Source organism: Parasteatoda tepidariorum, chromosome 3 (genome assembly GCF_982258835.1).
Source record: "Parasteatoda tepidariorum strain Cologne lab strain chromosome 3, Ptep-v5.0, whole genome shotgun sequence".
Taxonomy (NCBI): Eukaryota; Metazoa; Arthropoda; class Arachnida; order Araneae; family Theridiidae; genus Parasteatoda; species Parasteatoda tepidariorum.
This window is the reverse complement of record NC_141757.1, coordinates 27754861-28021218: the sequence shown is the minus strand read 5'-3', so window position 1 is coordinate 28021218 and position 266358 is coordinate 27754861. Positions and strand designations below refer to the sequence as shown.

General features: G+C 29.2%; 5 protein-coding genes and 1 long non-coding RNA gene across 8 annotated transcripts; 2 read left to right on the top strand and 4 right to left on the bottom strand.

Moving 5' to 3' along the window:
- Positions 1-12210: 12210 nt before the first annotated feature.
- On the bottom strand, positions 12211-21355 carry EMC7 (ER membrane protein complex subunit 7). Its single transcript, XM_016047912.4, has 4 exons — positions 20928-21355; positions 16196-16454; positions 14022-14102; positions 12211-12459 (listed from the first exon to the last, which is right to left on the bottom strand). Exons 1-4 carry the CDS (start codon positions 21113-21115, stop codon positions 12337-12339), a joined length of 651 nt encoding a protein of 216 aa, XP_015903398.1. The 5' UTR covers positions 21116-21355; the 3' UTR covers positions 12211-12336.
- Positions 21356-27535: 6180 nt separating this feature from the next.
- On the bottom strand, positions 27536-32996 carry LOC107436270 (uncharacterized). The gene has a single exon (XM_016047911.4). It carries the CDS (start codon positions 31682-31684, stop codon positions 29894-29896), a length of 1791 nt encoding a protein of 596 aa, XP_015903397.2. The 5' UTR covers positions 31685-32996; the 3' UTR covers positions 27536-29893.
- A 32-nt stretch (positions 32997-33028) lies between these two features.
- LOC107436269 (gamma-tubulin complex component 5) lies at positions 33029-78288 on the top strand. 2 transcript variants are annotated; one of them, XM_043053703.3, is made up of 22 exons: positions 33029-33439; positions 36804-36910; positions 37888-37993; positions 42395-42485; positions 43698-43786; positions 48248-48552; positions 49735-49818; positions 51567-51660; positions 52974-53169; positions 55389-55588; positions 57130-57242; positions 59988-60181; positions 61085-61349; positions 62909-63071; positions 64507-64569; positions 65083-65171; positions 69770-69854; positions 70543-70663; positions 73285-73433; positions 73770-73984; positions 76463-76563; positions 77701-78288. In XM_043053703.3, exons 1-22 carry the CDS (start codon positions 33362-33364, stop codon positions 77772-77774), a joined length of 2982 nt encoding a protein of 993 aa, XP_042909637.2. In that variant the 5' UTR covers positions 33029-33361; the 3' UTR covers positions 77775-78288. The 2 variants fall into 2 exon arrangements, with proteins under 2 accessions (XP_042909637.2, XP_071033650.2); XM_071177549.2 differs by lacking the exon at positions 33029-33439 and adding an exon at positions 33669-33805.
- Positions 78289-82335: 4047 nt separating this feature from the next.
- Positions 82336-167681, bottom strand: LOC107445807 (junctophilin-1). The gene is made up of 7 exons (XM_071177552.2): positions 167179-167681; positions 117377-117627; positions 111710-111973; positions 110013-110188; positions 106222-106340; positions 87109-88001; positions 82336-83313 (listed from the first exon to the last, which is right to left on the bottom strand). The coding sequence occupies exons 1-7, from the start codon at positions 167600-167602 to the stop codon at positions 83227-83229; spliced, it is 2214 nt and encodes a 737-aa protein (XP_071033653.2). The 5' UTR covers positions 167603-167681; the 3' UTR covers positions 82336-83226.
- Positions 167682-175552: 7871 nt separating this feature from the next.
- Positions 175553-179964, top strand: LOC147813485 (uncharacterized). The gene is made up of 2 exons (XR_015432266.1): positions 175553-175650; positions 179638-179964. It is a non-coding gene; the product is annotated as an uncharacterized LOC147813485 (long non-coding RNA).
- Positions 179965-190476: 10512 nt separating this feature from the next.
- CAH1 (carbonic anhydrase 1) lies at positions 190477-256537 on the bottom strand. Of its 2 annotated transcripts, none has more exons than XM_016060300.5 (7): positions 255805-256537; positions 207370-207558; positions 204186-204304; positions 202927-203022; positions 199783-199897; positions 195732-195838; positions 190477-192574 (listed from the first exon to the last, which is right to left on the bottom strand). In XM_016060300.5, exons 1-7 carry the CDS (start codon positions 256028-256030, stop codon positions 192443-192445), a joined length of 984 nt encoding a protein of 327 aa, XP_015915786.3. In that variant the 5' UTR covers positions 256031-256537; the 3' UTR covers positions 190477-192442. The 2 variants fall into 2 exon arrangements, with proteins under 2 accessions (XP_015915786.3, XP_015915787.3); XM_016060301.4 differs by lacking the exon at positions 255805-256537 and adding an exon at positions 228593-228895.
- Positions 256538-266358: the final 9821 nt, after the last annotated feature.

The following is a 266358-nucleotide window of genomic DNA, read 5'->3' as shown; positions in this document are numbered from 1 at the left end:
ATAAACTGTTTATTATACTGGACAATTAAAATTAAATTAATTTTAAGAGGCTACAAATATTAAAAAGTAACTAAAAAATATTTAACTAATCCAGTATAAAAGGTCATACATCCAAACTATTCCGTCCAGTAGCTTTAGGAATAGTTTTTCATAGTTAGTTCCTACCTTGAAAAAATCAGAGCTTATATATATATTATATAAGCTCTGCATATATATATCTTAGCAGATACACATATATATATATATATATATATATTTTCATTCTTGCATTTCCTCTTTTTTACTTTCTGACTACTCTCATCCCTGTTTATAGCGTGGTAGGTAATTAAAAACAAAAGTTTTCAACATTTTAAAAGCCTCAGAACGAGAGAGCTGGATCCAATTGGCGTTTCAAAGGAGCTTCTGCATCATTTAAATGTAGTAATGTGGAAAATATAGTTATAGCTCAAACTTACAAAACAGCGAGTAGTACATAAAAACATAAATTTACCTACCACTGGAAGAAATTTTCCCAAAAAGCGTAGAATGTTGGCACCTCTGTTTACAGGATTGCCACCTACGCTTCTGGAAAAATTTATTCTTGTGGCAGCTATGTTTAGGTTTTAATGTATGATTTTTTATTCATTTAAGCTTATTATTTCCACACCACTACATATGAGTGATTTGAAAGTTCACATGCAACGCCACTTGGTTCCAGCTCTAATGGAAGTGGGCCTCAGGTGCCCACTTCCACTACAACGAATGAACGAATCCAGCTCTAACGAGATAAGGCTCTTAAATTGTTGTCAGAATTACTTTGGTTTTTAAATGTCTATCATTCTACAAAATATTTTGCAAAAAGCACAGTAGTTAGCAGGCCTCTATATATGATTGTTTTTTAAAGCGAGAAAAAGAAGGATTGAAAAGTGAGGTTGAAAGAATGAGGATTGGAAAAAGTAAATGCATACCAACCAAATCTTCCGCATTTTGCGGAAGAATTTATTTTAATATTTAATGTTGTAAGAAAATTTCTGCATTCATAGTTGATTCTAATTTCAAAAAATTTAATTTAAATTCATTTTAACTGCCATTACATTTAAATAGTTTAAACATACTTATAGAATGCCTGCAAATTACCTAAAATCGCTAAATATGAGGCCGGGATAGCCTAGTTGGCAAGGCGCTGGAATCACGTTTGTGAGTACGAGAGTTCGAATCCCGCCAGCCGAAGACTCCCCGTGTAGTAAATCGTAACTGGCGCACGTTGAATCTGGCGGGTCACAAAGTCCTCCCTGTCCCCATAGCAAATCAATACCTCCGGGGGTACTGAATTGGAGATTGATCGTACTCTGGTTCAGGTCAAAATTACGATCTGTGGATGAATGAATGGATGTATGATAAGATCCGCTCTATAAACGGGTGTGGCCGAAGTCGAATTTTTGGTCATAGATGGCGCCACTGGAAGACAGAAACAATCCCACCCCCTCTGCCTTAATGGCCGACAACAACAACAGCTAAATGTGAACTGTAAGTCTGTTTACAATGTCACTTCTAAATTGGCATTTTATTACCACTAGAAAAACACTTCTTTGAAACGAGTAGAAGTTGGCAAGTATGAAATACTGAGAAATTACTTTTATTAAGAACAACTGAGCTTATTTTACTTCTCCCGAAAACCAGTTATAATTGAAATGGCTTTACTACAAATTGTTTCTCTTTTTCGTCTCACTTATAGGCCTGATTCTGAAAGGATAAACTTGTTCGCAACTATTTCATTTAATTAATCAGGATTATTTTTCAGAGATTAGTTCTTTGCCTTTTTAGCGAAGAAAATATTACAAAAACGAATGGGGATTCTTAATGCAGGTTAATTTATTTCAAAACTCGCATTAACTATAAAAAAGATTGTAACTTATATCACAAAAACGATTATAAAACGTTATCTGTGATGAAGAGATAAGTTTTCCTATAGTTAAACAGGTTAAAAAAAAAATTCTAGCCTGTAAAATTTATATTTGGTCTTGAATGAATTATTTAAGAAAATAGATTAAAATCGAATATATATAAGAATATTTTTAGATAATATTTGTTGATTATTCACGGCATAGTTCGAACTCCTTTAATTTCATTTTTCAGATAGTATCTTGAAAAACGTTCTTCCATCGCAACGCTAGGGTGGAGTACCTCCTGCCTGGCACATCATATACCTCTGAGATTGGCGCAGCGATGATTTCTACTTCTCTTAATAATTATTTTTTGTTTTTCCTTGAAAATTTGACGCAGAATTGTTATTAAATATATTTTTCATACTTTTTCCCTTATTTTGTATTTATTTAGGTCAAAATAAATGAAAAATATTATATTTATCATAGCATTTTAATAATTTATGGTTATGAAATTCAGCATGAAACACACTCTTTTTCAGCGTTAGAGGTAAAGCCTTGTAAACACTGAAACAAAACATTTTCATTTTCAAACAATAATTTTTCAAATTTGCAGTTATTTAGATATAAAAGAAATAGTTGTTCATCATTGAAATTGCTTTAGTTTACAAAATAAATTATTGATAAATTTTCGAATAATGTAAGCTGTCAGCTTTTTTAAATGAAATTCAAAAAGAAAAAAATTGATTCAACAATATAAACAAAAGTGATTATAAAAAATCCTAATCCAAAAGTCCTAAGTGATTACCTCTCCTGAAGTCACCTTTGCAAGAGTATATTTAAATGACCCCAAAATGTTTTGTTCAAGACCCCGCAAAGTCTTGTGAAATCAAAGAGCTCCCAATGGCTAAAAACTATAATGATTCACTAAACAAATTTCATTTTAAGAGCAGTAACAAAATAAGTAATAAATATTCACATTCAGCAATAAGCAGTTAAACGGAAAATTAATAGATTTTTAATACCTTTAAATTAAAAAAAAAAATCATCTAGCATTAAATCAAAGTTTGACAACTGAAAGACATATTTAGCCATTACGCCTGGCTCTAAAAGTCAACGTATGAAAAACTTCTGTATGAAAAAAAGTAGTAATAAGTATTAGTTAATACTAAGATATTTCTTCCTGTTATCTACAAACGTAACAATAAAAAAATAAATAATAGTAAATAAATAAATAAATAAAAAAAAATTGCTAACTCGAATGAAGAACTTTCTCTGCACCTGAGGTCGCCAACGGTCTTGCAAAAATGGTAAAAGGCAAAAAGGAATCATATGGATGATTTTTTTTCAATACCAATGCAAATAAAAACAAATAAAAACTCAAATGTATATGGGTCATTCTCACAAAAACAGTCATTTTCATGTCCCCAGTATATTTTATGTTTGTTTTACAGCTTACGAAGAAAAGAAATTCAGGGAAAGTGTACTTCAGAATGCAAGCTAACAAAAGAATACAAATAAAATTATCAATTTTTATTTTTTATTTATTTTAGGTAATTAAAATATACCAATATGTCATTCCCTCACTTGTCCCCACTGCTGATTTAAAAAAAGAAAAAAGTTGTTTCTGAAATAAAAATTTTTTTTTTACAAATTCGTGTTTTTTATTTCAGAATACTGAAATATGGATTTCAGAAAATTAATTTTAAATTTAATTTCTGATAAAAATATTAACACAGCACTATTTTAAACTTTGTCCCCAGTGTTTCGCGTCATTCCCTCACAACAATGTTCTTATCACCTGCAATCTTCTTTAAAAATATTTTAATATAAAAACTTCAGAAGTTAACAACTGGCATCATAGAACAAAATTGCAGTATGTTTCCATCTTCAACTTAAAGAAGCTTTGCTGTGGAATAAATTTGAATGAATCAAACCAGGTAAAAATTTTTACATTCGTCATTCCCTCATGTCATTTTTTAGAGTAAAATAAAATACAACTTCTTTGAGAAAGTGGATAATTATATGTTGCTTTCTTGTATGAATATAATTGTATGCGACTGACTTCAGAAATTAATTAGGCCTAACTGTTATTTTTAAATTTTATTGAATTCGTCATTCCCTCACTAGTGAGGGAATGACGCTGAAGTGAGGGAATGATTCAAGATGAGTATATTATCAAATTTTTTTTTGTTCAATCGTGCCAGTCAATTTTATTTCCCAAACCTGTAAAAACTATTAAATATATAAGCCTAAATTATAATAAATATTAGATATACTTAGTATGTTATAATTTTCAAACTTTAGGTAGATGTAACTTAGATAAAAACATGTATTAAAATAAAATATCATTCCCTCACTATTAGTGCCATTCCCTCACTTTTTAAATAGTGAAAATAATTAAATTACTTATTAATTTATTTGAAAAATAAATTTAAAAATTAATAAATTAATTTATTAAATTAATTAATTTATTTATTAAATTAATTAATTATTAATTATTATAAATTAATTAATTATAAATTAATAATTAAAAAAATTAATTAATTTAAATATTAAGTATAATTTATAGGATATATACTTTCTTTATAATGCCATTACATATTTCTATTAATATAAAATGTTTCAGAGCTTTTTATTCACTTTACTTTTTTGGGATTTTATGAACTGAAAAATGACAGTTTTCGTGAGAATGACCCATATAAAAGCTCGAGCTCCTTATCTTCATGTCTTCCGCTTAAACAGTTCACTACTGCTTACTACAGTTTATTGTACAAGGCGATATTTTCAAACAGATAATTTTGTTTTCAATAAAAGAAATAAATAATATCATTTCTGAGCTCAAATCTGTTGCAAAAGATATGAATGATGTTAAGTTATTCGGGTGAATTTGAAGTGAAATTTTTTTATTTTTTATTTACAAATATATTGTTAAAAAAGGCGACATGATTGCTAAAATGAATTTGGATTTTTTACTTTTTTATTACTCTTTTTTTTTAAACCGTGTATACGTTAGTGTTTAATTAGAGCAGTATTTTTCAAATTATCAATCAGATTTAAATTTCGAAGCTAGTATATTGTCGACACTGTAGTTAGTGTTTTAAATATATTTTTATTCTAACATTAATTTTAGGTTCTTATTTTATTATCTTTTCGCCATTTATGATTCCAACTACATGTACTGGCTTCACTATTTATTATCCTTTAATTATTTACTGAGATTAATGTTGACAGACGATTGAGGCAAATGGTCTCAAAATACGCCTCCTATAACAGAGTCTCCACGCGATTTCGTATAGGTAGTCCGATCTGACCACTATGAAATTAAACCAGTTTTTGAAAGAGTCATTTAGTAAAATGTCTAGTAAAAATAAAAAGTGGTAGCAAATATATATCTAAAAATTTGTTTAATTTATGAATATGATTGGTTTGTCTTATTTACTTGTCAACCACTACAGACTGAATTCTCAAATATATATGATAAATTTCTCTGAATTACATTTAAAATAGAATTTGTGTTTATGCGCACAACAGGTTTACTTTTTAAATAGTCTGCGCAGACTACTTATAAAATACCGTGTGGAGGCTTTCTGATGTAGGAGGTGATAGCACCACTCCTAGTGCAGAAAACACCATTCATACTTGAACGCAATTTTAAAATTTGAACGTTGAGTTAAGACTATGCAATTTTGTAAAAAGTAAGAATAAAATCATAAGGTAACAAATAATATAAAATTAAAATTCTTCTTTAATAAAAAAATTCAACTTGAATGACTTTGCATGATAATATTAGCATGTAACTGATGTTTAGAGTATGATGCGTCGCTGCTGAAGAATGCCGTTATTCTCCTTATTTTTCTACTTCTATCTTCCATCAAATTTTCGAAGGGAAAGATTTCATTAACATATAAATCCATAACAATTATTACAATTTTATGGTTTTTAACACAGTCAAAAACGAGTGGGACAGTTTTTATCCAGCCTCTCTTAAAAGGGTAATAGTTTCTTGAATCTAAATGTAATGAATAAAAATATTGTATTTTAAAATTAGACTTTATGCAACATCACTCAATTTCTTGAAAAACTTCAAATTCTTGATTTGAACTACTGAAGGTATGGTTAAAAAAAAATAAACAAAAATAAAGTATTCCATGCTCTAAATTCGGTTATTTTATGATTATATCTCAGATACTAATATTCATTTTTAATTAGTTTGAAAACGATTTTATTCACAATTCGTCGGGACTGAAAAAAGAACGCTATCAAAATTGAAACCCTCTCTTTTAAAAACAAATCTCGACAATAGGAAGAAATTGAGAAACATGTATAAAGTAGGTCACATAAAAAAAAAAAAAAACTCTTATTTTCTGTAATAAATTATGGTTTTTCCAATTTGACGGCTAAGAACACGAGACACACCAGTGGTCGTCGAAAATTACCCCTCCACCCACTCCAAGAACAAGATCTCATCAATTTGAATGAACACTTTCACTTTTTTTAGTCTGTTTTCTTCTCTCTTCCACAATAAACAAGGATGTAGGAAATTTCCTCCGAATTATCAATCTAATCACGTTCTGCAAAGGTGACCCGTATTAAGATGCTTCAGGGTGTAACTATTTATCACCGGTGACTAATATCTGAGTTAATAGGAATTGGATTGTCCTGACTGGACGATGGGCAGTAAATTAACCGATTATGGACATTGACGATAATAGGTTTTAAAGTGGATTACGAAATGATTGGAGTATTTTAAGATATCGTGTTTACGTAAGGAACACTAATTATATAAAAAAGGAATGTTTAACGATTTTTGGCAGCTTAAGGCCTGACTTGCGGCACTCGATTGTGTGTGGCTTTGAATTATTTCACTTGTTTACTTTTGTTTTCATTATAGAAATACTAAACATGTATGTATAATTAGCTTTTATTCTATGAGCAAATTAAAAATATCAGAATAAACGATATGCTTGACTATAGGAACATTCTTTGCTAAATGTTTTGGAAATTAACTTTCCAATTGGTTTACAATAGAAAACAAGAAATAAGACGAGCAAATACGCAAATAATACTAAACGATATACTAGGCGAGCGGTTCTCATTTTTTTCCATACTAACCAATAAAATAATACTTTATTTTATTTTATAACCGTTATTAAACAGACGACTCAATTTTGGGTTTACGACTACTAATGTTCAACTCCGTAGCCTTGTAATTTTGAACCAAATCCAGAAGACAAGGGAACTCCTGGGTCAAGTATTGGGAGAAATTTGCCTCGTGGAGGACTTTTTGAAGGAATTAACCAGCATTTTCGTTACATGGAGAGGAAAACCACGAAAACTTCCTACAGTTGGCTTAACGGCAAAAGGACTCTGATCCACTGCCTACCACTGAAGATATTTTACGCCAACAGTGTGGTCGGTGCGGAATTCGTATCGACTAGCCATTACTGAGGTTCGAACCCGGTTCACCTTATTGGAAGGCGAACGCTCTGTTCCCTGAACCCCCACGGCTCAAACTACTTTATTTAAAAAAAATATAATATTCCGAGTTGAATTCAAAATTACAAGGCTATGAAATTGAACATTGTTTGTCGTAAACTCAGCATTGGGTCTGCTGTTCAACGACGGTTATAAAATAAAATAAGAGGAATGGGGCCGCGGTGGCTCAGGGAATACAGCATTTGCCTCTCAATTAGGTCTAAATCCTAGGTCTGAATTCCAGTGGTAGCAGTATGATATTAATTCTGCTCCCAGCTCGCACCGACCATTTCAAATATTCTTCGTGGTAGACGGATCATGGATTAGAATCCCTTTACCGTCTAACTCACTGCGGGAGGTATTCGTGGTATCCCTTCCATTGTAATGCAAATGCGGGTTAGTTAAATAAAACGTTCTTTACAAAGGCTAGTCTGTCCCACTGCTTGATCCAGGAGTCCCCTTGTCTTCTGAGTTGGATTTAAATTACAAACCTACAGAGTTGAGCATAGATAGTCGTAAACTCATAATTGGTTGGGCTGTTTACCGCCGTTTATAAAATATAATTAGAGGGATAAGCGAGTCGCTGATGTTCAACTGCGGGAATAAATAAAATATAAAACAAGAGGAAGGAAATTTTTTCATCCATTTTTTTTTAAAATTAATAATCTAACCGAAATTAATAATCTGTCGAAATGTTCCAATAACTTTGAAGCAACCATTGATGTTTTAAGGAATAAATCCTCCACAGTAATGTTGAGATAGTCCAGAATGTTTTGATGATGACCTGAATATTTACTTTGACCATTTTAATTTGATTATTTCATGAAGATAACAGAAATATTAAAAAATTAATTTGATCTAAATATTAATACAGGTTTTAAACATCATTACTGTGATATAAAAAAAAGTCTAACTCTCGGGACCCCTTTTACCCTTCCACGGAAACCGTGGGTATGATTTTGCGGAACACCCAACGATCTTTGCTAAATGCTTTAGAAATTAACTTTCCGATTTATTTACTACAGACGCCAGAGGAAAAATACAAATAAAAGTAAAGGATAAGTTAGACCGGTTTGCGACTTCTTAATCCAGTGGCTTTTAACGACCCCGATCTTCTGTTTGGCATTTTCTTAAATAAATAAATGAAAGAAAACTGATGTTTACCTTCTTTTTTTTAATTTAGGTAACAAATTTTAAAAGAAATGATTGCGTTATAATTGTGACCAACCCTTTTCCGTTGTACGGATATAACGCGTATGCAATATATATATATATGCAATGTTATGCCTTTAAACGCTAGATAATTGCAGGGCTAAAGAGAATAAAAGCGCTGGTTCACTCCTTCTTTTGAAGTATCTCTCGCCGCGCCGATCCTCCGACGTCACTCTAGTGACGTCACTTTGGCGCAAAGCTCGCACTTTTACTTCAAGAACGGAGCGTTTGGCCTTACTAGCTCTAACTAATATTGGATCATTTCTTTTTGCGAGATATTCTAAGACATTTGTTATTTTCTATAATGACTTTCCTCAGTTTTTGCAGTGAATTTACAAGAATTTAAAACTATTATCGAAGCGCCAGTTGGCGCGATTGCAACTTGCAAAAATTCTGATACAAAAACAAAAGAAAAAAGTATAATTCTTCGCGTGTTCCCTAAAGTAAATGAACAACTATGTAAAGAATGGATTCCGAAATGACACAGTTAATATAAAACAGCAATACGTTTATTCTGTCGTAAAGAACTTTTATAAAAATTCATTATCTAAATAGAAACCGCTTCGTTACTTCATAAAGAAAGGCAGGTGAAAAGAATTAAAAAATGGATAAAGTCAAAGAAAATTAAAATGTAAATAAAAAGTATAAATAAAATATATAGTATATAGTTGAAATTCTCCTAATTTCATAACATATTTTTTAATGTAGTTATTCTAAACATTTATGATTTTTAAAAAAAATTATATTCTCTTCAATTTAAATATCTATAAATTATATCATCGTAAATTTAAATGTCTATAAACAATTGTAAAATTTCTAATGTCATTATGAACCTAAATTATTATTTTGTTTCAGTAATTAGCGTTTAAGGTCGATGTTTCTTAATGATTAAGTATGCACAAATTGCTTTTAACGGCATATTTAAAAAATAGGGATTCTAAATTTAACTTATCGTTATGAAAGAATATGTAGATAAAAAAAGTGTCGATATATGCCATCATTTTTCTTAATAGTTAAAGTTAAAACTGAACTTCTTAAAATAAAGTATTTATCGTGTCATTTTCACCAACTAGCTAAACATTTTTATAAGTTTAAAATGGTATTTTTTTTAATATAATAACCAAGAAAGTTTTTTTTATAACTATGTCTATGAACGGAAATAATGTGTTAATTACGTAAAGTTTGAAGGCTAATAACCAGAAAAAGTCTAACTTATTTTTACAAAGAGAAAGATGCAAAGTTATCATATATTTGCTTGCGATCTCCGAGATCTGTGGACACAGTGACGTCATGACAAGGGAAATCGTAGCTTCAGCTCTAAGAACGGAGTGAACTAGCCCTTCTATTCTCTTTAGCCCTGAGATAATTGAAGCTTTTAAAGTGAGGTTCTGAAAGGGAGTGATTGCAAGGATCTTCTTATCTTCCTGAAACGTCATTCAATTGATAAAATTTAGAGATTTTGATTCGCTAAAAGGATAGCGCCACTCTGACGGTGGGAAAATTTTGGGACTACCTTAATGCCTCTTTATCTACGAATTATTGTCCATTAACTTTAGAAAATAATCTTTTATCTGGCCTTATCTGATTCATCTTGACTTTTTATGGCTCCTTGGGAGAGACCGACTTCTACATCTTAAACTTGATAGGAAACATATGTTTTAAGCTTATCAGTTAATACAGAAAGACTCGCATGAGAAATTCTATATTACATACATATATATATATATATATATATATACCAACCCCGTTAACGTGAATTCGAAAGGTGACAGAAAATTTGTTTATGTTTATCAGCTCAGAATTTTTTTTGATGAAAGTCGTACAATACACAGACATTTTCTATTATCTATGTTACATGCAAATTAATTAGTTCTATAAATCTCATTATGAATTAAGTTATAAAGGAAGAAAAAAATATTATTGTCCAGACGAAATGCAAAAAGTGTACTTACGGCGTGTTTTTTTCCTTTTCTTTTTTTTTAAAGTCAGCAGAAGCAAAAAGAAAAGAAAAAAAAATAACTAACAGGAGTACTTATTTATTGTAAAAAATTAATGAAAAAAAGAACGGACAGTTTTAATTGCTACTTAAGCATCCATTAGAGGAAAGTAAACCTAAGTATTAGATTTAAGAAAAATTTTAGCTCCCTGCGTGTCTACCTATAAAAATGCAATTCAGGAATATTAATTTCTTAGAACAACCTATAAGGGTGTGGGAGAAATGACTACCTATATTGAAAAAAGGATCATCATGGGCGGTTAAGTCATTTCTTGGGAAAACAGGCTTCTTTACAGTCACACCCATAAGACAAAAGAAAACTCTATTCATATCACAGGACTTGTTTCCTGTAATGCCTCCTTCAACAAATTTGATTCATACAACTCTTGCATTTGACTACTGTGTCGCAATTATCATTAATATATCAAAGCATTGAAAAACTACTTTAATTTATAGAACTGTGAATGATCAGTTTTCTTACCTGTTAAAGAAATAAATTTTTCGCTCGCATTAAAAGTAAAATTTTTTCAAGGTAATGAAGTTAGAGTTAACCTTAAAAAATATTTAATGTCAAAAGTACCTTAAAGTATAAAATTTTTTGAATCAAAAATTAGTTCACATTAAGGGTCATGAATGTCAATTATATGGGTGGGTATAGAAAAAAGAAAATTCGGGCGTAGAAAAAACTACCTGTGAAAGAACATATTTTTTGATTAGCAGCTAGCCAAATTTAATTTAGAGATATCGCATTGGATGGCAGTATGCACTAAAAACAGCTTTTATTTTTTTTAAAAATTTGATACAAATGTTAAAATTTATATTTGGAAACAACTAATCTTTCTCTTATTTTATGAATTTTTTGCTACTTCTGACATTAAATAAAGCACAGCTAATAAAATGAAAATCATGTGAGAGAAAATTTTCTATAACAATGGAAAAATAGTTATTATTATTATAAGGGAAAAAAACATTTAAAATTGCAATAACTTTTACATCAAACTCCTAGTACGTATTTCTACACATCTTTGTAATTTCAAGTTTCTAAGTCCTATAGATTTTGAGCAGCAAAAGAAAATTCAAGATAAAAAAAATAGCAAAAAGGTTTTTAAAATTCTAATAACTTTTGAAACAGTTAGAATTTTGAAATAAAATCTGCGCTAAGCTTGTAAACAAATATAGTTCTTTCAGCATACTGAATTTCAACTCTGTAGTTGCAGAGTGGCCCATATGGAATTTTTACTATAAATTTAATAGTTAATAATTCTCAAACTAATTATGGAATGTTAATTATTTTTCTATAAAATTTTTACTCCTGTATACTTTTCAATACACTTTAGCAATTTTAAGTTTAGTCTTATAGTTTTGCACAAAAAAACAAATTGTAGTGTTAAGTTGAACCCCTAAACCCTTTACAATTTTTAATAAAGAGAGAAAAGTACACAGAAAATCATTATTATTATGCTCTCAAATGTCAATTAAACACACAGTTAATGTTTAAAAACAAAATCTGATCTGCAACTTGTTATAGAATTGCAAGTATCTGTTTATGTAATATAGTGACAGGAATGTGACAAGTGTGACACTTTGTGACAAGGAAAAATAAGCGTGACATTATTTATGGACCGTTTCATGCTACGCAATAATGATTTATCAAACAAAAACTAGGCAATAAATATATTTATTTGTGTTTTCTACAACTGAAAAAAAAGCAAGACGTTGGACTAAAGAGTTATGTGTCAGTTATAAACAAGAATAAATATTATACAAATTTACAAACACCCCAAAAAATTACTGCCTTTTTTTCACAACTTTGTTACGGGCAGGAGGTCGCTTTCCACCTGTAAATAAGGATGTCATCATCTCAGATAATTCTGGAACATCATATTTTGGCATTTGCATCTGTTGCATTTCCTGAAAAGAAAAACAATTTCAGTAAATGTTTAATATATGCATAGATTTTTTAAATCATTAACCTAATGTGTATATGAGGTAACTCATCAGTATTTGATTTTAAGCACTAACTTTAATGTGAATTCATTAATACACTCATTTTAACAGTTTTCTCTAGTATCTTAATTACAATCTGGGACAGTAATATATTCATTTGACTTCTCTAAATAGAAAAATTTCAAAAACAAAAATATAAACTATGGAAAATCCCCAATCCAATTTATTTCTATAACAAATTAGTGTTTTTTTTAAGATGCTTTACACTATTCTAGGGAATTTTCTTGGTGTGAAATAACAATTATAGTTGGAAATATATAGATATTTTATATTGTCTAAACTTAAACACATCATTATAAGAGCTGCAAAAGTCAGCAATTGTAATAAATCTCCTGCAGAACATTACATATATGTAAATTAAGGGAGCCCATGCTTTTTGAATGAAGATCCATTTGTACTTTAGGTAGACCAATGAAAGGTCACATGCCCAAGTATTTACGCAGGTTGTTAATGACAATTACGATACTTTTTATCAATTTCCTAGGAACTAAAATCCTTGAATCAGACATCTTAGTAATATATAAATATTTAAAAATATCATAAGTAATTCACAACTGAGAAAAGTAAAACAATATTCCTTTTATAAAAAATTGAATTTAACATTCATAAATATACATTGAAAAAAGTAATGGTATCTCATCACATCTCAAAACACAAAATTTTCTTTTGAAATAAATTCCAACAATAAAAAATTAATGTTCATTGAATAAAGAAAAGAAACTATTTTATCAAGCAATATACAAGCAAATTTAATACTTTTATAAGAAACTTTATAGGATAATCAATGATTCAAAATAAAATAATAACCCTTTTAACACAAAATCAGATTCAACTTTTAGTTAGGAACACACTTCAACTATAGGACACTTATATATTTAGTGAGTTATAAGACGCTTCAAAAAAGTTAGATATCAAGCAATTTTAATATTTTTTTTTCTTAAAAAAGTAAATTTTTAAGCTACAAAAAATTATAAACAAGATCTTAAACAGAAAACAGTTAAATATACACATGTTCCTTTGCATTTCAAATTTGCCCTGTGATAAAATCTAGTTTCATTAAAATAGCTATTGAAATATCAGAATTTCAAATATCACGAGAAGTGTAAGAAAATATCACAGATAAAACTTGACAGAAAAGATTAGTATTTAAATGCATGATTTGCAAGAGTGTTATAATGAATGGTATCACAAGAAAAGTTTTTTTTTTTTAAACTGTGTGAAAATCATTTAGTGAAGTCTGCCAAAAAAGCCACATAGTTTTATGATGACATCTGAACAACTTGTGTCAAAAAGTGATAATTCAAAAATTTGTTTTCCTCCATACAGTAATAATTTTTGTTTTGGTTTTTGCATTATGTTCAAATGATGCCAGCAGACACACATTGGCAGAGGGAGGGTAGTTCACCCCTACGATAAATATTTATATTTCTTGAAGCATGAAACAAATAAATCTAATTGAAACTTACTCTTTGCGTTTCAGGATCAGCAGCATTCATCATTTTGGGTAAAATCATAATGAGGATTAATGGGAGAACCATCATCAACACCTAAAATTTAAAGTAAATAAACTTCTCAATCCACAAGATGAAATACATTTAAGAAATCTTCATTTCTTGACTTAAGGCTCAAAAGTTTTCAAAACTGTGACATAAAACGGCATTTAGAACAAATGTTAGCAATTGCCCTTAATCACTCTGAAGAATTGCTTTCCATAGCAATAACAGGGAACTATTAAATCAAGAGTTAATCGAGATTTTTTTAAATAAAATTTCAAAACATTTATTGAAACTTATAATTTTAAGAAATTAGTGTCCTGTTTTGACAATTTCATGAAAAATCACACACAAAAAAAAATCACCTGTTCAGTCTTTGTGATATAGGTACTGCTTTATAGAAGAAAATATTTTAAAATTGACACAGAATAATAAGTTTTTGTAACCAGAGTCATTTTCGTGAAAAATGAAATAAAAACTAGACACTCAAAGGGTTTAGAAAAACAAAATCACGTTATTGTTTCTTTTTTTATAAATATATACATACAGTATACTCGTGATATCTCAAACTACTGTGTCTTGAAAACCTTGTTATGTGAAAAAAATAAATATATATTTTCTCTTGGATTTATCTATACACCAAATGTTAATTTGAATTCCTATGTCAGAGAGTTTCTTCTCAAAACCTTGTTGTATCGAATATTTTTCGAAATAGGAAATTAACTATTTTCTGAGTTTTGTCTTACTTTTGAAAATGAAATTATTAAATTTCAATATAAAAATCTCTGTAAGTAGTATAAAAACCATTAAAATAAAATTAAATGATTCAAATAAGTTATCTTCTATTGTAATCCACTTTTTCTAAATGATTACAATCACAACAGTAAAAAAAAATTTTGGCAAAAAATAAAAGATTTAAAAAAAAAAAGATCAGTTTTATTTTAAATGAAACATATTTTTTTAAAAGATAGTCGGAATCTAAAATAACCTCAAATGTTCCTTTCGGTTTATCTTTATACTACTGCTCTAGCTTAAGTTACCGACGCCCGGTGGAACAGTGGTAGCCCTCCCATGCCACAGGTTCTGGGTTTGAACCTCGGGCCGGGCAAGGTTGGCCCATCCTTTCATCCCTTCAGTGGGTCGATAAATGAGTACCAAGCATGCTTGTAAACACTGGGGGTTCCGCGTTCAGCTGACCACCTAACCGGAACATCTGCTCCTGCACCTCAGAGCCAAAGGTCAAGAAAACTGAGATTGGCTCAGTAGGTCTTGGCCGTCTATGGGCTGTCGCGCCACTTAGTTTAGTTTAGCTTAAGTTACCAAAAATTAATCTAAACCTATTCTTGCATCTTTTCATCCAAGATAATAAAACATCTATAATTTTCTTTCTCTCTCCCACTTGCTCATTTACTCCTCCTCAACTAAAAAATGACTCTTAATTTGAATTCGCATTTTAGAAAATAGTTCCAATTTATAGTAAATTTGCATTTCGACTTGAAATCTTCTACTGAAAAAAAAAAAAAAAAATCACAAAAATTTGCTAAGATTTGCATTTGGTCTAGACTTTTAAAATTTGGCTAATAATTTAAAGTCCTTAGCAAAGGCATTGTATATATAATTTAAAATTAATGATATCAGCATTTTTGTTTTCCAGATGAAGTATTTTGTGAAAGGTTCAATTTCAAAACGAAAAATATTTCATGAAGGGTCCATTAAGTTAAAATAATCAGTGAAAGGTCTCAATTTCATGTTAAAAGAATAATCTCGATAAATAATTAATATGAAAAGTATAAAAGGTCTATTTTCACAATTTTAAATTCTCTGCTTATAGATCATAATTTTCCTAAATAGATCCCTGAAAATGTATGATATATGATTGAGCAAGTGAATAAAGTTTTCAGAATGCTTTTTTAAGTAATTTCATAGAGGAAAATAGAAAAATCCTAGATCGAAAGCAGATAAAGCTAACTTGCATTTTTCTTTCAACATAATCTAGGATTTCTCAGCATGATCTTGGTGCTTTGAAATTTTGGGAAAATTATTTTTGTCAAAAGTTGAAACTAAATCCTAATACTTATAAAATACATATTTTTGCGAGAAAAAAGAAACATTTAAATGCTAAAAAACAAAATATATAATAATCTCACCATAGGGTTCATTAAGAAATCCGTTATTCTCCAAGCTTCTCTGACTTGAAAATATTTATAAGGAGCTTTAACCTTGAATTTTAATGGGTAAGAAACTTGTTGCACCAAATTAGTTTGCACATAGTTGAGCCTCCTAGCACGAAACTTTCCTTTTGAATTGATGTCTACTCTCACTGGATCATAAATATGATTTGGATTAATTACTTCAACTACATATGAGCCTGGTTCCATGTTACTAATATGAAAACTACCATCATTTCTAAAAAGGAAGAAAAAAATTAAACATTTTAAATTAAACATTAATAAAAAATTGAAAAGATGAATCAATCAATATTTTATTGAGAGTGTGTAGCAAAGTTTTTCTTCCAAAAAATAAACAATTTAATAAATAAATCATAATTAGGATCTGCAGACTGATAAACATTTTTTCTTCCTAGTTTTGAAAGCTCTTATACATATATAAAATGAACAAAATGCAAAAACATTTTCCAAAACTTTTTAGAATCATGATAAAATCACTAGTTTCCATCAAAGAACTCTTTTCTCTTGATTTCATCCCCCAACATAGAAATAATTTATGTACATGTACACATTTAAATGTATTCAGTACAGAGTCGCTCATTCTATTTTTTTAAAATTAATAATTATTTAATATAATTATGTAAAATTAATAATTTTAATTCAAAATTACAACTATTTGATTACTTTAATTTAAGAAAAGTTATTGGGAGCATATTTTAGGTTTAGCAAATAAAAAAATATTTATAAATGTAAATTCAACAAACAATATTTATAAAATTAGTTTCATTGATCATACTGAGATGTTAAAGATGTTAGCAAAATAAAGAAAACCTTGATGTTATATTACAAAATAGATAAATGGCAGCCCATTAAATTTTTATTAACATTTGTTATTTCAAATGATTAACAGATCATAAAATGTTTAAAAAATGTTTTAATTTTGAAAAAAAGAAAAAAAAAAGAATACAATGAGTATCAAAACTGCATTTTTGTCAAAAATAAAATGAAAAATAAATTTTTCTTTTTATGGTCCCTATATTATATTTAACAGCTGCGTTCCATCATATTTAACTGAGATAATTAAACTTTTAGTCAAATGAAAAAGCTATAAATTATATTATTTTGAAATGGTAAATCTGAATCTCATAAGACTTTAACTGCATTCATACTTTTTTAAATTCTTGCCTTTAAAAGTTATTGAGAATTTTTATAAAATAACTAAAGAGTGCAGAAAATTTTAATAACAGATCTAACTAAATGATATTACAATAAAAAGCCTAAATATTTCATATATTTATTGAGGACACACAGGAACATTATTCTTAATCAAATGACAGAGACGAAAATTTAAAATTGCTGAAGTTCTGTCATTGTTGACTGCTATGGACTCACATAAAAATACTCTATTGGTGAATGATCTCAATTTAAGTTCAAGGATCGTGGTACATACTAATATATAAATAGAACAGTGCAAGAACATCATCATATCTGTTATGAACTGCATACCTGCCAACATTGAAGAAATAAAACAACAGAGATTTTAGTAGCGACATTTTTAAGGCTACCAGTAAAGTTTTGATACATCAGGCATCCCTGTGGCAGAATTTTTTTTGACTTTCTGCGACAAACCTAACTAGAACCAATATCTTTCTGCAAGATATTTTTATCGTTATAAATGCATGTGTAATGAATTTATAATAATAGATGAAATTCGTGTTTATAAAATAAGTCTACATGCATAGAATAAAACTGTGTAGATTTTTTTTCTTAATTTCATAATATAAGTTTTCATTTCTTAATAAGTTTAAATTGTTTAAGTATAAATTTGCATAATCTTCGATAATAACGAAAAGTTATAAATGTATAGATCTGCAGACAAAAATGCTTACTAGAGCATAAATAAAGATTACCCAAAACCTGTAATAAGATAGAACTTATAGAAATAGCTAAAAATGAACAAAAAGATTAAATTTATAAAACAAGATAACTGAATTTGAAGTATCAGTTTAAAACAGTATCAAAATTAAATTATTAAAGCAGTTTAAAACAGTATGATTTAATGTTTCATTATAGTAGTTATATCAGGTACAGAAACAAATCAGGTGAAAAAATTAATATTGAAGTTGAGTAATCAAAATAATAAAATAGAATTGACTATAACCGAATTCTAAAAGCAAAAAAATTAAAGAAATGTTTGTTTCAATTTTTTCTACATCTAATTAATTTTATCTAATTAATTATAGATTAATTAGATTCGATTAATATTGTACTGACTTATTGAAAGATTTTTTTTTTAAAAAAGGAGGTAAATAAAACTTTTTTCGTGATCAGATTAAGTTCAGAACGAAAAAAAAATACACAGCGCTTGTGATTTCGCACTGTTTTGTGTAAATATATAGCATTGATTCCACATGAAGTATGCAGAAGCGGTTTCCGACTCAATATGCTGAAGTCTACTCAACATCTCGAAACGAAATAGTCTTTATCAGTACTGAAACATCGGTATTAGAGCCATACTCATTGGATGCGATTTTTTTCGCATGCGTATGGAAACCTGGTTGAAAGTGTTTCACCAGTAAATATTTTCCACCAATCTGGTTTTCATTCGCATGCCAAAAAATCGTAGATAGTGAGATATCTTTCTCCTTCCGCGGTACGCTAGAAAAAAAAAATATTTAAAACAATTCTGTAAGAAAATTTTTTTGCAGAACCATTATTGCTTCTGCAGAAATTTTTTGTTTCTGTAAAAAATGTTTTTTTTTTTGTTTTTTTTTTTTTTTTTTTGGTAAAACAGCTTCTGTTTCTGCAGAATTTTTTTGAGAACTTTTGTTTGCGGCAAACCAAAAATTTTTATTTCCCAAATAAAAAAAATCTTTCTGCAAGAACTCAGTTGCTTTCTGCGACAATGTCGCCGTGTTTCTGCCACGGGGTCAGGCATAATCATGTAAGTCAAAAAGAGAAAATCAAAATTGGAAATAATATAAGCACTTACATTTAGCGAAGTAAAAAATATTTATGGAAATCTTAATCTAAAGAAGATTTTTTGTAAACCATTATTTATAATTTACTTAAACTATAAACTCTCATCATACTGCACTACTGGCAATAACACCATGTTGAGGAATAAGAGAAGTATTTTTGCCATCCACTGATTTTTTATTTATTTCTTTAACAAATACAGAAGAATTAGAGAATATACAGGTAAACAGGAGGTAGTGGTAAAATACAGGGGTCTTCGTTAAAAAAAAAAACAGGAGTGTTGGCAGGTATGGAAGTGTTACCAGTGAAGAAATTAACAAGAAAGAAAAAGAAAGTTTTCTCTTGCTATTGGGAAAAAGATCAGTAAAATTTTAAGAAATATTCTTCGATTTCAAAGATTGGGAGCATGTACAATGATTGGTGACTTTCTTACAAAAGGAATGATGATAAACAAAAATGGATTGTTCAAACTATGTTTTTGCATAATTCATGACAATTGGATATGGTAAAAAAAAATCTTATTTTGAAAAAAGCGAAAATTAAGCATGTTCTGTAAATATCCATTAAAAAAAGCATCCTTAAGGGATTTTAAAAAACAAATATATCAAAATTAAGCACTTAATTTATTTGATCACAATACCAATTTCATATGAACTAGAGTTGAGGATGTTATGTAAATTAAACTAGCTTAAATAATCTAGTAATAATAAAAAAGCTGAAAAGATTTTTGTATTAGTATTTACACTGATTGTTGCCATGTTATAATAACAACCTGGTTGTATACAGAACCAACTTTAAAAAGAAAAACTCAAAGAATGAAGCAAACTTAAAGGCAAATAACTCTAAGCAAATACATAGTTTGGTAATAGTTTCGTAACACAACTTTTTATAATAACTACTTTTGTCTTTTGTTAATGCACCAAATGGTTTATTAACTTACAAAATTGAAAAAAAAAAAAAAATGTTTAATGGTTTGCAGAGGAGTGCCCATATATCTTCTTTGAGTTAATCTTCTTTTGTGATGTTCAGTTAATGTCTCATGCAATCAAAATTCAATGACATTTTTGGTACAGGTACCATTGCACAGATACAGAATTCTTTCCCAAAATTTTTAACTTTATTTCCAGTCAAAAAACTAGGCAGAAAGAGCACTGGACAATTTTAGGAGCAAAAAACAAGTATTGTCATAGAAATACTCTGGAAAGCACAATATCTGCAGTATTTCACATTATTTCATTCATTTTTAAATTGAAGAAATTTATCTGTACTAACATAAAGAGGTGGTTAAGTAAAAAGCAGCAGGGCTAACACTCAAAATTTTAAATAAATTGATCTAGTGCACTCATTATTTTTTTAGTAATATTTCCATTCCTGTTTGCACCATCTAAAATAGCCAAGACGTCAAACGGATAGCAAACTTGTAAAAATTAAAAAAAAAAAAATAGGAAAAGGCTTATTTGTTATATTTATAAGAGTTATATTTCTCCTCTGTGATGTTTTTCTTTCTTTAGTTTTTTGCCGGCCACTTGCCGTGAGTAGCTAAAACTTCGCGATTATTAGGTACAGGTACAGAAAGAAAAAATGTAGCGAAATTTTAAGTAACTTAAGAACTGCTCCAAACAAAATTAAATTGCTCTAAACCATGTATCATCACTTTTCAGTAGAGTTATCCAGAATAAATAAATTATCTCCATAATTATTTTAGAATAATAATAAATTTAAAAAAATTCACCTTAAGAAACCAAGCCTTTCTCCACCGTTGACTAACACTTTAGTTGATAATAGCCATTCAGGGGAAATAACATCAGGCGCAATAACACTTCCATCTATTACATATTTATCAAAGGAATCTGCTTCAGATTTCATAATTAATACTACATATATAACAAAGCAAAAGATTAAATTTTTGGAATGAGACATAATTAAGGTGTGAAAATAAATGAATACAGGAAAACTTTAGTTCAATGCAGAATTCAGGAAAAATCAGATATGTACTTTAACTCCTTTTTCTACTAATTAGACATGTAATCTACATGACATAAATTTTATTTCTAAATTTTTCTATATAAATAGGAATTTAATGGCGTATGTATATTATTTGCAAGTTGTAATCAATTTTTAGCGTTTCTGGCTGCTCACCTTTGTTACTGTCACATTTTAATTTCGCTTTTCTCAATTTCTTTTTTTCAGTAAAAACTTTTAAAGTTTGCTTATAGCTTTTACAGATTATTTTAAAAATTGTTGATCATTTACGTCGCACTAGAGCTGCACAATGGGCGACGGTCTGGGAAACATCCCTGAGGATGATCCGAAGACATGCCATCATAATTTTGATCCTCTGCAGAGGGGACGACCTGCACGCGGCACTTTACGGTAGAACAGTTTAACGAGGACCCATACCGCACACCCTCGGTCCCTACGCAGACTGTCCCGCAGTGGACTGATCGTTAAGACACGGTTCCCAGCAGATCACCGAAGTCAAGCATCACTGGCTGCGGTCAGTGTGCGGGTGGGTGACCACTTGGAATAGTCTGCGTAGGGACCAAGGGTGTGCGGTATTGGTCCTCGTTAAACTGCGTTATCGTAAAGTGTTCACCTTCACGTGCAGGTCGTCGGGCTACCGAAGCGGGGGTGCCATTCCCTCTGCTGAGGATCAAAATTCTGATGGCATGTCTTCGGATCATCCTCAGGGATATTTCCCAGACCGTCGCCAATAGCCCATTGTGCAGCTCTAGTGCGACGTAAATGAGCAACAACAACAACCTACGCAGACTGATCCAAGTGGTCACCCACCCACACACTGACCGTAGCCAGTGATGCTTGACTTCGGTGATCTGCTGGGAACCGTGTCTTAACGATCAGTCCACTGCGGGACATTTTAAAAATTGATATTTAGTAATCGTATCCTTGGTGCTTATGAGATGTTTATCTATGTATCATAACTACGGCAAGACCAAGTGTTGCCAATCTCTTGGCGACCTATCTAAGAAGATCGCCAAGGGGTTGAAGAAAAAAGGGAAACCCGATCATGACATCAGGACCGAGAGAGGTAGTAGTAGTTAATTTACGTTGCATTAGAGTTGCACAATGGGCTATTGGCGCCGGTCTGGGAAACATCCCTGAGGATGATCCGAAGACAAGCCATCACAATTTTGATCCTCTGCAGAGGGGATGGCACCCCTGCTTCGGTAGCCCAACGACCTGCACGCGAAGTCGAGCACTTTACGGCAGAACAGTTTATCGAGGACCAATACCGTACACCCTCGGGCCCTACGCAGACTGACCCAAGTGGTCACCCACCCGCAGCCAGTGATGCTTGACTTCGGTGATCAGCTGGGAACCGTGTCTTAACGATCAGTCCACTGCGGGACACGACGGGGAGAGGAAGGATGGGGAAAAGAAAAGGCGAGGAGGGGACCAAAAAAAAAAAAAAAACGGTGTTACCGGGAACGGGGAGAAAATTTAAGTAACAGGTACAGAAGATAGGGGAAAAAATCGCATGCAAAATGTAATCATAGTACAAGAGTGAAAAATCAGGGTTTTAAAGAAACAAAAATGGCGAAATAGAAAATCAAAGCACTTACATAAATAGACTCTTACTTACGGAAACCCTATTCAAGTATGATAATCCATTTTAAAAATTTTAAGTTTCAACTGTTAATTCGAAATGGAAAGTTTGGCAAACTTAATAATTCTATATTTACTTACTTACTTATCCTCTACGTGCCTTTGGGCACTTAAGGCCTCTAGCATATCCCTCCAACTACTCCTTTCTCTAGCCATATATCTTGCTTCCTCCCAGCCAGATATTCTACATTCTTTTAATTCGCCCAAAAACATGCGCTTGACGGTAAGTCTGGGTCTTTCACTTGTTCTTTTACCATCAGGGGCCCATGTAAGCGCAACAGATGTAATTTTATCCTTGAGCATTCTACGGATATGTCCGAGCCAGGTCTATCTTCGTTTTTTAATTTCATCTTCTATTGTTTTTATTTTAGCTTTCTTTAATAGATTTTGATTGATACTTTGTAAGGCCAGAAAATTTTAAAAATAAATCTTAAACATTTGTTTTGAAAGGTTTCTAATTTTTACATTTCGATCTTAGTCTGTTTCCAGGTTTCTGCGCCATATAATAGTACTGCTCTAACAATAGCTTTGTAATTCTATATTTACAGCATATTATATGTTATAAGGCAACACTCTTAATATATAAAACTATTTTAAATTAATAATTGAATTAAACTAGTTAAACTTCAATTTATGCATATGGATTTCAAAAAAAAAAATAATAATAATAATTATTATTAAAACTAAATACATAATGCTTTTTCTTCCAATATTTAAACATTATAATACTCTATACAATTTTGATCTCATTTAAACAAATTAATAGCAAAGTAAATGGTGTTTTTTTTAACGTAAATTTCAAGCAAAATCATGCTAATTTTAGATTTTAATTTACTTGTTTTAAAGAAACAATAATTCGTAAAAGTAAAGATACATTACGTCTAAATTATAAGCAATAAAAATTTTAAAATATCGGGTAAGGAACTTACTTCATTTACGAAACATTGAGTCGAAAGAGAAGGGAAAAAATCAGTAATTATTTAATTGCAAATCTTAAATTAACAAAAAATGAGGTTGAAATTAAAGAAAAAGATAATTATATTTATTACGAAATAAACATATTTAATAAATTATTTATTCAAATAAAAACTCTTTTAAAAAAAACATTTGCGCGCCTTTCAATCGAACCAATCATTGGCTAAAGCATCAAGTGATCTTTTTCTTAAAAATTCATGATCAGAGGAAAACTGGCTCCCTCCGCCAAAAACGTTATCTCCCTTCCTCGGCGAGTAAATGGAACTTGTCGCCAACTTGCCGTAGCTATTTTTTAAGAAATGAACCAACTCTAGTCATCACTCATTTTACTCTAGCCATTTGTAATTTCCCATTAATCATACATTATTCATATTCTGATATTACATAATAAAAACTACATTGTATAATTATAAAATTATATTTACTATTGAATGGAAATTTTAACTTAAAAAAAAAACTTTTTTTCTCCTTAAAACTCTATAACAAAATTGTTGAATTTTTATATTGTCATTTTTTGAAATAATTAACACAATGTAGAACATAACTTAAAAATATTCAAATTACTTACTTCAACAAACATTTTCTCCCAGTTCTTTTTTCACTGAAATTAAATGGAAAAATATCTACCCTACGAAACTTTATTTCTTTAATATCTGAAATTTTATTTAACAAAACACCTGCAATAAAACCCAAACGCAACTTTGAAATTTTTCCAGGGAGTAAAACCAGGAAAGCATCTAAAATTATGAAAATTGTCAATAGTTTTTTAAATAGAAAATTTATTTTCTATCATGACATTAGAAATTTTCAACAATTCGATAATTATTTAAAGGTGTTATGTTCTAAACCAACTATTTTAGCCAAAAAATTATTTAACATTTTAATTTCAATGCCAAAAAAATTAGTAAATATTATGTTTTATCTGAATTAAATTTGCACAAACATATAATTGCCTACGAGAATCAGATGAAAAAATATGAAATTTTTTACATTATCTTTTAAAAGCTGCCTTTATTATGAATGAACAAAATTTGACTACAATCAACTACTCTTTTGAGAACATTGTTATAACAAATAGATTTTTGTTTAAAACAATTCCATTGCTTGTATTTCGCTGATTATAGATTATAATGACATAAAGAGGTTTAAAAAAAAATATGCTCTGTTTAAAATGTTACATGCAAACATTTTAAACAGAGCTTTTAAAGTAAAGAAAATTTAAAAAATTAAGCAGAGGCTGGAGACAAGTTTCTGGTATTAATGTATTAGCTATATAAAAATACTAAATTATTCATTTAAAAAACCTGTTTTCACAAAGAATATACAGGATCTTACAGATGAAAATTTAAACAAGATTCTTCTCTACATTGATTCAAAATTTTTGTTTTTATAATAATGTAAATGTTCTTCCGCTAAATTTTAAATATTAAAAAACAAAGAAATTTGTACTATTATCATTATTTTACAATTAGATTATTTTAAACATGATAAAAATATATATACTTCTTACAAATTACAACCGAATAATTTAAAATTTAAGTTATAAATATAATACTAGTAGTATAACTCATAAGGTACAGTTAATGCATCACAATGTTAAAATAAAATTGCTTCCAATATCTTGAAAATTTAAAAGTAACAAAATTATAAATACATCTAACTGTTTTCATAACGCGTAAATATGTATTACTATAAAATTTTTTTTCCAACATTATATATTATTAAGTTTTATTTATGAGCATATTATGTCTGCCAAACCCCCATTTTCTAAAATTCTGAAGATTTATTATGAAGTTGCAGAATAAATTACCCATCGCAGTAGTTAAGAATCCCCCCTCCCCCCCAAAAAAGACAATCATACAACTTCAATATTTTATTTTAATACAAAACACAATATAAAAATAAACTTCACTTAATTATAAAAGTAATATATTCTTACCGTCGTTACTTAATATAAACATACCGATAAGCTTTTGGCAAAATACAAGTTAAGAACGCATATTTGTCATTAAATACAATAACTTTTATTTTTATTCCAAAAAGCAACAGTTGGACTATGTGCTATAATTTTATTTAATCATTTATCTTTCTTGCCATCAACGTGTCAAAATACACAAATGACGCTTTACTCAAAAAGGTTGAGCACACATTACCAACTAGGTACTCACAAAAATGAAAATAAGATCATAGCTGGAACAACAGCAAAGTTTTTCTAACCTAAAATTAACGCATAGTAATGTTATTTATTTTTCACTCTCTGAAAAATTAAGTTACTACAATCAATCATCAATCACTTTGATAATATTATACATAAAATCAAATAGCTAAAAACATTATAATTAGGGAAATTAATAAAATATAATTTATTTTTCATATCTGAAGAATCAAGTTAGTATAATCAAGTAATTAACAAATATGTTGATAGAATATGGGAAACAAACTTTTGAACTTTAATGTTACGGTTAATGTGCAGATTTCATAGGTAAAGAAAGACTAGATTTTGCCCTTTAACAGATTATTTTACTTAAACTGAAGGTTAGCTATGTAATTTGCATATTAATATGTCAATATACAAAATGATTTATTTTAAGCTTTAAAGGTAATGTAAATATTGAGCCAGAAATATCACGAATTACCGATTAAGAACTTCCTCAAATTTTAATGTAAATGTCCGAGATGCATGATGATGGGAATAAGCAATGCAAAAGCTGGAAAGAGAGAGAGAGAAAAAATCGATCATATATTTGATTTACCATAGATAACTAATTTTAACTACATAAATAAGAATTTATAAAAGCTTTTCATTGTTATCCCAGTCGTTGTGCATAAAAAATTAACAGTGGTGAACAGAATTAAAATCCAACAACAGCAATGTAACTTTTTTAAATGTAACAAGCAACAACTCATTGTGAATAAACTTTCATGAAGTAGTTTCCGAAACTAAATACATATATCAGCTGCAATCAAACGTTGATCGTTGAGCATGCACTTTCCTATTATGCTCAATACTTCTGATCATTGCGTAAAAATATTTGAGCACAATAAATGTTCTCCCAATATACGTATGCCTAGCTTCTGATAATAACACCTCTTTCCGTTTAATAACAATGCCTTGAATTTATTTCATCAAATCTTACTAATACTTAAAACACATCTTCATAATATTCTGCATCTTAGTGTCGATTCCTTTTGGGCTGATAATAAAAAATTATTTCACTTATTTATTTTTTAATCTTAAAGAGAATCATATTTTTGTATTTATATACCATAGTTCTGTTCTCAGATTTAAGAAGCACGGGGTTTTATTTTTTGATCAAATTGTTTGAAAAATAATTACTCAGCAAATGAAAAATCAGAAGAATGTTTCCTTGCCCATGCCGGGTAGACCTATAAAATTCGGTAACATATCAAAGAAAAACTATTATAACATATATTGAAATTAAACATCCAAACTGATTTAAAGTACAACATTTACTCAGCTACGATAGTTAAAATACTCAACCTTATATATTAAACTTTTCATAATGATGAGTAATTTTATGTGGCATAAAGTACAATACTAAATCATGCCATAATGCGAACTACCAGGATACTATACTGAGAAAATGATTAATAATACACGCAACAAAACTGAGATCAATCAGCCTGATGAATGGAAGCTGATCATATTTCATCATGATTTCATAATGCTGCATAATCAGCATGTGACATAAAATACAATATTAAATCACACATTAATGAACATACAACAAGAGTGCTATTTATTTCGTTAAAATATTTTATTACACAACAAAAATTAGGATTTCAGCATTAGGAACATGATTGCTAAAAATGTTAAACATCTTTATTTTTTCATAAAATACAAAAATAATTCTCTCCACATGAACATGATTGCAAAGAAAAATTTAAAGAATGGCTTAAGCAAATTTTTTGACAAATTTTCTAAAATTAATTTTTTTAACCATTATGCTATAATGCAAAGAAGGAGGATTTATTTAATATTGCTATAATGCAATTTTAAATAAATTGCATTTTCTTTTAACCATATACAAAAACGTACAATATTTTGTATGTTCATACAATATTTTGTAACTTATACATACATAAACAACTCAAAATGAGAAAAATATTTCATGAATATCCATGAACTAAAAACGATACATGAAAATTATTTGCATATTTCATTATTTAACATAATAAATTAGTAAAATATAGTTTTTAGAAAAAAACCTTAATAATAGTTTACTAATTTTGATATTTTAATAGTTTGAGTCATCTTTTGCGGTCTTTTTCAAATGTTTGATAAATTACGCAATCCAAGACATTCAAATGTGATTAACAAAATTTATAACAAGTAATTATTTAAAAAATTGCCATAATATACCTTACAGTAATATTTTGGTAACATAAATATAAGATTTATAAAATGCTGAAAGCTTAGAAAAAGTTTAGATTTAAATACAAGAAATTGATTTTATGAAGCAATTCATACTACCTTATCTGCTTCACACTTTCAATTCAACCAAATTTACTTCAAAATTAAGAAAACTTACTTTTCTCTAATTATAACATAAATATTTTGTAATTAAAAGAAATGAAAATATTTGTACAGCATGTGCCAAAAAAAAAATCATTAAATAAAAGATGTTACATGCAATTTTAGTTAAAAGCTGCAACTGAAGTTTCTTTTTAATTAAAAAATATTACCTACACTTCAGGATTCTAATGCTGAGAGAATCGAAAACAATTTATATTTTGTTTAAGCATAACTGGTTGTAAATAAAGTAATGTTATCCAGTAACCAAGGTTACAACTTCTACTAAAATGTGTTTATAAGAATGTATTTTAATCCACAACTTTTCAATAGTAGAGCTTATTTTACAGGCATTAGATATGCATAAAAACAGAAAAATAAATTGAAAACTGTATTCTAAGATATTTTGAAAGAAAAAAACTTTCCAGCTTCATTAAATTGTGTTTAGTCTAATGACACTTCTGTGAAATTTTTTACCCATAATGGAAGCAAGAAGAAAGTTTATCCTCAGAGGGTACTGGTCTGTGTTTAGTCAGTCTATTTTTACATATACTGCAAAAATAAATGCAGAATGCGATTAGAAAAATTCTTTTGACCTGTGTAACAAGAATTAGGTTTCTTAGCATGGTCTACAAAACTATGATTAGCTCTTGTTCAGAGACACTTATTACAGATGCTAAAAGAATATAGTTTCTCAAACAGTATGAACATGAGTGTAAATATTTAGATCATTTATAATAAAAAAAAAAATAAATACATCACATACTTCAAAGATATACTGTGTAACTAGTAGAGCAACACTGCATTTGGTTAACTGACAAAAACTCTTATTACATTAAGGCACAATAAAAAAGTTTCTCACCAGTGGAAACACAAACATCAAAATCAATTTTTTGATGAAAAAAACCTCTTACACATATATTATAAGAATGAGGTTTTTAACTAGCATGAATAAAACTATGAAAAGTTGGATGAAACCTGACCTAATTGGAATTTTTTTTTTTTATGTACACAAGAAAATGTGAAGATAAACAATGTGAAGAGTTAGATAATCCTTTCTTGAAAAAGTCTTTTTACATGAAAAAGATTTCTCTCCAGTATGAACACAAATGTGCTTATTTAGAAGAACTATTAGGGAAGAACTTTTATAACATATACTGCAAGAATAAAGTTTATTACCCAGTATGAACATGACTGTGTCTAGTCAGTTGACGTCTCCGTGAAAAACTCTTATTACATATACTACAAGAATAAGTCCTCTCACCACTGTGCTCAATAAGTTGACCTCTTTGTGTAAAACTCTTGTTACATACACTACAAGAATAAGGTTTCTCACCAGTAAATTGCCTGTGTTGAGTCAGTGTAATTCCATGTGAGAAGCTCTTTTTACATATAACACAAGAATAAGTTTCTCACCAGTACGAATATGACTATGTAGGGTCAAATTTCTCCTCATTAAAAATCTCTTATTACATATGATACAAAAATAAGGCTTCTCACCAGTATAAACTCGACTGTGCTCAGTCAGTTTACTTTTTTGTGAAAAACTGTTATTACATACACTACAAGAACAAGGTTTTTTTACCAGTATGAACACGACTATGTTTAGTCAAATTAGATCTAGTTGAAAATCTCTTATGACACATATTACAAGAATAAGGCTTCTCACCTGTATGAACACGACTATGTACAGTCAAACTAGAACTTTGTGAAAAACTCTTATTACATACACTACAAGAAAAAGGCTTTTCACCTGTATGACCATGATTGTGTATAGTCAGTAGACCAAGGTATGAAAAACTCTTATTACATATACTACAAGAATAAGGTTTCTCACCGGTATGAACACGACTATGTTCAGTCAAACGAGCTCTTTCTGAAAAACTCTTATTACATATACTACAAGAATAAGGTTTCTCACCAGTATGAACTCGAATGTGCTTATATAGAGTAGCGTTTTGAGAAAAACTCTTATTACAAGTGCTACAAGAATAAGGTTTCTCGTCAGTATGAACACGAATATGTGCTCTCAGTGTATTTTTTTGTGAGAAACTCTTATCACAAAAACTACAAGAAAAAGGCTTCTCACCTGTATGAACACGATTGTGTTTAGTCAGTTCATCTCTTCGTAAAAATCTCTTATTACATGTACTACAAGAATAAGGCTTCTCACGCGCATGAACACAACTATGTTCAGTCAGACTACGTTTCTGTGAGAAACTCTTATTACATGTACTACAAGAATAAGGCTTCTCACCTGTATGAACACGACCATGTCCAGTCAGTGCACCTTTTTGTGAGAAACACTTACCACAAGAACTACAAGAAAAAGGCTTCTCACCTGTATGAACACGATGGTGTAAAGTCAGTATACCTCTTCGTGAGAAACTCTTATTACAAATACCACAAGAATAAAGTTTCTCACCTGTATGAACACGATAGTGTAAAGTCAATACACCTCTTCGTGAAAAACTCTTATTACAAATACTACAAGAATAAAGTTTCTCGCCAGTTTGAACACAAATGTGTGCAGTCAGTGCACTTTTGTGTATGAAACTCTTATTACAAGAACTACAAGAATAAGGCTTCTCACCAGTATGAACACGACTATGGTAAGTCAAACTAGACCTACTTGAATATCTCTTATTACATATACTACAAGAATAAGGTTTCTTGCCAGTATGAACACGAATGTGTTCAGTCAGTGCTTTTTTTACTGAGAAACTCGTATTACATGTACTACAAGAATAAGGCTTCTCACCTGTATGAAGACGACTATGTTCAGTCAGATTACGTTTCTGTGTGAAACTCTTATTACATGTACTACAAGAATAAGGCTTCTCACCTGTATGAACACGAATATGTTGAGTCAGTGCACTTTTTTGAGAGAAACTCTTATCACAAGAACTACAAGAATAAGGTTTCTCACCGGTATGAACACGGCTATGTTGATTCAAATTACCTCTAGTTGCAAATCTCTTATTGCATATACTACAAGAATAAGGTTTCTCACCGGTATGAACACGACTATGTTTAGTCAAACTACCTCTACTTGAATATTTCTTATTGCATGTGCTACAAGAATAAGGTTCCTCTTCAGTATGAACACGAATGTGCTCAGTCAGTTTACTTTTTTGTGAGAATCTCTCATTACATGTACTACAGGAATAAGGCTTTTCACCTGTATGAACACGATTGTGTTCAGTCAGTAGACTTCTTCGTGAAAAACTCTTATTACATACACTACAAGAATAAGGCTTTTCACCAGTATGAACACTGCTATGTTTAGTCAAATTAGATTTACCTGAAAATATCCTATTACATATACTACAAGAATAAGGCATCTCACCCATTTGAACGAGATTGTTTTTATTTACTCAGAAGATCTCTTATTACATATACTACAAGAAAAGGATTTCACACCATTATGAATTTCGCAGTGTTTAGTCAGACTTCTTTTTGAAAAAAATCTAGTTACATATATCATAAGAATAAGGTTATTTTACAGGATGAAAAACACTTTTGCAGTATATGTTTACTTTTCTGAGAAAAACTTTACTTGCTCAGACTGCACAAATAAGATTTAACAATGTAATTAATTTGAAGAAAAATTCTAACTACATGAAATGCAAGAAATAAGATATATGCTTATATGACCCGTATTAACTGTGGATCTTTCCTTGATGACTTCAAAAATTAAATCACTACACGACCCGAATACTATGCAAAATCTTGTTGTAAAGCACTTTTGCATGGGTTACTAGAGCAAGAATCATAAGGGTAGTTGAGTTAGATCTCTAGAATAACAATCATAAATATGCAGCAAGAAATGAAGACATAAATCCACTTTGCATTGGTATTAAAACAGAAATGCATAAATAGAAGAAAAATTATAGATTTTCTATTCAAACTCAAAATTTTTCTTTTTTTATTTGACACAAATAGCTATAATTAGATAATGGATAAATAATTATTTACTAACTAAAATGAAGGCAATATTTCAAAATAATTTTCACTACTAAAGTTAATAATTTAATAGCACAAAGGTGCCTTCAATAGCACTTATTACAAAAATTATTTCTATATTATGAGCACAAAACATTTGAATGAAATTACATCTCATTGCAATCTTCTTATTTAGAACAATTAGTAACTACACTTGGAAACTTTTATTCAAAGTGCAAACATTAAATTTCTATCAAAATATTTTTCTCTTAGAACATCATTGTAACTATGTGTCACACTTTGCCCAGATACCTTTAACCATTGTCACAACAAAGAAAGTTATTGCCAAAACAGAAAGATATTGCCTTCAATAATAATATCTCCTTCTGCATGAATAGATTATTTATTACATGAATCGAACAGAAAACACAATTTTTTTTTAAATATTTGGGCAGCTTGAATTTTATTTACTGTCAGCACGAAGAAAATGTTATTTTATCATTCCTGCACGGAAATAACCCTTTTAAAGCACTTTTTATAGATTTCCCATTACTATGAATGCAATTCACTCTATATTAATGAGAGTTTTGGATACGCAGTCTTATAAATTTGAGAATAAGACTTTTATTAGATCTCATCCCCTAGTACGAATATACTTCTAATTCAACATATAGCACATTAGCACATTAAGTGAAGTACAACAGCGAATATCAGATAAAATTTGTCAACGTTTCCGGTTGCCTATTTTTCCTACCTGTAGTGATGCACGAGGCGTTTTTTTTCTCGTTTAAGTTCGTCTTTTGAATAAAATAATTTCTAAGCTTGCTTATAGCTTTTATAGAATATTTTTAAAATTAATATTTAGTAACCGTAATTGCAGTTGTCCCTTGGCGCTTATTTTTGTTTGGATCGATATATTGTTTGTAAACAGAAAAAATTATGAAACTGTATAGCTCATCTTTTAATCTAAATTTACCGCAAAAAACCTCTTTGGCATTTCATAAAATATGTAATAAGTTCATGTGATAAAGTTTTTTCGTGATTTTCGAAACTTAACAGTTTTGGTAAAGCTAATTTTTTCCTCAATGGCTTATAAACGATCAGAAGCTTCTAAGTATTCAGAAAACTGCAAACTTTTAGTGAAAGCTGTCACGAAATTTGATGTACGTTGTTATCTGTTATCTAATTTTCTTTTATTCTGGAAAGGTTTTTCTTTGACTTAAGAGAAAAATATTTCACAGCGATATTTTTTTAGGCTGTGGTATAATTTATCAAAAATCATATTTTGCTGTAATGGTGCGGAATTGGACACCCAATGTTCAATTTCAATACATCAATAATATTGTCATACTTCAGTTCCTTACAATTCGTATCAACGAATCGAACTGTAAGAAGAAAGGACCATCAAGGATTTCTAATTTTAATTACCAATGCATGCTTTCTTCTTCGTGAAAATTTACAATCAAGTGTCCAATCTATTTTGGCTATTTTTTATATTCTTTATAGAAAACAGAGAAGAAAACTTAAAAGTGAGATTTTCTTTTAATATAAGAAATCGATATAAACGAAAAATTGATGTTTTTAAACAAGTAAAATCACACTCAATGTAATCACAAAATCACACTCAATCACAGTACAGCACTCAATTTTTTTTTATAACTGTCATTGGAAAAGCCGATGCAATTTTGGGTTTACGGCTACTAATGTTTATCTCCGTAGCCTTGTAATTTTGAACCAATTCAGAAGACAAGGAAACTCTTGGATTGGTACGATTTGTTATGGGAACATGGAGGACTTTTGTGACTCAACAAATTTAGCGTGCATCAGTCACTTTACTGTATGCGAGGATCGAACCCACAACCTCTTGGACAAGGGCCCACTGCTCTACCAACCAGGCTATCCCGGCCCATCACTCAGTTTAAGAAGAATCCTATTCTGTATTCTAGCCAAATCCTTTTTTGAAAGAATATATTTCTGTATCGTGGTCTGTCGCTCCAACTACAATCACCAAAGTGCCAAATAGATTTTAAACTTGCAATTAAAAGAGAAAAAAATCACGTAGATGTTTGCCCTAGGGTGGCTACGAATTATAGCTTTCGAGTTGGTTCATTTCTGGAATGTTTTTTCTTTTTCTTAAGTTTCTGACGGGCTGCTGCCAAGACTTTGCGATTATTCTGCTCAGATCAAGATACAGAAATCTCCCCTTTTATTACATCATAAATGTTTTTACTGCTTACGACTTCTTAGCGACTTTCTCTGTGGTTTGGCGTAGATGTGGTTCATAATGTGGTGGTTTGACAGTTAACGTTTTTATCTAGAATAATGACTTAGTGTTAAAGGGTAGATTAAAGACTTTAAATCAAGGTTTTTAATCTTAGAAAGCAATGTACGTTGTGTGGTAAATATTTAGATTAAAAAAGTTTTAGTATCAGCCTTGATCTTTTATTTATAATGCAAATTATTAAGAAAGTTTTGCATATCTTGGTATGTTTTATTTTTCTAATAGTTGAATAACCATTTTTCACAGGGCTCGAAAAAACTCAGAAATTTTACCCGTCCCCGAGGACGGCTTGTCCAACAATGTACCCGTCCTCCTTTGAAACTAACCCGTCGCTTCTAAATAAATAAAAATATAATTTTCTCTTATTCATTACAAACATTTATATAAATTGCACAATGAATTAGTAGTTACTAGGATTACATTATACAGTAATACGCATTACATTAGTATATACTAGGTTACTAATAGCAACCTAGTATTTCTTTTATAAAATAATTTATTTCTTTTATGAAATAATATAAATGACAAAGGTCAAGTTATCTGGAATGTCAATTTATCCGAGGGTACTGCGTTTATTAAAAGAAGCAAATATGACGTTTGCCAGTTCCACAATCAAGCCAATGATTTACTGAGGTTTCTTCACAGAAATCTGAAAGAGGTTTTCCATTTAGGTAGATGTTCATAATTGCGTTTATAACGCTACTTGTTTAACCCACTGGCGGATAAGCAAATGGGTAAATTTGGGAGAATGTTTCTCCCCTATACACTATTCAACTATCTATTAACATGGAAAAACCGGTTTTGCTATGCAGAGAAGACTGCAGGTTAAAATGCGACTTTTTACGTGCAGAACCGTCAGTGGGTTAAGGTACGTAATGTGTTTTTATGTAAGTTCATTGCTGAAAAACCCCTTTCAACCACTGCAGTACTCCCAGACAGAGAAAACAGCAATTCTTCCATACGCAGTATGTTGCTGTATATCTAGATTAGAGGGTCATTTTAGAAGTGAGGAGCTAGACTTTTGTAGGATAACAAAAATTGAGAATGTATCACGAACGTTAGCGGGAAAATGGCCGTCCGCGCGGACGTCGGATTCGAGAAATTCGTTGTCCGCGGGGAATTTTTGACCGCCGAGGACGGGCGGTTTTTCGAGCCCTGATTTTTCATATGGGTTATAAAGAGAGGGCTAACTTCCAACTAGAGAACAAGAACATTGCCGAAGGAAGTATTTTTCCATTCATCGAGCATTAGCAATAGAAAAAAGATTTCTGTATAAGTATATGTGCTAAAATAATGGTGACTTATAGGCAGTGGCCCACCAGAAATTAAAAAATGCATCACAGAAGTGGACTTACTTGAAATTTATAATTCATTGTTACCTTTTGACTAACCACAAAAAAATATTTTTATATTTTAGCAACTTAAAACGCTTTTTGGTGTTTTGTAGAAGGTAGTAGGCCCAAGCCGATACTGATACAGAAATATCCCTGCAATAGATTGCTAGATATCAATAAACTGGACATAGAAAACATTTAAATACTCATTGTAACAATTACAAATAAATTATCTAAGAATTACACTTTTAAAGAAACACAAGAAAATAGCAAATGGAATAAATTAGTTTTTAAGTCGTTTTTAATTCTTCTTTCTGTTTATATCTGTTCATTCATCCTTTCCATCCGTTCTTATTCTGTTTATATCTGTTCATTTAAACAGTAAAATGAACAGAAAAAATTAAAGAGACTAACTTTTGAAAAAAGTAACTCTCATTGTTTGCATCTGATTTACTTTAAATTTTTGCTAAATTGAACTGCAGATCATTTCAGTTGAAGGTTTTGAGAGAAAGAAAGAGGGAAGCAAAACTTAAATGGATAATGAGTGGGATTTTCAATGCATTTCTATTTTTAAACGAAGGTAAACTAAGATTGATGGTTTGTTCAGATGAGAAGTTGAAAGTTTCCCACAAATACACTGTGTCTTATTCTTCTTATTTTTATGTGTTTTGAATTATGTGTAAATTTTCAATGAAAAAGTGCACTTCGTGTATTTCCAAAGATAAGCTCATCTATGTATAAGATACATGCATTCTCTATAGATCTCATACTAAGATGGGCATATGTTTGGAAATATGCTGTATATAATGTCCAATTTGTTTCCTTATAATCCTTAATTGGAAATATGTTTTATAATATTTTTATAGTTCATTTTAGAACATTTGTTTTCATTTGATTGTCTCTTTTTTATAGAAGACTGATGAGAATTTTACCACCTGCTATGATCATCTTTTGTCTACCCTGTTGTATCATACTTATAAGGAAGCAAACAGTCATGAAGCTATGCATATCATATCAAAGTAACATGCAATTTTAGTCTTAAATATCTGTGTAGATATTAAATAAGCATACTAAATCTTATTTTTTATAAAATTTTATTTTATAATTATTATTATTTTTTTATGGTTGTGGACCTAACAGCTCAAGGGTATGTGTGAGTACATGTATATATACAGTGCATATAGTCTTGTTTTTTTAATACAACCTCACATTCTTGCATCCTTTCTTTTAGAACACGGTATTAGATGCAAAAGAAAATTTGTCATTGGTCTGCAAGACAAGTAACTAAAAAAATATAACTAACCTATACAAATTTTTCATCAGTCGATTTACAATTATAAAGAAATCAGACATGTATCTATTAGACTTCTTTTAAAAGAAGCACATTTATGAAAAAATTGCAATAGATTGCATAATTGAAGAATGTGAATTGTTCTCAATCATGATGAAATATGCTGTTTTGTGATCATAACACATTGCATAATTGAAGAATGTGAATTGTTCTCAATCATGATGAAATATGCTGTTTTGTGATCATAACACATACCTAGACAAGACACCAAAGCATCGTTTGCTAATTCATTTTTCTATTCACATTGAATCAATGGATGACAAAATTCTCAAGAAAATAATTTTAACTTCAATTTCTTGATGTTACTGCTCAATAAATTGGTGAGGTGTATTTTAAAAGTAACTAAGTAAAAAAAAAAAAAATATTAACTGAATTTACTTTTGCCGGTAAAATGAAAAAGTATCAAAGAGTCTTAAAACCACTTTAGATAACCACTTGAGCCCTGATAAATAATTTTTTAATTTCCCTAGGCTGCAGTGCAATCCATTTTAAATATTTGCTATTAAAATGTAATACCTTCCATTTTGCATTAAATGTCCATATTGCCCTTATTTCTTATGCATTTTTTAATTCTTTTTTATTGGTCTAATGATTTTTTTTTTATTAAAGAAATTTTTCAACAATAAATTTTTTTTCTTTCACTAGGTTCCATGAAAAATTTCTCATTCAGTCAGAACTTGAAAAGGCAAATAGATTTAAAAAAGTTTCAGATAACTTAATCAATTTCTTCAATAATGAGGGCAAATATCAGGTATAAATTGCAACTTTTGAATATTCATAATTTACTTTAGATTGTATTGTGATATTTAAGCACATGAAATTATACACAAAATATTTAAACACAATCTTACCAAATTGTATGTTTTTCTTTTTTTCTGTATTATTTTATGTGTGTCCTAGAGTTGTAACAATTCTAAATTTCTTGTTCTCAAGACCAGATTTTAGGATCCTTCATCTTTAAAAATTTCAGTTTTTTTATACATATAACAAACATTTAAACTATTTTCTTAGAAAAAAAGATTATGTTTTACTAAAATATTGGGCACCCACTGTTATATTTTTGGCATTATGACAACGAGACATGCAGGATTTCCCTATGTATGTTATAAATTTTACATTTGAAAGAAAGTTAATTTGTATTATTATTAGATGAGGTGTAATATACTTAAAATGTATAGTTATTAATGCGCTCCCAACGTTTTAAACTTTGGTCCAAAATGTAAAAATAAGTAACTATTTCTTTAGTTTTCTTTTGAAAAAAAAAGATTTTTTTATTGGCTTGCAAGCAAATTAGACTAAGTCAATAGTTGTAGTTCTGAGGTATTTGCAGATTTTTTTTTTTATTGTTATGGAAAGAAAAACAAATTTTTTTTTTTGAAAAAAAAAAGATTTTTTTATTGGCTTGCAAGCAAATTAGACTAAGTCAATAGTTGTAGTTCTGAGGTATTTGCAGATTTTTTTTTTTATTGTTATGGAAAGAAAAACAAATTTTTTTTTTTTTTAAGTGCAGATTTCTATGACATTATGAATTTTTTGAAATTTACCTTTTGTTTTAAATTTTTGCTTTGAAATTCTATGAAGGAGAAAGTGTTTGTTTAAATAATTTCACTAGTAAGCCTACGATTTTACTTTTTTATTTATTAATAAATCATTAATAATTAAAATGTTAAATGAAAACATGAGTTATAAACTACAAAGCTTCACATTTAGGTTTATTATTATTATTATTTTTTAACAATTAAAGGCTAAAATGCTAATGAAATTTTTTTACTTTTACTACCTATATTTTAAGAAAAGTTTACCTCACAATTTCATCCATACACTTTTATGTACAACATAACTCTCCTAATCTGAATGTTCCAGATTATCTGAATCCATTATTTATTTATTTAGAATTTTTTTTAGAACTCGGATGAAAAAAAGCGAAATATATTTCATAAGGTAACTATAATAAATAACTAACAATAAATAAATAAAAAATTCCTTAAATCCATGATTTGATCATAATTTAAATGTGTTTAATTGCTTTGAGAGTAACAAATATTAGTTGTGAAAATATTCAAAAGTATTGGTTAATAACTCATGGTAGTTAGCTATTTTTGTTAAATGTCATAAATTTGAACTAAAATATGATCTATGAATTATAAAATTAATTATGTTGAGAAGTGGGATTCATAAATTTTATGAATTTTAATTTTATGAATATGATATCTTAGTCTGATGTTTGTCTAGAAATTAATTTCATGCTAATAAGACTTATAATATAGTTGTTAGTATTTTCATTTTTATAAAAACAAAAATTGTAATAGTGTTCTGCATTTCATATTTCCTACTTCCTTTGTCTGCCTATTTTACACTTCCTTCCTTTCAATCTTCTTCCACAATGTGTCACTGATTGTATAGCAATGATTTCTAAAGGAAGTTTTAAATAAACACATTTAAATTACGTATCAAGTTCAATCTATATAATTTCTTTTCAATTCTTTGTATTGAAATTAAAGGATATTATTTCATCACCTCTTTCATCTGCAGGTTTTATCAATATGTATTTTTTTCTTTGTTATTAGTTACACCTATCTTATTTTGTTTTGCTGCAACTCTAAATTGAGAGCTAATATTAAATAAAAATAAAATAATTATAAAAATAAACAAATAATGAAATAAACAAATTAAGCTGTGTCAGTTTTAACTCAATAAATATGATTTATAATAAATTAATCTATAGTTTCAGAATTCCCATGTTTCAATTTTTAATTTTTGAAACAAATAAAGAAAATGTAAAAAAGTATTTAAGTAAAGTACACATGTATTTTAACAAGTAGATTAGAAGAAAGTTAATTTTCAATTATTCCTTCCAAAAACTGAAAAAGGTTTCCTTATGTTTTTAGTCTCATTCATTTAATTTCAGATTTAAATTTTAGATATTGGATTAATACCACCAAAAATATATTTTGAATGCACTTAAGATCTTTTGTTAGTAGGAACGACATTTCCCTTCGATTTATTGGTCAGTAGGAAAAAACAGAAATAGAAAATGCAGTTACATCTGCAGTGTGAACAACAAAAGGCGAGAATCTAATTTTGCGTTTAAAATCTGCAATGTGTATTAAAACTGAATTAAACAACTAGGATATTTTGGAATTAATCCCAAATTGTATATTTATTTATAATGCTTGCAAAATCTCCGAGATTGCAGATAAAATTAAATTAAACTATTATTTGTTTAATCTTTAAATATAACCAGGAAATAAACTTATATAGCTTTTCAGCTGGATATCTTAACTTGTTATTATTTTTTTTTTTTTATAATCGTGAAGTACAACCTGTAACTAAGCTCAACAATCCTTTCAAGTAACTAGCAGAGCTACTATTGTTATTGTTTGGCAAAGAAAATCTTCATCCTATATTCTCTTTACTTGTGATGTACAGGCATTGCTATGACAGTGAATCTGAATACAACTTTTCCTTATTTAATAACCATAGTTCTCTCTAGGAATAAAAAGGAGCAGGGTGCTTTCTCACAGAAAAGGAAACTTTGAGTTTTAAAAAAGCACTCTTTTAACACTAAAAATATCAAACTGTGTAATATCTGAATCTAATCCTCAACAATTTTTTAAGTTACTATCTTATACTATTTTATGTGTACATCGAAAAGTAATTTGACTCATTATCTAAATAAGAGAAAAAATTGTAATTTATTAATAATTAAGGGCATGCTAAGAGATAATCTCTGTGCATAATTTTTTTTAAAAAATAAGTTAACTAAAAAAATTATTTTTTGATGAACAGCTTTAAAGTATGTATATATATATATATATATATATATATATATATATTTATAATTTATGCTAAAAATTATTAGAAAATAAACATTTAGCGGTGTATTTTTTTTAAAGTTATATATTTAAAAAATAATATTAAATTTTAAAATCACTTAAAAATTTAACAGTTAAGAATAATCCTAACAAAGTAAATATTCATAATAGTAATCAGAATAAACCTATCAGAATAAAACCTTAAATACAAAAATTATCTGTGCTCAGATAATTTATGTGTGCTATTATTATTTTAACGGTTAATTAATTTTTCTTAAAAATGGAACATGAATAAAGAGGCAGTGTTTTTAAGATATGACAGCTTATTTTTACAAAAAAGACAAAGAGGGCAGTTTTATAAAACACTTAGGGAGAACACTGAATGATTATAACTTCTCAAACACATGGAAATACATAACTGCAAAATGCTAAAAGTTATAGTTTGAACCTTTAAAAAAAGTTATTCCACTCAGTCAAGATTGAATTCATAACCCCAAGTTTTTCCCCCGTGGTGTTCACTATGTCCTAACCGACTGAACCACCAAATAACAGTGTTTTTCACATTATAACAAGAGACATTACAAAAATATCAGTGAAACATTGAAGCAGGATCAAGAGATACTTTACCACATTGTACATGAAGTGCCATCTGTGTGTTATTAGGAAAATTAGTTATAAATACTGGGGTTAGAGTTCATAATTTAGAGATATTTAAATTTCCTTTTAAAAAAAATTATTCTCTAACTTTATTTCTTCTGGTGACCAGTGAACTTTCTAACTTTCCCAGTTTTGTCCTGATCTTCTTTCCATTACTAAGAGAAAATTGTTTTTATTTTAAATATTGAATTGCAAATATGGTTAGTTGTCAATTTCAAAGCTGGTAGAATTACAATATTATTTTTTACTGAAATATTTTATTCATTCAGATTTCAAATTTTTATTGCAAAAAAAAAAAATAATAATAATAATAACTTTTATTGCAAATAATAAATAATACTATTTGAATAATATCATTTTTATTCTATCTTTTTAAATAGTTCAGTGTTAATTTGAATTGCTGTGTATTTTGATCAAATGCAACAAAATAGAAAAAAAAAGTCTTTGTTACAATACTGAAACAGTTGTGTTTTTTCCATATTTTTTTAACCATTTTCTTTGTATTTTATATCTTAATTTCTATTTTATTATTTGTGCAAATGTTTTCAATTTCTTTGAAGGTTTTTCTATTTACATATTTTATGTGTCCCCAATAAATTTTATAAAATGCATTTTGATGTTTTTAATTGAAATATTAAGGGATTATTTCTCTGAAAAACTATTTTTATTTTTATTTCTAGAGAGAAAAAGGTTTCAGAATTTTGTCTCTATTACTACATTTATCCCAGTCAAAAATTACAGATACTATTTTATTGGAAAAAGACTCTACTTGTAAGTTATAGATACCTTAGTTGTAGTTCGTATTGCATTTATTCTGTTTAACTATGAAAAAACAGCCAAAATTTTGTTTTTAAATGTTCTTGACCCCTCTATTTTTACTTATGAAGTTTATTTTTGTTATCTTTTGATTTCTTTGAATTCATATTTAATTTTTCCTGTTAAATTTATATTTTAATTGCTTTTGAAGCTTAAGTGTATAAAATTCATAGGAAACATACTTGATATATTTAAATTTATTTTTTAGTGTAAAATCTGAATTAGTAAAAAAAAAAAAACTTTTTTTTAAAACTTTTTAATGCATTTCAATATTTATTTTTAAATTTTAATATAGCATGTCCTAAAATAAATTAAATTTGTTTTCTTCTTGTGCTTGAGATAGTTTCTATTGCTACAATTATTTTTTCTTGATTGATTTTATTGCATTTGTGATTGAGGGATCATTACTGAAAAAATCAGTTTTTCTTGTACGAGATTTTTTAAAAAAAATTTTAAAATCATATTCAATATTTTTTTTCTGTGTGCTTCGTAGTCAACAAAAATGTTTTATTTCTGCTGAAAGTTTAATTTTGTTTGATAAATATGGACTCCATAACCTCTGAGAGGCTCTTTTTATTACTATGTTTGGTTTCCACTTTTTTTTTCTTATTTATTTTTGTGGCATACTTAGTTTACTACACCATTTGACATCTTCTAATGCATCACATTGTGGAGGAATTAATTTAATTTTGGTAATGCCATAATTCTTTCTTATCTTGACTCATCGTTTCATCCTGATGTTTTTTAGTATTGTGTCATTCATAAGAATGCATATTCCTTAGTAAATGACCAATTGATTGCCACAACATTTTACTCAGAAATGTATTCGTCTGTGATATGCCGTTGTTAGATTCTGCGATTTTCTTATAAGTTCATTTCGTTCGTATTTTATTATTTTTTTTTACTACTGTTTTTCTAATATTTCAAACGTCTTCTGTTTTCATTATTCATATATGTTGTAATGTTTGTAACATTTTGTTCTTTTCCACTTTAGTTGTGAAGCTTTTATTGGCAACCATATGATTTAGTTACATTAGTATGTAATGTTTTAGTTTGTCGGCATCCATATTATATTTTAAATGGGACACAATTTAGAAGGAAATGAATTTTATTTTAATTTTAAAAAAATGCTGTTATGATATATATATATTTTTATCTCATTTAAAGGTAGTGAAGAAACTTGGAAATTTGACTGGGCATCATACCTAAGAGAAGATGATATTAACTGTAATTTTCCTGTAGAAAGCGATTCTGAGGTATAATTTTTATATTCTCTTACTTTTAATATTTTAGTTAACATATTTGACAAAAAAAAAGTAAAAACATTACCAACATTGAAAAAGCCACAACCCTTTAAAAAATATGGATTTAACAAAGAAAAAATTGTTAATCAAAATTAAAAAAAATTATTATTGACATAATTTGCCATACTTTTTAAAGGGATTTTGAATAAAAATATCAAAATTTATCTTCTGAAGTTATAAAACAATAAAATGTAACCTTATTAACCAGGTTATAAATAATATAACATTTATAAGATATGGTATTTTCATACATATTGAATGTCTTTTCTACATCTTGCATTTTTTCTATCTATGCTGCCAGAATACATTTATACAACAAAATGTTTTTTTTTTAAATTTAATAAAATGGTTATTTACCAAATAAAATAAAATGGTTTATACTTACCCACTCCACCTAAAATCTATTTTATCTCCAGCTGTCAATTCTTTCTTTTTCCGAGTATGCCTCATCTTGGAGTTTTACTTTAACTGTCAACTCTCAACTTAGTTCGGGGTACATCCAGTTTACTTTCCTGTAGGAAAAACTATTTTTCTTACTTGTTACTTTATGGTAATAAGATAATGTACTTGGCTGTATGGGCTAAAATTAATATAAAAAATGTAACTAAATATAACATGTCATTTAAAAATTTGTATGAAAGAAAATTTAAAAATCTGTATGAATCTGTATTTGTTGATCTTCTTCTTCTTCTTGGCCACTACAGCCTATGACAGGCCAAGGTCATCCCAATAGGTTTTTGACATCTTGATCTATTCTGTGCCATGGCCTTCCAGTTAGTTATTCCTATTGTCTTTAGGTCCCTCTCAACTGTGTCCAGTCACCTACCCGGTAGACGACCCCTTTTTCTTGTACCTTCTGGTTTAAAAAAAGTTATTTTTTTTTGCGGGTTTTTGGTCTTTAGACCTATAAAGGTGTCGCCATCAAATGTGATTGACCTTAATGACATGAACTATATCTGGTTGTTTATACTTTTTATATAACTCATGATTGTAAAGGGTGCACTCTTTTGTTATTCTCATAGACTGTACCAAAAATTCTTCTAAGTATCCCTCTTTAAAAAATCAGCAATTTGTTCTCCTCTTTTTTATTAAGAGTCCAGCACTCACTACCACATAGGATCACAGGCCGTAGGAATGTTTTGTATATATTAATTTTTGTCTTTTGTTTAAGAAATTTACTTTTTAGTTGTTGCTATCGATTTCAGTATTTATGTCATTTTTGCAGGTTACAGTAGTCCCAAGATATTTAAATTCATCAATAGCTTCAAATTCATAATCATAATTCACATGCAAGGGCATTGTCTTAGCGAGCCCTCTGTTTATCTCCATACATTTAGTTTTGTCAGCATAAATGGTTAGTCCCATTTCGCTAGCTGCTACTTCAAGAGCTTTGAAGTTCCTCCACTACTGATTGTCTAGATCTTCCTATAATATCAAGATCATCTGCATAAGCAAGAATTTGTGTAGATTTTCGAAAAATAGTGCCTCTTACATTGATTCTAGATGCTCTGATTACTTTTTCAAGTGCGATATTAAATAGAAGACAGGCGAGTGCATCTACCTGCCTCTATCAGTGTAGAAGGACTCGGAGAGTTCATTTTGCAACTTAATTCTGCACTTGGTTCTTCTGAGTGATGCCTTTGTCAAGTTAATAAGCTTCAGGGGAACATCAAATTCCTCCATTGCTTCATACAGCTTATTTCTCTTGATACTGTCAAATGCTGCCCTAAAGGCAATAAAAAAATGGAAAGTCTCAATAAATTCTTTTGTCTTCTCAATAATTTGGCTTAAAACTTGTATTTGATCAATAGTAGATTTTCCTCTTTGAGAACCACACTGGTAACTTCGAATCACCTTCTCCACGTCTGGTAAAAGCCTTTTATATAGTACATTAGAGAAAATATTGTATGCTTTATTCAATGTATTTGTTGATATGACATTTAAAAATTTGACTGCCACCTTTTTGTCAAAATACATCTCATGTAAATTTTATTATTATATTTTTTAATTAAGAATTATTATGGATATTTTATCAGGGTGGCCACCCACCTGGAAAACCTTGAAAACCTGGAATTATCAGGGAATTTTTTTTATACTGGAAAAAACCTGGAAATATCAGGGAAATTTGGATAAAAACCTGGAAAAATCAGGGAATTTTAACGAAAAGCTGGAAATATTTTCTTTGATAATTTTTTTAATTTCACTAATTTAAATTATTTACTAATTTTCTTAATTTAAATTATTTCATCCATTATACCCACTTTCTTAAACGGAAATATATCGCCAAACAGTTGAAATATCATCAACTTTGTGATACTTTAGCTTTCATCAAAATTTGCTTCATTACAGCTCTGTTAAACTAGAATGTCACATAAAATTCTCCCACGGTTGCTAAACAAATGTAGAAACCTTTGACCGCTATGGGACTGTGCAATTTAGGAAAGATTCTGGTGGAGGTGGAAAAAGGGATTAGACAGGGGTCACCAACCCTATGCCCGCGGGCACCATGGCGCCCGTCGATCGGTCTAGGTGCGCCCACTGCTTGTGCCCTACCATAAAATATTTCATTTCTCCTTTTTCCCATAAAATGCTATGCAAATTTTATGCTATGCATATACATAAGTACACTAGCTCAGTAAAGGCAAAGTATTTGATAGATTTTTACATTTAATTGAAGAGATAAAAAATTATCTTGCAGCCAAAAATCTATTATTTTTAGAACCAAGAGATACTAATACTAATTATATTCCTGTGTTAAATTATTTTTTAAAATTAAGTTTTTGTGCATTATGAGTAGTGTGCATTATTACCTACGTCTATCAACTATAAATTTATCTTGAAAAAATTTATGTGCGCCCGCCATTCGACCGATATTCTGGTATTTGCTCTTAAATATAAAAAGGTTGGGGATTTCTATTAGCTTCTGTTTTTAAATTCTGTCCGTGGGCTGAATCCATTTATGGCTCAAGTTTGTTCAATGTTTTGGTGGTATTCTATTTTGACAAAATGTTTTTGTATTTTTAACTTTATAAAATTCTCCAAAAATTAGTTGGTTATAATTTAATAATAATAGATTTTATATCGCACTCTTTTTCTGAAAGCTTTTCTACTCCCATTCAAACCAACTAATCACACATTTTTTTACAATCGCTAACAGCAATATTTGTCGACAAATCGTTACAATTGTTGCATTAATGCTAATTTTTTCTATTTCATTTTAACCTTTTATAATATATTTTAATTTAAAAAAAAGTTTTTTTTTAAGAACTTACTATATATTAATATTTAATTTTACTCTTTTGTTGATCAATATATGATTTTCGATTCAAAATTTTGTACCAAAACATTAAAAAATAAATAAAAAAATCTTGCCAAACTGTCAAAATAAATTATTTTTTTCAAGATGATATGTTAAAATAATAACATTTTGGATAAATTATTTTATAGTATAAGCACTTTTCTTGTACACATCCTATACTTTATAAGAAAAAAGAAACAAAAACCTGGAAATTTTAAGATTTTTATCTGGAAAACCTGGAAAAATCAGGGAAATTTGAAATCTGATTTGAGTGGCCACCCTGTTTATGATATTCTGAAAAGTTTTTTATTTAACATTTATTTTTAAAATTTTTATTTTATTTTAAAATGCACCTGACCTTATAGAGTTAAACCATATTTCAAGAACGGCTTCAAAAGAAATCTTACCCTATTAATATCAATAGTTTTTTTAATCACTTTAAATTTTCCATTTTTGAAAAATTGGCCACATGTTTGAAAAAGTGGCCTTTGTTCAAAATGCTACAGCTAGCTTTTGGCTTGTAGTAAAATTTCCAGATTTTGCTGTAAACTTGGCTAGAAAATCTTTGTACAAATTTTTTTAATTAGTAAATCTGCTAAAATTTTAATAATAAATTTAAATGGTAAAAAATACAATAATTTTTTTTCAATTTAATAAAATATGTTTTGTGCAAGTATGAGAAAATGTTTTTTCTTTCCATGAAAATTTCACTTCCTACTAAAGGGTTTGTAAATACCCCTTTTCAGTTTGTTAAAAAATTGTATATTATATATTACTTATATTATATATTACTTATATTATATGTTACTTACATATTATATAATATATTAGTTATACTCACATGTATTTTGCTATTTCTTCTTAGCATATTCATGCAATTAAATTTTTGACTTTCTTTTTTATAAATTTATAAAAAATTTTATCTTCAATAAACATAAATTTGGATGCTAACTTTTGCACTAAAAGATCATTTATTTTTAACTTAAGAATAGTTAGCTTGCTCATTGCGAACACTCTCAAATCAAGTGACATGCTATTCCGCTAACCAGAATTTTGCTGTGTATGTATTACTTAAATATCAAATCAAATTGTAATCAATTACTACTCTCCTTTAGTTTTTCTCATCGGATGAATCAGCAAGTGAATCTGCTTCATCAGATGATGATTCAGTGGAGGATTTACCTGATCCTGTTTTGAGGGCTCCTCCTAGAGATGATTCAGGACTAGGAATCAGTCCTGACAGCTGCTCGGGTACATCACAGTTGTTTCATGCTACATCTGTTGTTCCCGAAAATATATCTCATGCTAACAAGCAAGAGAGGAATCAAAACACATGTTATCCTTACTGGCTAAGCCAGTATCAGAAGATGTATGGTGTGAGTCCTTATCAACTGAAATCTATAAACTTTACAAAAATTTGGTGAGGATTATTTTGAATATGTTATTTAAAAAATTCTTTAGGTATATTTGGTATGTGCTATTAAAAAACTCTAAAATTTATTATGTTATATTTGTAATATTTATAATATATATTGAATTTTATTTTAAGATTCAATACCAATCCCATTCACCAGAATGTTCTGAAATTATTACTCTTAGTGTGTTATTTTAGAATTTTTGTCAAAATTGAACTAAATTGCAGCGGTGCAGATTTGTCTGATTGTGCAAACAAAGTTGCACAATTCAATTGTGAGGAAATTCTGGCAGCTTCTGGACTGATTCTGGAAAATTTTGGTCTGATTAAAAAAAAATAATTCTGGAAAGTTTTGATCTGATTAAAAAAAAATTTTTTTTTTTTTGTTAACTTCTTAATTGTAAAAAAATATGTGTTACTTTATACAATTTTTCAATATAACAGTATTCAACTCAAACTTAAGTACTCTTATACTACAGATAAGAAAGAACTTTAAGACTCATGTGACCTACCAAAAGCAAATGAAAAGAATTAAAAATAAAAATTAGGCATTCATGATAATGTTAAAAATGTTGAGAATGTTACCAAAAACTAATCTCACAAAACGTATTTCAAAATAGATGCAAAATTCGTTGTTCCAAATAGGAACCACATCATAGGCAAAATTCAATCATCAAAATCAATGTTTTGCTGTGTGAAATAGGAAAATATTTTCTGTTGAGAAGTTGTTCTTTTATTTTATTGATTAAGTTATCTTTTTATTTTTCATTACCTTGCAGCTGTGTTTCTTATTTTAGAAAAATTTACTTATTTTATACCTATGGATTAAAAATATAACCTTTTTTTATCGTTTATTTATTTATTCATCTATCTATTTATTTATTTATCTATTTATTTTTGCTTCCTGTTGATAAAAATCATTATTTTTTAGTTATTTATTCTATTTAATTTAATTTAATAGCTGATTTAATTAAAAGCAGCTGTTCAATATAAAATAATTTTCATTCGATAAGATATTTTGTTAAATTATTTAAGAATTCTCAGTCTATTTTTTCTTAATTTTTGCATTAAATCTAATATATTATGAACTTAACTTTGTTTTAATGAGGACTCCATATTTCATTAGAAGTTTCATTTCTCATATTCTCTTTTGTAGTAATATATTTTACAAAAATGTTTTCTTTTTAGGGATGATTATTTAGCCAGTCAAAGTCTTACTATTGAAAAAAATGTTATTGTACATGAAAGAAATGTTGTTAAAGAGATTTTATGGTGAGTATTTTTGGTGCAAAAGAAATCCATGCTGCAATATCAGTAGTATCTATTACCATAATTAATTAAGTATTACTGGCTTCAGTAACAGCTGAGCAATTTTTTACTCATCGCAAACTTATGAAAACCAGATGTTTTAATATTATAACTTCTGATAATTCATAATTTTTCTACAATTATTAAACAGTAAATAAGTTATATTTACTTTATTATAATAAAAAATGTTTTATATGGCATAGAATCTATATATGCCATGTATCAATTCAATATATCATATATAGGTAATCTATATAGATTACAGATTTAATTAGTGAGTTATAAATTAGTAGAAAGCCTTGTTTCACCACAATATAAAAATTTTTGTGAGGTGACAGTTAAAGTAAATTTAGTTTTCTTAATTTTACCTGCACTTAAAACTTTCACTGTATGATTATCATGTTTTATATATTTACTTAAATATTTTATGTATAGGTTTTTTAATCAAAGTAAAATTTTAAACCTTAAAATTTGCTATGACTTTAAATATTTATGAAAAATTTCCTGCAAAAAAAATCTGTTGTAATTAGTATGTAACAGTGTTATAGTAAGGAGGATTAAAAAAAAAGAATCCCCCTGAATAACTTCGAATCTAATGATGAGATTTTCACATACTAGGATCCAATCTTAATGGATCAAGGGGGTGACCTAAAATTTACTAATTAATTAGTGCAAATGATATTTTAAGTTATGAAATCAGACGCAAAAATATATTTTCTCCGAGTAGATACCTTTTATTTGAAACATTTTGATTTCTAGCTCTCAAAATAAAGAGGGAGTCACAATCTAGAAAAATATGGTTCCAATAGTTTGGTCAGGAGAATGGTCCAAAATTTAGAAATTTTATTGTTAATTTTATTTTTTGCAAATTTGGAAATATTTCAAGAATTTTTTAAGCAAATTACAAAATTTTTGAACACTCATAATAATATAAAATTTGCTTATCCACAGATAATTCCATGCAAAATATAATTTTTGGTAATTATTTATTATTTTTCGTAATTTAATTTAATAATAGTCAAAAAAAGTTTAAAGGTAACTTATAAAAATTTTTTCCATTCTTTTAAATAACGTAATTTTATAACTCAGAATATAAAATTTGAGCAAATAGTTCCAGTGAAATCAAATTTTAAAGATGTTGTGTATTTAAAATTCAATTTCTCAGGAGCTGTTTGACATATTTTGTTCAAATCTTGTATTTTGCTTTATTAAATTGCATTCTTCAGAATGATGTAAAATTGTGTATACCTTACTCTTCAAAATTTTCTAACTATTATTAAATAGTTAAAAAAATAATAAATAATTGTAAGAAATTATTTTTTGCACGAAATTATGTTTGAATAAACAATTTTTATAATTTTGAGGAAAATTTTTTTTGTTTAAAAATATTTCTGAGCTATGAAGAAATAAACACAAAGTTAAATTAAAGGGTCTAAACATTGGACCACTCTTTTGACAAAACTATCAGAACCATATTTCACAGATTGCGTCTTCCCCCAATATTTTAATTGTCTTAAATTAGATAAATGATTTATGCAAAAGAAGAAAAAAGTTCTGCTGTTTACTAATAATCTTACAAAATGAAAAATTATGACTAGAATGAGTAAATCTGTACAGTTTTGCTCACAGAAGTGTAAACGTTACTGTGTGATTTACTTTGTTTCAGTTTCAAAGATCAAAATTTTGACTTTGCATTTTTGTTTTTGTTACAGGATGTTTTGTGGTGTACAAAATTTATTTATTGCACAATCTAAAGGCAAGGAATACATACCTAACTGTAAAGTTCACCTTTGTAACTTAACATCAGTAAGTTATTTGATTTTTGGTTTATTTTTATCGTTTTAGCATAGATTTGATTTGATGGATTCTGTGCATTTTTTAGTTATAATTATTTAGAAATAAATGTAAGTAAAAGTAAATTTAACTTCCAATATTCATAACTCAATTTATATTTTCTATATCATCACTTTGTATGCATTAAAAATCAAAATTCAAATTTTTTAAAATCCAAAAGAATATTATTATTGTCATTGAAATTTTTTAAAAATATCTTTTGAAACTTTAGTTAATTTGTTTTTATTAATATTTTATTTATAACTAAATGCAAGCCAAAGTAAACTTCACTTTGTAATTTCATCAATAAGGCTATACCACCAATTTGTATATTTTAAAAATGAAAATCATAAAAATTCTTAAAAATCAAAATTCATATTCAAATTTCATTGATATTAAAAAGTATCTTACACTTATTATCATTAACATAATTTTTAAATCTTTTTTCGTCAGAACTTTAGTTGAATTGCTTTTCTTAATATTATTTAGAAATGTAAGTAAAAGTAAATTTGGCTTCTTGATGACATCAGTCATTCAATTTGTACCTCATCATCAATTTATAATTTTTATAAACTTTTCTTTTCCTTTTTGTTAAAAACTAGAACGATATTGCACATATTACCGTTAACATAATTTTTCAATTCATTGTAATGATTTTTGCAATTTGAATCAACAATTTCTGTAAATTGTTAAAGGTTTTCGTTTTTTCAATTTAATCCCAAACTGCTTGACTGTCTTAAGCAATAGATTTCGCTGTAAAGGAATATTGTAGTGGGAATATTGTATTTTATGTATTATATAAGTAACATACAAATATCTGTTTACAATATTTGTTCATTTTTTTAAAATCTAATTATATTGAATTTAAAATTCTATTTTTAGGTTTTATATCTTTTTATATAATATAAAACTTCAATAAGAATATTTATTTAAAAAATTCAAAGTCATATTTTTAGCATACATTTTAATTTTTGCAAGGGCTTATAGCTTTTAAATTAAAATTAATCTAGTATTTATCTCTAGTGTTCTGTCAGATATATAGAAATCATAGAACCTAAATTAGTGTGATAAAAACTATCAATAGCAACAAAAATTATTGATATTTTTTCCATTGCATTTTTATTCAACATATATTTGTTATAATTTTTAAAATTTAGATTTTTATATTGTTGATCTAATAAAGTATATTAAATCTCTGTATGAAAATCTGATTCCTTTCATCATAATGCAGTTAATAAATGATGAATTAATGCTTTTTTTTTAATAATTATAAATTTTTATTTCAGTTAGGCTTAGGAGCAGTACTTAGTGAGTTCTGTACCTATGCACGTAAGAGATCCACTCTTCATGACACAGCAAAAACCATCATTAAAGAACCTCACAATTGCCTTACTTACCAAGCCTATGGGGAATCTCTGAGAAAGCAATTGCAAATAATTGAAAGATCGATATGTGATATGGACAAAATCTTAAGAAAAGGAAGCAAGTATTTTTTCCATTCTATATTTTATTTTATCATTGAAATTAAACTTATTTCAACTTGAATTATGTATGTATTTATTTCTGTATTTGTATAAAATCCCATCGACCATTTTCACTAAAACCAAATAATGGTACCAATCAACCGGTTTTTTCTACAACAAGGGAAAACGATTAACCAAATACATGATTGTTACTTTGACAAACTAACATCATTTTGTTGCTAAAATGTAATGAATTTTATTTTTGAAAAAGCATTTTTTGAATTTTATTAAAATTTAATGAAAGTACTTTAATGTTTAGTTATTTTTACAAATGAACTGTACCATAATTTTTTTTTAATTGTATGTCCTAAACCATTAATTTCAACATTTGCTTTTATAAAAAAAAAAAATTATTGTTTGAGTTCCCATCAAATATGCTCTGGTTGTCAATTTGGTAAAATTTGCACTACCTTTCTTGGTCAATGAGAATTTACAGAACCTTTGTTGTACATTTGTTTATTATTCTAATTAGTGATGCAACAGATATCTGGCCAACATATTGGACTGAACACTTCCAGCTAATATAACAAATAATCAGCAGTTGCTAGATAATGCAATTATTCGGCTGAAGATCTGGCGTGAAATTGTTTATGAAAAATAGAATTTTTTTCTCCAATGCTCACTACTTTTGGCAACATAATTAACTTGTGGTAATTAACATTGATTAATTATTGTTGATTTTATGTGTGTGCATCATGTGAGCCTGATAACCTAAAACCCCAACAACATAAATGTCGAGAGAGAGAAATTATATCCCTGTCTAAATCTGGGACCTTCCTAGTACCAGACCAACTCTTTGACCACCATAGAATCAGTTGCAATAAAAAATATTAAAAATAGAACGAAAATTGCAATATTAAGCAATCAACTATAAATATTTGGTTTATTTGTAATATTTTCAGAAATATTATTACCAAATAAAGAAAATTGAAATACTTTAGAACATTGAAATGATGAAAATAATGTTATAAATATTGAAAATAATGATATAAATACATAAGTCAATAGTCACATTGTGATGTAAAGTGTTTTTATGAGCTTTAAAGTGTTCTCAAATGTATAACAAAAATATCTTATAAAATTGGATTCAATTCAACTAAAAAATCAATTTATAAAACCCTGATTGGGCCACTAATTTTGTATGGTTGTCGCATGCTAAAGCAGTGAACAATAATCAGTATTCTGAGGCTACAATTTTAAGAAAAATTTATGTGGCTATGAACAATCACAAATCTGGTGAATACTTTACAACCATAAATTCTACAAAAATTTCAAGAGCCCAAAATCGTTCAAATTTTTAATGTTTATCGAAAATGACTTGGACACTTATAGAGATTTAAAGGTCCGAAACCAGTTAAAGATCTGACTTTCAACCAGTCATTGGTTGTCAGTGAAAGAAAAGCTGCCACCCTCTAGAGGACTTGACAATGCTGAAAAAGTCGTCAGCATACTGGGTGTTAGAAACTGGAAATCTGTGACGCTGGATAGGTAGTAATGGTGGCAGCTGACTGGGATGCCTTGGTCTGCCCTCGAAAGTAGTACTAAAGAAGAAGTATATTAGTGCTGGTTGGTAAGAAAATTATTTAAATAATTTGGATCTCGTAAGAAAGTAAAATAAAAATTCATGCAAAGAGGGTAAAGGCAAGTGAACAAGCTATTTTAATTTTACTAGAATGTTAACTGATATAAAATTTCTGATATTTTTATGGAAATGTTTTTAAAAATTATAAAGAAATTTAATTTCTCTTTTTATCAATATTTTTGAATTTGTGAACAATAACTCCTTATTTTAATAACTTATTTGTAATTTTAAAATTAACTTATGTAATTAACTTCTTTGTGAATTAACCCTTATTTTTTCATTCAAGCAAATTTAATTATTCACTTGTAAGTTTGATGCTATCTTTCATCATTGGCTAAAAGGAACATTTTTTATTAGAATTCAAACTCATAGCTTCAAATGGCATTTTGTCAAAATTCATAAAATATTCACTATAAAAAGTCTGTCTTAAGTAAATCATATGTTTTTGGCTCTCATTTATGACATTAAACAATGAATTTGATTGTATTGTTTATTGTTTTTCTTTTTTAACCTTTTTAGATTGCATTTCACCTATTTTTAGAATCTTAAAATATTTTTACTTTTCTTATATAAATCTTTTTCCTGATTTTTCGCAGATGAAACTTTCACTTTAATGATTTTACAGAATAAAATGAAACCTTTGTTTCATCACATTGACCTATTATATAAAATTTATGCTGAAGTTGATTCTGAATTATCAAGTGTTGATGAGCCTCATGTTCGAGCATGCCTTTTGTTGAATTGTCTTTGGAATCTGCTTCTCAATCAAAGTATTCAAGACCAGTCATCCAATTCTGTAAGATTTTCTAGTTATTTTTCATTTGTGCACACTACGGTATTTTGTAGAAAATTATATATTTTTTTTAAATATTGAGTCAATAAAAAGAAAAAAGTACCTCTGTGGTTATATATTTGCCGGAAATTTTTTTAGTTTAGTTGAAAAATATTGATGTTTCTTTAAAGGATCCTAAAGTTTAAATTTCTTAGGTCCAGAATATTAATGATATAAACATTATCAAACAAATTTTAGGTTTTAAGTAAAAAATATATAGTTCTGAATGTATAGTAATAGTAAAAAAATTAAAATGATATGTAAAATTTAGGTGTTCCTAGAATAATTTTCATTTACAAATATGCAGATTTTCAATTTAAACTTGACATATTTTGTAGGGAAATCTGAAATAAATAATAACAAATATGCAGATTTTCCAATTTTCCACCCAATCTATAAGTATAGATTCTAGTTTTTTTTTCCTCTCTACAGTTTAAATTTTACATATTTGGTATGGAAATCTAAAATTTGAGTTATATTTTTGCTTTCAAAAAAATTCTAATCTACATTTTTGAATTAAAAAAAAAGAAAAAAGGAAGGCCTTTTTCTAGAAACATAAATCATAAATATTTTTTTAATTTGTCGAAAAAATTTTCTGGAAAATATGGGACAGGAGCAGGACCTCTTTTAATCAACTTGTTTTAAATTTTGAAAAAAAAGTTTTTTTTTCTACACTCTAGTGCAGGCATTAAATTATAACTTAGCGATCTTCATTAATTTACCCAGATTAATAAGGATTTCCTTTTCAGATATTGCAAATTAATTTTATTATTTTTTAAATTATATATTTTTTATTTTATATATTTTTTATTTTATATATTTTTTATTTTATATTATTTTTTTTATTTTATATTCTTTTTTTCTTCTATGATGCATGTTCTATATCATGTAATCATTATTAACTTCTGTTTTATAGCATATATGTTTTCAAATATTGAGTTACTGTGTGGTTGTGCATGCCGAACATGGCTTTTACACTAAAGGGTTTTGAGAAAAGTATCGGTATCTCGAACATCAAATTTTTAACAAGGACGGTTGCAATAGTTCAAAAAAGTACAATAGTACTCAGTTACAATAGTTCAAAAAATTTCACTTAAAAAAAATACATTTGAAACAATATCTTCCATCAGCTAAATACCTTCAAAATGACTAGTTTTTTTTAATTATTTAGCTTGTTTTATACTTAGGTAAATTTAAATCAGTGATGATTTGTGAACTTTATTTTTATTTGTTTGAAATATTAGAAAACTCTTTCCAATCTTAAGGGGGGGGGGGCATAAACTCTTCACCCCTGCTTCATTAACTTGCATGAAGGAAATCATGAAAAATATTTTTCTCTCTCTTAAAATTGATTTATAAAGAATAGGTGTATTGTGTTATTTATGTATGTTTAATTTATTTTGTTTTTGGTGGTAAGGAAAAACTTTTTTTTCTTGTCGAAAGTTTTAATTTTGTTGTGAATTCTTTGTCTTTGCTAATACTTAAACCAATATTTTAATTTCTAGTTGAATATTCTGCTTAGAATGTTCTTGGAAACATGCAAACCATACATTTCATTTTTGGAAGATTTAATAATTTTGGGATCATTTAATGGATCAAATAAGGAATTTTTTATCTGGTAAATATAACGAAAAATTTCATCATATAGAATCATTACTTTATTTTTACATTATAATGTAACAAAGATATTTGATTTTGTTTATTTTGATTAGTATTGTATACTATAATTTTTGTAGATAGTAGCCAACATTTTCATGTTATTTTTAAATGAAGAAAAAAATATTTTGCCTTAAAAAATTATCTGCTGGTGTTTATTTTCCTTAGTACTGTAGATTATAATGTATATGTAAATTATAAACAATTTGATTTTATTTGATTTTATTGAAAAATAAAAACATTTTGTCAAAAAAAAACTACATTTTCTTAGCTAAACTTTTGATTTTTATGAAAAAATTAAGTGAAGGTTGTTAACATTCAATTTAATTTATGAACATTTATTAAATTTTTTAACTGACTCACAAGCAATTAAATTAAGTAAAAAGCTATTCTAACCTGTTATTATTACCCAAATCATAATTTTTCTGCAATGTTTTATATATTATTGTTGTAAATTCAGCAAAAAATTACACAAACGAAAATTACTGACTTTACTTCGCTTTACTTAATTACTTTTTTAAATTTATTGAAAGAGCTAAAAAAGATTAAAAAATCTGTTTTTTTTTTTTTTTTTTTTTTTGCAAAAAGGATGAAAGAATTAAGACAATATAGACACTAAAATATTCAACACTCTTTATACAACAAATTTGCTTGATTGACAACATTCTGACGAAACAAATCTATGGCTTCATTAAAATATTCTAAAAAGAAATGTTTTATTATTTTGTTATGTATTCATATAAGTAAATTATCTACTCAAAAAAAATGTATTATATTTTGAATATATAGTCCACAACTTGTGCATTGCTAGGCATCTTTAATCTTAGTAGTAAGATCTTATAATCTCAACTTGGAATTTCTTGTTAATTTGAAGCTTTTTGGTTTATCTATTGATATGGTTCCAGATTACATTATAACAATTTCAAGTTTCTATGCAGCTTACTAAATTGAATGATTTTATCAAGTCATTAATTTTATTTATTTGACTTGCTTGCAAGTTAATTACTTGTAATCAAATTATTAATTACATATTTATTTTATTCTTACTCAACATCTAATGTAACATTCATGTTACTAACTTCTTTTTATTCCTAGAAAATTTTTACTTTTTTCAAGTGCATTGAAACTGACATGTTAACATATTATTGCAAAAATCTCCAACTCTAAATGTTTTAACTGTCACTCTTGGCATAAAAATAAGTTATTTATTTTAGTACCTAATTTTAACATCGTCTTGATTTTTCGGCTTTATTTTGTATTTTTGCTTTATGATGAATGCTATTTATGTTTAGTAATTTTATTTACAATTTCATGTTTGCATACTTCTTAAACATGTGTAAATTAACTGTGATTTGTTAGTCCAAGACAGCTAAAATTTAACTTTGAGCACTATAAAATAATTATCATTGACCCCTGGACCAGTAATCAATGATAAGGAGTGGTTTTCTGTTTTGGTTTTTTGATTATCATTTTCAAATTTAGTCTAACAAAATAGCATATTTCATCATAGTTAAGAAGATTGCACATTCTTTGTGTTATAATTTTTAATTCAAATTCACTTTATTAATTTTTTTCAATAAATATTTTAATCAAGACATGTAAACAAGCAAATGTGTAGGGACCAGTAATATCTTTTAGTCATTGGTTCACGTATCAGTGATTAAATTTTCTTAATTTCTACTCCTGATATTTGTAATTGTATAGTTTCTGTGTTTAATTATAATAATTTATTGCATCATACAATTTAAAGGAGTTTTTAGCAATAAGAGTTTGAAATTCAATAAATTTTGACACTGAATATTTCAGGGTGGTCACCCACCTGGTAAACCTTGAAAATCTGGAATTATCAGGGGATTTTTTTTATACTGAAAAAAAACCTGGAAAAATCAGGGATTTTTCTTTGATTTTTTTCTTAATTTTGCTAATTTAAATTATTTATTAATTTTCTTAATTAAAATTATTTTACCATCTGTTATACCCATTTTTAGATGAAAATTTATTGCTGAACATTTGAAATATTATCAACTTAGCAATACTTCGCTTGCATCAAAATTAAGTCCATTATAACCCTGCTAAACTAAAATGCCACTGCAAGGTGGCCATCCACCTGGAAAACCTGGAATTATCAGGGGAATTTTTTATACTGAAAAAAAAAAAAACCTGGAAAAATCAGGAATTTTTTTATTTGATTTTTCTTAATTTTACTAATTTAAATTATTTACTAATTTTCTTAATTAAAATTATCTTATCATCTGTTATACCCATTTTTAGACGAAAATTTATTGCCAAACAGTTGAAATGTTATCAACTTAGCAATACTTTGCTTGCATCAAAATTAAGTCTATTATAACCCTGTTAAGCTAAAATGCCACTGGAAATTCCCATGGTTTCTTAAAGAATAGAGAACCTTTCCAGGTCACCTCATCCCCATGACTTGACCTGGCTAGCGCTCTATCCCCTGAGTCAAAGATGATAAAATAACATTTTTAATAAAATACTGTATAATATTGACACTTTTCTTGTACCCATTCTACACTTTATGTGAAAAAAAAGCACTTTGACCTGGAAATTTTAGGATTTTTACCTGGAAAAATCAAGGAAATTTAAAACCTGATTTTATTTCTGTATTTTATTTCTAACCCTGTATTTTATTTCTGACATATTTTTTTTATATTTATTTTTTTATTTTACAAATTGCATCTGATAGGAAGAAGGATGTGTCAGGATTTGATGAGACTTATTGGGAGACTTCTTTTGGAGTGAGGCAATTACCAAGAAGTGAGAACTTTTTTATGAAACCTTTCATAACTGATATGCTGAGTGCAGGAAAGTCACTAGAAATATTGAACAAAATCAACTCATCACTGAAAATAGAACCTTTCCGACTGGATGCTGAGAAAGGTAAATATTTCCATATGTCAAATGAATTTGTTTTCTTAACAAACAAATTACTTTTCTCAAATAAATTTAATCAGTTTTTGAAAATTCAGTCAAATGAGTTTGTATCAGTTTTCGTAATAAACAAATTGCTTTATTTTTTTATTTTTTTAAACAGATTGAATCATTTTGATTTTAGTTTTATGTTGCACGACTTAGGTGACGAAAAAAAAAGTCATAACCAAGCAACAATCATCAAATAGACTCTCAATAGAAATAGATCTTTTACTAATTTTGCGAAATCAGGATGTTACTGTAATGCTGTAACTTTTTGAAAAATTACAAAAGTTTTCACTTATGTATATTTTAACACTAAACATACTATAACCAATCAAATACCAGTTATTTTATGTTGTATTGCATTGTATTATAAAGTGTTCATATGTTTAATGTTATAAAAAATTATTTCCATGAAGCTATGCTGATTTGTTCATGTGAAATTTGCTACAAAAGGGAAAAAAATATATTCAATAATTTTACAATGTAAGTATTTGGCAAAATTCTTTTGTAATTTTGCAAATTAAATAAAAAAAATAATAAAATAGGATTAAATTTTTTTAATTAGTTCAATTTTTAATAATTGTACCTGAAATTTCTCTGGTTGTTACTAATCAAGTCTTGATATTGTTTAATCAAATTGTGTAATAATGTCGCAAAAAGATATTAGGGATATATTTTTTCACCAAGTTAATCTGAAATTTTATATATTATTTTAATTTTTTTCTTGAAGAATTGTATCTTAAATTTATTTTGAGGTTGATAATGTCTTCACTTTGTTTAATCACATTTGATATTTTAGAAACATTACAGTAATTTTTTGTTCTTTTCAAAAAAGTCAAATTTTACATTAGTTCAATTTTTCATTAGGTGAATTGTACTTGAAATTTATCCAGATTTTACAAAGGCTGTTATCTCCAAAGCGTGGTTCAGAAAGATCGTTGAAGAGAGTTGAGCAGAAAGAAATTGAGTCAGACATGACTCCTCAGGAAGATCCTATGCTAACTCAGCAACTTTTCCCTTTTTGTAGTGAGACAGCAAAATTCTTCCAGCCTGATGTTAATCCAGTGTATAAACCTGTTTCCCAAAAACCAGTTAAAAGTTTATTTACATGGCAGCAAGAGTTAATTGAAAAGTAACTAGAACTATTTTATTATTATTTCTTAGTGTGAGTTATGCATTGTATTCTTATTGTATTAGTTATATATTTTATTCTTGATGTATTAGTTATGGTATGACTTTTATACTATAAATAACACATGATATTCTCTATAAAAGAGCAAATTTTTTTATTAAATTCTGTGTAAGCTTTGTTTAGCAACAAAAAAATGCTATATTAAAACATACAGTACAATGAATTCTTATTGTATTAGTTTCGGTGTTTTCTTGCATGACTCGTGATAACAAAAGACCAAAATTTATTTATTTAGCATATATTTTTGTTAAATACTAAGTGAACTTTGTTTATCAACGACTAGTGAATGGGAACACTTAAAAATACAAAAATAAATAAATAAATAAATTCCTCCCCAAACGTAATAGCTAAGTTTATGCCTCCTTAACAGAAATAAAAATAAATTAAATATATTAAAAAAAAGTGAAGAAAATTGAGGTTACTATGATAGAAAAACTAAACTGGAAAAATGTATTCAAAAGGGTGTATCAATTATCAAGAGAACGGGGTTATATAAATCTTATTATAGTAGCAATCAATTGTTTTGTATAGGATCTTCCATTGTGAATGATAAATAGGACAAAACCAATTTGGATATGGCTAAATGATTAGTGCAAAATATCATTCAATTAAAATAATGCATTATTACAATTTGCAATTAATATTGTATATAAAAAATGTAGGCTGAAAAAAACATAATATATTTACTGCAAAAAATCTATTAAGCAAAAGAAATATTCATAAACTCATTTATTTACTTATTATTTAAAAATTTTGATTTGCATGATTTTCAACATCTGCTTTTTTTTAAATTCAGTTAATTTTTGTGAAAAACGTCCCTTACTTATCGATTTAAAACTTTGAAATGCTTCTGTAAATGTTGGAATCAGGTCTGGATTAATTTGGTTTTCTTTAATCTATTCCATTTCTTTTTTCTAAAAATATTTATTGAATAGAAAACAAACCTCTTATCACAATTCAGTCATAATCTAGCCACGTTTAATCCTTCTCCAGCTACTGAAACAACTCTTCATATTTATGTACCTCCAATATTATAATTAGAACACAACATTTTCCTCTTAAAAACATAATGGCGTGATTTTTAAGAGGTTACTAATGTTATGAACAATTGAAGCACGATTCTGCTAGTTTTAAAAATGATTTAAACTTGTATTATACATGAATAGCAAAGTATATACTTGTATTATACTTTGAATAGCATTTGTGATGGAACTTAAAAAAGAAGATGATTCTTGCGGGTAAACTAAAAATGTGAGAATGATGAATCTATATATTATTTTGTATTTGATAATGTAGAATCTTAAAAAGTAAGAAAGTGAACTATACATCGGCTACCTTTTTCTAAATGTACAAATCTTTATGTGATAAATCTTTAATGTAAAAAATCTTTATGTGTGACAAATTTATGTTATACATTTTGTGGTAATATTATCTTTTCTATGCATAGTATTGTATGTGTTACAGGCTATGTTTAACTTATATTTTATTAACCCTTTTAGAGTAATTGAAAGCCTGAATTCACATAGCTTAAAGCCTGTAACACTGAGTATTACAAAAGCTCTAAGACTTTGTATGGTTCATTCTTATAACCCCATCTGTAAAAGATTGATTAAAGCCTTTAAAGAAGATTTCGAAATTATCAAGCACATGACGGTGATGAGGGTAAGTAAATGGGTTTTCTCACATAAATAAAGAAATACTTATTCTAATAGAAATATGTTAATAAGTTTAACTTTTAAATTTTGCACAATTTACAAACTATTGAGGTAAAATAATTTGTAACCCTAAAAGTATCTTGATGTTGTTTTATTTTATTCAAATGCAAAATTTAAAAATGGTACCAAAAATATTCCATTAACAGAATTGTTTGCTTTGAGTAAAGTAGTATGCTAGAGAGTTGTTTTTTAATTGTCTCTAGGTAGTATTAATGCGGGAGTGCCTATATGTATCTTATTTTATTCAACTATAAAATTTAAAAGTTAAAGAACAATTTAAAATCTTTCATTAACAAAATTGGGAGTGTTTTTTTGTCTTAGGGATTCTTCCTACGTTTACTTTACCATAGAAATGATTTTGTATGTTGTTGGGTCATGATTAGCTCCTGTATCTTTCCAATGGAATCAGCAAAACAAATCGTGTGTGGGACTGGTTCAATTATTTGACAGCAGCTTGTTATTTGCTCCAATGAGGATGCTTTTCCATTTGATATTTCGCATTTATGTTGGGCATCAAGAAACAGGGTGGCTGCAGAACAAGGAAAAGTAAGGAAATTTTATCAATCTAAGAAAAATCATGGAAATATCAAGCACAAGTTGGCCACACAGAAGGGAGAACAGGGAAAAATCAGGGAATTAGATCAATTTGAAAGAAATCTAGAAAATGTCAGGGAGGATTGTTTAACTAAAGCACCCCTAATAACCGATGAAATTTAATTTATATGAGCTTTGAAGTACCCAAAAATCTGATTTTTTCAAAAAAAAAAAAAAAAAAAAAATAAGGGCTATTGACTCTTAAATGCTTAATGCTCTTTAAAATGCTGCCTGTAAGCTTTCCTTCTTCAAGTGTCATTAGAAATAACAACTGTTGTTTAAGTGGTTTTAGTTTTCCTAACTATTTATTCAGCTATAAAATTTAAGAATACATTTTCCATTTTTAAAATGTTCCATTTAACAAATATTGCTTGCTCAAAATGCATAAAAGAATTGCTTGTTAAGTAAGTCTATGGGGTATTAGTGTTTAGTGTGTGTAGGTGTGTCTTATTTTGTTTAATTATGAAAGTTAAGAATTAAAAAACAATTCCAATTACGTTTCTTTGCCAAATATTTTTGTTGAAGACATAACTGAAGGAATCGCTTTCATTATTTTTTGCTAATTGAAGTCTTATTTTTTTACAAAATTCCAAGCATCAAGATAATTTTTTTTCTTACAAATTATCATACAACTTTAATTTGTAAATTATGCAAAAAATTTTAAGTTTTTTCCTTGGAAAATTGGCTTGCAATTTTTTTTTATAATCAATTGAGGGAAACAACTTTAAAATTTATTATCTAGTATTTATAATTAATATATTTAAATGTCATTTCTGTTTTATTTTCAGAAATATTTTCTTATGGAATCTGGTGATGTTATGTATAACTTTTATTCTGAGATATTCTGGAAGGTAATTTTTATTCCTTTACTTATATTCCATTTTATTTACTAAAAGCTATGAAAATATTGTTTATAAGGAATGTTAATATAATATAGTTAATATAAATGTAGCTTGTCCTTGTGACAGTTTATTAGTTGCTGCTCCATAATTTATTTCTTCAAATTTCAAACTACTAAACTGAAAAAATTTACAGATAAGAAATTTATTGTTTTTTACATTCTGAAATTAATTAATGAATGTAGTTTTTTTGTAAACACATTTAGCATGTTTAGACTATCTTTTATTAGGTACTTATTCAGATGAGGATTAAAGTTAAATATTTATTTTTGTCTCTTATCGGCCAAATTACTTTTTAATTTTGTAAAACACTTATAATTAACAGTAAAACACTTATAATTTGCAAAGATATTTTATCAAATATAGCGACATGTTTTATATTTATTATAACACTATATGTTTATTTTTTTATACGTTTTTATTTCTTCTTTTGAATTAACTTGTTATTTTTACTATTTTTTTCAGATCTTCAAAAATCAAAATTGGCAAGATATTGCTTCATTGTGCAGTGCCCTTGAAAATGCTATTTTGGAAAATAAAGACAACTGTAAAAAGTAAAATAGTTTTAATTCAACTGTTATTTAAAAGTTTTTTTTAGATTTTATGTCTTAGTTTTTTTGCATGGTTCATATTTTTAAATGTATTTCTGTGTGAAATGTAAGTTTTAATTTCTGTTTTTGTCTTTGAAATTATACAAGCTAGTAATTTTTGAAACCCTGTTTTTCTATTGATATTTCTATTGCTGAACTTTTTTTATTGTTGTTTTCCCTAATGTTTCTAAAGTTATATTTTAGTTATATGTGTAAAAGATACTTTCTGTCATTGTATCAATGTGTAGCTAAAGCAGCAGAGTACCGTATTTTTCGGTGAAAGCGCCGCTTCGTCGTAAGCGGCGCACATCGATAAAATTGAAATTTTTAAAAAAAAAGTTATTGTAAGCGCCGCAATGGCGCTAAACCGGGCATATCAGCATCCTTTTAGAAGAGACCTTTAAATTACCATTTAGAATATCTGTATAATAAAAAATTAAATTTTTGTATGCATTTCATAAAGTAAAGTTTTAATTTCTGAATTATAATAAAAAATTTCTTTTTCAGCAAAAAAAAAGAAAAGAAAACAACAAAACGATATAAAATAAAGTTGTTCTTACCAGTTGGCACTGTGCCAAAAAACAGAAGAACAGCAAAAAAATTATTTATATGTGCAGTAGCTGCGCTGAACTGATTACAGAAATCAGTAAAACAATGTAATAAGAAAAGTAAAATAAAAATTTATTATATGAAAGATTTTAAAATAAAAAGATTTTAAAATTTATTACCGTTAACAATTTGAGGAAAAACTAATACATAACAACGAAACAGCTAATAATAACGAAATAACTAACAATAACAAGAATAATAAATAACTAAACAAGCCCCAAAAAAATTCTGAAGGAATGAGAGAAGAGGAAATAAGTTTCACTTTCACAATCTTAGGGGGTGGAATTTTAGTGGGTAGAATGCCCTCTCCTTCAATGGAAATAGCCCAATGTGACTCAACTTAGAAAGAGAAGAAAATGTTTAAAAGAGGGGTGTACCCCACCTCCTCCACGTGTCATTTCTACTGGAGCTGATTAGGAGAAATCAATCAGTTATATTTTAAAGGGGTTGGGGAAAAGAAAAGGGTATGGGACCCCTAATCCAGCATTCCAAAATTCAGCACTTAATCTGGTCTAATTTTTTTTTCCTTTTTTTTTTAAGAAATTTATATTGATAAGATAAAAAAAAAATCAGCTATATTCTTTTTATTTGGAATTTTATTCTGTTGAAGTAACTTACTTTATTTTATCTTTTAAAAATAAAAAGGAAGCTTGAAAAAAAAATCTGTGTCAAAGGAAACATCTGTTTCTTAAGCAGTTTAAAATAAATTGAGAAGTAAAAACATCTGCATTTCCAATGAACAAAATAAAGAAATGCAAGTTGGAAAAAACTGATCAATCAATCTTGACAGCTAGGCTTGTGCTTTACTGATTTGCCCCCAAATCTCCCTCTGTTTGACCATAAATTGGTCACACCCAGTTGACATTGAAACTACCATGTAGACAACAAAATGAATTCTATCCCTTTTGCGGTTTTTTATTCGATTTATTAATTTTTTTATTTTGCTGCTTTTTATTAGTTATTAACTGCTAATTTTTTTTTTTTTTTTTTTTTTTTTTTTTTTTTTTGTAAATAGCTTGTTTTTTTTTCTTGTTAATAGTTGTTTGCTTGTTTCTTTTTTTTTTAACGTTATTAGTTTTTCGCTTGTTTTTTGTTGTTATTCATTGTTTGTTTCTTAGCATTAATTGTTACATTTTTTTTCTTTTTTTGTAGTTCCTTGTTAGCTTTTTTTTTTTTTTTCTTGCGAGGTAAGCGTCTTTTGTTAAAACGAAATGTTATCTAAAAGAAAAAACGAGAACTATGATCTCGCTCCAAAGAAGAAACGATTATTTCTTCTTCATAGGATTCGAAATATTTCTTCTTGATTATATTATATAGATTATTATTTTGATTAGTAAAATTTCTTAAGATGGGCCAGTTTTAAATTCACCCCATCATAATCTACGATCGAAACTTGACTAAATTTATCGGATTTTCTGAAATTAACAATGGAATTGAATTATAGTAATATTAGGGGGCCATATTGGAATTTCCGAAAGAGATCCAAAAATCGCCATTTCGTCAGTCCCGTGAGTGTCGGATTTAGGATCCTATTACTTCCTTTTCTGTTCGCTCAAATTACAATTGCCGATGTTCTGCAGCAGATCGCGATACGAGCGAATATTTCGTCAACTTCGTTATTAATTTTTTTTTAATAGTCTTTCTCTCAGAAAATTATTTCATCTTAAATAACTTTCCTTGAAAAATTTTTTTGCTACTAAAAAATATTTCGTCGGAAGCGCCGCATGTAGGAAAAAAACAACTTTTTTTTCGATAGCGCCGCGGCGCTTCTGCCGAAAAATACGGTATCTTATTACAATAATGTGTTTAGCATAAAAGAATGGGACTGGTGTTTTGTTAATTAAGTAGAAAAAACACAATAATTTCAAAACAAAACATATAAAATATAAAAATATAGAAAAGGTTGTGAGAGAAGGAGATGTATATTACTTGTGATAAATTATTTAAAAATATATTTCCTTAATTAAATTGCCAAGTTATAAAATATAAGATTAAAGCATAATCAAAGGTAGTGGAAATTTTTTTAAGGTATGTTCATTCTGAATTAAGAACTGATCTGATTGGTTTGTTTTAGTTAGATATGCTCTTGGCTTCAACTTTATTAAACTGGATAACTCACAAACTGTATTTATCGAAATTCGTAATTTAAGCGTAACTTTTAATCCTATGATTTTTTAATTGGATTTTTTAAAACTACTTTCACTGAAAATTTACCTGGATATGGTTGTCAGAGATTCGCTCAAATTAAATTTGCACGTGACAATGTCTAGATAACTCAAAATTTTTACAAATTCCATTGTATTCAATTTCTTAATATTCTATATAATATTTTTAATTCAATGATTTTATACATTTATTACACTTGAGGGATAATAACTGTTTTTAATCAAATTTGAGAAATGTTGGTCATTATGTTTTAGATAAAATAAATATTTCTACAAGTTCTTTTAATTTGACCAAAAATAGCATTTATGTATAATGTTTTTAGAAGTATTAGAATTCCATGCACTTATTTTAATTATATTAAAGTAAAAGTTTTATCTTTTATTGTTTAGTTGAATTAAGTAGATTTTATCTTTTTCATTATAATTAAATTCAAATAATTTATTTTAGATATAATTAATTAAAAATATTTTAAACCTTTTGTGAATTATCTTTTAATTTATTGTTTTCTTCATCGAAACTATTTTTATCTATTTCAAATTATTAATTTTAAGAATTGAAAATATTTCTTATTGTTAGTTTTTGAGTTCTTTTTATTTTTTTTCTTCAATTTATTATTTTCGTTATTTCATCGTATTAAGGGTTGTATGTACTTTGCAGTTTATACAAATTCTTTAAAACTTTTCTTAATTTTTCAATTTTAATTATGTAGATATAAAATGAGGAAAGAGTGCATTGAAACCTTTTAAAAACTAATAAGCGATTACAAAGAAAGCATTTCGTGTTTTTCACATTTTGGACATGTCTGTAATTTCTTTTCTGTTTTTTTTAAGGTTTTTATAACAGTATCTTCTCGTTAGTAGTCACAAAAATGGCAATACAAGTAAAGGTCTAGTGTTAAAATTTTTTTAAGCTGAAAATATTATTCCAACTCAATTTTAAATTTTTTTTACATTAAGGATTATTTTGTGATAAGAAAATGGGTGTTACTATTTAAGAATTTCACCACTGAAACTGTAATCATGAGAACCAATCATTTTTAACACCATTCTCGAGTGCATAGATAATAGTAGCTATGTACAAAATTTTATTACTGTCACCCAAACGGTGTGCTCTCCATAGATACATATGTCAGCAAAGTTACTTTTTAATCACCCTGTAGGAATGTATATATATTAATATGTAATAGAATTGTAAAAATGTATGTAATATTAAAAGCTGTAACAAATCTTTTTTATATTATTTCTTAATCTAAATTCAAGATTTAAAACGAAGTCCGTTTCCATAACTAGTGTTTGTACACATAGAAATTGTATCACATGACTAAAAAGCCATGCTCAGAGAATATCCCATACTTTTAACATTTCTTGTTTCTCTGACGCTGACTTTTAGCACTGAAATACTTCTTAGCCAGCCCTTGTTTATTTTCAATATTTGTAACTGCATTTTTATAGTATTTTTCGTTTCATGTTTTCTCTAATAAAAATGCCTTTAATAGCCTCTATCATTTCTTCACAGCAATAATAAAAGCAGCACGATGCTTATTATTACGAAAAACTGCTTATTATTACTAGATTAAGAAAAATGCTATGCCGAATGATTCTATGTTTGGGGAAAAACAGATAATCTCTTCTTCAAATCAAGGTCATATAATGTCTTCAACACTTTTGAAACACAAGATTTAAAAGATGAAACTTACCTATCAGCCTTAAATATTTGTTTGGCATAAATTGATACATATTATATGCACATGTATCATAACATTATATTTTATTTATATTTTTTTTCAGACTTGATATACTTTTGATAGATGCTCCTGATAGAATTCCTCAGCATTCTCTAAGCCACCTTAGCCTGTTGAAACTTTCTTACAATGTAATTTTTCTTTTATTATCTTTCCTTTAATGAATGACTTCATTGTTTTCAAGAATTGAATTTATTAACAAGCATTTATCATTTATCTTAGGATACGTATCTTAGTATAATTAAATTTATTTATACAAGTATTAACAATTTATCGTAGGATATGTGATTTTAAGAGAACTTGAATATAAATTTAGTCATATTCTACTTTCATTGAAAAATCCTTAAAATCAAAAGCTCATTTTTAATTTGAAGCAATATAGAACTTTTATTATTAAAAAATTTTTTAACTTGATTAAATATTTTTAATCCTGTTTATTCATTTAAAAAAATGATTATTAGTTTTTTATTAATAAAAAAAATTCCTTTTTTCTTTCTTTTTTTTGAATTTATTAAATATAAAAAGAAAGTTACCAAAAAACCTGCATTTCAAGTATTTTAAAATTTAACTTTCTTATAAAGTTTAAAATATTCAGTTCTTTCTTAAAATATTCAGTTTTTTTTAAATCAATCCAACTGTGTTCAAATTGTTTCCAATTTTGTAAAATGATTTTTAAAGTAATAATTGCTCTACACATATATATTCTTTAATACTAGTGACAGAAAGTTTCAGAAAAGATTTTATACTACATATTTTGTTACCTACGATAATTTAATTTCAAATTCTGTTGATATTATTAGATTTATTTTTCAATTTCAGGTTAAATGGCCCATAACAATGATATTGGGAAGTAGTGTTCAGGCAGAATATAATCAAATATTTAACTTCTTGCTTCAAATTAAATGTGCCAAATTTTTGTTAGATAACTTATATTCATTAAGTAAGTTGATGTTTTTTTAAGTTAATTTTTGCTTTGCTCAAATGTATATTCTTTGCTTACTTTTCCATTTTGTTTTTGTCTGTGTTAAACCTTTGTTGAAAATTTTATGAATTTTTTTCTCTTTTAACACCAATTCTGTTATGTACAGTGTTTGTATTTTTATGCATAGCAGGCAAAAAAAGAAGAAAAAACTGAAAAACTCTTGATTTTTAAATTTTTAACTACATAACGCTAACTGACAAAATACAAAGCCTATTAGAACCTTCCAGAAAGTTTCTGACTGCTACCATTCAAATTCAAAATTTTGTCATATTTAAAATTATTTTAAAATTTTTATTTCTAAAACTCTTTAAATTACCTACAAAAATCACAATTGAAAGCCCCGATTTGACTACTAATCTTATAAGGCTTTGAGTGTTAACAAATTAGTATAAAATAAATTGATGTTATTAGAAAAAAGAATTTTTAGACAGAGGTGAATTGCTGTATCTGTATTTTATTCAATACATATCACCTAGTTTCATCTCATTATTGCAAGCTATGCTAGCTTACATTCGTGGTTAGGTACAGGATTATTCTGATTCTGAAAAAAATCCTTTAAATATTTGTAAGTATCTTGAAAATTGGCATTTAAAATTTTTTAAAATTTATTTGCCACAAAATCTTTGATGGATCCTGTTAATTTTTTTAAAAATTAAGTAAAAAAATGTTTTTTCTCCAGTTAAATAATTCCTTCCTTATTTGGACCAAAAGCCATGAAGCAGATTCATTTTAGTGAGAAAAAGTTGGCAAATTAGTGTTTTTTTGGTTCCACCATTCTTTTACGTGAGTTAACGTATAAATAAGTGAAATTAAATATAAAATATGAATGGAGTAATTACTTCATGAGCAATATCACAGACTGCCAAACTCCAGATTGCTTGATGTTGAATTCTAAATATTGGTATAACGAATTTTCGTTATTCCATGGGGATTATTTCGGCCCCTTGAAATTCGGTAAAATGGAATTCAACTGTATTTTCATTTGACTATGAAGCATTCAATGTTAATTCACTACTGTGTACCTTTGCAATACCTTACTTACTATAATACCTTCTTACTGTAATACCTTTGATCAAATTAAACTACATTTTTCAAGATAAAACATGAAAAAATCTGAACAGCATTTGCCCTATAATGAATGAATTTTTGAGTAATAAGTTATCTTCATAACTTGGGGGGGGGGGGGTTAAAATATATTCTAAATAATTACTTTTAATTAAATTATGAAATTTGACAAAAAAGCACCTATGAAAACTTCTTTAAATGCTGGTTTGGTTTAGCATTTAATTAATTTTATGTTACTCATATTATTAGTTTATTTACTTATTGTGGAAGAACTCTAATGCTAATTATATGAATGTAAAAAATTTTGCAAAAATGGACGCGTTTATAAAACTCATTGCTCACTATATTATAAATAATTTTATTTATTAGAGACTATAATAACTGTTTGTTGCTTTTTTCCATATATATTTTTAATTATAGATTTATTTAGATTTTTAAATTACAGTGTACAGTTTTTTTTGCATATTTTTATTCGCAATTTTGATACTTTTTTTAAAAGTAAATTGGATCATTGGTTTGCCATATGGCATTGGTCTATTGAAAGAATGTGGTTTGGTATTTGATTTTTTTTTTAAAACCATTTGCAAGTTGAGAACTTACTTGCATGAGATGCCTCTGCCATTTCTGTTTAAAAAAAGTCAGTAATTTTTCAATAATGTCACTTATGACGACAATGATTTTACAAAAATGAGAACTTAAGACGACAATCATTTTACAAAAATGTCACTTACAATGACAATCATTGCACCGAGTCTGTTAAAATCTAGAAAATTTTCATTTAATTATGAAGCGCAATTTGATAATTCTAAATGGGTGCTTATTTTCGATTTTCGTTTTTTAAAAGCCCTTAAAGGTGCTTTTTTCATTGGACATTTTTAAATAGTGCTTAATTTTCCCTTTTCTAAATGAGATTTTTTTCTTCACCGTGTCAATTTTCGCCACGTATTATGCAAAACCGTGTTTTTCACATTGTTCTATTCAACGTTTTCACAATTCATTCAACCACAATCTCTTTTGGCATACCTTCAGTACGCAGCGTATGAAAGCACCAATCATTTTGCATGTTTGATTAAATGCTTGCAAGTCCGCATGTGTGCCTACTGAGCTGGGTTCTCTGAGATTCTTGCACTCTCATGTGCAATTCTGCTGCATTTTGAAAGATGTTCTCGATTTCAGGCTTCATTTTCCACCGTCTAATATCAAACCGAAAACTATGTTAATCATTTTACAATGACTAATATAATCGAGAAAAGTGTTCTTTGTTGGAAACTAGTTATTTTATCATGATCATGTAAAGTATTTGAAAATTATTTTGCATTTTGTTAATGCATATAGTGCTTAAAAAGTACTTAAGTACTTATTTTTTGTTGAGAGATTTGGCTACGCACCCTGGGTAAGTAAGTTAATGCAGAAGCTATTGTATTGTTATTTTTGTTTGTCATATTTACATTTAATTTGTGTTTAAAGTTTTTTTTCTTTTGTGTGGTCACCAATATTTATATATTTTTTTCAAGGTCTGAGTGGACCAGAAAAGATGACTCGATTGATGAAAGCATTTTTAAGGAGTACTCTCCCTAGAGAACAAAAGATGCATGGAATGCACATAATAAGGATGAAACTGATGTTCTTTGTCAATGGTTTACATAACTACATTATGACTGGGGTAAAATGATTGTTATTTAATTAAAATTTTATTTAATTAAACATTTTTGTTATTTTTTATAATAACAATCAAGTTAAAATGTAGAAAATTTTATAAAATAATTAAATAAAGATCTCTTTAATGAGAACCATTTGATTTTTTTTTAAATCCAAAATTTTTTTTAAATTTGCTGAATAACAAAAATAAATTAATATTATAATTATTGAATTTTTTTCCTTTCACAATTTTTTTTTAAATTTAATTTAATTTAATTATTTCTTTTGTTTCACATACTAACAAATATTTAATGGGAAATTAAGTTGTATTAGTTTTAAAAATAGTTCTATTTAAATATAGATTCTTCATAGTTCAGGAATTGAACTACACAATGCTCTGCAGCGATCTGAAAGTCTTGAAGAAATGATTCAGATTCACAAAAGACACTTTAAAACACTCATTGAAAGATGTCTTTTAACACGTCGAATTGCATACATCAAGGATCACATATTTGAAGTTTTAAACCTCTGTTACGTTTTCCAACAACTTTGGTTAAAAGGAGTAGATAATGTGAAGTAAGTAATTTTTAAATTCATATTTTTCTAATCTATCTATATAAAAGACAAATTGTTGAATAATGCACAAATAATGCCACACAAACAGACATTAGTTGTGATTCATTTGTGTTGTTTAGTTTTTTTCCTATACTGAGAGATACTGATCTGTGGTTAAAAGGAGGTTTTCACTTATCTTGAGGATTGAGAATTTCGTAGCAACCAGGGCTCAATCTCATAATTTTTGCAGGCTGTCCATGTTGGTCTTCAAAATCCATTATTCATTAAAAAAAATGACAGCAAAAACTTTTATTTTTAACTATAAACAAAACTTTTTAACTATAAACAAAACTTTTATCAAAACTTTTATTTTTAACTATAAACTAAAGTATACAGTATAATTGACTTAAAGTATTAGGTATTATTAACAGCAAAATATTAAGTATTGTGGCGTAAATTCAGAGCATTATTATAAAACTATTATCAAATTTATTAAGTATTACCATACTATCAGCAATGGCATGCCCATTTAACATCTATTTTAAAATAATGTATAATGTAATGTATAATACATTTTTTTAATTTCCAATGCATAGCAATTGAATTAAGCTCTTTTTTTCTATTAATAAAAATGAACATAACGGGGGGGGGGGGTATGCATGTGCTTTATTTAATAAATTCTTATTTTTGCAATTAAATTCAATATTATTTAGGCCACAGTAATATTAGGTATAATATTCTATTATATTAGATCAAGCATAATAATATTTTTTTGCCTTATTTAAAATGCTGAATCTCTATTCTTAGCACAAAGTTTGCCCTTTCTTCAGTATTATGTCTCACATTTAAACACTAACTGTTATTATACTTTCTGTTTGTACAAATATGCAGGCATGGTAACAGCACCAAAAAGGGTGATAGCAAACTTGCAATAAACGTAAAAAAAATTAAAAAATTCTTCATTGGGTTTAAATTAAATAGGATTTATTAAAAAACGCCACCTGACTGTTATTTAACCTTGATTAGAAATTTTTTTCTTTTTTATTACCTAAGTCTGTCTAATTACTATTTTGGAAGAAGGAAAATTGGAAAAATAAGAGTTCCTTAGGTTGTAATGAAGATCTTCATAGTGAAAAATTAAACTCTTATTGCATAAATTTGTTTTATTATTTTATGTTATTTTATTATCTTCTTCATAGTGAAAAATTAATCTCTTTTTGCATAAATTTGTTTTACTATTTTATGTTATTTTATTATTATTTGTTATAGTTTATTTCAAGAAGTAAATTGAAATTGTGTTAGCAAAATGTTTTTATATTCAATAAATAATAATTTAAGCAAGTATAAGTCTTGGCAAAATTAGGAAGAGGAAGGAGGAAAATATGAAAATAAGGCTTCCTCAGGTTGTAATTAAGATCTTCTTCATAGTGAAAAATTAAACTTTTATTGCATAAATTTGTTTAGGAATTATTTTATGTTATTTTATTATTTTATTTTATTTTATTATTATTTGTTATAGTGTATTTCAAAAAATAAATTTAAATTATGTTAGCAAAATTTTTTTATATTCAATAAATAATAATTTAAGCAAGTATAAGTTTTTTCAAAATTAGGAAGAGGAGGGAGAAAATATTAAAATAAGGCTTCCTCAGGTTGTAATTAAGATCTTGATTAGGAAAATTGTAGCTTTTGGTATCAATATTAATGCATATATACAACCTTTTTTTTAAATTTACACTCATTAATTTTTATTAAAAGATATCTAAGAAATATTTTAATTTGTATTATTAAAATGTATTTCAGAGCAATAAATTTAAATTATGCAAACAGAATGTATTTTCATTTATTAATAAATATACATTCTAAACCAAACAATAATATAATTGGCTGTACAAAAGTAGGGATTGGCTAAAAAGTTGGATGAAAAGTTCAAAACAAAACTTAGTAAGATTACCTAGTTCTTGATAACATTTGTGAATGATATAATGTGAATTGCCATTTTATTTGTCTGTTAAGGAACTCAAATATTTATAGATATGTGTATTCTTTAATCTATTAATTATCTTTTCCTTGTAGTCAGAAGTGTTCCTTTTTAACCCGTTTACTTCCAGTTTTTCTTTTAAAAAAATTAGGACTTTAGCAGATCAAATGAAGTAAAACTAGCAATATTCTTCCAAAATAAAAGAAAGAATTAACTATAACGGTTTTCTGGAGTTGATAAATGTGTCCGCTTGTCTCTTTAGATGGGATGCATATGTTCCTATAGTCTTAAAAAACATGTGTCCTGGTGGGGCCAAAAAGTTAACTCATTCGACAAAAGGTATATTTTTTTACATAAAATTGTTTTACCAATTTCAATAATTCAATTTAGAGAGAAAATAAATACATTTAAGAAATAAATTGATTAACAATTCCCATTGAACCTTAGATTTATATTTCTAAGAGTTGTTTTGTCATAGTTAAAGACTTCTGAATGCAACCATTTTTATTTCTTTTTAGTGTTGAAGATCTAAGGAACATAGAACAGAAATTTAGTAAAATAAACAACATTTTGACCTGTTGTTTGAATAAGCCTCTACGAAGAGGGACAAACTTAGACTGTGAGTATTTTTTGATGATTTTAAATTTTATAATTATTGATGACATTTGTGCAATTCAGACACATAGATTTTTAACTTCAAAGAAAGTTTTTGGAATTGTCTTCTTTAACCTTTTTTTATAACACAAGTGGAGAATAAAATCACCTAAAACCATATTTTTTTTTTAAGCAGTGAAGCTTAAAATTATTTCCTGGTAAGAGGATGATGCATTCCAGTTGCACTGAACTACAGTTTTTTACTATATAAATTCCTACTTCACTCTCTCCCACCTCAAATGAGTGGTCAGAATTTGGAAACGTCTTTTTTTTCACAGAAAATTATTTATTTTAAGCTTCTGAAAGGCATTTTTTAAACTTTATTTTTAAGCGAATTCCAAAGATATTAAGGGTAGTTAACACAATTTTTTTTACTTATAAACAAAAATTATGATGTTATCAAATATGTTCAACAAATTAATTTATTGCTACGAATTCCGAGAGTAAAATAAAAATTTCTAAGGTTTTGGTTGTTTTAAAATTAACATGATTTAAAACTCCTTTTTATATGCAAACATTGAATTTTGATTTCAGGTTTGGTTTCTGAATATTTTCAACGTTCACTATTTCAATGAATTTTGTTACATTTTCCTGCATTTTAGGATTTTATACACTTTAACTAAAATGTAATGCATTTAAAAAATATATTTTCTTACATTTTTTTTTGTTGTTTCGTACTTGTACTTTTTACTTGTTATTTTTTATAATCAAAACTTTTTATTTTTTACTTCATTACTTTTGTTTTAAGTAGTTGTAGTTTTACTTGTCACTTTTTGAAGTAACCTTCCCATGTATGATGTAAATACTATACTTCAATTGTAAAAATATTCTTAAAATGAAGTGTAAAAATTAACTTTGAATTTGGTTTTAACCCTCCAGAGAATGAGAGGTTGTAATTTAACTATTCATTACCACAAGAAAAGACGATTTTCTATGCAGAAAAAGCTGCAGCTAAAAAGGCCATTTCTTTCTTTTTTTGTGCTGAATTGTCAGTGGTTGAATTATGTCAAGTAGTAGAAAAATATATTTCATTTCTTTAGTTTACATTCTTAATTTTTTTTTCACTTGGTAAAATATGAAATTAAGGTTATTTTCTTTTTAGTTGAAACTCTTGGACACATGATGCTATCTAGTTCTCATTCATTGCATTTCTTCGGTGAAGAAAACAGTTATTAATGTTAATGCTACTCCCAAGATGATGGTTTGTAGGAATTTGTTTTTGTCTTTCAGCTTTATAATGAGTTACAAGAATTGTTAATATTCAAAATACTTTGGTTTTCAAAATTTTTAATCGGTACCAAATAGCTTATATAACTACAAAAGTGTTTTGTAAATTTTATGTATATCTAATTAAACATTCAATTGTTATAAACACTTACAATTTTTGCGAAAATGTTTAATTTTGGTGACTTTCAAAAACTGAAATAATACTCCTTAAAACGTAAAAAAAGTTTAACATGTGCAATAAGTCCCCCCCCCCCCAATTTGTCTCCTTAAGTGTGGCCTATAATTTATAAAATGTTTAAAATATTAATTCTACTTAAAAAAGTTTTTGTTCTCATTATAACAAAGCTTCCATTGTGTATATTGTACAAATTTATGTTAGAAAATTATGTTAGAAAAAACTGTACAAGTAAATTATGTAAAGCACATATAAAAGTATTTAATAAAAGCTTCTTTCTGTGCATGATTTTGTTTTGTTTTTTCTACTTTTTAAACCATGTATTTTCTCTCTAGTAATACTCTATGAAGTATGAAACATTTGTTAGTTAATTTTAATTCTTCCAAATTTCTTAAGGAAAATGGAAATGTATTTTTCCTGTATGTTTATATTAAGAAACTACAATTAAGGTATCCACAATTTCTTAGTTTGGCTGATATTTAAACAGTATAAACTTATATCAATTTAAACATATGTTTGCTTGTGTAGTTTAAGTTAGAATACTGATTTAAATATTTTTTTCTCAAGCTTTTAGTATCAGTGATGCTTTCTTTTTATACTGGGCACAGCTTGAAATGGTGTATTTAAGAAAATGGACATAGCTATATAAATAAATATATGTAGCCTTTAATTCTGTTTTTCAAACTTCATCCATGAAAATTGCTCTTTTTTTAAAAAAAAAAGTATACTATTGAACTATTGAATCTATATAAATGTGTGATGTCTATTTACCTAAATAATTTATTACTTTTTTTAAAATTAGTCTTTTTCGAAAAGATAATAAAAGTAATCAATTATTTACAATGGTTCAGGGCTTCCACCAGTCAAGGAAAACCTGTAATTGTCAGGGAATTTTATTTTAACTCCAAAAGTCAGGGAATAGTCAAGGAAAGTTTTTACAAATTCCTGGAAAATTCCAGTAGCATACATGGAAAATAACCAGTCTTAGAATTGTAAGTAACAGTAATCAGTTATTGAGATTCTTGTTAAATAATTATAGCATCTATTGCAATTATTTGTTGTAAAAAGTTCAAATTTTAGTCAAATTTACATGTTCAATCCACGATCAATGATTTTTTTTATCATAAATCTAATACTTTGCATTATGAATAAAAAAAATCAGTTTTCTGATGAAAAATTGCGTGGTATTGATAAAATATGGTCTGAATTTTCATTGAAATTTACCTGATATATATACCCGAAAAAGTCAGGAATTTTTTTTTTTCGGAAATTGAGTGGGAACCCTATGGGTCCTGTAAATTTATAATAGTGGTTTTAAATTAACGTTATATGAATTTAGAATTGTTTAAAACCCTTTTATAGTTTAGTGTTATGAATTTAAAGAGATATCTGAATAATTATGTCTGTAATATACTCAGAAACCGAAGTCAATGACTTTGCCCCTTAATGATTATGTTACATGTTTAAAAAGGCATGTCCATTGTAAATAATGTCCAAGTAATTAATGTTCATTGCAAATGTTTGATTTGATTTTGCAGTCAAAGTTGAAAAAATATTCCACTACGTTAGCATTTTTGACTTACGAATTATTGCGAAATCTCTTGTTTTCACTTTCGTAAATCTGATATTTTTTTGCATTTCACTTGAATTAACGCAGGCGCTCTAAGAGAGCGCATACGCAATCATTTAAAATCTTATGTAAGAGTACGGAAGCTAATGCAAATTTGTGAAATCTCCTTAGTTAAATTTTTTTTCACCCTGTTAGGAGAATGGTTATTCAACTAGTGAGGAAATAAAATGTAAAGTTATGTAAGAAATGAAGAGTCAAGTCAAATTTTAAAAATTATTTTATACAATTATAATTTAAATTTATTGTACATTTTGTTATATTTATTAATTTACAATTTAAGTAATAAATACCCACCACACATGTAGTCAGAAATTATTTGAGCTTTGGCAACTTCAGCACCAACTTCAGTCTCAGCATTTATTATGCAGCTACAATACTTCAATAGGTATGATATTTAAGACAGCAGTTTTAAAAAACAACTTTTTAGTGAAATATATTAACGAATTGAGTTTTCTGAACTATGATGGAAATGGAGTTTACTTTTGCTTGAAAATTCCATTCTAATGATATATATTTTGCTCCATTTAAATTTTACTATAACTTCATACAATTTGCTTCATATGAATTTTATATAAATTAGCTCTCATGAGTGCCTTCTACTTTATCAAACGTCTTACTTAGTGAATCAATAATGATCCTAGTGATCATGCCTAGTGGCTTACATTCAGCAGTCTCATAAATTATCGGGATAAAGTGACACAAATTGTAGACAATTGAATTATTTAATTTCTTTTTGTTTTCCTGTATTATAAAATGCAGTAATAATGAAAAATATTGTATGAAAATTGTACAAAATGCCGTCATTGTCGAATATTACTTGTTAATACAATAACTAAATATATTTATATATTTATTTATCATCAATATACAGTTATTAAAGGTATATGTGTGTGTGTATATATATATATATATATATATATATATATATATATATATATATATATATATATATATATATATATATATATATATATATATATATATATTTAGTATATAGTTCTTTTTTCACAGAGTGAATGTCCATATTATTGTAATGAAATAAATTCAATAAGTAAAGGATTAAATGGTTAATCAAAATTTTAAAATACGTTGCATTGTACAGTTAGAAAATTATAATAAATGTTACAGGTTATTACTGCCTATTTAAAGTGAATAGGGAAATAAAGTCGGATTCAAATTTTGTGTATTAAAGGTGTTAAGCAAGCTGATTCGCTTTCGAAATTAAGTTAAAAATTAGTTTATTAAAGGAGACAAATTAATTGCTTAGCATCCTCAACCGTTATCCTAATTAGTTTATTAATGTTAAGTTTACTATTTAGCATATTAAATTAAGATCTAAATTAGTTTATTAAATTTGTCAAATTAATTATTTAGCATCCTAAATTAACTTAGATGGTTTTTAAAGTAGTCTCATTGGTTTCTTAGGATTTTAACTTAAAATCTAAATTAGTAGTTTTTTAAAGGTGTTAAGTAATTTGTTTAGTATTTTAAATTAAGATCTAAATTAGTTTATTAAGAGTCTCAAATTAATTTCTTAGACTTCTAAATTAAGATAGAAATCGGTTTATTTAAAGTGTCAAATTAATTGTGTTAATTTGTATCAAAATTAATTGTTCAGCGATGCCAAATCAATTGTATAGCATTCTAAATTTAGATCTAAATTAGTTTATTAAAGGTGTTAGATTGTTTAACATTCTAAATTAAGATTTACATTTGTTTGTTAACAGTGTTAAATCATTATTGAGCATTCTAAACTACGACCTAAATTAGTTTAGAGGTGTCTAATTAAATGTTTCTCATTCTAAATTAAGACCTCAATTAGTCTACTAAAAGTGTCAATTTGGTAGTTTATTATTCTCAATAAAGTTTTTAGAATTTAAAAATTAAAATTTAAATAATTAAGTTACCGAATCTGATAAAAGAAACTCAAACTCAATGACAATGTTGTAAAGATAAGCATAAAATAATCAAAACTAGTTTCTGGCACTAATGAGTTAAAAATTCGGACAATTAATATCTTCTTACTGGTTAGAATAATTTGGTCGACTTGCTAATAAGTAATAAAAATTCATGGTTTATCATACTTGGTTCTATATTTCTATAATAAATCTTTTTTTTTTTAATTCTGGATCTTTTTTACCTATGACTATCATTAACACCTATGACTATCATTAATTTATTTTCGATAAAGAGTCTAATGGTAAAGGTGGTGTTTATAGAATTAGAACTTCTTGTATATTCTTTGGTTATGAAAATAATTTTTTAAATTAAATTGGTTAAAAAATAAGAATTAAGAATTCAATTATTATTACTAAGTTTGTTAAAGATATGAAGTTAATTGCTAAATAAGAAAATTTTTGTTTAGAATGTATGAAGAGAAATTAAATTTATTTATTTTTCTTACATCGTTTAAATTTCACTCCCCTTCTATTTTAATGAACTTATCTATCAATAAGTGTAGAATTCACATATTTTATCTAGTATAATTCAAGTATGTACTTAGTTATTAAAAAAGGAAAATTACGAGAACTAAATCCATAAGAATCGTAAAATATGAAAAAATTAAAAATTTATGAGAAATTATAGAGTTTTATTGTGAATATACTTAAAATTCTAACTAAGTTACAATTTTAAGTTTTAGTTGAAAGCATATTCATTTATAACAGGTGTTTTTAGTTGGATAAATTTAACTTTTATAGTTTGCATTTTTGTGACATTGTGCTAAAATAAAATAAAACAGTTATCATAAGAGTTGTTTTTGTATTTATATATTTTTGCACAGATTGTTAAAAAAAAAAGACATTTACCTTACTTTTTTTTATTACACGTGAGTCTCAAATCGGTATTATTGGGCTGAATTTCCAAAAGTAGAATTGAAGTTAACCAAATTCTTAAAATCAAATTCTTAAATTTATATTTGTGACATTGTGCTAAAGTAAAATAAAACAGCCTTCGTTAGAGTAGTTTTTGTTTTGAAATTTTATTATTTTTGCATGGATTTTAACAAAACAAAAAATATCGTTCCACTTTTCTCTTTTTTTTAACATCTGAGTCTCAAATCGGTACTATTGGCCTGAATATTCGTGAAATAGTAATAGAAGTTAAGCAAGTTACTAAAATCAAATTCTTAAGTTATTTTAGAATGGATTTTCAAAACAAAAATTGCCCTCCATATTATTTTTTAGCACTTAATTGTTTTTAACAGTACGAAATCGGGTAAACATAAACCAAAACATGGAATAATCTAAACTGTTATTCATTAGTCTGAAGCCAAATAAAATTGAATAGCTGACTTTCATGTTAATGACTCACTTTAGTGACAAGGTATGGAGCCTTGATTGGAATACAAACACTGTAACAGCTGGTGTTATGGCAACTTCCAAAGGATTCTCAAACGTTGGGATGTTGGTATCATGAGTGCGAGCAATTAGGGTATCAATTCAAAAACAGATTGCAGCGTTAGCAATGGCATCTGCAGTGATATCCTAATTGATTCGCAAGCTAGGCCTGAAAACACAAATCAAAAATTTGTCCGAATTTCAAAATGGCCCCAAATATATCTGTCGAACCATCTGCTGGAATTTCCAAGAGTCTCGTTAGTAGAGAACTTTGAAAAACAGCAATCCAATGGCGATGTTGATCACAAGAATGAGTATCACCAATTGTTGACCTGACAGCCAATCCTGAAACAAAGCAATTCATTAAGATTCAGTGGAATCTAGGATTATTTTTATTATGAATAGAACGAAAATGCCATGAAAAAACCCGATAAGAATGACATTATCCCACTTAGTGGTTAAAACTGACAAGGGCCATATTTATAAGTAGCAAATCAAATTCAAAGAAAAAATAATCTTTCCCATAACGGTTCATTCTAATTCTGCAGGAAAAATAACGACACTACGATATTTTCTCCTTCCTTAATCTTTTCCGTATTTAATTATTAGAAATGTTTTTTAAAATTTCCTCGACGCTTTCTTTTAGAACTATGTTTAAAGTAGTTTTTAGTTCCATATAGTTTTTAGTTCCATATAGTTTCTCAACTTAAAAGGTTTTAATCTTTTTAAAACTCAAGACACTTCTTTCTTGTTTGGCTGTCCACACGCTAATGGGGAAAGTAGGCGAAGTGTTGCCATATGTAGAGAGTTCTGCTCTACGCCACCTATAGCCCATTTCGATCGCCAATAAATTCAAAAGATTCTCTATTTCTAATATTTCCAAAAATTCTATCAAAAAGCATTTGAAAAGCTTTTTATTCTAAACACCGTGCGAAAATCAATTGTTTTTAGACTGAAGTTGTGCGGTTTTATGATACTCCCAATTAACTTGCCTTTCGAAAGACTCACCGGGGGAATGCTGGTGGAAGAAAAATAACTCTTTTTGAAGAGGTTAATTACCGGAGAGCTGCTAAACAATGGGTGCCAACTTCTTTATCTTCTTACTTTTCGAGAAGAGGAGCCAACTTTTGAATCAGCTTAATCGACCTTGGCTTAGTGACTGGTTTTCTCCAGCCAACCAGTAGAACATTATTATTCTTGGACAAATTATTAATATAATAAAACTTTTCTAAGAGGCTAATTTGCTTTACCTTTAGCCGTTATTGTTTCATGTCATTTCAAATGGATATCTATTCTGCTATGTAATTGAAAAATTAACGTAAGCGACAAAAAATTCGAAATTGAGATTTTAATATATTTGGCATCTTTATATGGCAGGCTTCATATTGTAAAAACAATTTTTCAAAAATAAGGTTGGTTTATCAGTTTTTTTGAAATTCTACTTGAGCGTTAGCAATCGAAGGAGAGTCGAGCTAATACTTTTCTCGTAATCAATCCTGAAGCACTTACGTTTTTATTTTCAATTGCACGGCAGTATTCAAGAGGCTTTGCTCGCCTACTCCGTTAATGCTTATTTTATTGTTCATTGTTGTTTTTACCCCCTTATTAGTTTATATTTTCCCTCAAAACAAAAACAAAAAAATATTTTAATAATGAAATATAAAATTATTATAGTTTTATTTATTATAGTATTCATATTTTTAAGTTTTATAATTTTTGCTCTGCAAAACTGTAACACAAAGAAAAAAATGAATGCAAAAAGCAGTGAGAAGACGGAAAAAAACAAAAACTGATAAAATCATTTCATTATAATTTGTTTTGGGAAGATTAAAATATTTTTAAATACCAAGACCTAAATAAATATAATGCATAGTATTGATTTCTACCCCAGAAAAAGTAATTAAAGCAACAAATAATTTTAATTTAAAATAGTAAAAGCTATTTCTCAGGGAAGTCAGGCTTTAAATGAAATGATTTTACTATCAATTTTTTTAAATCTTTTTCCGTCGTAGTTTCAGCCCTGAGTTGTATTGCAGCCTATTTGCAACTATGCTTGTTATCATGTTGCTTTTAGATTGATTACAAAACATCTTTGCTTTGGTTCTTCTTTTCACTGTTAACAGTTACAGTTGAAATCGGGAGATACGTCTGGCCAGAGTCCAGAACTGGAATATTTTGAATCGTAGTCATTATTTTGTTGAGTCAACTGTGTTAATAGATACTTAGTTCTTCTATAATGTTAATAGCTACTTTGGAAATAGAGAATGGTGACCCGAACCTCCAAAAGAAATCCTGAACTCATCTCTAAAACTCTTATGTCCTATCACATTTTCTTCCTTTGCTACCTCTCTTCCCGGGCGTTGATCATGGGATTGCTTATGTTCTACACAATTTCTTCTTTTTTTATGTTGCTACACAAATTATGTTGTATCCTGTTTTTCCTAAAAAAATTTGCCGCGACATTTTTATAGACACCCTGTAAGAGTGCTTTACTCACTTAGCTGTTTATTAATGGGCGTAAAGTACCAAGTTGGTTAGTTTAGTCTACAGATATTCACGGCTTAGGGTATTAGGCTAGGTCACTTAAGCTTGGAAATTACTGTAAGTTATTCCTAATTCAATGTAGTTTTAGTCACATTCGAGTGACATTCAGAACACCAAACAGTAAAATATTTAAACACATAAAATTATGTCACAATTTGCATTGTGATGTCACCTCTGAGTAGACATCGAAAGTCACAACTTTTAAATATTTATATGTTAATAATTAGTAACCACATTTTAGAAATTATATATAAAAAAGTATTGTACTATGTAGTTTAAATAATTTAGTGTTTTCATAAGATTAAATAGCATATTAATGTAGGACTCGTAGTGTAAAAGGTTAATATAGCACTTTTTATCCAATAATGATTCTTTGTTTAACATTTTAAAGGGGAAATAAAATAAAATGTAGTAAAATAATGAAGAAAACAGTTTGTGAAACCTTTAAATATTTAACTTTCATTTTATGACTAAGTTAACTATTAACCTTGTTAACTATTGCAAAGTTAACTATTAACCTTGTTAACTATTGCAAAGTTAACTATTAACCTTGTCTGTAGTCAAAATGTAAGAAAGGTACCTCAGATTTATTTAATATCTGAACAAATACTGATACTGAAGTGTGATTGCTTCTCACACGTACACAAACAAGCAGAGCTCAAACAGAATCGCTAACTGCATGTTTTCTCTTAGTTATTCCCTTAGGATCGAGACAACCTAGATAATCTCATTTCTATTTCTTTACTCTATATCACTCGAATTCTTCATTACAATGACTTCATCATCTACGAATCCTAGGTCAGAACAATCCTACCTTTCTAGTTTTCGCAGTAATTAAATTTCTTAATTGCTGGCTAAACATTTCGAAAAGTTTCGATTGCTAAAAATAAAAAAGCTTAGATTATTAAAAATAATAAAGCTTTTTTATTTATTAAAAATAATAAATAAAAAAGTTTCTTCGTCAATTCTCTACCACTGGAAAAATTATTTTATTTTATAACCGTCGTTGAACAGCAGACCCGATTTTGGGTTTGCGACTACTAATGTTCAACTCCGTAGCCTTGTAGTTTTGAACACAATCCAGAAAACAAGGAAACTCCTGGATCAAGTATTAGGAGAAATTCGCCTTCGCGGACGACTTTTTAAGGGAACTAGCCCGCATTTGCGTTACACTGAGAGGTAAACCACGAAAACCTCCCACAGTTTGCCTGATGGCAAGGGGACTCTGTCCCATGATCCGTCTACTACTGAGAATATTTTACATCAGCACTGTGATCGGTGTGAGCCGGGTGCTGAATTCGTATCGAATAGCCATCGCTGGGAATCGAAAACAGTTCACCTCATTGGAAGACGAACGCTCTATCCCCTGAGCCATCACGGCTCTCGTGTTTATTATTATTATATCGCAAATTTATGCTACGTAAACCTCTCCCTCCCTCTTCAATCATTTTATAAAATTCAATTTAGATGAAAGAGCAGATATTATATCCTTTGAGCCACCAGGGCTCTAGAAATAACTACTTCCCAAATTGTGTATAGGTTAGTAAATTTAAATTACAAAAAATAGAACAACACAAAACACGCAAAACAACTTACACAAAATTCTGGGCTGAGTAGGTACAGCAATGGATTCGCTCTGAGTCTCTGAGCTTCCTCCTCTTGCCTTCGGATGGCTTCGCGTCTCTGAGAACTCAAAATAGCAATCGTTTCTCGCGTTAAAATTTTCGGCTCTGCGATGTTACTGATATCAGGCAAGCTCTTTTTTCTCGAACTCGCGATGGAACCACTTTTAGCAGAAGATTCCATCTTTCGAGTCGCACTGTACAGGGAACCAGTCCGTACCATTCCCTCACCCAAAGACATATCGGGTTCCACGGGCAGCGAGTTCTGGTCCAGTACAGTTGGCATTGTAGACCTGCGCTGGGGAATGAACGTGACCTCTTCCTCGTCTTCCATCTGTTTGGGATGGCTCAGAGGTATGCCGTATAGCTTGGAAAGTTCGGTCAAATCGATGGCAGGTTTTTTGGACTTGTTCGGGGAGGTTGGCCTCGATGTCGGTTTGGTCTCGTAGTAATGGTGGAAATGTTCGTCAACTACTTGTTGCAAACTCAGCTGCGGACGGTGAGGATTATTTTGAATAGCCTGCTGGTTGAATTGAGAAGGAACGAGGCTATGCTCGACGAACACAGATGGTCGCCTTAAGTTGACTGTGGAGGGTCGTCGGAGTAATCCGGCTGCTGATGGTCGTCGATCTGGATTGTTCTTGAAGAGATCGAGGAAGGCAGAGGCAGACGGCTGTGGTGGGTTCGGAGCAGGACTCAGATGGTAGTCATCGAGTTCTTGTGGCAGATACTGGTTGTCTTTTAGTGTTGGATAGTATTCGGTGGATGGATGGGAAGATCGAGGGGAAAAATCTTCAGAGTGATGGAATTGTCCGAAGTCTGAAGAATCCTGACTAGATGCAAATTTTCTTCTGACAAGAGTTGAACCTGCAAGAGAATAGAAATGTATAATTAAATATCGCATTTAATAAAGTTGATTCCTGATTATCCGAGAATGGATTAGCTGATTTCTAATAGATATAAGTCGTTCTTTATTATGAAAACACCAATCTGCATATTTATGTGCAATAAATAATATTTTGAGATCTCTAACCGTAATAAATGGTATCATTACTACGAAAAATATTACTGTACGAATATAGTACCACTATACTGCCACTTTTATAAATTTTTGATATCTATTCAAAGCAATACGATGTAATAAATCCTGTTCAATGTCCTGTTATTTTCCCGTAATGGCCCTATATAAAATTGTTCGATTCACCCGATATATTACAGCCACTATACATCAAATATCGGCCCTATATGGAGTTGTTAGATTCACTCGATATTTTATAGTCATTATTTAGCTAATATAGACCCTCTATTAGCCTTATGTAGGTTGATATAGGACCAATGTTGGTCCTTTGGTGCATGTTCATATAGGACCCATATGAAGTCAATATTGAGCCCACCTGGGGCCAAGGTAAAATTGTGAGTAGGGAAGAAACATCTAATTTCTAATCAAATATTTATTGTGACGTATATGATAATATTAGTCCTATGTAAAACTGTGAGCATAATGAATAAAATTTCCTTTTCCTGAAATTCAACAAAATTTACGAAGGTTGTTACATTTTAGAAGCTGAAATAAGTTGAGATGAATATTTAAGATTTCTTGCAAAATTTTTGTGCCTCACGGCAAAAAATATAATATGAAATATAGTAGACTCTTTTTGATTCAACCTTAAAAGGGAAGGGAAAAAAGTTTGATTTAACTGAATTTCGGATTATTTGAAATTCAAAAATAATCAACAATTAAAAAAACAAAGCAATAAAAATTTTATCGTAAAATCAGATTAAATTCATTATATGTTATTTACCATATCATTTATTTTCATTAGGCTAAATATAAATGAATAAAATCCCGTGCATTTCTTTCATTAATAAACAAAGAAGATCCAGATGATGCATCTTATCAGCAAAATATTAATAAAAAATATAACATAGCAGAATACACCTGTATTTCATTTCCAATTAATTTTTAACGATATTAGCCAACAATATCTATTTATCATCCTTTCTTAATATTATTTTCCGTTATTTGTATTTTTTTTGTTATTCAAAATTAAAAACTTAAAACTGAAAATGTTTATTTTTCTAAAGTGATATTGTGATATTTCTTAATTTTTTTTCTTCAGAAAGTCAAAAATATAACTCTAGCAGGAAACAGCAAAAATTTTAAGATATGTGTGTTAGCAGGATAGCACTTCATCTGGGGACACACTGCCTGCTAACACACAGGAGCCTCTCTGTTGTCAGTGGTGAAACAAAAAAAATGACTGAGCCCCGAGGCCCCATAATGGAAAAACAAATAAGAAAAAGAAATTAGAAAAATTGAAATGTAAATGCAAAGAAAAATTAATGACAAACAATCACATTTTTGAAAGTTATCTTGTTAATGGTATTTGTTTTTGCAAACAAATTTAAGGTTGGAATGGAGAATTGTTATTCAAGTGCATTTACTAATATTTTATTACATTTTTATGAAAAAAAATTTTGCAAGATAATTTATTAATTGAGTTTAGATTTATTGATGATTTAATTATTTCTGATTGTAATGATTTTGATTTCATTAAAGATATTTATCCTAAAGAACTAAATTTAATAAAGACTAAATCAGATGAAAATTGCGCTTATTTTTTAGATTTTGATATCAAACTTCATAACTAAAAATTTTTCATCGGATTATACGATAAAAGAAGAGATTTTAAGTTTGGTGTCATTAGTTTAACACATTTTAATTCCAACCTTTACTTTTTAAGTAAGATTTTTAAGAATATTTTGATTGGCCAAATTATTAAATTTAAATTTATTTGTAATAATAAAACAGATTTTCTTTCAGGTATCGGGAATTTAAAGATTACATTAGAGAATAAAATTTTTCCTTTTATTTACTGTAATTATGATATTTTGATTCAAAATATTTTAATCGTTCAAATAATTCGGCTGATATTGAAGCCCGCATAAATAGGTCTATGTGGTGAAATTTAGGATTTTATTTTCCTGATAGATGGCAGCACTTTTTTAAATTTTAACTCATTGAATGTTTTTTTGTTTTATTTCTCAAGGTTTTCAAAAAGGGGTCAGCACTTGATTTATCTCTAAAGCTACAGATATATAAAATGTCATAAAAACGACCTTTGTGTTAATAAAAGGTGAAAAAGTTCTGCAAAAGTTCTAATTTTTGAAATAATTCAATACCTCTGGAAAAATATTTCGTATGAGCATCAAATGTTGGAGGAAAACATGTTGGAAATTATGTAAGATTCATGGCAAAGATATTTCGTTACCATTTTACAATAACTCAACGGTAAATTGTTAAATAAGGACATAATTATTTTTTAAGTTATATTAAGTTTTATAGTAAATTTTATTTAAAACCGTGTTCAGTCAATGTGTGTAATTTAAGTAATAATTATTATTATACGAAATAGCTTAACATTAAGATTGAGTCTCAAGATGTGACAATCCGATCATCAAATCAAAAGTTATTCAGGGCGTTTTTTTTTTCTTTATTTCATGCACTGTATTCATAAAGATAACAAGGTACCTGTCGCTAAGACGGCATCAACCAACTGAAAAATATTTCTAGGAATCTAGTTTATTTTATTGTTCCTACGATATAAACAAATAGACAAAACGAAATCTTAATATGTTGAACAATTATCCAAATAGTGCCAAGGTTTAAAGTTATAATATAGATTTTTTTATTTATCTTTTAGATGCAATTAATTAATCGTAACTACCACTATGATTTTCATTGCAAATTATTTATATTTAAAGAAAAAAAAAATTTCGATAATTAGTTTCACTCCAATTTACCTTCAAATTACCAGAAAAAGCCACCTTAAAGACAACATTTCAAGACGGATGGGAAAAGGGCCGCTAACGGCCCTCAGGTACCCAGTTAAATTTTGATGATGATTTTGATTATTAGTAAAACTTTCATCTGCAAACAAAAAGCTATAATTTTGAGCTATTTACTTCTTTATTTTCACCAATATTATATTCTCGAGCAAAGCGCATGAACCTCGTTATCATCTACAGCCAACAAACTGAAGTTTTTGAGCAAGCTGCTTCTTATTATTTCCAATTGGTGTAATATTGTACAATAATTTCCAGTAGTAATTAGTGTAATATTACAATAATTTCCAGTAGTAATTAGTGTAATATTACAATAATTTCCAATCCTCGAGCAAAGTGCTTGAACTACTTATCCAGTAACCACACGGACAGCTGACATAACAGTGTTAAAACAAGCTTCAAAACAAATTCATGACGAATGGGATTGCTTCGCGGCCCCGGTGCCCAGTTCTAGAGCACTTCTATGACTACTTTTACATTAATAAACTGAAAAAATTGAAAAAGCTAGTACTAATTTTAATATCTTTTAATAGATTTTTACCGTGACATTCCTGTAATTGCAATAATTCAAAGTATCATATTTCAGATGATGCTTTGAATTTTCCATATGTAGTGTTCGAAAAATTACTTGAACTGAAAAATACTAAATAAAAAAAAACTTTAATTTCGATATCTCTAAAATTTTTATTTTTACATATTAGAGCATGGCATCTCTGGTTATTTCGTGGTAAAGTTTTTAAGGGGTTAGCAAAATTGAACAATATTATGCATGGTTCAATTTTCATTCCTCACCACTCTATAAAAGCGGTATAATTGGCATCCCTGTACTTAATGTAGTTGCAAAATTCATATATTTACACACTTTATTTTTATTTAAATAAATGGGATTTTAAATAATTTTGACAAAAATTACATTTAAATGTTTGGAACATATGTATGTAGTAGGCCTGTTGGCTGTTTGAAGGAATGTTTGAATGTTGATTAAATTTTAATGAAACACCAGCATACAATATTAATTGAACTGGCATATCACTACCTCCATAAGAAAGGTTTTTTGAAAAGCGTATACGTGGGCAGGTATGGTTTAAGGTATGCGTATGACTGTATTGCAATATTAACTTTACTACTACTTAAGAAAATTATTCTTGAAAAGATTAAAAATTGGCAGGTATGCATTTATAATGCGGTCAAGCAAATATACATTCTGAAAATCTTAACTGCGATCTCTAGTACGCAAAATTAACAGTTGAACTAATTATAATATAATATATATAAATATATATACATTCCCTTTTAAAGTCCTATGTCATACCTAGATTTTGCTATCACCTTATTATTCATTATCCAGATAGTCACTCCAATGAATTATTGTGACATGCATGGTAACTGGTCTTGTAAAATACATATCCGGCATACATTTAGTTATTATGACACGTCTCAGTATTGTTCGCATGGTTAACTGGTTAGTGCCCATCGCCATATTTATCGATCAGTTCTTTTTTTTTTTTTAAAGAAGAGTAAACCCTTAGTGATTAAATAATTGATTATTAATATTATCACCGTAAAAATTTTTTCAAAAAAATAAATAAATAATAAAAAAAATTGCAGCTACTAAGATATATTACGGATCATATAGCTACCAACCATAAACTAATTTTAAAGATATTTTTTTCAATTTTTTTTTATTTTCAAGAATTTTTTTAAAAAAAAGTATAATCATTATTAAACATTCTATGACTTTTTACACGAAAAACATTTTTTACACCTTTGCACTTTAAAAATTTAGGGTAAAGTTAATAGTGCAATTCTTAATCTGCTATTTATCCTTATGTTAATTAAAAACGAAAAAAAAAAGAATGACGCCATTATGTTTATTTTAAATTTCAATTTTGAAGCAGAAATTTACAAAAGATTAAATTAAAAGGCAAACCGAGCGAAACGTTTTTAGATATACTTATTAAGAACTCAAGAATTTCGAAAAAATTGTCTCTTACTTTAGGAATTTCTTTAACCTTCAGACTTCTGGTGGTACGGATTCTTACAGATTCGAACTGGTTAAACGTTAAAAACAGAACAAGACCCTCGAAAAAGAATTTATTTTGATCCAGCGACAATTTGGCTGACATCCGAAATGCAGAAGCGCCATCTTCTTCTAATCTCGAATGCATTGTTTCAACTCTTCCTCCCCCTTTCCCCCTACCTCCGAATGCAGGGGAAAAAAGAAGAATTTTAATAGAAGTAAGCTTCCTATCACTTTGATGAAATGAGGTATGAATGATAATCTAATTAGAGCTAGAGCAGTGGTAGGGTCTAGCGGGTTACAAGTAACGAAACAACTGTAGTCGTTACTTTTTTCGTAGTTTGTAGTGCGACGCATTACTTTTTTTTGAAGGATAAAAGTGTAGTGGGTATAAGTGTAGTGGGTAGTGTGATACAGAAAACCACTAGTATGTTACGATTCCTGGCAACTACTTTTAATGTTAGTTTTGTATAGAAACAAGATTCGATTACGATTAAGATTACAAGAAACGATTAAGATTACAATAACGATTTAAATATTAATTTTTTTAAATCTAACTCAGTGGTTTCCAACTGGCGGCCCGCAGGCCGCATTCACGGAGCCTTTTTTTGCGGCCCTCGAACTAAAATATATTAGATGTCATTTTTTGCGGACTGTTTACATAAAAAATCAATATGGGTTTAAAATAATTTTCTTTCGTTAATAAAAACCTAATTTCTTCGTTTCTGTGAAATTTAACATACCAACGGCGCGAAAAAAATTTATTTCTCAGGTTTTGCATCCAAGAAAATATTTATTCAAATACAAAAATAATCGTGTATGTTGCTTAAAAATCTACTTCTAAGTTTAATTTGTAATTCAATACGTTTGTTTTGTACAATTTGATAAAAATATGACAGTAATATTTAATGTTCCTTCAAGCATAAAAGAGTCCTAAATAAAATTTTGATAAAGTTGCTGCCCGCCATTTGACTGGTGTTTTTAATTGCGGCCCCCGGCCTCATTTAAGTTGGAAATATCTTCCTGGTGCAAATCTTACATGAGTCCATCGACGATAAATATTTTGCACAATAACTCTTGGTGTACAGTGCGCCAAAATAAAAAACAGATCGCCCTGAATAATTTTTGATCTAATGATCGGATCTTCGCATTCTAGGACTCATTTTTAATGGTTCGAGGGGGCGACCTCAAATATGATAATTACTTTGCACAGGCGATATTTTAAGTAACGAAATCAAACACAGAAGCTTACTTTTTCTGAATAAGCATATTTTTTTCTGACAGATTCACATTTCCGAGCCCCCCAATTCTGAGCAGCAATCTGGGAAATATGGTCCCAATAGTTTGGTCAGGAGAGCGCTCCAAAGTTTGGACCCCTTAATGTTAATTTTACTTTTTGCGTATTTCGTTACATCTCGAGAACTTTTTAGGTGAATTGAAATTATTTTGCACGCATTTATAAAATTCGTTTGTCCAAAGATAATATAATGCAAAAAAAAAAAAAAGACACTTTTGGTAAATATTTATTATTTTGTATCATTTTATTTAATAATACTCGAAAAAGTTTGAATTGTAGGGTAGAAAATTTTTTGCGTTATTTTAGAGAATATATTTTTACATGACAAAATGCAATTTTTGAGCGAAATCGGTGAAATAGTTCTTGAGAAATCAAATTTTAAATATGTGACTTTTTTGAAACTCAATTACTCAGGAGCCTTTAAACTGATTTTACTCAAATTTTGTATTTTTCATGTATTCTTTAAAGTGAGTAAAAATATTGTCTACATTACAATTCAAAATCTTTTCCACCATTGTTAAATGAAATAATAAAAAATGGTAAATATTTACTAAAAGTTGTTTTTTGCATGGAATTTTCTTTTCATAAAAGAATTACATATTTGTGTGCAAAATTTTTCTATTTGCTTAAAAAGTTCCAGAGATATAGTGAAATACGCAAAAAGTATTATTAAGATTAAGGGGTTCAAACTTTAGAGCACTCCCTAGATCAAATTATTGGGACTATATTTCCCAGTTAGCGGCAACCCCCTATATTTTGAGAGTCAAAAATCCGAATCCCCCCCCCCCCAAAAAAAATAACAATTAAAAAAATGTTTATTCAGAGAAATTTCGTTTTCGTGTTTGATTTTGTAACTTAAAATATCGTATGCACTTATTAATTAGCGTATTTGACGTCACCCCTTCGAGCCATTTAGATAGAGTTGTAGAACGTGATGATCCAATCATAAAATCAAAAGTTATTCAGGATGATCTGTTTTTTTCCCCGCATTATTTTGTACAAATAGGAAATTAAAGAGTTTTTGACACTTAACAAAATCACAAATATTTGATTAATTTCTAACAGTTCTCGAATTAAATATTCCCTGATAAGAAGAACAGAATAAGGCATAAAAACTTGAATATTGAAATAAAAAAAAATATCGTAAAAAAGGTTCAGAAAAATAAATTGGCTCTTATAAACAAGGGTTAGATATTTAAAAAAAATTCCCACGATAATATAAGCATATTATTTCTCTTAACCATTTTTTTAATGTAATTTTTTTTCGACTCTTTCAATTATAAATTCTTTAAATTTTGAATATCGAGTGTAATTGGATATCCTCAAAATCTATCACCTAAAAGTAGTGACCACATTTCAAAAATAGTTACTGTATCTTGAAAATATTAGATTTAGTTGCTGTTATCTACATTCGTAATTAAGTTGGTGTAATAACTACAAAAAATAATTTTTTTTCTTTAATTATTGTGTTAAGAGGAGGAATCATTCTTTAAAAATAGTGTCTGTCTTTTAATAATATACCTCAAAATTTCGTAGTTTTTATTTTATTCCATCATCAGCTAATAACGAATAACAGTCAATCAACATCATATACAAACAGTAGTAATTCAAATAAATAGAAATTTCTATTTACAAAATTACAATTTCAATTATAATCCCAGTTAAACATATGTGATTAATCTATCAAATTAAAATAATGAATATAAAACTGCAAAACATGATTAGTTATTAATTTTCAAACTACATATTTCTGAATTATTTCGTCGGTGAAAAACATTTAAAAAGTGTTTATTGTAACCAAAAATTATATAGGAATTTAAAAAACAAAACTATAGATGGCGTTGCAATGCTAAATAAACAGAAGGATTATGGAACGAATTTAAAGTAAGTAAAAAGCACTGCTAAGTTTCAATGTTTTATTTTTTTTTATCTAAAATCTTTATTTGTGATGTTAAAATGTGTAATGACTGGTGATTAGAAAGTTAAATTGGGGCAATTAAGAGCAGAAATCTGAATAAATGGAGAATGATTATTTAAGAAATATGTTTACACAATCCTTAGTATTTAACGATCATTCAATAAAATATTAAGAAACGGCAGCTATAAATACATCGAACAAAATATATTTACTTCTTATAATACAAAAATTGTCTTCCCCATTTGTTCACTCCTTTTTCATTGACTCAATAAAATGTTCACATGATTATTTAATGAAAAATACGTTTGAAATATTCCATGAAAACAATCTGTTATTTAAACAATAATGAACTTTCTGAGTACCTCATAATCTAAATCGGAACTTTAATGGCCTTCGCAGTCTTGGATTTTAGGTAATTTCACTACTCATAATACAAAGATTGCCTTCCCTATTTGTTTACTCCTTTTTCATTGACTCAATAAAATGATCACATGATTATTTAATGAAAAAATACGTTTGAAATATTTCATGAAAACAATTTATTATTTAAGTAATAACGGACTTTCTGAGTACCTCATAATCTAAATCGGAACTTTAATGGCCTTCGCAATCTTGGATTTTAGGTAATTTTACTACTCATAATACTATGATAGTCTTCCCCTTTTGTTCTCTCCTTTTTCATTGACTCAATGTTCACATGATTATTTAATGAAAAATACGTTTGAAATATTCCATGAAAACAATCTGTTATTTAAACAATAATGAACTTTCTGAGTACCTCATAATCTAAATCGGAACTTTAATGGCCTTCGCAGTCTTGGATTTTAGGTAATTTCACTACTCATAATACAAAGATTGCCTTCCCTATTTGTGTACTCCTTTTTCATTGACTCAATAAAATGATCACATGATTATTTAATGAAAAATACGTTTGAAATATTTCATGAAAACAATCTATTATTTAAGTAATAACGGACTTTCTGAGTACCTCATAATCTAAATCGGAACTTTAATGGCCTTCGCAATCTTGGATTTTAGGTAATTTTACTACTCATAATACTAAGATTGTCTTCCCCATTTGTTCACTCCTTTTCATTGACTCAATAAAATGATCACATGATTATTTAATGAAAAATACGTTTGAAATATTTCATGAAAACAATCTATTATTTAAGTAATAACGGACTTTCTGAGTACCTCATAATCTAAATCGGAACTTTAATGGCCTTCGCAATCTTGGATTTTAGGTAATTTTACTACTCATAATACTATGATAGTCTTCCCCTTTTGTTCTCTCCTTTTTCATTGACTCAATGTTCACATGATTATTTAATGAAAAATACGTTTGAAATATTTCATGAAAACAATCGATTATTTAAACAATAATGGACTATCTGAGTACCTCATACTCTAAATCGGAACTTTAATGGCCTTCGCAATCTTGGGTTTTAGGTAATTTTTTACTATTTATTTATTTAATATCTTTTTATTTACTTTGTTTTGATATTATTATTATTTTCTACTTTAACAAACTTTTTATAATATAGTATTATTCAACAGCGCGATACCTTTTTGAAAAAAAGGCGGAAAATAAAGAGGTCGCTTTATTAGATAAGGAGAAATAGCTCTTGATTATTTTTAGAATTTCTATGGTGTTTTTCTCAAAATTTTAAAGTACAAAAATTATGCAATTTGTAGTTTTGCATAAGACATATCAAACTACCCTCGTGTCAGAATTTAGATTTTTTACAATATAATTTATTTTTAACTAACTATTTTATAATTATATATATTAGATTTGAATATTTCTAAAATATTCTTTTAACCTTAATTACATAAAAACCAAGATATTTATCAAAAATCTAAAAACATGAAACTATATCGTAAAAATGCCATTGTCACAGCCTTAGTGAAATTCATGAGTGATAACCAATTTTTGAAAATAGCTGTAAGAATATTTAAATTATTTGTTTTAAAAGTATAAATTTATCAGTTTTAGACATTGGTATGTGATTGGACGAAGCATACATAACTAAACAGCAGAGGAATGGAATATTATTGTTATTTATAACTCAAAATTTCTTTATAAATCTGTATACAGCTTTGTGAAACTGTTACATTTTCGCATGTAGTTGCATGACAGTATTCTAGAGTAATAAATTTTTTTTATTTATTTATTTGATTTCTTTGTTGAAAAGTAAATTCTTAATTTGCTTTATAATCGCGACTTAAGACAATTTTTAACCCTTTGGTGGAGAATCTTTGTAAGCATATTATTCATACTTTTTTCATTATTTTGTATCAATTTAGGTCAAAATAAGTGAAAATTATTATATTTAGCATTTTAATAATTTATGGTTATGAAATACAGCATGAAATACTGGTGTTTTTTTGTGTAAAGGTAAATCTTCAAAACACGGCTCATTTTGAAACAATATTTTTTTTTCAAATTTCACTTATTTACAGCAATTTAGATCTAAGAGAAAAGTTATTCAATTAATTTACAAAATCAATTATTTATATACTTTTGAATAGGAATGAAAAAAAATTTCGTACGAATATAATTCTTTTAACTATTTTTTTAGTAGCTATTAGACTGTTTTTAATAATTAAAAAATACCGAAATATAATTTTGCTTGTAACCTTAACCAGAAAAAAAGTATATAAAAACGACACCGGTGTACCATCTGTGTCATAGTGCTATATATTTTTTTAATACTGGGCGATATTATGTTATAAATGAATACGTATATTTCTAATTTTGAATGTCACTTTCGATTTTTCTTTTTTAATTAGACTAAAGTAAAAACATGATTCTGGACAAAATTTTCGAAATTGGATATGTTATGAATTTAAAATTCCTGTTCTCTTAGCTTTCTAAAAATACTTTACTTTTGTTTGTAATCCAATTATTTACTAAGTTATAGCAGTTTTTGTGTTAGGTGATAACAGTGAGTAGACTAACGAGTTAAAGACTTTAAATGCATTTAGCTCAAAATCAGATTTTTTACACCACCTTAAACATGATATCTCATATTGTTTTAAGAATAATTGTCTACAATTTTTCATGAGTGTTTATAATAATAACAGACATGTTTAGAAAAATGTAGAATTTCACTTTTTATGCATGTTTTTGCGCAAAGACATGAGCAGAAATTTTTAAACAAATTTGCTTTTATAACTACATTGATCCCGAACTCAGCAGTATATGCACTTGCGTTCAATAAAATAATTCAAAACATAGTTGGTAGCCTTCTAAATAAAATCCTCAAAGGACTTTTCGTTTCGGGAATTTTTTTACACTTCGGGTTTCGCATATATGAAAAAAATGTCTTATTTTTACCTAAAAATTGCCATTTAAAGAAAAATAATTTCTTAGTAATTTTTAATAATAACGATTGTTTTTGCTAGTTTCATACATTTTTACATATAATAAAACAAATAGACTAGTTTCTTAAAATTTTACATTAATATCTAAAAAAAAAGTTGTCAAAACCTGTCGGAAAGCTTAACTTTTTCGGAGGCCGTGGTAAGTATACTTACCACCACTTTTTACCACTTTTAATTTAGGTTTCTATTTGTTAATAACTTCAGTTTTCTTGAAGTGTGTTTGAATAGAATTGGTAACCATTTGTTAGTTTAAAAAAAAACGTTTAAAAGTTATAAAATGCATAATTCCTTTTGAAGTATGCAGCAGTTATAAAATTTATTTTATAAATAAAGAAAAATAAAAGTCAACAAGTTCCTAATAAGTCATGTTAAATATATTTACCACCAAAAAAAAAAAGAAAAAAAGAAGGCATTTTTCTATACTAAATGAGTTTTTTTTCCTATTACAATTACTGTTCTTAAAACAATTTCAATTCCAAAAGAACTTTAATTTACCTTTACTAGAAATAAGGGTTAACCGACATTGAATTTAGACAATGAAAAAAAAAAAATAATCTCATGTGGCTAGTGAGGAATAGGATACAAAGTGGAGATGCGATTGTGGACATGCCAAAATTACCTAGATTGCGGCAAGGCTTAAGAAATTTGACTGTGGTAGCTAATTCTCATTGTTGCTGAAAAAAATTCCTTTCAGTTTCAACTTCAATATAAAAGGACTGGTACGATACAGTTCTAATTATAAATATCATTTCAAAACAAAATGATATTAGTGGTGGTCAGAAATGCATTGAATGACGGCTTTTTGCCTTACGTTTATTAAACGTTTTAAGATAATACCCCGAAAAAGTTTACTGTGGTATTAATATGAGTTCATTAAAAACACGTTACTTATTCCAGTATTTATTTATTAAATTAGATTAACTTAGAAAATTATTTAATTTATTTAGAATTTTTTTCTACATTTTCGATTAAAAAAGATTATTTCTTGTATAAAGAAACATTGTGGAAAGACTAATTTTTTCAACTCGTATTAAGCTTTTTTTATTGTCATTTTTTTAAAACTTAAAGTGTTGATAGCTTATGGAATTTTAGCACTTTTCAGTTATTAGATGTAAATTTTCAAAATTCTTTTAATGCTTCTGCTTTTCCTTAACAACATTTAACATTAGTTTGGCAAAATGCGTTATAAAATAAAAACTAAATTTTTATTTAGCATTTAAAATTTTTATTTAGTCTTTAAAATTTTTATTTAGAACTACTTGGATTTTTTTAATTAGATTATAGTTTCCATTAAGAAAAATTTCATATAAGCTAATGTTTTAACTCGTGTTAAGCTTTTTTTATTTTAATTTTCATTATTCTTTTAAATTTAAAGTGCTGATAGTGTAAGGAATTTAAGTACTTTTCAGTGGATAGGGGTAAATTTTCGAAATTCTTTTAATGTCTCTGCTTCTCCTCAATAACATTTAACATTGATTAGGCAAACTACTTTATAAAATAAAAATCAAATTTTAATTAGAATTTAGAATTTTTATTTAGAATTTTATTAAAATTTTTTCGACACTTTTTATTAGATTAAATTATATCTTGAGTGAAGAAAAATTTGAAATGTTGAAAATGTTTGAAAGACTAATGTTTTAACTCGTATTAAGCTTTATTATTATTATTATTATTATTAATTTAAATTGTTGATAGCGTATGGAATTTAAGTACTTTTCAGTGGGTAGACGTAAATTCTCAAAATTCTTCTAATGCTTCTGCTTCTCCTCAGTAGCATTAACATTAATTTGGCAAATTGCTTTATAAAATAAAAACCAAATTTTATTTAGAACTTAGAATTTTTATTTAGAATTTTATTAAAAAATTTTTCGACTCTTTTGAAGAAATTAAATTATATCTTATATGAAGAAATTTTTTTGGAAAGATTAATGTTTTAACTCGTATTAAGCCTTTTATTATTATTATTATTATTATTATTTTAATTTAAAGTGTTGATAGCGTATAGAATTTCAGCACTTTTACGTTGTTAGATGTAAATTTTCGAAATTCTTTTAATGCTTCTCCTCAATAATATTTAACACTGATTTTGCAAACTATTTTATAAATAAAAATCAAATTTTACTTAATAATATTTGTTTACCAAATAATTATTAAAAATATATTTCTATTCCACTCACTTGTTTTTGAAACAGTTTTTCTTACATAATTTGAATATAGTGCAACTATTAAATTTAAATTGAATTCTACATACTTACGAATTCGGAAAGTAGTTGTATAAGGTTATATATACAAAGATCTCAACTACTTCGGATTTTGCAAAACATTTTTAAGAACGGCAGAGAGCTATAAATTAAAATTTGCTGATTTTCGATTAGCAATTTTTTAAAAGTAGCAAAAAAGAATTCATTTAACGACAAAATTTGTTTGACGTAAGCCTTTGAATAATTTATAAGTAGTGGAGGGTAAAAACCTTAAAAATCATATTTAATGAACCAAAAGTCATATTTTAAAACATAAATTTTGCTAAGGCTAGAAAATATTTATCCGCAATCAGAAGCAAGTTAGCATCTCTGTATATATCATTATGTGAAAAGTAATATGTATCATTATATGGGTCATTCTCACAAAAACAGTCATTTTCATGTCCCCAGTATATTTAATGTTTGTTTTACAGCTTACGAAAAAAAAAATTCGGGGAAAGTGTCCTTCGGAATGCAAGCTAACAAAAGAATAAAAATAAAATTATCAATTTTTATTTTTTATTTATTTTAGGTAATTGAAATATACCAATATGTCATTCCCTCACTTGTCCCCACTGCTGATTTAAAAAAAGAAAAAAATTGTTTCTGTAATAAAATTTTTTTTTTTTTACAAATTCGTGTTTTTTATTTCAGAATACTGAAATATAGAATTCAGAAAATCAATTTTATATTTAATTTCTGATAAAAATATTAACACAGCACTATTTTAAACTTTGTCCCCAGTGTTTCGCGTCATTCCCTCACAACAATGTTCTTATCACCTGCAATCTTCTTAGAATAAAAATATTTTAATAAAAACTTCAGAAGTTAACAACTGGCATCATAGAACAAAATTGCAGTATGTTTCCATCTTCAACTTAAAGAAGCTTCGCTGTGGAATAAATTTGAATGAATCAAACCAAGTAAAATTTTTTACATTTATCATTCCCTCATGTCATTTTTTAGAGTAAAATAAAATACAACTTCATCGAGAAAGTGGATAATTATATGTTGCTTTCTTGCATGAATATAATTGTATGTGATTGACTTCAGAAATTAATTAGGCCTAACTGTTATTTTTAAATTTTATTGAATTTGTCATTCCCTCACTAGTGTAAAAAGTGAGGGAATGACGCTAAAGTGAGGGAATGATTCAAGATGAGTATATTATCAATTTTTTTTTTTGTTCAATCGTGCCAGCCAATTTTATTTCCCAAACCTGTAAAAACTATTAAATATATAAGACTAAATTATAATAAATATTAGATATACTTAGTATGTTATCATTTTCAAACTTTAGGTAGATGTAACTTAGATAAAAACATGTATTAAAATAAAATATCATTCCCTCACTTTTTAAATAGTGAAAATAATTAATTTACTTATTAATTAATTTGAAAAATAAAATAAAAAAGTAATAAATAAATTTATTAAATTAATTAATTTATTTATCAAATTAATTAATTAATTATTAATTATTATAAATTAATCAATTATAAATTAATTATTTAAAAAATTAATTAATTTCAATATCAAGTATAATTTATAGGATATATACTTTCTTTATAATGCCATTACATATTTCTATTAATATAAAAAGTTTCAGAGCTTTTTATTCACTTTACTTTTTTGGGATTTTATGAACTGAAAAATGACAGTTTTCGTGAGAATGACCCATATATGGGATAACACATTCGACCAAATTTTGCTAGCACATAAAAATACCACCGTATTATTATCAAGTCCTATTTGCTTAAATTGTTTAAAAGTCTGGTGGTTAACGTCATTCTTAATCAAATTCAGTGATTCAAAACTAAATCGGTAATGCGTAACATTTGTTACAACTTGATATATTCGAGAAGAAATATTCGTGAAAACGGTTGAATTTATGTCTTTATTGAGTTTTACAAAACACAAAAAAAAAATAAATAAATAAATAAAACTTATGTGATTAGTATGATTTAATATTAACTAAGCATTATTAAGATTATTGTCTCATGACAGTATTTTTTTAGACTAAAATTAGTTACATTTTGGTTTTAATTACTTTTTATAAGTATATTTTAAATAATAAGTCTTAAGATTTGTTTCCTCTAGCCCCCCCCCCCATAATTATAGTATAGTGTGGATAAAAACAACTTTTCTTAAAAATAGATTACTAAAAAAAGCTTTACATTAATATTAGCTTATCTATCATATAGATTTTTACACCATCCAATGAAAAAGAATTTATATTCAAAATAATGATTGGTTAGGTAATTCTTTTTATTGAGTTTCTGAATATTTACATTGTTAAAAGAAATTATGGTTCATTTTTATTTATTAAAATATATAATATATATATATATATTTCTTTTATATCGTTCTTTGTTGAACAGTTGTTCGAAAGAGCGATGGTGTTAAAATTCTAAACACAGGGTGGCAGAGATGCCAACTTGCTCCAGACAGCGGATACATATTTTTGAGTGGTAGTCTCTTAATGTATGATTATTGGTTTAGTAAATTCGATTTATAGGTTTATTAATCACCCCTTCTTTTAAATTATTCAAAGACTTATCTGATAAGCCACTTTGGTACTCTTACTGCTTATAACTCATACTTAATTCATTTCATTCGTTGCCTATGGCATAAAACTTAATTAAAGAGGCAGGTGCCGTAAGGCAGACATCTTGAAATTTACTTATCCATTTTAAAGCATCACATTACTCTTACAAGGATGTCTAAAGCGATTGAAAATGTTTTTTTCTCCAATGCCCACCTAGACAACGACCTAGGTCATACAGGTATCTGAAGGGCAGATTTGTTTGTTTCAGGGGCACCATATTAGGTGCTCCCACAGTAAGGACAGATAGTACAGAGAAGGAAAGAACATCCCGGGATTCGAACCCAGAAACTTTCTGATGCAAGGGCAGTTCCCTAACCCCTACAGAGGCCGATTGAAAATGTAAAGGGTGGAAAAAACTCAATTCATTTTCGTTTAGTTTTCATCTCTTTATTATGCAATCGTAACTACCACAATGACTTACATCACCAATTATTCATATTTAAACTGAAATCATTATCATTCATATTACTGTACTGTTGACTTCGATCGCTGGATCGCATATTTTCGTTGCCGGTGGCAAATATTTTTAGAGGAAGAGGCAAGTGCTGGAAGGCAGTACCTCGCTCAATACTCTCACATTAAAGCATCATTGCGTTATCTCTTAATAGTAAACTGAAAAAACTATGCGAACTAAAGTAGCTAATTTTAATTTCTACCAATAAAATTTTGAATTATATTTGTCACTGGCGACTGAAAATGTAAAAAGTGGTAGAAACTCAATTATTTTTGTTCATTTCGCTTTGATTCTTCAATCATAACTATCACCATGACTTACATTTTAAATTATTCATATTTAAACGAAAAACTTTTTTGGCATTTATTTTCAATAATATATATAAAAAATATGCTAAAAAAGTTTCTAATGTTAGTATCTTTAAATAAAAGATAGCCACTTTTTGCCACTCCTTTTTACATTTTTAGTTATCCACTACTGGATGGATGCTGGATATTTGGGTTATCTCAGCGCCACTAACCGATTCATCGAATCTGTTTTGTCGTATTCTAGGAGGTCCTAAATATCATTGAAGTTGTAGTATGTTGTAAGAACAGATCAAGTCCTTAAAGATATAAATCTTTAGTTTTGAAGTGAAAATCATCTTTGGAATGGGGAGATCCCCTTGAGTAGAGTTGTTTGATAAGTATGATAAGGTTAATAGTATTTTGATAGTATTATCCACTACTATAGCTACTGACCGCCCGTACTATTTCATTTGTATATTTAAAGTGGTAATGAATCTTATAAACTTTTATTTAATTTTCGGGTTTATAAATTTTATTTAATATGATTTTGTTTACCACTAAATGCAAGTAAATCAATCTTAAATATAAAACCAAGTTATTGGTACAAAATTAGGTGTAAGATATAGCAATTTCAAAAAATTAATTTTATCTACAATTGCACTTCGTTTATTCTTTCACTACCATTTGGAAAATACTTCCTAAGAAAGAGTAATATTTTTCAGGTCTGGTAGTAGAGACCAGTTCTTAACAACCTGATCACTAATTAAAAACTTCTGACATGGTACCATAGAATAACCAAATATATATTCATTTACATTTATTGTCAGATGGAATAAGTTTGTAATATAGTAGACAAAGAAAAAATAAAACCATTGTAAAATCAAAGTATGAAAAAGAAAAATATGCACATAATCTATATTTCATCTCCATATACGTTTATGCGAATTCCAATTATGATATTTTCATAAAAACAATTTCCTTTAAAAATTTAAGAGAATTTTTAAAAGAAGCAAAAAGTTATAATTTTTACCGGGTTGCTGGAATTCTGGTGCATATTTGTTGGCGATCATTCTAGCAATGGCAGACTCTGCTCTTGCCTGTTTGGCTGCGGCGTCCGCGTGCTCTGCTTTTCCTCGAGCAGTTGCTGTTCTGGAGCAAAACAAAAACGCGTAATTAGATAAATGAAAATAATCTGTGGATATACAAGGGTTAGACAAAAATATGGGAACACAAATTTGGTTATATGGGAACATATATACTAACTCAGAGCAAACAAACTTTCTTTTAGCAGGAAATGTTTCAGAAGATTTTACATGACTCTTGGTACAATTTAGAAGATCATGCTTTTAGAAATGGTGAAGTTATAGAGAAACTCAGGACCCTGTCTTGTTCTTCTGAGCTTCATTTTCTTCATTGAATTCCGTTTCTTGTGAATTTAAAATAGAACGATATTGGCCTAGCGAAAGAGGGCGCTTTCATGATTCAGAGGTCAATGCAGAACCTCTTACGCACTTTGATCTATGTACGAGAAGTAACGTTCCTATGAACACTTTTTGGAAACAACCGCCACCATATCCGTGGTATCTTAGTGGCATCCTGGTGCTTCAATTAGTTTTGACGATGACAGAAGAGATCAAATTGCATTAACTCGACCGTCTACTGGACAATTAAGAACCCTGAGATTTTTCTCATGGTGTAAAGCAGAAGCCCTGTGAAACATTCTGATTAACTTCGTTAACTTGGTACGTGTGTACCTTCTAAAGAGGCCTACGTAAGTTTTGGGGGATTTACGAACTCGTGGATCTGATCTGATTCAGATCATTGGAATAGCCAGCCAGGTGACTGAGCGGTTAGCGTGCCTGACTGTGAAGCCAATATCTGCGGGTTCGAATCACATTCAGGGCATGGATGTTTCTCTCTGTGTGTTGTCCTCTGTTTTGTGTGAATGTGGGCCACTATATGAACGGGTATTTCTAGAAGCTTCAAATACGATCTTTCAAATTGCCCGTGTAAAATCTTCCTAGCCAGTTGCTGCTGAAGAAAAAATTGTTTGCACAGAAGTAGTATAGAAGTGTTTCCACATTTTTCTTCTATTTTTTTAACTTTGCATTTTTAATTTATTAATTTTACTTTATTATTTATAATAGCGCTCTAATACGTTTTATTTAGTTGTTATAAATGTAATTAGATAAATGAAACTTTACTTTTAAATATAAAAGCCACTAAGTTAACCCTTTGGCCTCTAAAGGTGTTACCACAGTTTTAATGTTTAATGACCACTTTATTTAGTAGTCTCCAGGAGTATGATATGTGTGTAAACAATGCATTTTGTCTTATTCATTTTCAGTGGTTGGGGTCGTTTTTTAACTGTTGAGAGGGCCTCATGTACAAATGGTTAAATAAAGCTGATAGAAATACGTTGCTGAATAAATGAATGAATTCGCACACATATAAATTAATACAAATACAGCTAAGTTAAATTAAGTTATAAGAAATGCATTTTTAAATAACGCAGTATGTCCGTAGTTGCTTAAATTAAAAATAATTGCTAGTAAGTTAAATTAAGCAAATAGAAATGCGTTGTGAGATGAAAAAGAAAATTTTGTACCTAAACTGCTGTTTGTAGAAAATGCAACACCATGAAAGAATCATCAGAATCAAATGAAATTTAATGCAGAAACGACTTGTACTGATACAAATAAATGATGAAATTTTCAAAACAAAAGAAACAAATTAAGCGTCCGAAATCAGTATTTGGTGCAGCCACCACGCGCTGCAATAAGTGCTGCTATACGACGTGGCATGGAGTCAAACAGATGTTGAATATCTGCTTGAGGAAGAGAATTCCATATCGCTTGTATGCGCAACCAAAGTTCGTCTTTGGAAACTGCAGGACGCGGATCACGAGTGAGACGCCGACCAACCATATCCCACACGTGCTCAATAGGCGACATATCCGGCGAATAAGCAGGCCAAGGAAGAAGTTGCATGCGTTGTGCTGAACAGAAGTCTCTAACAGTCCGCGCAACATGTGGGCGTGCATTATCCTGCTGAAAGATAGCTCCAGGGATGCCTTGAAGGAAAGGAACGACTTCGGGCTGTAGCACTTCACGGACGTATCTGTTGCTATTGAGATTACCCTCAATTCGTATCAAATTGGATCGTCCATGATACGAAATCGCACCCCAGACCATAACTCCGGGTGTTCGACCACTATGTCGTTCAATAATACACTCAGGAAGGCAGCGTTGACCGGCATAACGTCTAACACGAACACGGCCATCATGGGTCCACAAATTGAAGCGTGATTCATCTGAAAAGACAACTTGGTGCCAATCAGCTCGCCAGTCTCTGTGCTCAAGAGCCCACTGCCGACGCAGCCGTCGATGATCCGCCGTGAGGGGAATCCTGTATAATGGCACCCTTGCACGCAATCCACGGCGCAGCAGACGACGACGAATTGACGAAGCCGACAATTGTACACCTGTAGCAGTAGACCAATGTGCTGCCAGCTGCCTGGAGGAAGCTGTGCGATCATTCACCGCCATGCGGAGCAGGTGTCGATCATCGCGCTCTGACGTCACCTTCTGTCGTCCAGTGCCTGTTTTTCGAGTTGTTCGGTGCTCGTCGGTCCACTGCTTCCAAACTCGCATCACTGTGGAACTGTTCCGCTGCATACGAGCTGCTATTGCGCGATAGGAAAATCCTCCTTCTCGAAGGCCGATTATCCTCCCTCGTTCAAACTCCGTAAGTTGCTTGAATTTCTTATTCTTCCGTCGTGGAGGCATACTCAGGTCTCACTAAACGTTTGCCACTAACAAATAATCATAGACTATTTTCAACGTCCCGCTACAGCACTTTATTTATACGCTTTCAGCATCAATTCAGAGGGCGCTGCGCGCGCCACGCACGAGCGATGGCTCTGAAACTTTATTAATTTGCATAATATCCTATAATTGACATTTGCTGCGAATTTCATTTGATTCTGATGATTCCTTCATGGTGTTGCATTTTCTACAAACAGCAGTTTATATAATCGGAAATAAATAATGAGTTAAAATTTCTCCACTGTAAGAGATCCGGAAGATAATATTATTCTTTTATAAATCCATATATAAACCTAATTTTAATAATGAGTTAAAATTTCTCAACTGTAACATATCCGGAAAATGATATTATTCTTTTATAAATCCATATATAAATCCAATATAAATAATGAGCTGAAATTTCTCAACTGTAATAGAACCGGAAGATAATATTATTCATTGGAAAAACATGCCCTAAACAAGCTTTTATGCGTTTTGTCATAAGTTAAAATAATATTTCTATATTAAAATATCGTAAACACCTCCGCTATTTTAGCCGTTAACATTTTGTTTAGCCGTGCAAAAAGTATTACAAGATATGGCGGTAAAACCCTATATTGAGTGGGGCTTTTACGTTAAACTTTGAAATGAACATTCAAGCCTGCATATAATGTAGGTGTTATAATACATATGATAAATAAATAAATAAAATAATTAATGAGAAAATAAATATGGTCTGACACTTTTAGACGAACAAAAGTTATGAAATATATTCCCTCAAGTTCTTGCGAACTAGCAAATTTATAATAGATCGCAAGAGTAGCTTGAAATGAAGTAGGTTATGTTGGAGGAGAGAGAATCATTACTATAATGTTCTTTTTAGAATTTTTTTTTACACATTACTAAACGCATAAAAGCCTATTTCACATAGTTTCATAAAATAATGTAAATTACATTTGAGAAATTTCGACTCTACTCTAAAAATAGCCCGCAAAATCTCATGTGTTGATCTTACCTAGATATAGCAATATCGGCTTTTTGCAGAGCAATTTGAGATGACCTGTGGGCGGCGTTCACAGCTGCTTGCACCCTATCCCGGAATTTCTTGGAACGTAACAGGAAAAGGTGCTTATTCGTTCCAGACGCGATCAGAACATTGTTCTTATATTTTCCCAGTTCTTCTATTCCATTCTGTAACGAAATTGTTGTAAACAAATTATTGTTTAAACCGATCATTAAAACCAAAAAAAAAAAAAAAATGACTTAGGCTGTTTCTTTTTATGTGTTTATGTTATTATTTTTGTGTACTTATGCATTTAAAAGATTTTTTAACGAAACAACTTTTTAATTAGTTAAAATAAATAAACTTTTTGCCCTCATTTTATTAAAAAAAAATTTACAGAAGTTACATAAAACAGAATAGCTGCCAACTTTTGCGGTTTTTGCTAAGGATATTTCATATTTGTTGCTGAAAAACAGAGTTGTATTAAAGTTATAAGCTTTTCCTTAGAATTTTGAAACGCTTTTACATAAATTAATCGTGTTATGTTATGGTTCTTACATATGTTTAATAAATTCTTCATGTTGTGGTGAGTAATTTAATTTTAACTCAACCCTGAGCAATATATAAGGAGAAAAAATTGACTATCCTTTGAAAATATCTTTCGTAAAAATCATTAAAGTTCGCAGTTATGGTACTCCATAGCTATAATAATAAAAATTTGTGTGCTTGAATCTTTTAGGTCTCGAATGACGCACAACATGAAGTACTGGACTTTGGTACCATTTCAATACCATTTAATAATTAATTTTTTAAATTGGTTTTCAGCTATTTTTTTATTGATCAAATGTCATGAAAATTTACATTAGGTTTAAAAAAAATCGGAACATTCTAATTACTTAAAATTTTTTATGCTTTACAATTTTATTTTATTACAGTCGCTAAACAGCCGACCCAATTTTGGGTCAAGGACAACTAATGTTTAACTCCGTAGTCTGAACTCCGTATTTTGAACTCAATCCAGAAGACAAGGGAACTCCTGGATCAAGTATTGGGAGAAATTTGCCTCCGTGGAGGACTTTTTGATGGAACTATAACCCGTATTTGCGTTACATAGAGAGGAAAATGATGACTACTGTAAGTTTGAAACTGTTGCTCACGACTGTTATGTCAAGTTTAGCTTATCTAAAGCCAGCGATCTCTACTTTTATTTTTAAAATGGCGCCAAACGTCAATATGGAAAAAAGCACAGTTTTGTAAAAATGAAAAGGTTTGTTCTCTAATTTTTTAATATTTAAAAACTTCTCATAAAAATTTGCAAAAACTGAAAATAAGGCAGTGATTTTAATAATTTTCATCTAGGTGGTAAAATGTTACCAAATTGGTAATTTTTAAAAAACGTTTAATATCTTTTAAAACATTTAAGTTATTTGCCAGTTCTAAAGTATAAATAATTCTTCACGCAAGATTATATATATAGTTTAAAAATATCGCATTGCTTCAAGTGTAAGGCATGGTGGTTTTTTTTTTATTTTCCTTGGCGACAGAGCTTCAAAAAACAGCGTTAAGAGATTTCTTTGAGATATGAGCAAAACACTTTACAGAATGAAAATCCGATTAACAGTTCAAAAGTTATAAGGCTTAACCGTTATTTTTATTACTGACTGTGCATTTTGATAAATACGTAACAATTTATGAGGGGAGAAACTTACTTTATAGGTTGTGCGACCGTAACCAAATTTTTTGTTGTTGTACCATTCGCCCTCGTATTTGATGCCATCGGATCTTTCTGCAATCCCAAATCCATTCCTTCTGTCATTTTTCCACTCTCCCATGTAAGTTTCGATGACATTGACATCAATGACCTCATCTTCTTGAAAGACAAAACTGCTGTCTGTTGCCTCCGATCCAGATCCACCGGGTTCCTCCTCTTCGTAGCTGCTCGTTCGATCGCCGCTCTTCGATTTAAACAGCGTCTGGAACAGTTCACAAAGTTACTCGCTTTGCATCCAATATAATTAATGGTTCACTATCCCAAATATTGGAAAAAATATTCTGTTGGAAATAGTTATTGTAATAGTACAAAATTTGTTCTATAAATTATTACATAACTAAATATGTAATGACTTTACAACGAAGTTTGGTTACAACTAATTCCTATCTATAAGGAAATTTAATTTAGTTAGTTTTATTAGTTTATTTAGTTTTTCTCAACGAAGTTTACCTATAACGAATAGGCAGACTTCAAAGTGTTCTTTATATAACAAACTTATTGTTTTTGCATCAAAATATTTTAGATGTTTTTTTTAAATTTTTTATTTTCTTTTTTTGTATAGGAAGTTGCAATTTAAAGTTGGAATTTAGGTGCAACCAACTAGCTCACCAAAGTTCTTGTTTTTTTTAACCAACTCTCATTATACATTTCGACACAATTCCACTACTTAATAATGTGTATTACCGTTTCATGAATATATACTTTTTTAACTAATACATAGACTAAAAATTTTGCATCATTTAATTAAATAAACTGAAAAAAATGAGTCTACTATAAACGAACAATCAGTTTTTCAGATTTATTACAATCATATGAAACAATCCAGATTCTTGTCTCTACCTTATCTCTTGGAGATTAGATGGGAAGCAGCTTCGAAATTCTTAAACAAAATCATATTGTGCAAAAAAAAAAAGAAAAATCTGTCTGCTTATCTTATTGTATGATGGTTTGCGAATAGCGCTGTTATCGTAAAAAAAGGCAAAAAAAAATGCTATTTGCTTATCCTATTGTATGATGGTTTGCGAATAGCGCTGTTATCGTAAAAAAAGCAAAAAAAAAAAAAAATGCTATTTGCTTATCCTATTGTATGATGGTTTGCGAATAGCGCTGTTATCGTGAAAGAAAAAGCAAAAAAAAAAAAAAATGCTATCTGCTTATCCTATTGTATGAAGGTTTGCGAATAGCTCTGTTATCGTGAAAATGCTATCACGCAAAATCAAATGTTATCACAGAGCTGACGCGGCTCAAGGAGTAGAGCGCTTTTTCCCAGCGGTGGGTGATTCGAATCCCAGCGGTGGGTGATTAAGTAAGAATCCCCTTGTCATCGGACAAACCGTTGACAACCCCGTTTGAGGTTTTCGCGGTTTTCTTCCTCATGTAACGCAAATGTGGTTCAATTTCATGAAAAAGTCCTTCACGAATGCTAGTTTGCCCCGATGACAAACTAGCATTCGTGACAAACTAGCAGAGTCCGGAGTAGAGATGCCAACTGCTCCGGATTCGACAAAATATTTTATTAAAAGGTAGAGAATCACCAACTAAAATTTACGAACTAAAGCCTAGGCTCTTATCTCATCCGCCTTGTTATAATTAATCGAGGAGTCGGAAACATCGGAGTCAGTAGTCGGTGAGTTACGGCAAAAGTGTCATAGGCATGAAGTTTGAACTAGGAGTCTGAGGCCTCAGATGGTCCCTTTACCCATTCATCTTGAAATATTGGACTTTGTGGTGGATTAATAAGATAACAAAAGAACTCTAATAGGAGGAAGAACAGGAAATAAACGTCACTTAGCCTTAAATTGATCGAGATTGAACTAATAAATTTGCGGATATGAAAGAATTTATGAAGATTAATTGATGTTGATGAAGTTGTTAGTTGATTAGTTGATGAAGAGAAACAAATAATGAATATATTCAAATGTTGACTATATACAAGTGAAGACGACTATTTACATATGATGTTGAAAGGGTATTATCGCATCACTTGTGAAAAAGTGTGCTATGGGTCTAAAACAAGCATCTTTCTTAAGATTTTCAAATTGAAAAGTATTGTTAAAATTTACAGTATTGCTATCAACAGCTTTATCAAAACACGTGAAATTTTGATCAAATAAATAGAGTTTTAGATCAGTTCATATGTCATTATTCCTTTCAAACCACCTGACTTTGGTAATTATCCTCAGAGTAATGTTTTGTAGTGTAGCAAGTTTCTTGAAGCAATTGAATTATTTAGAAGTAGTGGTGAGTAAAACCCTATAAATCGAATTTACTAAACCAATAATTATACATTAAGAGACTACTACCGAAAATATTTATCCGTTATCCGGAGCAAGTTGGCATCGCTGCTAAAGGTGCAATTAAACATAAACAAAAAGTTACTTTGCCATCATAAAAAACTTTCAATTTGTTACTTAATATAAAACTGTTTCGCCTTGCAACTATGTATTAAAGTGTGCCACAGTCTAACCAATCTGTCAAAATTTATTGAGAATTTATGAGTGATAAATAACAGAAATATTTCATTTGTCCACAGTAGCCTCTTCTCCTCAGGAAACTTATTTAGAAAAATAAAACAAACGTCAATAATTTTTAATAGAGTTTAACAAAATGGTTAACATTTTATATTTAAACTAGGATCCTTCGCCCCCTCCTCGCTGGCGCTCGCCAACCCCGAAACTACTTTCGCAGTTCATTTCGGATTGCTTCGCAATCCGATGCTCGCTTTGCTCGCTCATTGGATACGTTCTTAACGTCTAGCTTTTGTATACTTTTTTGAACACTGAAGTTCCGAAAACTTTTCACTGTAGAAAGTTCTAAACCTGTGCATTTCAATATTAATTTGAAATTGAAAACAGTTCGCATATTTTTCTTAATCACACTATTCTAAATTTCAGTTGTTGAGAAAAGTAACTGTTGTAAGTTTTGTTTTAAAGTCTTTTCCACCAGAGGGCTTAAGCCATGTGTTGTAAAACAATATGAAATAGTACTGAACGCCGGATGTAAAGCATCGGTTTCGATGAAGATAATTTTGTGAGATTTTTTTTGATAATTCGGCGAGAATTCACCCGATTAGACATATGATGCTCACTACGTGCTCTTGCGCGCCGAAGCCTATCAATTAAAACGTATTAGCGTTTTATATAATATTCGCGATCGCAACGAATTATAGGGGGCGTTGTTGTATGAGACTAATACCTGCGATTTCTATATGAACAGTCATTCAGTTACTCTAGAGACGTTGTTAATGTAGCACGTAGCATTACAAAGTTCCTTCTTTATTGTGGCTAATTAAATTTAAAAAAGAAAAATGCTTGATATTCTTTCTTATGCAAACGAAAACAAAATGGTATCTCTTTTTATTAGAGAAGGAATATCCAAAACACATCGGAAAAATATTTGTACATTAAAAGAAAAAAATATGTATATTCTTATAAGAGTTAAAACCTAATGCCCGAGAAATAGTACTACTAAATTTAATGATATAACATGAAAGGCCCATTTAAACTTTACATTCTAAAGTTTTAAGAATCATATTACTTCAAAAATTAAAATGAACAAAAAGTATACATAAGCCTCATAATTTTATGAAATTTAATTTTGTAAACAAAGTTATTTGACAACAATTTTTATCAAAAAATTTCAAGTTTCAATAAAAATCATTATTTAGAAACTAAGAAACGTAAAATAAAGAATGCTGACGAAACAAAAACAAAAAAAACAATTATTTTTGTCGCCATTTTTAGTGCTACGAAAATTCGTCTTCGGGATTTGCCAAAAACAAAACAAGATGCAATTTTATTTTTTCAGGAGGGAAATATTTTACCGAAAAAACGAAAATGTACCAATTCCCACAACATGAAACTTTATCTTGGTAAACGTACGTTTTGGAAATGTTATTTCATTTGGAATCTTATTTATCAGAGTTCATATGGCGATATGATTGTTTTGAATCTATGCTAAACTCTATATCGGCTCATTTTCCACCGAAATCCGATTGATTAGTTTGATTTTAGATAAAGTGTTTTATTTTATGAATTGTCGCAAAAATTTTAAGTGTAGATTGGCGGCACTTAAAAACCGCCAAATCTGTAGCGGTGGTGGCGTTAATACGTAAGTACCGAATTTTTATTCCATACTTTTCTGAATCATATTACTTCAAACATTGGAATATACAAGAAGTATACATAAACATATAATGTTATACCATTTAATTTTTCAAAAAAAGTATTTTGAGAACAATTTTTATCAAAAAATTATAAACTAAAAAACGGAAAATAAAGAATTCTTAGGATGAAAAAACGATTTTAAGAATTCTTTACATTGAAATAAAAACTTTCATATTGTTTCTTTTTTTATTATTCTTATAGTTCTTAATCAGACGTAAAAAAACCATTCTGTAGAGAACCATCATCAAATGAAAAAAAAAAATATTTACAAGCAAATTTTTTATTGTAAAAATCATTGCACTTACCTGATTTATAATTCCTGGAGAATTCCAAAATGATAAGTTCCTTGTTTGAAAACTTTATTCTCAAATAATAGATACATAGTTTATCCCTTCATTACTTTTAGATAACATACTACACAGCAAAATTTTATAATTGATATAAATTTGAATATGTAGCTAAAAACAGAATAGCTGAATTCTAGTTGAACTTATTCTTTCAAAACTAAAAAAATACTTACCAAGAAAACGATTAAAATTAACTAAGAATCAGCACAAATGGCACTATTTCAAGTAACTTGGATAATTTTTTATTGTTGTTTTCCGAATTATATGGATACAGAAATATATACTATTCTATAACGAAGAAGAATATGCTATAACTATTACAATTCTGTATGTTCTGAATTCATATTTATTCACTGGAATGACGAAAGCAATGTTGACTTCACTTTAATTCGTAATGAATTGAAGACAGAAGAAATGCATTTTACCTTAATACACACATCTGTAACAGTATCTGAAATCGGAAGTCATAAGTTGCAAGTTTGTTGATAATAGAAATTAAAAATTATTGAGGAATTTTTCTTCAAATGTTTGGCGTGTTCTGTTCCTGAAAGATTTACTAATATTCTGGAGATTTTTTCGAAGTTCTTCTGCCTTTTCCTTAGGGAAATTTCGTTTCTTATTTGCTGCTAAGAAATGGCGTCTGATTCAGTCAATGATTTTGATGGAACTAAATGAAAACGTGATAAATTAATGACTGATATTTACAGGCTCCCGCTAGACGGCGTACTCGAGCGTTGCGATCGCGAATAGATTAGTCATATGATGCTCACTACGTGCTCTTGCGCGCCGAATCCTATCAATTAAAAATGAAAACTGTTGCCAACGCGAGAAAAGAAATATCATCGGTTTTATTGATACCTACGTATTAGCGTATTATATAATATAGATACTAATAAGAAAATATAATATTAAAATAAAATAAAATAAGTCATTCGAGTAACTCATTGAAAATAAAAACTAGATGGCTAGAAAGCTGGTAAAAAAATTTTTCCCCTTAAATATATTTCGAACTTAGCATTTAATCAAATACCATTACTTTAAATTTAAACTAAGTTTTTAATAAGTAAAACAAAGCTTAACTTTATCTCTTACTTTCAGTGTAGATGCTTTAGGACGGTTATCGGGCAGTGATCTTCCCATAGTACTTGTAGCCTCTCTTGATTTCAATACAAATCCTCCTCTGCATTCCTCTGGTCTTCTGGGCTCGGGAGTTGGGTTGTCTGACGGGGTGGGTGGTGCTTTTAAAGACTGGTTCCTTACGAAGGTTGCAAGACCAAACGGAGCGCTGCTTCTGACTCCATAGCCATGTCTCATCCCTTTTGCCCATTGACCTTGGAAAGTTCCTAAAAAGACACAATTAACATTAACAAGAGTTTTTGAAAATATGCCATCACTCACTGGTCAAAATTATTTGGACAACCAATGATGTGGATTCAAAGGACATGTAGGGAAATTTTTTTCCAGTGATAGCTAAGTCTATACATTCCTTGCACTCTAAATTGGATTTATAACTATCTTCTTCACCACTACACGTAAATGAATCAAAAGGTGATATAGAATGGTTTGTTTTAAATTGTTAGATCACAAACATATACTTAAATTAAATAACAAATTCTACGAAATAGCTACCTCTTGCTCTACAGCAAATTTAATGAAATATTCCTATTTGATAATTTAACTGAAGACAAAAACATCATACTATTGCAGTGATGCATCATATTCCCGACATCAATAGCATATACATACTTTTTCATCATATCATCTTAGCTAAAGTTCATACTTTTATAATATAGTCTTATCACCCTACTGCATATAATTACGCAGTCAGAGCCTCAATTTTTCCAATGAATATTCCTTTACTTCATTTGCAATTCCCAACCTCATCGAGCACAACAAAGATCAAGCTAAACATGAATAGGAAAAAAGCCGCAAGCGGCCTCAGGGGTCCAGATTTTTTTATACAGTTTAAATTGCTAGATAATTTACCTTTACTAAATCCCAATTTATTTTGTCTTTACCCCATAATGGCTAAGCTCCATGCTCTCACGAACTCCATTTTGCACCTTGTTACTACATCTGTTATCAGGCATGTTTTCTTTTACTTTTAAGATGAATGGGAGAAGAGCCCCAAGCCCTCAGATGCCCAGTTCTCATGTAAATGATGATGATGAAATTGAATTGTTAGGTAAATTATCAAAAATTATGAAAATTTTTAGTTGTCTACCACTGTTTTGAAATACTTTGCAGTTATTTTACTAAAATGTGAATTCACATTATGGCCAGGTTGATATTAACGACCTTAAAGACTATTTATAATTATTAATATGTAGTGGTCATCAAACTCATTTATAATTATTATTATAATTCAGAAAGTTTAATGGAAAAACAAGAGTTTCGCTACCAATTAAAACTTATGGAATAAGGATATTTACGCTCACTCTTTAAAAGAGTCTGAAAAGACAACTGGAGAAGCTGAATGTTCTTATCCGCCAGAATCTATCACAATATATTACAAAATATGCATCTTGATTCTTGTGAAAAATATCTTGATGGAAAAACCCGATTAAGGTTAAAACTCAGCCTGCCTCTGAGGCTGCAGAAATATCCTCTACTGTCAGAAAGAGGAAGAAGAAATCTAATGCCAACACTGAATCAATCAACATCATTGATTAACAGCTTGCTTCTCCTTCTTCCCAGCCTCCTCCAAAAACTGAGGCTACTCCTTCACCGACACTGATGGAGATTCCTACAGTTGAGTCCGTTCCGCTCATTAGCAAATTTCTCCCAAACATAAGAAAAACTTGAAAATATCCGAAAGAGAGACTTCAGCTGTACAAAAATTAGGATTAAAATCTGCAAATTCACGAATTCACCATCCAACATGAATTTGCCAATCTTCCTGATCAGATCTCCCCAGAATCTTCCCCTTCAGTTTTAGAGAATACAGTCACATCGGAGAATCTACGATCTCAACACAATCGAGGAACCGTGGAGAAATATAAAGATGACCAGCGGTAAGCACTTGGACTGAAGTAGCATTCAGAGTGCCAGTCCGAGAGTAGATTTTTTCAAAGGAGGTGATGCTCTTGCGGCTACTGGAATATGACAGTAATGTTTTTCGAACTATAGTAGATATTCGGTCATGTGCTGAGAAACTGCAACGGCTAATCATGTTGCTTGAGGAACGCTGGGATGCCGGGATCGATCTCTCCTACCTCTGCGATGAGGACAAATCAGAGTTTGATAGGTGCTTCAACTGTGGCCAATCACATCCAATGAATTCAGGCTGCAAGTTCCGATTTCACCTCAGAAAGCCCAATTTCCCTCAGGATAAGGCTAAGGGGTTAGCCTGGACTCTTCAACATCTAAAGAGACTTTTTACAGATCCTGAGGTGGTTGAAATACTCCGATCTCTTCTTGCTTAATTTTTCGCATTTCAGCAACACAAGATTGGATACAGTTGTTTTCACTTCTTAGGTTTTCTGTTTTGGTTTCAGTTTGGTTTTCTTCAGATCGCCAGCATCTTGAATCAACATCTCCAGTTTTTCTTCTGTTTCAGTGGAAGCAACATTTCCATGCAAAGCCAACATCATCATTACGAGAACAAGTTTTTTAGAATAATAACTTTTTCGCACCATTTCTATTTTCACTTGCTCTGAAATAGGAGTGATGCTTCCTATAACTACCAAAACCACTAATACCCTGTTCACCTTCAGCTATATAAACACAAAATTAAAGATAAAGCCTTTTAAGTGGGCGTTACCTTACACATATGCCCCGCCTACTCATTGATCATATCGACAATTCATACTCAATGGTAGTCTACGTCTCAGGAAATTACCAATAAAGCTGAAGAGAAGGACGTGCACTTATCTATTGACGATGTAATCAAAATTTCTTTAAAAGTATTATATTTGATAAAATGCCACTTTACATAAGGAAAACAAAATCTAGAATTCTAGTAAAATTGATCAAATGTTTAAACTGCCATCAGCTTTTTAAATCGTAAATTTTGTTTAATTAAAGTGAAAAAAAATTAAATTTCTTTCACTTTAAATACCATTTTACATTAGCTCATTCAAACCAATTGACGTTGTCATCATAACAGAGAAAATTATTAAAATTTCTCGCAGAGTAGTTCTCAATGAAATAAAGCTAAAATAACTTCTTCAAAATTTTTTGAACTAAGATACGATTAGATTTGAAATTTCATTTAATTTTAAAAAAAATGACGTAACTAAACTACAGATTGCGACTTGTATGATAAAAATTAGCAATTATTTATTTTATGAGCTATTTTTCTTAATTTTGGTACCAGTAGAAAGAAAAAGGGCAATACTATGTAATCAATCTACTTTATAGTTATATAATGGTTACTTAATATTAATATATAAAAATATTAATATATAAAAATATTTATATAATATTTAGTCGAATTTTTTATAGGGAAGTTACAATTTTCGCAACCTCAATTTTTTTAATGATGTTATAATGTTAAATTTTATATATTTTAATACAAAAGAATCAGGAGAAAGCTAGCTTTTAACCAAAATAAAGTTTTTTTTTTAAGTGCAAAAAAAAGTTTTTTAATCTAGTTTAAAAGTTTTAAAAGTTTTTTTCATCGTAATTTTAAATGTTTTATTTATTAATATCAAAAAATTTTTTAAGTTTTTGTTTTGTGTTTGGTTTGGTTTTGATATTTTTCAATATAAGAAATGTTTTTTTTTTTTTTATTTATTTTATTTTATTTATTTATTTATTTATTTATTTTTTTTTATGATTTTGAATTTATAATATCAAAACTAAAGAAAATTGGTTCACAAAAAAAAATTATGAGTATTTTTGATGTACGAGTCAACATTTATAATTATGCTCTTTTCTTAAATTGAGTCAAAATTTAAAAATGGAACTCAATCGTAGGTTTGATCCAAAAATTCTGAAAAATCTAACCATTTTTCACCAAGAACTTTTTAAAAAAAAAAAATTTTTTTTTTGAAAGTCTGTGAGATGATTGCAAAGGCCATTGTTTGACATGAGCCTTATGTAAAATTCCGAAAAATCTAACCATTTTTCACCAAGAACTTTTTTAAAAAAAATTTCTTGAAAGTCTGTGAGATGATTGCAAAGGCCATTATTTGACATGAGCTTTATGTAAAATTCTGAAAAGTCTAACCATTTTTCACCAAGAACTTTTTTAAAAAAAATTTCGTGAAAGTCTGTGAGATGATTGCAAAGGCCATTGTTTGACATGAGCCTTACGTAAAATTCTGAAAAATCTAACCATTTTTCACCAAGAACTTTTTAAAAAAAAATTTCTTGAAAGTCTGTGAGATGATTGCAAAGGCCATTGTTTGACATGAGCCTTATGTAAAATTCTGAAAAATCTAACCATTTTTCACCAAGAACTTTTTAAAAAAAAATTCTTGAAAGTCTGTGAGATGATTGCAAAGGCCATTGTTTGACATGAGCCTTATGTAAAATAGTATTCTAAGTGAATGAAATTTCATTTTTCTAAATTTAACAAAATCAACGATGTAAAAAATAACGGCAAATAAAAAAATTTGGTCAATTCCAGAAGAATTCAAAATTTTCTTTCTTTTTTTGACTTGAAGATTTTTATCAAATACAGTAGGGGAGAGTGGGGTCAATTGTAACAGGGTACGATTTTAACAGAGCAAAAATTTCGAGTGTCGGGTTCTACATTTTGTTAAGAGGTGGAGCACAAGGTGTATTTAATAAATCTACATGTAACCTGCTGACAACCATTTTTATGTACTTTTGAAAGAGTTACAAAACAAAAGATATTTTCATGCTACGTAAGTACTTTTTTTGGTATTAGAATATTATATTGTAACAAAGTAATTTTGTTTAAACAAATAAAAATTATTAACCGAATATGTAAGTGGACATCTTAATTTATATTTCAATAAAAAAAGTTAGTTTTGTTAATTAACTAGCATTGTTTTTAACAAATGAAGCTGAAATGGCGTCTTGGGGACGATTGTAACAATAAGTAAAGGGACGATTGTATCAGCCTAAAATAAAAAATAGTGCGTGGAGTCCCTCCGCGCGGGAGAAGTTAAACTTCGCAACCTGCGACGTTAATTGTAGAAGAATCAGCAGTTGTAGAAGGATCACTAGTTCTATTCAACGACACCTTTCCTGCTCCGCTCGCTTCCGTGTTCTGTAATCACGATAATATTGTGCATTTTCCCCTCTTGAACCAGTGGAAGTGCTTGTGGTTGCCTCATCGTCTCGTCCTGGAAAATGTATTTGCATTAATAATGTATGTGAATGCGTCATAATGTAATTTCAGAAGAGAAAACCGAACAATCAATTAATATTCACAAGAGACGTACCTTGACATAACCTTAAATCCATCGCATTGTCAGTGGGATTGTTTTCACTCATTTTTTACAACTGTTATCCACTAAATTTGAAAATAAAAAATACTACCCTGTTAAATTATATGTGTATCAAAGCAAACTAAAAAAGTATTTATAGAAAAACAATACTTTTATGACTTTTATTATTTTTTTGCTAGTGAGAACCAAAATAATATGGAAATGAATGAGGGAAAACTGGATCCTACCACGTGATTTCCCGGCCAATAAAAATACGTTAAAAGCGTTAAACGTTTAACGCAACCTTGTTGGAAGTCGCATAAGAAGTATAACTTCAATAATCTTATGTTTACAAACCATTACTTAACTCTTTAAGAACCACCAATAGTTTCCTATATCATTTATATTATGTTGCATGTGCATTATTTTATTTGTCACCTTTCACAGCATAAATTAAAATTTTTAACCCCTTAAAGTTAAAAGTTTAACCCTTTAGGTCTCTGCTCATTATTATTTTTACTCCTAAAATATCACTACTATTTTGATCAATAAAAAATATATCACAACTATGATAATGTGTATAATTAACTATGTATTAGTTGAATTTATGAACTGTTACAATTGACCCCGTAAGTGGGGACAATTGTAACAAGTGCACAACTGTCAAAAATTGTTAATAACTAATATAATAACATTTAAAATAAGGTTTTTATTATTTTTTTCTAGTAGAGGATAGTCTACTTTACTCGTTTGTCAATTAATACTAATAATATATTGGATTTTTTGTTAGTTAAAAGTAGTTAATTAAAAAATTTTGCAATTGACCCCACTCTCCCCTACTTTTAAAGAAATTTCGGCTATCTCACTGGTAGCAACATCGTTAATAGATAAGTGCATGTCCTTCTCTTTCAGCTCGAAATTTCCTGCGACGTAGACTACCATTGAACATACGAGGAAAAGTAGTATAAATTTTATAATTTAAAGAAAGAATAATATATTACGAATTATTATAATTTTTCTCACTGTTCCTTAAACAATATCACAAGCAACTTCGAAATTTCTTCTTTGTCTAGCAACATGATCACTATACTTTCTCATTTCTCGCCCAAAAAAACCGCGGAATCTTTCAACTTAGTATCTTAACTGATTCAAGCAATTTACTTATTCCGCAAGTTAAAGCAGAATAAGCTTGTTTAATTTATATATTTGTTAATATTAGAATGTGATTCTCAAAAAAAGATGAATTAAAAAGATAATCTTAATACTTTGTATTTTATATCGTTTGTGGTAGGCAATTTAAATCTAATTTATGTATTTTTCAAAGTAGTGGGAGTGATATCTTTTTTTTTAATGCTTTAATCCCTAAACAATTTTTTAAAAAACGCCATCGTGATTTCAAGTTTCTTAGTCTAAGCTTGAGGCGGTAGAGGTAAAGAATATAGAAAGGAGAAGTCCAGCTCTTAGATTACGTCACTAACGCGAGGAACTGTAACAGAGTATCACATGATCTAAGATCCAGCGCATGCGTATAAGAAGAAAAGTGACTGTCAATAGGTACGTCACTTGCGAACCAGTTGTCTCGCAACTCTAAATGTATGGTTGGGTACGCTACCACTCGCACCGCCATTTTATTTTTTCTTTGTCAAAATGTGCTAGCATGGTTTAATCAACATGAATAATATTAATGTATTCTCAAAGGAATATCTTTATTAACAGTTCAGTACCGTTTACCAACAGAGATGCCAACTTGCTCCGGACAGCAAATATATATTTTGAAGTGGTAGTTAATCAATTGTGATTCTTAGTTTAATAAATTCAATATGGTAGATTTTTACTCACCACTATTTCCAAATAATTCGTAGGCTTACATAATTTACCACTTTACAGTAATTATGTCACGATATACCTTTTTAAAAGCAAAAATCGTCAAAATTTGCAAAATTTACTTCGCCGTTATTTACCGTCTTTTTAATTATTTTGGCGTGTCCGGAGCAGTTGGCATCTCTGTACCAATAGTGTAAAATGCAGAACAAACTAATGATAAATTAAAAGAGAAAACTTTTCTTCTTCACTTCAACTTCAGGTGGGAGAGGAGGATGGAAACTAGTTTTAAGGACTTCTGTTGCGTGACCCTAAATGTTGTGTTTTCCTATATACACAAGGACCACACCAAACCTTGGAGGACTGGCAGGGCCGGATTAAGACCTCTTGAGGCCCTAAGCACTGAAAATATTTTGGTGCCCCCCTCAAACAATTCAAAATACAACTGCTATTAAGTCACGTGTTAATTCTAAATATAAAATCAAAATTTTTTTAAAAGAAAATATTTATTCAAATAAAAAGAAATTAAAATATAATCAATTGAAAACTTTTCAATTAATACAAAGAAAACTTCTGTTTGTGCACATGTATCATGTGCAAAAAAGCAAACACTTTGAATGACTTATGATCGAAAGTTTGAACTTTTACATACTAAGACTCAAAATACTTTAGAAAAACAGACACATCTTTTTCTAAAAAAAAGCATAACTTTTTTTAATGGTTCGAATTCTTGACTCTCGAAATATATAGCCATACCACGAGAATTTTTTAAACGAACTAAAAAAATTAAGCGCACAATAATAAAATTCATTTACCTAAAAATAGTTCCTTGTCAAAAATAATTTTTAAGAAGTATTAATTATTTTATATTATTTTATTTATTAAGAGAATAGTTGTTAATTGAAAATTTAACAAATGTCATTTTAAATGACAAAATACAAAATTTAATGTGTATTAAATCAGTCAAATACAACTGAATTATTCAATTTTAAAAATTTTATATATTTAACATTTAATTTCTCAAGAACTATTCGACAGATTTCGTTCAAATTTTGCATTTAACCATTTAAATTAATGTTCTTTAAAATGATATAAAAATTTGTATATTTTTAAATTGAAAATTTTTCTTACCATTAATAATAAATACTTTAAAAAAAACTGTTTTCGTCGGGGAAAATATTTTTAGGTAAATGAATTTTATTATTAGGTATAAAATTTTTTCAATTCGTTTCAAAAGTTCTCGAGACATTGCGAAAGGCATGAAAACTGAAATTAAATAAAGGAGCCCAAACTTTCAACCTAAAAATAACTTATGGGACCTTAATTTCCTTATGCGAAAATCATCCATATTTTGAGGGACAAATATGCAAATTTAACAGCAACATACATATAGATATGTATATATATAGGTAGAGGAACCACGTTTGCCTGACTTAAAAAAATATCTTCTACCCCATCTAATTAGCATATTTTAAGTTTAGCCCTTAAACCATTTAGATTGAGATCTAGTAAGGGAGAGGGGGGTACATTTCAACAACTAAACCTTCTGCCTTCTAATATAGCTTAATGATTCGCCGAAATGCCAGAAAATAAGCTTTAACTATGCATAACTGTTGACATTTAGTTTTAAGCTCTTTCTTTTTACTACTGTTGTGTTACTCTGTGGAACATGTTTTAACATTCCAAAAGTAAAAAGACAGTTTTGATTTTAAAACTGTTTATCTACCAGTAATCTTTTAATAAGGTCAGTGATATTTATTCATCTGCTTGGATATATAATTCTGCCCAAAAAAGCAAAATGCAATCAAAACAATTGAAGATAATTCTACACTCATATCTGCAAACAGCTGTCCTTCTTCTAGCCAACATAATTCAACAGATGACGTCACTATCTTGCCGACAACAAAACCTAAGGAGGATACCGACAAAGTACGGGATCCGCCCAGCAAACCTGAAATAACACTGCAAGCCAGATATATTAAGGTTTTGGTCCGGGGCCTGCCTGTGGACTTTGATACAGATGCCATCAATACAGAATTACAGAAAAACAGTATTGAAACCTTTAAAATTGTGCAGTTTAAGAAAAGAATGGGAGAGGCCTGTCGGCTCCATCCACTTTTTCTCATAATCCTAACATCAACGGCGAATCACCAAAGAATATTCGAAGTCAACAACATACAGCAGATCCCGATCAAAATCGAACGATTTCGAGGAGGTCGAGGACCTATACAATGTTACAACTGCCAAAATTATGGACATACACAAAGCCACTGCAATGCACCTGCAAGGTGTGTAAAATGTGCTGAAAACCACAGGTCACATGAATGCAACAAAGACAGAACTACACCTCCAAAATGCTGTAATTGTTACAAAAGCCACACAGCCAACTATACTGGGTGCGAGACCCGTCCCAGCAGAAGGAGCCCTCGAACAACATCATATTCGACGCCTAAACTTGCTCATCGATTAGTGTCATTAATCAAAGAATTACAGGAATTGCTCAAAAATGAAGAAGTGCTCCGTCTTCTGCGGGGGATTATCGGGGAAACATCTCAATCCCAGTGAGTTCTACTTTTATTTTCAAGACTCTCAAGTTAAATTCACTGAACTTTTCACATCAGACTTTTACTTAAGTTAAATTAAATTACATTAAGAATTGTTTTCTGATAATATAACCAATTTATGCATACATATATATCAACTTCGCATGTTAAATTCTTTTGAAAATTCTATTGTATTTAATGAGCAATACTTCTCTGATAAAATATATTCACTGCATTTTCTCCAAATATGTTATTTCATCATGTATCAAGGTATGATTTATCTATATTCATCAATTATGCCTTTCATTTTTCAAAAATCAATTACTGTACATATCAAATCATGTTTTATCTTTATTTTTAATTTAAGTCTACAATCAATATTTCTAGTGTTAAGTCAATTTGTCATATTAAATTTCATTGTTTTATTATTTCACAAGCAAACGGCTTAATTTTTTTTTATGGTTACCACAATGTATTCGAATGAACTTCAATGTATGTCACAATTAAATATGTGCTAGTTAAAATATAGAAATTTAATTAGTGAAATATGTATCAATTTATGTTATTATTTATTTATGTCAACTTATGTATATATATATGTTAAATTATGTTTATATTTATATATATCAACTTAGATTCGATGAATCAGATATTCAAATGTTATATTTACTCAAGCAAAGTGCTTGTTTTTCTATTAGCTACCACATCGACTGCTAAATTCAAAATGTTATTACTATAAATTTTCTGTAAATTTCTAGATGTATGGGATAGGGGCCGCTAAGTGGCCCAGGTGCCCAATTTTTGTAAATAAAGTAAGTAAGTAATATAATTCTGCTTCTACATTTATTAGTAAAAAGTCGTTTTCTAAAGTAGTTGATAATACTTTAACCATAATGTCTGTACCAGGGGCAGATTTCAACAGAGCTTAGGGGGCACATTTCAACAGTGTTGAAAGGTGCCCCACGATTATTATTTTTTTTGTTAAGTAATCTTGAAGAAGTCATTAGTCTGCAAAAAGCCCATTAATTACATTTAAAATACTAAATTTTTTTCTGTAAGGCATTATTCTAAACTTTTTGAAAAACGTGTGAAAGTGTTCAAGGCATGCAATGTTTTACAAGCATGCTTGTAAAACATTTTTCAATTATATGAAATTTTTTTAAAGGCTTAAAATCAAGATTCAGTTAGCTGCATTGTTGTTGAAAATAGAATTTATTAACAAAGAATTCATTAAAAGCGTCAATAAAATAATTATTTTAAAATTTTATAAAAATATTCAAGAAAATTTGATTTAGAATGTAAATAATTTAATTTCAAGAAAATTGAAACATTTATGGTGTAACATTATATTTAATAAAATTCTCAATCCTGTTATTTTACCTTCGTACAGTTTATAAAAATGGTGCGAACATATAAAAAAAGCGCACTAAACCAGAAGTTAGTGAAGAAAACACTGAAAAAGCAATGGAAGCTGTCAGAAATGGTGCATGTTTAAGAGCAGCAGCAGACTTATTTGGAATGGACTTCTCAGCTTTATTTTATAGATTAAAAAAAAGAAAGTCAAATAATTGTTTGGTTGGTGAAACCAAACAATTATTTGACTTTCAGCAATTATAAACACTCTGTCCTCAATAAGTAAATAAAAAACAAAATACTTTAAATAACTATAAATTCAATTATCAGATTTTCGTTTACAAATTCAGAACATTCGTGTTTTTATAATACAAAACAAAAACATAAATAGAGCAACAATGAATATAATATAAAAACTAAACTTAATTAATAATCAGTAGAACATAACAAACCATCATTTTTAATTTATTCACTTTTCTTTTTTTTGGTGTGTGTTAACGATATTTTTTATTCCTGTATGCATACCATAGAGTTGAAATACTGGGTGATACTGGTGAAATACTACTATTTCAACTCTATGATGCATACGCGTACATAATACCACATAAGTTTTACAGAAAATAATTTTAGGTTTGGAAAAATACAATCCTTAGAAACATAAACAGAAGTATTGTATGTAATTTTATTAAACCAACATTTATCTTAAACCAACCGAAATCTACTTTGCCTACTCAAATTTTATGTACTAAATATTTCACATATTCTTTACAACATTTAAAGGCAAATTCATAAAATAAATCAAAATAAAATTTGTGTATTGTTACTTAAAATTTTTATTTAAAATCGAATAAATATTTAAATTATAACGTCAAAGAATGAAACTTATTTCGATAAGATCAATCATTTAAAAAAATTTAATTACTTCTTAAAACTTATAATACGGCATCTCCTCCTAAGAAATACGTCACATTGTATTTTTAACAAAAACTTGAATTTTTTTTTATTACTTTTGAGTATTATTATGTATTTATAATACTCGTATGTGTATATCTCTTCATTGTTGAATGCTTAAAATGTAAAAAAATTATATAATTTTTAAAAATTGTAATTTTATTTTTTCATTTAGTTTTAATAAATTTTTTATAATTAAAATATTATAATGCTTTAGAAAAATTAAACTCTTCACTTATATTGGTTTAGACATAATCAATATTGATCGATAAATAATAATTATTGATAAAATTATTTGAAGGGTTTAGCTACTACCTGAAGCAATATAAGCTGTACACTATTACAGCATGCTTTCAAAAGCAAGAATAATGTTGATATAATGCTTATATTTAGAATAATGTTTGTTAGAATAATGTATAAACTTTTTCTGTGCATTCACGCATAATTTTACCATTTTTTTTCCTTTCATGAAATTTATTTTTTTTCTTCTCATATTTCCGTAAAAATATCATAATAATTTTTAGAGTCACAAATAATAGTTTTATTTGTTCCTAATAATTTTTATATACAAGAAATGACTTTGTTAAAATAAGGAAAAACTATCGATACTATAATTTCAATAGCCTATTGAAATATTAACTATTTTAAAGATTAAAATGATAAAATATTAACTATTTTAAAGATTAAAATCATGAAATTTAATTACGAATTGCAAATAAACTTTTAAGTTTTTAAGAAAAGATGGTTAGTTATTTTACATATTATACATTAAATGTTACATTATATGTTAAAATAACCAAATTTGAAATACCTTCTACTAGATCTTAGTACACATTTTAACACATAAAAAGAAGAAAAAGAACTTTTGAATTTAAAATTTCGGTACAGGCAAAGATGATAAAAGAAAAATTTTGAAAATAAATATTTTCGAAGTGGAGATACATCAAAGTTAACCATTTTAACAAGGCTATTTATCAAACACCAGACTTTAGCTTTTCCTAAAAATAAATTAGTGGTTTCGTTTGAACTAAATTAAACTTATATTTCATTAATCTGCCTTTAAAAACCTGTTCAAAATTTAATAATTAAAATTATTTGCCCAATGAAATGGAAGATTCCTCAAGCATTCAATCAACATTGGGAAAAAGAAAGGGGAACCAATTTATATAGAATAAATGGTTACTTACGTCAACTCTAAAATTTCTGCACGAGTCATGTTCCTCTTTATATGATCGTTGCCCGAAACTTTTCTCTTAAAATAGTCACAAAAAATCAAATAGTAAAATATTAGATAAAGTTAAATAAAAATTGAGCAATGCGAAAAAGTAAAATAATCTAAACACGAACTAAGTTGAAACAAAATCTTGTAAACTAAGGTGTAAAGTATTTACCAAAATGTTTCATTTGTGTGTATATACCGGGGGGGGGGGGTGTAAATACGGGAAATTAGTTACTGATTGTAGCTTAAATAAAGTTATTGGTTGAAAATTATGTCAATCAAGAAACTTTTCTTTTCCATTTATTTGTATCTGTACCCCTCCAAAGGAAGACAATTTGAATTTTCTGAGATATGGCCCTTTTCTCTAAAAAAAAGGAAGGGGGAACGAGTCGCCTATAGGATGCTTAAAGATATTTGAGATGAAAGGATATTCTCTATCTGTAGTAAATCAATTGGTTACACTTGTCTTGTCCTGAAAGTGGTTCTTCTCAGAAAATTTAGCTTTGTATTCTATAACGCATATGTTGGGGATAATCACGGTGGTCCTTTTCAAGAGCCTTTGAATTCATGAAATCGAATGCTGGCAATAAACAGCTTTTGTTGTTTTACGACGGGATGCAGAAAGCAAGATCAGGTTAAATTGAGCCACGTTTCCCAGCAGTCTGGTGCTTATAATAAAATAACAGGAACAACAATATTTTTCCCACTCGTTTATGCAGATTGACCAATTTTTATTTTAAGAAAAAGTTTAATGGACAATGGAAATACGTTAATTAGTTATTTATTTATTTCAATCTGATGTACACACGAGTTGCAAGTAAAAATTAAAAGCAACGATTAAATTTATTTTTAGTGACAGAAATAATATTATTATTTTCAAAATATTTACATGTTCAAATTATCATCTTAATAAAAGTGGATGAAATTACATATATATACGTATATTCTCAATAATAATTTTGATTTGCTCAAACTTTAATCATTATCATTAAGGATTTTCTTTATTAGTTATTAAACATATTTTTAAATTCAATTAAAAAAAGTATCTTTATATCTTTCTTAAATTTGTTACTTATTTTTGATTTGAAATTTTCAGAATTTTTCTTATTTCTTAATTGTAATTTTTAAAAATTTCGTTTAAGATGTACAAAATATAGTTTACTTGCACTAAACCCAATTCAATGATTGAAAATTTGATTTTATTGCTACTTATCTCTTATATTTGATTTTAATATTAAATTAGTTTTAATGGATACTCTTTTTAACGTATTTTTCACCGTCAACGAACATCCGATTCACATTATGAATTTACACATCTTTTGTGTTCAACTTTTATAACATTTGTATTTATACAAGACTCTAAAGACTAAGGAACCTATAATTCTTTCCTTATTAAAAGACTAACTGCTTGCATTCATATTACATAGTATATATTTTAAGTCTTAAAATCTAATTTCAATATTCGCTATATATAGATAAAAAAAAATTATAAGTGATGCGAAGTGTGTGGTCATATTTTCGCAAATTTAACCTCTCTTCCACAAAGAAATTTCGAAAAATGATACTTAAACACAGCTCCTTTTTCTTAATTTAGTGAATAAAAAAATTATTTGATGTAAAATTTTGAAATAAATTTTTGTAACACAACCTTTACGTAATTTGATAACTTCTTTTTCCAGTTGCAATGAGAATATAATTAAAAAATATAGTGTAAGCAAATATTTTTGAAAAATGTGCAGCACATAAAAACAAAAACATGCACGAAAACTGCAAACATGCATAATACAGTTTTTTTTCTTTTTTTCACATCAAAAATCACATATTTTACATCATCAAATCATTGCATCAAAATGTTGTAAATAAATTTTTTTTTACATAAAAAAATCAAATTGACGAAGTATTAACTTTGCTACAACTGTGAAAAATATTCTGTAAACATGAATCGTAGCAGTATGTAATAGAATCATTGTAATGGATAAATAAATAGATCTTTTATCGCATAGAAATTCGCTACCTAATTTCATTATAAGACCAAAAATTTTTGATACATAACATCTTTTTTTTCTTCTTTTATTATGTGAAATTTCGTACTTAGAAAAGCTTGATATCTACTCTTAAAATGGAAGCTCAAAATAATAAATTTTTTAGGTAATGTTTCAAAAAAAAATTAAGTTATGTACTGCTAACATCAGGCTTTGTGGTGCCCCCCTATCCCCTGGTGCCCTAAGCACGTGCTTAGTGTGCTTAATGGTTAATCCGGCCTTGAGGACTGGTTTACGTTATGCCTATGGAAGCTAGCCTTCTTCCCCTATGTTTATTCCTTGGTAGAGGGTCCCACAACTTTTTAATATTGTTTTATTTTGTGGCAGCAGACAACTTTAGCTTGTTTTTAGCTCGAAGTTTATGTTCTGATTCATTTTATGTGTAAATTTTGTATAATTTTAAGATTTTTTTAAAAATATTTCTATAATTATTTTTTTCTGTCAACTTACTTTAAAAATAGTGAATTTTTTGGGGGGATTGTTTTAGTAGAAAATAATCTAAACTATTTTATTTTCTTTGTTACTTTTGAAAATTGGAAAATCAGATTGCAAAATAATAAGATTATTACAGATTATTACACTTTGTAAAAATTAAATTTTATTACATATATTATAAATATATATATTTGAACATATAAAGAATAATTTCTATCTTAGGATAATTAATCTTTATTCAGAAATATGGCATTAATTTATACCAATAGATGTGTCTTAAAGAAGACTATTGGTTTTTTCCCATATATATATATATACACTGTTGGACTTCGATTTAACGAACTTCCATTTAGCAAATTTCTCTATTTTGCGAATTTTTTCGAGGAACCAAGAACATTTTAGAAATTTCGTCGCAAAATAACTTCCAAATAGCGAAGTAAATTCTCTATTTAACGAAATTTTCTTTGGGATCCACTTTCCCTATTTCCCAAAATATTTCAGAACATTTCAAACTTGTTAACGCATCTTATGGGGGAAATCACCTTAAATTGATTTTCGAAGCCACTTAACTTATAGAGAATGCGGTAAAATCCCTTTCCCTTTTTGTTAGCACTTCAAACGAAAAACTCAGGCAAAACTAACGGATTTTATCAGTAGCAATTAAACTTAAGAACGCATGCGGTAGTGTATGTTTAAAATTACTTTTCAGTTATAATTTTATACAGTAAACTAATACAGCTATAATTTAATACATAAATTTAGTTTTTTAGGTTAAAATGTATGTATCATGATAGTGTAACACTGGGTAATGTTTTGTTCTATTCTTGCTTTCTATGCAGATTTCTTTTATGGCTAAAATTTATAAAATAAATAGTTAGATACTAGTTTATAAAATAAAGGTGTATTAATTGCTATTTTAATTATGTCTAGCGTTTATGAATTTAAAACCTGTTTTGTGTTGTTTAAGTATTTCAAAAGATGATTTTCTATTTAACGAATTTTCCATATAACGAACTTATTATCGGGATTTAGCAGCTTCGTTAAATAGAGGTCCGACTGTATATATATATATATATATATATATATATATATATATATATATATATATATATATATATATATATATATATATATATATATATATATATATATATATATATATATATATATATATATGAATGAAGGATAAAGTCTATAATCAGCTTTCTATCCATATGTGCAGGCTCTGACTTTTAAATAAGTCCCCCACGAAAGATGGGATGCCAATGAATGATTTATTCCTTATTTAAGTCTGTTATTTGAATTACAAAGTTTACCTATTTTGAATTTTTTTTTAATAATTAATTTTATATTGTATTATTCGATTCAAGCTATAAGCACAACTTTAAAGACAGGATAATATGTTGTATTTAACTTTTTCTACATAGTTCAAATACATTTATTTACATACTAATTGAAACTATCAAGTTTAGTTTGTCTATTTCTATAAAAATGTTTTTATAGTAATAAACTATATAAATGTTTTTAGTAGTAAATGTTTTTAATAGTAATAATTTTAATTATAAGATATAAAGAAATGGTTTAAGCTATCAAAAACATATTTGAGGAAAGGATTTGAATAAAAGTCAGATTAACATCATAGTTATCTTTTTTTTTTCTTCATGAATTTAAATAAAATTCCTGTAATTTTGATTCTAAGAACACAAAACAAAACCGCAAGAAGATAACCGCATATTTATCTTTTTAACATAAACGCAAGTTGAAAAAAAAATAGATAAGCAATAAATATTACTATATTTAAACAGAAGATTTTAAGTGTTTTCATTCAATTTCAACTAGAATGTGTGTTCTTAAATTTCTTACTTCCCGTTTCAGAACAGAATTTCTCGATCCTTCTTCGATATTTTTTCATTAGTTTCTCTCTGGAACAAGACGATCTTTAACCCTTTTGTGTCGACTGTCACAAATATGTGCCTGCATAAAACCGTATCAACCAGGGTGAAAAGATAAAACTGCATTCTGTAATGCATTCTGCAGTTCATTCTGCAATTCTTTAGCAGTTTATTTCTATGCGGGATTATAATTGTTTGATTTACTTTATTCACCATTACTTAGTTCAAAATAAAATTATTTAGTTATACTTTGAACTAACATTGATTATACATATGATTAAACTAATAATAATTAAAGTCAAACTAAAGTAAGTCTGTCAAATTAGCAATATTTGCATTTAAGCTACCGTTTTTTATTTATTTACACCCTGATTTTGTACGAATGCTTTTATGAATCACCCGTCCCCAAGGGGTTAAAGATCAAAAAACTCCCATCCCATTGTCTACACTACTAAGACGATAAAAAAATCCGTCCTGTTTTGATGATTCTAATCCTATGACTGTTTATACAAAAAAGTAATAAAAATTTAAATAAAAAAAGCTAAATTAGAAAACACCGCCAAAATTTTGGCTTTGTAATCGGCAAGGGCGATATTTGTTTAGTGAAATATTCCTACCAACAAAGTTTTCCCAACATCGACTTCCTTTTCCCCTTCCTGTCAATATCTGAATTTTGTAACTTAGTTTCGTGTCCTGCTCCAAGCTGATTTGTTTATTGATCTTTAAGGGTAAATATTTTTTAGAGATCATAATTTGGACCCTCTATTTGGCTCCGAATATGTCAATCAATCAATAATATAATAACGTAATTAAGATGAGTCATATTATACTTCCATACGCACACGAGTTGACGTACGCGTAGAAGTTCTACAACAATCGAAGAGATTTGAAACTTGACGCAGAAAAAAGCGATTTATTAAATTTATATAATTTTAAATTTTATATATAGTGGTCGGTTTGCAGCTGTATTTTTCAGAGTTTTTATACAAAAGAAATGTAACGCCTACTTTCTGGACAGGGTGACTCTGTGCTACTGGGACAGCTCAGCGGCCTGTATCCCATATCTTAAAGTAGTCGCAGTGTACTCAAATGTACAAATGACGATATTTTAAGCTACGAAATCAATCACGAAACGTGCTTTCTCCGAATAAACATACCTATTTTTCGACGAATTGGAATTTTTGACTCCTAATATACAGGGTGTCTCAGTTAAACGTTTCAGAACTCCTAAAAGGGGTAGGGTGCATCCTGACGACTCGAAATCATATAGCAATGCGGGGTCGGAAATGCTTTCCTGAAGCGGTGATGTACACAGAAGCACCATAAAGAAAAGAGACCGTAAGTGAAAAATCGTTTTAATAATACATTGAAAAAATTATATATTTTTCCATAGGCTATGGTACACCTTTGCCATACAGCTATGGCAACATTTCTCGTTGATATTTTACCATCCATCAAAAAATAATTACTTACAAGAATCTTTCGCAATGGATATTAAAAATATTAAAAATGCGAAACTTAATAATTATAGAATAAATATATATCCAGAAAGCATTTTTTTTAAAAATTTCTTTGATAAACTTCCCCTATTTTACTTGCAGAATCCTTTCTGAATGCTGTTCTTATTGAAATAAATTTTAAACGGTTAGTACTAACCGTTAGAAAATGGGTGCGGTGGTCGGAGCAAGTGGGGGAAAATATTGGTTAAGTTGATTAGGAACAAAATATATTAAGTACAGGCAACCAATATTTGTTAAAGCTGTAAAAAACAAGAAAATAGAAAGTGGGTCCTGAGGTCGGAGCGAGTATAAAAAACGTTAATTTGATTGATTGGTATCATAATTAGTTAGATAAGCGTCAGATATTAGAGGAACCTAAAAGAAAGCGAAGTAAAATAATGGTCCGATGGTCGGAGGGAGTATGAAAATTTTTTAAATTTTGATTTGCGATACTAAGTTAAAATTAAACAGACTACTAAAACAATAAAATACTATGGAAACTCAAAAGATAAAGAGTGGGGCCGGTGGTCGAAGCGAAATTAGTTTAAAATAGACCAAACGGGAGGCAAGCCGAATATGTAACGATGCAACCAGAGGTGGCACGTGAACAAAATTTTATCTATAAAAAAGATGGTATTAGACTATGAAAAGCTAAGAATAGAAAACAGGCTAAATTAGTTGATCCCCTACTAGTGTAGGATAAAAAACTCAGAGAATTTATGTTCAGTTCTGTTAAGCACAGTTAGAAAAGAGAACGCAATATAAAAACATTGGTAAATACAAAACATGTTTAAGACATGATTAAAATTGGTAAAATTAATAATTGCTATTGACAAATTGACACTTGGTCAGGGATAGTAAATAAAAATTAATTGGGTATAGGAAATCGCTATGACGAAAAAGTTGCAAACTTAAGGAATGATTATTAAATTGTTAAAAGCATTTTTGGTAACAGCAGCAGATGATATGGCCAGGGACTGTCCCGTGGATGATATTGAAGCAAAACAATCGTCAACCAGTAATCCAGCAAATCTAGTTAAGTGATGACCCTAAGCTATGTATAAATATGTAACAGAACATTGTACAAATATATGTGGATACTTAAGAAATATTAGTTGTAAGATAGCAAAACGCAGAGACATGATAAAAAACAATTTAATGGCAAGCAAAAATGAAACACAAAATAAAAATACAAAGCCCTAACATATGTAAGATAATGTAAAAAAGCATTGCAAGAACCTAAGTGGAATTGAAATCAAAAACTAATGAGAATGTAAACACTGACTTTGATATTGATATATGACAGCAATAAAATTAAATTGCCACCGAACAAGATAAAAGAATTAAAATTTTTTAATTATTAAAGAAATGATGGATCTGGCTTGATGATAAGCACTTAACTGCGTTTTTCATCATGAAGATTGTTTACAAATTGCTATGGGGAATAGAACACCATTAATAAACGCAGAGCTATATATAAGCGATAAGCAGAGAGCTCGCCGCACTTAACTATACTCAATACTCAATAGAACACCATTAATAATGGAAAAGTGATGTGACTTTAAAAATTTATATAAAATCAGAGGGAGGGGGTAAAATAAAAAGAAGGATGTCGTTTAATCAGAAACAGTTGGGAGAAAGAAATATAAAAGTTTTAGATAAAAATATATACAGTAAGATATTAATTAAAGTGTACAAAGTCAGCGTTAACAAATAACGAAATTTAACATAGCGAAAACCTATACCCAATCGCGACATATTTTGAAAAGATACCGATAATAAAAGTACCAGATAGCCGGAAAATAAAAACTTGATAAATTCAGATAGATAATCGCATAGGCGTTCGCAAAAAAATGTTTTTGATCAAGAATGAGATCGAAAAAATGTTAAAATAAGTAGCTAAAGTTAGCGAAAGATTCCACTTGTAGTGGATGATACGTTAATATGGCGGTCTGATACTCTAAGCCTAAATCAATGGAACATCGGATTTCAAACACTCAAAAATGGAAAAATTGGCCACCCGGAGGCCGGAAAAGACTTACCAGGAATGCCTTGTGGGATTTCATGTTGAATTTAATTAACTTCGGGGTGAAAAAATGGATAATTATTTCGTTTAGAAGATGTTTTAGAGGACTCCATAGGAGATGTTGTTTCGTTGGTGGGGATCTAGATCAGCTTTTCCCTATGATATACTGCCATACAAATCTTTAAGGTTACCATTGGCCTATGGTATACTGCCATACAAATTTCTATGGTTGCCATAGGAGAATGGTGACGTGCCATATAAATGCCATACAGGTCTCTATGGTTACCATTGGCCTATGGTATCTTGCCATACAAATTTCTATGGTAGCCATAGGCTTATGGGGTTTTGGCATACAAATTTCTATGGTAACCATGGGCATATGGTATCTTGCCATACAAATTTCTATGGTAGCCATAGATTACCGTAGGCTTCTCTATGGCAAATTTTCCTAAGGGCAAGTATTGGTTTGCCTGTACTCAATATATTTTGTTCCTAATCAACATAACCAATATTTTCCCCACTCGGTCCGACCACCGGACCCATTCTCTAACGGTTAGTACTAACCGTTTTAAATTTATTTGAGTAAGAACAGCATTCAGAAAGGATTCTGCAAGTAAAACAGGGGAAGTTTATCAAAGAAATTAAAAAAAAAGCTTTCTGGATATATATTTATTCTACAATTATTAAGTTTTGAATTTTTAATCTCCATTGGGAAAGTTTCTTGTAATTAAATATTTTTGATGTATGGTAAAATATCAACGAGAAATGTTGCCATAGCTATATGGCGAAGGTGTACCATAGCCTATGGAAAAATATTTCTTCATAAGCTGTAGCACATCTTAGTTTTATGGCAAAAATTTGCCATATAAAAAAATCCCATAAGATATTCTTATGGGGTTTTACATATGGGAAAAATTTTGCTATATACGTATGGCAAAATTTTGCCATAGGCAAAACCCCATAGGAATATCCTATGGCATTTTTTTATGACAAACCTATGGCAAATTTTCCTAAGAGTCAAAATTTTTGTTTGTCAATTTGTATCAATGGGACCGGAAAATAATGTCGTTTTTTAAGACATTAAATTCAAAAAGAGTTAGTTGGTTACAATTATTATTTTTCATTATCCATTCCTGTCATTAGGGACCATTAGACATCTAGCGTAGAAAATTTAAATGCCGAAATTATAAAAACCACCAATTGTTTCTTGAGCTAAATATCTCAAGAATTCATTTTGAATATCATCCATATTTTCAATTTTTTTGTCACGAAGAAAATGTTGTAGCGATCAGAATGAATAGTTATCTGACGGTGCAATGTCAGGCAAAAATGGTGGGTGATTGGAGAACTCCCATCCCAATTCATAATTTTTTTCAGATATTATTTTGCACTATGCAGTATTGAATTGTCATGCTAAATTTAATAAATAGAGGTTGGAGTACTTCAATCACCCATCATAATTGTCTGACCTTACATCATCAGATTTCCATGTTTTCTAATCACTATAACATTTTAAAAATATCTGCTCCTGATATTTGCTCAAAACTATGACTGATATATATCAATCTAGAGTTAAAATTTCGCAGGCTTGATATCAAAAGTTTTCTGATAGTTAATTTTTATTCGCTATTTGAAAAAAAAAACTATATAGAATGATATAATTTTTAATTTTTCAATGTTTAAGACAATTTGAAATAATTAATATTCAAAGAAAAACAGCAAGGGAACGAAAAAAAAAAAAAATCTGAAATATAAATGTATTCACTAAATTTAAAAAAAGGAAAAAAATTTAAAAAAGGCTGTATGTATTCAGAAATTTTTTCTTTAAAAAAAAAAAGATCATATACTTAAGATTATAATTTACCACGAGGAGAAAAGTGCTAGATTTTTCATTGGTTCAAATTTGACATAATTTTAAATTTAATATTGGTAAAATTATTGAGAAAACTAAGTAACAAAAATATAAGAACACAACATGAAGTTAGTTTTAACAAATTAACGGTTAAAATTATGAAATAAATAGTTAATTAATGATTTGAATTTATATTGTAAAAAATTTTAAATCACAAAAATTAAAATAAATAAATAAATAAATAGAAAAAAAATAATCCATACTAATCTTACGAGTTTATATTCTTAAATTCACGTGTTATTAATTAAAAGGAAAACAATTACCGATTTTAATTTTTCTCAAACTAAAATTGAAGCATTTCAAAACAAATCATGTGCTGATAAAATAAAAGAAATGATTATAAAACATTTAAATTAATACTACTATAACTGAAAGAAAGTAATAAATTTTGTCTTTACTTTAAGGATGAATCTAAAAGTAACTTAAACGTGCAATTGCTGATATACTTTTAGAATTTGAGAAACTAATAAAACTTTTAGGTGGATGCTCTCTTAAAAAGCACTGTGCTGCAGGGATTTCGAGATCTTTCTCTTATTCTAACACAGCAATTTGTTAATTTTTCTAATAAATCAAAAGCAACTTTTCCGTCCATTTTTTATTTTTTTAAAAAATTTTGTATCAGTGACTTTGAATGGGTCAATGTTTTACCAATATTTGCAACTTTCTGTTTTTCTTTACAACAAAAGCTTCTACCTTCACGAAACAAATTTCTCTTAGAACATTGTGGGAGGTGAAATTACTAAAGGCACATGGATTTGCCCCCACCACACAAGAAACGTTAAAGAAAACTTAATAGTCATCTGTATTTAACTCATTATAGTCAACCGTTATCTGTATTTGCAGATCGAAAATTATCACAGGGCAGGAAGTCACAAATGAAACGAATTAAAAAAAGGAATGCTATCCAGTTTGTAGGGTTATTTCGTTGCCAAAATAATATATACAATTCAACGACAACAAAATAATATATACATAATTTACAAAAATAATATATAATTTTTTTTATATATTTCATGAAAATAAGTGCGTTTTAACTATTATTTTCAACAAGCAAGCGAGGAAAAAAAAGTTTTTAGAAAGGAAAAAATAAGATTTAAGAAGCTTATTCTTTAATATAGCCTTACCACACTTTGGCACCCCCTCCACTTTACTCGACCCCCTATGCAGCCCCTTACACCTCGGACCGGCCCAGTACCTCGTACTTAATATGAACGAACTATCAAATATTCAAACTTCTGAGTTGAACATCAATAGTAGTGAACCCAAATTTGGGTCACCCGTTTAACGAGGGTTATAAAATATAAAATAAAATATCTAAACTAGAGTCGTGGTGGCTCAGGGGATAGAGCATTCGCCTTCCAATGAGGTTAACCCGGTTCGAAACCCAACCCAGCGATAGCTAGTCGATACGAATTCCACACCCGGTTTGCTCTGACCACAGTGCTGACGTAAAATATCCTCAGTGGTAGACGGATCATGGGTTAGAATCCCATTGTCGTCGGGCTAAACGTGGGAGGTTTTCATGATTTTCCTCTCCAAGTAATCCAAATGCGGGTTAGCTCCATTAAAAAAGTCTTCAATGAAGGTAGTTTTCTCCCTATGCATGATCCAGGAGTTCCTTTGTCTTCTGAATTGGGTTCAAAATTACGAGGCTACGGAGTTGAACATTAGCAGTCGTAAACCCAAAAATTGGGTGGACGGTTGTTAAATAAAATATCTATCCGTGTATCTAAATAAATATCTATCTTCCGTGGGATGGTTTGATTGCGTGCGTAAATCCTACGGTATTATTTTCCATTAATTGAGAAATGTGTCTTTTTATTTTTTTTACAGCGCTTTGTCACAGAAACATTGTTGTAAACCGTTATAATTCTCAGAAGGAAAAAATATCCAGAGGAAAAATTTTTCCAAAAATCAAAATCCTTAATTCCTCGCTCTTAATTCTCGTATCCTGATTTCAAAATCCCATTTCCTATTTTCACACCAGAATCAAAAATTTAAGAAGTCCCGAATCTCAATTTATAATCTGAATTCCGGAAATATCCGTTTTCCAACTTCATACCCCAATTTAAGAATCGGAATTAATTATTTAATTGAATTTTATGATTTGATAAGTGACAGAATTTTTATGCAAATCGCTAACTGACCAACTAAAAGTATCAACTGAACCAAGCAACAAATTAAAAAATAAAAACAACACCAGATTGAAATGTTAATAACTGATTGATTGAATCACTTAATGAAGTAAAACTGAGGAAAAATTTTAATAACGAACAGTTGTTCCTTGTTTACTTTCCTTTTCCGACAAAAAATTTTACACTTTCATTGATTTTCTCTACAAAAATTACAATTCCAATGTTTATAGTTATTTTTTTTTTCTATAACAATTTACTTTACTACAAAAAGAAATAATTTTTAATTTTTATATTTATTTATTTTGTGAGCATTGCATTGGTTACACTATATTGCAAGTTAAGAAAGAGACCAATGCGGTATAGAATTAAAGTAATCATCCGCGACCTCATATATAGTTCCGTTTTATTTAGCAATCAAATTACATAATTATGCTTTTAAAACAATATAAAAGCTTCTAAAACCCAAACTAATCGCACGAAAATTTAATTTTTGCTATTTTTTATAAGTAAAAAGAAGGCTGTGCCACGACGCTTCAAGAGTTGGCAATGTTGGAATTCGTTTGTGATTGGCTTCCATTTAGCGTGCACTTAGGTACAAACAGGCTTTCTCCGTAGAGATAATGGTTTTTTCTTACATTGCAACAGAGTATAATTATCTTTATAAACTTTAAAAAAATAATAGATAAAAAACGAAATTACTGAAGCTCTACACTTTCAAAAAGCTGAGGATTTTATATTCACTTACATCGTGCGGTATTTTTATATACTGAAAAGCATTATCTCATGGTACGGAAGAGCCTCAGAAAATTAGAACAGCCTTTAACTAAGGTCTTAAGCGCTTATTCAATGTCACTCTGAATTTTATTTCCGATGAAAATATCGAAGTGAAAATTTGTGATCATAAGAAATTTTTGTACCTCGAAGGACATTTATAATTAATAGATTATAGTGTCATAATCAACTTTTTAGAAGGTAAAAAAATTGCAAAAAGTCGACCGGCCCCTTCAGAATCAAACGTTCTTTTATGTTTTAAAGTTGCTTTGCAGCGTCTTCAATGTGAGTGCCTTGACGGCGCGGTATAACTTGGTTTCGGCGATTAGCCATCATGATTTGTATGAGCTCTGAGGCTCTTCTTCAAATTTTGTAACGATTCCCGCCGACGTGAATCAGCGGTGAACGTTATTGCCACCCGAAAGTGGGCGTCACACGCAATTGAATCTTCCAGGGCCGGTCAACCAATAGATAAGCATGCATTTTACCTTTATATTACTACCTAGTATTGTAATTATAAAAGACTGGTAGTTAAACTTACTCTTCTTTTTTTTTTATTTTAAAAATTAAATAAAAGTTACTACTGGCATTTAGAATTGTTCTGTGTACTCAATACAGTAAGTGCCCTGATATGATGCCCCTTACTGTCTTACTGATTCATCAGATTTAACATGACTCAAAGAGATTAAGGTATAAAGTCGAGTATGTGGGAGTTACTTTTTTTAGTAAAGGTCATAAATGGTAGATACATAAAATTGTTTTACTTATTAATTATTAAAATGTTCACATAAAACTAGTGATGATCTTTTTTATTTTTATTTTGTTTTTGAGGTGGATAGTTGTGCTTAATTGGAACGAAAAATAAGACATCACAGAAGAGGTTCATTGCTCCTTTAGAAATCAAAGATTTTTTCGAGTTAACAACAGATTATGTCATGATCTTCATCAGTGGTTCCTAATTATTTTCAGCTACGGAACCCTAAATAATCAACTTTCTTTCGATGGAACCCCACATTTAAAATAAAGTTTAAGGTAATTAATATTATTAATCCACATTTATAAGAGAAGTTTAAGGTACATACAGGTATTTCTTTATTAAATAATTTACTTATTTTGATTTGAAAAGCACGATAATAAAAAAAAAAGCTAATGCAATATTTCATAAATAAGTATTATTTTCATAATTTGTTCATTATATTGGAAAAAGAAATGTCATATTTTCCTTTTAAAATGCAATTTTAAATGACTGGCATTTTACTTGAAATAATTTCATGAAGGAAACCGTAATATTAAAGAAATTATGAATCATACGTTGGATCTGAAAATATAATCAGAGGTTTCAAAAATCATCACTGGTTGCGGAGTCCCTTTAACTCTTTCCCGGAACCCTAGGGTTCCGCAGAACACTATTTGGGAACCGCAGATCTCTGAAACTGCTTTTTCGGGTAAATTCATGGAGTAGTCTGCAAGGAAAAGTACAAGCATTCACCAAAAGGACGGTATAGCAGTTTTTATGAAGTTATACTGTCTCAAAATATCCTGAAAATATATATTCTTCTCGAATTGTTAGTTTTTTTAAATTATTAAACAGCTTACTTTTCAATATTTTGTTAAATTTTAGGAGAATTAAATTTGATTCTTTTCTTTCGAGTGCTGTTTTTCTTAGAATTATCATCTCAATATAATTCAATTCGCACTTCGGAGTAAAACTTGCAGTAGAGAGTAGGCGTTACTTTTCATAGATCTTCCTCTGCATAGCCGACGGCTATCGTTCGAAGCTCTTCTATTTAACTCTTTTTACTACGACAATTACATCCTACTTACATGAAACATGATCCTAAAATACACTTGCGGAAAGCCCAAAATCCACACTGTTCGGGAAAATTGCAACATCATGAAGAAATTAAAGAAATTCATCCCACGTATTACTACGTGGTACAAATAAACATGCGCAACAGTGGTACAAGTGCAATCGCTTCGTTATTCTAATAATTTTCAAGTCTTAACCATTTAGTGGGCCATTTATTTCTAGTAAAGGTAAATTAAAGAATTTTTGGTATTGAAATTCATATAAGAATAGTAATTGATATAAGAAAAGAAAAACTCAATTATCATATAAAAAAAATAATTTAAATTTTAATGCAATTTTTTTATGATAAGTATATTTACAACGAAAGGAACTTATTGACTTTTATCTTTCTTTATTTATAAAATAAATTTTATAAATGCTACAAACTTCAGAAAGAATTATGCATTTTATATCTTTTATACGTTTTCTTACATAAAAAAATGGTTGCCAATTTTATTCAAATAACTACAAGAAAGCTGAAGTTACTAACAAATGGAAACCTGAATTAAAAGTGGTGGAAGAATTAGTGGTATGTACACTTACCACGGAATTAGAAAGGGTTAACTCACATTTTATTTTATGCACAGGGCTTGGACAAATTTATGGAAACGCTTCTATGCTAACTTTATGTAAACAATCTTTCTTATAGCAGCAAATGTTTTGGAAGACGTTACATGGCAAAACTAATGAATCTATTATAAGATCATGATAGAATCTTTTGGAAAAGGTTACCTTTTCACCGATGCAAAATGTGCATTGTCCAATCTGAGCATAGTAAGGTTAAAGCTTCTTTCCTAGTTTAATATCGCTATATTGAAAAAAGCTTTCTATATAATTTTTGTAATCTTATGTGATGATTTCAAAATTATTGCTACGAAAGCTAAAATAAAGTTATTTGCTACCTCTTTCCATTTTGATCTATTCGATTTCAGATAGATAGAAATAACACTATATCTAAAAGCTTCAAACATGATCTTTTAAACTGTTTCAACAGCTTTACCATGCAAAATATATGGTAAAACATTTGCTGCTAAATTAAAGATTGTTTACGTGTAGAAGTGTTTTCATAATTTTGTCCTTTCTTCCTAAGTTTGGGTTCGAATTGCATAATTCCTTTATGATGTTGCAATTTACACAAACGTGAGTATATATTGGCTTTACAACTATAAAGATTGGAACAGTAGTTTTCGTTTCTGTTTTGTACTGCCATCTATTGAATTAAATTAGCACATTGCGCTTGTGAGAAATCATACGAAAGAGATGGTATTTAACTTTAAAAAATGAAGGAGATGTAGTATAAATAGACAAGAAAAGGGAACCCACTACATATGAATGCAGAATGTGTTTTCCCCTTGTGCATTGAAACGTGCTTCTCCTCCTTTTATAGCAAATAATCGCCATTAAATTTAATTTTCTCGTTGTTGTTACTTTTGCCGCTTGCCAATATCAGCTAGCCTGATTCAAACCAAGGAAATCTTTAAGGTAGAAGGTGCGTTTCTTGTTTTTCAGTGGCTCCAGGCTATGGACAAGAATACTTCAGCCACCCACACGTCACATGACGTTTTAATTCACATTTCATTCATTCATCTACAGGATTAAATTAATTCATTCACAGATCTTAATTTTGATCTCAACCAGAGAACGATCAATCGCCAATTCAGTACCCCCGAGATATTGATTTGTTATGGGAACTTGGAGAACTTTGTGACCCCAACAGATTTAACGTTTCAATACATGGGGATTCTTCGACTGGTGGGATTTAAACCTACGATCTCACGAGCACGAGTCAAACGCCCAACCAACCAGGCTATCCCGGAGTTTAATGTTCTTTATGAGTGCAAATTGTTTCCCTTGGAAACTGAGTGAAATTCGAAAGAGAAATAAATGGCCCACTAAGTTCATAATTCAGGGGTGGCCAACACGTGGCACTAATGGATCCCAAATCGGAAAAAAACATATGCATTTGCTATTATTAATTGTGCGAGCAAAGGAATTTTATTTAAGGGATCTTTCGCCTTAAGGAAACGAACTTTAAAGTAAAAAATAAAATTAAAAAAAAGTAATGTATCTTAATGACTCTTTTCAAGACATGAAAAGTAGCAAGTAGCTGAGTATCTATATATATATTTCTCTTACACGGCGACAAAAAAAAAAGCCTCATTACAACTCCCCGAATGGCAATGCTAGAAAATCGACCAATGATTGCCGCTAAAAATGTCACATGCCAAATCTAGCTGAGATGGCTCAACATATAGCGCTTTTAAAAACGGAAACTGAAATAACCAGAGAGAGCATAAGCTAGGCAGAAGTGAGTAGTCTTTGTCGATTTCACGAATTTATATATTACGAATTTATTTGACGATTTTTGATTTAGATCACGAATTTATTTGTTTTACTAGAATTTATTTGTTTATGCAGGCTTTTCCATTGCAATTTACTTATTTCAATTTTTAATAGACTTTATTATAGTCAAAATTTTAACCTTTTTAAAAAGATATCAGTTTTAGAAATTTTATCTTAAGATTTTATACTATAGCACAGGGGTTTCCAACTGGCTGCCCGGGGGCCACATCCGGCCCACAAAGCCTTTTTTTGTGGCCCGCGACTTAGAATATATTAGTTGTCATTTTTTTGCGAACAATTTTCGTAAAAAATCTATATGGGTTTAAAATACTTTTCTCGTTAATAAAAGCCTAATTTCTTCGTTTCTGTGAAATTTATCATACCAACGGTGCAAAAAAATATATTTCTCATGTTTTGCATCCAAGGAAATATTTATTCAAATACAAAAATAATCGTGTTTGTTGCTCTTTTTGCATTTTGTGAATATAATTTAGCATGTACGTATCAGAAATTTTCTCGAAGAAATTCTCCTATTTAACTTTTTGAAACCACTCATTTTGAACGAAAATAATTTCACACACATTTGTAAATTTAAAACGTAAATATCCATTCTCTGGTGGTTGCAGCAGACAAACCTCAATTCTCTCATTGAACATTTTGTGTGCTACTATAGTAAACTTACATATATGTAAGTTTTAATAACAACCTTTTTAAAGTTTTATATCTTAACAATTAGATATCTGTAGCACATTAATTGTTTAATACATAGGTGCACATTAAAAGTTACTGTAGCCCGAATTTTTAATATTTATTTAATATTTTTAAAAATATTAAATTATTAATAACAATTAAATAATTTAAAAAATCTACTTCTTATTTTAATTTGTAATTCAATACTTTTGTTTTGTACAACTTGGTAAAAATCTGACAGTAATATTTTATGTTCCTTCAAACATAAAAGAGTCCTATATAAAATTTTGATAAAGTTGCGGCCTGCCATTTGATTTGTGTTTTGAATTGTGGCCCCCGGCCTCATGTAAGTTGGAAACCCCTGCTATAGCACATTTCTAATAGGTTTAACGAATTACATGTCATTTATTTAAATTCAAATTTATTTTAATGACTTAGTATTTACTAAAAATATGTAATTTTTTTTTAAAAAAAAGTTGTTATATGGATTTGAATGATTGTTTTGAATTCTTAGAATTTTGTGCATTTGCAATGTACCTAAGTTAGTAGCGAGCAAAGCGAGCTTGGTTTGCGAAGCAAACCATATAAGATTGCGTAGCAATTTTCGGGGGTTGGCGAGCAGGGGGCGCAGCCCACTAGTTTATTTTAAAAGTCAAAAATCAAGTCTTAAAACTCATATGACATATTTCATTTGAGATTAAAATAGATTTCAACATTCACACGCCACGTCGCTTATAAATATCCATTTAAAAGAGATACAAAAATTGATTCAGCGTGATAATATGCCCAGGTCTTAAATCTGTACCGTTAACACGCCATGCCCATCCACGTGATTTGACACAACCGTGTGATAAGTTGCAAGCATCCAAATGAAATGCAATTTGAAAGAATAAGAGTAAGCATATTCATGTTTAAAATGTCTATTTTATTTTATTTTATAACCGTCGTTGAACAGCCGACCCAATTTCATGGGTTTACGACTACTTACGTTCAACTCCGTAGCCTTGTAATTTTGAACCAATCCAGAAGACAAAGAAACTCCTGGATCAGTACCCCCAGAGGTATTGATTTGTTGTGGGAACATGGAGGACTTTGAGACTCGACAGATTTAACGTGCATCAGTCACCATTTAATACACGGGGAGTCTTCGGCCGGCGAGGATCGAACCCACGACCTCTTGGATATGGGCCCAGCGCCCTACCGACCAGGCTATCCCGGCTAAAATGTCTATAGTAAATTTTAATTTTTGATAACTCATGTTACCCTGCAAACTTATTTCTAGCATGCTTTTTTTACAACAGCATTTAACACGTTCACGCCGGGGTGACCCACCGATGGGTCACGCTAGATTGTCTCACCGGGCGGCGCAAGAACTGTTAACAAAAAAATTTATTTTTTAATTTTTTTTCCGGGAATAATAAAAATCTATAACTACCAATTGTTTTTAACGGATGCAATTTTTATATTGAATTGCTTCTTCGCCTTCATAAATTTCATCACAGCATATATCATACCTGCCAACTCTTCTGGATTTTCCGGAAGATTTTATTTTCATATTTAAAGTGGTAGTAATTATATACTATTTTTTCTTTTATAATCTTAATTTTTAAATGATATTAATCACCACTATTCTTGCAAAAATTAAGCACTTATATTAATATGCGCTACTAACTTGGTTGTCAAATTTGAGCTGGAGTACTCACATAAACGACATAATCAAAAGAGTCAGAGGAGCGTTAAACATTGATGACATCAATTGCTTTATAGCTAAATTGACCACAAAATTTTACAGCGACGCAAAAACATGCACCACATCAGATTTCAATAAATTGTTCGATATTGATATAATCAGTGATAATTCGAATTTCAGCCCAATTACCGCCTTTTTATGCTCAGACTGCATACTATCAAAATACTATTAACTTTATCATACAACTCTACTCAAGGGGATCTCCCCATTCCAAAGATGATTTTCCCTTCAAAACTAAAGATTTACTCCTTAAGGACTTGACTTGTTGTTACAACATACTACAACTTCAAAGATATATAGGACCTCCTAGAATACGACAAAACAGAATCGATGAATCGGTTAGAGGAGCTTCGCGCCAAACGCCGAGATAACCCCAATATCCAGCATCCAACTTGGTTGTCAACCCAAGTTTTCTCAAATACAACATATTTGTTTGCTTAAAATTGAAGTTTTAATTCCATTTTAATACCACTGGGAAAAATAATAATGGAAGGGATTAAAAGTTGGCAGGTATGATATATACAAGCTAAACGCAGATTTTTTCGATAAAGCCATAGAATGTAAAACAGCAAATTTTAATGAAATCTTTAAATTTGAAAATTATATCAAAGATAAAAACTACAGACCAATAGCTGCACATTTCACCTCCGACGCCTCATATCATAACTATCAAAACAAATAATTTCATCAACCTTTCTGAAAATAACGTTTAATCATGCTGATACAGTTCTGACCAACTCCAAAATCAAACAAACACAGTTTAGAGCAAGCTGCTCAATTTATTTTTGATTCCTTTTTAGTTATTCAAGCAAAGAGCTTGAAACATTCATAAAAGCAACTCCATTGCCTGCTTACCTCATTGCTCAACCAAAACTGTTCTAAAATTCCAGATGAATGGGATAGGGGCCGCTTCGCGGCCTAGGTGCCCAATAAAATCAAAACACTAGGACTAGGACTTCATAAATTTCCTTACTGTGAATTGTTATTGTTGAGAATAGATTAACTCCTCCCGAATATTATCGAATATTGAAATAGTTCTTCTACCAGTATTTTCTCTTGTCCGTCTCGCTTTCAGGCGCAACGCCCGGCGTGAACGAGTTAAACAATGAGTCTAGCGAGTTTAAATTAGGTATTAAAAATTTTTTTCTTTCGAAGATTTGTCTGCTTCTACTTTTTTTAAACCATTTAAAGGGATGCTATTTCCATGACCGCACAATATTGAAACTATGAAAATGCACTATTGTCAATACTGCATGTGACTATCTCAACGTAGAGGAATGGAAAATATTTCAAAATGATTAAAAAACAATTCAAATGTTCTCTTTTATTATCAGTTGGCGAGTTTTAAACACTGTATTTTTATCCGCCGCAGTTTTAGTTCGCACTTTAGAAATTGTGATAGACTTAAATAGATCTGCGAGGTGTTGAATAGATTTTAGTTGCGAGGTGTCAACATTTGCACAAAAAATAGCAGTTATTTTGCTTTTCAATTTGAAGTTTAAATTTCTATATCTTTCCTCTGTCGCTCAGTTTTACACTTACTAAAAATATGCTAGTTATAGACTTTTTTTTATCTTGATGTTATCTGGAAAAAACTTTTAAACAATTCTTAAAAACTCAAGGTATAACACGAGATTTAAAATAAGCCAGACGGAAATTAAAATATTTTAAGTCACCAACCAAAGAATTAGAAGGAACATCAGTCTTATTATTTTAGTTCGAAAGATAGTTCTGGTTCGAAATTTCATTTTGTTAAACTATAATCGAGAGTCAATATTATTCCAAGGGATATCCAAACTTTATTTCATATCATGTGAAGCTAAGCTTCGTTTTAAAACTTCATTTTGCCGAACTGTAATCGAGTGTCTACAATATTCCAAGAGATATCAACTTTTTTATTTCGTATCATGTGAAAAAGTGTCCCGGTTGGGTAATTGATTTTGTTAAATTTTTAGAGTGTTCACATTATTTTGAGGGAAATCAAAACTTTACTTCGTATCATGTGAAATAATGTTCCGGTTGATTTGTTCATTTCGTCGAGCTATATTCGAGAATACTCATTATTTTAAGGGATATCAAAACTTTATTTCGTATCATGTGAAAAAATGTTCCGGTTGACTTATTAATTTTGATGAACTATATTCAAGAATCCACATTATTTTAAGGGATATCAAAATTTTATTTCGTATTATGTGGAATAATATTCCGGGCTGGTTCATTCATTTTGTCGAACTATAGTCGAGATTCCATATAATTATAAGGGATCAAGACTGTTCCGGTTGGGTAATTGATTTTGTCGAACTTTATAAGAGCGTTCACATTATTTTAAGGGATATCAAAACTTTATTTTGTTCATTAATTTTGTTGAAGTATATTCGAGAAGCTACATTATTTTAAGGGATGTCAAAACTTTATTTTGTTCATTAATTTTGTTGAAGTATATTCGGGAAGCCACATTATTTTAAGGGATGTCAAAACTTTATTTCGTATCGTGCGGAATGATGTTCCGGTTGGTTCATTTATTTTGTCGAACTATATTCGAGATTCCACATAATTATAAAGAATTTCACTACTTTATTTCATTTCATGTGAAATAATGTTCCGGTTGGGTAATTGATTTCGTCGAACTTTATAAGAGCTTTCATACTATTTTAAGGGATATCAAAACTTTATTTTGTATTATGTGGTATTAAGGTTGGTTCATTCATTTTGTCTGTCAAACTATATTCGAGATTCCACATTATTTTAAGGGATATCAAGACTTTGTTTCGTATCATGTGGAATAATGTTCCAGTAGGGTAATTCATTTTGTCGAACTATATTCAAGAGTCCACAATAATTTAAAGAACATCAAAACTTTATTTTATATTTTGTGAAATAGTGATCCGGTTAGGTAATTGATTTTGTTAAACTGTATTCGAGAGACAACATTCCCAGGAATATCAAAACATTATTTCTACTCCTCTCCCTTATAGAAAAATAAAATTGCAAAAGTTCACTGCCCCACATCCCAGAAAGAACACCGTCGTGTCATATGAAATAGTGTTCCGTAATTCATTTTGTAGAACTTTATACGAACGACCCAGCATAAATACTTCGGTGTGTGAGTCGACAGAATTTATGGGGAGAGGAATAAAATAGGATGGGGCAAAAATGCTGTGGAAAGGGAATAGCTGATTTTCGCGGAGTTATTGGTGGGCTATTCTGTCAAGGAAGTTGTGCATCAACAGTTTTGATGGCTCTGCGTTAAACTTCCGAACTGAGTGACAACGCAGCACCGTTGCCAACACACATCCAGAAATAGTTTGCTGCTTGGTGAAAAGAAGGGTTCGGAATTCGGCCTTGCTCAAATGCTTTCAAGGACAAGGGATGATTTACGATAACGAACGGAGATCAAGCTGAGAGATTTCCATCGAATCTGTACAAGATGGAAGAGAAATTTTGGGATAGTTTTGTATGAACCTTTCCTTCAGAGAAACTACTTAATCATCATATGTAGCATTCTTTTAAGAGTAATAAGTGGCATAATCATTTCCCTCATTAAATTGTTGTTTCTTTGTAGAATAAAGTATAATAAAAATTTTAAAAACTACGATTTTTAAGTTGGCTCAAAAGAAAAATGATTTTATGTTTGTTAGATTGGAAACTAAAAACGCAGACGACATCGTTTACTTCCGAAAGTTATCGAATCATATACTTCCATCACTTCAAAAGCGACGGAAGTATATTTCAAAATATTCGCTGATGATGGAAGTAAATTAGAAAAGTGATGCGAACCTCATTTTTTGTTTTAAGTGTAACTAAAATAAAAATATTTAACTTAGTCTAATTGAAAAACAATTTGTTTGTTTTTTTTAAAAATTAATTACTATTTTTATTTACATATATTTAATTTTGTTTCGGACAGTTTTTTAAGCTTGAGTAGTCCAAATTTTGATTGATGATAAATTGAAAATAGAAAATAAATGGCCATTTATTCTTCTTGTAACGGTTAAAAAACAATTACGCTGTTATCCTCAACAAGATGTAATTCAAACTTGAACATTCTAGACAGAAATTTGAATCAACGATAATATATTTTTGGAAAAAATGTGTCTTTAAATTTTGTTTGTGGTGGAAAACAAATGAATGGAACTTTTACTGACACAGAACGCGGAGCACAACAAGCAAGTTAGTTTCAAAGTGGTCAAGATTTGATTCGGGATTAATATTCAATAACAAATCTATGGCGATAGATTCTGTTTGTAGCTTTTATGAAACAATTGCAATTTGCATTGTCATCAGGCAAAGAGTTCCAGAGGAAGGCTGTGTGCTTTTTTGAATCAAAAAGTGGTCGGGATTTTGATTCGGTGAGAAAGAGTGCGATTGGTTCTGTTTTTAGCGGTCAAGAAACGATAGAAAGTTGCATTGCCACCAGGAACGTTGTTCCAGAAGAAAATTGAGTGCTTTAACTTTTCGATAAGTAGTCGAAATTTAAACTTGTAATAAAAACATAGTAGAATAGATGTATACTCTTCTAAACTAAACTAATACAAAATAAAAAAAATAGAGGAAAAATGAAACAAAACATTAAACAGCAGGGTGGGAGTGAATAAGAATGAGAGAATCTTATAAGCTTTTATCCTAAAATAACTCCAGTTTAATAAATTTTTTACGTGGAAATTTCTGGGTTGGTTCCAAGATAATTTTGAGCTGTGCCGGTTAATAAAATGAGCCATCGAACTTTTTTTTTAAATGATAGGTTATATTTTTTATGTTTCATACTATAGCTGAAAGGCAAAAAAGAAAAAGAAAATAATAATAATAATAATAAAAATAAATAAAAATAAATAAATAAATAATAATAAAAATAAGTAAATAAATAATAATAAAAGTAAATAAATAAATATAATAATAAAAATAAATAAATAATAAAAATAAATAAATAATAAAAATAAATAAATAAGTAATAATAAAAATAAATAAATAAATAATAATAAAAATAAATACTTAAAAAATACATGCATCTTATCTTATCAAAACAAATATGTTTAAAATTACCGACAAGGGAATACTCAGTGTTATTAAGGGAAGATTTAATTGAATAAATAATTTCTGTTGTTAAAAACTGAGAACAATTTGATAAAAGTATTTAATTTTTATTTGTTGATACCAGGTTTTTAAACAAAGTTAATCATTGTCTCAAATTTTTTTCCCTAAACACTGCAGAGTGTTCACTTTTCAGAGGAAATTTAATTCTTAGTGTTTGATATTTTTCTATAAATTTTTTCAAAATTTAACACAATTAAATTGTTTAGTAACAAAATACAAAGTGTGAGCGATATCGGCTAAATAGATTCTAAGTAACAAAATTTCGAAAATCTCACTTTTAATCCCTGAAAAACTTATTAATGATGGATATTTTCACTTAGTTTAATTCTTAAAATAATATAGAAATATGTCTGCCTTCTAATTCGAAATTTTTTTAACCATTATTAAAATAAATGATAAAAAATTATAAATAATTATTAAAAATAAAAAAAAACAATTAATACGTAGAGTAATGATCATTTTTAGACCTTAATTTTTGGAACTCCCTTTTTTCACCCCTCTTATTTTCAAAGGGCATCAATTTATGCCCCTCCCCCCTCCCAAAAAAAAGAAACAAAAACATTAAACAGGAATTAAGTGAACTCGCTAAATGTAATTGTAGAATTAACAAAACGATCATATTTAATAAAACAAAAATATAATATTAAATTAAATAAACAAATTTGGTGAACATAGCAAGATTTAATTTAAAGAGTAAAGAACATTATGTAGCTTCTCCACGGCCGGATTATCCTATAGGCACACTAGGCACGTGCCTAGGGCCTACGAAATTCAGGGGCCTACGAAAAACTTGGGAGAAAAAAATTTATTGACCAAAATAATTTAGCTTTAAAAACAAGTGTATTTTGCACAAAATTATGAAGATACAAATAAAAATATAATATTTTTCGGTAATAAATTATTTTGCAGAATCTTATGATCTAATATATTACTTTTTTGCGATTTTTGGATTCAACGAAATCTTGTATTATGCTGTCGAATACCAAACTACGCAAAATGTCGTATTCAATAGACATAAGTGCGAGAGATGCCAAACGATCTTGATTCATTGTTGAACGCAAATAATTTTTTATAAATTTTAATCTGGAGAAAGATCTTTCTCCTTCTGTATTTGATCCAAGAATCGACAAATATATTCTTAATGCAATGTGAACGTTAGGAAAAGTATTCACAAGTTTATCTTTAATTTGAGCCTTCAACATTTCTTGTGCAGATTTATGCTCATACAAATTTGAAAATAGTAAAAATTCATCTACAAAGTTTTCCTCTAAATCGGAAGAGTAAATTTTCACCAAAAATGGTATTATCGATATCAACTGCAATATCGGCAGTATGTCGGTATTGCAGATAAAGTTAGATAAACAAATTCGTAAATTAAAACCCATATTAATAAAAATGTAAAAAAAAAATATGCAAGAAAATTTTAGCGGGGAATGGGGGGGGGGGCAAAAACGGCTATGCCTAGGGCCTACGAAAGGTATAATCCGGCTCTGTGCCTAGGGCCTACGAAAGGTATAATCCGGCCCTGAGCTTCTCGGATTGCTACTGAGCTTGAGAATGTAAGCAACACTACTGATTTATGCTACTAGGTTTCGTTCTTGAGTTACAAGAATTTCCTGTTGCCAGATTATAAAAAAACAGAAACTTCTGAAAAATTAATTAGTTCGCAATCTAGCATAAAATACCTAACGCCATCTAGTGTAAGAAATAGTAGTTCATTGCAATCCCAATAAATTTTAAAATTCTGATTGTAACTTACTACATTCAAGGGGATGGCATTAAGTATGCTGATTTATTTGGCCAACCGATAATTTAAGCTACGAAATCAGACTCAAAATTACTCTTTCGCTTTTCAAAAACACACTTTTTCCCCCCTATTAATTTAGGCTTTATGGAGCCTCAAATATAACAAAACAACAATCTGGCAAATATGGTAGCATTAGTTTAAATGAAAGAGCGGTCAGTTATTATTTCACCCACATAATGTTAATTTCATTTTTTGCATCTTTTCCCATGTTTTTGAATTGGAGTTGCTTAAACAATTAAAACATTAACTTAATTATACAACTAGTTTATCCATAGATAATTTAAAGCAAATACAATTTCTTTTATTTGATAATTTATTTTTTTGAATGAGAGAAAATGTTTGAACTATAAACTCATAACAAAATCCGAAATTTTAGCAGAATCCGAAGAACTAATCTTGAGCAATAAATATTTATAAATGTGACTTTTTTTCAAATTTTTTTTGAGATAACTACTTTGACTCATTTTGCTCAAACTTTGATTTTTATAAAGTAAAATGATCCAAAAATTTTTTATGAGTAACAATTTGAAACTAATTTAACTGGAGAAATGAAAGTTTATAAAGACAACTATTTTAAAATTTTATTTTTACAACTAAACCGATTTGACCATTGAAAATTTTTAATTTAAGGTAATGTAAAAACTTGTATACCTTACAATCCAAAACTTAGTACTTATGTTTGGGATCATTGACTCATCAAAAAACCGATTAAGCATAAGTTCCGTATTTTATCATTTGAAATTGCGTGTTTTAAAATTATATAAAAATTTTATCAATCAAAAATTTTTTACTCGTAAAAAATAAATGATAATCGATATAAATTAATTTAAAAATAATTACTTACAATTTGATCAACAAGTTTCATGTATTTTTATTTTCTTTATCCGTTTAAATAATTCTTGAGGTACGATAATAGTTTAAATAGCATTTTTTGAAATTAACAAATTTAAATAGCACACCGGCACTTAAATCAGTACAGCACAAATATAAATAATTACACTGGGATACAAGTTAATTTATTTATTTATTTATTTTGAGCGATTCTTAGATCTTCGAAGCGCTGTTTTCAAATCTGTAATCGATTTCTCTCGACAGACTACAGTTTTTATGTAGTTAATCGATATATACTTGACCAGAAATTTTTTATACTAAGGGAATACTAAGTGCCGTTTCTGCTCTGCTACGTAGGAAGTGGTAGGATGCAATACGTTATTTGTCTTGAGTGTTATTTTCAAAAGAGCAGACACTTGTACGTGTATGTATATCACCCCCTATGCTCTTTATAAACTAGTGCATTCAGACAAATAACAAACTAAAAATTCCCTTTTGAAGAAAACTCTACAGCTTTCCGAGTAAAAACAATTTCAGATTTAAAATCTTCATTTCCTATTTAGGTAAGCTCAAGTAGCTTATTGCCTTAACGCAACGTGTAATGTAACGACTTTGTAACGTATATTTATTTGTGGTCTGAAATTATATAAGGTGATCCATTTAAGGTGATCCGGGTTCGAATCCAACCGATTGCTGGTCGATTCGAATTCCGAATCTGGCTCGCACCGACCACAGTGCTGACGTAATATATCCTCAGTAGTAGATTGATCATGGGTTATAGTCCCTTTTGTCATCGGGCAAACCGTGGGAGGTTTTCCTCTCCATGTAACGCAAATGTGGGTTAGTTCCATCAAAAAATCCTCCGCAAATTTCTCCCAATACTTGATCCAGGAGTTCCCTTGTCTTCTGGATCGGGTTCAAAATTACTAGACTACGGAGTTGAACATGAGTAGTCATAAACCCGAAATTGGGTTGGCTGTTCAACGACGGTTATAATATAATAATACAGTAGTTAGTAAAAATCTTCAAAATTTCTCAGCCACTTTTTAAATTTTCCCCAGTTTTAGCCACTATTATTCTAGTAATATAGATTATAGTAGTGGACAGCTAGTAGCAACTATTATTTCACACTTTTGGATTAATTCATTAACAAGTTCGCTAACTGCCAACTTCAGCGAATTTCTCGAGAAAAAAAATTTCTAGTGGTATCAATATTTTTTTTTTTAAATGTTATATTTTCAGTTTAATAAATTTGATATAAAACAGAGATTCCACAGGCGACTAAAAATGTAAAAAACTCAATTAATTTTTGCATATTTGTTATCATGTTAATTATTCAATCGTAATTACCATTATGACTTCTATTAGAATGTTAATTTACGATACGAGTAAGTTAATTAAGTAAAGAGCAGTGTCGCACATCTAATAAGTTGAAATAAAAAAATTTTTCTCGTCTACAACTTTTACTAAACTTAGATTTATTACTTGTTTATTTATTTTATTGTAAACGTAATATATTTTTGTTTTGCGTACCTAGCAACTTCGTTATATAATTAATTTGTTTATTTTCCACATGGCTTCGTGCCTGTCTTTGTGTTAAGTGTCTGTGAAAATATACAGTGAAAGAATTAAAATCTTTGAGAAAGAATCTCTGTGAAAGAATTTAGAATGTGTCATTTAAAAGAATTGATACTTGACGGGGTTGGCTTACTCGAAATAGAATGGAAAGTACAGTTACTAACGTAAACAAAATCCACGTTTTAATAACCAATCAGGATCGAGATACCCACACTACGTCACTTGCAGGTACTCCATTGTAATTTCTTTTAATAAAGTTTTAAAATTTATTAATCAGCATTTTTTGCATTTTTAGTCGCTCATGGTTATAAAATGACTACAACCACCCCACACATTGCCCACAGTAGTACCTAAACCAATAAAAATTCGTAAAAAACTGATTTTGTTTTAGTCGTTTCCAATACATTTTCAAGTATGTTGCTATTTGTAAAAAGAAATTTAAAATTTGATGATTTTTCTTTGTGTTAACAGTTTATTTGAAAGTGTCATTGTGCGAAATCTTTAGGTGACCAAGTAGCTACTATTTTGCAGTTTCCTACTTTTAGAGGCTCAAAATATTCGATGTGTCCAAATATTTTATTAGAATAGATATTCAGACTTTAGCCTTTTAACTGTCATGCCCGAAATAAGCTCGGGCACTGCGCTGGTGTTGCGGAATGTCATGCCCGAGTATTATCGGGGTAATTTTTTTGCGTGCTTCGTATTGTTATACTCGAATATATATCGGGAGAAGTTTATTTCGGCTTCAAACCCGATTCTTTCTCAGGTAAAGTTGATTTAGATGCAATTTAGAACAATAGATGGCAGCACTTTTCTGAAGGTTTCAAAGGATAGAGGTTTATGTTCGAAGTGTGCGGGAATTTTTTGTTGCAATGGCATCCAGTTTCTGGTAACGTTATATAGATTATCAATTTTTTTTAGAAAATAATGAAATTAATTTTTTTATTTTGATTTTTAGAAAACGATGCTCCACTAGAAGCGAGCTTTACCACTGCCACACTGAGCTGTAGCCGCCTCAAGTGAATATACAGTGGCAAAAAAACCTTAAAAGTTTTTGCATGCAATTCAAAATATCAATTTTTTACTATTAGGTACATTTTATTTTGTACTAAACATTTGATTGGTGCTATAAATAAAATTGTCACTTTATGTACCGATATTATCAAAACAAAATTGACAGTTTATGTACCCAAATCATCAAAACAAAATTGACACTTTATGTACCCAAATCATCAAAACAAAATTGACACTTTATGTGCCCAAATAATCAAAATAATTTGACAGTTAAAGGGTTAAATGACGGATATTCGATTAGCGTATCACGAGTCATTAAAAATACTTTAAGATATTTTTTTAAAAACAAAATTTTTTTTAAAAATGATTGTTAGGAAAAAAGTGCTTTTCCTAGAATTAAACTTGGCAAATACAAGATTTGTAGTCAGAGAATTAGTTATGCAAAGATGCCAACTGTTCCGCTTTCAGCAAAATATTTTATCAGTAGAAGAGAATTAAAAGCTTAACACTTTCATTGCCAGCAGAGTACAGATGGTAATACTATTGCCAGGATTGTCAACTGCTACTCTTTTTGTAAAATATTTTATAGAGTGATAGACATTTAAAAACCAAAGCTTTCAGAATTAATAGTCCTTTTGCTAACATTTTAAAAGCCTCACCACAAAATAGCTGGAACAAGGCGTCCAGTTCCAATGCAAGGAACGAAAACTAATTTAATTTATTTTTGTCATGTGTGCTTCTTGGTCTAATTGCAGAATGAATGGGAAAAGGGTCGTAATGGCCTCAGACGACCAGTTCCACTACAACGAACGAACGAAAACTAATTTTACAAAAATTGTCATAGCTGTCTCAAGATTTTGAGGATAAACCACAAAGAATGTCAGTATTTATGTTTATAAATTAATTAAAATTATTTTGTTTTATTTTATAACCGTCGTTGAACAGCCGACCCAATTTTTGAGTTTACGACTACTAATGTTCAACTCCGTAGCCTTGTAATTTTGAACCCAATCCAGAAGACAAGGAAACTCTTGGATCAAGTATTGGGAGAAATTTGCCTTCGTGTGGGACTTTCTGGAGAAACTAACCTGCATTTGCGTTACATGGAGAGGAAAACCACGAGAACCAAACACGGTTAGCCTGACGGCAAAGGGATTCTAATCCATGATCCGTCTGCCACTGAGGATATTTCAAGTCAGCATTGTGGTCGGTGCAACCCGGATGCGAAATTCGCATCGACCAGACACCGCCGGGATCGAACCCAGTTCACCTCATTGGAAGGCGAGCGCTCTATCCCCTGAGTCACGGGTATAAGTAACTGAAATAGAAAAAAACTGTCCCCCCCCCCTTTTTTTTTTAGACGAAAAAGAAGAAGAAAGTCGCATAAGGAAATACATAAAACTTATTATTCATTTCAATATTGTAGCAAAACTGTCTCTAATTCTGTGAAGATTACGGAGGCTTGTTTAACCTCTTCCAGACGGGCGAGTCATATATGCATTCTCTGGGTGTCGATAATCAGGATTAAAAAGATAAAACTGGTAGCCAAACTATTTTTATAGCGGTATACTATAGCCTACGTCACAGATCGTGTTATTCCTACTAAATTTAACTAGTAAACAGCATTTTCTGCGAACCTGATTTCTAGCAACAAGTAAAAGCATCAAACGAAGTGTCTTGTTTATAAGTCGCTACTCGCCAGGTTGGAATTGTATTAGTCTAGTTCCTTTGGAAATAATTTATATTGTTGTTTTATCTAAGTTTATGAATTTAGTAAACATATTTAAAACTCAGTTTATTAATTAAACTAAAAGGTAAATGTTATTCCTAGTAAGTGGAAGTAGTTGTGCTTTTTTATATTATACCCAATTGACAAATACATCCATTTTTATTTTATTAATTTTTCTTTTAAAAAAAAATGATTTTATATACTAGATATACGTTCTGACACAATTTAAATATTTTTGGATCGTTTAAATTATTTAAATTGTTATTTAAAATGTGAATAAATAAAAAAAAGCTGTTTTATTTCCTCATTTTTTGCATGATTAAATGAGCCACCGTAATCTTCATAAAATCAGAGACAGTTTTGTAAAAATATTGAAATGAATAATAAGTTTTATGTATTTTCTTATGCGACTTTCTTCTTCTTCCAAAAATAAATAAATAAATAAATAAAAATCAGATTTCTATACTTAGAGTTAGATATATATTCTGACTCAATTAAAATATTTTTTGGATCGTTTAAATTATGTTATTTTAAATGAAAATAAATAAAAATAAGCAGTTTCATGTCCGCATTTTTGCATGATTAACCTTTTCGGGACGGGCCAGTCATAAATGTCTTAATTCGAACTTAGTAGTGGTGAATTAAATAAAGCAAACTATTATTATCCTGCCCACAAATAAACTGCTATAAAAGGTATACTATAGCCTACGTCACAGGTCGTGTTATTCTTACTAAATTTAATTAGTAAACAGCATTTTCTGCGAACCTGATTTCTAGCAACAAGTAAATATTAAATGAAGTGTGTTGTTATATGTCGCTACTCGGCAGGTTAGAATTGTATTACTCTAGTTCCTTTTGAAATAATTTATTTTGCTGTTTTATCTAAGTTTATGAATTTAGTAAACATATTTAAAACTCAGCTTATTAATTAAACTAAAAGGTAAATGCTATTCCTAGTAAAATTTTCGAAGTGGAAGTAGTTGTGAGTTTTTCATATTATACTCGATTACTGTCATGAATCTTCTCAATTGTACCCCATGTTAAGCTTTTTTTCTTTTTTTTTTTGGAAAAATTATTTTACTAATAGTAAAATTCTAATATTAATATTAATTGCTGTTAGTAAAAATTATTTTACTAACTGCAACTACTACAGATTTAAAAAGGCAAGAACAAGACAACACCAAATAAACAAAATTCAAAAATTTTACCAAAAACTCAAGGTGACGAAGGAAAAAGCCTCTTAAGAAGCTAAGAACACGGTATTAATCATGTTTAATTAATTATCTAAATTGTGTAAACAAACGCTGCAACAAGTTTAACTCTCTTTCAAAGAATTTTTTAAAAAAAGAAGAAGAAAAAAAAAAAGAATATCAAACATCTGGAAGAAGCGAAAAAGATTTCATGAGAAATAAAAAAAAATTTAAAAAAAAAAGCATGGAAAAGCGAAAGAAGGCATAATAACGTGACGAAGCGGAACAATTGGCTGACGGCCAAGTTTCGTTAAAATCCCTTCTCTACTCGAAACAGTCTACCTCAGAAGTGCACTAAAAATTTTGTAGAATATATTCATTGCTTTAATATTAAAAAATAAATAAAACAAAATTATAATGAAATTTTTTTCGGCCATGAAGTTTTAGAAGTAAAAAATATCTAAATATGTTGTAAAATTATAATTATATAACAATGAATACTTTTATTTCTTAAAATAGAAAAAAAAATTATATTTTTCGACAAGTACATCACTTTTCTATTTCAAAAAAAAGTTTTTTTACTCAAGTGCAAATTTAAAATGTGATAAAAAAAAATACTTTATTTACCCATTAAACACGGTTCCAATCGAGCCAACTTGGGACAGACGTTAAAGACATTATTTTTTCTTAGTCACTATTTAAATTGGAATATTTAAATCTTATTTTTTTTATACAAATAAGATTGTCTAATCTAGCGGTCCCTAAATGGGGTTCCGCGGAACCCTGATGTTCCGAGGAAATGTTGCAGTGCTTCTAGAGTTTTAATTTTTTATATCAGTAATGACTTTTGAAACTTGAAATTATATTTGTATCAAAACAATAAAACCATAATTTTTGTGATAGTTTGGTTATTTTGTTATATTTTCGTCTTTTTATTATTTATTTATATAGGTTATAAAATTATTTAAGTAAAACGCTAGTAAAAAAATAGATAAGTTTACAAAAAAATTGACCTCGTAGAGCTTTTTATTTAAAAGTAAAATGATAAAGTTTCAAGAATTACATATTATTACAACTATTCTCAAAGCTTATAATAGTTCTTTTTCGAAAACTATATAATTCAGCTTATTTTATTCATTTTCAGCAATTGTATACATCAAAAACAAAATCAGAGCTAGACTAAATACCATTCCATGTTTGCGAATTCACCTGTTTGGTGCAAGACCTATTATTTTATGAGTTTCATTAATTAAACGATTATTCAAAAAATTCTCATTCTTCACATTAGAATAATTAGAGGTAGTTATCAAAATAATTAGTAGTCTTTCTTTGGTTAATATGTTCACGACTGCTAATTAATTTTATTTATATTTATTGATTTATTATTATATTTTTTTTTTTTGGTGGGGGAGTTCCGCCAAAAGATCCTCGATTATTTAGGGTTTTGCAGCCGTAAAAAATTGGGAACCTCTGGTCTTATCTACCATACAATAAATCCATGATTCAATCATACGTACAATGCGCAAAAGTTAAAAAAAAAAGGGGGGGTGTACCCTGAATAACTTATGATTTAATGATTAGATTTTTATGCACTACGACAATCTGAATATGCTTAGGCAGTGTCAGTCATCGGTGACTGACAGAGTAAAATGTGGTAAAAAACTAACAAATTGCATTGCTTTAAGTAATTACTGAATACTTATTTGTATTTTGTCATTTTTTATTTATTACGAATCAAATTATTATCTATCTAAGCAGCGCGCATAGTCTGACAAGTAGTTCCTTAAAAATACGCGTGGTGCTAAACGCGTAAATGGTTCGTGGATTTAATCTTAAATATGCCAATTATTTTGTGCAGACGATAAGTTACGAAATCAGACACGAAAACGAACTTTCTATGAATAGACATGGCTTTGTCGACGGATTTGGATTTTTGACCCTTAAAATAGGGAGGGATGAAACCGTAATCTGGAAAATATGGCCCCTATAGTTTGTTTAGAAGACCAGTCGAAAGTTTGGACCCCTTAATGCTAACACGTCAATGACTCGAAGGCTTAGTCTTAAATATGTAAATTAATTTGTGTAGACGATATGCTAAGTTACGAAATGAGACATGAAACGTACATTCCGTGAATAAACATACTTTTTTTTCAATAGATTCACACTTTTAACCCTCAAAATGGAGGATGGGTTTTTGCCCGTAATCTATAAAATATGGTTTTAGTAGTTAGGTCTTATGAGCAGCTGAAAGTTTGGACCCCTTATTGCAAATTTAATTTTTTGCGCATTTCTCTAAACCTCCTAAATTGTTTCAGCGAACTGTAAAAATTCTTTGCACGCAGTTACAAAATTCGTTCAACCTAAGGTAAGTCCTATTAAAAACTAACTTATATTATCGTGTATTATTTTTTAGTACTTTGTTTAGATAAGGATGAAAAACATTTGAATAATGAGGTATACTCATTTTAATATCATTTAAAAATATGTACTTTTAAGTGACAAAATGCAAAATTTGAATAAAATCGGTAGAGTAGATTTTGAGTTGACAAATATTGAAATGAATATTTTCGAAGAATGTTCGACTGCTTTTGAAAATGATATTAATCAGTCTTAAACTTGAATACCCTATATTTGTCTCCAATTGATGCTCAATCATGGTTTACCATGCATGGTTTTCAATCCAATTGATGCTCAATCATTTACTTTTAATTATGGTTTATTTTAGCGCCATATTAACACTAGATTGCCTAAGGAAGTTATTTTGACTGCTTTTAATTTCAATTAGAAAAACAATGATGCATATAATGACACAATTTCTCAGAATTTTGTGACTTTTTGTACCACATATAATTTTTTTTAATAACTTGTTATATAACTATAAATAATATAAAAAATGTTAAAAATTAATTTAAAAAAAATTCATTTAAAATTTATTAATAATCGTCAAAAACAGTAATATTTTAACTATGTAAATATAATCGATAGATCAAAAGTACATAAATACTTTTATTTTGTGATAAATTGTAATAACGTTATATATTTTTCTGCAACATGCAACGGCTATAAATTAAACTTATTTATAAACCTATCTCGTTTTATAAAATTGGGTAACTGTCATTGGTATATAGGTCAAGGTACTAAGTTCATTAAATATCATTATAGTGACCAAATAAGAGCTAATTATTATTAGTACATTTTTTGAGTAAAACTGTACTGATTATAAAGTACTTATAACCTTCATCGACTTTAAAAATTACAGGTTTTGCTTTTACTTTGTAATTTTATAGGTACAAATCAAATTCGAAGCCCGAAACTTTTAAAACTGACAAGGAAGGTCGAAGCATGCGATATTACCGAATCTCAGATTCTCTTTATGTATCTTTTTACCGTTAACCCTTTACTAGAGAGCCACTTTTATCAGGTGAAAATGAATGCCGAATAAATTTGTTACACGCATTCAACCGTTTTATGACCTATCTCGCTTTCGCATAGTGGTGAAAACAAAGTTTTTCAAAATGGCGGAGGATGTTATAATCATTTAGTTTTGATCGAAAATGATTATAATCGTTAAAAATTCTGATCTTCATAAATGAACAAAATACGGAACAGTGCTATTGTGTTGTTTACAAACAAACTGAATGAAACAAAAATTGATTTTTTTTCAAAATAAAAAAACATAATTTTTATCGTCCTCTCTTGTAATAAAGTATTGCTGATGAAATTCCACAATATTGCGGAAATTTGACATTTTATTGTCCACATTATTGAGGACCTGCTGTCCTTTAAGAAATCTATACCGTAGTTTCCATCAGCACTTATGTTGAGAATCAATATTTAGACTATTCTATCAGCGCTTATGTTGAGTATCAATATTTAGACTATTCCATCAGCGCTTATGTTGAGATTCAATATTTAGACTATTCCACCAGCGCTCACGTTGAGAATCAATATTTAGACTATTCCACCAGCGCTCATGTTGAGAATCAATATTTAGATTATTCCATCAGCGCTTAGGTTGAGAATCAATATTTTGACTCTGTGTATGCAAACAAAAAAGTAAAAACGAGGAAAACACTTACCCCCGTCTGCGTATGTCTCAGATCCATAACCATCCTGCAGTCCATTGGCCCACGTGCCATCGTACTTGGCACCAGACGAAATGCACTGCCTCACACCATACCGACCCTTGAATCCATCGGTCCACTCTCCCCTATATATCCAACGGCCCCTTGTTTCTAATCCAAGTCCATGTCTTTTACCATTTGACCACTGTCCTTCATAAGAGCTACCTGTTGGCCACGTATACACACCACACACTTCGAATCCTTGGGACCAAGATCCACTGTACTCACCCTGTCCCTTTGGGCCCGTGCACACACCGTGTCCGTGGGCCTTGCCATCTTCCCACCCTCCACCGAAGGTGCCCCCGTCGTCAAAGTCAAAGCGTCCACCGCCGCCACCCCCTGACTGAGTGGGCGCGTGGACGAAGAGGGTGGTCGTCATGAGTGGCCCATGGGGATGGTGGCCGACGCGCCGTCTTCATCAGCATCTTCTTTCACGAATGCCACCCGTGCCAAGAAAGATTCTTTATTTTTAGTTCCACGGTTGGAGGAAGGGGAAGCTTTTTTTATCCTCTTCAGAATCTCACTTCAAGCATTCACCTCACCGCCACTGCTAGATGATAGAGGCAAATAAATTTCTTTGAATCGAGACAAGTTTTTAATACTAACATGCATAGAATTCACACTTGATTTTTAACTCCCATGGGAAGCTTTTTTTTTACATGATTTCTTTCAACTCATATATTTAAATCCTTTTTATATAAAATGCAAACTACATTAATAACTTAATGAAGTATATATACTTGTGACTTTCGATTCAAAGGCACGGAATTACATTTAAAGCTCGATTTCTTGAGTAAAGGGGGAGAAAAAAAAGAAATTTTCATAACTGGTTCCGTTGAACTCAAGAGCATAGAATTGCAATTAATGATTAATTTCTTTCATAAGAAATGTATTAAATTACATTGAAAATTTAATAAAATTTCTATAACTGATTTTTTTTGTGACTCATATGCATAGAATTCCGTTAAACCCTTTCCGACGCAATGTTTCCAGTCTGGCAACCCTTATTAAAAAAGAAATATAATCCGCCAAAATTGTTAAACTTTTTACCTCTAAACATTTACCGTTTTTTAACAATCACTAATTCTTGAACAACATAAAGTTCTCCTTAAAATTACAGTAAATATATATACCGATTTAAACCTGATTATAGCTCGAAGGGCTATTTGCTTGTCCATCTAAATTGAATTTTATAAAACTAGATTACAACTAGAATACAATTTTTACAGGTTCAATTAGAATAAATTTTTACAAAAAGCATGGTAAGTTGGTAATCCTATGCTCGTTGATTTTCATCAACTCTCAATCAATTGTATATAAGATAAATATTGTAAAAAGGTTTTTACCTTAGCCAAGTTTAGTTTTTTGTACAAATAAATTTAGTGTTTTTTCAGTATCTCATGATGTTTATTATTTTATTTTATAACCGTCGTTGAACAGCCGACTCCAATTTTTAGGTTTGCAACTACTTATGTTCAACTCTGTAGCCTTGTAATTTTGAACCCAATCCAGAAGACAAGAGAACTCTTCGATCAAGTATTGGGAGAAGTTTGCCTTCGTGGAGGACTTTTTGATGGAATTATTAACCTTTTTTTGCGTTACATGGAGACAAGTCGATATATATCAAAACGGAAAAGAGTAAAAAACTGGTAACAAATAAATTTCATTTTTATCTTTTTTCCGAAATAATAAAATATCTATAATTAACCAATATATTTTAACGGGTACAATTTATATATTGAATTGCTTCGTCCCCAAGCAAAAACTAATAACAATGAGTTGTTTACTGCTAAGAATAGATTTACTCCTCATAAAAATTATCTATTATCGATACAGTTCCACGACCAGTTTTTTCTCTTTTCCGTCTCTCTTACAGGCCTGTCCGTGTTTGTTATTAAAAAAACTTTAAAAATTATGTGAATAAATTACTTTATTACAAGTTAATACCGAATCGAATGTTTAAACACGCTTCACACCTTTGCGGAACAGCAAATCCCTGTTGCAAAATTTAGCCAGTCAAGACATTAGCTGTTGCAATCTCAGTAAGGGGATTCTTTCGGAAGATGCATACTTTTTTGATGAAAGAAAAATGGTTACTAGCAATTGGTGAACGCTTAGAAGCAAATAGTTTTACATTTAGTTTCATTTTATAACCGGAGTTAAACAGCCGACACAATTCTGAGTTCACGACTATCAATGTTTAACTCCATAGCCTTGTAATTTTGAATCCAATCCAAAAGACATGGGGACTCGTGGTTCAAGCATTAGGAGAAACTTCACGGGAGACTTTTTGATCGAACTAACACGCATTTGCGTTATATTCAAAGGAAAACCACGAAAGTTTAGCTCGACAGCAAGGAGATTTTAACCCATGACCCGTCTATCACTGAAAAAAATTTATGTCAGTACTATGGTTTGTGCGAGTTGGGAGTAGAAATCGTATTGACCTACCAATGCTGGGATTCGAACCTGCGTCACTTCATTGGGAGGCGAGCGCTCTATCCTCTGAGCAACCGTTGCTCGTTTCACATTTCCAGTGGTTTCTAAAATATTTGAATTAAGTTTTGCAAAACTGGCAAACACTGCGAAGGAAAGTGTTAAAGGGTGTAGTTACATCTTAACGCTAATAATTCACAAAACTCAGACCAACTCACATGTTTTTTCTTGCATTTATGGTTGGCAGCAGACCGGAGATTGTGTAGTTTTTGAATGTTCAGCAAATTTTGAAAAATGAGAGTAAATTGTGGTTTTATTTGTGATAAAATCAATGACAGAAGACTCCAGCTACACGTAATGAGTGAGTTTACTTATCCACATTATTTCTGATGATATAATTCTTTTATTTTTCGGTCTATGACAGCGGACATCGAAGTCTAGCTAAGCTTAGCTATTAACCCCAGTATATACGAGAAAGCAAAATCATAGTCGATTATTTGCCAAGTAATTTCAATATTATTGCTGGATAGAGTTCACAAGCTGATCATAGTCTATTTAATACCAAATACGTTTCAACCCACTTTTATTTTCCAACCGGACTCTTATTTTCAGAACATTGGGAAAAGTGCTTTAATGGAAAATGTGGTAGCAAGTTTGCATGAAAACTAAATGAAAAATTTCCCCAACCAGCACCTAATTTGGTTACAATTTCAGTCCAAGATATGTAATTCTACATTATTGAATTATTCTGGCGGATATGAATATCCAGCATCACCAATTGCAAGTGCTTCAAAAGAAAACATTGAGTTACCAACTCTGTAACATTTCAAACAGGAGATATCCTCCTAACATGGAGCATTGGCAATTTAACGGTTAACCTTCAGGTAAACTGTAAATGTTGACACAAAATTTTATAAATCAGTATCCATATTGATCACAAATTCTTATATAACCGTTATCCTAGACTTCTAAATTCTTTAACATTTGTGAAACGTTAGAAGAAAATAGTTTTACATTTTTAGTGGTACGCAATACTTTTGGAATAAATTTTACCAGATTAGTAACACTGCACCGGAAGGGATTAACCCTTCACAATGGACAAAGTGGCATTTGATCCATACGTTTGAATAATTCATGTATTTAGTGGTGAGCAAAGTCAGTCCAAGTCCATTTTATAAAATTGAATAGAATTAAGCTTAAATTTCGTTACCACTAGAAAAAGTTTATTTACGAAGCATTGCAAGTTTGCATTCCTACTTGGGTTCCACAAGGGATAATCAATATCGTTGTGGAACATGAAGACCCTCTGCCAATGGAGGGTTTTCATAGTATTCAACAAGGTAAAGTATTTAAACACAATGCGACTTAATGTGGAGGGTAGTAATTATAATTAATAATGTTTTTTTGAAAAAAGTGGTAACTAACTGAAAAGTGTTCTTATATTTTAAATTGATGCAAGAAAGTATATCGCATTGAGTTCCGAATTTTAAGCTTTGACATCTGTTTCTTGAAAGGTAGCGACAAAGGAATACATGAAAGTCTACTTTAGGAGTTCTCAATATTTTTTTTCTCGTGCGCGAGAGCTTTTTTTCTGTATTGCGATATCGTTTATTGAATTTGATTGCTGCATTGAGCTTTTGATTTCCTTTCAGCCTAATATTTTAAGACTTTCTGAATGCAAAATCAAGGGAATCAGTAAGTCTGTTCTTCATATAATATGCTAATTTTGCACAATATGCTAATTTTATAACAGTTGCAGGGTTCGAACACACCTGGAAAAAAAGCTGGTATCAATTTTGTTTTGAAGAAGTTTAAAAACGCTCCGTTTTAGATTTCACCTTAGAATAAAATATTCAAATAAATCATGATCGTCATATAGTTTTACCTGGGCGCACGAGGCCGTTTACGACCTTTTTCATTTCCAGGGTTCATACGCACCTGGAAAAAATTAAAAAATGGTAGTGGCATTTCATACTATCTGAGATTGGTCCAAAATATGGAAAAATTTAGAAAGTGGTGATAAATGTTTTATGAAGTTGTCGTAAATTTTAGGAATTCAGCTGGTCAGCTGTAATACATATATTTAACTTTTGGTCTATAGGAACTATACGAAACATTTTGCTATATTGATCTTTGTCTACCAACTTTTAAATTTGTCTAGAATATTTCTTCCTTGAATTTCTACAAAAGTGAGCAGCCATTATCCCGAGCTTGATGTCTTCTTTCAAGTTTTCAAATGTAAAAGTTTTATCAAATCTTGTCACAATTAAAGAAATTAAAAAAAAATATTTTTTATATATTTATGTATAAAAAAATATATATATTTGAAATAAGCTATGTCCTCAGTGGTAGGTAGATCTTGGGTTAGAGTCCCCTTGCCGTCAGGCTAACCATGGGAGGTTTTCAAGATTTTTCGTCGTAAACCCAGAATTGGGCTGGCTGTTCAACGACGGTTATAAAATATTATAGAATAAAGTTGATGTGAAGAGCTAGGTCCAAAATGAGATTGCATGCACGCAAAAGATGACTTAAAAGGCAAGTTATTTATGTGTCTGAATGAACTCGATCTTAAATAAAAAAGAACTTTTATTTTTTTTTTAACAGAATTGCAATCGCTTTTTCTGTTAAAATCTATTGTGATTTGCTTTTTTGCTGTTTCTCTTTTTTAAAATACATTATCACACAAAATTTTGGAAACAAAATATAAATACGATTCACTACACAATGAAGAAAATTGCGATCCCCGTAAGGCGATCACAGGTTCCCCATTGGCAAAATGGTTGCTGTCTAATTTCCTTTGGAAGAGAAACTTTATTTTTTTAAATTGACTAGATATAATGGTTATCAAAACCATTGTTAGTTTAATTTTGCCAGTTATCAAACACCTCATCTCGAGATTTATTTGTTTTAATTGATTAGATTGATAAGGTCCTCATTATAAGTTTATATTAATTAGATATATAATGGTTATTAAAACCATTGTAAGAAATCATTGTTACTTTAATTTTGACAGTAATTAAAATTTTCATTACAAGATTTATTGATTTTAATTGATTAGTTTGATTAGGTCCTCATTATTGGTTTAAATGGATTAGATATAATGGTTATCAAAACCATTGTAAATCTTATTTATTTAATCAAAAATAGAATGGAGAAGCATAAAACTAATAACCAGTTAAAAAATTCTCTCTTAAAAACAGGAGAAATTAAAATATAAAATTATATTAATCAAATACAGTTCTCGAGTGAGATGATCTGTTTTATCTTTTTACCGGGTTTCCACTATCTGGAATAAATAAATTAGTTATTGCTAACATTTTTCAAAACTACTGAAAAATGTTAAATTTAGCATTCATTTGGGAATAATGAAATTATTCCCTAGGTATTTTTTTGCACTCATTTAATTTAAACTAAACATTTATTGGTAGCTTAAAACATCTAGATTAAAATCACTTTTGCTACCACTTTAAAACATTTTCCAGACCGTGGGAACCCTATTATAGCTTTAAAAAAATATTAAACTGAAAAAAATATAAAGCTTTTAAAAAATATAAAACTTAAAATCACTTTTGCTACCACTTTAAAACATTTTCCAGACCGTGGGAACCCTATTATAGCTTTAAAAAAATATAAAACTGAAAAAAATATAAAGCTTTTAAAAAATATAAAACTTAAAATCACTTTTGCTACCACTTTAAAACATTTTCCAGACCGTGGGAACCCTGTTAAAGCTTTAAAAAAATATAAAACTAAAAAGATATAAAGCATTAAAAAAATATACAACTTAAAATCACTTTTGCTACCACTTTAAAACATTTTCCAGACCGTGGGAACCCTATTATAGCTTTAAAAAAATATAAAACTTGGTTTAAAACTATTATTAGTTAAGTGGTTTTAAAATAAACAAGTGGTACAGTTCTTCTTCCCACCGTCATTGAATGGGTTTAATATATAATCGCGATCTCATCAGTCTTTTTGCAAACTACAAATAGATCAAGATGAAGAGGCAAGTGCCACAATGCAAACATTCATAAAATCATATTCACATGAATCATCAGTGTTTTTGCTTAAACGGTAGAAAATTTATTCCAGATCTTAGAAAATTTTTGTTTTATTTATTGATAATGTTAATAGTATATTATGGTGGTTAGAAGGGTATAAACAAATAAACAAAATGATTTTGAATTTCTTTTACTTTCTTAGGAGTATGTTTCGTCCTTAAAAGCAATGCGCGCAACACTGAAAATGTTTATTTTCTTAGTTCACTATGTTCCTGAATTTCATTTTGGGGTTCAGTATCGAGTCTTGATCCGCAAGTAGTGAATCTATTACTATTTTTAAAAATTCTTTTATTCCGGAATAGCATCTTAAATAAAACCATAAAAGAAGAAACTCAACAAATATAACTTATAAAAAATGTATTTGAAATGAGTGAATGAAGTTATTTCTAAATTAAAATATATTTATCCTATCACTATTTCATGAAAAATTTTAAACTGTTAATGTTAAAAAAAATTATTCATCGGTAATAAAACATTGAACGATAAACCAAAATATAGTATCAATAAATAAAACTTTAAACAGATATTTAATAACGGAGAAAATGATTATCTTTTAAATAACATAATTAATTTTCATTATGATTCCACGAGATATGGAAATATACAATCAACAAATAAAATTTGAAAAATATTTTTAGCGTTGTTCAAAAGATTGTTTCTAAATTAGTTATTTGACTTCTCTCATAAATGGAATTATGAATACAAATATTTAATAATGGTGAGAATGCATTTAATAATTTAGATAAAAAAGATTTATTAATGGTAAAAATAGTTGTTTCTAAATAAGAATGCTTGATTTCGACAATCATTCTCCCTTAAAGGAAAATACAAATAATATACTTAATAATGGTGAATATACATTTACTAATGTATCAAAAAATATTTAATAGTGATTAAAATATTTAATTCTAAATTAAGATACTTAATTTCCATAAATGAAAATATTCAATCAGTAATTAAAAACTAGAAATATATATTTAATAATGAATACAAATATTTAATAATGAATACAAATATTTAATAATGGTGAGAATGTATTTAATAATTTATATAAAAAAATATTTATTAATTGTGAAAATAGTTATTTCTAAATAAGGATGCTTAATTTCGCCAATCATTCTCCTATAAAGGAAAATACAAATAATATATTTAATAATGGTGAATATATATTTATTAATGTATTAAAAAATATTTAACAATGATTAAAATATTTAATTCCAAATTAAGATACTTAATTTCCATAAATGAAAATATTCAATCAGTAAATAAAAATTAGAAATATATATTTAATAATGATAAATATGAATCTTTCTATAAAAAAAGACAATTAGTTTACCCTCTCAGGGAAACAACATTGAGGTATAAATTAGGCCATAATCACTTTCATTTCATTTGAAGATTCGCTCCAAGGCAAATGACCCTCACTTTTCAACGAGAAATCATCGACGCTTTCTCCTCACCTTCATTGTGAGAAAGTAAACAAAGCAAATTTGGGATATTTAATAAAAGCAAAGAGCCAATTAGTAACGACCTCTTCGATTCATTAAATTATCTATAAAAAAAATGGTTTATTCTCCTTGTTCAACCCTCATGAACTCATGCATTCAGCGCTGTACCCAAAAAATCATAACTGACATAAAAGACAATCAGAAATCGAGTTGTGTTGTATGCATGCTGATTCCTTTCACTTTATATATTTCAAACTATTCTTTATCGTTTGCAAAATCTTTCGCACTACAAGAATTTTTTTCATTCTTGTTGTATATAAAATTGGGGCAGACATGTTTTCTATGTTAAGAAATTTGTATTTTTTTCTGTTTATTGTTTAGTTGATACTTATAAGGCAGTAGTTTAACTCTTACAGTTTAAAGCTTACAGTTCTTTGAGATTTGTTGCAGTTAAGAGTAAAATTAAAATGTATCTACAAGTGGTAAGTGAAACTGTTTAATAAATGAAATTAATTCTATCTTTCAGGGGGTATGGAATACAAATATCTTGAAAATGTTTCGACTTTTAATTATTTTAAATAATTCTATTAAGCTAGTTCTTTTCTAAATGATGTAAAAATTACGATATTATCATATTTAGAAAGCTAGATACATTTAAATTGTATTTCCCAAAGCGCAATAACTTCAAATAACTGAAGTTTGGAAAACGGAATCAAATATCTATTTTCTTAAATAAGCATTTTGAGCTGTGGTCAGCATGAACTTGCTACCGACAATAGAATTTTCCATAAATTAGTTTAGCATTTTGGACATTAGGAGGGTAAAGAAAAAAGAAACACTCAATTTTTACAAAACCTGAAACTTAGAAGTACTTTTCACAGAGAAATAGTAATGTGAGCCCACTCTCTCCCCACCTTTTTTTTTAATCGTTGTTATTCTAAAAGTGCCGAAACGGCTCTTTTCAAGATCAATAAAAGCGACCAAAATATTTTTTAAATTGGAAAAACTTCTAATTACTGCATTACTCTTGAATTTTTTTTTTTTAAAAAAAAGTTATTTTTAATTCTTGAAGGAAGAATAATTATTTTATGGTATTGCCTTTCTAATAGGGTAAAAAAGTGCTCCCTGGTACTCAATAAGAAACTTGAAAGATATTTTACTGATTAATTAATGTATTCAATTCTCAGACGTACTCGAAATCTTCCAATCTTTTTTCAAAAAAAAATGTAATTTTTTTTAGTGTTGAAAGAATTATCTCAAACAAAGTAAATTTTTGCAAACAATACGATATTCAGTGAAGAAGATAATTTTGTTTCCAGAAAGTCGAGCAGATGATATTTCGCAAATTTAAATGACTAATACCAAAATTAAACGAAAGAGGTCAAATAACTTCTTTGCAATAAAATTTCGAAAAAAATTAGTATCTTGAATCTTCTTTTTTGTATTAAGATGCAAATAGAAAAACTTAACTGAATCTGCTAAATAGTTTCCATGCAAAGAAAATTTTCGAGAAATTGGTATTTTGAATTTTTATTTAACAAGAACTATTTGACCGATTTTATTTATATTTTGGATTTTTTTCATTTAAAATTCGCAGTTAAAATTAAGTGAAAAAATTTATACCTTCCAATTTATAATTTTTACATCACAATATAGCAATAAAAATAGCAAATTATAACTTATAAATTTTATTTCTCATGGAATTATCTTTGATTGTTTAAATTTAAAAATATGTACAAGTAAATTTTTTTTTCCTAGTCATTTGTTTAAATGGTTCTGGAAGCACGAGGAAATTAAGGGTTCAAACTTTTAACAGCTTTTTGCTGATCTATCTATTGCGTCCGTATTTTAATTTTTAGATTTCGGAAACTCACTTCAATTGTAAAATGTCAAAAATTCTAGTTGTTCGAATGCAAACTTATTCAGAAAAAATGTTACTGTAACTTATTTCGGAACTTACTTTGATCTTTTATTTTGCTCTATATTACATTATTTATAAGTTTTTTCGGTCATTTTTATTAATTTTCTAATTTTCAACCCTTTTTTTTAATTGATTTTTATCAATTTTGATTGCAAGAATTTTTTACTTATGAATTAACTTGTTTTTTTAATTTTTTTTAATATAATTTATTGCAAATTCTGTCTGTATTAAATGTTGTATTTTAAAAGTGCCCCAATAACAGGTATTGATATTGATCTGAGTTTTTGAAGATATAAGAATTTGCTTTCAGGCGAACGATTTTTTTGGATATCAAGAATATCAAATGAACATTTGATTTTACTATGTAATAGTCATGCTCTTAGGATCGTAACAAAAGATTGATAAATTTTTATAGAATAGAAGCGTTTAGACATTTTTGAACCAGGAGAAGCTATTCCGTACAAATAAAAAAACGTAATAAAATAACAATAATGAAACATTGAACACAAAATTTTTCTCATCAATTTTGCAGGATTGGAAATTTTTTTTCTTCCAGAGCAAGAATAATTGTTTTGCAAGTATATTTTTTTGAGGTATAAAGTGGCTAAGTGGTTGTTACTTAGACTTGTGGCTTAGTGGCTTGTGGTAAAGTGGCTTAGTGGTTGTTATTTTAGTTAGAACTGGATAACAACAAATGAAAAAAAGTGTAATTTTTTCCAATTATGAATGCTAAGAACTTCAGAAAAAAAATCAAGAAAAAAAATTCGTGAGACCGTTAAAAAATGCAAAAATTAAACCAGTAAAGTCAATTACTTATGATTTAAAGTGAGAATGAAATTTTAACTTTTAATGTCAAAAATATTAGATGTGTTCAGTGTTGAGGTTGCAAAATTTTACACTATGAGAAAGTTAAAAATTCCAACCTTCTGTGATTTACATACTTGTTTTTTTTCTTCTTCTTTTTTTGAATGGCAAGTAAAAGCGTTGTAGAAACTTTTATTTGTAACCGCATTTCATTAAAATTCTCTAGGTATATTTGAAAAAGATTAAAATTCTGTTGACTTTATACTGTAATGCGAAACGTAAGAGGGTGATTGAAGATCTGAATCATTGATGAATGGCATTAGTATTTCATATACCTAAAGTCAGTGGTCGAGAAAACTACATTTTCTTTTTAGTTAACTACAACTACAACTACTTTATTACAATTGTAGATAACAACAACGTTTTTTAAATGTAGCAACTACAAACTACTTTCGAAATTTAGCGACTACTCCGCTACTTTTAGAAGAAAAACTTAACTGGAGAACCTAATTTTCACCAATATTCCAAATGATTTTGAATAACAATTTAGCTTGGTTAAATGTGAGGAGATATTAAGAGGTTTTAATTCATGTTTACATAAAATAGTTTTTTTTAAAATTCTAAATCACTTCTTACGAATTCGTTCTTTTAACTTTCAAACTATGCTTTTCTCGATAGTGATTTAAAAAATGCTTGGAAATTATCAAATATTTGTGATTTATGTGATCAATACTTTTTTACATCCTTCAAAAAATAAAGTGCAGAGCGAAAAACAAAAAACGGACCACCCTGAATAACTTTTGATCTAATGAATGGATTCAATCTTAATGGTTTGAGGGGGTGACCTCAAATATGCTAATTAATTAATGCAGGCGATATTTTAAATAACGATATCAGACACAAAAACCCTAGTTCCTGTGAAATCGAATTTTTAAAAAGTCGGATGTTTAAAATTCAATTTCTGAGGATCGATTTCACACCGACTTTTCCGAGTTAGATCTTATTAAAGCTCGGCCATGCATTCTAATTGCGTACATTGACTTCGACCACTGCGTAAAGTAATACAGCAGCAGCAAGAAATGATCTGCATTCAGAATTTTATTTCATTCCTTTATTTTTTTTTTAAAATCAAATTTGTAAACATTGTCTTCAGCACTAACTGCCTCTTCCCCACTTATTGTTTTACAAATGTTATACATCAATTAAATTTTAAAGTAGTCTGATTATTTTTCTAATTATGTTTTCGTTTAAAACCATCGATTTTAAAACTCCTTCCAGAGGATGCGCCACTGGCTAGCACAAATTATTTACAATATTCAAAATTCACTACTCGAGACCTGAAAACTATAACTATAGGTGCAGGAAAATGCGATCATTAAATTAAAAGTTATTCAGCGTCTTTCGTTTAACTTTCCCCCCATGTTTTTCGCGTTTTTCTTAATTACATAAATAAATCTTTATGAGTAGTCATCTTTATGAATAGTATATTTATAAAGATGATTTTTAAAAAACAAAACAGAATCATGAGATTTAAATCAGCAATTTGTTTTCTGCCTCTATGAATTAAAATTGTCCATTAAAATAGAAAGAACGACGAAGGGATATTTATAATTCTAAACTCTTTTAAGAATAACCACACAACATAATTAGCTGAAGTTTCTTTTTTTTTCGAGATGCCCAAATAATAAATCATTAACCAAATAATAAATCAAAAAATAATTAATCATAATTATTTTTCTTTTAGGTTATTGCTTTGATGGTCCTCCTGTCTGGAGTACTCGGAGGAGTGTATCACCCTTACTATCATCATCACCATCACCATGACCATCACAAACACCATCCTCATCCTTATCATCATCACCACCACCACCACAAGGGTTACCCTTATTACGACCACCATCATCACCACCACAACGGGTATCCTCACTATTATGATCATCACCACCATAAACACCTGCATTATAACCCTTATGGGAAATACTATTACTATCATCATTAAGAAGTATAGTTTGAGTTTTAACATAAAAGATTTAAGCAATTATAACGAATAAAATGTACTGTGTGTGGTTATTGTGAGAATTAAATTTTTATTTTTTAGAAAATAATTTCGTTTTTAATATAATTGTTAACTTGCACAATTAAATACATATTAATCACGGATAGTAAATATCCACTAATTGTATAAACACGTTTCCTTTCTGATGAAGTTGTGGAAAAAAATAATAGCAGTTATATTTAATAATATCCACAGTTATATTAATAACTCCATTTGCTCCAGAAATTATAAAGATAGAAAAAGTAGAGAAGTTTCAAGTACTCAAAAATAGGCGCTCCTTCTCAAGACTCGATAAACATGAATGAGGCAAATAAAAATAACTGGAAACAGAAAACGTTAAGTCACAAAAAAAAAATTAAGATGAAAATCAGGGCTTGATGTATTTCCCAGAGCTATGAAGGAGACGTGGGTATCTTATGTCATTATTTTGTTGAACGGCATCAATACGAATGAAACAATATTCCAGATCACCAAGATCTTGATGATCTGGATTCTGGAATGTTGTACTACTCCATAGCTCTTAGAAATACAGTTTGTCCTGATTTGTCTCCCTTGGCTACCCAGGTTTTTTTAAAGCTTGCTTATATTCTAGTTATCGAGTGTATAGTTATCTACTGTGTAGTTATGTGTTCTAGTTATCTTCTAAAGCATACGTACATGCACATACGCACGTGAACATGCGAATATGGTACGTGAAGTGAAGAGTTTATTCTCTGAAATACCGTTTCAAATCTCATGTTCACATGCGTATGTTCTAAAATTGTGTATGTCTGCTTCTTTTAAGCTGGACATTTAACTTCAAAACGCATGTACGTACGTGAACGGTTAGGAATATGAAACGGTATTGCTATTTATAGGGCAAATTTGGGAAATTTGCTATTTTTATCAATGGCCACTTTCAAAACACGAAACCATTTTTTTAAAAATTTAAAACGATTAAAAGAGCTGTTGATATTAATGATGCGAGTCATTCCCAAGTAAAAATTTTTGATGGTTTTCCATTGATGGACCAAAATAATCTTGATGGTAACCAACATAAGCATTCATCAGCCGAATGTAGGAAATCGGACAGATTTATGATGGTCCATCATAAAAATAGCAACTTGTTTTGATGGTTTTTTCATGTTGAACACTCAGAAATTTCCATCATATTTTCTTAGAAATCAAATGTTGGAATGATCATGAACCACCATCCCCCCAATGTAGAAATTCGGACAGATTTATGATGGTCCAATATAAAATAAACCGAATTGTTTTGATGGTATATTCCTAAGAACCAACAAGAATTCCCATTAAACTATCATGGAAATGCATAATTGGAACCATCACGAATTTCCACAATAGTATCTTAGAAATCAAATGTTGGAGCAATCATGAACAACCATCATTCGAATGTTGGAATTCCGACTGATTTATGATGGTCGAACGTAAAATAGACCAGTTTAATTTGATGGTATATTCCTGTAGAACTTCTTTTAAAGCATATTTCAAAATAAAGTTTTTTTTCTAAAATAAAGAAAAATTATAGGAAACAAACGCGGAATTCCTGTGGTTCACAGCGGGCTGTGGCGAGAATACTTCTGTTTTTTACATAAAAGAAAGTTTTGAAAAAAAATTCAAACGTGAAAAGAAAACATATTTTTTAAAAAAGTTTTTGAATAACCTGATCAAATACCTTATATTATTACCTTATATTATTATAATATATATTATTATATATATTATAATATTATAGCCGTCTTCGAGCAGCCGACCCAGTTTTTGAGTTTACGACTACCAATGTTCATCTCCATACCTTTGTAATTTTGAACTTGGTTCAGAAGACAAGGGCACTCCTGGATCAAGTATTTTTTATAACCGTCGTTGAACAGCAGACGCAATTTTGGGTTTACGACAACTAATGTTCAATTCCGTAGACTTGTAATTTTGACCCGAATCCAGAAGTCTAGGAAACTCCTGGATGAAGTAAGTAATTTGCCTTCGTGGAGAACTTTTTGATGAAATTTACCCGCATTTGCGCTACACAGAGAGGAAAACCTCCCATGGTTAGCCTAACGGCAAGAGGACTCTAATCCATGATCCGTCTACCACTGAGGATATTTTACGTACGCATTGTGGTCGGTGCGAGCAGAGCGCGGAATTCGCATCGACCAGCCATCCCTGGGATTCGAACCCGATTCACTTCATTAGAAGGCGAACACACTATCACCTGAGCCACCACCGCTTTGAATCAAGTATTGAGAGAAATTTACCTTCGTGGAGTACTTTTTTAGAGAACTTACCCAAATTTGCGTTACATGCTGAGGAAAACCTCCCACGGTTCTGACGACAAGGGGACTCTAATATATGATCCGTCTACCACTCAGGATATTTTCAATCAGAACTGTGGTCGGTGCGAGCCGATTACGGAATTTGTGTCCATCCACCATCATATTCAACTTTAATCTGAATTCATTCTTTAAAAACCCTTGCCTTTCGACATCTAATTTGATGAGACATCAAAAGTCACCGCTATAAATTTATTTTTATCTTTAGTAACCTCATTATTTTACAACTGCTAGTTATAATATGAACAGATTTAAGTATCTTAAATGATTTACTGATGATATTAGTTTAAATAGCATTTTAAAGAACTCAGAGTTATAGGGTAATATTAAGAAATTTTGGTACTGGCCAGTTATATCATTTCTGAGGGCACTTTTACAAAAAATTTATAACGATTAAAAGAACTGTTGATATTAATGATTTGAGAAATTTTTTTGAAGCGTGGCAGAAGTGTCTTCCTTAAATCATCTTCTACTACTCTCACTATTAAAGCTAGAAATCTGGATTATTTAGGATTCTGACTGATAGTCGCGGCTCTATCCAGCATCTGAAGAACTGGCACGGTATGGGCGATAAAACCTGAATTACAGTTTTGACCTTACTAAAATAAGCCTCGTTCTGCCACAATGTATATTTTCAGTGGGTACCTTCCCATGTTGGTATTAAGGGAAATGAGGTAGCCGATATTGTTGTTGTTATAGCTCATTTACGTCGCTCTAGAGCTGCACAATGGGCTATTGGCGACGGTCTGGGAAACATCCCTGACGATGATCCAAAGACATGCCATCATAATTTTGATCCTCTGCAGAGGGGATGGCTTCCCTGCTTTGGTAGCCCGACGACCTGCACGCGAAGTCGAGCACTTTACGGTAGAACAGTTTAACGAGGACCAATACCGCACACCCTCGGTCCCTACGCAGACTGATCTAAGTGGTCAGCCACCCGCACAATGACTGCAGACAGTGATGCTTGACTTCGGTGATCTGGTGGGAACCGAGTCTTAACGATCAGTCCACTGCGGAACATGAGGTAGCCGATGGCTTAGCTAAGGAAGGAACTTTAATAGTTTCTATTCATGAGCAAAATCTATTCTTGCCCCTTCGTGGTGTCCGACTCCGTCACATGTCTGATATAGTGGCAAACAACGTGGAGGTGCTCTGAGTTTTGGGGAAGGCACCGCACTTAAGATTGCACTTTCAAGACTAGCAAATGGCTTTTAAAGCGAAGAAGTCTAGCTCTTCAAATACGTAAACGTAACTAACGAAGGGAACAGCTCGGTGAGGCATGTAATACCAGAGAAACATACTCAGATTTATCAGAACATATGTAATAAGATCCAGCGTATGCGCATAAGAAGTAAAGTGGCTGTCAGGAGGTACATCACCCGTGAGCCGATTGTTGGTTGGCAAACCGGTTGCCAACTCTCAACTCTACATGTACGTTTGGGTTTGCTGCCTCTTGTACCACCATTTTATGCATTCATTTTATGTCAAAATGTGTTAGCAGATTTAATCAACATGGATATAAATGCATTTTCAAAGAAATATCTTAATAATACAGAACTGTTTATCATTAGTGTAAAATTACAGAACAAACCAACAATAAATAAGAAAAAGAGAAAACTTTTCATCCCCACCCTAACCCCAGTAGTGGTTGAGAGGAGAGGAGGGTGCAAAACAGTTTCATGAACTTCTACTGCAGTGTCTTTAAATGCTGTTTACTTTTTACACAGGTACCACATTAAAACCTTGGGTAAAAATATTCATAGGGGAAGAAGGCTAGCTTCCATGAGCATAATGTAAACCAGTCCCCCAAGATTTGGCGTGGTAGGAGCCAGTGTACCCAATTCCCAGTGTTTATTATGTATTCTAAGAGCTGGACTTCTTCTCCTTTCCATATTCTTTGCCTAGGGGGACTGGTTTACATTATGTCGATTGAATTTAGCTTCTTCACCTATGTATATTCTTTGCTTAAGGTATTATAGATTAAACCAAGATAAATTTTATAGATAAATTAAAATTGTAGATAACCCTTTCCCATCTGTGAAAAATGCAATGTTTCAAATTTGCCACCCCATCATCAACTATACTACTTGGAACTTGAGAGGGAAGCTTTGAGAGAATTTTAGGATTTTCTGAAGGTATGGCTTCATCGCTTTTTGGAACCTATGGCCTCATGAAGGTAGTTAAGCCTACTGGCTAGATCAGTTAGAATAAAGCAACAACATTGTTATATCTAAATTGATGAGAAATGTTAAGAAACAAGCATGAAATAATGTAATTTTTAGATTATAAAATATTCTAAACAATTTTATATTTAAAAATAATGAAAAACAGGATGGAGTGCTTTTTGCGACAAAAAGAGTGGTGATTGGGTGGCGACTGGCAAACAATTTTTTAACAGCCATTTGTTACATTTAGTCGCTTTGTGGCCAGTGGCGACAATCAATTTCGCTGTACACTTCAAGTGCGAAAGTTAAAAAAAAAATTTAAAAATAAATAATAATATTAATAAATGTTGATAAATGTTTAGTAATATCTTATATATTTTTTTCTTTGCTCTCTGATATAATAAAGTCATTTTTAGGTCAGTTTTTAATAAAATTAGAGCATAAAAACATATATAAACTTCAATTTGAAATTTATTTCACTGTAAAAATTTCGGAATAAATTTACAATTCTGTCTAGTGACAGTAATAAACACAAATCATTACGAAAGTTTTCTATAAATACCGAAAAAAAAAACCTTTTTCCAACCAAAAAGGCCAATTTTGGACATTCACGTTGTTACCTGAGCCAATGTAACAGCAAAAATTATATTTTAAAAAACAGTACCTAGACATTTACAAATAAAAACAGAAGTATAAAGTTTAAACAGAACGGTTGTGTGACAATATCTTTAAAATGTAGCAGTAATAGACAAATAAAAGAACAGGAGAATAAAATTTAAACAGAACGGTTACGTGACAATATCCTTAACATTTAGCAGCAATGAACTAGTTATTTTACAGTGAAAAAGCAATTTAGTGCTTTGATACATAATGTAAGAAATCACGTTGCTATTTTAACAAAACATAGATTAAAGTAAATATTTTAAACTTATTTCTCCATCATTATAATATTTTTTTAGGCATTTTCCTAAGTATTTATGAAAAATTTAGGCAACAAAATGCCATTTTTTTCATGACATATATAGAATCGTCCAAAAAAAAGGAAATAATGCAACACAAGACAGTTTTCCCCATATATTTATTGCTTAAGATAATCTGATTCCCCAAAATTCAATTAAGAATGTTAAAGTGTTAATTTTATTTAAAAAAAATATCACATAGGTAATAAAAATTTAGTGCATGTAATTTAAATATCAATAGCATTCAGAATTAGAAGCTATTAGCGTTGCCATTCTTACCTACTGCAAAGTGCACTATAAAAAACCATAATAAAATTAAATCAATAAGAAGTTCACAAAAAGTGCTTTAGAATACTTTAAAATGAAGCTGAATAGGCTTACAAAATTAGAATATCACAAAAACAGTGTTTTTTTAAAGACTATTTATTAAAGCAACAAGAAACAACTTATAATGTGATAGAATTTGCACAGTTAACAACAAAAGTTTGATCATTTCTTATAAATGCATCACAGAAGATTAAATGCTTAACAAAATTGCATAGTACATTATCACAAACAAAAGCACAGACTAGCTTATAGTAGATTGTAAAACAGTGTCTTGTTAAATATAATTATAAATATATGTTAATCATAAACATATGTTGATTTTTAAAATTTAAAAATAAAACACAAGTAGAGAAAAAAAAACATATTACTTGAAAACAAATATAGAAATACTAATGTCCACAAGTTTAAAACATTTAAGAAACATCTTTATTTCTAATTAACATCTTCAGATCAGCTAATTTCTGAGTTAATTCATTTTTTAACTAATCTCATGGAAAACTAATAAATTCTATCAGTTGTCAAGGTCATAAAATTCACATATGGATGATTGTATCAAACCGAATAATACAACCCACAATGAATTTAGAGTTATTTCATTTTTATTTATTTATTTAATACAGTTATCAGATAAATTGTTTAAAGAAATATACTTATAAAATTTCCTATCTTATTACTTCTGCACAAAAAAATTACAATTACAAGTTATACCTATTACATTAATGTTATAACTAATTCCAGTATTTTAATAACTCTAAACACTAGTAGTAATTTTAACTATTCAGATAACTGATTCAATCAGTTTGGTAATCAAACTAAAACCTTGAAACTACTTTTGATTTAATTGTATGTGCAGATTATTGAATACATACCTGCCAACTTTTACAACTTTTGCTAAAGATTTTCCATAGTGGTACTTTATAAAGCAGGGTAAAAGCATTCAAGTTATTAAAAATTTTGTCAGGCTTTTACCCACATAAAGCATATTTTTAGGGCTCTTATATATGTTTTTTTTTCAATTATTTATGTTGTGACAGTTAGAATAATTTTAAATCAATTTTTCTTCTTCAAAAGAAGAGTAATATGTTAAAGCATAAACTGACTACCAATAGAAAATATTGTCAATAAAAATCATAAAAGTTGCTAGACATGTTAGCACATTTGCAAAAAAAGTGCTGCTTTTTTACTTAACTTTCAAATTTGTGAAATAGATTATGAAATAGAATAGATGTTTTAACATAATTCATATCATTCCAAATAAGTTTCATCAACACTAGATGAATATGTCAGTTAATATTAATCTAACAATAACTCAGTATATAAAATAAAAAGTAAAAATCTGTAGAAATTTTATTTGAATCTATATATGATACATTAAAAGTTAATTTAAACAGATTATAAAAGTTAACTAATTTCATGAAAAAAATATTGAAACTAAAAGCGTAGAATATTTTAAAATTTGTTATGAATATTTTAAAACTTAAATTTAGACAATTGAATTAAACAATTTAAAATAAAATAAGTCACAGGACTTCATTAAAGGAAACAATGACTATAAATTAACCAATTAAATGGAAGTCTTATTTCACAGATTAATAAGAAATTAGATTATAAACAATTTTAAGATAAAACATTAAATAGGTTAGTTTTAGTAATTTTTTGAAAAAGTATATTCAAAATATGTCTTGTTTGTAGTGTATTTGTTGCAAATTATAGTTACAAAAATACAAGTTTATACATATTTTCATCGATCTGTAATCTTAAATGAAATGTAGACTATTTTTTTTTCCTTATTGAACATTATTCACAACTGATTTATTACACTAAATTTTTTAAACAGTATTAGGAAATTAATGAAATAAATATAATAAATTAATAGACAATTTATATAGCGATACAACGTTAAAAAACATATTCATTGATCTATTTCAAAAGGAAGAGAATTGGTTGTATAATAATTTTATCAAACAATTTTGTGATATTTAAAAGAAAAAAATATTATAAAATTTACTCATCTTACAAATTCAATATTTAATCAGTATATTTTTGAGTCATTAAATTAAACATTAAATATACAGATATTTTTTACAACGGAAGACTTCAGTTTAAATGCAACATGGTTTTGGTATTAAACTATATATATTATTTACAGAAATTTCATTCTCCCAAAGTTTATAAAAAATTAAATGTAGTTAGCACCACTTTATTGCCCACATTTTCAGCACACAGCATTAACAACAAAAGCAGAAGAACAACTTGAATAAAATTTAGATACATCAACATTACAATAACAATGAATGAGGTTATGCATAGCAATAACAAGAAGTTTGCAAGCTATTTTTTTTTTCAAATATAGCAATAATAAAAAATTTACAAGCAATAAGAAGTTTGCAAGCCAATTAATATAGCAATAAAAAGAAATTCACAAGTAATTACAAGAAGTTTGAAAGTAAATTTTCAAATGCACACTCAGGCAAGTAAAATCTATCTAATAACTTGCAGATAAATTTGGAATTGAAAATGAAAAAAAAAGTACTCATAATTAAAGATACAAAATATTTTTTATAGCATCTTAAAAATTTTAATTGTAACTTTTAATTTTCGTAAATTATCACTGATTGATAGTCGTTAAAATCTACTGAAATTTTTCAATGTTCTCATTAGAACAATCATAGGCAAGGCCTAAAAACATTAATTGTCTATAAAAAAGAAGAAATAAATTGATTATACATCTGCCATAGAAAGGGTTCAATTTATAATCAATTCAACAATATTTATTACCACAAGAAGTTCCAATATTAGATCATATGATAGGCATTTTTGCAATGAATTTTGTCCGCCAAAATATTATAATACTTTGAGTTCTAAGACATTACAATATACAAATTAAATACTTTTATTGGCATCCTAATACTATATAATATTTTGGCATTTTTTGCACAAAAAAATTAGAATTAATGTTTTTAAGAAAATGTAAAAAAGTGTTTTCTAAATTTACTGAGTCTTGAAAAGTACACTCAATTTCAATATACAACAAGTTACAATATATATTTTTGGCTGTAAAAATATGTCTCAACAATTCTAATCAAAAGAAAGGGCTAGAAATTTGAAGATAAAATTTACTGAGTCTTGAAAAGTACACTCAATTTCAATATGCAATAAGTTACAATATACATTTTTGGCTGTAAAAATATGTCTCAACAAGTCTAATCAAAAGAAAGGGCTAGAAATTTGAAGATAAAATTTTAAATACAAAATTTGGCTTTATATACCTACTTTTCATAAGGTAATAAGATGTTTTTAAATTTGAAGAATAGAAAATGTGATTAAAACATTTAGTGATCAATATCAAAAGATATGAATTAGAAAATTAATACTTCAAGTGAATATTAAATTAGATATTGTATACATTAAAATGAAATAGCTAAATTCATTCTGAAAGATAAAAAATAATTGTGAAGAACGTATTTCACAGATATTTAAACTGTTTTTAGAAATAGAAATGTGAAAGGGTAATTATTGAACTATATAAAAATACTTAATATCTTTTGAATTATCTTTAGATTCTTATCTTTAGAATCTAGTAAGACTCGGTAGTTAAATGCAGGATTCTTTTTAAGAACGTGCACATTTATTTTTGTTCATTTTTGGTATTAAAGTAGAGCATTTCTAAAAAGACACTATAATTCAAAGCCAGTATATTCTCCTGATTTTAAACCTTGTGACTAATTTTTTTGTGAGACTATAAAGACAAAAATCCCACACATAGTCTATAAAACAATACTTATCTCAAAACTGCAATTCAGGAGCTTACTTACGTTTCGACTTTTTAGCGAGTATTGCAAAATTTTATCAGCCTCTTATCAAAGCTACTGATGGATTGATGTTTGATGTAAAATAAATATTTAGTTATTTAAAATTTTGCACAAAATATTTGAACTGAATAGCGCATTGTTTATTTCATATAGCTCAATAATTATGAACCTGCATTATGAACTTGAACAGTACTTTTATTGATTCTAGATTAAAAAGGAATGTCAGAATATCTGCACAGTAAAATATAATTAACAATTTATAGAAAATTATTCCATAGACAACAAATACAAAGTGGTGAGATTATGTAAAAATTTGAATGTATAACATTATGACTAGAATAACATTACATAAAGCATTTATGTCTGATAATTAAAAACAAAAGTTGATAGGTGTATTTTGTTCAACATTTGTGGCTCCAGTATTAGAGGATTGAAACTATCCCTTCATACAATGATTGTATAGGGTGTTTAAGGGAAACATTGTTAGAAGAGAAACATTGTTAGAGGAACAATGAATTGGATTAAATTTTAATAAATGCTTGTCTAAAATAACATTACAAAAATACAAGAGTTAAAATTAAAATATATAAGTATAATTAGGGGTCTACAAAATCTGTTTGGCACCTAATATTTTAATAAAATTCAACATTTCTTCAATTTTAATAAACAAAACTAGTGTTACATTTTTAAAGCGGTAAGAATACTGTAGAATATAGTTGAGGAATATAGAATACTGTTGACTAAGCATTAAAACTTTATATCCTAATTCTGACCAATTTGTTTTTAGAATTTCTAGAAAAATACCATAATGCAAATTATTATAATGATAAGTTATAATAATTATAACGATAGGTTATAATATTTTTTGCATATAGTTTCATAAATGCAACAAAAAAAAAAAAAAAAAAAAAAAAAAAAAAAAAAAAAAAACAACTTTTTTTTCTAATCTATAACACGTTTACTCAAAACAATTTGTCCTTCTTTCTAGAAATGTAAATTTTTTAATAGACCTTCGAGTATAATTATTATTTTTCTACACGTGTTTTACTTCGATAATAATCAATATTGCTTAAATTATAAAATATTTAAGAAAGTTCTAAAAACTATGACATTAACCTTAAATTTACATGTTCCGTCTTAATTGCGCTATGAATTAAATCACCTAACTAATTAATCTTTTTCTAAATTACATAACTTACAGCTAAAAATTATAAAACTGGTATATTCTTATTATAAGATGAAAGAGTAGTTCATTTCAAACAATCCAGAAAATCAAAAATCAAATGGTGCACTGGTAGACATTTGCATAAAGATTGATATATTTAACTAAATCATAGTTTAAAACTGTAATAACATTAACAAGGTGTTAAGTTCATCTATATTTCTGTTCAATATCAAGATTTATATGATACTTTACAACAGATGCACTAAATTAAAATTATCATGAAATATTGAATTATTTTAAGTATATTGCTCCCCTAAAGCACCCTGTATACACATAAAAACAATTTTAAAAAAAAAATCATATTTTTGCATATGATTATACAATATATTGTATAGTAATGAAAATTTTCTTAAAAGTCTAACGGTTTTTATATTGCATAGTTCTATATACGTAGTTTTTATTTAATATTGCATAGTTTTTAGACACAATTTGAGATCACATATGCATGCATCCAAAACACAAATTAGACAATACCAGACATAAAATGCAACATGGGTAAACAAACAATCCTATTCTTGCAGTAGACGACAAGTTTCATCAGTGAAGATATCAAATAGATGAGTTTGCAAATTGTTTTTTGGACAAGATGATATGAAGGGCTAGGATTCAAAAATTAAAAACTATACCTCTCAATAATTTGAAAAAATTTAAAAAAACGACATCTAAAATTGTGTTGAGTGCAAAAGAGCTAACAAAAATTGTTTATAATGTTAAGAATTTTACAGTAAATTAACTTGAAAAATTCAATAAGATAAAACTTAAACAGTTTGGAATTGATTGGATCAAAATTGATTGAACCAAACCAGTTTGGAACTTAGTGAAATTATTCAGACCAAAAAGAGATACATAGGAAAAACAACACTAAGCCATGTTTAAAATCAAGCATAGCGCAGACCAAGCATTGCATATATTTTGAAGTAGAAAAAAAATGTATTAATAAAGTATAAATTCCTTTTTAACCCCATTATATTAGGTTGAAAGATACAATAAAGAAAATACTTGCATTAAACCTCTTCATTAGTCGAAAAAAAGGAAGGCCAAAATAATGTTAACTAGATTCTGAGGAATATAAATTTAGAATGATTGGAACAAAAGATTAGCAGTAAAGATGAAAAAAAAAAATCCTGGAGAATTCTTCTCAACAGAAAGCCTTGGCCCAATCTGGACTGCTGTGTCAAATATGACAATACTAGTTTATTTTCCCTTATAAAAATTCAAATTCTTAAATTTTAAACTACCGACTTTCGAATCCAAGCCCCATAAGTTTATCAAGTAAAAATTACTAAAAACTGATTTCAGGCACAGGAAATGTTTTTCTCAAATAAACTTTCTTGATGCATCTCATATGACATTATGACACATCATGAATCACTTACCAGAATGGACTTACGTATATCTATTGGTACGAAGATTATACAATAAATTCTTATTATCTTTACACTGCCAAAACCTGTTGTCTAGAATAGGAATCAGGTTGAGAAAGTTTATCTTTACCTCTCAACTATTCGTTGTATAAAGGGCTGAAAACATGAATTTCTACATTCTGCTTATAAAAAATGAGGATCCGAAGAATTGAACATTTGGATCTAATAAGGAACGTACGAAAATATTCTCTATCAACATACAACATTTTTAGGTGTAGACATATATAATATATTTGTATTCTATATAATGGTTAAGTGCAGCTGCATTCGCATATTTCCCTGTCATTAAGGAGCTGAGGTGGACGATAATTTTTGTCCACAAATCCAGGACTCTCAGACTCTTGTTCCACGCATGTTTTTTTCATGTGGCGGAAACAATCAAGCTGAAATAAAAAAATTCATGGATTAATTGTAAATATAATAAACTATTTTTTTAATATTCAGCTATGATATTTAGTTTTTTTTAACAATTTAGAAAGTTTGAAGCACGAATCAGGAAAAGATGAAGAATTTTAAAGATATGTATGTTAGCAAAACAGCACTTCATCAGGAGATACATTGTCTGCCAACATACAGCAGCCCTTCTGTCATGCCACTGACTACAGAAAGTATGTTACTGTCTAATTTAAATTGGTTAATAAAAATTGCCTTAAAGAAACTTTAAGCTTTTCATTTTATAGAATATATGTATAAAAAAAACACAAATACTGAGATGAGAGCCAGTCTCTTATCACCTGCGTCACTATTCCCTAAATAAAGTAAAATTTAACTAATATATTAACAGTGACTAAAGCAAAACATTGCACCAATGAAGGTCAAATGTAGTAGAGAAATGGACACACTATAGTTTTGGTTCTATAATCAAGAACCTTGCTTAGTGGCAAAATACAAAATTTGAGAGAAATTGGTTGAATATTTTCTGAGAAATCGATTTACAAAAAATTCATATTTAAAAATCAATTTCTCAGGAACTATTCAACCATATATTTTGCATTTTTCCATAAAAATTAGATGCATTAAAATTACGCAAAAAAAAAAAAAAAAAAAAAACTGTATACCTTACAATAAGAAATTTCATCGACTCATGCAAAAAATTTTCAGTTTGCTTAAAAAGTTTTCAAGATATGACGAAATACGCAAGAAGTAAAACTAATATTAAGGGTTCCAAACTTTGGATAGCTCTCCGGACCAAACTAGACCATATTTCCCAGATTGCGGCTATCGCCTATACTTGGGGGGTTAGAAATCCAAATCTGTCGCAAAAAAAGGATATGTTTATTCAAAGAAAGTACATTTTAGTGCCTGATTTTTGAACTTAAAATATTGTCTGCACTAATTAGCATATTTGAGGTCACCCCTCAACCATTAAGATTGAGTCCTAGAATGTGAAGATCAGATTATTAGATCAAAAGTTCCTCAGCAAAGTTTTGGCACACTGTATATAAACATTCTTTTAATTACATTACATGTGTTCCTTACATAAACATTAAAAAAATCCAATTAAATAGAACCGCTTTAGAAACAGAATCCTACTAAAAATATAGAAATTTAAACAAAAGTTTAACCTAGTAAATCATTTTCAAAGAAAGCAGATTTTTAAAACTGTCCTTTTCGTTGATGTTTTAACGAACAAGTTAAAAAAGTAAACTTGAAAATCGTATTAGGTATGCAAATTAGAGAATGGTCCCCGCTAAAGTTTAATTAGAAAAAATTATTAGAAAATGTTCCCTCAAGTTGAAGAAATGATTCAATGTTGGTAATTTCAATGTCTCGTTAATCAAATAATTAGGAAAACAGTTTCAATAACTTAGGAGAAAATACACAGTGTCAAAATACTTGTAAAGTTAGCATGGTCTCAAAATCCCCCACTTCCAAAAATTTGTGCCAATTGAATTGTTAATAATTTCCATTATTTTTAAATAAGAAGAAAAAAAAATCAAACTTTGAAATAAAAGTTGTTACTGTATTTACTAATAATGTTTATTAAATAAGTTAAGAGTTTTTTTTAAATCTTGCAATTAAAAAAAATTTTTGATGTTTTTTTCTCTCGCTTCATTAGATAATTTAAAAGTACGGGAAAACTCTTAAAACCAGAAATCCACTTGGATAAATATAATGCCTTAATATTTTCTACAGTTAATGGACAGTACCTATGAAACTAACTTTGAGATTTTAAAACTACAAATAAATATAATAAATATGCCACATTATAAAAAAACAACTAAATTTTGTGCAGTAACATAAAACTTCAAAAATTTATTGTGCAAATTAAAACTTTAACAATAAAAAAATGTCTATTAAAAAAAATTATGGGAAATAAAATATAAATTAAAAAATATTTTTCATAAATATATTTCAAAGTAAGTAAACATCAATTTGCAACCCCCCCTTAGATGAGGATTTTGTGTTTAATTCATTAAAAATATGATTAAAATAATTTTAAATAAACACTACAAAGCGATCAATTCCAATTTTTTAAAACATGTAAGATATGTTTTCTGTTCGAAAATAGTAAAGTAAGTGACCCCTAATTCCTCCAAGTAAAACTTTTAGTAGTAAATTTTATCAAATTTTTTTAAATTTATAAATATAATTCAAGAATGCTCAAAATGCAGAAACAACAAATGGGATACTTCAATCAATTTTGTACATTTAGCGGATTGTTCTCTAAGTTCAACTGATTATTTGTTTGCAAATTTAGAATTCTTAATTTCATCTTACAATGAAAATTTACTAAGAAAAAAAAAGAAGGAAAATTATGCAGACCCACTGAAAAGTGGTAGGCCTTACAAATCTAAGGAATAAAAGGACACGAAAACTTTCAAACAGACAAAAAAGGGAAAACAGAACCATTTGGGTTGATGGAGTATGGATTGATCAACATTGATCAATTCATCAACATTGAATGCTGTTGGATTGATACATCACAAATAGATCAAAGGTCAGAAAATATAGAGTTTGAGTAAAAGTTCAAATTATCTTTCAATACTTGAAATTTAGTAACAAAGTTTTTGATGCAATTACATAAAAATGCTACACTGAAATAAACTGCAGCAAAATCAGTGTAAGTTGTAAGTAGTCTGCTGCCTTAGTAATCTACTTAGACAGGTTGTAAGCTTATAAAGTCATTGTTAGTTGTTTTTTCTTTTCTTTTCTAAATCAATTTTCACCAATACCAATAAAAACATGTTAAAAAAGGATATTAATTACAAATTAAATTACAAGTTGAGATCCAAATTTTGTATAAAACCATTTTTTTAAATAACATAGTAGCATAATTTTTTTGTTTTTTTTTGCATTGGTACAAAAATATTCATTATGAAAAACTTAAATTAAACATAAAATTTCATTAAAACATAAAATTTCAAAATAGTATTGTAGTTGTCAGCAGTAAAAGTTTTGTTTCCTTAGAGATAACTCAGAAATGAATCCATAATCTTAATTTCATTCAAGAGTATTAACAAATGATATATATTAATATAATAAGATATAAGAATAAAATATTTAAATAAGGAAAAAGAAAAATATGTAATTCCTTACTTGTTCTTCAGAAACTGTGATGGGGTTTTTATACATGATCCATGTGACACTTTCATAACAAGGAGGAGTTGTCAGTGAACCATCATATGTCCAATAGGATGGATCAGCTATCATAAAAAAAAAATTGAGCCATTGATTGAATGATAGAACTCTTATAAAACGTGTGATAACATGAATATTATTCAATTCAGATGAAAATCATTGTGTTGAGGAAGAAGCATGACAGATGCACTGACTAACATATTTTTTTTTTAATTTAGTGTTTATCTAAAACTTAAAGCATTCAAAACGTTTACCAAATCTTATAATTTGAAAGGCTTATGAATTGGTAGAATTAAAAATGTTACTTGAGGATTTATTATCTGATCGGTTACAAAAATTAATCAAAATAAAAGTCACTTTTATCATTTATTTTGAATATAATATGGATAAAAAAATATTGTTTGTATATAGCATTGACTGAGATATCAAAAACTTCTGGTGACCCAAAGTTTTGAACTAATAAAAGTAATTTAAAAAAAACAACATAATATCAAAAATATTTATGTTTAAAAATGTAACACATATTCTGTTACAGATGTGCGTAAATAGAACAGGAGCTGTACTATTTTGCATCAATTTCAACATATTTTAAGTATTTCAAGCAGTACATATAGCCAAATTAAAAGCACAAAAAATATATGAAACAGGCTCAGTATTTCTTTTTTATAAAATAATTGTTATAGTGTAGTAACACTGTAACAGTTGTTATAGTGTGTATATATGGTTGTGATAAGCACCAATATCAAATAATCAGTGGAAAGTTCATTGTTAACATGTTGCAAAATATTAAACGATATGTTTTTCTTAGTAAATGATATTATTTCAAAGGTGAAGAGATTTATTTTATTAATTATGGTTATTATATTATTATTATATTAAGATCCTTAACTAAAGTTAACAGACCAATAATGAGCTAATAAATTAGATTAATTAATCTGATATCCCCAAAAAAATGATCAATAATTTCAGAAAAAAATCAAGGAAATAAAAATTTAAGGAACCAGAAATGTACGGTTTGTCAAGTTCTTCTGAAAAAACCTCGAAAATTTATTTTCAGCAAGTTTCTAACATAGTTACAAAAAGTGCTAACAGATGACTCTTTGTAATGCATAAAACTAAAACTACATGTTTTTCAAATAACTATTTACAGCAACAATAAACAGTCTAAATGCAAAATTAATCAGTGCCAAGTATATACTTTATTTGGAATTATTATAATAGTCGGGGGATGTGGTTGATGGAAAGGCCATGTGGTGAAGATCATTCGCCATCTGCTTGTGCTGGAAGTTGTATGTCTCCATTCAAATGAAAAATACAGATTTTTGTAGACGAAGGCATTTTATTTAACATTTCTATTTCATTTCAGTTTTTGAGAAACATGTTCATTTCAGTAAGCGGCTCATCAATGCACAAGAGCCTAACTGCACCACGTGCATGCTGGATCCTCCCTGTGTGCTCCAGGGAGTAGATAGTAATTTAATTTAAGTCATTTGAATAATAATTGTTTTCTTGCTGAATTTACCTGATGCATCAAATAATTAGGAGATAAGGAAAAACTTATTATGGTAAAAATCAATTATTAAACTCTAGAGCACACAGGGGGAAAAAAACAAAAAATTATCCTGCTGCTTAAGAAAGCAACCAACTATTCGAGATCCACGGGGAATACTGGTCTATCTCCAAAAGATAGCGTCCCCTCCCTAGCGGTTGCAAGAATCTCTAAAGACGAGCTATGAGTCGAGCCCTAGAGATCCTGCAAAGGCAATGAAGAGGGCGCTCCTGTTGGAGACAGCCCAGTAGGAAGAGTAAATATTGTGGTGATCCCATGATCACACCACAGGAATGATCTGAGATGGGGCAGAAATAATTGTTTTATAGCATTTCCTGTTAATAACATAATCTGTTGAGCTTTGTTAGTAATTTTGAGACTTGGTGAAAATAAATGATTGATTTCTCAGAGTTCAACAAACACACATTTCTATCTGCTGCTACTTGATTGAAATGAATTGAAAGCATAGTTTAATGGCACAAGGTTCAAAAAGGAGATGATGCTCCAAACACTAGCCAGTTAAGAAAGTGCATCGGTTACATTTATGTTCATTAAGTACAAAAATATACAATAACATGGTGAGTACTAGTAAAACTGCATGGGTAAAAACTTACAAAAGTTAATAACATTTTGATAAAATTGTCAATACAATAAAACAATTATATACAATTTAAAATACCAATGGCACATAGAAATGCAAATGTGTTAGGATGATGGGTTTCATCTAATAAGTCTTTTATACATAAAATGGAGCTACCAAAATAGGTGATATGATGTTGGTTAAAATAAAGGCACTGCTTAAAATATGATGGATGGAAAGTAAAACCTCGCAAACATTGCATTGAGGGGGTGGATCTCCGAACAGCAAATGAAGGTGAGTGAGTCGGGTATGACCTATGTGTAGGCGGGTCAGCATGATATCTGTCCTTCGTGTTAGCAGCACAGGCCCCTGCTATTTAATTTCTCGAGTTTATCACTTGGCATATATTTTACTCCTCGTAAATAGAAATGGCATTTCAAGGTTACTTGCACTTTTACTCTCTCAGTTACCATGGTTTCAGCAAATTTTGTTTTTTCCCCATGCAATTATATTCCGATTTCATACTAAAATCACTTTCGTTAGACAAAAGTTGAGAGTTTTTGTAGGAATTGTAATGGAGGGGTGAAGTGTGAAGAGCAGGGAAATCCCATGATGTTTCTTTCTTCTAATTGTCCAGTGAAAACTGACGCAATCTCCAAGCTATCACAAACAGATTACCAGTATGAAAAATTTCAAATTATGATGAACCACCAATATAATTGTGTACATTACAGTATAATTTGATAAATTAAACTTAAAATAAAAAAAAATTATAAATAATTGAGACAACCTACTGACATATAATAGCAATACACTATTACCAAATTTTATTGGAGAAGCTTAAAATGCTGAAATACTCCAGTTTCTCTCAATAGAAAGAATTACATTGTCTTTCGCAGCTGTAACACACTTAGAAGGGAAGAAGGTGGTTACTTAAATTGCACAAATGGGAGGAGTAAAAAATGTCACATCACACATTTTAGTCAAAATAAAAACACATAGAATTGTTGCTGTTATGCTTAAAATTGCCTTTAAAACACATAGTTAATATTTAAAAATAAAATTTTACATATGATTCATATAATAATGTTTCGTTTCTGAACTGCTGGTAAGTATACATTAATGTAATCAATTTATAACGTGAGCTGTCAAAATGAGTTCTTCATGATTAAGATTTAAATTTTTTTTCACAAAGGGAAAGAGAGGTAAATATAGTGAAAAAAGTGTTAGATCTTTCATGCACGACACTACACAATACATTATTATAGACCCAGTTAGGATCAAAAGTACAAGTTTGGAAATAAACAAACTTAACACATCCACTATGTGGGGTATCTACCTGTATTTTAAGTTATAAGAAGTATATAAAATAAATAAATGAGCAATGGAATAGTTTTATATTTATTATTACGGTTAAATAAAAATGGTCTGATTCTGGGATAAAAAAATAATGGAAACATACAGAGTGTTCCATAACCCTTACTTTCTTTAAAATCCTTTTTAAAAATGAAGTGAAAAAAAACTCACTTTAGGGAACGCAAATTATTATTTCACTGGGGAAAAACAGAAACAATGTTATCAAAATCTAAGGAATCACTAATAAAGAAAGCAAGGATAAAAAGATCAAAACATCAGAAGAAATATAGGTATTTATAGGAGTTTATTATAAACACCTCCAGTCTTCATCAAGCAAACTGATTTTGATGTTTTTATTCAACCTTTCTCACTAATGATTTAACAGATCGTTATAACGTGTTTGCTTTTTCATCACCTGAATAGTAATGACCAATCAGTGACTTATTATATCTTGCCTATTTTTAGATCGGTATATTAAACATATATGTATATATATGTGCAAATAGATATATTTTAGTTCTTACCAGGGTACATGGCTACAGGATCTATATCACATTCTAAATCGATCCTCTCATCCTTGTGAGCAATATTTGGAATAGTTTCACACAATTTTTCTATTTCTGAGTTCTTCTCTCCAACCTGCAATCAATAGAATACATAATCAAACAGAGGTTTAAAACAATTAAAGGACTTTCTTTATTTAAAAAAAAAAGAGAAAAATGATATAAAGTACTAAATGAAAAGACAGTAGCTGATTCAAAGAAATCTATTATAGGATTAGTAAGTGTTTAATTTGGATAATATATATTTTTTTAATTATTAAGTTAATTGTACAATATGCACCAAGCATTCTTTCAAAATTTTAAACTCATAGCAAAACTTCAGGAAAGAGAATTTAGAAACTTTTCATAGTTTGGTTTAGCCTGCTAGAAGAAAAATAGAGTTTTCTGAAATGCATTTTTTAAATCCTTGGACAATATCTCTCTCAGAAACTAAAGGTATTAAGTTTTATTCACACTTTTTCTAGATAGAATTAACTAGTGATTAAATGAAAAAAATTTTTTTTGACCAACCTATTTTACTAAGTTAAGATTTTACAGAATATTATACATTTCTGTATACGGCCCTGCCAAAAACTCAAATTTATTCACTTAAATTAGTTAATTTTCTGCATCTACACATACAAAGAATGGAGAAATGAAATAAAGCAATTTTGATGAGATAAAGAAGAAAGTCAATTAGAATATGAGTCACTCATTATATTGTGGCTGTAGATTAATCAATTAATATCCATAAAAAATCAAGTGAAAATGACAAGTTTTCTTACAATCAAACTGTTGGTGGTGATGGAAATTAATTATGTTGCAATTTATTTATATTTATTACCTAGTACTGCGAAATACACAGCATCAGACAAAAATGACAATTTCTTTCTATGTTTGCTTGTAAAACGAGTGACTATCATTTTCTTAATTTCCTTTTCAGGTTTCACGAATGAATTTTCAGGTTTCCAAATGAATTTTGGACATTTCAGTCATTTAAAAAGTTGTCAAATTTTCGATTGACGATATGACAAATTTTACTTGTACAAATTAACAAACACTTATAATTACTATTGGCATTAGACACAAAGGGCTATTTAAAATTTATGAACTCTAGTCATTCGGAACTTGGATCGATGATAAACTCTTGTTGTTGATTAGCGATGCATCATAATCTGAACGGCAAAGTTCGTAGTTTCATGTAAACTCTTATTCTTTGCAATGACATAAAATGTCTAAACTTTGTAGGTGTAAAAAATTAAAAAAAACTATATGCATATAAATAAATTTCTTCAAAATGTTTAAAATTTGATTGCTTATTATTTAAATTAAAACTTAATTTATTAAATTAAACTAAATAAATTAAAATAAAGTAACAAAGTTCACTGATTTAATATAATGAACAATATAAAAATTTCAACTACTTTCATTTTGAAAATATACGCTTATGTTGTTGACATGAATAAACAAAAAAAGACAGAAAAAACAATGTCTCCTGAAAATATAAATGCCACATACGGTGCAGGCAACGTCAACATATAACTATTATTAGTTTGACACGATATCCCATTAGAATGAATGTTTAATGGATGACTGGAGAAAAACATTTGATATTTACGCTTGCATATTTTTGTCGTTTTATTAATTTATCTCATTCCAGGAGAAGGAAGTAATGTTTAGTTAATTGAACAGATCAAATGGGAGTACACGATCACTGTCAGAACAAATTCACACCGTCATATTTTAAAATGCATAACATCCGTTTCCCTATTTTTGAATTAAAAAAAACTATAGAAAGTACTTAATTGCATGCAAAGTTTTTCCCCGATTCGATTAAAAACTTACCGAGATAGGCGAAATAAGAAAAAAGTTAAACTAACATTGAGGGGTCTTTACATTAGACCGCTCTATTGACTACACAATAGAGATTATTTTTTCCCGATTTCGTTTTTGTGTCCAATTTGGTGATTTCAGATATAGTCTACTTTAATTAAAAAGAATATTTGCGGCCACCGCTTTGAATTATAAGATTGACACTTAGTTCGTTAGAGCATAAAAATATAAGTTATTTAGGTGGATATAGTTATTTGTATTTATATTTTCCACTATAATTTGTTTAAAAAATTTCCTTTTTATCTATTTACATATGAGTTTCGATTAATTTAACTGAGTAAAACGAAAGGATAAACGAGTGATTTAGTAATACGAATTCAAAATTACATCAGATCTTTGGCTGAAATTAGTTCTACTAAACTAAGCATTATACTTAAACAATTGCGAGCTTAATTAGATATATTATAATGCAAAAGAAACTTAGACCTAGACAGAACGGAATATTAGTGACTGAATCACAGAAATTAGTAGATTTCGCAAATTTACGTTAGCTTTCGTAAGCAAGATTTCAAACGATTGATAATTGCTAGTGCGCAATTACTTGAAACCGTGAAAAAATATCTAGACTTGCGTCCGTGAAAAAATATCTAGCTTACGTAAATGAAAATAAGAGATTTTGTAAAAATCCGTAAGTTAATGTAGACTATTCTACGTAAAACTTCGGATTAGTGATCAGAAAAATTTGGTAGATAATAGATTTTGATGAATTTAGTGAGAAAGAATGTGCATCTTATTATTATTATTTAAAAAAATATTATTCTATTGATTATTTAACTTCTTCTAACTAAATTGTATAGTTAAAATAAATATAATTTATGATTTTGAAATAGCGAAAATATATCTAGTTTCTTATGGAACTAGTGCATTTAGATAAAAATAATGTAAAACAAAAACCAATAAAAATATTTTTTTACTGAATTAATCAATGGTTGTAAGTTCATACGATTAATTTCGAAATTTCATCAAAACATTTTTTTACATTCGCATTCCATGTTTTTAGTTCGAAGGTAGGCTTAAACAGAAGACAACATTCAACAGCTATAAACAGCGAGCTTGTAGCTTCGTCTTAGCAGCATAAACCACACCAACATAACTCAAAGATACGTAGCCATATAAAATAAACACGAACATACTCAGTTGCTTCAATCTGTACGCACGTGAGCGTACGGAAGCTAAAGTAAAAGTGCGAAATCTCTTAACTATTGAAAACATAATTTGTTAAGCATGACTTACCTCCAGAAAGACACCAATCACAGTCAATCCTTTAGGGGAAGCGATTGCTTCAGCGCATGAGGTGAACAATTCTTTGTTCCAGTGGACGAAATGCAACTGGAAAAAGGAATACAACAACATTATTCTAAAACTATTCTTTTGTGCTAGACACATTACCTTCGCAGCATATGCACATAAAATGTGTGCAGCAAATTTGATCGTTTTTTGCTGTCCCCTTTGGATGAAATTATGCGAAAACAAAAAAAAGTGATTGATTCATAAGTCTAAATCGAAACGGTTCATCACGTATCGTTTTCATAGAAGAGCAAAATAATAGTGAATACTCGGGCTTCTCACTTTCTAATGCAACTAGAAAATCGTAACTTCGGAAGGTAGGTAAGGCTTTTTTCTGCCAAAAATGTCTCCAAAATGGTAAGGGTGCCAGTGTCAATAAGAGTATATCTTCTCTACACGTAATTGGTTCTTATGCGTTATGTGCTACTGAAATACGTTAAGTTATTCAACTAAAGAGTGAATTTTAGAAAATCGATGCGAGGTAATCAAAAATAATTACAAATCAGTTATTTCCAGTAAAAAATATACACTGTATTTACATTTTCATCTAAAGAACATTTTAGACGATGTACAATGTAATGGAGAGGCTGTACAATAACAAGGTAAGTGAAATTAGGACCAGAACTGGTCACGAACGTAAAATCAGTCCTCTCTTGTGTGAAAATAGAGCAAGGAAAAACTATGAACTCATCAACTATCACGAAAACTCCTCCCGACTGAAAGGATCTAGTAGAAACAAGAGAGAAACTTTTTCTAATGTGGGAGAATCTATTAAATGACTTGATTTTTCCAACGCAAACCATCGAAAAACTTAACTGTGCGGCTTATCTTCCTTTAATGTTGTAAGTGGCTTATCTTCCTTAGCAAAGTAATCGCGAACACGCGAGACTGAAGGAGTTCTCCTGGTAGCTGGACAATAAAAAATCTATAGACGTTTTAAATTTCATTTGGCTTTTACTAAAAATTTGTGAATTTGGACGTATTTTTTAACTGTATCAAGTCTTCCAATTTAATTTCAGGTCTTTTTTTAAAAGAATGAAAAATATACACAGTCCAAGAACAAATTTTATTTTTAAAAATAGGCTTTTTTTTCATGAATCAATCACGGAGAAAATTAAATAGTTATAGTAAATAATTAATTAGTGCTGAAATTTTAGTTTTAAAAGTAAAGTAATCAGCAATTTGTAAATAAACAATAAAGTTACCTCGCCAGCGTATGATTTGCCGTCAACAACATGTTCAGACCCGCAATGGCTGTCATTACCCCAATGACAGTGAAATTGTACCAACTCATAGGTATGCTCCAAGGGGCCCCCTCTAAGCTCTGCAACACAATAAATAAATATAAAAAGGATTTTGTTTAAAAAAATACAATTATAAAATAACAAATTATGGTCATGATTTCAAACTTTATAACCAAACAGAGTCAGACTAACCATAGCTGTAAGTAATATAGTATTCATTAGTCTAAAATTGATATAATTTTTAAAAATTTTTTTTCTTCGAAATTTATTATTAAAAGCTTTGAAGATTTGCACTTGATCTACAACTAATGAATGGCTGATCGTGCAAAGTCAAGAACAGATGGCGCTAGGGGTTAAAATTCGTCGGAAGACTTCCTGCTTACTACGTCAGATTGATTTTTACGCCTAAGCTAGAAAAAGGACGCCATCCAATATTATTATACTTGTAGCGTTTACCTTATAACACGCTCTTTCAATTTGATTTTTAACGAATCAATTAACAAAAAAACTCGGAAAACTCCGCTAGCATTCTATGATGTACTGATGTTACTTCAAAAAACACAAACGGTGATATTTTACACAAATATAGCTAAATAAGGGATAATACACAAAACATCGAACACCTTAAACTTTATTTATATTGTGAAACTGATTTTCTTAAATGTTTTTAGGCTCATGACCTGTTAGAATTTGTAAATTACAGTACCCTCTTATGAATAGTAACATTTCACGTAAATTAGAACAAAAATCATAATAATGAAACTTCCTAGAATATTAAGCTTGCTCTAACATCGCCTCGTAAGCCTAACATAAGCTGAGAAATACACCGGAAGTTTTCTAAATTTCCTTTTAGGAAGCTTGTTATTGTTTACATTCAGTCAGCCATCCATTATTAATATTGCCTTAACAGCAATCCCGAATGTTTATTTTTAGAACTCTTTTTTAAAAAAGAAGGCAAAGAAAGTAAATACGTTGAGAAGTACAATATTTAAGCCAGGAAAAAACTAAAAATGCTATAATCTAAAACAGTGATTTCCAACTGGCGGCCCGCGGGCCTCATCCGGCCCGCGAGCCGAAGTTGTTGTGTGAGCAAGTTGTGTGGCCCGCGAGCCGAAATATATTAGTTGTTTTTTTTTTGCGCACAATTTTCGTAGAAAATCTATATGGGTTTTAAATACTTTTAAGTTTTATATCTTAACATTTTGATATCTGTTTCACATTAATTGTTTGATACATAGGTGCACATTAAAGTTATTGTAGCCAGAATTTTTTGATATGCAATTAAATATTTTTAAAAATATACTTTTTATTTTAGTTTGTATACTTTCGCTTTGTACAACATGATAAAAATCTGATAGTAATATTTAACATTCCTTCAAACATAAAAGAGTCCTACATAAAATTTTGATAAAATTGCGGCCCGCCATTTGACTGGTGTTTTCAATTACGGCCCCCGGCCTCATGTAAGTTGGAAACCCCTGATCTAAAATAATCACAAATAAGGAAGTCGGGTATGCAAAACTTGATTGATTGTCGCAAAAATATTTCAGAAATCAAACAGGTTTTTTATGTTCTGTTGAAGCTTTTTTCTCTCTCATCATGTTTGCTTTCTTCTTCAGCAGTTTGTCAAATGTGATAAAATCTTTACTCGCAAAAATATTGATATTCCCAATTTGTATATTATCTTGCCTTCATTTTTGATAAGGTTCTATAAAATATAAACAGGGAGTTGCATCAAGGTTACCCTTCATGTGCAATTTTAGAATCCTTATCAAAATTGAAAACAAAAACGCAAATATGTAAGAGAGGAAGAAACAAAAACGCTAACGAAGTCTGACAATTTATAGTAGAGGAAGGCGAATGTAATAAATATCAAAACAGTAAACCTGTTTTGAACTTGACGAGCCTGTCTGAGAAGTTGAAACTTGACGGTGTTTCAAAAAATCATCTTTCTACTCCTCTATTTCTTCTCGCATTCAATCTTGTTTATTACAACCTTTCTGTATTGTGATTTGACAGATTTCGATAAAGTTTTTGTTTTTCTATAATTGAAATATATATAAGTCAAGAGGCGGCCGCAATCGTACAGATCTTCGATGTTCTATGAAAACGGACACGACAACACAAACAACCATGGACACGAAAACAACAACAAATTTGCGACCTCCAAGGTACATACTTTGCTGCTTACACTTTTGACAAGGGTTTCTAAAAACACACATTAAGGGTGGTCTTTACAGAACCCTTTGTATCAGGGCAATCACTGAAAACTCGGTATGGCAATAAATAACCCAGGCCAAATTAACAAAGGAAATAAGTTATGTTTACACAAATTATACAGGGTATTCTGTCATTAATATATAATTTTTGAATTCTTCTCAAATACGAAGCTGGAAATTCGGCAAAATTATGCAAAATTTGGGGTCTCAAATTAATAGGAAACATCAAAAATCATTTTCAAACACTGACAAATCAATGTTGAGGTACGTAAGAGCAAATAATGGATTAAAATAATCTAAAATCAGTTAACTTGAAAACGATGTCTCATGCTGGTTCAATTTGATATGGACGCATTATCCAATCCTACAAAACAAATTAACGATTTTTTTAAAATAATTTTATTTCTTTTTTTTTGCTCTTTCAGACTTCAACGAATGGTTCGAGTTTTGGAAATTCGTTTTCCCCCCACTTCAATATTAATTTTCAACGCTGAATGTGCCTTCATTACTTTTACAATGATTCTAAACAAATATATTAAGAGCGGCCATTACTAAACACCCTGCTTTACAAAAACTATTACAAAGGCAGAGTTTTTCATAACACTGTGAACACATGCACAATGAAATAAAAATTTCAATTAATGGGAGTTGGGTGTTGAAATAGTCTGAGTAAAAAATAGCCATTTTTTTCTTCAGAAAACACTGAATCAATTTAAAGTAAAAATGTGTTTTCTAAAAGTTATGGAATTTTGCTTTTGAATTGCTTCAGTGATAAAGAATACAAAAAATAAGTAAAAATTATTCAGAATAAATAGTTTAGAAGCATAAAATATCACGATCTGGAAATCAATATTATCTCAAATATTCTATATCTTATATTTCCTCTGAGGAATAGAGGCTACATACTTGGGGTCAAGTTTACTGACCTGAATTCCCCTGGACATCGACTCTCCACCCGCAGCCCGTGTTCACGATAGATTTGCATATTCCCGATCCATAATTCCAGGATAAAGGAGGATCGAATTCTTTGGACTGGACGAGATCTGATATGATGTCCACTGGAGACTGGTGTTGACCGCCTGCATGAGGGTACTTTTCAGGCCATGTGTCAGGACCTGATGAAAAAAATAAATAAATAAAATGCTCTTTAAAAAAAGTTCGAATGAATAAGAAACAAGGAACTTTTCAGAAAATTATAATGCATTTTCTTACATTTTCAGGTCTAATAATAACAATAATGGAGTTATGGAAAACATTTCAATTATTTCAGGTTTAACAATAATGATGGGGACACAAAAAATCATTAGTGTCATTCAGTTAAAAAATGAAATATAAAGCTTAATGGAAGAGCCGTGGCAAGTCCAATGCCATTAAAATAAAAAGATGTAGGTACTATGTCTGACGAAGGAAAAATATCAGAAAGAAGGGAAAGAATGAGAAGATTAAGATACATCAGGACCATTGGAACTCACGAGTTGGGATATTTCGAATAGTGTTGACTTTTTAATCTCGGGATCTTATTTGTTTCTTTTTTTTTTGCTCAAATGCATACCTAATTTTACTGACATGGTAATTACGGTATAAGTAAACTTTTTGTAAACATAAAAACACAGATAATTAGAAATTTTAAGTCAAAGTTCGTGAATGTAAAATTTACCAAATCGTTCTATTTCTGTGTATTTAACAATGCAGCTACTTTTAACCTTTTAATGATACTAGATACAATTTTTATAAATAATATTATAAATGATACAACATACAATATTTTTAAATTATAGTAGATAGAACATTTATAAATGATACTAGATAGAACAGTTATAAATGATACCTGATACAACCTTTATAAATGATACTAGATACAACATTTATAAATGATAGATACAACATTTATAAATGACACTAGATACAATATTTATAAATGATACTAGATACAACATTTATAATTGACACTAGATACAACATTTATAAATGATACTAGATATAACAAATGTTAAAAATTTGTAATGAAATAAACTCATATTCAGAAAATAGAATTGAAAGTTAAACTGCAACATAAAAATGAATTAATTCTTAGAATATTAAAATAGTCATTGGATTCACTTTAAACAAGTTTTTTAGCAATAACCTTCTTATATTACTGATTAATATTAAAGCGAGGAAAGAATATAAATTTTAACGTAGTCTAACGAATCACAACTGAAAAAAACTAACAACACCAAGTTTGATTGACGGAGAAGCTGAAGGGCGATTAATCGAAACACATCTAAGTTTCATCAGGTAGTCGTATTGTTTTTGATTTTCGTCATCCCTGCATTCCTCACTAGTGATTCAGAGCAGATTTCGATAAAAGTTTGTTTTTTTCCTGCTTAAATGTTGATTTACAATTCTAATGTGTATTTTGACTTCATTTTAGACATGGGTTCTAAAAATATATATAAAAAGGATGACTATTATAGAACGAAATAGTGAGAGAAAAAAAAAAAAAAAAACTGTTTAAAGAAGATTTATGACGGTAGCGGGGAAAGGTGGCAAAAGAACATGTACCTAAAAATAGGTACGTTTAAACCAGGAAAAAAAAACAGAGGAAAATACCGGAAAAAAATAATTAAATAATTTTACAAAAAAATTTATAAGTAGAATTATGCACTAAGTCATGAAGTTAAGGCACATTTAGTCGGGAGAGGGGAAATTAGCTACAATCCTAATAATAATAGTAAAAAAAACGGTTATTTTACCAGTTTTATGTAGAAAATATAAACTCACGAAGACCTAGAGAAAAATAGCAATTACCGATACCTTATAAAACTACATTGAAAAAAAAATCTGTTATTTAGGTCCAAAATTCCTTTCTCACGGATTTGCAGAACGCTCCGAACAAAGGCTTACTCAAATGGAAATTAAAACAATTCTTATTTACAATTAACAACATTTTTTTTATTTTATTTATTTTATAATTGTCGTTGAACAGCAGACCCAATTTTGGGTTTACGACTACTAATGTTCAACTCCGCAGCCTTGTAATTTTGAACCTATCCAGAAGATCAGGAAACTCCAGGATCAGTATGATTTGAGGGTATGACCCCTAGAGGTATGATTTGTGGTATGGGTATGACCCCTAGAGGATCGAACCCACGATCTCTTTGATCGTTAGATTTAAAAAGAATAATTTATGTTCGCTAATACATCTTAATAGTATCATAAAAGAAATATTTAAGCGCGGCATGTGGTGGCACAGGTGTTCTTTTTAGGACATATATATTTAGCTGAATATTTTCAACGGTTTTGTGCCAAGAAACAACAATTATTGAGCAGCAATCATCTGGGTTGGTGAGCGATAACGAACAGGGGGCCTAGCCCCCTAGTAAGTAGTAATAAAAAGCAAGTTTTGAGAGACAGAATCTGCCATTAAAATTTTTAAATAAATAAAGCAGTGCAAAATGCATGCACTTAAAACAGTATCGAATGCCCAGCACTCGATAATGTATCTCAAAGTAACGGCGATATTCTCAAGTTATATTGGGATGATAGAAGTATAATGAATTCTCTGTAGGACATTCCTGTCTCCATTTGTCTGACATTGATTTTTACTGTAGTTCACTTTAATTTTGTTATCCTTAATTTTCACTGTTCTTGTTTATTGTTCACGTATTTTAATTTTTGAGCATTCTTATTGTTCGTGTATTCATATTACTTATATTCTCTCTCTTGTATTTGGTGCCTATAACATATGGATTGATTTCCAACTAAACCATGTTAAAAAAATAGTATCGATCAAAAATAAAGTGCTTAAAATAGATTTTTTAAACCTGAGGGTTAAAAAAATTTTATTGTTGTGTATTCTTATTGTTCAAGTATACATATCAGACTTAGTCTCTCTCTTGTATTTGTTGCCTGTAATATATGGATTGATTTCCAATAAAGCCACATGATAAAAAATAAAAAAAACAGTATCGATCAGAAATAAAGTGCTTAAAATCGATTTTTTAATTCTTAGGGTAAAAAAAAAAAAGAGTTAAAAATCTGATATTCTTCACATCCATTATTTAATGATGAACCATAGACAATTTTTATAAAGGATAGGAAAGAATAAAAAGCAGCAGCATTGCGAGACACCTTATAAAAACAGAACAAAGTGAAAATCCTGAGCTCATCACTTCTTCCATCGTATAAATCCTATTATATGGGTGTTCTTCGTGGGGAGGGAGGAGACGAGAGAGGAGAAGGAAAAAAAAAATAAAGGTTAACAGGAAAACTGCTTATGGCTGCATAATGTTCGCCTGCAATTTTCCTCTCATGATTTAATTTACCTTTTCTTCTTCACACTGACGTGTCTTAGAATAAAAAGCTGTGAGAGGAATAATCAGGCATGCAAGTATATGTTAATCCAGGAGTCAATATTTCTGAATAATATTTTGCATACTCATAATTAAGGCCTGTATTTTGATGACATTTGCACTTTTTTTTTTTTATCTCTTTTGCTCTTTCAAAGCATTATTTTCTTTAGATTTTTAGGGATAAAGATTTTAGATGTTTGAGACTTAAGGATTCTTTTTCATTCAAGGGTGTTTTCATATATATATATATTTCTTTTTTAAATCCAGAATTTTTTTTTTTGCTTCCAAATCATTGAAAATTCTAGTTCATTCTTTCACTCTGCCCACATTGAGTGGCAATAGTTCAGAGAATTGAGCACTTGCCTCCCAATAATGTCTGATCTGAATCCCAGTGATAATTTATTGATAAGAATTCTGTTCCTGGCTGTGCTCTTGTCAATATAGCGCTTTTTAAACTTTTTGGCATTTTCTTTGATAAAATTTATTTTCAACTTTTTTAGTTTACGTAACAAATTTTAAAAGAAATAAAAAAAATTGCAATTGGGACCAACTACAGCAGAGACACAAATCTCAATAAATAAATAAATAGATAAAAACGAAAAAAAAAGAGAGAGAGAGTCGTTAAAAGTTGCGGGATTGTAAATTAACCTCCCGGCTCGCACCGATCACAATGCTGACGTAAATTACCCTCCATGGTAGACGGATCCTGGGTAAATATACCTTTACCGTTTGGCTAAATATTGAAGGTTTTCGCGGTTTCCTTTTCCGTGTAATGCAAATGCGAATTATTTCCATCAAAAAGAAAAAATACCCTTCGAAATATACCCTAAAAATGGCGAATAATTTTAAATCAAAATGTTAATTACATGTTAATAAATAAATGTTAATTAATGTGAAGGACAACATTATGAGACCTCAAAGTTTGACGAAGTTAGTAAAAATAGAAGTTTATATATAATGATTTTAATTAATAAAAATGTAATTAATAATATTAATAATTTTATTAACTATTACATTAATTAATAATAGCAATAGTTAGCTAATTATTCTGTAATAACATCGTAAAAATACAAAATAATAAAAATACCTTGTTCAATCAAAATACAAATAATCGAAAACAGGTTTTTAGGGGAGCATTAATTTAAAATACATTTCAACATTCGTTTCAAGTTAATTAAAACTCTAAATCAGGTGGTTTTATTTTATGACTACAACATAATTTAATTACCTCACGAAACATTTTTCTATAAAAGTTAAGTCAAACCTTTCCAAACTTCGTAACAAAATTTTTACTGCCGTAAATAATCTCTATCAATTCGGCGGAATAATTATTTTGAGACAAATCTGCAATTTTTTTCAAAGAGAAAAACAATAAAAAAGGCTGTTAAATTAGAAAGTACCATCACTTCAACTCCGCAAGCAGATTTTTATGCTCTTGTTTTAATGTTACAGCATCGATTAATGAGCGTTTAGCGAACCGCAAAATCCTTGAAATTTTATTTGCTGGGGATACAAAGAGGAAAGACAATTAGTCCAATGAGGAAACTGTTGCTGTAATAATTTCTGTAATTGGCAGCTCTCTGACAAGACGAACACGATCATTATTCTATTCAACATTTGTCTATGGATATACCGGAATAGAAGAATAGAAACCGTACATTTAGTCTAGCTGCCTCAGCGTTGTATTTCTGATTCTAAATTTAAAATAAATAAAATTAAATTTAAAAAATGAATCCCCTGACATGAGTTTTTTTCTTTTTTGTCAAACAACTAAGACTAATTCAAATAAGTGTCTTGCTTAACAAATCGAGTTCTTTTAAAAAAGTTCTTTTTTTTATCTATATAATCCCGAGGCAAATTTTTCGATAAATTTATTAAAAAGAGTATTTAGTTCTTTATATAGTTCAGTATTTAATATTGATCTTTAAAAAAGTATTAAAATTCATTGTTGAAAAAAAAATGCTTTCAAAAAAGCAAAAATTGTTTTGATTATAAAATAATGTTTTGCTAATATAATGTTATGTAAGCGAATTTTGTTAATCGTAACGAAAGAGCTGCTGTGGCTCAGGAGATAGAGCGCTTGCCTTCCAATGAGGTGAACCGGGTTCGAATCCCAGCAGTGGCTGATCGATATGAATTCCTCACCCAGCTCGCACCGACCACAGTGCTGACGTAAAATATCCTCAGTAGTAGACGGATCCTGGGATAGAGTTCGTCAGACTAACCACAGGTTTTCGTGGTTTTCCTTTCCATGTACCGCAAGTGCTGGTTAGTTCCATCAGAGTCCTCCACGAAAGCAAAATTTATACTTGATCCTGGAGTTCCCTTGTCTTCGGGATAGGGTTCAAAATTACAAGGCTGCGTAGTTGAACATTGGTAGTCATAAAGCCAAAATTGGGTCGGCTGTTCAACGACGCTTATAAAATAAAATTGTAACGAAATAAACGATAACCTAGATTTTAAAAATAATAAACTATAATTAAAAAGAAATAAATTTAAACTTAGAAAAACAGATTGTGTTGCACAATAAGAAATTCAAGAGAAGTAATTTTAAACATTAACGCTATATATATCAATAACATATCGATTCAAACAGAGAAAAGTGGTTCTGTCTTTAATAAATTTATTTTTTTCAAAACTTCAATGTAAAAACTTCAATATAATTCTTTATTAAATTTATCTTTTTCAAAATTTCAATGTAAATGTTAATATGAATGAGCATCTAATCTCATATGCTTCTTTTTAGTTATTTTCGAAATTAATTCAAGCAAGTTTATCAGTTAATAATTTTAATTTAATCCATTTAATAGCTCAAGTTATATTTCAGTTAATAATAACAGTCATGCGGCAACGAACTGTCTAGGGCTCAGGGAACTGGCCTTGCATCGGAATGGGGTTTGAATCCGATAATTAGATCAAAAGTTGTTCAAAGTAGCCCATTTTTTTCTTCTTTGCACACTTAACAATTTTCAACATACCTTCGTAATTTCAAACTTCTAAGTCTTACAGTTTTAGAGCAGCAAAACGAAATATAACATTAAATAGCGCACTCTGTGGCTGATAGTGCTAGGGCAATATAGAATATCGCGATATATATATATGGTCAAAAATATCGATATTTAATCATATCTTTTAAACTGACTAATTTATACAGGGTTGCCACTAAAATCTGGAAAAAAAATTCCCTGTGTTTTTCCTGTACATATTATGCTCAATATATTAAGAGAAAACAACAATTACTGGGCTCTTGTGCGAGCTATTGTTGGGCTAACTATATTTATTAGTTTTAATTGTTGGAAAAACAGCTGAACATACTTAAATAATGCTATAGTAAGCTGAAATATCATGGTTAAATATCCCATAGATTAAGCTTTGAGTGGTCATTATTATTTAAAAGACAAAAATAAGAAACAAAATTCCTTGCATTTTCCCAGTTATTTTATGTGATTTTTAAATTCCCTGTATTTTCCAGGTTTTCCCTGTTCTCCCTATGGAGAGGCAACCCTGTTCATATAACAGGGTTGTTGATACACAATATTCTTGTTACCAAAATTTTGAACAAAATTTCAAAAACTTTCTTACATAATTTTACTAACAATAAAAATTGCCCATGTCCTTAAAGGGTAAAACATTGTAGTGAAAGTTGAGTTTTTTCCTTTATATATTTCCACGCAAAACGTTTTTCTGTTGTCTACAATTATCGCGATAAAATCGCCTTCGATGATTTTTTTTTATCGATAATGGTAGAGATACATAATAGGTGTATATCGTTATTTAACCCTTCTTAAGGCCGTGGTAAGTATACTTACCACCACGTTTTACAACTTTTAATTTAGGTTTTCATTTTTCAAGAACTTCAGCTTTCTTGAAGTGAGTTTGAATAAAATTGGTAACCATTTGTCACTTTTAAAAAACGTATAAAAGTTATAAAATACATAATTCCTTTTGAAGTTTGTAGCATTTAAGGAATTTATTTTATAAATAAATAAAAATAAAAGTCAGTAAGTTCCTAATAGGTTATGTTAAATATATTTACCACCAAAAAATGGCATTTTTATAAACTAAATGAGTTTTTTTATTTTTTATATCAATTACAGTTCTTAAAACAATTTCAATTCCAAAAATACTTTAATTTACCTTTACTAGAAATAAAGGGCCCATTAAAGGGTTAAGATTGATGATTAAGAATATATTTTATATTTTTATAAATCCCTAGCTCTAAAAGAATACTTAGATATCTACATTTTATTACATGTTTATTATTAAAGATATCAATAGTTTTATTATTCGGGGTTAAACAGTGAAACATAAAACTGAGGAATTCAAAAGGAGAAAGAAAGAATGTTCATAAAATTCCAACTTCTCTCCAGCAATATTTCGTGAATGTTTTATTGCAAGTTATTTTTAGATGGAAGGCAGAATATTTCGCAAGTTTATTGGGAGAAAATTTAATATTGAAAGCGCGCAGCCAGACACTTCAAGGTGGAATTTTTATCTTCTTAAATGAGATCTGCTTCTCCTGCGAGATAAGGAAGTAAATTAAATTTTGCAGGTGAAGGGAAAACTATTTGAAGTTTCATGATTAAAATTATAAAACAAACATTATTTCGCACGCGTCAAATATTAAACCACGATATATTTTAGTTTATCGAACATTTAAAAAGATGGCAAGCAACATATTGAAATCAAAACCATAAAAACAGCTAGTTCAAAAAGTTCCGAAGAATATTATCAGAATTATAAAAACATCTAAATGCCATTTAAGTGTTTAAGAGGACGTGACGTGTGAGTGTGACGTCATACCACGTGAAAAACTTTTCGTCGCAAATCCCCTTTCTACATAACTAATTTGAAATTTTAATTCCAGAAAAAGTGCGTTCAGACAAACCTGGAGTAAGCTATAAAGTTTTAAATACTGAATAGAAATTTTTTTAAATTTTAAAATTAAAATAAATTATGGGAAGATGAAGAAGTTCTCTTCCAATAATTTGTTTGCATTTTGAAATTTTTTTCAGGAATTGGAACTTTATGGCTTACTCTAGGCTTGCCTGAGTAAACATGAATAAATATTTCTAAATGAGTCTTCATGTTTAATATAAGCCAATTTCTTTTATTCAAAACCATTTTAAGCATAATGTAAAAATTAATTTCTTCAGCAGAGTTCGGTTCCTTAAAGTTGCGCAGTAGTCACTGCAACTCCAAAGAAGTTTTTAGTGACTACATTTAAAAAATGTAGTTGTAGAGTAGCTACTTTCTAACAAAGTAGTTGTAAATATAGTAAACTACAATAGTAATGTAGTTCTTCCGACCACTGGTCGTAATACTTTTGATCTGGTTAACGGGTTAAGAAATGTCAGGTCGTGGCACTTTCGCACTACATAATATGGTAGGACACGGCCAGTTTACAAAGTTGTATCAGTTAATGTGTACTTTTAAAATTCTTTTCAAAAACGGAACCAAAAGAATCACTTATCCCTTTCAGTAGACAAAAGACAGTAATCACAACAAATATGTGATTTTCCCTTCACGGCCTACGGCATCAAACACTAGACAATTCTTTCTGACTCCAGCGGCCCATGATCATTCGGAAGTGATCTTAATTTTGTACTCGTATTGTATCTCGATTTAGAAGGTACATGTACTCTTTAATACGTATACCTTCGAAGTTTGCGAGTCTGGGAAAGCTCTACAATCTCATTTTACTGGTCCTGAACAGGTTACAGGTCGCAAATAAGCAATGGAAATTCACAATCACAATCTACCGAATCACTACTGAGGAAGGCAGAAATTTAAACATCAAAACTTGCTCTATTGTCGGAGGAAGCGAGAGGTAAGGAGAATAATAAAAAAAAAAAGTCTAATCTCGCAATCAAGCTGGTTTTTATGTTATCAACTCGCCTTCGTCACTAGTAATTCAATTTATTTCGATACTTTTTTTATTTCTTCCTCCTTAAAATATTAATTTGGAACTTCTAATTTATTTTTTGTTGCAACTTTTAACTTCATTTTAAAATAATTCCAAAAATATATGTCAAAGACTGTTATTATGGGACATCCTGTATACTTAACGTCAACTGAACTTGACAGTTAAACAGTTCGTAATGCTGCGCCATGTTTCTTACATTTCTTACAATTGTGATTAAAAAACTTTATTCTAGATAAAAATTTAAGGTAAATTCTAGATAAATTTTAGCTAACCAATTACAGCAGTATTTCTAGCATAACATTCCATTTTCCTTTAAATATAATGACAATTTTCAAATCTGATTCGGCAACCTAAAAGCAAAATAAGAAAGAAAAAGAACGTTGAGTTGAACAACTTTTGACGATGAAAACTTGCTTTGGTAAAAACTAGTCAAAACACGCTGGTATTTTAATCAAAATCAAAAGTCGTTCTAGAGGAAAACATTTACATCTCTTGCTCCATGCTGTGCCAGGCAAATATTTCTTGGAGAGGCGATTTTTTACGACGCTAAAAAATACCAATTATGGAAAAGAATGTCTGCTTTTTTTTTTTAATGAAATAGCTGGTGATTTTAATTTTAGTAAATGAAAACATTCTTCCATACTGTGGCGCAATTCAAAAAACAACCTAAGTGCTTCGCACTTGACAACTTTTTTCCTTCTATTGCTAATGCTACGAACACTAAAATAGAATTTCAAAAATCTAATAAAACAAAAATTTATTTTTAATTTAATTTTTTGGGGAATATGTAGCTTACCATGATGCCTAATATATAAAAATCTCGATTTAGAATTTTTTGTCGCTTACGGTGGTTTTTTAATTGCAAGGTAGTATAGACCACGCTTAAAAACAACCAATTTGCATTCGCATATTCTTAATTAATTTTTGTTATTTTATGACGAGCCAGGAGCATGCATTTTTCTTTTTATTCAACGTAAAGAAATATAGTCATTACGAAGAAAAAAGAAAAAAAAAGAGGGAGAGAGAAATAAAGCACGTTTTTTTAATGCTACCAATTTTCTACACTTTACACCAATTTTCTACACTACTTATCAGATGTTCAGGGTCTAAGACTCAATCTTAATGGTTTTAGGGGATGATCTCAAACATTTTAATTAATTTGTGCTGGCGATATTTTAAGTTACGAAATCAGGCACGAAAACGTACTCTCTCTGAATGAACATACCTATTTTTCGACGGATATCGGATCCAATAGTTTGGTCAGGAGAGCGTTCCAAAGTTTGCACCTCTTAATGTTAATTTTACTTTTTGCGTAGTTCGTTATATCTGGAAAACTTTTTAAGCGAATTAAAACATTTTTGCACACAATTATAAAATTCGTTTATCGAAAGATAATTCCGTGCAAAAAATAACCTATAATGAATATTTATTTTTTATTTAACAATGTTGTAAATTTGCCATGTAAAATCATATTCTTTAAAATGATGCAAAAAAGTGTAAACTTTTTACAATTCAAATTTTTTTTTATTACTATTATTAAATAAAATAAAAAATAAATATTTAATAAAGGATATTTTTTGTATGGAATTATCTTTGGATAAACGAATTTTATAACTGTGTGCAAAATTTTCTTAATTCGCTTAAAAAGTTCTCAAGTTTTAAGGAAATAAGCAAAAATTAAAAATAACATTAAGGGGCCCAAACTTTGAAGCACTCTCCTGACCAAACTTTTGGGACCAACTATATTTTCCAGATTGCAGCTACCCCCTATATTTTGAGGGTCAGAAACCTGAATCAGTAAAAGAAAAAAAAAATTATATTTATTCAGAGAAAGTACGTTTTCGTGTCTGATTTCGTAACTTAAAATTTCATCTGCCCTTATTAATTAGCATATTTGAAATCACCCCCATGAGCCATTAAGATTGAGTCCTGAAATGTGAATATCAGATCATTAGATCAAAAGTTATTCTGAGTGGACTTTTTTTTTTTTTTGAGCACACCTACAACTGCATGTTTTTTCTTACTATACGATTCTTATCAAACTAATTAACTGATTTTTCCCTTTTCTGATTTTGCAAATTAAAGAAATTTAAATGATGAATAACGTTTTCTCTTAGATCTAAATCTCATGTTAACAAGTGCAAATTAGAAAATGCAGAAAAAGACATCGGTACTTCATGCGGTATTTTATATTATAATTTATTAAAATACTAAATACTTATTTTGATCTAAATTAAAACCCAAAATAATAAAAAGTATAAAAAATATATTTGCTACAAATTCTGCGTCAAAGAGTTGGAGATTAATTATTTCCATACATGCAGGAATAAGTATAATAAATCGTTTATACAGTATATTCCACCGAAAATTAGGTGTAATAATAAAATAATAGTGTGTGTTTTGGCAAATATACAAATACATTTAACATGAACGCGGTATAGGTAGAGAAATCGCACCCACATTTCACCTGCTACTAAGTTAAACAAGTTTGCTTAATTCAGTTTAATACCGTTCTTAAAAGTTCAATGCTCTGAGAAAAGAACTAGTGGACAGTAGGAACGAAGAACTATTTCAATAATTGACATACAAACTGTAATAAGTAAATATCAAGTGGCTTTAAAGACCAGTGTGGCAGGATCAACGATTTAAATCATATGTTGAATACGTTTCTTTTCCTTTTTTTTTTTTTTTTGGAACAGAAAGATTATTTTGTTTTCATGCTTAAACATGCCTTTTCTTTCTTTTTTTTGTATTTATTTATTTTTTATTGATGGAGATACTTTGAACCAAAAAGTGCCAACATTGCATGTTATTGCTGTTATTTTAGGCTTTGAAAACGCTTGATTGACTGAAAAAAAAGCAAGGCACTTTCAGGATTTTTTTCTTTTCTTAACCTGCCGCTATTTAGCAAGACAATTTTTTTTCAACGTCACTCTTGAAAAATCTTTAAGAAAACATTTATTAAACTATTCAAAGAAAAAACTTATGTCACTTCCAACTGTAACGAAAAAAAAATTGCGCACAACAAGCAAAGTTTTATTTTCACTAGATTGGTTCATAAGATATCAATAAAATTGATTAGCAATATTTTCTTCAATAAATTATTGAATTAATAATTGTTTTAATACCATGCCATGGAATTTATGCAGAGTTAAACATGTAATGATTTCGCAATGCAAAATAAAATATTAATTTTAAAGTGGCACTCGATAAAAAAAAAATTCGTTTTATAAGTATTTTTATTTTACATTATAACCTTTGTTGAACAGCCTACCCAATTTTGGGTTTACGACTACCGATGTTCAACTCTGTAGCCTTGTAATTTTGAACTCAATCCAGAAGACAAGGGAACTCCTGGATCAAGAACTGGGAGAAATTTGTCTTCCTGGAGCACTTTTTGGTGGAACTAACCCGCATTTGCGTTACAAGGAGAGGAAAACCACGGTTAGCCTGATGGTAAGGGGACTCTAACTCATGATCCGTCTACAACTGGGGACATTTTAGGTCAGGACTGTGGTCGATGCAAGCCGGATGCGGAATTCGTATCGACCAGCCATCGCTGGGATTCAAACCCGGTTTATCTCCTTGGATGCCATCACGTCTGCTTTATAAGTATTTACACATCCCATCCTCTAGAACAGCTGTTCCCAAATGATGTTCCGTGGGGTCCCATAAAAGAGTTAAAGGGGTTCCGCCAATTAGAACTCTAAATAACAAATGATGATAATTTTACCTCTCATTACATTTAGATTCTATCTATAATTCATAATTTATTTAATCTTTGAGTGTCCTTTATGAAATTAATCTTAGTAAAATGCCAATAAAATAGAAATAGTATTTTTTAAAATAAAATATAAATTTAACAACATACTGAACTGAACACATAATGAAAAAGAACAAGCATTTATAAAACATTGCATTAGTATTTCCTATCACGCTTTTCAAATCAAAATAAAGTAACTAAATTCTGTAATAAAAGAAATATGTTTCCTTAATAACCATTTTGAACTCTTATTTCTCATAGCAGTTCCCTTAGTTTTCATTTTGAAATGAACCCAAATTCGGAGTTTATTTTATTTATTTCCTGCTTATTTAATTTTATTCAAATTCATAAGTAGGCTAAAAATTTAAGCACACTCTCTAAAAATTTAGCTATCGGATATAAAACCTAAATCTTCATTCCTCAAAATAAATATTTTAAAAATAAAGTAGTATTTTATAGGTTAATGCACTCACAGTCGTTATAATAAATTTTTAATTAGAAAGTCGGATTTCCGGCGATAGAAGGTTGATTATTTAGGGTTCCGTGGCGGAAAAAAATTGAAAACCGCTGCTCTAGAAATCTCCACTTTCCCCTGGAGGTTTTCAACGCCTACTGAGGAGGTATGGGATGGCTCCCAGGTTAGGAGCCTGTGATTTAAATAAAATTATTAAAAAAAAAACTTTAATCACTCGATAATTTTTTGTTTATTGGAATAAAACAAAATTATGAACTCACTTTTGTGCAAATCGATTTGAGAAAAAGAGCAGTTATATTCATAAGAGGAGGGATGAGGAATTGGAAATAATCGTAGTGATGCTTCCTACCAAACATCCTTAATATAATTTAACATCTAACATAAATTAACATCTAACATAAATATAAAAATAATCCGAAGGAACATTTCAAAAGATTCTGTTTTTAATCGATTAAATGCTCTAAAGTCTCTATCTTTCCATCAAATTTCGGAGAAGTAACTCTTGAAGAATCCTTTAAAAATGAATTTGTAACGCTTATGAGAGTAATGAACAGCAACAAAATCAAATTCTTATAATATGGTAGACTCAAAGAAAAAAAATCAAACGATGGAACTTACTAAAATATTTATTGAATAGAAATAAATAGCTAAGCGGACCAGCTGCCCTATAAATATTATGTATGTATGTTTGCGGGTATTTTGTACTCATTTTTTTCAGCAAAATAAACAAATTAAAATTTCCATTTATTATGTAAGAAAGTCCCAACAACACCAGCCCTTGCTTCTTACTTTAATGTTGACTTTTACCGTAATAATCTAATTTAAAGGATTTAAAGACTAAACTAACGTAAAATATGTTTGTATAAAACAAAAGTTGTTTTATACAAAGTTGTTTTGTATAAAACAAAATTTACGTTTTGACTTCAAAGGGAGTTTATAAAATTCAGTTCCAATTTTCACTTTTCCCGAATTTAACTTTGATTTCAAATTAAACATTTTTCCAAGAATAATTTCTTTTCGAACTTTTTGTTAATCTTTTATTTATTAATTTGCTATGCGGTCTTGCGTAGGCGTCGTTCATACCTTTCATCGTCCTTTTCAGGAAAAATTTTCATAAATCATCATTCCCTTTTAATAGCTCGCTCATGTAACGTTTGAAAAATCCCTTTCGTTTGACGAAAAGCTATTTTGGAGCCAGAATTATTATTATTTTTTTTGAAGTACCACCTTTCATTTATTTAAAAGAATTGAATATTTAAATATAAATTGAATCGATATTTTATGAGCTTGATGCACAATTTTTAAAACAGTCCCTTAAATATAATACTTGACATTAATGGGTTAAAAACACATAACATTACTTTTGACCGATAGTAAAACAATCTTTAAATGCTATAAAAGTATCTTTGTTAGGATATTTATAATTGCAAATTGTATTATTTTAAAAATTGATTTTCTTTTTTATTAAAAGGAAAACTAAATTCATGAAACAGTATCAGGCACCATTTATTTTTTTTACTCGAAATCCGCTCCACTTGAATAAAGAGAGATTTGTTAATGGAACCAAAAGTATAAAAACACTAAACATTTCGATCCAATTATTATGAAATCAAAATTTAAATAAAATAAAAACTGATTTGATTGTTTAAATGGCGTCATTTTTTTTTAAATAGAGAGGTCATTTTGTTTTATGCTTTAGCATGTTCCTTCATTTTTTTCCCTATTGGCGGAGACACTCTGAGCCAGGTAGTGCCAAACATTGCTGTTATTTCAAGCTTTGAAAAGGCTCGATTGACTGTAAAAATAAGGCACATTCAGGATATTTACGCAATCAATTATTTTTAAAGCTTTTGTAACATTTTTAAAGCTAAAATGCTCTTTAGTTCTCGTGACATAAACTATAATTTAGGGGCTTATAAATTCACACAAAAAAAAATGCATATCTAATATTCAACGAATTATTCTTTTAACAAAGCAATATTTAAAAAAAATATATTTTAAAAAATTTAAAAATGAAAGCATGTATTAAGATTTTGCGCAGATATATCGTATTTCTTTTAGTATCTATTCAGGACTTGAAGGTAGAGTTTTGTAATGACTGAAGGACGAAAAAAAAATTTAAATTTGTTTAAATATTTCTAAATTTGTATGTAATTCATATTTCAGTTGATGTAATAATAGTTCTTCTAGAAATCTATTTTACATTTTTCTTGTCCTCTGAAGTTTTGTAAAACATTTAAAATTGTTTGACTTTTTCATATAAAAGATTTTTGACTGGATTTGTAAAGCAACTTTTCAGCTAAATTCACATTTAATATTTATGAGCTGTTTATTATAGAAAAAAATATATAATAAACGTTTTAAAGAGTTGAAAATTTAACAAACGAATTGCGGGTCAGGTTATATCAATCTTTTACATTCTAGACAAAATAAGAAGAATGACAAATTCAATTTAATCGTTTTTCAAACTAATTTAAATATTTGGTCGTAAAAAAAAAAAAACTTTAGCGTGAAAATTCCAAAGGATAAATTTGAGTTTTAAAGTTCGATTTTTCAATAGCTTTTTATTTTAATTAAAACACGTCCAAAAATGTAGTAAAAGAATAATTTTTTTACTTCAATTACTTATTAATAACTTATAAAAAATAAAAGATGCAAATTTTAGGCTAGAACACATTTCAAGCGGGTGTAAGGCTGTTTTTCGAAAGCTCAATCATAATACGAAATGATGCTTTTTTGCAAATAATATGCTATTTTTAAAACTGCCGTAAGTTTGCAGCTGTTACTCATTATTGTTAGGTCAAGTTTAGCCTATCTAAATCCAGCGCTGTCTACACTTATTTTGAAAATGGCGCTAAACGTCAATATGGAGAAAAGTAACAGTTTTGTGAAAATGAAAAGCTTTTTGCTTTAACTCTTCAATATTTAATAAGTTTCTCCAATGCTGCATTACTTGGGCTCATAAAAATTTGCAAAAATTGAGAATAGGCAGTGATTTTGATAATTTTCATCTAAATGGAAAAATGTCGCCAAATTGGCGATTTTTAAAAAAAAGTTTAATAAATTTTGAAATATTTAAGTTATTTGTCTGTTCTAAAGCCCAGATATTTCTTCACGGCAAGATTATATATATAGTTTAAAAATCATCGCATTGGTTCAAGTGTAAGGCATTTAAACTATTACTTTTTTATTTTCCTTAGAGCTTCGAAAAACAGCGTTAACCAATACCTCCTAGAAGAGAGAAACCCTCAGCGCGGGTTACCATAAACAAGAAATTTGATCACTCAGTAGTTCAAACGATATCTGATAGTAGCTATCTTTCTTATTTTAACTCCACTGAACAGTTTATGTTCGTTCGTCAGACTTCTAAATTGATCCATGATGAGGCCTTCTCTCTTCTAGGAGGTGTTTGTTTAACTTAGTAGCTAATGAAGCGAGCATTGTTTTCAAAGCACACTAAATAAAATTGCATATCACTCTTCGGGGGATAGGGAGCATCAGCGAACAGGGGGTTGAACCCACTAGTATTTTATAATTTCCTTATAACGATCACGACTAATTCATCTGCAGTAGTAGATTGTCGTTGTAACGGACCTTTACTGCAATTCTAGATAAACGACATCCTAACCTGTATTTATTTAGAATTATTTCAAGACAGTTTGCTTAAGACTCAGTCGGAAATAAATAGAGGAAACATATTTGGATAACGTGACATCATCACAAGCTAGTGAAAATAGCGTGAAACTGAGGATATCGATGTACCTTTACTTATCAGAAACAAAAGTAGAAAGAGAAACACATTTGTTCCATTACAGTAATGACAGGTCGGAGGAAAATAAAAAGTGTTTTCTTCTGATAAGAAGGCAACACATTTTCTCAATCAGAAACCTTATTTGGAAAAGGTAAACATAATTTCTTCTTTTATTTGACAAAGCAGTATTAAAATGGCATTCCAGCAAAGAAGTGAACACAATAGAAATTCAACACTCTATGAAACATTTATTTAGATGCCTAATTATAGCTGGACTGGTTTTCTAGTTTTATTTCATTAATTTATTTATTTTTAGGGGAAAAATCCGTGGACGGTTCTGCGACAGAGCCTTTGGCCTCTTATGTATCATTACGGCTTGGACAAGGCGAAATTAGGAAATTTTGTTACTGGTTGTATTATAAACACTTCTTCCAAAATTAAGAATTTTATACGATTGAAAAATAACTGTTGATAATAGAGATGTAAGGCATTTCCTTAGAAGCATTCCTCAAAATATGATAAACATTACAAATTTCATTTCTAAGATGGAGAATAATTCCAAGAAACAATCGCGGAATAAAGTAATTTTCAGAAAATAAAATGTTCAGAATAATTAAATATTTATAAAAAAAAAAAAAATGAGTAAAATAATAACAGAATACACATGGGACACATTTTTCACGAAAAACGTGGTAATCGGGTGACGATTGGCGCACTAATTTTTAATCGCGCTGCGGCCGGTGGCGACCCTTAATATTGTTTTTAATAAATTGAATATAAAATACCAAAATAACTAACTTTCCTATCAATAAATATGAATAGCACTGCTCAATTCTGTTACAGTGACAGCTAGCCTTCTAATTAGGTGCCCAGCGATGGTTGATCATTACGAATTCCTCACCGACTCGCACTGACAAAAGTGCTGACGTAAAATATCCTCAGTGGTAAACGGATTATGGGTTACAGTCCCCTAACCATTGAGCTAACCGCGGGTGGTTTTCCTCCCCATGTAAAGCAAATGCGGGTTACTTCCATCAATAAGTCCTTCACGAAGGCAAATTTCTTCCAATAATTCTAATGAATTAGGTTCAAAATTACAACGCTACGAAGTCCAATAATAGTAGGCAGAAACTCAAAATTGGATCGGTTGTTCAACAACGGTTATAAAATAAAATGCTGTGACAGAAAATGAACGGAAAACGTATTAACGGAATGAACGGAAAACGTTAAATATTAAGAAAAATGCACAAAATAATACTACTACGAAATAGTTTGTATACAATTCATTGGTTTACAAAATAAATCTAGATATAATAACAAGTTTAGATGAAGAAACGCATCATTAAAAAATTTAAAAATAAGAGAAAAGCTCTCGAAACTAAAATACTTAGCAATATGGAAGCTCATTTTACTAAAACAATTTCAATGGAGAACAATATAGTTAAGGATGGCCACGTAGCACTATTGATAATATCGGATTTTCAGATGTATCAGATTTGTTACATAAGTGGAGCATTTTTAAAAATGACCAGTTTTTATTTAAAAAAACTCCGTCGCAGTTTGGTTTTGGGGAATTTTAGTACATTTTATAAATTTTATTTTAAGTCTTTTAATGATTTTTTAATAATTAAAAGAATCTTGCACTTTTATTAAATGCAATTTAAAATGAAAGTCAATCATAAATCATTTCATGAGATAATAATTAATCATAGTTAATGATTATTTTTTGAAATGATTTATGATTAATTATTAGCTTTCTTCAAAACAAGGAAATTTTTCAACAATTTTGTGATAAACTTTACGTAAATGAATATAATGCTTGAAAAATAAGCGATGATATGTAAACTCGAATTTTAGAAGTTACACGCAATAACTTAATAACCTTTTCATGCAAATCTATAAAAAAGTTGTTTTTTTTTAAAGTTTTTTTTCAGAATTAATTATAGTTGCATTACCGAAATGGAGACATACATAGAAAGTGCTACGGATAAGTAAGTTACGGATAGAATATTTAATAAAATAAACATAAGTTTAACCTTATAATTTTTAAATAAAAAAGCTTTTAAAAAAGATATTTTATAAATTTATAAAGCTATAACATAATATACTTTTACAATACGCTTTCTAGAATAATTTTCAAACGTATTTTGTAATAAATAACAAACTCAAATAATGATAAATACTTATTTACATTGTTAAACATTTTGTAGCAAATTACGATTGAAGATAAGCCGAAAACAAGTAATAAAATGATAAACTGCTTAGATATCGATAGAAAAAAATTGAAACAAAATTAGTTTTGCGCCCACCTGAAACGAATGCAACGAATAATAAATACAATTCGCAACGAATAATATATACAAATAACTTAATATATTTACTTACATTGTCAAATATTTCATAGTAAATTACTATTGAAGATGTGTCGAAAACAATTATTAAAATGAAGAATTATTTTCAAAAATAAAACATCTACAAAATTTTTTAAACAATAATATTTTAAAAGTTATTTGTTTGCCTGAAACAAAATTTGCAACCAAATATAAATAAGTATCATTGCATATCAAGTTATGCATTCATCTATTTCGTAGCAAATTATGATTGAAGACAGGTCAAAAACAAATTTTGAAATGAAAAATTATTCTAAATGAAACATCGATTAATTTTTTTTAAACGATACTAATTTAACAGTTATTCGTTTGCCTGAAACAAAATTTGCAACCAATTATAAATAGATATCATTACATATTAATTTATACATTCAAATATTCCATAGCAAATTACAATTGAAGAAATATCAAAAAGAAATTTTGAAATTAAAAATAATTATTCTAAATTATTAATAATTATACATAATTAAAGATAATTATACATATTCATTATTCTAAATAAAACATTAATTTTTTACAGAATACTATTTTATCAGTTATTCGTTCGCCTGAAACAAAATTTGCAACCAATTATAATTCTACATCATTACATATTAATTTATACATTCAAATATTCCGTAACAAATTACGATAGATGACATGCCGAAAGCAAATAGTGAAATGAAAAATTTTTCTAATGAAAAACATTGATAATTTTTTAAACAACACCATTTTAACAAGCATTAGTTTTCCTAAAACAAAATTTGCAACGAATTATAAATATGTATCATTACATATTAATTTATTCATTCAAATATTCCGTAGCAAATTACGATAAAAGACATGCCGAAAGTAAATAGTGAAATGAAAAATTATTCTAATAAAAAACATGGATAATTTTTTTAAACAATACCATTTTAATAGTTATGTTTTCCTAAAACAAAATTGGCAACGAATTATAAATAGGTATCATTACATATTAATTTATTTATTCAAATATTCCGTAGCAAATTACGATTGAAAACTTTCCGAAAGCAAATAATGAAATGAAAAAATTACTCTTCCATAAAACTTTGATAAAAAAAAAAAGTGTTTTAAACAAATTAATATTTCATAAGTATTTGTCTACCTTAAAAAAATTGCAACTAATAATAAATAAGTAACATTACTTGCTAATTTGCACCGTTAAATATTTCGTAGCAAATTAAAATTAACGATTACGTCGAAAACAAATATTGTAATGAAAAATAACTTTTCTGTATAAAACTTTGATAAAAAATTTTTTCTCTGCAAAAAAAATGCTCTTTTATCAGTATGCCTGTGCCTCAAACAAAATTTGCTACAAATATCATTACATATTACAAACAAACAATTATTGCAAACATTTCGTATCAAATTTCGACTGAAGACATGTCTAAAACAAACAGTAAGATGATCGATTGCTTTTCTGTACATAAAAAACATTCTTTAAAGAAGTATATTTTATTCCAACCACCTGCCCTTGTGTTAAGGAGAAGGGAAAAATTCTTACCGTTCTGCTCTTCGTATCCCCAAGCAGCCATCGCAGAGAGTGATGCGGGACTCCTTATTCGATGCAAGGTGACCCAACAACTGATTCACTCCTCCTCTTCTAGCTCCTCACTTCCACGATCCCACAGCATCCCTTCCGGAAGGGGAGCAGTGCGCACGCGCCAACCATCAACGTTTATTATGTTCTTGAGAAGTTGAGGAGGGCATTTCGATACAGGTAAGAGATGGACACGGATTTTTTTGACTTTTATATTTCCTTCGCGTTTTCTGCGATTCTCCTTACTTTCCCTTAGCTCTTTCTCTCGAAAGAAATATTTTTACGTTATTAAATTTCTTAGTTGAAGTTTTAATAGATTATTTATTTCTGTCATAAAAATAATTCAATAAAAGGTGTCATGAAAATAATTCAACCAAAAGAGAGAGCGACAAATATTTATTTTATTACAGCCATTTTTTTTATAGTTACACATACATATGCTGCAAGCTCGTTTTAAAAAAAAAAAAAAAAAAAAAAAAAAAAGGTTTAAAAGCCCAAGTCAAGTTGAAGAAAAGATATCACAATTTAGGTAGCGCAAAGATGAATCCAGAATAACTGTGCAGGATTCGAACAGGCTACCCCTACTCTACAGAGCATTTGGCGGAATGGTGACATCACTGCTTAAGAAAACCTCTTCGATTGTACGCTTTTGTTAAATTGAAGAACAAACAGCACAAATTATAGAAAGATCATAAAGATACATCCAAGATTACAATGGGAATCGAACCTTACACCTCAGACATTTCAACTTCAGAACATATGTAAAAAATCTTGTATCAACGGGTAATCTTGTATCTCGCGTTATTTTATTTCTAATGCCAGTCTGAGATCCGTTCTAGGAAAAATGGAGAGGCTAGATCAGTGTTTCCCAACCTTTTTTGTACCATGCCCCACCCAAGCCTTTATAAAATTCTTATGCCCCCTATGCAACATATACATAATTTTTAATATTAAAAAATCGAATTGTTCACTTAAAAAACTTAGGAAATTGTTAGCGAAACAAAGTAAGTAAATTTTCAGAACATATAATGAAAAACTAAAATTCAAATTCGAAATAATTTTAAATAAAGATTTTTCTATAATAATTTAATATTTTTATTTAGTGAGATTTTTGCCCTTGATGCTTGCTGCACGTAGATTTTATCTTATGTTCCAATTTGGTTAGCTTCAGTCTCAAGTCTCCCCGTTGTGTTATATCCAGACAGTTTCTTTTTTTTTTACCAATAAAATCATTTATAGCACTAAATCCACATTCAGCTAAATATGAAGATGGAATCGGTAACAATAGTTTTCTTGCACATTTGATTGAATTTACGTATTTGTTTTCTGTTTCCTCACAAAGCCATGCCATCACTCCTTTCATATTAAAGTTTTAACTGACTTATCATTTTGCATTTCTACAAGTTCTTCTTGATATGTTTGATATATCAGACAAATCCACTAACATGGACTGCAACATCCATGTTGGAAAATAAATTTGTTTTAAATCAGAATATCTTTCTGTTAAATCAGCCGATAGAATTTTCAGATGATAGACAATAACAAGTAAAGTGGTATCATTTACTTCACATTTTTGGAGCCAATGAAACTGTTCAAAGTTTTTGTTGTTAATATATTTCTGACATAACTCAATAAGGGTAATGAAGCCAAATATCTTCGCTTTTGCATCAACAAGATTTTTATTTGTTCCATGAAGTTTCTTATTTAATATATTCAGTTTTTCAAAGATATTGGCTAAATAACTCACAAATGCTTTACCATCGACTGTAAACAGATACTTCATTTCAGGTTTGTCGCTTAAAAAATCCCTAAGTCACATAATATTTATTGACCGCAATTATTTAAGAATTTGCTTTTTTCTTTCGATTTTGTCACCGAAATCTTGCATTGCATTTAAATGGCCCAGAGCAAAAGGTTAAAACTCATGTCGAGTCCATTTTTGAATTGCCCCCCTTCACAATCAAATTGCCCCACTGTGGGGCGAGCGCCCGACGTTGGGAAACACTGGGCTAGATTATAATTAAATTTATTTACCATAGATGACAGAACTATTCAACATTTTTCTCGAGTAAGCCACGTTGTGTATTTTGATGATTAGCTATTTGATATAGTAATTTAATTTACTCATTATTAATTGATATATTGATTTAATTTGATTTCAATTTTTCGAACTTCAAAATCAACCTGTAATCAAATTGTTTAAACTTTGTTTGAACAGTCCTTTTTTTTTAATAACTTTCGCACCAATGCTCCCTAGTCATCCCCCACAACTGAAATCGCAAAAAAAAAAAAAAAAAAAAAAAAAAAACTTACACTATACATTTTTTTGAAAAAAAAAAACTAGTACTTAAAGAGGTTAAAATTCTATAAACAGGAATTGAAAAAAAAATCTAATTCTTTCAAAATGCTTTAGTAATAACAGTATTTAATGCCAAAATCCATGACCATTTTCTGAAACGAGCATTTCGAGCTTAGATGTCTACTTTTTCAAAAACGCATTTCAAGCTATGTCCATTTACACACATATGTTATAATGTATGTTCATTGTCTTAAACGCGCAATTTGAGCTGTGCCAAAAATGAAAAGTACACCGAACAAAAATGCACTTAAAAGCGGATGTTTATTTATTCCAGATAACTTTACACAAACAATAAATAAAAGGGTTCGTTTATTTCATGATTTCAAGGCAATGAAACGTCACAGACATCAGTTCAATTACTCATCAGCAATTACTTAAAATTGTTTACTATATTAGATAAAGCAAGAACACAAATAAAAGATTTCAACTGAAGTATTGGTAATAAATAGTGATTTTAGAACTTGTATGAAGAAAACAATGAACGGTACTGAAAATATAAGATAATGTAGTAATATTTATGAAGTAATAATAATGTAGATTAGTATTGCTTGGATTTATTTAATGTAGCGTACAACATGATTTCTTACTTTTGAAATAAAATAATGTGTTAAAAACGAAAAAAAATTAATTAATTAAAAATAACATGATATTAACACATTTTAAAATAAATATCTAAAAATAATTAAGAATTAAACAATATTATTACCAATCAAAAACTTCACCACGATATATATTTGAATTTAAAGGATTTTTCAAACTTAAAAAAAAAGGATATTAAAAAAGGTCTAAGATTTGAGGTTAAGGGAACGACAAAAAATCGAAACCACATAAATATGGAAAAATGAAGTTTCAAAAAATTAAAAGAAACATTAAGTTTCTTTCTTAAAAAAATATTAATGAAAATAATTAGCGAAAAACAGCTTTATAAGTTAAAAAAGTAAATTAAAAAAAACAGTACAAAATTTAAAAAGAGAAATGAATTATAAATAAATAGAAATAAATCCCAAAAAGCAAGTAAATTGATTTCAGTTAACTGGAAGACCCCTCCCTTTATTTATTTAAACATTTACCATGTCATTACTATGTATGGGGTAAATTGATTGCTACATTACTATGTAACAATCAATTTACCCCTGCCCCCTTCTTTAGGTAAATAGAAATCTCTCTCCCCAAAGTACTTAAATAATCTTTTTTGCCTTTTATTCACTAATTTTTAGTACTAAGCTCTAAACACCTAAAAAGTTAATTAATATACACTGCAAAAAACAGTTTAATAGAAAATAACTAAATAACGCTTTTTGGCGAGCAATACATAAAAAACGGGGCAAACTTATGTACCGCCGAAATCATCGACAGACACGTGGCCTCTATTTCTCAGCAATCTTTGGGTGATTTAGTTAATAACTGGTTTAATTAATAAATGATTTAATTAACAACTAGCAGCACCCGTTATCGACAGATATACGGATGGCAAACTGTCCCTGAGGTCGGTGTCATTGAAGTGCATCAAACAGTGACGTCAGAACACAAGTAAACAACAAGAGGGTATTAGATATATCAAAATCAAGAGTTCTTTAACAACTCCAAACGTTTCCTTACTGCTCCCAGCTTGTTCAGTTGTAGGACGCGAGGGGCCACCAACAGCGTGTTGACTTGGCGAATGAATTTTAATATTAGATGTGATCACGATAACGACTGGCCTCTTCACATATTATGGACGAGCGAAGTTCATTTTACCCTAATTGGCAAAGTCAACAGCAAAAATTGCTTGCACTAGGCAGATACGAATCCGAATGCTGTGGTATCACTATATTTATATAACGTCAGTCACTGTGCGGTGCGGCATTTCATGCATAATTGTTCTCGGTCCGTACTTCTTTGAGAGACGCCAATGGGATTTGTAACATGCTCTGTGGCAAGTTCACGGTGTGTAGTCACATTGCAAAATTACGTGATGGCAGAATTGCTGCAACGAAATGCACTAAATGCCATTGTTTGAATATACAAGATGGAACACCACACCTTTACATATTGCGACGATAGCTCGCAAAGATCTTGGAACAGCATTTTGACAATCGTGTCATCTCATGCCATTTTCCATTTCCGAGGCAACCGTGATCCCCCCAAACTCCCTCCTATGGATTTCTGGTTCTGGGAATATCTCGAATCAAGAGTGTACAAGTGCAATTCATAAACTTTGCCAAAATTTAAATATTATTAAACGTGAGAAGCAAACATCCCTCAAGTTATGTTACGCTCGTCTTAATTGCACACAGTCTAATCTCTCCGTGCAATGTCTAATTGCCAGTGATGGTACCCATGTAAGAAACTTGTGATTGAAAAGAATTTTTCCTTTTTGTTCGATCTGTATTGTCATCAGTGATTGTTGTCATACCACTCTCATATTCAAATTATCTTCGTGCACCACGATTGTGTGCTTTTTGGCCAAACGCATTGCTGCTTTTTATGGGTCGTTCATAGAGCTCCCGTTTTTTGTCCCTTTGAAAATTTTGCGACTAAAAAAAAAATTCGAAAATTCTATTTAAAAATTTCGAATTTCTGCACCTAAAACTGAAGCCGTAAGCATCACTTTACTGCCATTCACAGAATTTCGAGCTCATACCTCTGAATATTTATATCTAAAATTTCATCTTGATCTGTTCAACGCAAAGGCCGCTCAGTAAGTAGGCCATTTTTTTTTAAATGACTACCCTGCATGCTATTTTTCTAACTGTTGTGAGTTTTTAACAGTTAATCATGGCTGTTTAAAAAGACCGCGGGAGAAACTTTTCGTGTCAAATTCTGTTTTACCTTTATTGGTATTTTAAAATTTAAGGTATAGAAGATTTTATTTTATTTCATTTTATAATCGTCGTTGAACAGCCGACCCAATTTAACGGGCTTACGACTACTAATGCTCAACTCCGTAGCCTTGTAAGTTTGAACCCAATCCGAAAGACAAGGGAACTCCTGGATCGAGTATTGGGAGAAATTTGCCTTCGTGGAGGACTTTTCGGTGGAGCTAACCCACATTTGCGTTACATGGAGGGGGCCACGAGAACCTCCCACGGTTAGTCTGACGGCAAGGGGACTCGAACCCATGATCCGTATACCACTGAGGATATTTCACGTCAGCGATGTGGCCAGTGCAAGCCGGATGCGGAGTTCGTATCGACTGGGATTCGAACCCGGTTCGACACATTGGAAGGCGAACGCTCTATCTCCTGAGCCATCGCGGCTCAGGTATAGAAGATAGTGAGGTCGGTTAAACCTACAGTAAACCATAAAGCTTAAAATCCTGAAAAAAATATCAAAATGCAAACAAATTATTGCTCCAACTGCGTAATTCTAAGTAATCTTGCCATAAGTTGCTTACATTTGGATATTTTGAAAACATTTTTTCAGCGTTTAGAACTTCTTAGTTTACTCCAGAAGCCCGTATTCAGCAGGTTATCGACCGTGATATAGTGTTCTCTTAAGTTCTGTTCATCTCAAGAATGCTTCTCTAAGTTAATTTTGAAAACAGCGCAAAAAGTTAAAATGAATAAAAACCACAGTTTTGAAAAAAGGGTTTACGATTATTACTTGAAAAGTTATTCCGTCGCTGCATTGCCTAGGTTCATAAAAATTTGCAAAAATTAAGTTCTATTAATTGATTTTAATAATTTTTATATCTCGTCTAGATGGCGAATTTTAAAAAAGTTAAATATTCTTTAAAATATTTAAGTTTTTTGTCCGTTTCAAAGTTCAGATAATTCTTTACGGAAAGATGGCATGGATAGTTTATAATTATTGAAGCTTTGCTTCGAATTATAAGAATACTTAAATTGTGGCAATTTTATTTTTATAAGTGAAAAAACTCTCAATAACTTTCATCTAGAGGTAATCTCTTAAAACTAATAAAAAAAAAATTAAATGATTTTTTTTTTTAGTATTTAAAATGTTTTTCCGTTTTATAGGATAATCAATTCTCCTCAATAGCATAATAAGAGCATAAAATTACTCAGTATATGACTCTCCTGGGCGAAAAAGATTCGAAAAACATCCCTAAAATAAATAAATCATCAGCTAATTTGTTCCAAAGCAAACGGCAGCATTGTAAATATTAGGTCTGCATTTCCTCAATTTAAGTGACAAATCCATGAATCCTAACCTCGCCATGAATAAATATCAAACAATGTTTATTTATCGTTAGGTTGTTTACACAGGATATTACGTTTCAGTAAATTGACAAAACTTTAGATTCTGGAAATGCTTAGAACAAAATTAAAAGCAATCATGCATAGCATAATAAATAAGCATTTGTAGAAATGTTTATTTAATTTCTTTGCGTCCACAAGAACTGGTTAAAATAAAAGTGAAAAAAATATAATTAAACTTATTTAATTTTTCGCACTACAGATCAATTTAAAGCGTCATTCGGTCACATTACTGCTATGCGTGTAGTAGCTGAAAATTTATATTCGGATCTTTCTTAGCTGAGGTTGTGATAACCATTTGCCACTTGTTACAAGCGAAATCAATTTTTTGCGTCATTCCGTCACTATACTGTTTTACTGTCGTAACAGACATTCTACATTCGTGTCCGTCTCAAATAAAGTTCTGATAACCAGTTGTCGTAGTAACAAGCGTAATCAATTTTATGTGTCATTCGATCACTGTACTGTTTTATGCGTTGTAACTGACATTTTATATTCGTGTCTTTCTCAAATGAAGTTGTCATAACCAGTTGCCACTAGTAGCAAGCGGAATCAATTTTATGTGTCATTCGGTCACAGTACTGTTTTACGCGTTGTAACTGACATTTTATATTCGTGTCCTTCTCAAATGAAGTTTAACCAGTTGCCACTAGTAACAAGTGGAATCAATTTTATGTGTCATTCGGTCACAGTAGGGGAGAGTGGGGTCAATTGTAACATTTTTTGCTTAACTATTTTTAACTAACAAAAAATCCAATATATTATTAGTATTAATTGACAGACGAGTAAAGTAGACTATCCTCTACTAGAAAAAAAAATAAATACCTTATTTTAAATGTTATTATATTAGTGATTAACAATTTTTGACAGTCGCGCACTTGTTACAATTGTCCCCACTTACGGGGTCAATTGTAACAGTTCATAAATTCAACTAAAACATAGTTAATTATACATATTATCATAGTTGTAATATATTTTTTTATTGATCAAAATAGTAATGATATTTTAGGAGTAAAAATAATAATGAGCAGAGACCTAAAGGGTTAAACTTTTAACTTTAAGGGGTTAAAAATTTTAATTTATGCTGTGAAAGGTGACAAATGAAATAATGCACATGCAACATAATATAAATGATATAGGAAACTATTGGTGGTTCTTAAAGAGTTAAGTAATGGTTTGTAAACATAAGATTATTTATTTTTAGCTGTTACAGTCGTCCCTTTACTTATTGTTACAATCGTCCCCAAGACGCCATTTCAGCTTCATTTGTTAAAAACAATGCTTGTTAATTAACAAAACTAATCTTTTTTTACTTAAAATGTAAATTAAGGTGTCCGCTTACATATTCGGTTAATAATTTTTATTTGTTTAAACAAAATTACTATGTTACAATATAATATTCTAACACCAAAAAAAGTACTTACGTAGCGTGAAAATATCTTTTGTGATATAACTCTTTCAAAAGTACATAAAAATGGTTGCCAGCAGGGGTGTACATGTAGATTTATTAAATACACCTAGTGCGCCACGTAGGAACCGAATCTAGAACCCGACACTCGAAATATTTGCTCTGTTACAATCGTACCCTGTTACAATTGACCCCACTCTCCCCTACTGTTTTACGCGTTGTAACTGACATTTTATATTCGTGTCCTTCTCAAATGAAGTTGTCATAACCAGTTGCCACTAGTAGCAAGCGGAATCAATTTTATGTGTCATTCGGTCACAGTACTGTTTTACGCGTTGTAACTGACATTTTATATTCGTGTCTTTCTCAAATGAAGTTGTGATAACCAGCTGTCATTAGTAACATGCGGAATCAATTTTATGTGTCATTCGGTCGCTATACTGTTTTACGCGTTGCAACTGACATTTGATAATCGTGTCTTTCTCAAATAAAGTTGTGATAACTAGTTGTCATTAGTAACAAGCGGAATCAACGTTATGCGTCACTTAACTGTTTTGCGTGTTGTAAGAACGGATTTTAATTGACATTTTATATCTTTCTCAACTTAAGTTCTGATAACCAATTATCTGTAGTATGCGGAATCAATTTTAAGCGTCATTCGGATTTAACTATTATAAGAGCAATAAGAATGAGGTTAAACTAAATGTTCTAATTCGCGCCATTCTTAACTAATGTTGTAATAACCAGTGAGTTTCCGAGTGAGTTAAACGGTTTTTAACTGACATTTGATATTTGTGTCTTCCTCAACTGAAGTTGTGATAACCAGTTATCACTAGTAAGAACTACGTGTGTTCGTAGATACTTTATATATTCACTAATAATTACGTGCAAAAAGTGCTTTCGGCTATTAATGATAAATTGGAAACGTAGATGGTTTAACGGTGAAACTTTTTTTGTCAATCCGACCATTGTAATAAAATACAAAAGTACTCTATCAAAGGTTATTATAAATTTTAATCAATTAATTATCGCTTTCTTAGAACAAGAAAGTTTGAAATAAGTTTTTAGGTGGCAAAAGCTAAAAATGAAATTTTCGTTGTATAATTGACAAGCGTAAAGAAAGCTCATTGTTGAATAGTGAGTACACGATGGGAAATGAAGGCAAAAGAGGCATGGGGCGGCTGATCTAAATACTTATGCGCCCCACCCCGCTCTGTATATTCATTGAAGGGCGTCAGCTGTCTTTGACAAGTGCCTAACAGGGCGTCAACTACCTCTTCAAGTTTTCGTTCTTTTTTTCTCCCTTCTATTCTTCCTATCAACCATATCGTTCAATAATGATAGAAAAGTTAATTTTGAAAATATCGATACTGAATTGATGATTAGTTTTCAAAAGATATGAGAAAGTTGAAGTACGTAAGCAAGTGTATACTTGCCTACTTTTTATGATAAAAAAAGAAAAAGGCTATTTGAAAACCGGGAAAATTTGCGTAAGAGCAAGAAGATAGTTTTGAATACTGTTTTATGCACTCCTATTATCACAACCGCTCATTTATCAAAATATTACTACTTATTTCGGCGACAACTAAAAAATAACTATAGTTGAGTGCTAACTATTTTTCCCAACTTTAAATATATACCGAAATTCCATAGCAATATTTGAATATTACCCTTTGAATCATGCAAAATGCTTCATCTAATTCCATTATGAAATATACATTTGAAGAACGTAAAAGATTGTTAGAAATAACTAAGAACCAAAGACAGAAATGTTTTAAGAACCTGGAAAACAAGAAAGTAAGTAAGGATCAAAACGTTTGAAAAATCTGAAAGTCTGTTCAAAATAATTTTAAAAAAAAGAAGAAAAAAAAAAGAACGAAAATTTAAAGAACTTGAAAAGTCTAAAGGATATAATTAAGAAACAAAAACGTAATACTTAAATTCCTGTAGGTCATAATTAAGAAGAGGAACATTTAAAAAAAATGAAAATTTAAAAAAAAAAATGAAAATCGATAAAAATTGAAAAAATAAATAATGAGAGCACAAAACAGAACATATGAAGAACCTGTAAGTTCGCAGGAAATAGCTAAATAGTATTAAAAATGGATAGTATCAATATAGTATCAAAAAAAGAAAAATGTAAGTCCATAAGAACCAAAACCGAAAAGCAGCATTTTTTAAGGTCCTTAAAAATAACTTAAGGATTTTAGGAACAAACTTAAACTTTAAAAAATATAGATATATGAATTCAAACAATGGTGAAAGATCAGAGGCTTATTTTAAATTTAAGATACAGTCTGTTGGGAAAATATGATTGACAAAGAATTTCATTTTCAAACAACTCAAAAGAATAAAATAGGGTTCCCGTTTGTAAAAGCGCCGTAAAAGTGATTTTTCTGTTCTGGAATAGAGATTGCGGAGAAAGTGAGCTTACGGATTCGACACATAATGATTCTCGCGATGAATGAAAGCATCAATAAAGAAAATCGATCAAGACAAAACCTTAGGAGAATTCAAGATGCCTGACTAAATCGGAGACGGTAAGAATATCGTTACCTTTGTAAAGGTAAAATAAATCCTTGCTAAAGAAGTAATGCCATATTTAACATTGATAAAATCAGAGATAGCACATTTTTGACTTGTATCAGTTATTTTATTTTACTTTATATTCGTTACCACTAAAAAAGGTTTCTAAGAACCTTGATTCATTAATAAATTTTTTTTAAATAACCGTTGTTGAACAGCCAACCCAATTTTTCGGTTTACGTCTTCTAATGTTCAACTCCGTAGCTACATAATTTTGAACGCAATGCAGAAGACAAGGGAACTCCTGCATCCAATATTGGGAGAAATTTGCCTTCGTGGGGGACTTTTTGATGGAACTAGCCAGCAATTGTATTATATGGAGAGGAAAGCTACGGAAGCACCCCATGGTTAACCTGACGGCAAAGGGACTCTAACCCATGATCCGTCTATCACTGAGGATATTATTTGACAGTATTGTGGTCGGTGAGAGACGGGTGCGGAATTCGAATCAACTAGCTATCGCCGGGATTCGAACCCGGTTACCTCAATGGAAGGCCACCGCTCTATCCCCTGAGCTATCACGGCTATATATCAGTTATTGACGGTTTTAACCATAGATAGAACAAGATTATCCATAAAATAAAATGCTTGAAATTCAATGACAAGCATAACAAAATAATATAGGCACTATAGATTTCATAGTATCACTTAAAAAATTCTTTAAAAAAAAAATAAAACATCAAAAGTAAAATATAAATATAATGTGGATTTTTTCGCTTTCATATATTAATTTAATGTTTTTATACTATAAAAAATAAACTTCACATGCATGATGATTAGGATTTTAGATTTTTGAGGTTTAAACCATGTTTTAACGCTTATAATGTAAAAAACTAATTTTTGTCATCAAAAACCCAACCCTTGACGAAATATTGAATATCGCGGATAAGAAGTTAATCCTCTAATTGAAAAAAAATATTTAAATAAATTTTTTACATAATGTTATGGATATGAAGCAAGAAATTAATCTGTTTAATTTTAAAGGATTTCAGAAATGACTCAAAAATGATATCAAACCCAAAACTAAACAGTCAATATTTTACTTTAAAAATGGGAAATTGAGTGCAATGAATATCTCGTTGCACCAATTATAATTCCGTACGCGTGTGATTAGCTCTTTACAAAGGCAGAAAATAAACAAAGGGAGATGACAAAACTTTAAACGAAGTATTTTCGAATTTTTTATTATTCCTTTTAATGGGATACCTGAAAGTGATGTAGTGTAGGCTTCTCGTTCCTGATTGGTTGTTGAAACGTGGTATTTGTTTACGTTAGCAACTGCTCTTTCCATTCTATTTAGAGTTAGTTAAGTTGCTTATATGCATTGATCAAAATCAAATTGTCATTTTTTAGCTATTTTCTACTGTGGTTTTAAATAAAGAACATTCCTTTTTAGTGACCAACTATAGTCTGAAAGCATATTTGCATTCCATTTTTCCTTTATAACGATTTTCTAATTTTGAAATAGCTTGGTGGAATCATTCCCCGTGTTTATCGCTCACAGCGCCGAGATTTTCAGAAACAAAGTCCAAATGTGGATTCAGAAAATGAATTTTTGGAGGCATACTACAGTGAAACCTCTGTGTAGCGACCACCTCTATTTACGACCACTTTTCGGAGGCATGGAACTTTTTCCAGAGACTTAAAACCTCTCCTAGCGACCGGGCAAACATCTGCACCAAATTCGGAAAAGGTCAAATAAGGAAACAAGAAAAAAACAAAAAAAATTAACAACACAAACAAGTACACCGATGAGCGAAAACATTATGACCACCCTGCCAATAACATGTAGCACCACCTTTAGCCCTCAAACTGCTAGAACCCGCCGTGGCATTGATTTCACAAGGTGTTGATAGGTAGTCTGAGGTATCTGGTACCAAGCGCTCACCAACTGGTCCTGCAATTCAATCACATTGCGAGGGGGTAGCGTGGCAGCACGAATTTGGTTTTTCAAGTAGGACCACAAATGCTCTATTGGATTAAGGTCAGGTGAATTTGGGGGCCAAGACATGACTTGAAAGTCACCGGAATGTTCCTCGACGATTCTACCCTTATGACATGGTGCATTATCCTGTTGGTAAACATCATCCCCCGCAGGAAAAACTGTTGCCATGAATGGGTGAACCTGGTCTGCAACTATGTTCAAGTAGCTTTCAGATTTTTCTGTGAGGATTATGGGTCCTAATGTGCTCCATGAAAACATTGTTCCTGGGCGAGGAACTATGAAAACCTGGGCAAGTCCATTGTTATAGATGAAGGGTGGTCATAATGTAATGGCTCTTCGGTGTAGATTAAAATGTATTCAAAATATTTGCGTGAGGCTCTTAATCAGAGAGCTTTTTTTGACGATACAACCTCATGTTGCCGTCAGAAAGCACTAAAAACGATGCCACCAATGATTTACTTCTACAGTTGAAAGTTAAAAAACAAACCTCTTCTCATCTTTTAAAGCTATCTACTTTTTATGATATAAAATTAAATGCAAACTTAAACAAAAGACATATTTAAAATAGCTTTTACATTCATAATTGGTGAATTTCTTTTTGCTCATATCAGTTGGGATCATTTTTATAGAAGCTAAATTTTATTCATAGATCCGCCTTTTCATGACGCCAACAAAAGTGGCATTTCCGTAGTAAGAAAATGACACTGACTAAAATTAAAAGCGTTAGCGAAAAATCATGTATACCGTCGATAGCAATTTTGAAGTCAATGTAGGTAACCTCTGAGAGCGACCAACCTCTAAAAACGACCACATTACTGTGTAACGGAGAGTGGTCGCTCTCAAGAGGTTTCACTGCAGCATTAAATCCAAGAGCTTTAAAATTTAAAGTTCAGAAACAAGTTCTCTATAGTTCTGAACTTCGCTATTGTCCAGATATTCGGATGCTTTTCTCAATAAAAAAAAGTAAATAAACAAAAATAAATGATTATTTACACTTTTTTTTATTAATTTTTAATAAATGTAGGATGTTAAAAATATGATAATGTTGATAAGAATAAATGTTGGCATTTATCCTTTTAACAAAAGCATTGTCTACGTTTGTTTTTTTAAACATAATCATAGTTGAGAACCAGCGTAAATGCATATATCAGAGAAAATCGTTTGTTTTAAATTCAAATAGTTTGCAACAACCAATACGCCATAACTTCACACTTTTTTCATTCGAATAGTGATTTATCGGATGGAACAAAGAACGTTTGTATTGAAATCAAGGCCACTTTAGCACATTCGAAACTGTATTTGCATAAGGAAAAAAAAATAAATAAAAAAACAGACATGAATTTGTCAATTTATTTCATTTGTAAACTAATTTTTTATTTTATTTCCTTCCCCGCACAAAGAGCTGTTTGAAAATAACCACATGATGCTTAACGTCCCATATATTGAGCAACATTCGGCAGTTTTATTACTTATAATTAATTTTTTTCTGTTTGTATGCTTTATGCAAAGCGATTATTTAAATTAAAAAAAAAATAATGGAATTTACTCTCGCTGTTCGGAGTTTTTAATAGCAATAATTTTTTTTTACAGAAAAAAAAAGCGATTTAAGTTATCTTTTGAACAATTTAATGGCCTAGAAGCAGAATTTGCAGAGTCCATTTGCAGCAATCTTCAAAAATAATATTTCTAATAACAATAGATTGAACAAATTATGAAAAGAACAAGTATTTATTAAATATTACATTAGTATTTCCTATCACGTTTTTCAAATCAAAATATAATAATTTTTTAATGAAGAAATATGTTTCCCAAATAACCATTTTCAACAGCAGTTTTCATCTCCAAGTAAACCATAATTCGACCTATTTTATACATTTTCAGCTTATGTATATATGTTACGGCCAAAGTCCGAAGACGGCCAATTCGCGATCTGGCCGGCCAGATCGCGAAGTGGCCACGATGTTCCAACCAATGTCCGATATTTTCTTGATTTCATTTGAGACAAAGTAAAAAATTAAATTTTAATTTAAAAACTTGACTATTTTTTATATTTTTAAATTAGAAGATTTATATTTTTAAATTAAAAAAGAAAACAAAAGGGGCAATATTAGCAACTAAACTTTTTAATAAAACAATTAAATAGACAATTTAATAATGATTATTAAATTAATGATTATTTAATAGACAATTTAAAAACTTCTATTTTTTATATTTTTAAATTCGAAGATTTATAAGAATTATTTATATAATTATAGAAGGCCGCCAAAGTAAAATATTCACTGATCGTTTCAATTATTTCGCACTTTGGCCGGAACACCGTGGCCACTTCGCAATCTGGCCGGCCAATTCCCGAAATCAAGAAAATTTCGGACTTCCAAGAGGTCCGGCCAGATCGCGAATTGGCCGGACTTCGGGCTTTGGCCGTAACATATATACCAAAAACAAATTCATAACAAGACTAAATATAGAACAAGGACTTCAAATTTAATTGTCAGAAATAAAACCTAATTTATGTCTATTAATAATAAGACAATGAAAAATTTTCATCCTTCTTATTAAATATTATAAAAATGTTTTTTTTTATAGGTTATAACGTTCATAATAAATTTTAATTATAAAATCGGGGTTCCACTGAAGATGGTTGATTATTTAGGTTTCCGTAGCTGAAAAAAGATGGGAATTGCTGTTATAGACTTCTTTATAACAGGCATAATTGTTCTAAATACACTAAGAAGGATTCACTGATGTAGTGCATTTTAAAAATCTCGAAACCCGACAGTCGAAAGAAAAATCAAAAATGACAGCCGAGTGCGAAGAATGGCGAATAGAATCATGAGTATCACGCATTTTCTGAATTATTATTCTATTGTCCGCAATTTCCAGACGAGGAAATGAACAATAAGTGACAGAATTTATATCGTGTGTACATGATTTCGCAATTTTCCGAGAGGAATAAAAAAAAATCACTTCAACAAGTGATTCGAATGGTTGAAATGTCGTAAAAGAAACATCCAGTTATACATATATCCAGCTAGGAAAAGAAACTTGAAGGGAAAGGGGAGGACAGGCGAATTGAAGTTAAATCTAGTTATTATTAAGACAAGCAAACTTGGAAGAAAAAAAAAAGGCTTAAGACATTTTATCAGTAAAAACTAGACTATAAAAAGGAGAAAAAAACATAAGTCGAACAAAAGAATACATATGTTAAAAGAACCTAATAAAAATAGTAACCTTCTGAAGAAAAAAAAAATTATTATTTCATAATCAAGGGCAATAAGTTTTAAGTTTTAACTGAAGCGTATAATGCTTAGTTATTTGAAAAAACAATTGGTTAATGTATTTGAAGATTATACAATTGATTCTCCTGTACTGAACAGAACTGGGTAGTACTGAATAGCAAGACTGGGCGATGTTAAGATTTTGGCATCGCGATGCATTGTCCCGCTAACATCGCGATATTTTGATGTATCGCGATGTTTCGATACATTAATGCTTTACATTTAATACTGCGTAAATTCGCAATCAATACGTTGCATTAAAAAAAAACGTTGCATTTTTTATAATTATTTCTCAATATTTAAACTAATCTGCATTATCTGCAAAATAGCGGTTAAAAAACACAAACGGGTGGATTGATTGTAAAAAAATCAACAGGATTTGCGCACACAAAAGAAAACCCTTCCGTAACTAAGAGATTTAACAACACTTCGATTCTCAAACACATTCGGATTCATCATGTCAGCAAAACGATGTGTCACGATGTAAAAAAGATGGGGAAAGATAACAATCATCGCCACAGCTATCACTGCACACTTACGGAGGAAAATGCTCTTCGCTCGAGCTTGCAGACATCGATGCTAACGATACATCGGGAATTATCGTATACATCTCAGTAAATCACGATTTCCGATGCTTCGAAAAATTGCCAATCCAAACATCGGATCGGTGATGATTGCGCAGAATCGATATTTTCGATGCATCGATTTATCGCCCAGTCTTACCGAATAGAACTACTGAGTAGAACGTCTATGGATAGTTTCCCAGCGAACTATTCATTGCGAACGATAGATGCAGGAAAATAACGAATGTGGGTTAACTTAAAATAACAAATAATGACATGAAAATGAATAAAAAGTGATAAAGAAGAAATGAATTTGAAAATAAATACATTTAAAATTAATATAAAAATTCTAGTTAAAAAAAAAATAATACACTTAATGCAAATATTTTAACGATGCAAAAGAAAGAAAAATAAAATATATTTATTTATTTAATACATTTGAAAATTGCGGTTTGAACACAATTGTTTCTTCTTATGGCAAATGATAATTTTTCGACATTTATAACTGATGGCTGTTCATTTCCAGTACGTTCGTATGGATGCAGAAAGCTCTTTGTTGTTTCAAAGCAGGGTTGCCAGACGTAGTATTTTTAATACTACGGTAGTATTTTTTCACCAAAAAAAAAAGGGGTGTGGTATTTTTCGTAGTATTTTTTTAAAATGTGGTATTTTTAGTTTTTTTTTATTTATTTTATTTTCATTTCCTAAAACAAGGAAAAGTGCCACTCTAGTTTTGAAGTAAAAAACATTTTTGAAATAATCCAACAGTTTATTCTCTATTAGTCACTGTATCTAGTGATGATTGTGAAAAATAAAAGTTCGTTTTTACTAGTAGACTATAATATAAATTATTTCTTATGCACTTTGATTAAGTAGATTTTACGTTTCTTTTCTATATAGGATGTGAAACAAAATATGAGATTTTATATTTTCATTTAGGTTCAATTTTATACAACTTTGAAATAAATCATTTATGATGCACAAGAGACATTATTATGATACACACAACTCTTTGTTTATTCTTCAAAAGACAAAGTTGCTGATAAAAATATTAGTTACTACTACACGTATATCTGAAGTACAATTGCACAAAAGGATAATTGTTTTAAGATAATTGTTAAAGGATAATTGTTTCTCAATTATAATATTATTTTATCCTCAACTAAAATAAATTTAAATATAATTCTAAAAAACTTTAGCCAGACGATATAAATAATGTTAATAATAATCGTCTGTCTCAGTTTTCATCTGCATAAGCTTTCAAAAAAGTCCTGTAGATAGCGCTTAAGACATGTAGTATTTTGAAGTATTTTTTCGGATGAAGTCGTATTATTTTTTATTTTCAGAGTCTGGCAACCCGGCTCCGAGGCCTTCCGTTAATGTTTTCACTGGTTTGGGTCAAGTTCTCATTTCTCCAACTGCATCACATTGCACTTACTTCAGCTTCTGTAACCATTTCTTGAACCGACAACAGTACAAGTTTCAACATTTTCATCAACTGATGCATAACAGGGATCTGTCAAGGGCAAATTTACTACCGTTTAACAGTACCTTCACAAATTCAACGGTAAAAGACGGTGGTTTCACAAAATACTTTAAAAACAGCAAGTTCTAAGATTAAAATTTTGTTTTTGTGTCCCCATAAAAAACTATAAATCCCAGAGTTTCTTAAAATGAAACAACAAGGCTCTCTCTCTATACAGGAAGTCAAAATTCGAATATCATTTTAAACATTCGAACATTATCTTTAACATTATTGTAAATTTATTCCAGCAGACCTTTTATTTTTTTTATAAAATTTTTTTTCTCTTTGAAACTTTTTTCTGTATGACCTAGTGTACAAGGTTCTCATAATGGAAATAACTTTAAGTTCTAGTACTGTTAAATGCTGAAATTTAAATATGGACAATGGATTTTTAAATTTGGATGCAATTTTAAGCCACACATTTTACAATAGCCAAATTATTCCTTAATATATGGGGGAAAATATATAGAAATTTGCCGGTCATGAATGATTTTTATTTGTAGAGACAATTTTTGAAGATAATTAATTTTTTTACCATATTTTGGTGTCGATTTTTTAATGTAACTATTAATTTTCACAAATTATGTCTAAATTTTCGCAAAATAGGTAGCTCTCAAAAAAACCTAGACATACCCTTGAATCATCTTGAGGCGTTTTTCCCAAACCTGTAACAAATCCCCATTTTCTTCTTCACTATTAGCATCAGATGTTACTGTTTTTCCTCTTTTTAATATTAACTAAAATTAAAGAGAGAATCGTGGTGGTTCAGGAGATATAACCTTCCTTCCAATGAGGTGACCTGGGTTCGAAACGCAGCTATTGTTGTTCGATACTTATTCCGCATCCGGTATGCACCGACCACGGTGCTGACGTAAAATATCCTCAGTGGCAGACGGATCATGGGTTAGAGTCCTATTGCAGTCAAGGTAATCGTGGGAGGTTTTGGTGGTTTTCTGGTTTCTTTAGTGGTTTTGGTAACGCAAATGCGGGTTAGTTCCATCAAAAAGTCCTCCACGAAGGCAAATTTCCCCCAATACTTGATCCAGGAGTTCCCTTGTCTCCTGGATAGGATTAAAAATTACAAGGCTCCGGAGTTGAACATTAGTAGTCTTAAACCCAAAAATTGGGTCGGCTGTTAAACGATGATTATAAAATAAGATTTAAAAAAAATTATTTATAAAGGGGAAAAAGAATTTGTCATGAAGAGTTTCCCCTTGAGGTATAGCGTCCGTTTAAGTTTTCAGAGTCCATTTAAATATGCTTTCACCATTAATTTAAAAATAAACATTTCAACATGCAATGGAAATGCTTTTTGAGTTCTAAGAAAGTTTATTTCGCCTGCTCGTCGCAAAATGAAAAAAAATTGTCTAACGAGAGCTGCCAGCGAATAAAAAATTTATTTGACAAGGAACTTTGGAAGAAAACGCAGTATTATGCATTCTATTATTATTTTGAATGTTGTTACAAGCATCTCCTTACCGAAAAAAAAGGAGCATTTAAGTTAAAGTACGATTGCCTTCCAGAATAGCTCAGATAACTTTATAAAGAGTTATCACTTTGACACAACTACATGTCAAAAGCCACTGCTTTAAAGAAAAAAAAATTGATAAATAAAGCACAACAAAATGGAGATAATAACTGACCTATGGATCTAATTTGGATCAGGAACTTTGGAAGAGAACGCAGAATTATGCATTCTATTATTATTTTGAATGTTGTTACAAGCATCTCCTTACCGAAAAAAAGGAGCATTTAAGTTAAAGTACGATTGCCTTCGAGAATAGCTCAGATAAGTTTATAAAGAGTTATCACTTTGACACAACTACATGTCAAAAGCCACTGCTTTAAAAAAATTGATAAATCAAGCACAACGAAATGGAGATAATAACGGACCTATGGATCTAATTTGGATCAGGAACTTCGGAAGAGAAAGCAGAATTATGCATTCTATTATTATTTTGAATGTTGTTACAAGCACCTCCTTACCGAAAAAAAAGGAGCATTTAAGTTAAAGTACGATTGCCTTCCAGAATAGCTCAGAAAAGTTTATAAAGAGTTATCACTTTGACACAACTACATGTCAAAAGCCACTGCTTTAAAAAAAAAAAAAATTTGATAAATCAAGCACAACAAAATGGAGATAATAACGGACCTATGGATCTAGCCCCCCCCCCCCGTAGGAAGCTTGTTTGATTTTAAGTTTATCGTTTGCTTAGCATTAATTATTTTTTTGTTTGATTTTTTAATTTTTTTTAATCATTTGGTTATTTGATTTGTTTCAGCTATAGTATAAAATGAATATTTCCAGCATGCACGATTGTCCTTTTTTGACGTCATCACAGCGCTTTTCTTGGAGTTTGTTTCCGCCCAACTGGCTGCTGCGCCCTCTAGTAACACCAAAAAAGCTACGTTCAGTTGATACTGAATGTAGATTTAATACCCCATACAGGGTCTTACAAACGAACGCACACTCGTGAAACATTGATGTTATTTCAAAAGAAAAGAACGTTTTTTCGATGTACTTAATTTCTTAGAGGAAATTAAAGGGCATTAAATAATTAAAATTGCAAGTATTTGAAAATTTCACATTTCTTAAATTAAAAACTCAAAAAAAAAAATTTTTTTTTTTTTTTTTTTTGGAATAACAAACTGGCTTATGTAAACCTGAATAAATATTCCCTCATATTTAATGTAAGTCAATTTCCTATTCAAAACCATTTTGAACATAGGTTTAAATAAAGTTCTCCAGCATAGTTGGTCTCTTTGAAGTAATGAAGTAGTTACTACAATTCCAAAGTAGTTTGTAGTCACTACATTTAAAAAAAAAAGTAATTGTAGTTAACTACATTTGTAATTAAAGTAGTTGTAGTAAACTGCAAAAATTATGTAGTTTTTCCGACCACTGGTCAATATAAGTACATATTTTATTTAACACTGAAATAAATTTAAGAGCAAGAAAAATGGCAGAGAACTTAAGATTGCGTAAAATAAATCGTAATTCAGTTTACAAAATGTACTTCTGTCTTCATTAACACACAACATCCTTAAAGACTCAACATCTACGCCTTTTAAAGAACTAAAAAAAAAAAGACGAGAGATTACAGATAACTTCTAAAATTCAATTAAAAATAATAAATGACAACGAAAAACTCATCAAACAAACTAGTAGTTAAATCTTTTAACCGTTGGGTGGCGCTGAAACTGTTTTGGGCGAAAGTGTTTCTATTTAAAGTGCTTTGAGGAAGAAGAAAAAAAAAAAAAGACTCACATTTTTATATGTTCTAGAATTTTAGTAGAAACTCTTTATATATTTCTCTTTGGTTTTTCCCTTAAGGATTTCAAGTGTTAATGAAAAACACATTTTGTCTTAACACTTAAAGTAAATATTGATTTGAAAATTTTAATTTCTCTACTTTTTTTCTTTTTCTTTATTTCTTTGAAGAATAAATTACATATATAAAATTAATAACAAGCCACTTAAAGTTTAAAGACAGATAAGCATTATTGTATATCATTGTTTCATAAAAGTTTTTCTATAAATTATCCACGTGGATTGTTTTTTTTTTCTTCTATTTTTTGTAAAAATTATCAAATAACAGAATGAATTTAACAAGGTTAAATAAAAAAAAATATGATAGAAACATTATTTACAAATAATAGAATTTAAATCTATAAAAGACTTGAAAACTTCCTGCTTCCACACATGATTGAATCGTATGAATTATAAATTCACACAATTCAACCATTTTTACTGAAAAGAAGAAAAATTTAGCTGAAAAACTGAATAGTAAATTATAGATTGTTAACCTTTTCAAAGCAACAGAATCAATTAAACGTTTCCTTACCTGGTTGCTCTATACATAAACTAACAATAAATACATTCCGTTAAAATATTGTTAATCGACAGTGCAAAACATACAAATTAGTATTACAATTTTTTGCAATATCTGTCAAATGCATGTATATTATTTCTGAATTTATCAATATTTTCGTAAATCAACCAAAACGTGTTCGACAGTCACAATAACATCGCAGTTAATAATTATCGTTTTATGACACATTCGCGATATTATCTGTTTAATACCGCGACGATAACGCGACGTTATCGTTTTCTGTAATTATAAGTTATCAATAGTGATCATAGTACTTCCTTATCATTTCATTTGTGGTAGTGACATTTTATAGCATTTGATATCTCTGTGAATATAAAATACAATAACCTGCATAAACTAGTATATGTCTATGTTCCCACATTCTACAAGAAATTAGTTTCATAGTTTCAAACTGAAATTATTATTTTAAATTTTTTTTTGTAAATTCTCTTTCAATTTCAGTCAAGGCTCAGTGGATACAGCTTTCCTTTCAATATGGCGATCTGGTTAGAATCGCAACGATTGTTGGTCAATACGAGTTCCACACCTGGCTCTTACCAACCACATTGCTAACATAACAGTAGCAGACGGTTCATGGGTTAGAGTCCCCTTGCAGCCAGGCTAACAATGGGAGGGCGTCCCAGTTTTCCTCTCTAGGTAACGCAAATAATGGTTAGCTCTATCAAAAAAAAAAAAAAAAAAAAAAAAAACCCTCCACGAAAGCAAATTTCTCCCAATACTTGGTACAGGAATTCCCTTGTTTTCAGGATTGGGTTCAAAATTACAGGGATATGGAGTTGAACATTGGTTGTCGTAAACCCAAAATTGGGTCTGCTGTTCATCGCTGGCTATGAAATGAAATAAAATGACCCTACAAACTGGAAGCTATGTTATTATTGTTCGTCGCGGTGCCCCATTGAAGGGCTGCATATCTTTCATAGAAATTTCATTATTCTCTATGAAATACAATAAAAGAGAAATACAATTTATGGGTGGCAACACACATATTGTAAGAAATTTCCATGTAATTTTTTTAAATAATATAGTGGAAATTTTGAACTTTTAAAAAAAAAAAGAAAAAGAAGAATCTCAATTTTTTTAAAGAAAAAAAACATATATATATATAATATGTGAATCAAAACAGAGCTGTACATTCTAATTATTTTGTCAGTTATAACAAATGATAACTGTTAATGCATTAAAGTAATTCTTATAAAACTTTAAAATTATAAATTAGATGTGAATATTTGTAATTCTCTAAATTGAATGAGTCTATCAAATAAGGCACACAAAACTAACAGGAAATAGGCTAATTTGTTTATTCTCGCTAATAGATAGGTGTGTATGTGCAAAAATACTCATGCAAGACACTGTATCACCTGAATGTGGAAAAACATTCTTTGTGAAGAGCTCAAACAATTAATTTTGAAAGAAAAAAACTTAAGTAAATACATAGAACCTTTTTTTTAAAAGTAAACCAAAGAATCACACCTTTTATTTATTTATTTTAATGTAATTTAATTAATTTTTTTAACTGAGCAGTAAAAGGAAGAAACATAGTTTAATATACTAACTTAATATTTGAAAGGTCCCAATAAAATCAATCAATTAAATGATTTATTAAAACATTTTAAGCTCTTCAAATAAAACAAATATTAAAATATATAATAAATACTAAAAAAAAATATTTAATAAACTAAGTGTGCATATATTATTATAGTACTAAACAAATTTTTGTTTGTACATGTATTATAATGCATTTGTGCAGCTCATTTGAGTACAATTATTTTTTATTATTAGTATTATTTAAAACTTACATATGTGGTGAAATACATTTTTTTCATGTGTAATTTTTAATTCATAAAACAAAACAATTAGAGTACAGAACCCATCTATTTTTGGTAAATTAAAGAACACAGAATTTATCTATTATTTGACAGAAGATTACAAAAAAAATTCTTAGTAGACTTTATTATTTCTGTGTTGTATGGTTATTTTAAATTATAAAAATTGAATATTTTATTTTTATAGCAGTACTTCTTATGAGATCTTTTCTTCTTTTTTTTAAATAAAAGTTACATTTTAGATGTTTGTACAGCTTTTTCTCTTCAAAAGGCAAGCAAAAACATTTAAAATTACAAAATTAATACCTCCTTTCCTGATAACAGTTTTCTCAACGACTTAACACTCAATTTCGATTGTAGGTGGCAGCACCTTATGTGCATCGCTAAAGTTTTCAGTTTACAAAGAAATTTTTTTTAATGACTTAATTAACGACGTTTCAATTTTAATTTTATTCAGAACAAAATACCAAAAGAAAAGAAAAAAAAAATGCATTATATTTCTCATTTCAAATAAAATAAATGTATTTTATTAACTAGTAATTAGTTTAGTATTAATAGTACAATAATATTTATTTAAAAACAAATTACAATGCATTTACACCAAAAGTAAAGCCAACTACTTTTTATTTTTACAAGACATCAAATTTCATTTTTTACAAATACATAAAATTTTAAATTTAATTTAAAATAATTTTGCTAGCCATGTTTGTAAAAAAATAAATAAAAAATGGTAAAAAAGAAAATTAATACACATTGGTTTAATATACCTCAACTTTATAAAACACTAACAATTTGCAAACACTATTATATATAGATTAAATCTATGAGATTATTTTTCTTGGTAATGTGTTTTAATTTTTAATGGTTTTAATATATATTTTATCAAACAATATTATCAGTAAGTTTATCAAAACTAAAATTGTGCAATGCATTTCAGAAATTCTTTTAGTATCAAATTTTATAAGGATGATTTGAAACCGTTCTAAAAGTGACAAATTGTGCTGTAACACACTAATATCAAATAAAATATTATACTCATAATTTAAATTTTAATTCAAAAAACTTTCGGAATAGATGGGGTGATAAATACTTCAATAATTATTTCAAAAAGATCCAAAACAACCGATCCTAAAATTTATAAGGCATAAGCACTATTTAATATTCATAAAAAGTATTGCACTATGCACTTTTGTATTTCAAACTTTAAATTGGTTCACAGAAAGCAATAATCTGTTTATAGCTTTCTTTAATAACCAGATTAATTTTGTTAGATTAGTTTTCTTGATACTTCAATAATTATTTCAAAAATATCCAAAACAATCGGTCCTAATGTTTATAAATCATAAGCATTATTTAATATTTATAAAAAGTATTGCAGTATGTACATTTGTATTTTAAACTTTAAATTGTTTCACAGAAAGCAATAATCTGTTTATCGATTTCTTTAATAACCAGATTTATTTTGTTAGATTAGTTTTTTTGACGCTTCAATAATTATTTCAAATATATCTGAATTGCCCGATCATTAAAAAATTATAAATCATAAGCACTATTTAATATTCATAAAAAGTATTGCAGCATGTACTTTTGTATTTTAAACCTTAAATTGTTTCATAGAAAGCAATAATCTGTTTATCGATTTCTTTAATAACCAGATTAATTTTGTTAGTTATTGTTCATGGAAAAGAAAGTTTCTAATGCGAAAGAGCAAATTTTCCAAAACACAATTTACTTAATCTTTAATTTAAAAGGTACATAAGCTGCAATTTAATTTTGTTTGTTTTCTTTTTGTCCAATTGCACAGCAAATAATAATTTTTTAAATTAAATTCAAATCAACTTATGTTCAAATAAAGTAAAAAAATATAAATACTAGTTTATACTTATTAAAAACTTAATACTTATTAGAAACTTGCACTTAATACTTATTAAAAACCTGTTAACTTATAAGAAAACAACAAGAAACACCTCATAAACAATGTATAAGTTTCTTACATGCAAGTGCGAATTTTCAAAAGTTTTATTTTCGTAATTCTATGAATTCAAAATTAAAATTTAGAGTCTAGCAGCATAGCATGTAGATAACATAACTAAAACAGCTTATCCAAACAAAGATAGGGTATAACTTGTGCTACTCACAGATATAGCCAACCAATCTAAATAAAGCACAGTCCATTTCTGCTGCTATATTCATTTTGTGTCATTATTTATATTTCATTTTATGTTGTTTAGCTTAATTCACGATTAAAACAGTTTGAAAAATTACTCATCAAGAACTTTGTTAAAACATTTAGAAAGCAAACACGAAAACTTTTGCAAACAATTTACAAAAATTTCTTACACAGAAGTGTTAATTTTCGAACAATATTTATTTTATCTTTTATTTTCAATAGTACTTAAGTTTTAATTTAAAATCTAAATCTTTTATTCTTAACAAGAAAAATGAAACAAAATATTTTAAGATATTGAATATTTAATTAATCTAATATTTAAATTTATTAAGTTATAATTAATGAGTGGAGCTGTTTAATCTCTTGTTAATTAAAATTGTATCAAATTTCAAATTAAACTTTTTTAAAATTATGCTGCACTTTTTCATGAAGTGAAACTATAATCATATATATCATCAAATTATTATATATTATCAAAGTAATTATTATCAAATTATTTTTACTAAACAATATAATAAGGAATATTATGAACCATGAATATGCACAGGGATCATCAAATTATAGTTGACCTTGGGCTATATATATAGACCAGTGATTCTCAACCACTGTGCCGCGGCACTTTTGTGTGCCGCCAAATTCTTAAAAATGTGCCGCCAAATATTAGAAATGATGCAATAAAAATTATAATGCTTTTTTTTTATTATGAGTAAAGTTTAAAATAAAGAAAAGTGTATATATACTTTTTATAATTTCCCCCCGCTTTAACAGCGTGATAGCATCTTCGTCAGCGATTGTATTGTCTCTGACAATCTTAAAATAAGATGGAAGTGTTTAACACACAATTTTAAAAAATGTTGTAAGAGCTGATCATTTAAGTAAGCTATGCAATTAGTAAGCAAACTAACAAAGGATAACTAAAAAAACAAATATATAAAAAACAAATTAACAAAGGATAATTAACAAAAATTAAGGTAACAATTAATAATTAGCAAAAAACTGGTTAACAAGAAATGAAAAAAAAAACAGTTAATAATTATAGAAAACAAGCTAACAATTTATAACTAGCAAAAAAATAACTGTTACTAACTAATAAAAAATTGGTCGAAAGAAATAATTAATCCCTTAATAAATGTGATTTTGCAGTGCATATTATTTTATTCCACATTCAAAATTATTATCACAAACTACTTAACACAGTGTAAAATAGGTAATTAAACAACTTTTAATCTAATTTTTTCATTGTGTGCCGTCAAATTTTGAAATCGTTAAAAGTGTGCCGCAACGAAAAAAAGGTTGAGAATCACTGATATAGACAAAAACAATGACTGTGAAGATAAGAATTTAACAAACAATAAAACAACAAAATAAAAGGGATAATTGTTAATAAAGATAGAAAAACTTAGGTAAAATATGAATATGCAAAATACCTCTAATTCCATAACCCCATTCTGTAGTAGGTGGTAAATCAGAAGGCCAAAGGCAACATGGTATGGAAGACAATGTTCGAATTTTGGAAAAAGGTGATATAGGTGTACAAATATATGGAAAACATGCATTAAATGAAGAAGGATAAGTGCGAGATGATAAAATTAAGGATTTCAAGGTAAATTTGGTTAAATTTCGAGCCACATTGCCAAATTTGATGAATTGCATTTTTGTTTAGCTCATTAATGGAATAGGGAAGAATTGAAATGATAATTCTATGCACTAATAATGACTTACATTACATATTCCCCAATCAGAAGTTCCATTTCATACAACTTATCGATTTCAAACGTAATTTTTTTTCGAAAGCTTTTAACTTTCATTCTGAAGAAAGATGTAAATATAAACAAAACACAACCACGAGGATTTTATCTTTGGCGATAGTCCAAGATGATTGTGGCGCCAAGGGAATGCCAAATTACGGAAAATCCCTGTATGTGCGAAATTTCCCTATGAAAATCTCTTTGAAGTAGAAAACAATTTTATTCTTTTCGCACTCATGGCGCATTGTGATTTTTATATTTTCATCCAAATTCGTAAAGTGTTCTACTCTAAAAGTATTTTATGGTTTCTTTTTATTTATTTTAAATCAAAAATTTTAGAATTGTGTTTATTATTATTTGGCGATGTTTAGGAAGAGATTAAACAACTCTTTCCTTTGGACCTTGGACGCATGAATTATCGATGATTCAGTAGATAAAAGAACAGGATCAAGAAGTCAACGAGAAGGAAACAGGCGTTTGTTCTTTAAAAAAATATAACATTTTTCCTTCATCTGTCGTGTTAGAATGATGTAACATCACTTAAGTGTCAGACATTATTTGTGTTTTAAGTGCGTCAACGTACTTCATGACCTAGAAATTATATAGTGGAATTTTATAAATTATGCCGTTACTTCCTTCTTATTTATTTCAATTGATATTAATATCGGGAAGTTTACGTTGCTTCCTCGGCTGGGGGGGAGGGCATGCCTTCCCAATAATTTTTTTAAACTTCAGAATATTTTTAAAGTTATTACTTTTTTAAAACCCAAAACCCGCAACAGTTATCTTTTAATTTAAAAGCCTAAATAAATCAAAAACTTTATATAGTTTAAATGTAATTGAGCGAAAATATTTTATAAATATCACTTTTATGTAAAAGCTATCTTAAAAACCAGTAAAAGATTTCTTTTTTTTAAAAATTTTATTTTGAAGTTGTTACAATTTGAGTTCAATGAAACAAATTTTAAGAACAATCAAACGATTTTCCAATGAGACAAAATTTAAGTAATATTTCTTTATTTTTTTTAGTTTGTAATTGGATACTAGCACTTCAAGAAGAAGATCTTCCATACCATCACATGCGATCCATAACGTCATAGCCAGCTAAACTATATCAGCTAAATGGCGTAAAGTTCTCCACATAATTTAGAATGTTAATTAACGTTTTAAGTTAATTAAATACATAACCGTATCAAACCACAAATTTGTTGCAATCTAATTCCTTCTCGCTTGCTATTATATATTTCGCCTTGATATATTTAAAAATACAATGTTAGTAAGCACTCCTTTTTGCGGGTATAATCGTATGAGCTGATGAAAGAGATTATATCTTTTAATTATTTTATTTCCTGCTTTTTACAATATATATACACACCCTTGTGCAAATTAATTGAAGCAAACTTTTTTTTTCGTGTTTTCTAAAGAAGATGTTTTGGGGTTGTTACGGTTACAATGGGGTTGGACCTTTGCAGCCTATTGACGGTATGATGCGTTCTGAGCAGTACATTATTATTATGGGTAAAAAAGTTGTTCCAGAGTTAAAGAAACGATACCCTGATGGAACAGGGATTTCTCAACAGGATTTAGCTCCTTGCCATGCGTCCAAAATTGTCAAGAAATTCATGTCTGAAAATCAAATTGAGACATTGGAATGGCCAGGGAACTCTCCGGATATCAACCCAATTGAGAATCTCCGGGCCATATGCAAGAATCGCCTATTAAATATGGACTGTACAACTATGGCGAAGCTAATCACAGCGTTAATTTATGTGTGGTACAAGGACACAAATATTATAAACGACTGTAAAAAATTAGTGGAATTCATGCCGAATCGTGTCCAAATGTTAATGAAATGTCGTAGAGATCATATTATGTACTAAAAATTTTTGAGCTTGTATACATTTAAATAAAATAGCATTTTCTCTTAGTTTTCTGAATTTATTGAGTTTGTTTCAATTAATTTGCACAAGGGTGTATATATAAGCAATTTTTTCAAAGTTCATGAGCACTTTATAAACAAAAAAAACAAAAATAGAGTCTTTAATATTATTCTGAATTTCTCTAAAAATCTCTGTGTAGCAACACCAATGGAAAAATTTAGAGATATTGATATGTTCAAAAGATGACCCCATTCAGACGACAGGGAATTTTCTTAATAACTATTTTTCTAAGAAATATTACCCATTAACTTCAGAAAATAATCTTTCAATTGGCATCTTGACTTTTTATGGCTCTTTGCGAAAGAACGATTTTTATGTCTTAAAATTAATAAGAGAAATCTATTTTAAGCTTACGATTTAATGTAGAAAGACTCGTGTGAGAAATTCTATATTGCACTCGCGCATTACGCACATATCCACTCTTTATTTTATTATGTGTAAAGATTCATCCAAAGAATATGAGTCTGAATTACCGTAAAGGAAACTTTAAATATAATTATTAGAAAAGCGAATCAACTATGCATCCAAGTTTAACTATTTCGTTTGTTTCCAATTTTATTACTTTGCCAGATGATTATTTTTGCTTAGCATTAACAATTATATATATATATATATATATATATATATATATATATATATATATATATATATATATATATATATATATATATATATATATATATATATATATATATATATATATATATATATATATATATATATATATGTATATATATAAGTTCAAAATGAAGAATAAAACAAAGAAAAATTATTGACATATGAAGAAAGGAAAAAAAAGGGGGGGGGGAATAAGTAAAAAATAACAAACAACAGTTTATATATATATATATATATATATATATATATATATATATATATATATATATATATATATATATATATATGAAAAAAAAATGAATGAAATTTTATTTAAAAAACCGGAAAAAAAAGTTATAATCTTTTCTTCAGCCCACACGATTATATCCGCAAAGCAGAGTGCTTTCTGATATTGTATCAATAAAGCCAAAGCAAAATATATTAATACAATAGTGTGAGGAGCACTCAAAATTTTTTTAAATAAAAATAACAATAAATAAAATAGATCACAAAAAGTAAAAATAAGTGAAAATAACATGTAAAAACAGAAAATAAAATGAAATAAAAAGAAAAAACATTAAAAAGGGGCTATAAAGCGAGTAGCAAAATCAGATCAACTTACATGGACGAAAAATTTTTCAAGAATGATTTAAAAATGTTTTCGCAGAAAGTGAATCTTATTGTTTTTCTTAACTTTCTTCGTGTTTTCTTGTATTTATGTATATATATATATATATATATATATATATATATATATATATATATATATATATATATATATATATATATATATATATATATATATATATATATATATATATATATATATATATATATATATATATATGTGTGTGTGTGTGAAAATAATTTAAAAATTATTTTTTTTAATATATATTTCATTTTATTTGTGTGTAATAAAAATTAAAACTTACTGAGGTAATGAGGTAAAACAAATAAATGACTGATGTAATTACTGTCACTTTGTCGATGCGTTGCTGTTGTGGTGATGTTGAAATTGGGCAACAAACTTCGGATAAGTAAGTACCAGCTTCAGAAATTATTGTAACAAAAATACTAAAAGCAATATTAGATTACTCTTAATTTTTAATATCATAATCCTTACATTCCAATTTTTACTTTAATGATTGCTGTGCAATTAGTTAAACATCATGTTCAATTTCAGATCATTTTGTATTGAAAAATTTATTGTTGTAACTCACGCAAGTCATTTATTATGTTAGATTTTGAGAAAAATACATGCATTTCTATCAATCAAATTTTTACTGTAATTAAACGTTTTCAAAGGGAAGTAAAATTCTAGAATTTAGTGAATGATGAGCTTTTATGACACATGCACACATTTTTTTGTGACCATAATAGATGTAACTAATAGCAACCTGTTATTGCTTAGTATAAATGCAAAGTAATTATAGTCATATTTTTTACTGAAGAATTCTCTCAAATATTTTGAAAGAAATGATAGTGACAAATTATATAACTAGTTATTTTTATTTAGATAATCTCATAAACGATTAGCAGAGAGTTTTTATACTTCATCGATTTTTGTGTATTTTGAATAAAATTTTCAATTCTAAACTCTTGTATTTTTGTATAGTTTCTTTTTATTGAAATACAATTAGTAGATTGATTTTCACGAAGAAAAATCGTGTTCACTACTTTTTTTTTTCATTAAACATTTGGAAGTTTATTTATATTTCGATAGTCTGCTTCCCAGCATTTCATAAAAGTATTATTTTCTACACTCATTTCTTATGGATTCAAAACGTCTGAGAAGGTAAAAAAAAATTATTATATGCTTATTCATTTATTTCCAGTACTAGATTTTAATAAGAATAACAATTTTTAATAAGAATAAGAAAAACTAAGAGGTTAAATGGGGATGAATATTGCAAGTATGTGAATCAAGTTAATTTTCGACATCTAAATGTGATTTAGACAATTTTGCTAATATTCAAATATAATAGCTACTCTGTTCCTTAAAATGATAGGAAAAGCATAAATATGGTCTTAAAGATTTTGTGTGTGATTATATTTTAATTCTCATCCTATCTACACTTTTCAATTAAAGAAAAGTGTTTTATCTGGGTACAAATTTATTATTTTTTTTTAAAGCCTAGATTAAATACTAACGTTGGGGGGAAATGTGTTATATGTTTGTCTATAAAAATAAATGTTTTTTGATAACGAAGTAAATTTTACAATACACTTCATTTTTTGATTGTAAGAAGATTTAATCCACCATAAAACCTTGGCTATTGGATGTTACTTCCTCAATAATAATAAAAAAAATATTTTAAATCCATAGCTTTAAAATTTATTAGTCAGTTTAGATTAATTCGATTGATGTCATATTTTTCCCGTCTCGAGAATTGTGGTTCTTTTTTTCCCACGTAGATAACAATAAAAAATGGCGAAAGAGTAACAAATATAAATCTTAAATCTTATATTAAAATTTAAATAAAAAAATTTATTGGGTTGTTCAGAAAGTAATTTCGCTTTTTTGGGGAAAAATGAAAGACAATTTTTGTAAAATGAATAAATATTTTATTAAATTACATATGGGCCATTGTGGTCCAAAACCTTTTGCCATCTTTCTGGTAGTAGCATGATTCCACGCTCATAAAATTTTTGTTTTTTCCTGGCAAAAAACTGATCCAGGTGATTTTTGACATCTTCATTTGAAGAAAAGGTTCAACAATTCAAAAATTTTTGCAGTGTCAGGAAGAACAAATAATAATCCGAAGGCGCCAGATCTGGAGAATATGGTGGGTGTGGCAGTGCATCCCATTCAAGCTGTAAAAGCTTTTGGCGAGTGACCAAACTTGTATGAGGTCTCTCCTTATCTAGGTGGAACAATATACTTTTTCTATTGATTAATTCTGACCTTTTCTGTTGAAGTGCATCATTCAGTTTGTCCAGCTGGCGACAGTGGACTTACGAATTAATTGTTAACCATTTTTCGTCCCCAGTAATGATGCGCTTCATAAAAGGATCATTTTCGAATAACAGCGAATCACAGAAGTCAACGCGACAACACAAATTTCTCTCCGTGAGAACATGGGGAACCCATATATCGAGCTTCGAGGTTAAACCCAGGCCTTTCAAGTGGTCATAAGAAGTTGAATTTGATAAATTTAACCTCTCACCGATCTCACTTGTTGTTATTAGCCGATTTGCATCAACTAATGCCTTTATCGTGTCTTTATCAGCTTCAACTGGCCTTCCAGAACGTGGTGCATCTTCGACATCAAAATTGCAGGATAGAAATTTTGCAAACCAGTTCCGGCTCTGGCGTACTGTCAACACATCTTCTCCATTCACATTGATTAATTTCTCTCTGGCATGAACAGCATTTTTCCTTTTCTATAGTAAAAAAGTAAAATATGACGAAAATGCTGCTTATTGATCTTCATATTTAAAAGGGAACCAACCAAAAACTATTGCGTAGGATTAATTGAACTTTTTCCCACACAAGCCTTGATATATCAGCTCTCAAAAAATATAATGATAATGTGGCTAAAGTGTGAAATTGGGTTCGAAAAAATACCATTTAATCCTCTGTCAGAAAAACGAAATTACTTTCCGAACAACCCGATAATAACGAGTGATAAAAGATACATCAACGAAAAAAATTCGTCCTTTTTTATTTCTTCTCATTGGGTCAAACAATTTGTATTGCTTTAATCATTTTAAGTATAGATAATTATTTTTGAAATTTCATTAATCGTATTTTTTACTTCGATTCACATATTAACGAAAGGGCTTTGATAAATTACAAAAATTAAATTTACAATAATTATATTACATTTTGGAAGAGAATTTTTTTGCTTTGCTTCTTTTTTTGTGGGAAAAATTGAAGTTCAAAAAAAAAAAATAAATAAATAAATTCGTTGCTATTTCAGGGTTTGTGTACGAAAAAAACAAGGTTGGAGCTACTTTTTTTTAAAAATTACATAACCTTTCTTGCCCACTATATAAAATTCCGATATTATCAATGATATTTATAGCTAAACCCTTAGGAAAATTTGCCATAGAGAAACCTATGGTAATCGATGTCAACCTATAGTTACCACAGAAATTTGTATGGCAAGATACCATACGCTTATGGTAACCATAGAGATCTGTATTACATTTATACGGCACAACGCAATAAGCCTATGGCAACCATAGAAATTTGCATGGCAGGATACCATAGGCCTATGGTAACCATACAGATCTGTATGGCATTTATATGGCAAGACATCATAAGCCTATGGTAACCATAGATATCTGCATAGTATTTATATGGCAAGGCAATTGCTTATGGAAATGTACCTCATACATATGCCAAATGTATTGGAACACACCTTACATTTATAGTAATCTTATGGTGAAATACCAAACAGTTATGAGAAAGTAACATAAACCCATCCCTTAGGAAAATTTGCCATAGGTTTGCCATAAAAAATGCCATAGGATATTCCTATGGGGTTTTGCCTATGGCAAAATTTTGCCATACACTTTTGCCATACATGTATGGCAAAATTTTGCCATACGTATATGGCAAAATTTTACCATTGGCAAAACCCCATAGAAATATCCTATGGCAAATTTCTGCCATACATGTATGGCAAAATTTTGCCATAGGCAAAACCCCATAGGAATATCCTATGGTATTTTTTTATATGGCAAAATTTTGCCATACGCATATGGCAAAAGTGTATGGCAAAATTTTGCCATAGGCAAAACCCCATAGGAATATCCTATGGCATTTTTTTATATGGCAAAATTTTGCCATACGTATATGGCAAAAGTGTATGGCAAAATTTTACCATAGGCAAAACCCCATAGGAATATCCTACGGCATTTTTTTATATGGTAAATTTTTGCCATTAAACTAAGATGTGCTACGAAATATTGAAAAATATGACGAAATATTTTTCCATAGGCTATGGTACACTTTTGCCATACAGCTATAGCAACATTTCTCGTTGATATTTTATCATACATCAAAAAATAGTTACTTACAAGAATCTTTCGCAATGGATATTAAAAATGCAAAACTTAATAATTGTAGAATAAATATATATCCAGAAAGCTTTTTTTTTTTTTTTTTTTAAAAAATTCTTTGATAAACTTCTCCTGTTTCACTTACAGAATCCTTTCTGAATGAAGTTCTCATTCAAATAAATTTTAAATGGTTAGTACTAACCATTAGAAAATGGGTCCGGCCGCCGGAGTGAGTGGGGAAAGTATTGGTTATGTTGATTAGGAACAAAATATATTGAGTACAGGCAACCAATATTTGTTAAAACTGTAAAAAACAAGAAAATAGAAAGTGAGTATGGAGGTCGGAGCGAGTGTAAAAAACGTTAATTTGATTGATTGGTATCATAATTAGTTAGATGAGCGTCAGATATTAGAGGAACCTAAAAGAAAGCAAATTTAAATAATGGTCCGATGGTCGGAGCGAGTATGAAATTTTTTTAAATTTTGATATGTGATACTAAGCTAAAAATTAAACAGACTACTAAAACAATAAAATACTATGAAAACTCAAAAGATAAAGAGTGGGGCCGGTGGTCGAAGCGAAATTAGTTTAAAATAGACCAAACTGGACAAAAGCCGAATATGTAACGGTGCTGCCAGTGGTGGCATGTGAACAAAATTTTATCGATAAAAAAGATGGTATTGGACTATGAAAAGCTAAGAATAGAAAACAGGCTAAATTAGTTGATCCCCTACTAGTGAGGGATATAAAACTCAGAAAATTTATGTTGAGTTGTGTTAAGCACAGTTGGAAAAGAGAACGCAATATCGAAACATTGGTAAGTACAAAACATGTTTAGGACATGATTAAAATTGGTAAAATTAATAATTGCTATTAAATTGTTAAAAGCATTTTTGGTAACAGCAGCAGATGATTTGGCCAGGGACTGTTCCGTTGATAATATCGAAGCAAAATAATTGTCAACCAGTAATCCAGCAAATCTAATTAAGTGATGACCCTAAGCTATGTATAAATATGAAACAGAACATTGTACAAATATATGTGGATAGTTAAGAAATATTAGTTGTAAGATAGTAAAACACAGAGACATGATAAAAACAATTTAATGGCAAGCAAAAATTAAACACAAAATAAAAATATAAAGCCCTAACGTATGTAAGATAATGTAAAAAAGCATTGCAAGAACCTAAGTGGAATTAAAATCAAAAACTAATGAGAATGTAAACACTGACTTTGATATTGATATATGACAGCAATAAAATTTAATTATCACCGAACAAGTTAAAAGAAATAAAAAAATTTAATTATTAAAGAAATGATGATCTGGCTTGATCATAAGCACTTAACCGCGTTTTTCCTCATGAAGATAGTTTACAAATTGCTATGGGGAATAGAACACCATTAATTATGGAAAAGTGTTGTGACTTTAAAAATTTATATAAAATTAGAGGGAGGGGATAAAATAAAAAGGAAGATGTCGTTTAATCAGAAACAGTTGGGAGAAAGAAATATAAAAATTTTAGATAAAAATATAAACAGCAAGATATTAATTAAAGTGTACTATGTCAGCGTCAACAAATAGCAAAATTTAACACAGCGAAAACCTATACCCAATCGCGACACATTTTAAAAAGATACAGATAATAAAAGTACCAGACAGCCGAAAATTAAAAACTTAATAAATTCAGATAGATAATCGCATAGGCGTTTACAATAAAGTGTTTTTGACCAAGAATGAGATCGAAAAAATATTAAAATAAGTCGCCAAAGTTAGCGAAAGATTCCACTTGTAGTGGATGACACGTTAATATGGCGGTCTGATACGCTAAGCCTAAAAAGAATAGAACATCGGATTTCAAACACTCAAAAAATGGAAAATTGGCCACCCAGTGGCCGGAAAAGACTCACCAGGAATCCTTTGTGGGACTACATGTTGAATTTAATTAACTTCGAGGTGAAATAATGGATATTTCTTTCTTTTAGAACATGTTTTTGAGGACTCCATAGAAGTTGTTGTTTCGTTGGTGGAGATCTAGATCAGCTTTTCTCTATGGTATACTGCCATACAAATCTTTAAGGTTACCATTGGCCTATGGTATACTGCCATACGAATTTCTGTGGTTGCCATAGGCCAATGGTGACGTGCCATACAAATCCTTATGGTTACCATTGGTCTATGGTATACTGCCATACAAATCTTTATGGTAGCCATAGGCTTTTGGGGTTTTGCCATACAAATCTCTATGGTAACCATAGGCGTATGGTATCTTGCCATATAAATTTCTATGGTAGCCATAGGCTTATGGGGTTGTGCCATACAAATCTCTATGGTAACCATAGGCGTATGGCATCTTACCATACAAATTTCTATGGTAGCCATAGGTTGCCATAGATTACCATAGGCTTCTCTATGGCAAATTTTCCTAAGGGATTGCAAACTAATGGAAACACACCATACAATACCGCACCACGTATGGTAAATATAAAGCGGCTTTGAAATCCTAGAAAAATACCTTCACAACTATCTACGACAAAACATTATAATGGGTCACATTTCTGTATCTAAGCCATATTGGTTTGGTTACACAAAACTATATAAAAAAGTATAAATTAAAAATAATAACTTTGAAAAGTCAAAAGGCTATTTTTCAAAAGCACAATATTTTTATAGAATCAGTCTAGCAT

What these genes read in the sequence shown, in the direction of transcription:
- CAH1 (XM_016060300.5), bottom strand. Translation starts at nt 256,030, where the DNA reads ATGCAATTCATCAAATTTGGCAATGTGGCTCGAAATTTAACCAAATTT. An exon ending in ATGGGGTTATGGAATTAGAG is followed by an intron (nt 207,559 to 255,804) that starts GTATTTTGCATA and finishes TTTTTTCATCAG; the next exon opens with GTCCTGACACATGGCCTGAA. An exon ending in TCCTGTAGCCATGTACCCTG is followed by an intron (nt 195,839 to 199,782) that starts GTAAGAACTAAA and finishes TTTTTATGATAG; the next exon opens with CTGATCCATCCTATTGGACA.
- LOC107445807 (XM_071177552.2), bottom strand. Translation starts at nt 167,602, where the DNA reads ATGACGACCACCCTCTTCGTCCACGCGCCCACTCAGTCAGGGGGTGGC. An exon ending in TGAGACATACGCAGACGGGG is followed by an intron (nt 117,628 to 167,178) that starts GTAAGTGTTTTC and finishes GTGTCTTTTTAG; the next exon opens with GAACTTTCCAAGGTCAATGG. An exon ending in ACGGTCGCACAACCTATAAA is followed by an intron (nt 110,189 to 111,709) that starts GTAAGTTTCTCC and finishes ATTTCGTTACAG; the next exon opens with AATGGAATAGAAGAACTGGG.
- LOC107436269 (XM_071177549.2), top strand. Translation starts at nt 33,707, where the DNA reads ATGCATGCTTTCTTCTTCGTGAAAATTTACAATCAAGTGTCCAATCTA. An exon ending in CTGTAGAAAGCGATTCTGAG is followed by an intron (nt 43,787 to 48,247) that starts GTATAATTTTTA and finishes ACTCTCCTTTAG; the next exon opens with TTTTTCTCATCGGATGAATC. An exon ending in CAGCAAGAGTTAATTGAAAA is followed by an intron (nt 61,350 to 62,908) that starts GTAACTAGAACT and finishes TAACCCTTTTAG; the next exon opens with AGTAATTGAAAGCCTGAATT.
- LOC107436270 (XM_016047911.4), bottom strand. Translation starts at nt 31,684, where the DNA reads ATGGGTGAGATGCCTTATTCTTGTAGTATATGTAATAGGATATTTTCA.
- EMC7 (XM_016047912.4), bottom strand. Translation starts at nt 21,115, where the DNA reads ATGTCTCATTCCAAAAATTTAATCTTTTGCTTTGTTATATATGTAGTA. An exon ending in ATTTCTTAATGAACCCTATG is followed by an intron (nt 14,103 to 16,195) that starts GTGAGATTATTA and finishes TTTAAATTTTAG; the next exon opens with GTGTTGATGATGGTTCTCCC. An exon ending in CTGATCCTGAAACGCAAAGA is followed by an intron (nt 12,460 to 14,021) that starts GTAAGTTTCAAT and finishes TTTTCTTTTCAG; the next exon opens with GAAATGCAACAGATGCAAAT.